The sequence below is a fragment of the Channa argus genome, chromosome 10 (genome assembly GCF_033026475.1).
Source record: "Channa argus isolate prfri chromosome 10, Channa argus male v1.0, whole genome shotgun sequence".
Taxonomy (NCBI): domain Eukaryota; kingdom Metazoa; phylum Chordata; class Actinopteri; order Anabantiformes; family Channidae; genus Channa; species Channa argus.
Window position 1 is genome coordinate 2,479,344 of NC_090206.1, and position 243,793 is coordinate 2,723,136.

General features: G+C 40.7%; 8 protein-coding genes, 1 long non-coding RNA gene and 1 other non-coding gene across 25 annotated transcripts; 5 read left to right on the forward strand and 5 right to left on the reverse strand.

The window, feature by feature from the left end:
• The first annotated feature begins 1,228 nt into the window (after positions 1–1,228).
• On the forward strand, positions 1,229–7,489 carry cfap96 (cilia and flagella associated protein 96). 2 transcript variants are annotated; one of them, XM_067519610.1, is made up of 8 exons: positions 1,229–1,387; positions 1,504–1,612; positions 2,865–3,084; positions 3,647–3,784; positions 4,076–4,151; positions 5,670–5,855; positions 5,965–6,128; positions 6,812–7,489. In XM_067519610.1, the coding sequence occupies exons 2-8, from the start codon at positions 1,513–1,515 to the stop codon at positions 6,864–6,866; spliced, it is 939 nt and encodes a 312-aa protein (XP_067375711.1). In that variant the 5' UTR covers positions 1,229–1,387; positions 1,504–1,512; the 3' UTR covers positions 6,867–7,489. The 2 variants fall into 2 exon arrangements, with proteins under 2 accessions (XP_067375711.1, XP_067375712.1); XM_067519611.1 differs by lacking the exon at positions 1,504–1,612 and having other exon boundaries at positions 1,245–1,387; positions 6,812–7,488.
• A 1,702-nt stretch (positions 7,490–9,191) lies between these two features.
• LOC137134516 (uncharacterized) lies at positions 9,192–12,092 on the forward strand. Its single transcript, XR_010915439.1, has 5 exons — positions 9,192–9,271; positions 10,032–10,113; positions 11,298–11,406; positions 11,587–11,647; positions 11,899–12,092. It is a non-coding gene; the product is annotated as an uncharacterized lncRNA (long non-coding RNA).
• On the forward strand, positions 10,225–10,425 carry LOC137134669 (small nucleolar RNA SNORA74). Its single transcript, XR_010915457.1, has one exon. It is a non-coding gene; the product is annotated as a small nucleolar RNA SNORA74 (small nucleolar RNA).
• Positions 12,093–123,750: 111,658 nt separating the features above from the next.
• On the forward strand, positions 123,751–130,939 carry nkx1.2lb (NK1 transcription factor related 2-like,b). Its single transcript, XM_067518790.1, has 3 exons — positions 123,751–124,509; positions 126,010–126,226; positions 129,034–130,939. Exons 1-3 carry the CDS (start codon positions 124,195–124,197, stop codon positions 129,777–129,779), a joined length of 1,278 nt encoding a protein of 425 aa, XP_067374891.1. The 5' UTR covers positions 123,751–124,194; the 3' UTR covers positions 129,780–130,939.
• A 1,372-nt stretch (positions 130,940–132,311) lies between these two features.
• uvssa (UV-stimulated scaffold protein A) lies at positions 132,312–166,272 on the reverse strand. Of its 3 annotated transcripts, none has more exons than XM_067518789.1 (15): positions 166,099–166,272; positions 165,014–165,136; positions 164,639–164,792; positions 164,105–164,281; positions 163,574–163,694; positions 162,777–163,313; positions 162,158–162,267; positions 161,263–161,391; positions 146,603–146,726; positions 140,058–140,265; positions 139,600–139,710; positions 139,165–139,348; positions 138,953–139,064; positions 133,570–133,741; positions 132,312–132,777 (listed from the first exon to the last, which is right to left on the reverse strand). In XM_067518789.1, exons 2-15 carry the CDS (start codon positions 165,121–165,123, stop codon positions 132,684–132,686), a joined length of 2,343 nt encoding a protein of 780 aa, XP_067374890.1. In that variant the 5' UTR covers positions 165,124–165,136; positions 166,099–166,272; the 3' UTR covers positions 132,312–132,683. The 3 variants fall into 3 exon arrangements, 2 of the variants coding, with proteins under 2 accessions (XP_067374890.1, XP_067374889.1); XM_067518788.1 differs by having other exon boundaries at positions 139,600–139,713; XR_010915406.1 differs by lacking the exon at positions 132,312–132,777 and having other exon boundaries at positions 133,606–133,741; positions 138,874–139,064; positions 139,600–139,713.
• Positions 166,273–168,537: 2,265 nt separating this feature from the next.
• On the reverse strand, positions 168,538–175,037 carry sil1 (SIL1 nucleotide exchange factor). Its single transcript, XM_067519164.1, has 12 exons — positions 174,954–175,037; positions 174,735–174,838; positions 173,882–174,026; positions 173,578–173,683; positions 173,368–173,473; positions 172,998–173,084; positions 170,253–170,348; positions 170,036–170,157; positions 169,864–169,960; positions 169,614–169,778; positions 169,362–169,526; positions 168,538–169,194 (listed from the first exon to the last, which is right to left on the reverse strand). Exons 2-12 carry the CDS (start codon positions 174,831–174,833, stop codon positions 168,997–168,999), a joined length of 1,386 nt encoding a protein of 461 aa, XP_067375265.1. The 5' UTR covers positions 174,834–174,838; positions 174,954–175,037; the 3' UTR covers positions 168,538–168,996.
• A 641-nt stretch (positions 175,038–175,678) lies between these two features.
• spdl1 (spindle apparatus coiled-coil protein 1) lies at positions 175,679–184,608 on the reverse strand. Its single transcript, XM_067519453.1, has 14 exons — positions 184,549–184,608; positions 183,886–184,047; positions 183,457–183,633; positions 181,573–181,767; positions 181,226–181,375; positions 180,550–180,648; positions 180,333–180,443; positions 180,089–180,229; positions 179,206–179,312; positions 179,002–179,122; positions 177,297–177,363; positions 176,933–177,127; positions 176,755–176,830; positions 175,679–176,091 (listed from the first exon to the last, which is right to left on the reverse strand). The coding sequence occupies exons 2-14, from the start codon at positions 184,045–184,047 to the stop codon at positions 175,947–175,949; spliced, it is 1,746 nt and encodes a 581-aa protein (XP_067375554.1). The 5' UTR covers positions 184,549–184,608; the 3' UTR covers positions 175,679–175,946.
• A 480-nt stretch (positions 184,609–185,088) lies between these two features.
• Positions 185,089–202,107, reverse strand: trappc11 (trafficking protein particle complex subunit 11). Of its 2 annotated transcripts, none has more exons than XM_067518904.1 (30): positions 201,768–202,107; positions 200,794–201,022; positions 200,406–200,575; positions 199,324–199,394; positions 198,955–199,069; positions 198,767–198,866; positions 198,534–198,607; positions 197,603–197,699; positions 197,025–197,158; positions 196,583–196,724; positions 196,213–196,306; positions 195,795–195,874; positions 194,940–195,018; positions 194,686–194,740; positions 194,192–194,337; positions 193,818–193,879; positions 193,521–193,653; positions 193,143–193,273; positions 191,476–191,601; positions 191,216–191,409; positions 190,987–191,135; positions 190,253–190,374; positions 189,978–190,097; positions 189,793–189,858; positions 189,233–189,389; positions 189,033–189,144; positions 188,834–188,925; positions 187,701–187,834; positions 186,077–186,244; positions 185,089–185,983 (listed from the first exon to the last, which is right to left on the reverse strand). In XM_067518904.1, exons 2-30 carry the CDS (start codon positions 200,998–201,000, stop codon positions 185,939–185,941), a joined length of 3,375 nt encoding a protein of 1,124 aa, XP_067375005.1. In that variant the 5' UTR covers positions 201,001–201,022; positions 201,768–202,107; the 3' UTR covers positions 185,089–185,938. The 2 variants fall into 2 exon arrangements, with proteins under 2 accessions (XP_067375005.1, XP_067375006.1); XM_067518905.1 differs by having other exon boundaries at positions 201,982–202,083.
• A 1,382-nt stretch (positions 202,108–203,489) lies between these two features.
• LOC137133974 (uncharacterized) lies at positions 203,490–229,093 on the forward strand. Of its 12 annotated transcripts, XM_067518226.1 has the most exons (8): positions 203,491–203,753; positions 203,849–203,988; positions 217,737–217,875; positions 218,383–218,595; positions 221,622–221,684; positions 221,778–221,841; positions 222,376–222,552; positions 222,701–229,093. In XM_067518226.1, exons 4-8 carry the CDS (start codon positions 218,397–218,399, stop codon positions 224,616–224,618), a joined length of 2,421 nt encoding a protein of 806 aa, XP_067374327.1. In that variant the 5' UTR covers positions 203,491–203,753; positions 203,849–203,988; positions 217,737–217,875; positions 218,383–218,396; the 3' UTR covers positions 224,619–229,093. The 12 variants fall into 12 exon arrangements, with proteins under 12 accessions (XP_067374332.1, XP_067374327.1, XP_067374328.1 ...); XM_067518231.1 differs by lacking the exon at positions 203,849–203,988 and having other exon boundaries at positions 203,490–203,753; positions 217,737–217,789; XM_067518227.1 differs by lacking the exon at positions 203,849–203,988.
• Positions 229,094–229,198: 105 nt separating this feature from the next.
• On the reverse strand, positions 229,199–243,583 carry LOC137133975 (F-BAR and double SH3 domains protein 1-like). The gene is made up of 21 exons (XM_067518237.1): positions 243,470–243,583; positions 243,066–243,163; positions 242,872–242,917; positions 241,649–241,722; positions 241,102–241,246; positions 240,835–240,971; positions 240,189–240,252; positions 239,591–239,719; positions 239,245–239,367; positions 236,022–236,117; positions 235,076–235,192; positions 234,781–234,885; positions 233,353–233,508; positions 233,028–233,156; positions 232,428–232,511; positions 232,090–232,234; positions 231,304–231,404; positions 230,805–230,918; positions 230,570–230,720; positions 230,430–230,485; positions 229,199–230,336 (listed from the first exon to the last, which is right to left on the reverse strand). The coding sequence occupies exons 1-21, from the start codon at positions 243,488–243,490 to the stop codon at positions 230,286–230,288; spliced, it is 2,142 nt and encodes a 713-aa protein (XP_067374338.1). The 5' UTR covers positions 243,491–243,583; the 3' UTR covers positions 229,199–230,285.
• Between the last annotated feature and the right edge of the window lie 210 nt (positions 243,584–243,793).

Genomic DNA, 243,793 nt, shown 5'->3' on the forward strand with positions numbered 1-243,793 from the left:
ATTGAAACAAATACATGTACGGACGGTCTGATTACACACAGCAAGCCGGCCGGAGTTTTAGTGACAGTCTTATTTTTTACATGCAGTGTGTTTGTGTGTCGCACATGTGGCCCTGCTGCTATCGAGCTGACCCCACCCCCCCATTCTCCAAGGACGTTTGTCCAACAGAGGCAACGTTTCTGTCTTTCGGTGTCTCTCTACAGTGTCTCTAGTTTTGTGCACGTTGTCATACGTATATGTGTCTCTCTTCTCCTTTTTTCCCTGGATCTTGGGTCCCTCTGTGTCTCTTTGTCTACGGTATGTCCCTCTAAAAGTGTCAGATCAGAGACACACATTCCTCCCAGATTTGAAATATTCAAGGTCTGAACATTGTGTCACAGCACGGTGTTAAAGGTAAGTAAAATTTCTTCACAGCTGATTTTTTACCAGCTAGCGGAAGGCAGGGGTTTGTGCAGCAGAGCCTCTTAACACCACCTCTTATCATTTCTGAGACTGACCTGCCACCTTGTGGCCATTGGGAAAATAAGCTATAACTCTACCTTCTCTCTGTAAAGTAATGCTTCAAAAAATGCATTATTTCTGCAGTGATGATGATGATAATAATGATATGCCACTTTTATGACTGGACAGGAATTTTAAAACACTACCAACATTGTCCAACTGGTCCCCCTCCCACTTCTTTTTTGCCAGTTGTCATTTCCAACCCATGCTTTTGTTGGACATAGGCCTAAATAAGGTTAACATGATATAACAGAGCAGAGAAGTCCATCACTGGGAAAGCAGAGGAAAGAAACAATAGAAGCTGCTGAAATGTGATCTTTGGAGCTCAGTTACGAGTCAGCAGTACAGCTCACTGCAGCACCGTGGTGTCTTCAATTGGGGGACATTTACCACATTTACTTAAGTAACAATGTTAGATAAGCAACTGAGTACTTTTTGGTGTGTGGTAGTATTACTTTAACTTAAGTATAGCATCTGACTACTTTGTACTTCCACCACCATTGTTCAACTAAACTCACCCAACAACAAAAAGACACATTTTATAATGCAAATTATGGTAAAGTGGTAAAGATGGATGGTGTAAATCCATCATTAACATAATTGATTTAGTTCCTACATGAGGTTTTGAAGGTTTTTCAATTTTGAAACAGGTGTTAAGCTTTTATTTTGAAGGCAATCGTCCCGCTTCATTGAAAGGATGTAAAACTGCTGAGCTTGACATAGTTCATACGTCCCTTTCTCCATGGTAACAAACCAGTATACAAAGACACTGACACAGATTGTCCTTTAGCTACCAAGACAAACGGGCAGACAGACACACAGATAGACGGACGGACAGAAACATAGATAAATAGGACAGACTTGCTAACTACGCATCAACACACAGGTATGTACAGTATGTGTGTTAAGATTGTGTTCAACTAAGATAGTTTTATATATGACAGTGTGAGTGTGTGTGTGTGTGTGTGTGTGTGTGCGTGTGTGTGCGTGTGTGTTTTCTAGTGTGTAAAGATGGCTCCAGGTGATGGCAAGAGTGACATGGAACGCCTGGGTATTTTTAAAGAATTGAGTTACATCTCTGTAGGAGACAAGTACTCTTCACCCACCAACCGTAAGCATCTATTTCTGCCTGATTAGGTCAGAATCAAAGCTTGAATGCAAATATCAGCTCGGTTCTTTCAGATAGGAAGTGCTCATTAGAATGGAGTCCAGCTGGGCCAAAGAATGTGCAGGAATAGATACCTGGAATAGAATCCAAATACAGTGTTTTGCACACACTACACTTTCACAAGATTCAGTATAGCCCCCATCATTTTGGACTTTCTTCAGCAGTTCACTGTGAAATCTAAAATTGTTGGGGTACAATGGCTAAATTAGCCTCCACCATGGTTTTTATTGTTTTCTTTGTGATAATTAGTCATTTGGCAGACGCTTTTATCCTAAGCAACTTACAGTACAAGGAGCCCACACCAGGGCTCCTGGGGGTTCAATGTCTTGCTGTGGCGGAAGGAACTGGGAATCAAACCACTTTCCCTGCAGTTCATGGGCAACTCCTCTACTAACTGATTCACAGTCACGCTCTGTTGGTAAAAAATTCATTATTCACTCAGCTACAAATCTGAAATTCTTTGAAGACTGTGAATTGAATGGACTCACAACGAAGACTGTTTAGAATGTAAAGGAACAAGCATGAGAAATGTAAATGCTGGGAAATCGACTCGTATGCAAGTTTTGTTGCATCTATCCAAGGCCACACCCTGGACAAAGAGCACAGTCTGTCCCAGGACTAGTTTTGGTTCTGTAAAAGCTTATTTTAATGATTTGAGTGAACTCTCAGCATTCATTCAACTCGACATTTCACTTTGGGTCACAACAAGTCACGTAAAGAAATTTGAATAAAAAACGAAAAGATTTCCAGTTGCCCTTGATGGTTCGGCAGGGTCAAGCCTGGGATTCGCTCCTGCTGCCTTCTGCATCCCGATGCTCTAACCATTGAGCCACCAGGCCCCCTGTTAATTTAATTTCAGAACATTGTACTTTAATTAGTATCACTATAAATGTGCCAGTGAAGGCTAATTGATTTTCAACTGTAGTCCCATTGGCCTGATGTTATTCAGCCATTAAACCAACAAATCACAGAACATTAGTAAGTCACGAACAGCAAGACAGGACACGGAGCAGCTAAATAAGACTCAGAGCCTAAGATACTGAGACAAGCCTTGTAAAAAAGGGAAACACATAAAGCAGAAAACTAACACACCTGTTGAATATTAAATTTCAAACAATAAGAGGCCCAACCACCTTTACCTCTGTTCTATTTCCATAGTATGCTCATTACTGGGTTAATGTAACTCCTTAACCAGGTCCGTTCAATGAGTCGGCCTACCGCGGCCGGCAGATGCAGGCGGGAATCTCTAGACAACGATATGCTCTGCAGAGCGGGTTCTTTGAAAAGTCCTTCAGTCGGATTTTTGAACGGGAGGCACTGAGTGACCCGCTGAGGCTGGCTAGACAGAACCGCATCCAGCAGGCCAAGAAGAACCTGGACAAGGCCTTCCTGCCATGTAACGCTGTCAAGAAGCCGTAAGAAAACAGACACGCATTTGTTTTTCCACAGTTATGAGGACACTCATTGCAGTCAATTGACCATCTTGACTAAATGTCTAACTCAAACACTTACCCTGTACAGTACCTAACTAGACTAGATATCCAACCCCAACCCGAGGCAAACCAGGAAAAATGGCCCTGGTGACCACGGATATTGGCACACTTTGCTGTGACGGGTTTAAACTCCTTAAAACTCCTTTTAAAGCAATGTACAGTACTTTGCCACTGCCCCCCGAAAACCCCTTTGTGGGCCCTCTTCAAGCTGCTGAAGGGCCTCAAATCTTTGCCTGGTGCCCCCTCCAAAGTCTTGAATTGGCACAGCTCTAACCCTAAGCATTTTAACTAAAAGTCTAGTACCAGTCATGCTAAACTAAAGTATAATACGAAATACAAAGAGAATCTTACTGTCTTCTAGATGGTCTCACATGTAAAGCTATAACTTCCTGTCCTGTAACATATATCTGTTAAACTATGAACCACAACTATTTAGTCATTGCATTTACTTTCTAATTGTTCCATCCTCTCTGTCTGTGTCCAGCTGTGGTTCAGGTAGTTACTATGGAACTCTGTCAGGACCAGTGGAGGCCATGAGTCCTCTGTCAGTCGCCCGTAAAGCCCATCGCTCACCTGGACGCAACATCATTACCTCACCTCCCAAGAAAGGCAGTGGTTACAGGTTTACGGCAAGAACTTAACGACCATATTTCAATTTCCTTTTTTCTTCTGTACCTTTGATATAATGATAGCATGGTTTACATGCATCGTTCCAGAACATATCATCAACACAAGTTTGCATTTTACAATGTTTACATGTTAGATTATTTGATGCGTGCTTTGGACAGAGCTTGATAACTGGATTACCTTTTTTAAATCCCATGTGCAGATACTGTACCATGACTAACCTATGACAGACATCCTGTAGTTTTATTTCTTGAATATAAGATAAATACTTTGTTTTCTCCTGCAGCTATCCCAATGTTACACTGTCCAAATTTGAGCTGTATGCTGCAGACCCCTACGACAGACCCAAAGAAATACTGAAGGTAACACCGAAAAAAAAAAAATCCTTTTTATTGTAGCTTGGCTCTTGTTTTTACATTTATGGTCCAGTGCATTTGGACCTGATGTCTGGAATCACTGATGTCTCCAGATGTTGTCTTAGTTCCCTGTAATGCAGCTGTTCAGCACTTTCAGCTTTTTTATTCTGCCTTCAGCTTTTCCTTTAGAAAGTGAAACACAGCTCCGTTGAATTCAGGTGATAGACTTGGCCACAGCAGAACAATAAACTAAGAACAAGTTAGTTTTAAAAGCCTCTTGGGTTGATTTCACAGCACGGCTCATGTCCTTGTCTGTCTGCACTGTACACATCGTCAGCTGATGATGCTTTTATCTCCCTTTTTTGTGTTTCGGTTTATTTTTGGTGGGGGGGGGGTTGTCTAATGAAGTCATGGACAGTGACAGCTCTTTGCACTTCATATTAAAAGCTATCAACAACAAATTCCAAATTCAACATTTAAAATCCGCTTCAATCAACCATCTGTTTACGTAGAAATTAGCTAAAGAGTTATAGAACATACCGAGCTGTGGAGCCGCTAAGCAGCCAAGTGTCCTTATCTGTATGAGGTACCAAAACTGGGGATCCATGAACAAATACGGCTGTAATTTCTACACTTTTAATGAATATTTTTAAATAAATACTGATTGCTTGATTTTCATATCCACTGTGGTGAAGTACAAAACAAAAATCATCAAAACCGTGTCATTGTCCAAACATACATGGACCTGACTGTAGTCTGGGCGTCATTTCTGTTGGTTGTTGTTACATTGTACTCGAAATTGTACCGCGAGAAGTAATTACAGGGAGGACAGCAAAAAAGCTGTCAGATGATCAGAACAAGCGAGTTTTCTTTTCCAAAAATAGTTTCACCTGTTTACTTTCTGTACAACGTTTCCCTGTACAAAGAGACAAGCCAGCAAGTAGACCAACAGAAAAACCTACCTTTTGGTTGCGTCCACCCCGTACTGAGGTCATAAAACAACTTCCCTCATCTTGGACTCACACATCAGCACTTTGAAGATTGGTCAGCTGTGTAAATTTCTGTATCACAGTTGACCAAAGTTAAAATCTACTACGAAGATTAATACAGATTCATTCTGACTGTAAAAGCATATACAATTATTTGACATGGCTGTGAAATTGAGTAGTTAAGATCTTGGTACCTTTGGGGCTTTTAATGAATTAAAATGTGTGACCAGTAAAAGCTGCTGCATATTTTAACTTAGTCACACGTTCTGTAACTTCTATCCATCCTTTAGCTGTGCGTCTTCTACTGGCTACTGTACTAAAAGTTCACGGGGTGCTGGAAGTATTTCCAGCTGAACTTAGGTGAATGTACAATGACAGACAATCACATTAACAGCTATGAGCAATTTAGAGTCACCAACAAAACCACATGCATTTGGAACATGGGAGGAAACCAGAGTACCCAGGGGAACCCCCCCCCCGTTAGGAGTTCAAAGTCTAAAAATTTGAAATGTGTGCATCTGTGTGTATGACACAGAAGGACGCAGCGACCCATCGCTCCAAGTTAAGAGATGGTCCCTTCAAGCTCAACCTTCACCCCAGTGATTATTTCCAAGCCAATCCCTACCGCAGTGACAAGCCGCTGCCTCCAGCCCCTAGACTCCTCTCACCTGCACAGAAAGTGTCTGTTGTTCCCTTCAAGCCCTCGTCCCCCAGCAAACGGGTGAATATCTCAGTCTGCTCGACGGCATTGTGATGTCTAGTGACGTAGTCTGTCTTGTCACATCGGACGCATATCACTGCATTTGAATGTGGACGTCTTTTTCTGTTAGATTGGAGGAATGAAAGCAGGGACGTTTGACACTTATCCCTCACATTCTGCTGATCAATACATCACTCGCCATCCCAAACACAGCAAGCAGGAGCCAGTCTTCCGTCCAGCTCCTGGTCCTAAGAGCACACCTGTCAAGAGTATTATCACAGCCAATGTTAACAGGTTAGATTCCTGTCTGTCTTACCTTTCCCCTCTCTCCTGTTACGTCTCTCTGTCAAATCATCCTTTGGACACCCTGACTAAAGGCATTAGGTCCCACGTGGACAGGATGTTAAGAATTTAACCTGTCTCCTTGAGGTATCACAGAGTAAGCCTCCTTGCCTGAGCTTATTTTAGACATCGGTGAGACATTAAACACCCAGTGATCCCTGCTTTCCGTAATTTTAGTTTTTGGTCTCCACAAACTCCTAAGTCCAATGTGTTACTCTTAAGGGTCACAGCTTCACTAAATTAGTCTTTGTGAGAGTTTTAGTGAGTAAGGTGGAGTTACTGAGAGCAATACAAAAACAATGGGCTCCAAGTAGTAAAAAAATACACCATGGACGTGAGGCGGCAAAGTAATATGTTTCTGTATGGGTTTTAGTTTACTCATATCATGGCCATCATACATTTTTCCTATGCTGACACACTGTCCACCACACTCTGTACAGGCGTCATCAATTGGTGTTATTAATGTTGTGGCTAATCAGTGTAGAAACAGGATGTTGAATTGGATGTAGTATTGATTAGAATGAATACAATACAAGGTTCATCTAACACGCGGAAAAGATTACGAATATTATTTGGAATTTCTTTTTGTTTTTCATTTGTTATCTTTGTTTTTTGTTGGTATTTTCTTGTTTCAGGAATGTGAATTCTGCAAACTACACATCATTTATTCCAGCTCCAGTGATGTTCTGACCACATTACTGCACCAAAGATGGACTACAGACATTGTCATCATCAGAGGTTTAATCTGTGAACGTGTACTAGTTTTCTTTCCCTGTTTCCTTTTTAGTGTTAATGTTGTGAATGTCAAATACAGTATAGTAATAAACAAGAGCTTAATGTTCAAGAGTTTAGCTGAGTCATTTTTCAGCACAAGTAGAATAGACAACAACGTCAATAATTTATTCTCAGAAAAGCCCTAAAAGATCTTAACCTTATTCAATCTGCACATTGAAAGAGAACTTTTCAAGTTAATGCTCAACTTCCCTGAAGCAGAAAACAAAACTTCAGCACTTTGTAATAGTGCTGCAGGACATGACAATGGACAAGCTAAACTGTCCCTGCTGTGTGACTTAATTTGAACCGTATAAGTCCTGATAATCAGCCAAAAAGGATTTCTGTCACATCACGCTCGTCACATCTCTACACTGACTTACTGTAGCTGCCCGCATCAGGTTCAGAGCTCTGTCTCTTGCCTACAGGGTGGTCAACTTAACAACTCCTGCTTACCTCAACTCACTCATTCAGGTCCACAGTCCCTCCCGTCCACTGTGCGTCTACCAATGACTGTCATCTGGTGGTCCCAGCACAGAACAGCACCGCACAGAAGATGCCAAGAAATACTATTCAGCTCAGTGATCCCATGATGGTGGGCTGGATCCTAAAAAAAAAGAAAAAAGAAAGCTGCTGTTCTTTCTGCTCTTCCTTGCACTTCCATCTCATGAAATGGAAAAACTTTTTCTCATAGCACTTTGCTTTGATGTTTCTCCTTGATTTAGATTTTTGCTGCCTTGTACCTCATTTGTAAATCCCCTTGGATAAAAGCTTCTGCCAAACGACTAAATGTAAACTTAAATGTATTGATGGGACAGAGGTTTCTGCAAAGCATATGTTATGGTCAATGCATGACTAAGAACAGATCATTTTAGTTCACTCAAGCATTTATTAATGCAATATTGAGGAGTAAATCACGCAGTAATAACTAAACTAAAGCAGGATATGAACTTAAAAACACTGCGGTGGAAAGAACTAACTCAGTAACTAAGGGGAGGCAGACGCAAACAAACTGAACATAAAGCGCTGACAGACCGAAGGGGACAAATGAACACGCAATCAGGGGACAGGACAAAAGCAAAGCATCAGCACAAGACTATTCACAGACGAGGAAGGACAGACAATCTGGCAGCAAACAGGGGGGAGAGCTGGGTATAAGTACAAGGGGGCACAGGGCAAAAACAATTAGGGTTAATGTGAAACAAGAAGCTAAAGAAACTAACTGGGAAGTGGTGCTGAGGGTTAACAAAATAAAAGCCAGGAGCAGGAAGTAAAACTAAAGAAAACTGAAATCCAAAAGTGGGAACTGTGAGAACTGCATGTTACATTTTGAGAAATTAATATTTCATTCAGATAGTTATTAACAAAATAAACCAATTAATGGCAACATTAGCACGGCTGGTGTTAATAACTTCATAGAGAAAAATGTGATAAATGTGATGTGATAAAAAAAGATAGAAAAGCAAAATGTGATACAATGTGCATAAGTGGTAGAAGTACACAAAGTCACTACTCAAGTAAAAGGGCCTAACAAAATACCACAAATCATTTACCAAAAATAAAAATAATCCAATAAGAAATTTGTATATTTTAAACAATGCTGATGATGATACGGCAAACGGCAGGACGTGTAGTGATTAATAAAAATAAGGGTCACTGTTGGTAAAGGTGGAGCTGATTTAACCACTTTATAGGTGATTAACCCATAATGATACATCAGTTCATATTTTTATAAAAACCATAACTTATTGTTATAAGTGGTATTAATGTTGTGGCTGGTTGGTGTTAACTTACAATATTGTAAAACATCTGGTTTGATCAAATGACAAGAACTTTAAGGTAACATTTGTTTTAATTAATGAAACATTAATGTCATTTTCGTTACGCCAAAAAGTTGTTTTTAACTGATTTTTTTAACAACACAGACAAATATTTAGCAAGTGGTCAAGCGATACATTCACATCCAAGTTACATTTTGATAACTGCTGGGAAAGAAAAAAAAGAAAGTTACATTTTGGCTATTTTTATGTTGAGCCCAGTGAGTACTTCTATTTACACCAACCATGACACCGTTCAATCTGTAGTTTTGCTGTTGTTGTGCCGGTTCTTTTGTGTTGAGGGTAAAACCATCTAGGCCTGCGGTCTGTGGGGAAAATAGGTTCGTAGTGATGCATCTGCGCATAGGACGATCTTTAGCAGAGGCTCTCCTCCCACAATGCACAGCGGCTACTGCCCTTTATAAATGTCCGCGTGACTTCCGTTCTCTCTCTCACTCGGCTGGAAACATGTTTTCTGTGTTGGTCCCTGATTGTCTGATACACGCGGTGAGCGTTTGTCCTGATTTGAATGTGTTTGTGTTCCATCTCGTAAATTAATGGCACCTTGTCTGTTGATGAAGTTTAAAGTAATTTAATCCTAACGATTTTTCTGTGTGATAACGGCGCCGTAACAGTTTTTAACAGTGTTGATCGCAAGGCCTCAACTGCAGCGTGGAGCACGCGTCAAGTTCCACTTCCTGATAATTATGGTCGAGATACCGAATATTTCTGAGAACACTGAATTCTTATGAAGCAAGTGCGTTGAAAGTGTCAAGTATGTTTGAGCATTTCATTAAAAATGGCGACTTCTGCTGCCAGATCACTGGTATTCACGATAAATGGGAACGATAAGACAAAAAATCAGGATAATGTAACATTATTAATTTTATTGACGTGTTATTAAACTAGATCACATAATTGACTGCAACTAATACACAAGCAGAGTGAAGTGACTGTGATGCTCAAAGACACTATTTAGTGTGATGTATAGACCTCTGTCACAAAAACTAGAAGTACTTGGCGTATGAGTAACCGTATCTCCTTTTGCTGTACAATGCAGTGCCACAGTAACCATGGACTGCGGTACTGTTTCAACTGATACAATTACTGCATTTGTGTAGTTACAAACATAAAAACTCATAAAGCAGGACATTTTGCCATGTTGCTGTATGTCAACATGTCAGACTTTTCCTGTGACAAACTTAATAAATGTGACTATGCTCAGTTAGGTGATGACAGGAGCTAATATTGTATTGATCTCTTGCAGAGATGTTTTGACCCCTGATCACACTTGACAAAGGACCATGGGGTAGACCTCCCAGCCTCCTGCCTGGCCTTTGGGACCAAAGGTAAACCACCTGCCGGGAAACTATGTTGCCTACTGTAGAATAAGTTTAGTCACTTGAGAGGTCGGTGTTTGGTGGTTGGAAGTATTTTATCAGGCTGCCCCCTCCATCCACCCCAGCACTCAGTCAGCTGACCAGGTAGTTTGTGTCTGGCTCAGTGTTACAGTGCTGGTAGAGGAAGTCTCTGTTCTTGGTCTCGGCTCGACAGGCTCTGTTTTAGAGTCTGCTCTTGCTGAGCTGCTGCAGAGCGTGGCCCAACGAGAGTGGCCTGTCCTGGTGCAACAGCAGAGCAGGCCTAGTATAGGGCTGCACATTCCCACACGGTGGCTGTTTTTTGGGTCACAATCAGGTTGGAAAGTTGTTCAAAGGTCTTGCTGTGTTCCTGGGTGGTATTTCCTATAATTTCACTTCTCTCCTAATGACTGCAAAGACAGATGTAAGTGAAAATTTAGTGGAATACCTTGTCACCAGTTGAGGTAGAGCAAATTGTATTACAAACTGGCATTCATTCACATTCTAGCTGACAATACTAGTGTTTGTAGTGAAACGTTCTGAATGATAGACGGTAATTCAAGTTGTATTACAACTTGATTGGCTCCTGTGCATCTTCAGGCTCTAATGTTTCTAAGAGATCACTGATATTTCAGAAAGAAATTTACATTTTCTGTTGCATTATGTAACTATCAGCCTGTAATAACTTTTAATCTAGCTGACTACTGGGTAAACCAGAAATTAAGGAGCCAGACAAGAAAACAGCAAGTGGAGAAAAATATTTATTTATGACATTAAAGATGAGACTAAGTCAATGTCTCACAGCATTATTAGCTGTGATGTGGTTGAATGCTAATATGAGCTGATGGGTTATTGAATATTCACTTTTAAATTCTTTCTAGATTATGGATACACATTTGGCCTTTGAAAATTGTGGATTTGCAAGTTTTGTAAGCTTCTCTACATTTGACAACCTGGAACACAGGATTCATTCTTTTGGTAGATTCCCCTCCCAGAGTGTGTTATCAGCAAAGTGGTTATGTTCTACCACTCTGCACTGGCTGTAGTATCACTAGTTGGTTTTAAAGATGGGGTTTAATGTGACTTCTAAGTCTAAACCCTGACATTTCAGTTGAAGGAGGGATTTAATGTGGGAAAGGCCAGTAATTAACTAAGCTTCATGTTATTGTTCAAAGGTTTCTACTAGACTGAGTTTACCAGAGAGGGACATGAGTCTCGTACCTGTTGCAGGCTGAACCTCTCAGCTGCTCACTGTGGAGAAGTCATGCTGCAGTTTGGCTGAAGGTGAGTGGTGCACAACTTGTCCTTTACTTTTTTTACATCTAATCCTGATTTGCTATGATGACTGAAAATATAACACATCATGCTGACAAAACACCATGGTGAACTTTAAACCCTGAGCACCGCAGCTGACTGTAGCTGCCATCAGTGATTCTAGTTCCACTGACTGCTGTTTCTCTTCAGGAGCCTGTGGAGCCTCAGACCTGCCGGGGACAGCAGACACCTGTACTGAACGTGATGTCAGGTGTGTGTGGATATAGAAGTGATGCTCTTGTCTTTATTGCCAACACATTGCAAACCAATCCTGTACTGCCATGACAGAGACCTTCTCTGCTGTGGAATCAAAGTATTGGGAAAGAAAGTCAGGACTTTGGCACAGGTTGAGGTAAAACCAATTTACTCAAACCTGACTGAAGACCTGAAACATGCTGCTTATGATAAAACACTGTAATATGAGAGATGTGCTGTTTGATAACATCTTGTCTTTGTGTTCAGTCCCGTTCTGTTAAGCTGGTCTGGAAGAGTTCCTGTTGCAGTCCACCTCAATCCTCATCATCTCAGCCAGGACCCTCAACTTACTTTCAGAACTGAAGATAAAATGAGTGTAACAAAGAAAATGATCACATTCCACAGGAATGTGGGAGCTCGTTGTAAATTCTGTGAAAATGTGCATAAAAGGTTGTAGCACCTTTATTGTCCAGTGTCATTTGTGACTATCAAATGATTTTTGCTAATATTTGTTTTACTCAGTTGGGAAAGTGTGGAACAAAATGTCACTGTCATATCTAAATTTCAACTCTTAAGCTCATGGATTCATTAAATGGCACATAAATATGAACAGCAGCTCACAATAGTTGAATGTTATTGGACAATTTCAGTTCTGGACAAGAATGCACAGGGTGGAATTTTTTTTTTTTTTTTTTTTTTATTGGCTCTCCTGAAAAAGAATTCCAGTCTCTTGTGACCATATATTTTAGAGATTTGACTATTGTGTACATAATTCTTCCCTTTGCTAAGCATTTGTAACTGTTAGCCCTGCATAAAGAATCTAACTATAGTGTGATGTAACCGTCAATTTGCAGACTCTAGCAAAGAAATTTGCTGTGATTTAGAAAACAGCAGGGATGATAAACCTGAAGTACAACTGACAACTCAGTGCAGTAAAATTTATAGTTTTGTATCATAAATTTGGTTTGATCTATTAGTCATTAACCCAAGTGGTTTGAGCAGCTCTAAATGGTTAATATCAGCTGCTCAAGTGATTCCTTTTGAAAAAGGAATAAGTCTAAATATATTTTGATGTGTTCAGTTTCCTTTGAAAGACTTTTCTGGTAGATAAACTGGTAAAGATGGTACTTTTAGACTGATGTAGAACATTACTGAAGTTTCAGATCAGTTGAACTGGTGCTTTAAATCACATCTGAAACCAAACTTTAGATTCTTACTTATAGACATTAACCCAAACACAATGCAGACCCCACGTTCCTTCAAGCCCCTTTGTAGTCATCATGGAACCTCCTTGTTCTGTGACCTGTTGTGATTTTCAAATATCTTTGGGAAGAATCCAAATCAGGTTTATTGTACCAACACAGTGCGTCTGATCATTGGTAACTTAATCACATGTTTAATAGTAAACGTCCGAAACGATAACAGATACAGACGACACAAGAAGGCAAACCCAGGTGCAATGTGTGGAGCAGGTTCGTCCAAGTTCCTTGTTTTTAAGATGCAGCGGGTGCATTACATCATTGTATAGTTGAGTATTCGTATGTCTAGTGTTTGCAGTTCAGCATAGAAAGGAGCAATGTGGCAGCAAGTATGAGATCAGCTGTTGAGTGTTACGGCCTCAGGTGGGAAACTCTATAACACCTTTCAGAGTGGAGAATCTGGAAGAGGTCAGATGAGTGAACATAACTTAGTGTCTGGTGGTGAAGGTTCCTCTGGCTATCTGCCACCAGCTTTGATTGTAGTGTGAACTCTGATCTTAGGGATGTTTAAAAATGGACTGAAAGACTGAGATAACCAGGTAGAAATCAGGAGACACTAACTTATCACTACACCAGTGGAGTGTGAGCTCTCTGCTGAATCCCTTCATCTGCTGTCTGTCCATCTCACTTCAAGGACTCCAACAGGCCCATGACCAAACCTACAGGAGCTGTTTAGTTACGGGGGGTTTTGAGCTTGTGATAAATATGATACGAAGGAACTGCATAGACTTATACAAGTGATCTCATCAGGGTCATAGGGAGAATTTGGCCACATGTTGGGACTTATTATCCTACAATCAGTATTTTACACCTGATAAGTGATGTTTGCACTTTAGACCCAAAAGGTTCGCAGGCAGTCAGTCAGATGACCAGACAGGAGGTGCATAACTCATCTTCTCTGCATAACCCTTAAGGAATGTGGACACAATGTTTCCAATGTTGTAGTAGCTGAGCGGAAATAAGACCAATATCCATAAAATTTGGGCCCAACATCATCTAACTCATCAGCGAGCTACTGTTCAATCCATTTACATCGCTGTCCTTCCTGCACCAGGGATTTTATTTCTAACACCATAAAGTCAATGATACACTTTTATTGCAGAGATTTCAGTCCCACTACTACTTGTTTACAGATGCTTTACAGTCACTATTTCACCTGTCAATGTCCATGGATCTATATCCAGACTTCCTCCCATCGTAGAGGTAGAAATCAGTTAAAGTCCTGCAGGTATTTAGTGAATATCAAATACTGACATCCTTTATAATTACTCCCGATTGATTGTAACAGTGTGGATAGCGACTGTGACTGTACACAGGAAGTGGAAGTCAGATGGGCTTTTCAGGAGCTGCTGGATCAGACAAAGTGGAGGGTAGTTTGTAGCTCCTAAACCAGGAAGAGCCCAAGCAGACAGACTTGCGTTGCATCGGCAGTGTATTTATGTACAGGCTCACTGATCATTATTGATCGTATACAGGTGTCAATAAAAGTATTTGCCCCCTTGGAAGTTATCCCATCTTCTTTTCTATAAAAAATTAAATGATGGTGAATTTAATTAGATTCAATTTTGACCATAATTTAGCAACAAAATCAATTCTTCATGTCAAAGTGAACACAAATATAGGTGAATTACATACGTAGCAAGTTGGTAAAAAATGCTTGAGGTAAGTTTAATGACTGATTATTATTAGATTAGTATTTGTCCCCTTGGATGCTTTTTTTTTTTAATTGCCACAACCAGAGAGACCTGTTGAATCCAAAGATCCCTTAACTAGAAGCTGTCTGACAGAGCAACCAAATCTTAGCAACTCAGACAAACCGTAAACGTTCTCCCATACACTCGTTGTGAATGCAGCTTTAAAAGTCCATGTGTCCACTAGAGGTCAGCACAGGACAGTGAAATACAGTTGAGTGGCGTCCTCCCACTCTATTGTAAAAATGCCCAGTGCTGTGATGCACAGTGAAGATTGAAAAGTGGTGATATGTCAATGAATTTATCAACGTACTGTGAAACATTACTTTGTGCTGCACGTCCAACGCTGGTCACTTCTACGCTGTTTGAACTATGAAACAACGACGTCTCGTACTTTATAACGCAGGATAGATTTTTTTTTAAAGAATCTCTGTTTTTACTCATGGAATGACAAAGTGATGAAAATCAGATTATCCAGATGTTAGGCCAGCTGTGCCAGTAATGAGTCTTTATAGTGATTCATGTACAATAAAAACAAATGTGTCGTAAAGTAACTGAATAACAGACGTGTGAGCACTGAGATGAGTGGGCTCCTATCTGAACATACACTAGAGCTCCGTTGGTCACTTTGACTGTTGGTGTGAGCCCATAAATAATATGCATTACACGTGTAGGTGACCCACTCAAAGACCCTAAGACCAGAACAACCAGAATGAGACAGAAAAGATCAATAGACAATAAGGAGATGCAAATCTCCTGTAACAGAATCTGTAACAATGTTGCACTTGCTTTACATTCGACTGACCCAAAACTGTAAAATGACGGCTGCTGAAACACACAAACCAGCTGATAAACGTTTAAATGCTCCCTCGGGTTGGGAGGGAAGCTGCTGAAGTCACCGTGGCTCATCATCACAATCTGCTGAACGACCCTTCTTATATCATATATTATACTCCGAACACACAGCTTCAAACCTGTTTGTTACATGTATTTCAGTTTATGTTTGTGTTTCCTGTTCCTCACATTAACACTAACTGCTGTCCACCTGCCGTGTCTCCCACCTCTCACATCAATTAACACTGAATGGGCATTAAGGCAGCATGGGCTGGACCCCTGATGGATATTTTCAATCTGAGTCTTTGTGGATAATGTCCAACAGTCAGGGGGAGTCACACACTGGACAGTAATGGCCAAGATGTGTGTATGAGAGTGTGTATTTTACTTTCTGCGTGTGGTTCTATGCTTATGTGCATTCTGTGTGTGTGTGTGTGTGTGTGTGTGTGTGTGTAAATGCTAGGGCAGGGCCTTTGAATGATGAACATACAGGTTATCACAAGGTCACCACCTCCCTTGTGAGTGTGTGTGTGTGTGTGTGTAGCAGTGAGAGGAAGGAAGTGTAATTAGAACATTAATTAAGAAGCAAAGGACTTATTGAATAAATCTTGTGGTCATTAAGAGGCTCTCAGCAGGCAGCCTCCTCCTCCTCTCTGTGTTTCCTCCCTCCAGCCTGACGTCACCATGACAACGCCGCTATAACTTAGGACTTAGTGGCCAGTTTCTCACTCACAACCCAATGTTTTCTTAAGAGGCGTTCGACTTTATGTGGCCTCTGAGCTGAGTTTCTTAGATCCTGAAAAACTGTAATGTGATTCTTGGGTTTTCTATGCGATAAATGAATGTCTGCTATATCACTTGCTTTTAAAACATAAAGCTTATTACACAATTGGGTTTTCTTTCCAAGCTCCACCAGGTCACACGACAGATACACTAAAGTCACAGTAGGATATGCAGCCCCAGCTGGGGGGGAATAGATAAGGAACGTACAGGTTCTAAGCATTTACATTGTATGATTATTATTTATTTTTTGATAACATGAGGAAACTATAAAGTAATTCTCTGTACTACCCACCCAGAGCCTGGTTCTGCTGGAGGTTTCTTCTGTTAAAGGGAGTTTTTCCTCTGCACTGTTGCCTAGTGCTTGTTCAAGGGGGAATTGTTGGGTTCTCTTTATACATCTTCATAGTCTTGACTTACTCTTTGCCTTGAGATGACTTTGTTGTGAATATAAATAAAGTTGAAAACAAAACAAACAAACCAACAAAAAGTGAGCGTATTGTTTTTGGCTGACTTATCATTCTGTAGCTCCAAGTCTGGCTCACTGCTTGGCTCGCAGACTCTGAGGAGGGGGCTTGTTTATTAGGTTGAAAGAGTAGAGACACATTGTCCCACCCAGAGCAACCCCAGAGTGCGTCTCCATCAGGAGCCAAAAACAGGCCGTTCAGTAGAACTAGGTATTATTAAGGACCCCTCGCGTCCCCCACATAGTTCCTTCACAACTGCTGCCGTTATAAAGTCCCACTGGCCCATAAAAACATCTACAAGAAATCATTCATCACCAGCGCAATAACTATTCTAAATAGTAAATATAGACATTTTTATTATGTTGCTGCTGTTGTTGTTGTTTTTAACTGTCAACTGTATTGGTTATTGTATGTAGTACATGTGATTTGTGTCAAAGATGAATTTCTGTCACGGATTGGGACAGACAATAAGACAATGTTTTTATTTTATTTATTTTTTGTCCTTTCGGTTTATCCCATGAGTTCAGAGTCGCTACAGCGGATCATTGTCCGCATGTTGATTTGGCACAGTTTTTACGCCTGATGCCCTTCCTGACGCAACCCTCCCCAATTTCTACCGGGCTTGGACCGGCACTGCTCAGCTGGGGAGGGGAATGGGCTGTTAGGGGTTCAGTGTCTTGCCGAGAGACACATCAACATATAGCCAGGACCGGGGATTGAACCACTGACCCTGTGGTCCGTGGACGACTTGCCTTACCAACTAAATTTGTAAATTTGCTTGTGTCATCTAATTGGTGACACTGTTTTCTTTATTTGCTTTTTTAAACTAAACCCTCACACTGACATTTTGTGACATCAACTAAGATTTTCCATTAAAATAACATTAAATAATAAGGCTTTATATTTCCAAGCTAATGAAACTAGGATCCTTGGGTCCCTTAAACTGGGACTTGATCTTTATCATCACCTTCTTAGCTCACCAGATGTCTTGTCTTTCATTTCCATCGGTTTCACACATTTTTTACATCCTAAAAACTTTGTTGAATTAACTGTGTCAAGCAAAGAAAAACCTTGAAAGGAGAAAACGGGCCAAATGTAAAATGTGGTGTATTTCATGTTTTCATTTAGATTTTTTGGGATATTTCCACCCACAAGGTTCATTTGTTTTCTTTTTATTTTTCTGTATTTTTACTTTACAATTTACAGTGTTTATCTTTTTAGTTTTATAACAATATGGAAAAAAAATCAGCACTATAAAAAACTTATATGAAAATAAATATGTTCAGATTTTAGGTGAAATATCTTTTTTTCTTCATTAAAGAAGGAAAACTACACAAATGTTGCGCCATGTTGAGTGTCTGAAATGGTCCAGTCTAGATGGTCACTGTAGGTCTTGCACGATAAAGACAGTTGGATGGAAGACGTAACATTCCCATAGGACAGTGGGATACGATGGATTTATTTTGTATTTTACTGTGGACACAAGTTTCTAAGCAAATGAGAAAAAACTGTAATGTCAGAGCTTATAAACATAAGTTGTTCTGACATTAAATCTTTTAACTTGAAATGATGAGTTGCATTAATTTAATCCAGTGGCTTTACTCAACTCATTAAGTTTTTACGAAACAAAACCAAACGAGTAGAAGTTAAATAAGAAATAAAACACTTTTTTATGTCCTTTTTTGCCACATGAAACATGATCTAAACTTTCTGTGTTAGTACATATTAAATTGTTTCTTTTCACAAGTTTCTTTGCACAAAGTGACAAAATGCTCCCACAGTTGCAGCTGTATGAACTGATTCTCTAACCCAAGAAACAATCAGCGGATTTTAAATGAAGACTATTAAACTTAACTTTTGTGCACTGCATATAATGAAGATTCAAGGTTTATACACTTTAACCTGATGTTTCCACACAGTTTTCTCACAGTCAACTCATTCAGGTTTGGAGTGTTTCCTTATTTCTGACAATGGCAGGAGCTTCATGTTGTTGTAGTGTTTCAAAATTTAACTTCTCACAAATTATATTAAAATAATCTAAAATGTGTCTGTGTCCAAAACACAGCTGAAATCCATAAAAGCCGTGTCTGTAGCATAAACCTATTGTGACGTTACATTAGAAATGAGGCGTTTCAGTGGCTCGGAGTCAGTGTTTCGTTGGAGCTTCAGCTTTCAGCTGTGGTGATTGTCGCTCAACAGCAGCTGATAAAAACGGACACACCTGTGCCGAGTGCCCTTTGCTTCCGAGCACTTCACGGGAAACCACGTCCTTAGCTGTAAATCTGCTGCGTTTCCTGTGACTCTCTCAGCGACTGTAACTCATAGTTGCACATATACTCCCAGCATGTGTGTGTCTCTGTAGTGTATCATGTCCCAGTGCTACAGAGCAGCACCTCCGCTCCAGTAATCCTCTCAGCTCAGCCCCGTCTCTCTGTCTCTGTCTCCGTCTCTCTGTCCACTTATCTGTCCATCTCTCATCAGGTCATCATCTCCACTGTCTCTGCCTTCATACAATCTCTGCCTCTTTGCTGATATCACTGTCCTTCACAAGCACACAGGTACAGATCAAACAAAAGCTGTGCATAAGCCTCTTATCTCTTATTATCTCCACAATTATGAGCATGTAAACCTTCAAACTCAGTAGATGAAGAAGCTACAAAAGAATAACTCTGCGTGTGTAATATCCATACGAAACCCTCAATTGTTTGTGGAACTGTGAGTCATAATAACAGCAATTTGAATATTGTTATTGTCTTTATCCTTGTCTGTCTCCACCATCTCTTCCTTTGTCCGTCTCTGCCAGTCTGTCATCTCTCGGTCCTGATAGCATCATGTTATCTCCTCCCCAAATTAAAGCAGCAGCCTTTATGCCCTTCACTGACACATACCTGCTCTGTGTGTGTCTCTGGGAGTGGATGTGTGTAGGTCACACTGTTTTGCTATTGTCTTCTAATTAAGGGGGAAGGTAGAGGGGTGGGGGGGCCAGTGGTAGGTTCTCCGCTTTCAAATCACTCATCTACCCACCTCCACCTCCTCCATCCACCTCTCTCACCGCTGACGACTTTGCCGGCTTCTTTACTAATAAGGTGGCAGCCACCACCTCACAGTTGTCTCCTCCAGATGATGAAACCGTGCTAACTTCTTCCATCACTGCATCGCTCTCATCTTCCTCTCTAACTATTCCACTACCTGCTCTCTGGATCCGATTCCCTTCCACTCTCCTTCAAGCAGTTGCATCGCACTAACGTCAGCTAATACACAAGTCATCAACACATCTCTCACAACAGGGACTTTTCCGAGCTCATTCAAACAGGCCCAGGTTACCCCACTGCTCAAGAAGCCTTCTCTTGACCCCTCCCTTGTAAAGAATTACAGACCGGTCTCTCTTCTGCCATTTCTGGCCAGCTTCAACATCGGATCTGCAGTGTTGGTCCCCACTAAATCAGGCAGAAATCTGGGGTTCATCATCGACAGATCTCTACACTGGCTTCCTGTACCCGCCCACATCACGTTCAAATCTCCATCTCTTGCCTACAGGGTGATCAACTCAGCAGTTCCGGTTTACCTCAACTCATTCAGTTCTCCAATCCTTCCTGTCCGCTGCAGTCTGCCAATGAACGACATCTTGTGGTCCCAAATAAAACTTCCTTTCCTTTCTTTCTTGCACTTGCATTTAATGAAACATAAACTCTTTTTTTGATAGGACTTTTCTTTTATGTTCTCTCTCACAGAAAGGGATATTCGACCTTTGGGGGAAATTTATGGAAAATGTAAAAAGTTCATGCTACAGTGATATTATGTCATGAAAGTAGGGCATTAAAGTCGAAGCATCCAATGCTAATTTCTTCATTTCAAATTATTTACGAAACAAAATCTAACAACAGTGGTGAGTAAACCACAAAATTCAATGTCTCAATAACTTGTTGTCTTGGTCTCATGATGTCAAAATATGAACAGCATGATGAAGAGGACTGTTAGAACTTTTAGTGGTCCATTCCTGGATTAGACATGATCCATGAATCCATGAATCCATGAATCACCTTGTTAGAGAAAAGCATGTTATGCCACTGAAACACTGAACAGTTGAACACGTGCATTCTGAAATTTCACCAGAAAGTCTAATATCCCTAATTTTTGTGAGTAGTGCATGTATGTATATATATATATATATGTATGTAAATATACATTTTTTTTAAATTAAAGATTGAATGCAAATAGTTCATGGTATGGTACAGTATACTTTGATACTTTGTATGTAGATGTAGCCTGTCAGTCAGTCTTTGTTCCAACCCTCAGCTCTAGTCATGAGCTTTGGATGACCAAAAGAAATAAATGAGCTTAGGAACATACAGGTCAGAGATTCAATTACACTTTCAATTTAACTTTATTTAGCTCAAGGCACTTTACAGAATAAAGTCAAGACTATAAAGATGTATAGAGAGAACCCAACATTTCTCCCTTGAGCGAGCAGAACCAGGCTCAGGGTGGACGACCATCTGCCTCGACCGGTTGAGTGGAAAGTGAAGAGAGAAAAGAAAAAGAGCAACAAAAAGCAACAGCAAAACATCGGGCAGGTTGGTAGGACCAGTAGCTGCACGCTGGAAGACAAACAGCATTAAAGCCGGGGACACCTGCAGAAAGGGACAGACGGAAGGACAAAGAATACTTACTACACTGAATACTTTCTGGATGCACTGTACAGTAGTTCAATCTAGAAGTAAAGGAAGGCAACAGTGCTGATTACTTCTTATTTTTTCTCTATTAGTGCTGAATAATATGCTGTTCTGGCCTTACAGAAGGCTTTTTTATACATTATTCAGCTGTTATTACAGGTTTACCAGGATTCTCCTGAATTAGTGGAACATCGCTTTAAATTGTGCATTTGTGAAATGTCCTATGGACGTCGTCTCTTCTGACTCCCTCCTTTCGTTTTTAGAGGGCCAACAGTATCTAGTATCATACACGGTGAGGCTGCAGAATTATCAACAAGATAATCAACTTGTACAGGGGTGAAGTTAAGGTGGCTCCTCTTCGTTGTAGAGTAGAAATGAATTGTGTCCTCCGTAAGACAGCTGGGCCCAGAACGTCTTGGGATCCAACAAAGGGAATTGGAAATGGTTGCTAGGAACAGGGACATCTACTGGACTTGCTGCCCCGTGAATTCATTCGAAGAATGGATGGATTGATGGATTGATGACGCGTACAAATGATTTGTCTCATGTCACAGAGAGACATTCAGTCCTTGCAAATGTCGTTGTTTCCAACTTTCTGGTCATTTCAATAAAAGACGACTTGACTTCTCTCATTGCCCCAGTACTTTGGTGGCGTAGCTCACCTCACTTCCCAACCTTTACCACCCCTCTGGTTTTCAAATGGTCTGCACTTATACAGCGCTTTACTACCTATTGGGACTCAAATCATTCTTTTAACACGAACTAGTGTGTTTCGAATAGAAAGTTGAGGCCCACTGTGCCATGGTTTGCTGCGTAATCTTCAGCGAATACTTTGTACTTGGTCAACCTGCATTCATCTACTCAGAGGTGGACAACACTGACTGGTCCCTGTCCTGTTTTTTTTTTTTTTTTTTCCATCAGGACAATTTCGTCCCCGTACACTGCTCTAACTTTCCTACAGTACGTACAGACGAATAGACATACATTTTTTATTCCGTCTATGAAAATGTGAATTATCCATCATAACAAAGACCTTGGCTTTGCCAGATTTCCATCCAGTTATTACTGGTTATTACTGCCAATGAAAATATAAAAACCCAACAGCTGATTTATTCTCAGCAGCTGTGTGTGCAGAGCTCAGCTCATTTCAATCACAAACGGCAGCATCTTGATTTACATCACTCAGTGTTTTAATGGCGCCAGCCGTGGTCAAATTTAAACTAGCTCGATTAATCAACTAAACATTCGATAACTCCCATTCAGCAGGCGGACAAGGGAGCGCACACCACTCCTCAATATGAATTTTCCAGGAGATTTCTCTATTGATCGACAGGCCGATGATTTGTGAGATACATTGTGTGGAGATCAATAAGCATCCGGTCAATAGCTCATGGGGAGAAATGAACTGTGGTGACGTGAAGGCCACAAAGTCAAGTGTTTATTTAGTTTTAAACAGTACATGAAGATTAAGAAATACGCCGTCTCCAGCTGTGCCGCAGAATCGAACCAGCAGCCTTTTGCTTACAGCCATTGACAACTGTGAGCTTCAAGCAGCCAGTGGCAGCTGGATCACTGACTTTTACAGCAGTCACACCTGTGTTTTTCTCCTACACACACACACACACACACACAGGTTCATACACTCTTCTAGTGTCCTGCTTTGCTGTAGGGAGGCTGTTGTGTAATATCTGTGCACTTCCTGTGTTTTTTCCTAGTGGATCTGGTTTGGTGAGTATTTGTATGTGTAAAAGAACAGTGAGGTTGGAGCAGTGTCAAAGCCAAACAGGTGATGAATGGCATTAGTTTGGTCCTTACAGACTGGTGTCTGATGTAGGAGTCAGCTCTAAAGGAGGAGACGAAATCCCCCAATTACTAAGACTTGGTTAACAATAACTGCACCAAGCCTGTGACTCACTGACATCACAAAGCTGTTGGTTTTCCAGGCTTTTCCTGCAGCCTCCTTCCGTTGTAGTTTGTTTGAGTGGTTCATTTATCAGTCCAACAAACTTTGGTCAAGAACTTTTGTGGAACATCTCTAAAGGTTTCTGAGGTTGGGTGCATGTTGTTACTAATGTCACTGACTGTTCTTTTGGAAGTTTTTCTGTCATCAGCTGTTGTTGTTTTCCTTTCCTGACCTGTTCTGTGACAGTTGTTCGCTACATTAGTCATTTTATTTATTTATTTTTTCTTTTCCAGCTATTTTAAATTGTTGTATTGGCTATGACAAATGTTTGTGCAATGCCTCTGATTGATTTATCTACGTGCTGCTCAGGTAGCCTGCCTGATTTTTTTGTTAATTTATCCTTTTTAAACAAGATATGCGGCCTTTAAAACCTCAGGCTAAAACCAAGAGTAGCTTGGTAGAGCTATTTATTGTTGAAACAATCAGTCTCAAAGTTTAATGATTTAATTATGTATATACACCATGAAAGATCATATGAGAGGATCGAGATATACGACCTACAGGCTTGAAAGTTAATGACTTATTCGGTGGACAGCAAAAACACAAGAATTGGTCACGTTGTTCCAATACTTTACTTAGGTAATGTGTAATATGAGAGCATCTAACGGGAAGAACATGTCGTACGAGGAGCATGTACTTGTTCGAAGGTTCTGATGAAGAAAAATTTCAACCAAGATGATCATGAATTGTTAGTGTTCGTTACACTGGCACAGAGTCCAGGTCAGCCCTCACACTAAAGTGGTCTACACCAAGACAATAGTTCATGCAGGTATTCACTACCTTCATCCCAACGTTTCCCACATCTTCAAACACACAGCTTCATTGATATATATTCCCTAAAGATTAACCATATTCGTACATAATTCTTTTAATCAGTATTTTAAAATCAAATTTCTCTTCAACGCCCATATCCACTCTGCATCATGGGTCTTGTATGTTTCTTCTTTTGGTGATGTCATCCCAGGTATTAGAGACACACATCTCATGTATTCAATCCATTCTGGCTCTTTAGTTGTAGAACGGGCCTGTCATGGTTCTTCTTCTTTTTATCTCGGCTGGCTTTGGTTTGATTCATCGGTTTCCACGATAGCTCCTCTCAAGCATCCCTCCATTGTGAGACAGAGAAGGCTTTCTCAGGTTACCATCTGGCCTGTTTGACATTAGAAAAGGTACCAAAAGGTTCATTAATTGTCCTGGAGCCATAAAGCTCCATAGCAAATTTCAGACAATTTACTAATGAGATATATTTCAAAGTTGTACAACACTGCGATTTTTTTCTATTGGTGGTGCAACAGTGGAAACCATAAATGTGCAGCCCAAAACTGAAAGACGCAAGGACAATGTGGACTCAGTACTTGTTGGACACTGGGCCAGTGATCGTTTAGATTTGGATTTGACTTGAAATAATTGTCGTAATCTTCAGTATTTAAGCTTGTTGCTATAGGTAAAAATAGAGCAAGAGCAGCAGGTGACGATTATGATATTAATTATCTGGTCAATGCCAATTTAAAACATTTAATTGCTACTGATAAAAAAAAAAAACAGATACTGTGTTGTAGGCAGTAGTTGTCCTAATCTCCTTTCCCACGCGGCACAGATTCAGAGTGACTTGGTCTTTGTTTTGGCTGAGATAAACAGAGGGAGAGCGGTAAGATAGACGAAGAGGTGTCGGCGACAGAGGAATAAGTGGAAGAGAGAGTGAAAAAGAGAGTGGACATAGGCGAGTCCCTGTGGTCACTTTGGGTGATGGGGCATGACTGACCCCATCCCCATACACACACACATAGCCCTGCCAACCCTGTCAGGGGGCTGCTGAGACAGGCAGGATGTTTTAGTAATCTCCACCAATCAGCTGCCTGCTAGTCTGTGTAATAAAGAGAGAGGGAGTGTGAGAGAGCACGAACAAGTGAGACAAAGAGAGAGAGAGAGAGGGATTTGCTCTAGTTGTTTTAAATTACAGCCTGCACGAGGTGAATAACCCTTCACCTACACGTTATTCCTCACACACACACACACACACACACACACACCACTACCAGCACAACAAATACAAATTGGCAATGCAGTAGTAGCCACCTTGAAAAGAGACACACATGTTACCAGCATCTTTGGCTGAGCTCTGTGAGACTGAAACACGGAGAACAGGAAGGGCCTGGTGGCCGACCAAGCTTGTTATTAAGTCAGCGAGGCCGCAACACAACCTGGCAGTAACATGAATTGAAGTGGCCCCACAGCAGCCTGTCATCAGGCCAACACTGCAGGGCCACACCAGGTGGGACCAGGTGAGGCCTGGTGTGGTGCTTCAACCCTGAAGCTGTGACAAACAGTCACTTCCAGCATCACCCTGGAGGAGTGACACATGCATGAGACCCGGGAACTCGTTAGAAAGTCTGCTTCAGTGGCCCCTTCAGAAGTGGCTGAGGATGGAGGGAAACAGTAACTTGTTTTATTAGAACAAGTTGTGGGCTAGAGACTGTCCTATTCTGCATTAGGTAAATGGTGGGAAACATTGGTTGTCTTTCTATAACAAGTATATGACATATGTTCATTGAAGTGTGAAGTTTACATACACCTTACCTGAGTGTATTCAATCAGTTTTTCACATTTTCTCACATTCAGTTTCTCCTTGAGAACTTGTGGGGCTGAGTCGGGGTTGTAGCCATCCGTGCATGAACTTGTTTTTTTTTAATTCAACGCACAATTCACTTTTAATGGCTCCTCCTGAACACTGACCCGTTAACCTTTGTTTCAGTTTTGGTGGAATCTGACTCCTTCGTCAACGCGTTTGTCAGCTTAGTTTAAATTCTCCCGACAATACGGGACGGACCAGCATATTTTACCCAAGCTCAGACCCTCGCCCATATTTTGGACTTTGAACTCTGGGAAATCTGTGCAGTGTCTAATTCACAGACATGTATTTTCACATACAGTACATGCCCTCCGGATAATGTCCAGAGAAGATCAGGATTCCAAGCCCATGTGTTAAATAGGGCTTAGTAGGTCAGACCTAGTAACATTTAGGTGTCACCTTCAACACGGCGCAAGTCTCAACTCTATGCAGTTGCATTTATATCAGGAAAAGTTTTTATCGCATGCTCCAGCAAGTTAAGTTTCTGCGGTTTCTACATTTCTGCAGTCTGCTGTTCAGGGCTCAAGCCACAGAAGCCCACCTGTTACACTGATGTCACAATGCTGAGTTACTGACTAATTCAGAGAATTTCAAAAACCAAACACGGCAGGGCTTCTAGTAGTCCAAGGGTTGGGCTTTACTTCACCTTACACATGTCTTTTAATGTTGGTAGCACTGGCTAAACCTACAGCCACACAGAGCACGACTACCATTAGCAGCAAAGTAAGACTCACAGTATTTAACTAACTAGGAAGCTTCTACTGTATAATGAATCCTAACCGCTACACTACGCTGATAACACAGCTTTACCTTGTCGGGGATGAGATCACTTATGGTGGGAAGTCCAACAAGCCCTAAATGCATTAGGCAAAAGCAAAACCAGGATATATCAACTCTACAAGGTTGTAATATACCAGGGTTGTGTTTACAGCTTGTTCCACTGCCCCAGGTGGAAAAAAATCAATTTATAAGCCATGTCGCTCAACTTGGTGCACGTGCTGAAGTCATTCTCCTCAACTCTGCTGTTGTCTGACCTGATTTGTAGACCTCCAACATGGCTGCTATAGGCTGTGTTACCTGAAAGTCCTCTACATTGGCCCCATATGTAGCCTAACTCTTATGGGAGCGAGTTTGTGGATGGGAGGTGTGTGTCTGTGTGTGAGGGTCAGTATGAAGTCATGGGTTCAAGTGCAGCCTGAGCCCTCAGCTGGATGTCGTTCCCACTCCGCCTGCTGGGCTTCAGCGCAGCTAACCTCTGCCTGCGGTGGGGCTACAGGGTCAATATGGGGTTTTACCAACAGGAAAGTGATTCTCCGCAGCTGTCAACATCTATCAGCCTCAATCACACACACACACACACGAACACACACACACAGGCACACAAACAAGCACAGGTCAGCCACTCAGCCGTACTCACACACAGACACGGTGGGGTCAGCCGCTCATAAAGCCGTAAACAACAGAAAATGGTATGAGGTTGAAAAAGTGTCAGCTCAATTGGATTCTGCAAACACTGTTCTGTTTTTCCACAGCTCTTTTATTTTCACTGTCCATGTTGATACGTCTTCTATCTTCTCCACGCGCCTGGAGGTTTTTACTCCATCTAAAGTCTATCTGAGTGCCTGACGCTTATGGCTCGGTATTTTTCCCCTTTTACTCACCAGTTGGCTCCCTCTGACTAGCATCGTTCTATTATTTCCAAACTGGCTGAATAGTTAGCCCTGTCACTCAGCTTTAAATGGATAAAGCCCTGGCAATAAAGCAAATATGATCCTGTGTGTGTATAAATGCTTTTATTAATAATTTGTCACTCACTTGTGATTTTTATTAACCAACAGTTCAAAACCTGTTAGCAGCCTCCACTGGGCCACACACAATTTCTATAGTCTTGGTATTAATGAGGTTAAAAATATAAAGCTAGTATTGACTACAATTTAAAAATAAATACTACAATACTAATACAATAATAATAATAATAATAACATAATGTTTTATTCTGTGATCAAAGTAATTCATTAGTAATCGTCACACTTTGTTAACGTAGGACCTTTAGTATTGCTGTAATTAACGTAGTGTAACTGTGGCACATGTGATGTTATTTTTAGTTTACTTAACTATATTTGTTTTCATTTCAGTTACAATATATGATCAACTACCAAATACTGGTGTATTATACTAAATGATGCTCACTTTGAAGTTCAAAAGTTCATTTTTTAGTTTACAACCAAAAATGTGAAATTAGTTCGTCATAAATAATTTCTGCTCATATTTATGTCACTAGTCACTAGTGGATTTTTATTAATACTAACTAAGGGATACTTTCTGTGTATAAGATATAAAAGAATCACGTTCAATAGTGTGTAAACAATGTACAGTGGTGTTCTTACTATAGTACTTCTACTTTACATACATACTGTAGAATATTATTTGACGATGAATAAAAACTTAGCAGTATGAAATGAGAAATAACCTCTAAACATATTTCATTTACTGCACACATCTCTGAAGTCACCAACTGTTCCAGTTTCCTCCACCAGCCAAAATATATCTTGTTCATGTCCATGATGGTTTTTCATTCATGTCAGTGAACTTGACTTCAGCTATTTGAACTGTTCTATTTTGAAGAGGTTTTTTTTTTTTTTGTATTCAGCTACGTTTCTGTAGTCTGACGTTATTGGGTCTTGTAGTTAGAATTAAACTAAACCAAATGACAAAAATTCGACTAAATCTAATATTCAGCATATTTATTATACACATAGACAAAACAAACATGTCTCATAAAATTGGTATCAGATCAGTGTAATTTCCTAGTTCTCCATGTTGCATGTGGCACTGTGCTGTGTCTCACCCTCACAAAGGTTTTCACTTCCTCTGAACTTTGAGTGCAGTGTGTCTTCGTACTGTTACATAATGCATTTCAGGTCTTCAGCATTACTGCTAACTATATTCTGTCTTATCAGGAGTGTTTGTGTGACACATAGATCTGATGTCTTATTACCATTGTATATACTGTATTTGTATGTTTGTGTATCTGTAGTCACGGGATTGAATTGATGTGAGGGTTAGATCTGTGATGTCTAATAGAATGCGAGTGTGTGTGTGTGTGTGTGTGTGTGTACTGTGTGATTTAGATGTTCAGCTCTATATTCTCTCTGCCATCTTTATTGTTTTATCTCCCACCCACACACACACACACACACACACACACACACACGGACACACCTGACAGGCCTATCCAGGCTAATAGATAGTATTTTAAATCATATTACCTCTATTACAAACTGTTTTATTGTCCTTTCTCATCTGTCAACCTGCTGAGTGGCTGTGATGCATGTGCACGTGTGTGTTACAGAGCGAGAGAGAGAGACATCATGAGAGCAAGTCTTCTCCTCTCCTCTGATTGTATCTGTTCAGGGGGGAATTGAAGCCACGCTGGAGGAGAATGTTGGGATGGGAGTTGAAAGATGGAGCTGTAGGACATAGATCAGAGAGAGGGAAGAAAGGGACAAAGGCACATAGACACACACACACACACACACACACTCACAGAGAGACATTAAGAGACACATTAAGAGACAATGGAGCCAAGACATTGACTATGAACTGGTGGTGGGATCAGTGGTACTGACCCCACTTTGTCAGCATTTTGTGTGTGTGTGTGTGTGTGAGAGAGATAAAAAGTGAGACTGACAGCATATTTAGCAAATATATCTGACATCTAGTAAAGGTTAGAGGTGGACAAGGGTGTGTGTGAACCTATATATATAAATTTATACACATACATATGAAATCATTTGTCCCAAATAACACAAAATAATCAAAACACACTTATTTTGAGAAATAAGCTTTATATATCTCTAAAAACCTGAACTTTAATGTATTTGCATGAAAAGATACCAGTAGAAAATGTGTTTTTTTCAGGATTTCTTGATTCAGTTACGATAACAATATTTTTAAAACACTAAAGGGCTTTTGGGCAAAACTAATATTTGTAACTATTAACTATTAAAGCCACACATTATTCATATTGTATGTCTGTTTGTAGAGAATTATTAGTGTTGGACAAGTTTCTTGAAATGATTACACACTATTCATTACACACTAATACACACTACAACAGCACATTCACTAATTACTGATGATGTGTTACTTTGTTTTTGTTACTTGGCTCTTTCAAAGATACCAAATTAAACTCCTCCACCCACGTTGCTTCTTCAGTATTAATCATCTGTGCAAACAAGAAACACACAAGCAGCCTACAGTTTACAGGGATTTACTGAAAGTCCAGCAGCTTATCATCACTGAAAAAACATGCAGCACATTTTAATCCGGTAAAATGCACTGTGCAAAACTTAGACACATTGAAATAATAAAGGTCTTAAAACTGCTGTTCTTTTCAGTTTATAATGTGCTTTTTTGCAATAAAATGTTAAGTAGTTATTCTGGACAGCCTTCAAGGTCCCCAGTGGATGAGAGTGTTGGAATGCAGCCTTGCTTAAAGTGATTGGAAGAGGTTCTCTTTAGTGGAAGGATGTTTGGATGTTTGGAAAAGCTGTATCATGCTGATGAAGTGTGCACTGTACACAGTGGACCTACTTGTAGGACTTGGCCCTTGCTTTGGCTTCTATCATGCCATTTATGGGCTGGTTCGTTCCTTCTGCAAATGCTCCTGGACTCTAGACGCACTTTTAGAGTTTGGTTTGGGCACAAAAACAAGACAGTTGGCAAAGATTGTGAATTGGGTTAAAATTCACAAACCCCATGAGTGTAAACAACATATTCCCAAGTCCATGGTGCAAATGGGATTGTAAAAAAACACAAAGCGTATCCAAAGCCTGTAGTTGTAAAAAATGGACTCTTTATTTAATTGAATGGTTCATACATCAAAGATACATATTGATAATTTTGTATTCCTCATTGAGCAGGAAAGACAAAATGGAAATGCAAATTACATGTGTCTACCTAAGGGGGGTTGCAGATTTAGAGGGGAGCTTACGATTATATCTACTGTCCATTCAGAATAAACCTCCATAAATAAAACCTACATAATAAAAACAATCTGCCCGAGAATAATCATGTTTTTGGCTTTTCTTCAGTATCAAAGTAACACACTTTATTTTATACAACCATCAGCATCAATTCAACACATTTGTATTAAAGGTGAACAAACCTAAAATGCCTATATCCTTGCTGTATGCACCCACCACCCATTTGAAGAAATTCCATCTCAAGGCGTCTTTAAATGCCACTTTTAACAGTATGGACCAAACTTGACCTTCAAGGTTTTACTACCAAATTTAATGAGTTGAGACTTGAGTCCAAGAAATAAAACAAAAAAAACATAGTCGATGTCACGTTTACAAGAATGGACTGATGCTGTGTAACACATTTGACAAGCAACTTCTAGGTTCTATTCTCCTAATGGTGTTTTTCATCTATATATTGGTTTGTCTGTATGTTGATTCCAGAGAGGATCCACTTTAAAATGTGAGGATGTTGCTCTATACAGTATTAAAATTACAGGAGCAGCGGCCAGTTTAATGAAAAGCAGCCGTGATTATGATCAGTGCAGGTAAAGATAAACTCATCCCACCTTCAGCACAGTAATAAATCCAGTGTGAATGGAGTTTAAAAAGAATTTTCTGCAAAGGCAGCTTTCTTGAATATGAAGTGTCACGAACAGCCTTTATGCATGAAAGATTATTGATGTTGCAAGTCACGTGATCCAGTCAACACAAAGAAGATTCCAAAAAGCCAAAGCTGTGTTTGTTACCATTTCTTAAAATTATGAATGCACGCACGTGTGTGTGTGTGTGTCTGTGTGTGTGTGTGTGTGTGAGCATTGATTTAACCAGTGCATTCAGCACATACAACTGGGGACTGCCCCTCCACATGGAGATGGAGAATGCATCAGCGTGTTGATGCATAAAGCTACCATGTGGAACACACTCTGATGGGACGTATTCGCGCACACACACACACACACTCCCATGCTCTGATACACACATTCAGGTTTGGTTCACTTCATCCAGAATGTTCTCTGATGGCTTTATCATTCTCCCTGCTCCCGTACGCCCTGCAGATCACCATGTGTGTGCGTGTGTGAGAGCAACGCAGAATAATATTCATGGAGAATATTCAGATTTATAGTTGGGTTATTAATTGTGGCGGCATTTTAAGTTATTCCTATTTTATGGGGCGGAAAGATAATAACCTAATAAGTTTCCCCTTGTGTGTGTTTGCACGTGTGTGTGTGTGAGTGTATGTGTGCGCGCGCCCAGGCTCACTTGTGAGGTCAGTGAGGTCAGTGTGTGTTTGTATAGTTTCCAGTGTGAATATTCAGTGTGAGGTCCAGAGAGGCTGAACATATAGCTCATCATTAACAGCAGCATTTGTTTGACTTATTCTGTCACTGATAGCAACTATTAGTTCAGTCCAGGGACAAACACTTCATTTAAGAATGAGTAATTGTCCCCCTGATAGTGCTGAGCGCTCCTATCAGCAACTGTGAATGTGAACACCTCTCCTCTATGGGATCTCACCCATGGGGGAGGAATTAGGGGACAATGTGAGAGTGCGGAATAAAGGGAAGTCCCATTTTTGAAGGGGTATTATTATTATTATTATTATTTCAAAAGACAACGGGACATAAATGCAAAAAAAAAAAAAGTCCCTTTGTGACTCTAGGAAAGAGCCAGAACTTCTAAATTATTTTAGAAGTAAAAGAAACATTTCTCCAATATACATCACCCCATGACAAAGTGATGACCCCCCCCCCCCCCCCCCCCCCCCCTCTGAGACGCACACCTCCCTCATTATTACGCTTAACACTACTTCTTATTTTAGCTCATCATTTCATTAGTAATGATGCATTTTCTTTCACTAAATACACACATACTTTATCCCATTTAGCGGCATGTGTGGACGGATGCAGTCAGATGTTTGTCTCAGACCAAATGCAGACAGATAACACTGCGCTGCTGCTCTGCAGGGGACATACATTACTTTAAACGAACAGGTCAAAATGTGCTCATTAGAAAGGAGCTGGTACGTGTAATTGTACACTTTAGACAATTTCCTCTGCTTCCAGGCTTTAAGCTAAATGATGCTAAACCACATTCATACTGTAGCTGTGTATGAGACAATCAAACCTGTAAAAATCAATCGACGCCATGAATGAATGGTGAGACACTTCTGAGAGTTTCTAATACTCTGTGTTATTACTGCTCAGAAAGGACTCAACATTCTGCCCCCGCACACACCTCTGACTCTCTGGTCTTTGTGCTGCTCTGGTACCTGTGTCAGACTGCAGGGACATCACAGTGATGTTGGAGAAGCACTCGGTGATACACTGATGCACTTTGTTGCCTGCTGTGTATGTCTTGAGTTTTATTGTGATGGATATGTAAAATTATCTCTCTAGTGCTTGTGTAGCAGGTCAAGCATCCTTCTGGCCTTTCCACTTTGTTTTTCCATGTGATGGATTTATTAAATCCCCCCCAACCTTTCCCACCCCACAGCAAGACACACACACACACACACACACACACACACACACACACACACACACACACATCCATGAAGGATGCTTTAAAAACTGCTAATTTGATCAATACTTAATTTTTCCTCCTCAGTGCTTTTTTTTTCTCTGTTAAGCTGTGATAAGACGAGCACAGGGGGCAGGGTTGTGTGCTTTAGTGTGTGTGTGTGTGTGATTGCAAGACATCTGCAACTGTATGTGTGTGTGTGTGTGTGTGTGTGTGTGTGTGTGGGTATCAGCGCAGTTTGTTGCTGCAGTCTCTGGGTGTAATTTCCACATGGCCTCCTATTACCTGTGTGTGTGAGTTTGTGTGTGTGTGCACGTGCAGACACTATCGGGCCATCTGGTAAATGGATAGGTTGGTGAGGTGTCGTCATGGCAGCCAGTTAGCCAGGGGGATCCAAATGATGTCATCCCTCACCGTGGCAACACTTAAAGAGATAAGTTCCCTAAAGAGGCAGCCATTTATCAGCAGCCAATACACTGATACACACTGTAACACACTGGCTGAAACACATACATATTAAGACACAACAGTACAGACACACATGCTCTATTGTTGAACTATTTGACCGCTCTAGCCCCTATTTTCTATTTGTAATCATCCTGTCATGGCAGATACTGAGTGAGGGCGGGTACTGGTCACATCACAGCGGTGGTGGTGTGTGTGTGTGTGTGTGTTAAAGGAATTTAAGTGAACATGTAAGACATTCTCTCAGTACTCATGTTGACTACACTCATTTCTGAACATCTCTGTACGGGCCAAAGACCGACACGGTGCTACTCCGTGGATGACATGCAGAATGGAATCCTCACTTTTTGTAGAAGTGACTGGACAGTGAAAGTGTGGATTTGGCTTTAACGTGCTCAGCTCGTTCTTAATGATCCCAAGTTGCAACCTTTAGATGTGATTATCTCCTTACAGCTGCCAGTGCTGTTGTGTTGGTCTGACTTAACATGATGCATTAACAGCACCTCTTCACATCAAGATGCATTTAGGAGCCTGGTTTTATTTTTAAAAAGTTTAAAATAAAGTTGAATATTCAAGCCTTAAGGGGAAAAAAATGCAGAAACAGAAAACAAGCAAATTATGAAGAAGAACAGAAACTAAAAAAAAAAAAAAAAACTGCACAACCAAATTCAGAAATATGTTAGGGGTCAAAAATAATAAATAATATAAAAATGCAGAATTTCAAGACAACACCAAAAATACACATGGGGGACAAATACAGAAAAAATGATTAAATATATATTGTGCAATAAGGTTTTGAAAGATACAATAAAAACCTTTGTCTTTTCTCTATTAGCAGCATGTTTTCTGTATGTGCAGCATTTTCTGTGTTGTCTTGTCGGTTTGTTTTTCCAATTTGCTTGTGTTTTGTTTTTTTTTAGTTGCATGTGTTTTCAAGAGTCAGTGTGTTGAAGCATCAGGGCCACCACAGAAAAGGGATCTTAGTTCTCAAATAGGTACTTAAACATATAAGACTCACTGTAAAATAAAGCAGAAGTGCAAAGTTTCGAGCGTGATATGAAAATATTGAAGCTAATATTGAATATTAAATGTCAAAAGCAGTGGGACAAAGTGTAGCAGGAACTAAAATATATGCAGCGTGTTGCACTGTGTATGAGTCATTTGATGAGTTGAAGCTAGGAGCAAAATGTCTGCTTGTTTCTCTGCACTATAGATACTCACACAGTTTTTTATTTTCCCAGCATCCACTGGGGTCCCCTGATACCCCTCTGTGTGTGTGTGTGTGTGTGTGTCAGTGGCAAAATGGCCTCTCTCTATTAGCTGTAATGGAGTCAGACTGAAATGTCAACGAAAACAGGCCCTTATCAGAAAGAGTGAAAGAGAAAGGGAGATGGTTAAACGGGGCGAGAGGAATGACAGGAATTAGATGTGGAGACAGAGGACGAAAACAAGAGGAGAAAAAATGGTCTGGGTGGAGAAAATGGGGCAAAGAAAGAGGCGAGAGGAAGGAAATGGGGAAAAGAAGACATTCACACTGCAGCGTGTTCATCAGCTGGTCCTCCTGCTGTGTCTCTGTCCTTCTGTTCCTCTCAGAGTGTCTCCTAGAACTGGTCACTTCAGCTCCGGTTCTACAGCTTCACCAAAATAAAACATATGCAGCCGTGTCCTTAAATGCTGACAATGTAAGGTAAAAAGAAACTTCAGCTTTACTTTGTGTCGCAGATTTACACAGTGTTCCACATTTAGTTTTATTTTTTATTTTTTTATTTAGTTTTCAAGGGTATATATACAGGTATATACAGGTATATACAGGTACTCTGTGTAAATTATGGAGTATTTGTTTTCATTGCTGCAGTATCATCAAACTAATTAATATACCAATTTCTTTTAACCTACTCTCTATGTTTTTATCAATCTATTGGCTGAGACCTGTGTTGGGGCCACTACAGTTTAATCTACACAATATATATTTTCAGTGCTTGGAATCATATATAATAAAATAACAAATGACATTTCAAATTACTATATTTCAATTGCTTCATTGGCTTCATTTGAAATCAAGTTCAAATTTCAAAGTTCTAAATCAGTGGTTCCCAACCCTTGGTCCTCAGGGACCCTCTGCCCTTCTTGTTCTTTAACTATCCCTACACAACTATCCCCTAACCACTGCTGATCACCTGGATCAGGTGTGTTCATTCAATCAGAAGTTGAAAAATACCAGTTTGCCTTTTCTCCTGTCTTAGATCAGAGTGTGGAGGCCTATATGATCTTTTTTTCTCTTTGCCACTCTCACCTTTTTCTGTACTTACTCATCTTAGCTGCGGAACTTAAGCTTTGCAAGCTATTTTGTTTCCTAAGCAACTGTTTGGTTGTTCTTCAGTTTTTAGCGATAATTACTATACTGTAAATAACAACTTGATGACTTGTTGAATCTCTCTGCATTTGTGTTTTTGATTCAACTAAAATATATAATATTACAGATGTAAACTGTTTTGTTGACAAAGAAAAACAAAATGTAAGGATAAAAAAATATATAATAAATTCTGCCTGAACGTTTTTGGGCTTGTTTTCAAATTCCAGTTCACCCACTTACAATGTGTTGTTTAGCAGGTGCTTTTATTCAAAGGGAGCAGGTGAAGCCCCCGTTGTAGCTCTGCCATCTTGTTGTTTGTGTCCGTGTTTGCGGCCAGTGGCTCGGAGTGGACGCTGGAAGTAGGACGTCCTCTCTCCTTAGTGTGGTCGGCCTCAGCCCCTCCCCCTGAGAGCCTTCCCCTGCACCCACTTTATAAAAAAAACCCAACAACACTGTGACTGAAAAAACAGATAATACAGGAAGGAAGACTGTTACAAAAATACGAAACAAAAAATTAAATACATAAAAATATTAAAAGAAAATATTGATAATAATATTAATGGCAATATGAATTATAAGAATAATAGATAGATATAGTAATAATAAAATATTTTTTTTAAACCAGTGGCTTAGTTTTCAGTACAATAGTGTATAATGCCAATATTTTATTTCCATTGTCAAACATTAAAGTCCTAGTTTTAGCACCATAACAATAACTTTTATTTTTAACGGTAAATGGTCTATTATTTATTATTACCCAAAGGGCTTTGCACTGCTTTTAATTCATCTACTGGCAATGATGATGATTTCCAACTCTCACTGGGAGAAACTGAGTTGGGGTTCAGTGTCATGCTCAAGGAGACTTTGACGTGTGACAGGAGGAGCCGGGGAACAAACCAGCAACCCTGGGACTGGTGGCAGACTGCTCTCCCTCCCTTTTTAATCGTGTTGTCCGTTGTGTGATACAGGTAAAATAGCAGTAGATGGGGCTGATGAGGATATTGTCACATGGCCAAGTCAAACAATGGATCACACTGGATCTCTGCAACAGAAATCATATCTTAAATATTTAATAGTTGTCTTAATTAATCAGCATTTCTGTCTACAAACCTGTCAGCAAACTACAACACATCTCTGTAGTCTGTGTGGCCATAAATGTCATAAATAGAGACGTCATTGCCTTTTTTCATAGCCGTCAACTGTTCCTCAATAAAAGTATTTACATAAGGCTTCATTACTAACTTTTATATTTTACTCTGAGGTAGGGGCATTAGATATGGACCCTGGACACAAATCCTTCTTTGGTGTCACTTGCCAGGTGGGAATTGGATTGAGGGAGGTGTAGGATCCAGTGGTTTGGAGTTGTACTTCTACTGCAGCCTTAATAATTTCTCATCTTGTATTCAATGGCTGAACTAGCAGTTTGACTACGTACTTACATGTGGCTTTAGAAATGACAATTAGCACTGGTTGGTTTTGCTGGGTTGTAATATTAGAGCATTTTAAATCTCTGCAAATACACTAAGCCTTTGTCAGGTATGTCTACAGAATACTGTGGCTCTGTGTTAGGCTGCCACACCACCTGCATCATGTGCACACACACACACACACACACACACACTCCCTCCATATATTGTTCCCTGGGCTCAGTGCCACGCTTCTCATCATGTTTGTCTGGGCTAATCGCCCAGTTGCCGCCTCCTCCCTGCATTAACTTTGTTAGAAGAGAGACACCTCGTTAATGACGGTGCTAATTGAATGAAATGGCCATACTAACGAGCATAAAACCTCCTACTCACATTTTGCTAATTAACAACACACTGGCTTAATTACAACAGTAGAAACACATGCAGCGCTGTCTCGTTACTGTTAATTGCCACGACTAACAGGGATTTATGGTAATTGGCTGTAAAAGCGTTGTTAACGAGAGGCTGAATTAGCCAGACACACAGAGACAAGAGGAGAGCAGAGATGTGCCAGCGCTAATTAACACTGGGCACTCTTCAGCTATTTGTTGGAGCTGTGGAGGTCTGTGGAGCTGTATTGATCATCTAATTGGCCAGTTTAATATTATACTCTCCTCTCCTGAGAAGCCGTGTGTGGACGTAGTCTATGATGATGTTTAGTGTGCTATGGGCTGCGGCAGGAGACAAACATAAGAGAGGCAACCTGTCTGCTGGTCCTGTCCACTTCGCTGTGTGTCTCGTATTAATGCAGATAGGATCCCGGAGTCTGAAGTCAACAAGCTAAAAGATGTTTGCAGAGCTGTGGGGAACCACAGAAACTTTTTACGAGCAATCACTTTCCATAAAATCAGGGTAATACAGTTCAGGGACGTAACTGAGTACATATATACATTTGTACTATACTTTTATTCAATTTTGGGGTATTTGCATCACCATTACATATTATACCATCATCTCCATTACATCATTTTTTGCTACTTTTACCACATCTGACAGGTGAGTACCACACTCCACTTTTTGATAACTCGAATCTGATCTTGAGAATCGGAGTCATAAAACAAAACACAGTATAAGTATCAGTAATGAGCAGTTCTCCATAATAAGTACTTTTACATTTAGTATTAAACTTTGTACTTTGATATGATGTTTTTACTAGTCTGTAGAACAATATAGTTACAGTAGCAACAATGTTAGTTTACACAGTAATGTGTGTGTGTGTGTGTGTGTGTGCGCAATGTGTAGTAGCTATTGTGAACATGTCCCACTCACATAGTATTTACAAGCAAAAGGCAGTGGAGCCACTGAAGAACTGTTGTATCATTGCATTTTAAAATTAGTTTGCAGGTACAGGCCCAGGAAAACACACGGCACTGATAACAAGATGACGTCCACGTTCCCCAACAGTTAGAACATGATAGTTTAGCTTAATGTTTTAATTGTAAGTGCGACGATGTTTCTTACCAAATGTGACTTTCTGTAAGTGAGGAAGCGGTAATTTTAGGACAAACCACAACACATTCACTGAACCTAACCAAGTTTTCCCTCTTTCACCAAACACGTCAGTGAGTGAAAGAAGAGGCACAAACAGTATATGTGGTTGCTCAGCATGGAGGACTGTTGTTTTTTAAAAGGAGAATTTAACTTAACAGACAAATTTATCGCCAACAAATGCACCATTTCCTTTGGTTGTAGTAACATTTGCTATTCAACCGATTATTAAAAATGACTGAGCTTTTATTTTTATTAAAATAAAAACTCACGACAGGATTTAGAAGTCAGACTGATGCTTCACATCACTCATCACTCATTTTCTAGTGTACATTATTCACTTCTTTTTGATTAGAATGGTGTGTTTCCAATAACCAGTGCAGACCTGATCATACAGCAGCACTCTCCATTTATTCCTCTCTTCTCCTTCTACACACTCTCTCACTCTCCTCCCTTCCTTGCTTCTTATTTGCTCCTCCTCCTCCTCCTCCTCCTCTTCGTCTTCATATTCACTGGCTTTTATTCTCCTCCCTCTGATTAAGTGATTATGGTTATGTGTTTAGTTGAGGAGCACTCAGGCAGACACAGTCTAGATTGGTATGTATGTATTATTACACCTCTCAGCCGTGTGTGTGTGTGTGTGTGTGTGTGTGTGTGTGTGTGTTTGAGAGAGAGAGAGCTCCTTCAGGCTCTGCCAGATCTCTCACAGCTCATTGGTTGTATATGAAGGGATGTCAGTTAGTCATTGGTTAAAATATCTGGTTAGTTCCTATAATGGCCTCTTATTACTTCCTACACTCAGTGAATACAGATGTGTGTGTTTGTGTGTGTGTGGGAGAGAGAGAGAGCGTAACAGATAGGTGGACAGGAAGAGTGTGAGGTGGAGTGACAGAGACACTGAGCACACTTACGGAGAATTAGATGTGTTAATACTCACAAACACACACACACACACACACACACACACACACACAGCTAGCAGACACGATAAGAACAGCTTAGAGCCACTGAAGCCTAAGTTCAGATGTGGCATTGAACATTATCACCACTGTTGCTGTGATTTAAGAAGACTCGAGTGTTTTTTGCTCGTTTGTCATCATCTTGTGAGGAAGTTCGTCTGCATGCTATAGAACATTATCGGAGAAGAGAGTTTTCTTCTTTTTTATGTTCCGATTATTTTGGAGTCGGTTAGTTCATGAATGTTTGAATAATATTTGAGTTAATTGTACTTGAGATAACATGTTCTGTAAAGGACAGAACACAGTCACATCACTCCACCAACGGTGTACAGGACGAATGATTTGCATCACTTATGTCACAGCTGGCAAGTCTGGATTTTTTTCTGGATTTACTTTAAAGCCCTTTTCAAAAATAAAATGTGACCAAATCTTTCGTTGCAAAATTGTTTGCAAACTAACCCTCACTGTCATGTTCCCTCATGTTGTTCTTGTTAGAATGAAGCAGGTGAAGATAAAGCGTTACAGAAATGGAGACGCATGCTCCAGCCAGGTTTATTCACTTCAGAAGAATGAACGTGCTTGTCATTGACGGTTAAAGCCAGTGTTAGAAACAGAACTTTAATTTGTCTGCTGCTCAAGGCAGATTATTGTTATGAACTCATAAAGTGAAGCGGCCACTGGTCATTTAACTTTTATGAAAATGCACATCGTCAGTGAAGAATCATGCTGTCATGAAAATAAAACGGATAAAAGATACAACATGTACGGGAGCACGTCAGTCAGGAGAAATTAAATAAAAAGGGGGAGAGAAGATAAAGGTAAAAAACAAAAGCTTTTGAAAAATGTGTGTGTCCTTCTGTTTGTGTGTGTGTGTGTCTTTTTGGATGCTTTTCCGTTACAGTGCTTTTGGGAAACAGCTTAAACCTTAGAAGCTTTGTGAGATGGATTTTCTCATCACCTTATTCATAAAATGTTTTTTTGGGAAACAAGGTTCTTGGTTTGCATCATGGCTGGACAGCCAAAGGAAACCAAACTGCTTGATGACCTGTGCTAAAAATAAAAATAGAGAGACTGAAGATTGACCACTTCAGTGAGCTGTGAGTAGGTTTAGATGAGGCAACATTTGGAAACAATGAGCTTGTGCTTAGATCCCAGTAAAGGCTGCAGCATATTAGCTCCTGAATAACAGCAACAAAAGCACTAACTTCCGCTTCTGCTTGTGTATACAGTGAGTGTGTGCTGTGTGCATATGCAGATGAGCGGTGTGAGCGTGTGGGGATGTGTGTGTGTTGCGTTGTGACAGGGACTAATGCCTAAATCAGCCAGACTCCATCGCCCTGTCGCCCCGCTCCCCTACAAATGTCACCTGTTCCCGGCCAGTGATTTGCATAATGCAAAGCTTCTCAGTCGTAACGGTCCGATTAGCGGCAGGGAGAGCCAGGACCATTCCTGACGCACCAAGCCGTTAACGGCTCCTTTTGCTGGGAACAACTGTGATTAACTGAGGGGGTGATGGTACTGAGTGGGGGTGTGGTGGAAGAGAAGAAAGAAGGAGAAGAGAGGAGCTGGCCTGAAAATGTTCACACTCTGCTTGTGTTAATTACAGACAGACAGGCTGGCTGCAGGTGACATAACCAAGTGATGACACAGTGAGCACTGAGATGTGGAGGAGAGGAAGGAGGCAGGATGGCAAAATGAAGCAGAGGGAAGAAAAAGCTGGGGATTGTGCAACAAAAGCTACTTTTATATGAAACCACAAAATAAACAAATACAAAGCAGGAGGAACAGAAATGAAACACAAAAAGAAAGTCTGAAAGCAGAGCTGGACTTCCAGCCAGTTTGAGTCTTAACATGTCACCTGTGCTTATAGTTCAGTAGATTATGTGCTACAAGCTGTTCTCATTCCCAAGGCATCAAAAACCACTGCTTGGTCCAGTCTTTCGGTGTTACATCCTGACACCAAAGGTAAATTTTTGAGTCAGTAAGACACTCATGGGACTTTCAGTGAAGTACAGTGGAACATCTACGAGTTTGATATTTGATGCTTAAAGCAATGATGCCGTATATAAAGTAGCCCTCACAGGTCAGGATGGTTGGACGGTACAACAAGACACGGGTCTTCGCCACAAGAGACCAGGGTCTGAATCCAGTGTGAGACTGGGTTTACGTGTAACTTGGTTACGGGGAAATCTGTGTATAGATGCAGCAGCAGAGCAAGCTGATGATGGATGTCAAAACCCAGGACACTTTGTGGCTCGTTTGATAGTATCGCTGACTGTTGCTGTCAACGTTCAAGTGTTCTTCAAATGTTACAAGATGGTTGAAAAATAGAAGACAGGACTCAGCGTGATGAACCATCTTAATTTAGGAACACTACAGCATGTCAGCGTGATGCCCTCTGAACCTTATACACGTCTGTGGCTATGAACCTAAATACGATGCCTCAAATGGGTTTAATGATGCAGGTTTATTGTACTTTTAGACGAGTATTAAGACGGATAAGTTTGACAGGATGTGGGTGGAGTGGACATCCACAGGACTTTCCCACAGGAGAGTTTTTACTTTGTCCCAACAAGTGATGTGAGTTATGTGACAATGCAGTGAACTGAAAGCAAAACCTCAAAAGATTTTAACAAAAGCTTTGTGTGTTTGTGTCAAACCCTAACCCAACTTAACCCTGATGTCTTTGTCCAGTCCTTCAACATCCCAAGACATCAGTTGTACCTACGCTCTACTACAGATCAGGGAAATGTTTGTTGAAACAAATGGTAAATGGCTGCTTATGTAGCACTGAAAAATGCTGCTTCTCACAAACACACTGACACACACACCGATGGATGCGGCTGCCAGTAGGAACTCGGTGTTCAGTGTCTTGCCAAAGGACACTTTGACACGTAACCAGGAGGGACCAGCAATCAAACCACTGACCCTGTGGTCCATGGATGACTGCTTCACCATCCTAGCATCCGTTTGGACACAATGATGGCTGCTGTTTCTGACTAACAAACACTGGGCAAACACATTGTTTTGTTTGGGGTCAAGTGTCAGAGCTCAGTTAGGCACCAAGTCAAGATGTTAGAGTTAGTAAAAAAGTACCAGTCTGCATTAAAAACAGTCATATGACACGTGACATTATTTTAAGCAAGTGTGAATCATGTGACTTTTGCAACATCAACAGGCCGTACAAAGACATTATCTTTCTACTGTATTTCTTGTTGTTATCCAGCTAATTTTTCTTTGAAAAACTGTGTTGCACCAGCTGCCATTCTGGCACCATTGTATAAGACAGCATCCACCATTTTGGTGCATGGCACCGAAAGAGTTTGATTTCAGCAGCCATTCCGGATGCAACCCTCCCCAATTTCTACCGGGCTTGGGACAGGCACTGCGTGGCTGGGGATGGGGGTGGGCTGTTGGGGGTGAATGGTCTGCATTTATATATAGCTTTTCTACCTATTGGCACTCAAAGCACTTTACACTGCTTCTTATTCACCCATTCACACTCACAATCACACACACTCACACACCGATGGGGGAGCTGCTATGCAGCTGGCCAACACTCACCGGGAGCAACTAAGTTGGGGTTCAGTGTCTTGGCCAGAGACACTTCGGTCTGTGGTCAGGAAGAGCGGGACATGAGCCTCAGACCCTAACAACTGAGCCACTGCCACCCCTTTTTTATTTTAGCCCACTGAAGTCATGGATATAAAAAAAAAAACACTCAAAACCTAACATGGTGGTAACGGCCCTAAAAGGAGAAGAACTAAACTGATTAAAGATGCAAAGTAACAATTCTCTACTGGACTGTTATGATGATGAGGGAAGTTAGAGGATACTGTCAGAGTCCTTCCCAAAAAGGTGCTAAACTAATCTGGCAAACTCTCATCTGTTTCTTGTTTAATGCTAATTTTCTTTATGCCTTTCTGCTCGGTTTTCACTTGCTATCTGTCTCGCTTCCCTTTTTTTCTCATTCTCTTCCTTGCTCCGCCTGTGTGTTTGACAGATGAGGCAGAGATGAGAGGATGAGAGGATCAGAGGGGAGATGCGTTGCACCTCACTTCTCTTTCTAATGTCTCTGGCTGCTGGGAAACCATGTGGAAAACTAAAGACTATTAATGCCACAAACAAATCTCTCCCAAAACGGAAGCTCTTTTACATGTTTTAGTGCACGGGCGGGCTGAGGGCTTAATGACATGGAGACAGGAGGAAGATGGAGGGGAAGACAAGGAGAGGGGAGGGGAAGGAAGATAACGCTGGGGGTTGAGAGGAGGATGGCAGAGGAGGACGACTATGAGGAACTGGGGGACAGAGAGAAAGCAACTAAAAAGAGTTTTCAGCAAAGAAAAAGAGGACAAGGACTGAGAGAGAATGAGGGAAGAAAACGTTCAAGAGAAAGAGAAGTATGCTGTAAGTGAAACCACCTGGTTGCTCCATGACTTCTGTGAGGCAGAGGTCATTTTGTCGGGACAAAAACCCTGAAGTCCAACCTCCACTTTAGCATTTAGTGGTCGGGCACAGAAAAGCACAAGTGAATCAAATCATTTCTAAAGCTTTGAATGTTACCAGCAACACAGGGGCCTCCAGCCTCAAGTCCCGAACCATCAGGACGCTTTCTGGAGCTGCATGTCAGACCAAACTAAGTAACTGGGAAAGAATGACTTGGAACATGGAGCAGACCAGGACCCAAAGATCTCAGCAGAGTTTCACTTTCAGTTTCAGTTTGCCACGATCCAAAGCAAACAGACAAGGCAACACAAGTGTCTTCCTGATATGTCTCTGACAGTCCTTGTCAAAAGTCCACACTTTTAATTAAGGGTCCTTGAACACTATCAGATTCACTTCTTCATATTTGGTTATCATGTTCTGCGTGATGTTTGAAGTGAATAATTTGTGCCAAAAGTAAAGGGCTGTCAACATTCACTAAAACAACTTCACCTGTCCTGTACAAATAAAACAGTTCAGACAGTCAGACAGGTTAATAACAGGTTCTGTGTGTTTACCTCCTAATAATAAACCCAAAACTTCTTTGAAACCACCGTCAGGACACATCCAGTTAACAATTTGGTGTGTAATTACAAACAAAGAGGCCTCGATCAAGTCTAATTCCTTGTTATAGGTTTCACAAGTTAACAGCTATTCCAGTTATTAACCTTCACCACCCGAGATAGCCTCAGCCGAGCAGTCCCAGTCTAAACCATGCCTTCAGTGATAGCATCACAGTGTCGGAGTGGAAAAGAAGCGCTCCCATTAGATGTCTAGCTAGATAAATAGACAAAAATGGGTTCCTGGGGGTGCGCTTGGTCGTTTGGCCTGACGCTCCCATCTGATTTGATCTCGGGGTCGTTGCCATGAATCAGCCAGCAGTGCGACGTCATTGGTCATCGTGACAGCTGAATAAAGCCTGGCAACTGCGGAGGGACAGACGCCGCTAATGGAGCCAGATTAGGATGAGCGCGCTTTGTAACACACGCTGCCACTGTTGCACTTGCTGAGGCAGATGTGTGGGGTCAGTCACTTCTCCATGAGATACCTGAGCAAAGTATTGTGGGCCAGCGGCCACATGTGTTGTTTCTGCAGCAGTGGTGTGTTCCGTCCGGACTGTGTTCTGATGATTGTTTTTTTTTTGGGGGGGGGGGGGGGGGTTATGATGTGGGAATGTACGTGATTGTGTTGGTGCAGAGCCTGCTGATGTGGTAGAGCTTGGTCTGATAAGAAGCAGATAAAGCTTTAAGGGCTAATGGTTTCCACTAATGAGAAAACTGGCTGTGATTATGACAAATAGGTGGAGAGCAGCAGGCTAAGCAGCGACACACTGCAGCTATTGTTAGGCAGCCAAGCCTCTGCATCTCATTACACCTCCTCCTGAAACACCTCCTCTTCTCCTCCTGATACTCCTCTTCCTCCCCACCTGATAGACCCCCGTCCTTTTCTCCTGCAGTGTTCAGACTCCTGACGTGCCACACGAGGCTGGTACCTCTGCTCTGCAAACAATCAACAGTTGGCGGCAGTAATGTGCACAGAGATGCAGCTATGTTGTAAAGCAAGGACGAAAAAAGAGTTGGGGACTCGCAACTGAGGATTTTAATGCATGATTTAAAATGTCTCTGAAATGTCTGCAACCTGGATTAGCTTGTCCACCTGTTCTCTGTATCTATGTTGTTTTCCAAAAGCTATTATATGATTGATATTTTTATGATGGCTTACAACTCATGAAGTGATTTTCTGCTACTGTATGTGACTTTAAACCTGCAAAGTTGTCCCACACCACAAGTTTCAAAAAATGATGATCGAGAAGCATTGATTTTTTTATTACACATACAATCTATTTTATGTTTATCAATGAGGCAGGATGCACATTTTGTACTTTAAAATCTAAGTTTGCTTCAAACTAAAGTCAAACCTGATGTTTATCTGAATAACTGCTCAGCATACAGTGAAGTACAAACTCTCATGTCCTTTTTTCAGCCACACATGGTAAAATAAGGGTTGAACAAATGAATACCACTTATTATATGAAAGATTTTCCATCCTGGACTGAAGACCTCCCGGATAGGATAAGCGATGGCAGATCATGGATGGATGTGTTAACTGAACTTTAAATATAAAAGAAGCTTCAAATTCACATTATGGTTCACATTATGCAATTTAAGCTTGTGCATCAGACACAAAATCAATCCACTTTGTCCTGCGCAGTCATGCGCCTCCCTGCTATGTTCTTCCACGTTTTGCACAGCGCTTTTATTAGTTATTAGGTGTTAGTTATTTTCAAACTATATTAACTAAGAAGCTACAAAACGTATCAATCAAGCAGAAATAACTAGTTGGAAGGGCAAAGTGGGAGTCTGACTTTGACGGCACTTCTCCGCACCGAGACAAAATACGGAGCTTGACAAAACTGAAATGTCACTTTTAAATCATTTGAACATACTGTAGCTTTAAGATGAAGCATAGAAAGAAAGATTTCCATATAAACTAAGCTTATAGTAGATCACAATTTTAAAAGCTACAATTTCTCAAAGCAGCCTCATCATATCTGCTTGTTTTCGATTGGCCGTCTCACCAATATCGTAATTGGAGCACTTATCCCTTTAGAGCTTGCAGTGCATTAATATAGTTTAATAGCAGCAGTTGGAGTATATCAATATTCGTTAACCTCCACTCCACCCTCAAAATCCCAGCACCACCTTTTAACCTTCCCTCCCTCCATCATGCCCTAACCCCCACCTCTCATCTTTTCTCTCCCACAGCCCCTCTGCCTTATCCTTCCTCCCTATCCCTCCCCCAACTTCTCCAAACTCATTTCAGCATGAGATTATAAATGGTGCCTTGGGAAAATGTGATAAATCAATTAATCATTTGTAGCTGTGTAGCTTAATGAGTGAACTGAGGTGTCATAATTACTTCTCCCAGTATCAATCATTAAAGTGCAAGTTTGCTGATAAACAGGCAGCTGATGAGAGCAGAGACACGCCGGGGAGTGTCCTGCTCTTACAGCCAGGAAATCACATGATAAGACAACTAAATGTGCATTAATGAGCTGGTGTGGAGTTTTATTTCTGTGATGCTACATCTGAACTGTAAGTACGTACGTATTACAACCTTGTGTCCTAAAAATGTCCTTCCAATGCACCAGATATGATAAGGCTGCTTTGGGATGAATAGAACTCAACATTGTTTGTGTTGTTGCTCTTTTTCTTTTCTCTCTCCACTTTCCACTCACCCCGACCGGTCGAGGCAGATGGTCGTCCACCCTGAGCCTGGTTCTGCTGGAGGATTGTCTCTATACATCTTTATAATCTTGACTTTATTCTGTAAAGTGCCCTGAGATGACTTTGTTGTGAATTGGCACTATATAAATAAAGTTGAATTGAATTGAATTCAATACCTGTCACACGACAAACCTGAATTTGACTCCACTCCTGTATATGTTTAAGTTGGACAACAAAACTACATTTGTTAAGGTTATGAAAAAACTGTGGGTTTGTGCCCAAAGTCACTGTGAAGTTTTTTCTTTCAAGCCCTGCTGTGACATTTTTGTAACACTATGAGAGACTAAACACAAACATAAAAAAGTTTAATAACTGTGTAACTACACAAACTTTGGACATTCATGTTAGGTTAACTGGTGACTCTATATAGAGTAGGTGTGAGTGTGAGTGTGAATAGTTGTCTTTCTGTGTGTGTCTCTTCGTTGTCTCTGAGATAGACTGGAGACCTGTCCAGGATGGTTACAAAAGATGGATCTATGAATTAATTTTTACTTACTTCTAGAAAATTCCAAAACACAGTCCTCATAGTAAAAAAAATTAACTCTTGTTTCCTATGTAAAATATTACTCAGCAAAATGACTTTAACAAATTAATGCATTTAGATAAGGTACGAATATTAGGCCACACATAACAACAAATGTTAATCTTAGTTTTAGTCATGTTCAGTCTTTTCTTTGTATTTAAACTTGAGTTATTTTTGTTAGAAGAAAACTAGTTGTGTTTTATTCAATAAAATATTAGATGTTTTAGTCCTTTCATTTGCCAAAAGAACCATTTTAGCTTTGTTTTAGTCCAGACCAACGAAACGAGCGCCTCAGTGAATCTTCAGCAAACTGCTTTCAGAGAAATCTGCTGATTTTAAAAAGTTAGTTGAACATTTGCTAGATGAAATTTAAGTGTGGCAATTTCAGTCAATCATTGCTGTGATCGTGTGGCGATTCAACAAATCATTTTTAGAAGGAGAAAGCCGTACATAGTTGAAAAGAAGTCTGTGAGATGAAGCAATTTAATCTGTGCTAGGTACAAAGTACACGACTGTCATCCCAAAGGCCTGAGAGATCCATGTGTGTGGTTTGGTTACGTCATGTGTTTGAGCCTTGTAAACCTGTGTATAATGTGAGCCTCATTTTTTTTCTCTCTCTGACAAACCTTCCATATTTGTAAGGTGTCGTCCTGGGAACATTAAGTTGATATGTTCAACATCAGTAATAGTAGCAAATGAAATGTAAATCTTCTGAGTGAGACCTTCAGGTGGTGGTGTGGATCAAATTTGCTCTAGTACAGCAATGAGTTAAGTTAGTCTGCAGCGTACACGCGCAGTGTGTATATGTTGTTACTGACTTCGAAAGGGCCCAGGCAGAGGTTAAATAAATGAAGTGTTTATTACAGGCCTCGCTCTGAGGACTTAAACTAACTCATGCATATATAACACTTACACTCAGAGGGGGTGCGACTGCGTTTGTGTCAAAGAGAAGAAGGGTCAGGGAGGAGGTCACAGCTCATAACTGTTTGTGTGTGTGCATGTGTGTGCATGTGTGTGAGGTGCACTAATGGTCTTTCTAGCCTGGGAAATGCCCCAGTGAGCAGCCTAACTTATGGAAATCACAACCTCAATGCTGAAAGCCATTATCACACTCATTTGCATAAAGACTCTTTCAAATAGGTTCCTGAAGGCCGGGACACGCCCTCCCACCCCCAACCTTAAACACATATGTGTGTATATGTGTGTGTCCTGTCCAATATTCCTTTAAAAAAGTTACGCTCGTCCCCCCCGTCGCCTCCCATTGATATCCACCAATCACGGTGATAGATGTACAGGGTGTGTCTTCATCAGGGGTAACAGTGGCACAGGCAGGCAGGGCCACACACACATGCACACACTCACACTGAATTGTAACAAGCCATTAACGAAGGCTTAATTGATGAGCTCGTTAAGATCTGTTATTAGAGAAATTGATTTCAAATAGCCACTTTAATCTGCTGGCCAGAGGGAAACAGGCCACAATGCAAATTGAAGCCACTAAAGTACATAATGGAGCAAGTAATTCATAGATTTCACTTCCACTAATTAATAATTGGAGATTGGAGGGTGTGTGTGTGTGTGTGTGTGTGTGTGTGTGTGTGTGTGTGTGTGTGTGTGTGTGTGTGTGTGTACTTACACGTTTTTCACATTCAATCTGCTGTTAAAGGGTTAAGACTTGGCTTTCGACTTCAACTCAGAATTAGGTTTAGGTGAAGTTCGAGGTTGCTTGATGGAATTTGTCAGTGAGGCCCCCAAAACTGTAGTAAGACAAGCATGCTGTGTTTGTGTGTTTGTGTATGTGTATGCTGGCTGACAGTGTTAATGGGGGTCTATTGTGGATCTCTTGTTATTAATTAATGAGCTTTATTCCCAGGCAACATATTAGTCATTAACAATCTGTGTGTGTGTGTGTGTGTGTGTGGGAATTGTGTCTTCCAGAGTGATAAGATGGGTTAAAATAAATCCAGTATGTGCCCAGAGGCCATTTTAGGTTTGGTGGCTGACAAAGTGAAATTAATGTAATTTAGCAAATATGTGGTCAAAACTCTTTGCTCATGTGCACATTAAACCAGCTTGTTAAACTGTAACTTACTTGCCTATTTATCTTCTATGTGAGAGCAAACCCCTCAAGAAATCAACCCCCAAGAAAACATTTGTATTGTTTTTGAATATTTCAGAGTTTCAGTGTTCACTTGAAAAGTGTAAATATTTAACGCTCAAGAGTGAATAGTTTAGAAGAAGCCGAAGTCAGATGATGTTGATGCGGCAGAATTCAGAATAATTTTTAATGGCTCAAGAGTGTTTGTGCATGCAAGACATTTGACTCCACTCATCAATTTCATTTCACATCAACAATTTACACATCAGCAAGGAAAGTTCCTGGACTAGATGGATGGGAGAGAAGTAGAAAAGTAGAAATTGGGGAGGGCTGCGTCAGGAAGGGCATCCGGTGTAAAAACTGTGCCAAATCAACATGCAGACAATGATCCGCTGTAGCGACCCTGAACTCACAGAATAAGCCGGAAGGACAAAAAATAAAACCTAACCATGTAGTTTTTGTACCTAAACTGAATGTGGTGCATCTACTCTCTTTTAGGTTAATGAGGGACCCTGAGTTCTTTTACTTAGCTCTAAACACAATTCTGATTACTTGAATATTCTTTTAGCCTTGAGTGTCACTGGGTATTTTATTACACCTGTAAAAGTAGATTACCTTCTATCAAATAAGCTAAAATATATCTGTCAAATAATCTACACACCCTTTAACACTTCTTATTAGAACTGTGATATCTATCTTAAATTACTAAAGCAACAACATGACAAAACAGTTATAGTTTAAACCTAAATCTCTATTTATTGAAAAGTTAAAAAAAATGTATATAACTTAAATGTTTACATTTCTTATTCCCAAATAAAATATTCTATATATGTTTCACAGTATCAAAACAAAAGATACATTTACCCTTCAGGGCTGTTTAACCTGAGTCTCAAATGCATCAACTGTCCCTTTATGAAAAACTCAATCAAATAATAAACCCAAAACTAGTTGCAGGCCTGATTCGGTGCTCAGGGCGTTGTGGCCAAAAACTCAGTGGCCGTTTCCCTCCAACAAGAGCAACAAGCAAAATAAAAGTGTGATACCTTTTGTCACAGGTGAGCAACACGTCCGACCAATCCTGCTACTCCCTCTGTGTCTGTCGCCGATACAAAGAATTAATTGGATGGATAGTAATATCACTTTTTTCAACAAGGTAGCCATCCCAAAACTATACTGTACACTAATTCCAAAATTCAGCTGCAGTATGATATTTTAGCACTGATTTTTAAAATCCACTTACTCTTTTAAATTTGTCATACGGTCGGTTTTCCCAGGTGCAACATTAACACAGTGGGAGCATTTTGTAGCAAAGGTGAAAAACACGTGGAGCACTTCTAAACAATGCGTGAATTACATGCACTGTATCGACGAAACCCACGTTCACTGTGTTGCACTGTCACACTTTTACACACTTTTGAAATAGCAAATTCGCTCAATTTACCATGAATTATATGGTATATTTAATAATTACTAAATTAATGATATTCATCTATGTGAAGACACAGATCATGTTAATGATTTCTCACAAAAACTATCAAATGTGATTTAAAAAAGAATAGCAACAAAAAAATTGGATGCAGCTCATTGGTAAGTGGTGCTATGGTGAGCTATTTTTAGAACAGGCCCGCGGGCTACTCATGTGGTCCTTGCGGAGCTACCTGGTGCCCACGGGCACCGTGTTGCTGACCCCTGATGTTAAAGTGTCCCTGTCTGAGCGCGGCCTTATTGTTGATCAGTGAGCTTATTAAGAAAAACTTGATGTGTCCCTTTCAGGTTGCTGAGCTGAGGTTTTAGTGTGGCAGAGACCTGGAGCTTAACAGGCCATGAACCAGACTCCATAGTGTATGTGCATCAGCCAAGGAGCCGTGTTTAATCTCATTTTTTCTTATCTGTGGGAAAAGGCACTCACCCACACACACACACACACACACACACACACAAACATCTAGTGTATAATTCCAGTATTAGTGGTGGTATTAGCCAGAGTGGGGCAGGTACTTAACACTGAAAGGACTGAAATCACTTCCCAAGGGAGCTTTTATACAATGTGTGTGTATGAGTGTGTGACTGTGTGTGTTGAGTGGTAGATAGTAGCTATTGTCACAGACCCAGCTTTTTGATTTCTGTGTGTGGCTTAAGCCGGAGGAAGTGTGTTAGTGGCTGTGCAGCGACGGTGACAGAGGCAAGTTTGCCCCCCCCCCCCCCCCCCCCACACACACAACTCCACCCCCACCCCGCCCCCCCACGTTGATTTAATGTGGAGAATTGGCTGCTGCTGTATTGAATCAGACTGGGGCCCATATTGTTCGGCTGTAGGGGATTACACGTTTAGCAGCCAGTGATCTGGTTTCAGTTATGCCGGCGCTCTGCGAGAGAAGCAGCTCTTATCAGCCGCTGGGAGCCCAGTCTCTGCCACATTCACAACCCTCCCATACACTTTAATTGAATTTCTTTTTAGAGACAGAGAGGCTCAGACGGCATTCAATTTACCACCTCCCCTGTCAACGTTTAGATCCCTAACCCCTTCTCGTCCTGCAGAAAAAAGGAGGCGGCTTCACGCTACAAAAGGAAACTTGCAAATACCATATTTATCTCTGTTCGCTCTCTCTCCCTCTCTCTTCCTCCACTCTCCTATCCATGTCAGTTATTATATCATTTCAATGAATACTCGCCAGGAAATGGGCTTATCTCAGTGGCAAAATATCTATTTCTTTCAGGCGTTGATTTAGTGTGTTTAAAGCCCACGGCGAGGACAGACAGACTGTCAGCTCAGCGCAGCAGTAAAGCAACGATGCTATCTGCTGGGAGCTGAAATACTGATGAATGGAGAAACAGAGGAACAGAGAGGAGGAGGTGTGGGGGGGGGGGGTTGAAAAGAGGAGACAACAGGAAAGGGATGGGAGAGGGTGGAGGTAAGAGGAGAGCGGAAAAAGAATGAGGAAGGAAAGAGGAGAGATAAATACAACCGAGCAGAAAAAGGAGAAACATTAATGGAATTACGAGGAGGGAGGAGGTGACGTAAAAAAAAAAAAAAAAAGAGGAGCGGAGAAGATGAACTAGGAGTCAGGAGTGCTCCACATCTTCTCTGCATTCTTCTCATGCTGTAATATCTATGTTCTGTGCTGGAGACCAGTTATACGAACTGGGGTCATAACACACGTCACGTTCCGCAAACCCCGGAGTAACGAGCACTTAGAGAGGAATCACCAACAGAGATCAGAGTCACCACAGCCGCAGTGGACACGACTATATCCAACTATATCCAAGGCCTTAAAGGGGGATTTATTTTTTTCCTCCGCTCTGCCTCAACACGTGGGCCGTTCGGCCAATCAGGCAGCTTGATGTGCAGGTCCACGCTATTTGTTGATAGGATTTGAAAATTCAGTTTATGTGTCAATCAGGGTTGTTTGATTTTCTGGAAACTTATCACTAAGGTTTCTCCTGCTTTCTGCCACCGTTGACCTGAAAGTTGAGTGTAGCTGCAAACTCCAACCAGAAGTAACAAGGAACTAATGACATTTGTTCAAGTGCTGTATTATAGTAGATACAAGTAAGAGGTACTTCCACCTTACTGCAGTATTTCCATTTTATATTTTATATTATATATATGTTATATATTTTATATTTTCCTTGTTTTACGTCTATAAATTTAACTTACATAATTTTCCACTTTAGAAGTTTATAAAAAAAGTCTCGACTATACTGTGTCAAGTAGTTTTACTTTTTGCTGTAAGCAAACTTTAAATCATGTACTTAGTACTTCAATTAGAGTAAAGCATTAAAAGAGATACTTCTTCTTGTAGCGGATTAATTCTTAGAATTTTAGAATTGATTTATTGAATTAGAAAGATTTGGTGAGCAAGACTGAAAGATTATGTTGACACAAAAAATGCTCCTGATTCAGAAATGTGTGCATGTGTGCTGAGGTGAGTGCATGAGAAAATAGTTACGTGTTCTTTATTAAAAACTGCAATTACCTTTATAAGAGTGAAAAATAAATGTGGTTATTGTGCAGGTCAGGTCAGAGGACTAGTGTCAGGTTTTAAGTGTCTTATCTACTGCTCAACCTACATGTAAAACCTGCAAGCAAGCACCCGACAGAAACACACATTTGTTAACACTCTCACACGCTGTATGTGTGTGTGTGTGTGTGTGTGTGTGTGTGTGTGTGAATCAGTGACATCCCTGGCCAAAGGCCCTGAAATCTAACATGGTTTAACAATGTCAGGGTGTCGGCCTTCTGCTGCATAGCACATTCACACTGACACACACACACACACACACACACACACATGCACTGTTGTGTGAGGACAGGGTTATAGAGTAGAGCAGCTATTTTTCTTTTGTAGTGTCTGGCCGAGTGGCCCTGAGACATACACTCACACTGGCACACAAACACACAAACGCACACATCTACACACATGTGTGCAGCCATATCATCTGGGCAGTATAATACCATTTGTCTGGTCAAGCAAGCAGTTGGCTAACTCCATGAATTATTACAATCCCATAAGGCATCTGGGGCGCTGCAGCACTGGGAGGCCTGTGTGTGTGCGTGTGTTTGTGTGTCTGAGTGTGTATGGCCTCCACTACCATTTAAGTTACCGTGGAAGATGAAATAGTCAAACACTCATGGGCACACACACACACACACACACACACACACTCTTCCTTTCCCCCTTATCAGAGTGTGTGTATCTTCTATCTTCAAATAATGTTTTGTCTCTTTCCTTTGTGCTATCATGCTGCTACAAATGGAAAAACGGCATCTCATTCCTCTCTCTGGGGTTTTTTAGCAGCTCATTTTTTTTCAGCTGGGGTCATGTGTGAGTGTGTGTGCATGTGTGTGTGTGTGCGGTGGTGGTGGGTGGCACTGTAGCAGTGGCAGACAGATGGCCATTTCTCTCTCTCTCTGACCATGTTGAACATTGCCTAGAAAGATCATCGGAGCAAAAAATGGATTTCATTTCAGCCTGTATTACAGGATTTAAAGTACAGCAGGTCCTCTGTAATCTGGGAGCCCTTTGTATTATTCTGCACTGATTGAAGTAGAGTTTTTGAAGTGAAGGCAGAGATTTCTTTTTTTTCTTTTTTTTATTCGAAGTGAAATGGAGCTAGTGCGGCAATACAGAAGGAGTTTTTCTAAGTGTGCAGCAGCTTCGGTGAAATAGGCTGAGTTTTCAAATGAAGTGAAGTGATTGCAGAGAGTTGTTTGACAGAAGTCCAGAGCTGGAGAGATATAGTGGTGTCTTCAGTCCATTGGGCCAACATTCTGTTACTGTACAGCACAATTGATTGATCAAATGAAGCATTTACAGTGTGTGCGTGTGTGTGTGTCTGTGTGTGTGTGAGCCGCTGTAGTCATCATGGAGTCACACTGATAAGGCTCTTCATCCCAGCATTTTTCAAACTTTGATTTTGAAATGTGACTTTGAGACAAAGGCTGGCGCGAAGTTAAAGTTCAAACTGTTCTGCCTGAAGTTGAAGCAGATAATCTCATGCTGATACGTTACAGCTCCCAGCTCTGTGAGGATGCACCAAGCCCCGTCCAGCGCTGGACAGTGAAGCATATCTGAAGCAGGGGGCCAGAGGTGTTATTGCAACTTCCATATCTTGATACGTGATGCACACTGGCCAAAAAAGGAATGAATCTCTTAGTGATTAGTCATCGATCAAGGTCCAGATGGACAGGACATTAGAGTTTGTCTCTAACTAGAAAAGTCCAGTCAATTGCAACTCTGTCTGTTATAAGTTTCCTTTAGATTACAGCCCGTAACTTACTTTGTAATTATATTGCATTTGCACAGTACAATTTTTACTTTACTGTACTTACAAAGACGTTTAGTGTAGTAACAAGATGCAGCGTTTAGGAAATAACAGGAAGAAATAAGAGATGCAGAACAACTATTCTATATAATTATACTGTAAAATTTGTGCGACCACAGATCTGGTGATGATTGTCTGGGTTCACAATACAAGTGACCCCTTCACATTACATATTGTCAGTTGACCCAGTGCTAATATAAAAGTATTGATTACGGCAGATTTAAGCATAAGACCTAGAGAGCTGTCATACTGGACAGACAATTTCTAATCAGACCATAATCACTTATTGATTTCTAGTAGCTGTTCAAATCCTAACTACAACACAAAGTACTGCATTACTGCATTAGCCTTTAGTGCGGAGTTACCTCTTAACTGTATGAGGGGTTTTTTCTAACCATAAGAGTTTAAAATGTTCTGTTCCACAAGATCCCAATTTGATATTCATCATACAAGACATATAAAAAAATCAATTATACGAAAATCTGACGATGTATCTTTCAAAGCAGCCGCGGAGGTTTCGAATAGACTAGATACAGTTTAAAGGAAAATCACAGCCCCCCGTGTTGGTTTAACTCCTTCTCAAGCCTTAAACAGTAGATAGTCCATTCAGTGGCAATGTGTTCGATTTCCTCCAGGTTTATTATCACTGATCAGAGATTGTAAAATAGGCATTCTGTGGAGTGGCTGAGATTCCAGCAGCCACTGAACACATTCTTCATAGGCGATAATCTTAAATTGGATCTGTTGGCTGGTTACTTTAATTATGCTGTGATCCATGAGAGAACTGCTGGGAAGCGAGCAGAGTAGTGGGGGGGGGGGGGGGGGGGTTTGATTGATTTTTTTATATTTTATAGTATTGATTAATATACAGTGGTTGTCCCACTGGAAGGAGTTAATATTAATCAAGGCAGCCCACAATTAAAGCTCCCAGGCTTAGAATGCAAATTCATTTTTGATGCTTTCAAATTGTTGATTGCATACTAATATGCTAAATAATATACATATTACTGAATCGAATGCAGGACACAAAAGTTAGTACTTGCTCTCAAAAGTAAGGTAACGTTCTCCTCCCATAACATTCTGAATCAGGAAAATTTTGAAGCCACCTAGAAAACTCAATACTGCTTACATGCAAGAAGACCACCAGCTGCCTCCCTAGATATAAATATCTCCCAAACATCTCCAGTTACACCATCAAGTGAGGCTTTTCAACTCAGATGATGTCATCTTGTTGTTATAGGTTGTAGTCTTGGTCGACAGGAGGATGGCTATTCCATAAGCTCACTGATGGAGTGTCTTGAGGAATTACGAGCCTGGATGGCTCTAAATTTCCTCCATTTTAATGAAATAAAGACAGAGGTTGTTGTCTTTGGTCCAAGAACAAGCAGTGGTCCCCCTCTTGTAGACCTTGACCCTTTGGAACAATTTGTTGAACCTTTGTTTGTAAGAATTTGTTGAAAATCCAGCTTCTTTCATTTAAGACAATTGGCAAAAATTAAATCATATTTGTCCAAAAAGCACTTTGAGACATTGATCCATGCTTTTGTCACAACTCGGCTGGATTACTGTAATTCTCTGTATTTTGGTGTCTCTCACTCGTCCCTGTCCCGTCTTCAGCTGGGACAAAATGCAGCTGCACATTTCCTAACTGGAACACGGAAGAGAGAGCACATCACCCACATTAGCATCACTGCACTGGCTGCCTGTCCATCTTAGAGTTCACTTTAAAGTTCCTGTATTTGTTTTTAAGTTTTGTTTTTGGCTCGGCCTACTCTTCCAGAACTTCTGAAGATGACATCATCCGGACTCCTGTCAATGAAAAGCGCACAGCCTACACCACTGTGGCGAGGAAAACCATGTTAGCAAATACGTTGTTGGGTTCTGCATCTGCACAGTGACGTGTCGATCAGGCTAAACACTCGCCCCACAGCACAGTCTGAAGCGTTGTTCTACAATGACAGTTCTATGTATCGATCATTGACGCAAGCGGGTGCTCTAAGCGTCGGCATGTAACGTCAAGAGACTGGACAAAGCAACACTTTTTGAACCGGCTGGATGTGGCCTTACCTGCAACATGATCCACACAGTCACTGCTGTTGGTAGTAAAACCAAAAACTCAACAGAGTGGCATGGAATGAGCGGCTGATGGGGTTTGGCCACCACACAAGTCTAAATGCTCCCAACATGTTAATCTTCTCTTTATGGCTTTAGAGTCAATGCAGCAGCATAGATCACTCAGACAGAAGACATATTATCATAAAGTCCTTACGTGGAAACTTTCATCCTGAAGCAACAGATGTCTGAAATCCCAAACTTCTCTTTCAGCTGGGGTCTAAATGTAGCTGATGATGCTGGCTAATGATGTCTCTGCTATGATCAGACATCGCAGAGTATATCAGACCTTTAAATGGTAATATACTCTGAATGGAGCATTAACTGTTAAGTGAACTTAATAGGTCCACCTAAGGACTCTGTTAATGGGCAACTCTTTAACGACTGAGAGAGACAGAGAGATAGAGGGACATAGAGACATACTGGGAGGAAGAAATGAAAGAGAAGCAGAGAATGGAAAGCGCTTGATAATAATGATGGTTAAGATTCCATACCATTAGATGGTGGGCCATGGACACCATACACCACCCAATTAGCTGCTGTGGACACCATTAAGACTTGAAGTTAAAGACATTATTAGATGGAGAGGACTGTTTAAGTTAAAGCTGGGAGCATTTAGCTGATAAGAGTTAATGGTGTGTTGAAGTTTAGCACAATGCCGACTTGTATCTACTGGCTAGTTCCAGCTGCGTCCGTCCATGGCTGTGTCTCTGTTTGTCTCTTGTGAAGGACAGACATTGTATAGTAGTTGTTTTAAATGTAACGCAACGGTCTCGACGATGACTAGTTAAGTACAGGTAAACTGTTCAAATTTTAGAAGATGCTGTAGGTCAGTGGTTAAGGCCGCCGGCCAAAAGCCACAGGGTCGGTGGTTTGACTCTCTGTCCCACGTTGCTGCTGGTAGGTCAGGTGAGCACCTGGCATGGAAGCCACCATCACTGGTGTGTGAGTGTGTGTGAATGGGTGAATGAGAAGCACCAGTGTTTGAGGCCCTTTGGATAAAAAGACTATAGAAGCAGAACATTTACCATTTGTCCCTCCGTCTCCTCACCTCCTCTCTTCATGGCCATGTTCCTCTTTCTCTTTCATTCCCCTTCTCTCTCCCCCCCCCCCTCTTATCCACGTTCTTCACTTTCCTAGTCTTTCCCCAATTTCACTTTCCCCTATATTGCGTTCTTTCCTCCCCACCCACTGTCTCTCTTATCATCCTTCATGCCTCCATCTCTTCTTTTCTCTGTCTCATCCCTCACTCTTTATCCCTCTGTTTACATCATCCCTCTGTCCCCCCCCCCCCCCCCCCCCCCCCCCCCCCATGCATCTTTTTCCTTCGTTCATCTCTCTTTATTTAATCTCTTTTATATCACCCCTCAACCTACTCTGTCCTTTTCGGTCTTCCTCCCCTCCACCTCCAACCCTATCCTCCCACCATACCACCTTCTCAAAAAATGTTTCACCCTTTTTTCTTCTCTCTGTCCTTCCTCTCTTTTTGGAGTCTATCCCTCATTCATTTTCTTTCTTAACCTTTCCATTCTGCTCCCCTCCTACTTCATGTTTGCCTTTTCCCTCCATTCCACACAATGTCCCATTTCCTTTTAATACCTCATTCCAATTTTCTCACTTTCACCTTTCCTTTTGTCTTCCCCCCTTCTCTCTCGTCATTCCATTTTCTCTCTTACCTTCCTTTCTACTCTCTTTCCTCTTTCTCTTCACTCGTTCACTAATCTCACCTTCTTTCCTTCCCCACTCACTGTCCCCCTCTTATCTCTTTTTAGCCTTGTGTGTCTCTCTTCCTCTCTTCCCCCCTCCCTCCCTCCCTCCCTCCGTCCTAATAGCGCGGTGACAGCGGCAGTGTTTCTAATCAGAGGTGAGGAGAGCGAATGAGCAGCCGTCCGATCCTCTCTGCTCTCTCATCAATCGGCTCTAACTGAATGGGAGCAAATCTCAGCCGGGACAAAATTAATATGTAGCAGATCTGCGGAGCGCTCGCCTACCCTGGAATTGGAAATAGCTTCTGTGCTGCTTGACCCGTATCCGTCCGCGTGTGTGTGTGTGTGTGTGTGTGCGTACGTGTGTGTGTGTCAGCGGGTTGTGGCGGCAGATTATTGGAGAGACAATTGGCTGTACGGTGGTAATCAGGAGAACACTGAGGTGTGTCTATCTTATGACTGCTCACTGACAACCCCTTACACACACATACACACATACATGTACTTGGACGCCCCCCCCCCCCCACCACCCCCATCCAATTCAATCAGACAGTCCATCCGCCCTACAGAGCAATGTGGCACTGCCCCCGTGCATGACAGTATCAATTCAATTACCCAGGAAATGGATCCATATTCAACCCATATAAAGTCATACACAGAGCCAGGAGGGGCTGCTGCTACCGCAGAGACAAAGAAATGTGCATTTACCCTGTAATAACTTTCATTTGGACTGGCTTTGAAAACCATTCTCAGCCAGGCATTTGTCGCTGTCACATCGCGTTATCCACAAATCAGGTTTACAAAATATCAATTCAATTTCTGGCATGGCGCGAAACGCTATGAGGAGAGGGAGAAAGGACTCTCACACACACTCACTCACACACACACACACACACATCCAGAAAGAGGCAGAGATATGGAGAAGGAAAGCACAGGCCGCTGAGGGGCCCCTTGTGGCTTCAGCAGATTTCCAGTCAGAACTAATAAAAAGCAGAGCAGACCATGCTAATCTCTTCAATTTCATCCTTTAGACTGCTGTCTTTCTCTGAGTCTACATGCACACACACATACATGTACGCACACACACACACACACACGGGCACAGCAGGTCAGATGTGGATACAAAAGACAAAGACAAAAACATACAGAACACAGACATATAGTTATTCATTATACACACATACAGTAAAGGCTATAGCTTCTGCACTGTATCATACACTTCCTGTCTCACACACACACATTCACATACACATACACACACACACACACCATCCTGTATCTGTGCTGTTGATCAGTGTTCTGCTGCCATCTTGTAAGAGTCTTGTAGTAAAGTCTGGGGGTGCAGTAGTGAGGTAGATGAGAGTTTCCACCTATACACAAATTTTTCCCTTTTCTGTGTTGAAGCAATTCAATTCAATTTTTCAATTCAACTTTATTTATATAGCGCCAATTTACAACAAAGTCATCTCAAGGCACTTTACAGAATAAAGTCCAGACTACACAAGTATGTAGAAGCAACCCAACAAATCCCCCTTGAGCAAGCCCTAGGCAACAGTGGAGAGGAAAAACTCCCTTTAATGGGAGAAACCTCCAGCAGAACCAGGCTCAGGGTGGGCGGCCATCTGCCTTGACCGGTTGGGGTGAGTGGAAAGTGGAGAAAGAAAAGAAAAGAGCAACGAAAAGCAACAACGAAAAGCAACAACAAAACAACAAAAAAGCAACAACAAAACAACAAAAAGCAACAACAAAAAGCAACAACAAAACAACAAGAAAAGCAACAACAAAACAACAAAAAAGCAACAACAAAGCATCGTGCAGGTTGTAGGATATAGAATTAATGGTATACAGTAGTGACAAGTAAATGTATAGAGAAAAGCTAGTTCAGGTTGAGTGAGCAGTTTAACTATAAGCTTTATCGAAAAGGAAGGTTTTAAGCCTAGTCTTAAAAGTAGAGAGGGTGTCTGCTCCCCGAATTTGGATTGGAAGCTGGTTCCACAGGAGAGGAGCTTGATAGCTAAAGGCTCTGCCTCCCATTCTACTTTTGCAAACTCTGGGAACCACAAGTAGGCCTGTATTTTGGGATCGAAGTGGTCTAATCGGGCGATACAGAACTATGAGATCTTTTAAATATGATGGAGCTTGACCATTAAGAGCTTTGTATGTAAGGAGGAGGGTTTTGAACTCTATTCTAGATTTTATGGGAAGCCAATGAAGAGAAGCTAGTGAAGGTGAAATATGATCTCTCTTTCCTAATCCAGTCAGCACTCTTGCTGCAGCATTTTGGATTAATTGAAGGCTTTTTAGAGAGTTATTAGGACACCCCAGAAGTAGGGAATTACAGTAGTCCAACCTAGAAGTAACAAATGCATGGACCAGTTTTTCGGCATCACTTTGAGACAGGATGCTTCTAATTTTAGCAATGTTCCGTAGGTGGAAGAAGGCTGTTCTAGAGATTTGTCTTATATGTGACGTAAATGCCAAATCCTGGTCAAAAATAACTCCAAGGTTCCTCACCGCAGTACTGGAGGCCAAAGTTATGTCATCTAAAGTAACTATATTGTTAGACAGCATATTTCTCATGTTTTTAGGCCCAAAGAGGATGATTTCAGTTTTGTCTGAATTTAGAAGTAGGAAATTGTAGGACATCCAGGTCTTTATGTCTTTTAGACATGCTTCAAGTTTGACTAATTGGTTAGTATCTTCTGGTTTCACAGATAAATAGAGCTGGGTATCATCTGCATAGCAGTGGAAGTTTATGGAATGTTTCCTAATAATTTTGCCTAAAGGTGACATGTACAGATTAAAAAGTATTGGTCCTAACACAGAGCCCTGTGGAACTCCATAGCTAACTTTGGTGCATAAAGAAGAGTCATCATTAACATGAACAAGTTGGAATCTGTCTGACAGATAAGATTTAAACCAATGTAATGTGGTTCCTTTAATCCCAAATCTATGTTCTAGTCTCTGTAATAAAATGTTGTGGTCAATGGTGTCAAATGCGGCACTAAGGTCTAGTAAGACGAGTACGGACACAAGTCCATTATCTGAAGCGAGGAGAAGATCATTGGAGACTTTTACTAGTGCTGTTAGCAGTGTGTTAATAACATTGAGGCAGAGCAGACCATGTCTGAGGTTGCAGACTGTGTCTTTGGGGCAGCAGAGACGTGTAACAGAGAGACCTCCTCAGTGAAGTGCCCTTGGGCAAGACACCAGCAGGCCACAAACTCTTGACTGGTCATTACTTTGGCCCTGGAGGGTACAAATTGCTAATTAAAAGGCAGCGTTACAAATTGGGGGCTGCATTGTTTGAAAGATGTGGGTATTTCCTAGGCACAGAGGGGGGGGGGGGGGGGGGGGGGTTCCACGATGTCATGTTTGGGGTTGCCTCCATTCAGGCTTGGCATCAGCCAACCACCAAGGGCCCCCCTGGTGCCAGTCCTAAGCAGTGTAAAAACTCATGCCAAATCAATGTGCTGAACACATTCAGCTGTGGGGTCCCCCGTGGGGTCCCCTGCAGGGACAAGCTGAAAGCCACTGATCCTTTTTATCTTTGTCAATAAAATTCACCAGCACAGTTGTTCACTTGATCACTTCCTTCAAAAAGCATAGAGTAAACAGGAACGGTTGGTGGTTAAAAAAAAACAAAAACTGCCATCATTATCTAAACACAAGAAACAAGCTACAAACCGATATGTTAAGAAAGCTGGAGTTTTAGTCATTAGTTAGATAATCAGTGAAATTTCGAATGAGCTTTTTTCTGAAAGGTAACCAGGAAGTTCCTGTTTCACTTCAGCTCTCAATATAGATTACATCAGGAGAAGGTGGAGGGAAAGAGCGGCAAATGGAGGTGTCAGGGTTGGATGGACAAAGTCCTTCACACTGGACTTGCACTCTCTCAGTCAAAGTGATTATAGTTGAAGCGTTGAACACGCTTTCACTCTGCCGCCCTGTCTCTCCTCCTCACGGTCATCCTCTTTCCTTTCCAAGTCAGTTTGAAAAGAACCAATTTCCTACTGCTTCCTGTTAGGTGTCTGTGTTTATGAACATGCGTGTTCTTTCACATATGACTAGATTGGGTCCCAGCAACAACCATGTTAAGGAGAACTAGTTTGGGTTTAACACAAAGCTCACTCTACAGTATCAGCCAGCAAGACAGCTCAAAATGTTTCCTCTGTTTTTCAAAAGGCCACATTGGGTATTAGTCCAGGTCATGGTTGTATTGTACCATGCCTGAGCATTATTGACAAGTAAAGTAGACATTCATTCATGGTCTGTGGTAACTGTGACATTTGCAGTACTGCTCTTGGGAAGTGGTTTCACCTACTGTTAACCCTACAGTAGATAAAGGAAGACTTCAGCTCGTCGCTTGTTGCCATAGGTCACCATCATGTTTTGTGTTGCATCAGTGTGGAATGTGTCACATATGCCTGACTCTAGTATGAATAGAAAGCCATGTGTATTCATAGAGCAAGTGTGCACCCACCAGAGGGCAAGTGATGAACCGACCTTTACGACTGGCAAACAGCAAGTGGACAAGAAGAATGGTCTGCACTTCTATGTCCGTACCCAAGGCGCTTTACAATCATTCTCATTCACCCATTCACACTCGCATTTATGGGGGAGCGTGTGCAGCTGGCCAACGCTCACAGGGAGTTGGGGTTCAGTATCTTGCTCAAGGACACTTCACTATGTGACACGAGGAGCCAGGAATTGAACAAAAAACCCTGGGATGGCAGGAGGACTGCTCAAACTCCTGAGCCACAGGTGCCAGCAACGTATCAACACTAGAGGAGCAACAGGCAAACAGTGGCTGCTTATGGCTGGTATAACCTGATGGTTACAATATCCAAAAGAAGAGCAACAGTAAGTTATTGTTCCACCACCAGCCTCCAGGATCATCACACTTTGTCATAGATTAACAAGTGTGTGGAATAATGCTGGAGGATAAAACGTGTTCCATCATTCGATGTTCGGATGGTGGTTGTGGATGCAAGGTGATAAGCTGAGATGAGATAAGGTGAACGAGAAGGCCACAGTAACCTCACTTTGGTGCATAGGGACCCATCATAACTGTGAGTGGCCTTATTTTCATCAGGGTAACAGGAAGTGTGTTAGTGTGCAGTGTCTTTTTCCAAGAACAGACACCATCATGGAAGCATTTGCATGTATGCTTGTTTGTTTTTTGTGAATTTCTCACCTGTCTCAAATGGTTGGATGAGCTCAGCGATGCCATTCAGTGGGCGGGTAAGACATGAAGCTGAGAAAACCATAGAGACTAATCAGAGGGGGTGGGGAACTTGGGAGGTCCCACTGCTGGTACTGCGTGTAGAGTAATGAATAAAACTCCAGGCTTTGCTCTTTAGGTATGAGCAGGGCGAAGAAGGAAGAGGAGATGGGTGGAGGAGTGAGGAGGTGCTGCCGGTACTAATGTGTTTGCTGTTGTGAAGTCAATCCCTAATGAAATGCTCTCTTCTTCAATAATCAGACACATGGAGCTTCCTTCATGTGGAAACAGTTAGCAGCACAAACACACGCCGCTTCATGAAATTATCCACAGACACACTCTGATGCAGACACACACACACACACAGATACAGATACAGCGTCAGCTCTCAAAGTAATTACACAGTTGCAGAGAGCGCCTGGGCTCAAAACGCTGTTTAACAAATCAATTTGAGAATGCTTACCTTGTAAAGTTGTATCTATTTGTGTGTGTGTGTGTTTGTGTGTGTGTGTGTGTGTGTGTGTGTGCGGACACTGAACTGATCCATTAAGGCCTTAACAAAGAGCTGTGCTCGGCCGCGCTGCTGGAAATGTGTAATTGGAAGGATGGCTGAGGGCCGATACACACAAATACAATTTATTGATCCATGGCATCTCCCATATAGTGCCTCCAGCTAACACACACGCAGCCACAGCAAGGGGTTATACTGACTTTACTCCCATTCTGGCACCATCAGTGGCAGTTTATCAAGCAATCAATAGTCTTTTATTTTCTCATATCTTTAAATGGACGAATATCCTGAATATGATTTTTACAACAGCAGGGAGGAGTGTGATGGAAAAAAGGGGAGGGGAGAGGGGAAAGAGGGTGATGCAAGGGAAGTTGGATAAGGATGGAGAGAGAGGAGATGAGGAAAGGAAGTGATGGAAGAACAGAAACTTCCAGAATAAGAGAAAGGACAGTGGTTACAGTACAGGGGAGACAAGAGGAACAGGAGAGTTAAGCTGTGGACGTTGGACCACCGCCAATGGACAGGAAGCCGCCAGTTGACCTGAGCACCATTTGCATGTAAAGTGGTGTCAATCTGCATTGATTCCCAGCCAAATGAAATGCAGTGGGTTTCAATAGAGCCTGTGCTTTACAAGGGCCTCCTAGCTGCTACATCCAGCCTATTGGATTCAGATTAACAGGCTTGGTACGGCCGCACACTGAGCAACTTATCTTTAATTAAAATCACTCCCCTCACAGGATCCACCAGACTGGACTGGAATGTACTCAGCCTGGACTGGACTTGTGTGGGCAGGGCTGGACTGAAAGCTCATTTCAACCTGCATAGAATCCTGATCCGAAAAAGGCAAACGTGTCCCCACTGGATTCAACTGAGCTGAACTTAAAAGAACTGGCTGAACCTAGTCAGGCCATGAATAAACTTCAGCAAAGTGACTCAGTGGAACTTTTTTTTTTTGCAATTAATATTTGGGCATAAAAGGGCATGAATCATATCACACACAGCATCATGCTGTGTGTAATATGAGGGAATGGGTTTCACATTCAGCAGTAGAACACACAAAACAGAGACTAGCATGTTCAGAAAAGTTTGAATATCCACAATTCATGACACGTGACAGAAGCCTTCTGATGAAGACCTTCTGACGTTCTGAAGACCTTTTTTAGTCCAAAACTTTTGCCCCTTTTGTCTCTTCAAGTTCACTTTCAGTGCACACTAAAGCTAAACTGACCAACAACAGACTGAAAAACCAAAATGCATTTGATTATCTCCTTTTAATTGTAGTACTGATGTAATGTGTAGATCTGACAGCTGTACAGTGATTAAATGTTTAAATGTTGGTCTTTCAAAAGAAAAGAAATCAGCCTAGAATCCTTTAAAGTAGACAAGCAGTTTCCCTAATAGCCAATACATTACAAATGGCACTGCACTGCAGGTGTCTCATTGTAAAACCATGTCTTGCCATCTTGATAATCCCAGGTTAAATCCTCCTGTGTGGAAACATCCCCTCAGCATCTCTGTGACTGGCAGTTATCCATCAAATGAGTTTTAATCAGCTGCAGACAACAAAGTTCTAGAGCCTATAAAAGACTTGAACGTCCATGTTTACCGTTGTTTGGGTGAACATGCTGCACATTGTTGAAGATTTGTCAGGATATTCAGTGTGTTTTAAATTTTTAGTCATTTGTGCAAACCTCTGTATGTATAGTGTAGTAGTACACATCTACTATGAACTTGGAAGGTGGCTAAGAGTGTGTGTATGTGTGAGAGCGACCACTTGTTTCTGTTCTTTTCCACAGTTTTCCCTGAGTCTCTGTTCATATGAAGTACATTCATAAACTCCTTAAAAACATTTTAAAACTTAAGACAACTCTATTTTTTCCACCTTGTGGAAGTGAAAAGGCCAACAATGACCCAGTGAACATGACCGGGTGAGATCCCACATTTCACCTTTACCTCCTACATGTCCTTATTACAAATGCTGGTCTGACTAAAAATGACTCTAACTCTGATGATGTCTTCTTGATTAGCCAAACCACACCAGAATGTGAGGGATACCGTTTGCGATGTGTTCAGGAGCAGACAAATTTCAGTTATAAGTGGTGCATCTTTCACGTTTTGGTGAAATATTGTGGAGCAGACTTATTGCTGATAATATTGTCCATGTGTGGTTTGTTATATCTGTGACTGATGCAATGCGATTCCATGAGCCGTGTGAATGTTGTGTGGGGTGTGTGCTGCATTATGGCACACACACTAATTTCTGTAGATATGGTTAATGTGTGGTGCATTAGGGATAGGGCTAATTCCTGGCAGGTAATTGAAGGTGTCTGTCTAATTAAAACGTCCCAGTGATCAGGGCAAGATAATTAATTTTGTGCAGATTCTGGAATTATGATTACAGTGCCCAGGCATGATGTGTGTGTGCGCGTGCGTGCCTGCGTGTGTGTGTGTGTGTGTGTGTGTGTGTGTGTGTGTGTGTGTGAGAATGGGTTATGGGTTGTACAATGTACACCAACACCTTTAGCTGGTGAAGGGGCAACATTCTGTGATCCTGACATACACACAGACAGGAACATACACAAATCTCTAGTCATGCATTGAGAAGATGTAATGAGCAGCATCTGATTGCTGCCACTAATTAACAAAACACCCCCCCCACACACACACACACACACTAATAACACATAATGTCTCTCTCATCATCATTTTGTCATTGTTGCAACTCTGGCCGCACAATCGCTGTCATCTAAAAGGTTAATGGTTCCACTAAAAACTAAAGTTCCCTTGAGGGAGTGTTTTAGCTCACACACACACACAAACATACACACACTGACACACACAGCTTTAATTAACAACACACATGTATCTGCAAACAGATACAAGAAGCAGTCAGCTGGTTTATGATTAATAAATGGACCAGATCCATAGTCATACACCTAAACTGTACAAGCTAGATAGTGAGAAAATGTGTGCTTATGAATAAAAGAAACAAAACCGACACAATCTGAAAATGCTCTCCTGACATGTACATCTGTAATAGATTCTGCCTCCCGGCTGGATTTGAACGCAGATAAAATGGTTTTGAACATTGATTTTGCACAGCTGATGCAACTTTGTTTGCATGACGTTTTAATATTGAACAGCTGGTTTACATCTATATTTGTTAACACTTTGTCAATCTAATTGGCAAAACCCTTAAACATCTGCTAAATGAGCCTTTAGCGTGTTGAATGCACAGTACAGACACCTATAGCTGAATAAGTTTGATACTGAATAAAAGCTAAAAATTTGATTCTCAAACAGGTTCTATTACTGTTCAGTAATTACTGTGTATTACTGAACATTTAACAGTTGTAAATAAGAGAGAGCATAATAAAAGTCAACTAGACACATTCATATTTAATTATATCAATGTATATTAAATGTCTACATTCATGCAGACATTACATTAAAGTGTATTTACAAAAAAAACCAAATAAGCAAATTATCATTTTCTTCTGTATCTGAAACTTATGTGTTAAAAGACATTTCTTCTCAAAGCAGTTAATTTTTCTTCTGAGTTTTCTTTGGTTAACTATGTTTGTTAGATAGATTGAACTCTCTGAAAAATGATTAAAGTATGTAAATGTTTTTTTCGTATGAATTAATCTTCTGTACTAGTGTCATTACATGATGTATAGTAGTTCTAAGTTGTGTTGTGAAAAGCAAGCCATTAAATTTAGTTTGATCCTTCTGACAAAATTTCCATATGAATATTAAAAAAATTAAAAAAATGTCCCACTCTGCTCTGTCCAAAGAGGTGTGACCAGGTTACAGCAGAGAGTCTGTAGGCAGCTGGGGGAGACTCAATGGACCAGTACAACCATTGTGATGACAAAAATGGGTGCAGAATATCTTTTTAATAAAGAGAATAAGAATATGATGCTTGGTGGGATTTTAGACACACGAAGCTCAAGGCCAATAAAATGTAAAGATGCCACCAGCTGTGTGTCAACAGTTTTAAGGCAGAGTTGTTCCTCGAACCTCTGCTTTGTTATATTTACATGTGTTTGTTTCCAGCATACACATGTATAGGTGTGTGTGTGTGTGTGTGGTGTGTGCCTGGTCTCTCTATAATAGCCATGCTGCTATCAGCCATAGCCTCTCACAGCTACTGTGGGACAGCCAATTCCCTTTATCAGGCTACAGATAACAGGCTTTAGCTCTGCTCTGCCATCCCACATACACACCATCACACACACACAGGCCACTAAATAACTAATTAGCTTCTCTCAGGAGATGGGGGCAGTGGAGGGGAGTCGGGAGGAGGGGGTGACCCACCATTCTGACAAAGGCATGCAGCGTTTTAATGTAAAAAAATGAAATCAATAAAGGCGTGGGGCGTCGGGCAACTAGCAACCGGCCCCCTCTTAACATTAACAATTATAGTGATTAACAGTGATACCCAGAGCTCATTATTCACAGGCAGCAGCGGGAGAGAGAGAGGAGAGATAAGCTTGTTTATTGGAGAGGGCCCTTTTCACAAGGTGCAGTCGTTCATCATTTGGGCTGAGGGGGTTGGTGGGATGTGGTTGGGGGACAGAGGGGCGGGGGTTGAGGGGCCACCACAATTAAAAACACACTGTGACCTTGTGTCTGGAAGGACCTGCAGAGGTGGAAATTTTAAACAGGCAGAAGAAACATCAGGAGAGTGTTGGCAGTCAGTGTGCTGCCTCCCAACAGCTATTAGCATCATCCGAATGTCAAAGTTGGTCCTCACTGTAGTTACTGTGCTCACATTTTTGTTTTCAAATCCCACCACAGATCTGTCATATCTGAATAAAGGTGTGTAATATATCTGAATGACTCATCGTTCAGCCTCAGATAAAACAAGCACTGTTATGTTTTCAACACCTTAAGACTCCTTTAGACCTTTAGATCCCCATCTCTGAGATTTCTCGAGGCCAAGACGACACACGGACGTTACTTTCTCTTTTTTCTATCATATTAACTCTGGAGACTCATGGATGCAGATGATTAACACATTCAGAAACGAAATCACAGAAACTTGTTAATGAATGACTTTTGATCATAAGCAACCACAAACTCAACTCAAGCCTCAAATATGTATGCGAATAAATGTCCCAAATCCAGAAAACTAATATTTACTTTTGCTGTCAGGCTGTGGTCTAATAGCAAGTCTGCAGCTCAGATTTGCATTTTACTGGCCAGTACAGAAAGTACAGCTTCCAGAGTATTGTGAAGTAAAGGTCTATCAGATCAGCACATATGGATCAGAACTCAACATGCATCAAGTAAATACATCTTCAAAATACAGCACTGTGATGAGGTGAGATCCTTGGTCAAAACAAAGCTTCGGTGAGTTGGGAATTTTCATTCTCTCTTACATCAAAACACACTTGATACTGTGTCTGCTCCACTCAGGAACTGGAAGAGGAGAACTGGAGAGGATCCGTAAAGACCCTTACTTTGTGTGTGCTTACAACGGTTTCCTGAATTCAACAAATAATTGGCAAAAAATCTTCGATGATGGTTGTTATTTATTCATTATTGTAAATTTGAGGATAAAGGATAAACTCAAGTAGAGGAACTGAGTTACTCAAGATTTGTTCTTGCAATAAAAGTTGAACCTTCCTCCCATTAAACGTGTTAGTCTGTGTTGTGTCCTGTCTGTGTCTAATTAGCTGTAGACAAAAGTTACAAAAATGTAAATACAGGATATGTTTACCTTCCTTTTTCAAATTTCCCTCAGTCTTTCCATCAATCTGTTGTCCTCCTCTCTGCTTTTGTCTCTGCACTCCAGCACTATAGATGTTTAATGAGCCGTAAAATATAATTCAGAAATGATAGTCGTCTGGAAGAGATGGAGAGGGAGAGAGGAAGAGGCAGACAGAGAGATGGGAGGACAAAGACAGTTTATTGTCAACAGCATTTCCATATCAGGAAAATCTCCTTTCACTGTTAACTACTGCCGTGAGAAATTCCAACCTGCAAAACCAGGGTCACCAGCATTTAAGGAAATAGTCTTAAATTGAACATGAATCACATGCTTTGGGCACAAACTGATTATATGCCAAATACAGTACGTTATGAAAGACCCATCTCTCCAACTTTAAACAAATGATTTAATGGTAATTTAATGCAGCAAATTATCTGAGATCAATTTCACTTCTTGGTCAAGTGAGACACAGAACAAACAGTTCTCTAATGTGTCTGTACATTTAAAGGGCAGCGATGCAGCCTGGTTGTTCTCTTTTGTTATAGAATGGAATTGTTTCAAAGTTAGGAGTTAGTTTCAAAACCGTGCAGAACTTTAAATGGTAAATGTTCTACACTTATATAGCACTTTTTAAACTATCGGGACTCAAAGCACTTTACATTGCTTCTCATTCACCCATTCACACTCACAATCACACACACACACTCATACACCGATGGGGGAGCTGCTATGCAGCTGGCCAACACTCACCGGGAGGAACTAAGTTGGGGTTCAGTGTCTTGCTCAAGGACACTTCGACATGTGAACGGAGGAGCAAAGCAATGATATTTAAAAACGCTATAATTGTGCTTGAAGCAAAAGTCACAACAAGCTTCTCACAGCCAGATTTAGGCAGTTTATCCCATTCTTCCTGACAGGGGTCTGGTATGCAGAAGGCCACTGAATCAAATCCCACCCCACCAGGTGTGGCCCCGCCCAGCCACCAAGGGCCACTTTGGTGCTGTTCCCCAGCCCAGATAAAACGGGCTGGCTGTGGTATGAAGGGCATCCAGTATAAAAGGCCCGTGCCAAGCAACGTTGTGTGTCCCTGGCCCACTGTGTGGAGGTTGCGTTTCTTGGGTTGCATGTTAGATTAAATTGGTGGATCTAAATTGGCCGTAGGTGTGAATGTGAGTGCAAATGGTTGTAAACTGAAAATGTTCTGCACTTGGTGCATAAAGCGCTTTACACTGCTTCTCATTCACACACACACACTCACACACCGATGGAGGACCACTCTACCTCCTGTGCCACAGTGGTTGTCGGTCTGTGTATGTCTTTCTGTGTTTTCCCTGAGATAGACTGGGGATCTGTCCAGGATGAGCGGTTAAGGATGATGGACAGATGTTTTCAGTGTTCACAGAAGCAACAGAATGAATGTTGGTGTTCACAGCTCTGTGTGCTCAGATTCAACAAAATTCATCCAAACTCCATGTAGAACATTCAGCTGGGTCAACGCCCGGCTCCTTTCGTCTACATGTCATTATGTCCCTGAGGAAGGCGCTGAACCCCAAGTTACTCACGTCGGATAAAGTGTCGGATAAAAGCCATCTCTTCCTAGTCAAACTGAGCTGCTGCTGATGTGACAACAGGCGGGAAAGAACTGTGAAGTTTTGAGAGAACATCACCAGAGAAGATGTCTGCTGATGTCTGCTGATGTATGTCCAAACACTTCCGATCTGGACTGTAATTGTGTTCTTTATCTATTAATCAATTATACCTACAAATATATAATACACACACAGAAGAATGAAAGATAGAAAGACACAATTGTATTAATACTAATGTGTTCAGTGGGTTTCAATAGGCCGCAGTATTTGGCCTAATCCATTGATGTATGCAGTACTTTCACCTTCTGCAGTGGGACAAAGAAAACCTCTTCCTCGGCTCAACTTTACTGGCCTTCATGTTCCAGCCAATGATGGGTGAAACAGTCCTTATTAGACCCAGTGAGAGAGGAAGTCATACTTGTACTAATGTACTGGCTGCACTGGGCTGGCCATTGTGTTCTCTCGCCTATTATGGAGGATATCAAGATAAATGAACAGCAAGGCTCATTTTAAGTAGCACTGGATTCTCCATCCTTTAAAAGAATGACTACTTGAATTGAACTATTTCCATTACTTGTGAATGAAGTTCACAGTTCCACAAACACATAGATATTATTAAGACCGTATGAAGACATTATCATTAAGACATTAAGGCTCCATTAAGCAATTTTCAGGATATTACATTCAATCAGAGAGGCTGCTAACACCAAACCGAACCTGCAGACAATCATTGCCAAACTGCAGCCGTTTGAAGGACTGAATGATTGATTCATAGAGGACCCCACATAAATCCTGTAGGTCTGGACAGGAACCGAATTCGGTCCAAGTTGTGCAAACTAAGGTGACAACACATATGTGGCATTTACTTCTCCTCATCCTTTGAAAGTGGAAGTGATATATGTGGATTGCAAATATGACGTCATCCAGCAAGGTGCTGCACTGGCCATTCCAAGACTTTATGTGTTCCACTGTTGCCTAGGAGGGAATTTGTTGGGTTTCCTCTACATATCTGTCTAGTCTTAGGAGATGTGCCTTAAGATGAATTTGTTGTGCATTGGAACAATATAAATAAAGTTGAATTCACCTTTTTTTTTGTGACAACTACTATAAACCCTACTACCTACTGTGGCTAATTGATTTTAAACGTCCTCACCAAAAGTCAATCTAGCATCAGTCATATTTAATACAGCCACTAGCTATTGACCATTTTCCAAATCTCTCTTATAATAACTCTACCAGAGGGCAAACTACTAAACCATGTGGTCTGACAATGACTGAAAACTCTTATTTAATGGTAATTGGTCTGTACTTGCACTTTCTACCTATTGGTCCTCAAAGCTCTTTACACTTTACACCCATTCGCACTCATAATCATAGACACACTCACACACTGATGAGGAAATTGCTATGCTCCACCATGAGCACCTAAGTTGGGGTTCAGTGTTTTGCTCAATGACACTTCGACATGTGACCAGAGGAGCCAGGGATCAAACCATCAGCCCTGGGATTGGTGGACGACTGCTCTGCCTCCTGCACCACAGTCGCCCACATTTAATGGCATGTTGAGAGCTACTTCCTGATATTTATTACTTTTTTCAATTGGGTTAATACAAAACCGAGGTTGAAAGTAAAAGCATAAAAAGGTTTAAATATGATAAAAATAGAGGAGGTTATCAAACTGTCAACATGAAGGAACCTAAAGATTAAAGCAGTATACATGTATGTACCTATAACATTATGACAGTGTCAAGAGTTCAAGTTATTACAGGCTGAATAGAAGGCTTGATTTTTCTAATGTTTTTACATGTAAAACATCAAAATGAGTGAATCTGTGAAGTTCTCACAGCCAACAGAACAGAGTCAATGGACACAGCAACATAAACCAGTCTGTTAATGATACAAGCTAATTAAACTGAAAATCAAGGCAGATGACGGAGATAGGCTTGTGTGTGTGTGTGTGTGTGTGTGTGTGTGTGTGTGTACACTGACATAGTGCTTAGCCTGAGGGTTGAGGTGTTTGACCTGTGTTTGACCCAGTTAAACTCCGTCCCTCCCTCCCTCCTCATCCTCTCCCTCTCCTGTCTCACCTCTTCCTCCTCTTTTTTACCATCTGTCAACATCATCATCAGAGGCTGACAGAGCAGGGACAAAGTGAAGGGTAAAAACCAACCACAGTCTGATGCAAATATGACGGGAAAAAACAAAAGAACAAGAAACTCCAAACCACTTGAAGGTATATTTCATAGATGTGAGGTAAAGAAAATCCCATTCGTGTGAAAAGGGGGCCACAGCTGAGTTCATCGCCACATCTTGAATCGGGTGCTACTGTATTTTGCAAGAAAACTGCCCCTGTAGAAGAGGACTTCAGGGGCACATTACTCCACTGGTTTTTGGGCTAAACAGCCACTGATGCCCCTGAGGACACTGACCTTTTTTTGCTTTTCTTATACATATTATATGACAGTAAACAGTCCAAAGAATTGTTTGTTAGGTTAGTTGGTTTAACTTTAAATTGTCTGTAGGTGTGAATATGAGAGTGAATGTTTGTCTGTGTGTGTCTCTCTGTGTGGCCCCTGGAATAGACTGGAAACATGAATTCAGGTGCACAAAGCAAGGTCCATAAAGACATGGATGAGTGAGTTTGGTGTGGAAGAACTTGACTGGTCTGCACAGAGTCCTGATCTCAACCCGATAGAAAACCTTTGGGATGAATTAGAGCGAAGACTGCGAGCACTGTGTATTATGTATTTCATAAACACACTCCTAAACCTGGTGGAAAGACGTCATATTAAACCCTATGGATTAAGAATGGGATGTTACTAAAGTTCATATGGGTCCAAAGGCCGGTGAGCGGATACTTTTGGCAATATAGTGCAGTTGGGAGGGGCTCCAGCCCCCACACAATCCTGAATGTGATATGCAGTTAAAGATAGTGTAGGATTACATTTACCTTACACCTCAGTCTGTTTTAAAAGACCTTATTCTCAGGCCTGTGTGTTTTCAGAGATGTTCCTGAGTCCATGCATTCATTGTATTTCCACTATAGAATGATGTCTTTTAGAATGCAGCTCTGCCCGAGGACCCAAAGATCAGTCCGTTCTTGTTGTTGAAGTACAAGTTGTGGATCTATTTGGCCATGCAAGTGTATCACAGAGTGATAAATCTCACACCATCCTTACTTGTCAAAGACCAATAACGATACTGACCTTTTGCAGACTCCGCTCATTAATTTTGAGATGTTCCACTAAGTGGTTTTTAAAAAGCTTTTCCAGTGTGTTTTGGCCCTTGTCCTAACTTTTTTTAAAATGTTTGAAATTTCAGATTTATCAAATTTCTCAGTTTCAACATGTGATCTGTTGCATTGTGTGACTTTGTGTGTGTGTGTGTGTGTGTGTGTGAGAGAGACAGAGACAGAGAGAGAGAATGGGTTATGGTTGTACAATGTGCCCCACATCACCTCCTCTTTTCTGCTAAGCAACCATCCAAAATGCACAGACCTCCTTCCGTTGGGTTTCGGTTTCCTCTCCTCACCTCCCGTTCTCTCTCCTCTCCTCGGCTGCTCCCTCTACCTTTCCATTTATCTGTCTTGGTGAAAGGCTGGTGTGAGCACAAAGGCCTGCTGTGGTAGGTAGTTATAGAGCTCCATTGTCACCCAGCCTTTCTCTATCTGCTCCATCTTAATAAGAGCAGTCATCATTTAGAGTCTAAGTCGCTCTCAGCCTCCTCACTTTAATTATGACATATCGATTGTCTCGTTAAGTCTAGTTTGGCTTAATGAAATCTATTGTTACCTCTAATTCTGTCTTCCATTGTCCCGCCCCGCAGCACTTGCTGTGTGATGTGGACCTGGGCCCTCTTTGTGCTGTCTAATCTGACTCTGTATGTGTGGCTGTGTGTGTGATTGTGTGTTCGTGTGTCTGCTTCTGTATGTTTGTCTCAGTTTATCTGTTTTTTAGTGTGTCTATCTTTTCTTCAGTGAGTAAAACCTGTGTGTGTTTCTTAAAGTCTGTGGGTGTGTGTGTGTGTGTGTGTGTGTGTGTGTGTGTGTGTGTGTCATTGCGTCGATGGTTCCCTGCTCTAAAAGGCGCTGCTGTCACCGTTTATCTGCTGCTTCCTGATTCCCTTCCATCGACTCCCAGCCAATCAATTCACTAAATGATGCAATTATACGCCCTCCCTCTCTCCCCCCCCCACACACATTTAAAGTTGAGAGGTTTATTTTGGATCAATCCAGGCCACTTTGTGTGCAAATTACACAACTGCATTGCCTTCAGATTTCTTAGGCAGCCCAATTGGAGCGAGCCCTGGGTGTGAATGCCTAATGAGAGACCCTGTCCTTCAAAAAGACTCTGTCGAACACAGGCAGAGACAATTAGAGAGGTGGCAGCAAAAAAAAAAGGCCATTCCTGTTTCTTTACAGAGCTGCAGTCCTCAAGCTTCACGCCACATTCACAGACAATTTGTCATTTATCAGAACCCATTGGCTTAAATGGTGCTTTAACATTGATACTTTGGTCATTTTGACCCTGTTCATATCTCTACGCTGAACACGAGTTCTCCATCTACCACACAAGATCATGAGGTTTGTGTCACAAATAGAACTCTGCATGTGATGCTGCTCTCAGAACAGTTCAGATTATCCAAACTATGAAGGTTCCTTTGTAGTGTATGTATCAAATGTGTGAGGGTCTTCATTGATGGCACACTGAGCTTTGTCCTCCATCTCTGAGACATGCAGATTTGCCCTCTACAACATCAGAAGGATAAGACCCTGCCTTTCTGAATATGCAACCCATCTACTTGTACAGACACTGGTCATAATTCACCTCAACTGCTGCAACATGCTGCTGACAGGGCTCTGCCAGCAAGCACAATCAAACCTCTTCAGATGATCCACAATGCAGAAGGATGTCTTATATTTTCCTCAACCAAAAAGGACATATGTCACACCACTGGCTTCCAGTTCAAAGCTGTGACATTCACCTACATTGTGGCCAACCCAGCGGCACCTTTCTTCCTATGAGGGGCAACTGTAGCTCAGTTGGTAAGGCAGTTGTCCACAGACCACAGATCCCTGTACCCGGCTATATGTCAAAGTGACCTTGGGCAAGACACTGAACCACAAGATGCTCCTGGTGGTCAGTTGAGCCCCTTGCAGCCTTGCAGCCACTGCCATCTGAATGCTTGACCCCTACAGTGACGTGGCCTGGTGTTTCTGTTACACTGTGGAGTTGCCCTTTGCTCTGCTTAAAGGTTTTTCAGCGCTGTCTTCCAGGATTACAGTGCCCCCAATCCACAGAGCACGAGAGGTCCCAGAATGGTTTGATGAGTAAAATTATGTGAATTCTTTGGTCTGATCTTCAAAGTCACCAGATCTCATGTCCCAGTTGTGTCACAGTGCTCTTCTCCTCCATCTTCAAAACACCAAACGAGGGAAGAAGAGAAGACTGAGAAGAATTAGGTTCCATTTCTCCATTAGACCTCCAGAGACATGAAGAATAGATTCCAAGGTACACCAAAGCTATTCTGGTGTCTGTGGTGGCCCAATGCCCTACAAAACCTAACCCTAACCAAATTCTGTTGGATTTTCCTTTGATGTGTCACTTGATTGCGTGAGTGTCAATAATTCATTTTGCATATTGATTAATAGTTTTTTGTCCACTGCTCCTGATTCAACATCTCATGAGTAGCACTGAACAAGCTTCATAACATCACTGCTTTGGTTGATATATTTTCAATGCCATCAAAGATCTCTCCTCCACGACCTATACTCTGTATTGTCCTGAGAGGACAGACAATGTATTACAAATAAATAGACAGCTGCACGGTCTGCAAGATCCTGGTCACTTCTACATAGAAGTCACAATGACAGACTTAATAGGTGGGATCTGTCACATTTTACAGCACAAGTCAGATTAGTGTAAAGACTGCAGGAGTGTAATTTTAAATAAAGTCTTGTGCAATCATCTAAGTTTGCTGTAATGAAAGTAGTAGCTTCAATAAGCAAAATTATGAAATAAATATGGCAGGAGTGTGAGAGAACCTATTTTAAGATATTAAAACATACAGCTTCAAGGATTGTGTGTATGCACTGCATCCACAACACTTCATAATAGTTTAAATATCACAAAGAGCAATTCTTGCAGTAGATGATCTACCATAATAAACATGTAGAAATGCAGCATATAGCAAGCTACTGTACATGTGGTTGGACATATGTGGCTTTAACATTTTTCTAACAGTCAATTTACACTATGTGCACATTTGGTTAAGTTAACTGGGAGGATGCAAAGCAGCTGTAATTTACAGCCTTCGTTCAAATAAACTATGTTCTCAATAATGTGTATAGCAACATACAGAGTATCAACTAAGGAAATGCCACAGTACAGACGGATTGGTTCCTTTTATTTATCGTTATTATTATGTTCTTTATTTGTTTTTTTTGTATTTTCCATACATGAGCTGGATGACACACACACACACACACATACATGATAGATATGCATCTTAGGTTATATGGTAACTGTAAAAATTGCTTGTGGGTGTGAATATGAATGGTAAATGGTCTGCACTTATATAGTGCTTTTCTACCTATTGGCACTCAAAGCGCTTTACACTGCTTCTTATTTACCCATTCACACTCACAATCACACACACATTCATACACTGATGGGGGAGCTGCTATGCAGCTGGCCAACACTCACCGGGAGCAACTAAGTTGGGGTTCAGTGTCTTGCTCAAGGACACTTCGACATGTGACCGGAGGAGCCGGGGATTGAACCAACAACTGTGAGATTGGTGGAAAACCGCTCTACCTTCCTGCACCACAGTCGCCCGAATGTATGAGTGTGAATAGATGTCTGTATATGTCTGTCTGTGTTGGTCCTGGGATAGACTGGAGACCTATGTCCAATGTGTAGCCCACCTCTCATCCGGTGACAGCTGGGATTGGCTTCAGCCACCTCGTGACCCTGAACAGGATGAGCAGTTACAGATAATGGATGGATGTCTAAGATCTGACCCCACTCTTACCAAATGTTGCCCCATTCTGACTTTTGAAGTTAGACCACTCGATTCTGTGGATTTGTTGAAAGCACATAGCCCAGCACTGTTATAAAACTCCTCTACTAACTGGAAGTCCTCCTGCTTTGATGGATGGGATTATCATCCCAACGTAACACCTGACTCTAATTTACCTAAGAGCTTTTCCTCCTCCTTCAGTAAGCATATTGTGTCACTTCCTGTTTCTGCACACTGTGTTGGGTTTCTGCTGAAGGACTGTTCACTGATTAATTATAGCTCTTGCTTTATTTAAATAAGTGAATTCTGTACACAAGAATTACTACTTGAGACGTGAAATATGCTTGTATTGCACCTGCTCTTCTAAAACCTATAACTAGCTAACGTTAACTAATTCCAATTGTTTCCAGCAGTTAGAAACAATTCTTTCATCATTTGCTTCACCACGTGTCAATACAATGGAGAGTAATCTTTTTAAGTTTAATCCTGTACAAGTTGATTATCTTGTTCATGATTCTGCAGCTTCACTAGGTAAAATACTCGATGTGTTGCCCCTCTGAAAAAGAAGGCAGTAAACCAGAAGGTGCGATCTTCATGGTATAGTTCATAAAGTTTACAAAGGCAACGTGAAAGGAATTGGCATTCCAATAATTTAGAACAATCCTCTTCAGCCTGGAAAAACAGTTTGCCCATCAGTAAAACCAAAACAACATATTATCTGTTCAGCACTGTAGCCAGGCTGACTAAGAGCCATAGTTCTGTTGAGCCTAGTTTTCCCTTAACTTTGAGCAGCAATGACTTCATGAGTTTCTTTATGAATAAAATTGTAGCTATTAGAGAACGAATTCACCAGATCCTCCCCCCAAAAATTACAGATAGATCTTCATGTTCAACAGTGCTAGAGTTATCGATAAGGCCCCAATCCCTGTTAGACTGCTTTTTACCTATAGATCTCTCTGAGCTAACTTCAGTTATTACCTCATCTAAACCAACAACCTGTCTGCTAGACCCTATTCCAACTAAGCTGCTCATGGAAGCTTTACCCTTAATAAATACATTCATATTAGATATCATCAATCTATCTTTAGAAACAGGCTATGTACCACAGGCCTATAAGGTAGCTGTAATTAAACCATTACTTAAAAAACCCTGTCTTGACCCAGGTGTTTTAGCCAATTACAGACCAATATCTAATCTCCCCTTTATTTCTAATTATAATTGAAAAAGTAGTTGCAAAACAATTATGTGACTACGTTTACAGGAATAATCTGTATGAAGACTTTCAGTCAGGATTTAGAGTTCATCATAGTACAGAAACAGCACTGGTAAAAATCTTCTCATGGCCTCAGATAATGGACTCATCTCTATACTTGTTCTGTTAGATCTTAGTGCTGCATTTGATACCATTGATCATAACATTTTATTACAGAGACTAGAACATGAAATTGGGATTAAAGGAACTGAACTAGGTTGGTTTAAATCTTATCTATCTGATAAATTTCAATTTGTTCATGTTACTGATGAATCCTCCATGCACACAAAGGTTAGCTATGGAGTTCCACAAGGCTCTGTGTTAGGACCAATACTTTTTACTTTATATATGTCTCCTTTAGGCAACATTATTAGAAAACACTCCATAAATTTCAACTGCTATGCTGATGACACCCAGCTAAAATCTCAGAGATATGATGTCCAACCATATCGTTACTCTAGATGGCATAAGTCTGGCCTTCAGAGCTACTGCAGGGAACCTTAGAGTTATTTTTGTCCTTTTCCTCACATATAAAACAAATCTCTAGAACAGCCTTCTTCCACCTACGGAACATTGCCAAAATTAGGAGCATCCTGTCTCAAAGTGATGCCGAAAAACTGGTCCATGCATTTGTTACCTCTAGGTTGGACTACTGTAATTCCCTACTTTCAGGATGCCCCAGTTACTCCCTAAAGAGCCTGCAATTAATCCAAAATGCTGCAGCAAGAGTGCTGACTGGAACTAGCTTCTCTCCATTGGCTTCCCATTAAATGTAGAATAGAATTTAAAACCCTGCTTCTTACATATAAAGCTCTGAATGGTCAGGCTCCATCATATATAGAAGACCTCATAGCACCATATCATCCCAGTAGACCACTTCAGAGCCTTTGGCCATCAAGCTCCTCTCCTGTGGAACCAGCTCCCAGTTCTGATTCAGGAAGCAGACACCCTCTCTACTTTTAAGTCTAGGCTTAAAACCTTCCTCTTTAATAAAGCATATAGTTAGTTATGGTTATGCTGCTTTAGGTTTAGACTGCTGGGGGACCCACCCCTCCAATACACTGTGCTGCTTCCCTCCTCTCACTCCAGATTTATTTCTCACCACTGTATGACATTGATTTTGTGTCTTCTCGCTCTCGTAACTGTCTGTCTCCTTCTCTGTCTCCCTCTCTCTGTCCCTTTCTCCAGGTGTCCCCGAGCTTTCAAGCTGTGTGTTTCCAGTGTGCAGCTATTGGACCTACCAACCAAAAGCAACAACATGTTTTGTTGTTGCTTTTGTTGCTCTTTTTCTTTTCTCTCTTCACTTTCCACTTACCTCAACCGGTCAAGGCAGATGGCCGTCCACCCTGAGCCTGGTTCTGCCTGAGTTTCTTCCGTCAAGGGGGAATTGTTGGGTTCTCTCTATACATCTTTATAGTCTTGATTTTATTTAGTAAAGTGCCTTGAGATGACTTTGTTGTGAATTGGCTCTGTGTAAATAAAGTTGAATTGATTAGACACAGCTGAGTGGGCTACAGTCTAAGTTAGGTGTAAAATGTAAAAAATACCTTACTTGAAAGTTACAAGCAGTTAGTTGACTGAGAATGTCAGCTATAGTATATGCAGCTAAAAAAAACAGTTGAACGCTGTTGTAACACTGAATATGTTGTATGTAAGTATATGTAATACTAATATTTATTTTAAGGGCTGAAGAACAAGAGATGCTGTGACAAAACCATGGAAGAAAATAATCTACAGGACCAATTTAGAAGCTAGCTCAGCTCATCAAGCTGTCCTATGACAGCCAATTATAGTATTTGAACATTGTGTACCTTAAAGTTCTTTAAAATGAATTTTTCATACATCTTTTTAAATGAAATGGCATATTATAACCCCCATTGCAGCCTTTAACTAGTCAGTTAATGTTTGCGAGACCACCGGGTTTAACCAAATATGGATAATTTGCTGCTAAAGTTACTGGCACCACAAAGAAAATCTGACTCTGTGGCTACGGTGAAGTAACCTGCACAGACTCGATGTAGTTTTTTAGCAGCTATCTGCACATTAAAAAAAATGAATTTAAATGAATTGAATTCAAACCTGCAACCTTTCCTCTCAGCAGGATTTCAGACCTTTAAACTACTTTCCTGCCCCTGGTGAATGACACACAGTGTTGGGCCTTTAAAGGAGGCATTCACCCAGAGCCCTGTCTGACCCTGGCCTTTTGCTCCCTCTTACATTTTGGCTGTGCGTAGTTCAGGTTCTAACACCAGTCAACTAGAAAACACTCTGATCTGCAGCCATGACTAGTCCCGTGTGTGTGACTGCATGTGTGTGTGAGCTGGACAAATCTACCAATCTATTCCCTAGCAGCAGTTGTGACCAGTCAAACATGTCTGGCAGTGTTGGCTGACTGGAGGGATGATGGATGGAGGCTTGGTTAGCTCGTGGTACCACATGGTGGGTTGAAACATGCCTGCATTTACAACATCAAGGGTTAGAAAAAAGGGGAAAGTTACCACAGGAGTGACCCCACAGCCGTCCGTGTAACTCACACTACGACAGAGAAGATTGGTTAGGTCCCAGTGGGCTGTGGTATAGACAGAGCTTGTACAAGTCAAATCCTAATGTGCAGAGGTTTAAGCCGGGCTTGTTCCGGGCACTTCCCAGTAGACAGCAGTATAAAGTGAGGCTGTAAGGGGCAGCTCCCAGTAAATATGGCTCCAAGCTGGGATGCTGGCCACTTAATATATATTAAATAAATAAATATTTTAGACTCTTTATTGCATCTCTTTGACTAGGTCTGTTGGTCATTTTGGGGCAAAAGCCAAACTCCAAACTGAATGTCACACGCAATCGACATTACATAGCCTTATACATTTAATATGGCTAATGTTTTAGCAAACATTGACTATGGCTGCTCTCTTTTAGCTTTGTTTCATTCTCCTCCAGCTCCCTAATAAAATATGTCTCTTCACTATCGGTGACTCCTTTCACATTACACATACTGTAGCTACACAAAACTCCATATTGAAACTGCAACTTCAGCACATCTAAATGTAGATTGGTAGTAGTGGGGATAGTAAGTTCTGATGCAGTGGTGTGACCACTAGCAGTAACCGTACCCATTTTACATTTAGTGGTAAAAAGTTTATTAGTGTTTCACTTTTCAAATGGGAGACATACAGGAAACTTTCTTTCAGGAAACACATGTTACTAACATTTACAGTATAACAGTATAACAGTTATTCTTCGATATAGCTTTAAAGGATGACTTTCAAAATTAATCATATTGTCTGCAATCACCATACAGGCACTCGTAGAGAACATTCTGTGCTGGTTTTGGTATCAGTATGGTTATGTGGACGCTACTATTTAGAAAATTAACTAAAAACACAACCAATCTTCGAAGGGAGAAGACTTGGAGCAATAGTGAACCTTCCCATAAAAGGGCTGACCCTCCTAAATAGTCCAAGAGCACAATTATATCTCATCTAGGAAATCCAACATACTTTAAACATCCAGGGAACTACAGGCCTTTCTCCCCTCAGTAAAGGTCAGTTGTCATGACTCCAAAGGTCATCTGATTTCTGCCACAACAGACCTAGACAATCCTCAGACCTTTTAGAAGAATAATATATTGACTGATGAGTCAAAGATGAACTGTTTGAAGACAAGAGTCCTGTGACATCTAGTGTAAGCCGAAGAATTCCACAAAAAGAACAGCTTCCCTATGATGAAGCATGGTGCTGGTAGTGTGATGGTGTTGAAATGCTTTGCAGCATCAGTGCCCATGTGACTTGCTATAATTGAAGGAAACATGAATTGTGTTTTGTACCAGAGAATCCTGAAGGAGAAGCAGCTCATTAATCTGTGAATTAAAGCTCAGTTGCAGCTGGGTTATCCAGCAAGACAATGATCCCAAGTCGATCTCATAATGGCTCACAAGGAATGATATTAAAGTTTTGCATGGCCTGAACTATTAAGTTCAGAGGGTTTGAATGTTTTTTTCACTGCACCGCAATTATCAATTAATTGGTCATTTGTCTTCAGGATGCTCGTATAGTTTTTTTCTTGTGTAACTTCTATTTGTAACTCTTCTCTGTGCCTCATTCGCTGTCCTCAGGGATACAACAGTGTCCATAATTAGCAGAACTGTCTTACACATTAGAGTCAGGTGGACAGAAAGACAGTAAAGGTGGGCTAAAAGTAAAGGTCATGATAAAAAAGAAGAGACAGAGACATGAATACACCAATAGGCAGAGTGAGCAGAGAAAGAAGGGATAAAGCAAGGAGGAGAGAAAGATGCACAGCCCAAGGCAGCTTTGTGTTGTGAGAGGAGGGGGAGGAGGAGGCCCAGTAAATCAGCCAGCCTCTTGTCAACACCTCCCACCAGCTCCCCCACCACCACCCCCAGGGGCTTCTGAAGCCACTGAGCTGAGAATAACAAATGGCCGTCATTGGCCAGGCAAAAAGCTGTGATTATAATTATCACATCCCACACTGACCTTGCATAAACCTTAATCCTTCTCCAATGGAGCATTTAAATAGGCTGCCAACAGCGACAGAGATGAGGAGCGAGGGAGGGAGGGAGGGAGGCGATGTGGGAAGGCAAGAGAGGGAGGAAAGGAGAGAGAAGAATGGAAAGGGAGGCAAGGCATATGTAAAGACAAGGAGGTGGACAGGGATAGAAGCCCAGAGGGTGGAGGAAAGGAGGTGCAAGTATGGAGAGAAGAGGGAGGTAGACCAGAGAGTCTGGGATGAGTGTAGATGTTCAGCAGCACACCTGGACAGCAATGAGGAGCTGAGAGCACAGCGAGAGGAAAAGCAGCCAAAACATTTACATGTGGGATGTCAAGTGATTCTACACCTAATTAAGGACAGATGAGTGCGAAGAAACATTTGCTCTGCATTTCTTGATGGAACATGAGTTGTACAGAGGTGGTTAGGGTGGATGATGGGTGTGCTGAGCTCGAGGCTGTCACACTACAGATGCACATTTGATTCCTGAGTTAGCTCTAGGTTTAGGCGAGAAAAAGACTTCAATTAAGGTTCGAGAAAGAGGTTTTATTTAAGAGGAAATGATCATGTGCTGTCTGGATTGATGGTCTAGTAAGACAGACCACAATCTTATCTAACCTTGACCAAGTGTTGCCAGAGTCTAAACACTTATTACACTGTCAACTAAGGGAAACAAATGAAATGAGATGATGAGTAAGTGTTTACCAGTTGCCTTAGAGATAATGGAATATATTGGTGCATAACCACTGGATTAGAGAACATGTATGGGTCAGATAAAAGTTACATTTACAAATGCTTGCCAGAATGAAATTGTGAGAATGCTATAATATGGTATATGCCTTAATCATCTGCTTCTATAGGTGGCCTGAGAAAATAGTGTGGGTTCTCCTTTGGGTGCAGGCCTTAACTGTAATGTTCCTGAAGGTTAAAGAATTGTGGATTGACTCAACCAGAAACAACAGTGACAGCAAAGAGCAGGGGTGAGGTTGTGTAAGATGGAAACTATAAAGAAGTTTAAAGAGAAACCAAATGTATAATTCATGTGGAAAATGTCACTTGTTTTCCAGGTGTCACAGCAGCCCAAGAAAAGTGTTGATTGTTTCAGGGGAAAAAAGAACCATGTTAAAAACTGAACTCTGAAGCTTAGTGCAGTAGCCTTTAGTGTGTGTGTACGGTGCTGTACACTGGAGGACTTACTGTACACGAGGTGAGTGTTGCAGCTTCTCGGCACTAGATGGGGTAAAACTGAAAACCGCGACTGTATCCCACTGCACAGCGCTGATAACAGGGAGGACACCTAAAAGCCTGTGGGCACTGAACAAGATCTCCGTTCACTGTAAGCCTCTGCTCTTTAACCACCACTTCATACTGTAGGTCGGTCATCAAAAATCCACAATCTTTATAAGTGCAATAATAAATCACCTTTCTTGGAGAACCAACCAAATTCCAATCCCAAACCCAATTTATGCAAATCCCACTGCTCCTGCTTTTTAATACACAAGAGTTTCATAGAATATGTGCTTAACTTTTAATTCAAGGCACAAAATGTCATTAAGTAATTAATTTGTGTGTGTTTTTTTCAGGGTTCTGACCACCACCTTCTTTCTGTCTCCCTCTGTCCGCGTGGGTGCATGTGGTGGGAGATAGTGAGCCTCAGGGAGGTCAGAGGTCAAGTGGTTTGACCCTAAGGTCAATTGAGTGGTGTTGCCCTGACTTCTACAACATTTACACACACACACACGCACACACAGACACATGCACACACACACACACACAAAACAAGATACACATCACATTAATAGGATATGAAGAGCTGAAAATGTGTTGGAAATACTGCAGGGGTCTAATCATGTGCTTGTGTGTGTGTGTGTGTGTGTGTTTATATCTGTGTGTGTCTGTTGTCTATTTTAACCCTTTTGTAGCTTTTACAAACATTTTATAAATTGCCATACATTTGTAAAATAGCTTATAAGCCATTACAACCTTAGTTTACAACCCCAATTCCAAAAAAGTTGGAACAATTTGTAAAATGTAAATAAATGCAATGATTTCCAAAATCCCATCAACCTATATTTTTTCTACAATACTACATAAACAACATGTCAACAACAAAATTGATTTATTAACAAATGTTGAAGCTGAGATATTTGACCATTTCATGGAAAATGTTAGTTCATTTTGAACTTGATGGCAGCAACACATCTTTAAAAGACCACATCAGTGCTGAAAAATACAAGGTTTTAGAACAACATATGCTCCCATCCAGACAACGTCTCTTTCAGCGAAGGCCTTGCATATTTCAGCAAGACAATGCTGAACCACATGCTGCATCCATCACAACAGAGTCCCGGTGCAGAACTGACCTGCCTGCAGCCCAAACCTTTCACCAAAAGAAAACATTTGGTGCATCATAAAATGAAATTTGCGGCAACAAAGGCCCAGGACTGCTGAGCAGCTAGAAGCCGGTAACATTTCTCTCCTAAACTCCAGCAACTGGTCTCCGAAACCCCCAGACATTTACAGACAGTTGTTAAAAGAAGAGCGGATGCAACACAAAGGAAAACATCACCCTGTTCCAACTTTTTTGAGATGTGTTGCTGCCATCACATTCAAAATGTGCTAATATTTTCCTCGAAATGTTAAAATTTGTCAGTTTCAACATCTGACGTGTTGTTTTTCTTCTATTGTGAATAAAATTTGGGTTGATGAGATAATTCTCTTTGTATATAGGTTTTACACATCATCCCAACTTTTTTGGAATTGGGGTTGTAGTTGGATTTAATATGTTTGTTGTGAAGTATTGTGAAGGGACATTATATAAACAGAACAGACTGACTAAATTGATTTATTAACATCTATTGATAGATATTTAACATAAACATACCCAAATTTGCTTAAGTAATGTGACGCCTGAGCTTTTAATTGCTCTATAAAAAAGCAAATTTTCTGCAAACTACCAAACCTGACAGTTAGTGTGTCTGCTCTGTGTCTCTTCATGTTTCACTCCACCACTGATTAAACCTAATTATTATTAAAAACAAATGATTTATTAACATTTTAGGGACAAACTGCAATAATAAATATTTCTTCCAGAATAAAAATAAAATGCTGAAAATGATTTGAAAGTGAGGGAAACCAAAAGGACACCTACAACAACAAAACCCTTAAGACAATAAAAGGAGACATTATATGACCAAAAGGTCACAAAACGAACCCCAAAATTATCGTATGACTAAAAACAATTAAAAAAAAACACAAAAATTTATAATAAATTAAAGCAGTTGACAATGTGACAAACAAACACAAAATTACTACAAATAATGGGCCAGTCTTTTTGTGTCTCAGTCTGGGGGTCCAACAGAAGGAATGGGGGCCTTTTACCTGTGTGTAACTAGGGCTGTGTCTGTCAATCATCACATTTCCTCTCCACTTATTTTACACAAGCAGTTTACTGTAACTGGTTAAGAGAAGTCTCGCTCAATCTTCTGTAGCTTCAAACGAGGGTGATGCAACAACCCTAATGACGTCATAGTCAAACCATCAGGTTACACTTTTTTAATGAAAAGCCTGAAAAGTAAAGCTGTGGACGTTAAAAGCCGAGCACCTACCTACAGTTTGGGACACACAGGTGTGTATTGAACGGAAAGTGCACAGGATCCAGACTTTTTTGAATTTGTTGCACATTAGGGACTAAGTCAAAATAACTTGATACCAGCTACTTAGTGTAGCTGGTTGTCTTTTAATATGAGATTCAGATGCTGTTTGTTTTTGAAAGCTACATAGTTGTAATAATTATTATACAAGCATAAAGATTTTAAGATGCCAACTTCTCTGCAACAGTGTGTCAGTGTCAATTTATGTGTGAGTGTTTGAATATCGTTATAATAAGGAACCGCAAGATCATTGCATTTACCAAAACGAGTCAATAACTGGAATTTGAGGCATTTTATTTAATAAGGGTTATGTTTTGCTTATAAATGCTAAACACACACGTTTTACAGAAAGTGTTCTTTTCATTAAATGTTGAATCCTTTTATCATTGTTATTATCCATAGTTGCACAGGTCTTAATGTTCTTAGTGGTATGTTGTGTAAAGCCAAGAGTCCTCTGACCTTCCAGTAAATTTGTGTGTTTACTGAATGCATTCAATTGAATAAACCATAAAGTGAATTTATTATTGTGATTCGGGGAACATGGGGAATTAAAATCACATCAGATAGAGTGAGCAGGCCTGGATGAAATTAACTAACTACTCACACTGCTTTACATCTCACACACACACAGAAACACACACATATTTTAACCAGTGGACACATACGCGTGCGGTACTTGCAAACATGCACACATTATTCTTTCTACACGGGGACACACACAGGCCAGAAGTGCTGTGCTCCCAATCCATAAATCATAATGTTTCAGCAAAAGCAGAATTTCATTTCCCTGCCGGCGTCTTATCAGGCTGAGGAGGAATATACAGCCCATCACCATGCTCGTTTATTATCTCTGTGAATAGGCTGTGGCAGGGATGGGGCTATAACCTGGCGGCAGCAGGCATTGGACTGGATTAGACTATTAACTGAAATATCATATCAGGGCTAAGTCTATTACCTAAAGTAGTAGTATCTTGCTCCCCTCTAGATATTCACTATCCTGATGGCCAGGCTGGGAAGTCCCTTTCATTTGTTCCATTATTATCTTTTCTCTCTCACTCTCTATTGATTTGCACAGGTGTCCCTGCAAACGCGCTCTGGCCCTGACCTAAAGCCTCGGCTTGTTAAAACGCTATGGTATCGGCTTTTCAGGCTCCAGCACACTGACTCTCAGGCTCAGGCTCTAATTATTACATACCTGTACCTACTGCAAATAGCCACAAAACCCCAGGAGAGCGTTTTTTTTTCTCTTACCTGGTAGTTTAGGAACACTAGCGTGCTGGGAGCGGAAGTGGCTCATCTGTCGCTGCCAGCAAATCATTATCATGATGCCACATGGAAAAGCTGAAGGAGAAAAGACTTTGAGGGTTAAATAACTGCTTCGCTGGATTGTAAAACAAGCAGAGGCATAACGGTTACAGACTGCATGTTTCAAGGCCAGACCAAGGCTTTTACGAGGCCTGAATTTCCCTTTATTATCACCTTATCCAGCTACACAGTCTTTAACTGTGAGAATATTACTTAATATAATGCTGAACCACACCATAAAGGATAAGTATTGGGAAAATAGTAAAAAATGAGCATTGGGCTGACAGCTGGGTATAAATTTCTAAATTCTATCTCTGTGGTCTTTGATGATAATTTCACCTCAGCAGTGGTTTTTGAAACAGTGCTAATACAAAGCTACTAGGAGGTGGAAGGTCACCTAATGAACCTTAACTAAGGGCTGATAAAGGCTGATAATTGCCTATTGAACGGCATGATTCCTCCCTGATTGGAAGAAGTGTTGCTGAGGTCCACCTCTGTTTCTGTATCTCAGGTAAACACAAGCTGATATATATATGATATATATAAAACAATATTTAGCATTATTCAATAGGTTGTGTTTGACTAAGGATAAGTTGGATCTAGTTTAACTTTTTTAGCAACATGAAAATTGCTTTACACTGACACACTGTTCACTTCAAGATCATTGCAATCAAAGATAAGACAAGTGAAAATGTTTCCAGAGTTTACAATTTTATCCAGGCAGCAAGTTGTAGCCACCGTGGCTCAGTGTTAAAGGTGCTGCTGGGGTTTGGAAGAGACAAAACTGATAAAATCAAGTTAATTGGTTTTCAAACACAGCTAATCAGCACCATCATTGCCTTGGGAACGGACTTCGAGATGGTTCCACCTTTTCACAGTAACCACAGTCTTTCCACTGCTTTAACGCAGCAATGCTCCTTAACCTTGTATGTGTTTGTAATGATTTCTCTATCAATGACATTGACCTTAACCCAGTTGTCCCATAGTCACCTTGCTCAGAAGAACTCGCATTCCACGTGATCTACTGCTAAATTGCAAATTGAAATATTTTTTTGCTTTCATATACTCTGTAATCCTCATGTGGAAAAGCTGCTACATTAAAAGCTCCTTCAGCTTCAGTTTGAAACAACACACTTTGATATGTGGCAAGGAGGAACTGGGCAACGACCCACTGACCCTGTGGACTGAGCCACATGCATCTCATAATACAGCATGTGCAGTAGTTGTGGTTTGGGAACATTTGCTTTGTTGATGGGTTTGTCTGCATATTCTTTCTACCATGATAGTTGTATCTTTGTTAACCCGCTTGAACATGTTCATAACCTTCATGGTTCCGATCCAACATCAGATCCCAGGAGTTGAAACATCTCTTTCGTGTAGGTATTGTAAGCACTTGCATATCTTTACAATCTCAATATATTTGATCATAATTGCAATCAGTACGCTGAAAACATTGCACTGTTTATAAAACAAAACAAAGACTGAAAAAATCCATAATTGTATTCCTAAAATTTGGTCCCATTTCAGAAAATGAAATGTTCAGCAAACAGCTAAAACCTGCATCTCAGTTGTTTTGCTGCTTTAAAGACATGCAACCCACCAACAGTACCACTCCCCGACACATTACATGCTCATAATGAATTACGATCACAGCGATTTGTTAATCCTTTCCAGATTTCCCCCCCTGCTGAATCTGACATTACTTCAACATCACTATACTGTGATGGAAGTCAGCAGGCAGCTAATGGGACATTTTTACAGAGCAAGACAGACTTTTACCCCTTTGATCATTTGAATCTTGTTTGTTTCACAATTTTAATTACAAGTAAAGCACAAGAAAACATCACTGTAATACCGTGTCCATCTCGCTCCCTCTGTGACACATGTGTAAGGGACAGTACTTACACATTACTGTCAATTTCATTTCACTCTGCTCAGCCTGCAACAATCATTTGATGTGAAATCCATATCATGCTGTAGGAGTTTAGCTGTAAAAAGATACAATTTCATCTTTGTGTTACAGTAACTTTTGCCCTGTGGATTTAATACTAAAAATCAAGTGGATTTTATGTGAAGGAGTGAATTATTGGATCTGCTTTTTCTGAAAGTACTTATATTACACTGACTTTAAGAAAAGAAAGACACACTAAAATACTAAAATGGTATTTTCTAAAAAAAATCCTTCAACCTCTGGACATTTATTTGCCAAAATGAGATTAGGTGAATGATTCTTATCTCATAGCCCAGAGTAGCTGCTAATATTTCTTCTTTTAACCATAGAACACAGTGCCTGTAAAAAAGTATATATTTTACCACAAGGAGGTGCACAATGATCCCAAGAAGATCAAAATAAAAACGCTAAGACAAATAGATGCAAAGATGGACTAAAGGACTAAAGGACAACAAAGAAGCCCCCAACTGACCAAAAGGGGACACAAACATGCTGCAAAGTGGTTTGAAACAATTGCAAAGGAACAAAAGGATGCGAAATGACTTCAACGAGACGTAAAAACACGGCAAAGGACGAAAAATTACTTACAACTACTAAATGAAAATGAGTTAAAATTACTACAAACATTTAAACAACAAAGATCTAAAGCATTTCAAATCGCTTTTGGTTTGCATTTTCTGTCTGTTGATTAATGTCCAAAACTGCCTGACACTAGGAAATATTCCTTCTTCAACATGATGACCTTTGATGGAGACGAGTCCTGCAGGCCTGTGCAGGCCTAACCTGCGTTCAGGTTCTGACTGACTGACTGCTCTTCCACCTAAGAGGAGGAGACGTCTGTGGCTCTGACAGCTGATTGGCTGTCCGAGGCATCTCGGGATGCAGCCATGCGTTGGATTGGCTGCATGCCTCTCAGTCAAAGTGACATGCTAATGTCATTGAAGTAGACAGTGATAATGTTATTTCAGGTGGATAATGTATTTTGACTAGGCTGAGACTGGGATTATTGCCGGAATAATGAAGCAGGACAATGAGACTGCAGTCACAGGAGATGATCAACAGTGACAACTCACCGATGAATAACTTTATTATTTTCTACTTTAATTTAACATTTTCCTCTAATTTGTCTCCTTTAATCTAACCTTTATTTAAGCAGGCAGGCATTTAAGAACACATTCTGATTCAGAATGACAGCCAGGCTGAAATTACAGCTGCACAACTGGCAGCTAGGATTATATTCTACTATCTGGATGAAAATACAGGGCAGTGTTGCTGGTTATAGAGGCTCAGACTGTGATTTCAATTATGTCTCTCTGTGAGCTGTACTTTGCAGGAATTAATTCTGGAAAAGACTTAGGACTCGTTTGAACAACGTATTTATTTAGTTTTCTTCTAAATGTCAAAATCATAAAAGACAGAGTCATTGTATGCATGTATGTAAGTTGCACTGAGTCACTGTAATTTACTGCCTTGTAAACTGTAGCAGAAGTATTTACAGTATGTTGTGACGCAGGACGACCAACGCAGAGACACAAACACAAACAGACAACTGTTCACACCTTTGGGCAATTTTTAGTAAGCAATTAACCTAACATGCATGTGTTTAGACTGTGGGAGGAAACCAAATCAACACACGGAGAACATGCAAACTCCACACGGAAAATCTGCAGCCAGCTGGGGATTCAAACCAGGGAGCTGCTGGCCGAGAGGCAACAGTGCTAACCACTCTGCCACTGTGCTGCCTGTTTCTCCTACTTTAAAGGGACTCGCTCAAATCATTTGCAGCCACTTGGTTTCCACACGAGTGGATGATTGGAGAAAATAAATAAATACAGCTTTATCTGAAGAGGAGAGGAAGCGGTGGAAACACATGGTGGCTAAAATCTACACCATGAAATCAAAAGAACACTCAACGATCAACTTTGTGTAAACATTATTTGAAAGCAGATGCCAGTGGATGGATACTGGACTATTTCCCAGTCATTAAAGGGTGATTTCACCAAGTTTCAACTTGCTTTCTATGGCTTTAGTTTGGTGTGTTAATGTACATTATTGCTTTTAAACTTCCCTCTGACTTTATGAAAATATTTATCTGCTTCTAGCTGAAAAACACCTCCAGATAACATCCCCTTGAGGAGTTTTTCCAGGAGTTCCAATGATGTCATCTGGGGGATGTCTGGAAGAGCTGGATGAAAAACTCTATAGTGTGAGCAACAAGAGGTTCCTCCAAGTGACATCATCAGGTGGCGTTTTTCAGCTAGACGGCGTTAATGGCATTCATTTACATGTACTACTCACGCTAGAGGCAATTAAAGCAAGTTTGGTGTCAGCGAAGACGTCCTTTAAATATCTGTTGGAGTGAAGTAAGAACAGTCCATCATTAAGAAATGAACGAAATGTGGAACATGCAGAAATCTACCTATAGCAGACTGTCCTCAAAAACCGCCTGGTGGGGGAGTGAGAGACAGTTATGACAAGTTTGCAGCAGCAGATGGGAGACACTGTGCAGACAACAACTGCGTTCCTTCACCAGTCAAACTTTATGGGAGGCTGACAAAGAGTCAGAGCTCAAATGGACACTGTGTAAGACTTGGATGAAGTAATTTCCTGGATGAGGGGTCCAACTTCTGTTATTCTTCTTGAGGTTTTTTTCTATTTTTATTTTTTTTTTTACCCATTAAATGGATTTTTGGGGAGTTTTTCTTTATTTGATTTAAGGGTTTAGGGCAAAGAGTGTTGTTGTTGTACAGGCTTCCTTATAAGGAAGATTTCGGAGTAGAAATAAATGCTATGCACTTGATTCGCTTCCATAACAGCTGTCACTATTGTGGAAACTCTGCAGCATCATTGTTTTGTCCTCTGAGCGGAGACTTGCTGCCATCACTTCAGCGCTGATTCAGTCCAACAGTACAATCAAGCCTCTTTTTCCTCTCATTCAAAGTGGCTTCAGGGTCGTGATGTGCCGCCACTGTTTGTGACAGCGCCCAGTGAGGCTGCAGCCACAGGCCACAACATCCCATTGAGATGCAGATGTGCACTAATTAATTCTCGTGTTTAAGGGAATTAAACATTATTCTGGAGAAAAGAGGACGCTGGTAGGAGCTGCTTTAATATGTAGTCTAGATAAAAGGAGGAGTGTATTTCTCTGTGACAGACATGCATTTATTCACATTTCCCCAGCCAATTTCATTTCAATGTAAAATAAGGAGATGAGGTTAGAGAACGCGGAGAGGAGAGTTAGCTAATAGAAAACAATGACTGGTATTTTATTCTCCAGAGGCTATTCTGCCGTTGTCAGCGCTCTCTTTCTCCCCCGCCGCACAATGCTCTGAGACAAAGAGAGAGCAGCGAGGCCAAGTGCCTCTTCTAAAACACACAGCAGCTTATTAACCCCAACATGCACACACACGCACACACACGGAGCACGGCGGCGGGCTGCAAAGCCATATCAGGCAGTAATATATTGAGGTTATATTCAGGTTGTAATGGTGTTATTAAAGCAACAAGCTCAGGCTGAATAGAGAGAAAATCCTATTAAAATAATTATAGAGGCCTGGGATCTCAATGTGTGTGTGCGTGTGTGTGTCTGTGTGTGTGTGTGTGTGTGTGTGTGTGTGTGTGTGTGTGTGTGTGTGTGCGTGTGTGTAGAGTAGACAAGAAGAGTGAGACACAGTGGCCTTACATTGTACATTGCAATGCAAAATAAGTCTGTGTGTGTGTGTGTGTGTGCGTGTGTGTGTGTGTGTGTGTGTGTGTGTGTGTGTGTGTCCTTGACTAACTAATGTGTAGTAATTGACTTGGCTAATAGTGATTGCCAGCTAATTTTATTGCTGCTTTTCGTCAGCCTCCGGCTTAATTAGAATGTATTGCTGCTACATTCACACCTACCAGAGCATAATCATTCCTACATGTAATTATACAGTTATCCTAATAAAAATAATAGCCGTGTGCACTTGGAATGAGTTGTTATATTCTAATTTCAATTTTTTTTTTTTGTAGTTAAATACACATTAATTCACAAATCACAAATCTATTTTTAAAGCTTTGACGTCGTGTTTAAAAGACTTTTCAAATACAATAAAATGTCTTAACCCATTAAACAAATAGATAAAAAAAACATGAAATTAGTAACTTCCCAGTGTGAACTGTACTCTGTTCTTTTTGGTAATTTGTAAGAATATATTCATAGTGGAAACTTGCTGTGTGTCTGTAACACATGACAAATTAGGTCATGGTTGTTTATTTTCACTGTAATAAAAAACTATGGAAACCACAGTAAAGGTTGGTGTTTGATTCAGGTTTGGTGACACAACATGTAGTTTTGATTCAGTACCCAGTAATATCCAGCCTTGGGCCCATTATGCTACATCAGAACACGTTTTGACAATAATTGTTAAACAGAAATTTTTTTTTTTCGTCTGTTAACGATATATTTGAGCAACCTGGGGCTGTTTTGGAACAGCTGTGACTAACCTTTGCTCTATCTGAGAATAAATCACCCTTTGGTATTTCTTATCTGACCAGAACTGAAACTATATGATCATTTTACTGCTGACTCTACAAACTTTACTAATGTACAGGCTACATCCCACACACAATCAATACATTAAAAGTCTTAGCCATTAAGTTTAGCTGTTGTTTCATCAGGGCTCTCAATCATTTTAGAGCAACCAGGGGTTGGTAGCTCATGCTCCTCTGGGGCTACGTCCCTGCTTTTTTCCAGCCGTCCCTGCCTTATGCATCTGAATGACTAAACAAATCAGGCAATCAGCAGTAGGTAGTTGGACGTTCCAAGGGTGTGTTTGATTTAACTCCAGCATAGCACAACCAGGTGGTGATAGATACTGTAGCTGCTGTGTTAACAGGATACAATGACCCGTAAGTAGGGATGCAATGCTCAAAACTCAAATGATGCCAGAAGTTGTAGTAGTAACTGAGAGGGGGAAGCCCAGTTTTAGCATGTTGATTCTCACTAAGGCTTTAGTATTGATAGAAGAGATGCTATTATTGATACCCAAACATCAGGGGCCCTGGTGACTCAATGGGTAGAGCAGTTGGGTTGGGATACAGAAGACCACGGGACCCCACTAGTTGCGGCCCAGCCCAGTCACCAAGGGGCCACCTTGGTGCCGGTACCGAGCCCGGATAAAAACGGGAGGGTTGCGGCAGGAAGCGCATCCGAGTCAAATCAATGTGCGGAACACGTTTTGCTGTGGGAACCACTGAAGGGACGAGCCATTGATCTTTTGATATTTTCAGGCTCGAGCTTCACATCCCAACATTCTGTCAATGGGGGCAGTTAAACACGATTTTGTACAGACTGTGGTAGGAGCAGCTTTCCTGTGTAAGCTTGACAACATTTAGCTGTGGTAGAGAATCATTAGTGTTTTTTAAAATTTGAAAACAGCCCTTTGTTTTAGTTTAAACGGTCTGCACTTCCCTTTTCTAGCTATTGGGTCTTAAAGAGCTTTACACTGCTTCTCATTCAACCATTCGCACTCACACACCGATGGGGGAGCTGCTATGCTGGGATTCAGTGTTTTGCTCAAGGACACTTCGACATGTGACCAGAGGAACCAACAAGCCTGAGCTATGTAGACCCCCGGATTGGTGGACTGCTCTACCTCCTGAGCCACAGCCACCCCAGTGCACTCATTAATTCATAAATACAGCATTTACAGTTTTATTTATTTTAAATTGGATTTGCATGTTTTTTTTTATAACAAAAGAATTTCGTTCCATATTTTTGTTAGATCTCAAATATAAACTTTTAACTTTATTTTTGTTCAAGAAACTCAAAAATTGTATATATGTAACAATGTAAGCTAAACCTGGAAAAGCCATCAAGGCTTCATTAGTAATAACATGTTGTCAAGAGCCGGACTGAACACTGTGCAGCTACAAAAACATAATCTGACCTAAATAGAGACAAAATTTTAAATAAAGACAGAAAAGCACAAAAACAGACTATGAATTACGGTGTTTGTTTTTTGGCTTCCTATTAGGTCTTTAATGGTAAAGTCTATTCCAAGCTGTACAGAGTGCAGGGACACTGTAATGGATATTGAAATACGGTGTTATCTTAATGTAACAGAGTAGAGCAAATCAGGCATTTATTCAAACAATATCAGACTGTAATTACCTTCAAACAGCTTTAATGAATTCCAGAGGGGGAATTGGAAGCTCTGATAGTTGATGTTATCTGGAAAGAAAATCCAGGCTCATTGACACAGACCAGTTGGTACTTGAATCGTTTTTTTCTGTGTTCTGGCTTGTTGGGGTCTACTCTTTACAGTTCTGACCTTTCATCTCCTTTCATTCTCGCGCGCTGCAGGACTGGAGGTTTTTTGGGGGGAGGTCTTTTTTTGTTTCTGTTTACATCAGAACTGATTTAACACTGCTATGACTCATGGGCACATTGCTATTAGTGAATGTTTTTTTTCTTTCCTGTAAGTGTTTCTATAAACAGCCAAGACAAATTAATATAATCATTTAATTAGTACAGCATATATATGAATTGGACATAATTAATTTTGCATAAATAAAGCAAAGGGGGTCTGTGAGCTGTTGTATTATCACCTGCAGTAAAGTCGGTGTTTCTATAATGGCTGGCATGAGAACTTCAGAATGTTAGTTGAATAATAATAAAGTAAAAGTATGCTTTATGCAGAATGTTTAATTTCACATTTAAGATGATAATATTCGATCATAAAATTGATGGCTTAATGTGTTCAGAAGTCTAATTTTGAAGCTGAAAATGAATCATCTGTTTGAATCACAGTTGAAAACAGTTGGAACTTGCTGAGTAGCCTGTTAATCTCACTCTGGGGATCAACTTTTATGATTCGGCTGTATTTTGTTTTAGTTATCAGATTATGAAAAGCAACTATAGTTCTTTAATATGTGTAGTGAAAAAAATACATGATATTTGTGTCTGAAAGCGAAGTTAAAGTACAGTGTGAGGTAGTAGATATTAGAAATCCAAGGTAAAATCAGAAATACCATAAAATTGTCCTCACTAATTTACGTGACTTCCTAAGTCTCCACCATTTTCTCTATTGCTTGTGAAATGGACAAGTTATGCTGCAGTGCATTAAGTACTTCCGATTGTAATCATTGCATTGTTCCAAAACAATGAATAAGGTTGTGAAAATCAGCTCCATGGTTTCCAGCTCCAACATTAAAGTGATGAGCACATTAATGCAACAATAAATATGAGCCAGTATTTTCAGTCAAACTCTTGGTGTCACGTGCAGATACAAGAGGTCAGTATTCATCATTGTTCTTGATATAGAAATCAGGCATATTGCAGCATTAATGTTCTTCTCTGAACACTGGTACTGATACATGAGGTATCAGTAAGGTGGTTCCTAGTGATATTAATGAAATGTTGCTTTAAATTGCACCTTGCTTGTTTTTCTAATATCTCCTGATGAACAAATAAATGTTTTTGGGCTGCATGTGTGTTTTCATTATGAAGGAAATGTGTTTCAGTGTTCAAGGTTTGCTTTATTTTGCAGAAACTGTTAGCATGTTAATATCTAGCTCTACAATCTTGGACCCGTTATACAGCAGCCTTTCGAGTCTGCTGGCTGTTTGAAGCCGTGGGCTTTAACCTGCCGTCTCCCAATATTAGAATGTTCCTCAGGTCTTAGTTGATGTGGTGTGTTTGCTTTCGTCTTCTCTGGCCCATTTCTGAGCACTTTTTTCTTCTTCTTACCAGAGCATTCCAACACTTTCTAATTTACGGGAAAATTGAGGAAAATTGTTCTATTCCATTTTCTCAGCCTGCTCCCTGGCTATAACTCTGTGTGTGTGTGTGTGTGTGTGTGTGTGTGTGTGTGTGTGTGTGTGTGTGTGTGTGTGTGTGTGTGTGGTCTCTGTGTGCAGATGGTGTAGCAAAGAGGAGACAAATGTGTATATTTAGGCAGCTGAAATTCTGTGTATGAGCATGCACATGAAACACATTCATATGTGCGAGTGTGTGTGTCTGTGTGAGTGTGCATGTGCTGATAGACATCAGGGAGCCAGATAGCTGAATGTTGAAGGCATTAAGAGAGGAGAGGAGGACATTAATCTAAAGAAAATTAAAATCTAGACCGGCGCGTTCAAGGATGGGGAGCGACCGCCACTTCTGATAAGAAGTGGTTAAGGAGAGCACAGATTTAGATAAATGGGCAGGAGAGAGAGAGAGAGAGAGGAGAGAGAGAGAGAGGAGAGGAGAGGAAGACTGGGAAAGGAAAATAGGGGAGGAGAGACAGAGAGGAATGAGAGGAGGAATGAAGGGAGTGAGGAAGAATGAAGGGAAATTGTGGGGAAGGGAGGATGAGGAGGGAGAAGATGAGGGTGGACGGAAGGTGAGGAGAGGTGGTCAGGAAAGGAGGAACTAACAATACCAATAGAGAGATGGGAAGGAATGAGAATGAGAGGAAGAAAAGAAAGATGTAGACGTCAGTGAGACTCAGGTGATAAGATACTGGAGGAGAGGAGAGGAATGTGTAACAAAACTCTCTGATATGGCCTCAGCTATGAGGTTTAGGATCCTGTGGGGGGGTTGGGTTCTCTTCAAGGGGTCCGTATTGAACTGGGTTCACCTTAGAATAGGACTCGGACGTTGTCAGTTGTCAGCGTTGGTGTAAGGATCTAAAGAATCCAGTGTCAATGAATGTCCCCACACCCACAGGAAGACGCTCCATCCGTGTGTGTGTGTGTGCACCTGTGTTATGCAGCACATGTAGATAGCAGTGGCTCTGTGGTCCTGAGCATCAATAACATCAGGTTATCTGGAGTATGGTCTGGTCACACACACACACACACACACATTCCCAGTGAGTGATAGTGGTGCCACAGAGGTGGCTGTCTAAGGTTAGCAAAGCTGTGCTCAACACAGTGTTGTGGAGTTAAGACTGTGGCCAGCAAACACGATGTGGAGCCGATTTAGCTGCAGCCTCAGCTGCCCACAAGCTCCCTACATGACTGGAGAAAGATATGGTGCTGTGTTTGTTTGTTTCAATCACTCATTCCTTTATTGTTGTGTAGTGCGAAGAATTTCACATTACGTTTCATGTGTGATGGGTGATGAAAAATTATTTTGACAGAGAAAATCCAGCGGTTTGGTGACCTGCTTTGGATCTGTTGTTATCACCAGCACAGATATGGGCCAGTAGGTACCTTCTACACAGGTTAGCAGACTCAGCATCATGTTATTTATGTGGTACAATGTTGTTGGGTTTAGACACATAAATAATTAGGTTGTGGATGGAGCCCTGACTTCGAGCTTGTTTGGAAAGTGCTTTAAAGATGTGAGGATGTGTTTTACATTTCTGTCATGACTGTGAAAAGCATCAGTAGGTCAGTGAGGCTGCTACAGCAGGTCAGTAGAGGAATGTTGCCTTCTTCATCACATTTGAATCATTCAAACAATTCTCTTAGTCAAAACAACAAAAACCAAAGATTTACTTCGAACTAAATGTTTTGTGTTAGTGTCCTTTTGGTCTTGAACTATAGTGTTGTACTTGTGCAAAAACGAATGAGACAAATACATGTGAAGCTTTATGTGAAAATTTATAGTAAAGTTTCAAAAACTGAGCCGAAGCTCTAAAGAAAAACTGTAGTACCATGTATATTTTCTTTTCTCTTGTCTAGCTGCATGGGCTAACTTTACACATAATCTTTTCAAATCTTTTAAAAGCAGCAGTGTTCACTACATTAAAACCCCAGATGAAGTGATTGTGGAGTGTTGAATAGTCTCCAGCTGGAGGCCACTCACACACCGCAGCCGTCTGACACCTATTTAACACCACAGTCAATGCTCTGACCGCTTTATTCAGTAAGAAAACCCACCGTAATAGATTGCGGGATCAGTCAGGTACTCTAAATGTGTGTATGTCAGGTGGACTGACAACTCTGGACCACACACACACACACACACACTGTCAGGCAGTCAGTGGCCAGTCAATCACTCAGAACAAAGCTTTGAGGCTCAGAGTCAGGCCTGGTAGACCATGTGAGAGGATGATTGTGTGTGTGTGTGTGCGGGCACACAGCGTGATCACTCATGTAGTAACAGAATAATAAGTGGACATGCTCTGAGCCAGCTATTCTTTAGCCTCTACTGGAGTGTGTGTTCTGTTATATGGATTATCCAGAGGAGGAGAGGAAAGATTTTAAAAAGAAGAAACTAGGATTGTTTGTTTTGATTTGCAAATTATTAATTATTATTTATTTGTCATATAAGTACTTGCTCATCTGTTACCTTCATGTTTCTGCAACTAAAACTAGTAGGATAATGTTGGTGGAAGGATGTGGTTATAATCTTTTTTTTTTTTAACCATTTGTAGGAGGTCAGAAGGTGCCTCGTGTGAAATCAGGCACGTTGTGCACCAAACTGCTTTTTATCCTGGTAAACATTTTAATGGAATTAATACAAACTTTTTTTTATTTACATGCAGGTTTTTCTCCTGTGATATGATTGTATTTCAGCCTTAACTATGATCTTTCTTCCTTTGAAACCAAACCACATAGCAGGGCATAATAATGCACAATAATAACCTGCTAAATGTGTTTGCCTGTGGACCAGGTACCTACTGGCCCATATCTCTGATTTCTTATATTAAGACAACGATATTCCTATAACCACAAGTGCTTTGAGTGCCTGCACACAGCCACAAAAATGGTTTGGCAAAGCTGTAGACAGACAAACTGGATGTTTTGGGAGACAAACCTACATTAGGAATAATTTAAGAAAGATTGTACTGATTTAATTTCATGAACATTATGGTAATAGAAATAATCTGGTTACAATTCTGTCTGTTACAACATAGTTGTGTGTCATAACATAGGTGTGAGAAGACAGTGAAGGTGGGTTGATTAGGCACAAAACCACATTAGGGTTTAGGAAAAAAATGATTTGGGTTAATAAACTGTTACAACACTGAGTGACAGTGACAGCTTCTACTTTCATATTGCTGCGTTTTGTGTCCTAACATCCATTTGGAACTTTGGTTCTGTCATATAGACCAGTGTCCTGCGCACACTCCTGGAAGGAAGGTGTCACAAAATGAATGGGAACTAATGAGACCAGCTTGACAAGAAGTTTTGAGGGTAAAACTGCAAGAATCAATAAACTAATCACCAGAAAATATTAACTGTGCAAAGAAGAAAACCTGTGTGTTCGCTCGGGGTGCAGATTATAGTATTAGCTGCAGACATCTAGTCAGGGCACTGGATTTATTCTGACACTGCAGGAGTCAAGATTTAATGAGGACAGTAAACATTATTACTGTGGCTTTAATGCAGTTTAATGAGGACACCTGCTGTGCTTTATACTAATTTTGTTTTTTTATTGATGATTATGAACATTTCTTCAAATGGTGAATTGTGATACCTTCACCACTAATCTGTGAAGGTTGTTGATGATGTTACTCAATACTTTGGTTTTTTTTTAACAATTCTTATGTCATCAGCTGTTGTTGGTTTGCTTTGCCGAACTGTTCTGGGTCTGACAAGGTTTAACAGATGCAGATGCAAGACTGAGGCGAAAAGCATCAGGTCATTTGAGCTTCTGTCCTTTTAGGTTTCAACACTGGATCAATTCCCAGTTTCTGGCCACACGTCAAAGAGTTCTTTGGCAAGACCTTGAAAACTAAGTTGCCTGGTTTGTGCTACTTACTAGTTGATGTTGACACAGGTCATTCTACTATCGCAGTAGTAACGTTATAGTACTATACTACTATATTATAGCTAATACTACTGTAATAGTATAGTAGTATTAGCTTTCACATAGCTAATGTTAGGCCTAAGTTTGCTGCCAGAAAAGTCAAATATGATGTGATATTGAGAAATGTCTTTTATATAATGTGTGTCACAATCTAATTGCCTCTAAATATCCAAAATCTAATCTAATATTGTGAAAATGTACTTTCTATCTTGATGCACGTGCATCTTCAAAGGTTTACAAATGGGATTACTATCTACTATCAATGATAATCAGTTGGTAGGCAGTCGCTGTACTTTCCTTTACTTAAATAGCAAAAAGAGTTGTAAATCTTGACAACAACTGAATCAGGCATTTGCAAATTATGAAAGAATCAGGAAATATTAATAATAAGGTTAAGATTTCCAGAAGTGTTTAGAAACTCCAAAGGCTGTAATGTTTGCATCACTACTCAAAAGATGCACCACTTTCTACACCGGTACTGAATGATGCCATTAGTCACCCTGCAATTCTGGGGGCGGCTGAGCTCCATAACACGGAATTTGTGGGACTGTAGATGTAGGATATTTACCAGCTTACCTGGAATTACCCGAGAATGATATTCATAGCGGCGGATTCACGATTAAGCCTATAGGTGTCATTGAGGGGGAATCAACAGGAGGCTGAATGTGGAGATGCTGCAGGACAAGGATGATAGCTGCATGCTGGGGCAGGTCATGTGAGATGTGAATTACAATGTGCAGAGGTGTGTATGATGAGGTGTGTTTAGCGGCTGTTTTGTGGTGTGCAGGTGATTCCCAGCGATAGGGTTAAGGTTGACTAGCTTTCCATTAGTCTGGACAGCATTCAGTCACCTTCACTTTCACCCCACCTCAGGCCATACATTAACATTCACTCCATCTCAGCACTCAGTGTGTGTGTGTGTGTGTGTGTGTGTGTGTGTGTGTGTGTGTGTGTGTGTGTTCATTGGTATTTGTCTTTCAGGCTTTTGACCAGTCTGTGTGCATGGTCTGACTTTGGATATGTGTGTGTGTCGGTACCACTATGACTATCTTTGTGAGGATCAGTTTTTTTGGCACTTGGAGAAGACTTTTGGCAATCTGAAGGGACAGACAGCGTTAGATTGGGGTGAGAGTAATGGTTGGAGCAAGGCATTCAATTGCCATTGTTAGGGGCTACGGCATGCATCATGTCTGGTGTCCTCACAAAGATAGACATCCAAATGTGCAGTGGAAGTGTGAGGGAGTGTTAATCTCCTCAATATTGCCTCCATGAAATTGACATTTGACAGTAATTGTGTAGTGACAGCAATGCGAACAGTCCCATGCTCTGATTGGATGAGGATATCACACACCGTCATACACAAACGGACACACACCAACGCCGGTCACACTTCCTGCAAGTTCATGGTGTAAATTTAACAGCAAAACAAATCTGCCCAATTTTGGCCACGATGTACAGGTGGAGAGAGAAAGGGGAGCTGGATGGGTGGAGATTGTCTGAACACTGTGAAACACGAAGCACTTTTATAAGATCCAAGGAATTTAATGCAACAAATCTTATTTTAGAGCCAAGAATTAAGACCTGATGTAACGACCTGTGTTCGTACTGTAAGTGTGTAGCAATTGCAGTATTGGTGGTTGGTGAAATATTGAACTGTCTATGTGCAAGATATTGAGACCCAAGTTGCTCATGAATGTGAGTCACAAAGTCAAATGAACTAATGTAAATTTAAACGATGTTACAGGACACTGGATGACCAGTACTGAGAAACATAACAGTCAATGTGAAGACGATGGTTTAATGAGTTTCTGCTATGATTTCATTTTTAAATGACCACATCAGTGAATTATTGGACGACTACAGACGATACATGATGTTGTGGGAAAACCACATCCACATAAAAACTGTATACACAGATGTGAAAAAAAAAAAAAGAATTGCTAGGGAAAAACTAAATTCTCACATTTCAACAGTTTGACTCTGTTGCAATGTCAAATTACCAACATCCACCATCTACATTTGCTAGATAGCAAATTATTCATTAAGTGTGTAGTTTGTCTGCATGGATCATCTGTGTTACTACATTTCCAATAGAATCGCTTCATACCACTCACTTTTCACTTTCTTTTTTAATAGAAACATTTTTATTCTCTATTTTTATCCAGTTGCCACCATTTTGCACCTTTTCTAATACAATTATGAGATTGGTATTTCCCAATAAAAGCTTACAAAACAAAAATTAGAGACCTGCTTCAAGGTCACAGTAACATTCATATGACGAGAACCCGCCCTCAGGCTCTGAGACTGACGCTGGCGACCTGTGACAGCTGGGATAGGGTCCAGCCCCCCCACGACCCTAAAACAGGATAAGCAGTTACAGATAATGAGTGGATGGATGGATGGAGACCACCCTAATGACTGTTTGTATTATTTCCACAAAAGTGATCAATAAAAAGTTGTATTCACTCACCTGGTCACTAAAATCTCATTCACCACCTTTAAACCAGTCATACTGCTCTAAGCAGAACAGAGAGAAAATGTAGCCTAAACAAATCCTTGATGATGAAATTTAGCCAAACGAAGCCAGACGTAAGGCAGCGTTTCACCCACGTGCACAGTCTAATGGTATATTAACATAAACATACCCATATTTGCTTAATTGCTCTATAAAAGAGCAAATCCAGCAAACTACCAAACCTGACAATTAGTGTGTCTGCTCTCTGTCTCTTCATGTTTCATTCCACCTCTAAGCACCTTGGACAGGACCAGCAGCCATTCCACCACTGATTAAACCTAATTATTAGCTCTGTGTGTGTGTGTGTGTGTGTGTGTGTGTGTGTGTGATTTTTATCATAGTTTTGAGGACATTCTTTTCTTCTCCAATCATCAGGCAGCTCCCTGTGGGCAGACACTAATTAAAATCAATAGTCTCCTCAGACTGACACTGAAGGTTCGGCTACAATAATGCAACAAGACCAGCAGACGATCTTCTACATTTTCTGATTTCACGGCTTCACAGTCATAACAAGCAACAAACAAAAAAACACCCAGTTAAATAAATCAGGTACTGATGCAAATAACAACTAATTGCAGTTTAAAGCTGTTAAAGATTGGTGCTGACACTGAAGTCTCTATTAGCCCGGCAGGGTACTGGGTGGGGGAGAGGTAGAATGAAGGTGTAGAAGGTCACATGGACCTTGTTGACCTGGAGATGTGCTCCAAGATAAACACAAAAACCTTTTGTCTATACACAACAGGCAACAGTATGAGATACATCACCACAGACACTGCTAACAATACAATATGCTGGCGAGATCCTGAATGCACAGCCCCTCAGTTCTTGGGCAACAGCAAATGATAAGATCTGTAAATACAGATCATGGACTATGTCAAGCTTTAAATTATTTCTTTGAATGACTTTTTTTCCTAAAGCAGAACGTCTGTACAACATCTTTATTAAACAAAAACCCCAAGAATTTGGTCCAAACGATGTAATTTATTCGGGGTCCTCTGATATCAACAGTGGATCAAAACAGACGGGGTCAAAACTACACATGTATATACAACGGCAGATAATTGATAATTTTAAAAGTTTATGTTTGCTAATTTTAACTTCCTTTTAGTGACCACAGCTGGAGGCTTAATGTGTGCCAACATGCGAAAACATCTGTTACGCACCGATTTGCCCCTGGTTTTTACAGTGGATGTCTCCCCCGGCACAAGCCCCCCCCGCTTCGCCAGGCTCGGGACTGACATTGCCAGAACACTGGGTGATGCAACCTAATTGAGTGGGGTTCGTTTTTACACAACGTGGGGCTTCAGTGTCTTGTCCAGATCGGAGTCAGGCCTCAAACTGTTGCTCTGGAGAAGCAAAGACCTGCTCCAGGAAATTATGATGCACAGAGCTTCATATTTCTTCTCCGTATACCCCACTTCACCTCAACAACACACCAGTCTGTCAGGTTTTCACCTGCAGACACTGATAAAAAACTGAGACTGACATAGCCCCACATGCTAATTTAACTGCTACAGAGAACTGTAGTTCTCCCATGACTGGTCTGATCTGACTGACAGGATAATATCCGCATACAGCTCTAAGAGCAAAGGAGGGATTAAAAATATTGCTAAGCATAAAAAGCTGCGTGTGGTGGCCTTTTGCACTGTGTGTGTACAGCTGATGTGTTAATGGTGGGATGGGTGTAGGTGATAGCAGTATAGCAGTGTTTAGTCCCATCCCACATATTAGCAGCTGCTTTCTATCCATCCATCACACACTGCCAGTGTGTGAAACCCACCACCAAATAGACACATTCATCAAAGCCTCTGAAGATGGAAACACACACACACACACACACAGAGTGGGATGCACACATCACCTCAGCCAGACCTACAGTAAGTGCTTTCTGTAGGATGGCTATCAGAGCAACACACACACACAAACACACACATTCCCCCCTCTCTCTATCTAATAGTGTTGTGGTTGACAGAGTTGTATGTGATGAATTGTATGTCTCTTCCAGACTTCTCAAAGTTAATTTTCTAAAGACTGCTGCCCATTGGAGAGGAGAGGAGATGATAGGAGACTGGTCAGTGTGTGTGTGTGTGTGTGTGTGTGGGATGAGATGTCAGTATCAATCAGCTGCTTTTCTGTCTGAAGGCTTTAGCTGGCGACTCTTTAGGCCAAGGCTTTGCTCTCATTCACACCATTTTGCAAATGAATTAAAGTGAATGTTTACTGGAGCCAGATGGCAGCTGCGGAATCATGTCCAAATAGTTTTTTTTGTGACAGCGGCCTGTGGTGCCCAGGAGCTGCTGTGTAATTAATAGAAGAGAACACTGTAACAGCCGCACTACAGTAAGTTAGGAGTCTGTGTAACATCCAGTGCAAAGGCACACGAACAGCAAAAATGGAGACAGTGTCCAAGAGCGTCTAACTCAGACGTCTTCACTGTTTCCCTGATTTATTGCTTACGTGGTTCCGACGTAAAACCCTAATCAGGCCAGAACCAAATACATTTCTGCCTAATTGCAGGGTCCCAATGTGTCACTTTCAAGAACCACTGAAAACAAGCTCTCTGCAGTATTACTGTAATATAACTAGTGCAAACATCCATGTCCTTCCTGTTTTCACTAAAAAAGAATCCGGTTTACAGTTTACATCAGAAGCTTTGTGTTGTGGGAATCACTATTATACTAGTAACCAAGTGTTCGATTCAATTCAACTTTATTTATATAGCACTTTACACAATGAAGACAAGACTATACAGGAGTACTGTGCTTAAGTACAACTTTAAGGTACTGATACTTCATTTTATGTTGCTTTTACTTTTACTAAACTACATGGACAGTGTTAAATAGTTACTAGTTACAGATGCAGATATAGCACCTGTTAGATTAGAAAGTGGTTAAAATCAACTCCACATTTACCAGGTTCTGTTTTTTGTTCTGCTAAGTCTCTATAGTGACACAGATCTTAGTCTTTATACATCTGTAACAATGACAGACACAGCTGGAGGAATTAGGTTTTTGATGGGATCCATCCATCCATACCATTTTCATAAGTACAACATCATGCATTGAGTTCGATATATCGGCTTGCGTAGGATGAACTGATTACATTTGGCAGGTCAGAGGTCACCGACCAAAGTCACTGTGACTTCACATCTGTCCCTTTGTAGTAAATGTGAAAGTAGTCTGTACAGTATAATAGCTTTCAATAGCTTCCAATTTTGTTTTTACCTTTTCCTCCCACTGCAACTGCACTGTTTGAAGCACATAATAAATCTTTTACAGTTTTACAAATTCATTTAGAATTATTTGCATAACCTGAGCTTACCTGACTTCCGGACTTTGCTCAAAGTACTGAGTATTTTTTTGCATGTCACATAGTAAATCCAACTTTCATACTCTTCTATTTGTGGAGCAAATCTGGACTAGACTTAAATCACAACAGCGTCAAAATCCACAGTATGTCCGTTAGAAATACTGTGGAGTACTTGTACTAACTTCAGAGCATGTACGTTACATACGACTTTGCACTGAGTACTGATTCTGTGTACTCAAACCATTTCAGTCAGAGACATACTGAGTCCTGTGAGTTGGAGGATGATTTACAGTTTCATTGAGTGAAGGAGTTTTAACATTATGAGCTGGAAGGTAAAGAGAGAAGAGGGGGAAGGAAAGAAAACCAGAAGCAAAAGATGAAAGGCACAAAGTAGAGGAAGATAAGAATCATGGGAGGATGAAGTGAACAGAAAACTTCACTTTTTCACGTTCGCAGGCCGTAGTCTACCTGTCATCATCGTCAATGTCTCTCGCTCCCGTTCCCTCTTTTACATACACATTCCATGACAATCTAGCCAGCCAGCTTGTTCCGTGTGCGTCCGTGTGTGCGTTCTGTGTATGTGTGAATAGTTGTGTGTGTGACAAAGTGCTGCCATTATCCCCCTCTGACAAAAACCTCTCTGAGGGCAATTTCTAGGAATTATTTCAACAAAGGAGCACGCCAAATGTCAGCGTTCACTAATTATGTTTATGCTAATTGTTAATTAGTATCTTAATGGGATGATCTTAATTAACAAAAGGTTTGCAGCTGCCGCTGGCAACAGGGCTGCCATAAAGGAGATGTAATTGCTGCACATCGCTTGATGAACATGGATTTATTGGGCATTTTAACTAGAGTGCTGGTCGTCTATAATTCTATAATTCTACGATACTGGACGAATAGAGCTGTATGTGTGTGTGTGTGTGTGTGTGTGTGTGTGTGTGTGTGTGTGTGTGTGTGTGTGTGTGTGTGTGTGTAGGGTAGAGTGAGGGTAAGTGACCAGGAAAATAATAGTCACTTTTTTTCTGAAAGTTACTGTTTTTAGGCTGCTCTTGACCTTTGACCAATGGCTTTTCATAACCCTGTTCTACCTAAAATAACAGCTTTTAGCTAATATATCCTATTTCCTGTTAAGGAGGGTGGTCTTCCATCTGTGTCTGCAAACTCAATAAGTTACCTGGATTTTCCAGACTGGACAAAATAGCAAAGCGCGACTGTGCCTAAGTTTTATGATATGAATTTACAGTATGCAACATTTTCCACATATTGCTGTAATAGAAATAGGCTGCAGCACTTATCTTTAGGTGGGACAGTGAAGGTCTGTCGGGAGTAACACAGACTCACGGAACAACACTGGCAGCAGTGCAGAGGGGAAGCCCACCCTACTGACCAGTCCGAGAAAAAGAATAATTTCTGCTTGATCACTAAGTTTATTAGCAATCCTAATTATTGTAATTAGGAATTAATTGTTGCAGATTGTAAAGAGCGAAGCAAAGCTGTATCAGAGCAGGGAGAGGGAGGACTGGACACAGAGGGGAGGGGGCTGAATACTATAAGTGCTATAAGTTGCATTTTGTGACTGGAGATGCCAAAGGATTACCACACAAAATATGAAAACATCATTTCATTTGGTGCATTTTACTCCACAGACTGACTTTAATGTTGAGATGTTTCTCATGTTTATATATGTTTTTATTAAGTTAATTTAGGTTAAATTCATTTCACAATTCACATTTCATTGTGTGTGTTTACACTGTCTGTGCTGAAAGAAGCACAGCTTGTGTTTTACTATGTGTGTCTGCTGCTGCTGGTGGTGGTGGTGGTGGTGGTGGTGGTTGGGGGGTGGGGGGGTCATAAACAGCAGAGTGGATACATTGTGTTGTGCAGATAAAAGATTCCAGTGGACAGATCAATAGGCCATATCAGCCTGCTGTTAAATTACTGATAACACTATTTGCTTTATTTGCTTTTTTTCTGCTGCTGCACACATGCCACATTTCTCTGCCCGGAGCTCTGATGTTATATTTGACAGCTGTGTGTGTGTGTGTGTGTGTGTGTGTGTGTGTGTGTAGTACAGCAGTTTTATTGCATTGAGGTGTATTTTGTAGCATAAGATACATAAATTAGTTTCTTCAATTATTTGTATCTTCTCATATTATAATTTAGTTTTTTTTGGTTTCCTTTTAGTCTGTCCTCTTGGTACCTAAGGCAGATGTTTGACTCTTATAGTGTTCTGGGACATGAATACAGTTTAACCCTCAGCACATCACAAAGAGTTCACAGTTCATGGTGCTAAGCTCAGTGATAAACAGTGGCTTCAGAAATTATTCAGAACCCCTTCACTTTTTACAATTTTGTTTTGCTGCAGCTGGATTCTACATTTGTTCAATTGTTTTGGCTTTGGTTTTTCGTGAATCTACTCTCACCAGCCCATAATGACAACGTGAAAACAGAATTTTAGAAATATCTATAAATTATTGAATAGAAGTAACTGAAATATCGCATTGGCCTAAGTATTCAAAACCCAACAACACATGAAATTTAGTTCAGGTGGCTCCAATTTTCTTGATCATTGTTGAGCTGTTTCTACAACTTGACTGCAGTCCACCTGTAGTCTATTAAATATATATGTTAAATTGATTGGACATGATTAGGAAAGATACACAGCTGTCTATGCAACGCCTCACCGCTGACAATGCAGACTGTGAGGTCAAAGGGAACTGCAGCTGGAATTTAGCTGCAGTGAAAAGACACAAACACGTCTGTGGACATGTGGAACTGATAGTAATCACAGTTCCAAATGAAAATAAAAAAGAAACTCCCAACCCCAAAACCAAGTCATGCTAGGTGGTTCAGTACCACGGTTTCAATTAAAGCAAGCTTCTCCAAAACTGGCCCAATCCTGTAATTGTAATTTGTAATTTCTGCTTTTCCTTTTATTCTCTTAGCAATAGCAGACAGAAATATGCTACAAACCGCTTTGTGGAGAGGAGCTGTTAACTTGTCTCGTGGAGTCAGACAGTGACCAGCACTGGCAGCAGAGCAGGGCTATTCAACTCCTACAAGTTTTGGAGCAAGGCTCAACCTTCTCACCAAGTTTTGCAGCAACTAACATGTGAAGGGCTGTGTGCAGCAGAGAGAGGGCAGAGCAGAGTGGATTGCATGTTGTAGCTTTGCACAATAAAAGAAGCAGAACTGGTTACTACAGTCACCTGTTATCACACCTGAAGGTGATAAATGATTTGTGCAGATTTACTTTGGCCTCCAATTAAATGTATTTTGAAACGCTTGTGACTGAGCCTGTGTACGTCAAATCTTCAGGAGCGTGTACAGTGTTGCTGCAAGGTGCTGTTTGACATTACAGTTAGAACTTTCCATCAAGATCATGCAGTTTACTGTGGTGCTACAGAGATGCAGCATTCCGGACCTAACAGGAAGAAAGATGGTGTGTGTGTGCGTGGGTGTGTGTGCACTTGTGCACTAGGGTAGTTACTTAGTTCCTCATTCAGCCTGTAACAATACAGATGGCTATCAGTTTAATTCAATGGCTTAAGAGAAAGTGATATGTCTGGTTTTTGTTTGTTCTTAAACAGGATTCTCTCAGCGTTTCATTTAGTTTCAGTGGATTTACACTCTCATTCACCTCAAGTGGCAGGCACCTACACAAGTGATTGCTGCTTTAATAGGTACAAACTGTTTGTCTCTCCTCACACCCTAAACCATCACAAATTGACTTTTCAACCATGTAGAAAAACTGCTTCTTTCCCTCTTAACCCTTAACTTTGCAAATTTTGTGACACATATTTTGTCTCAAGTTTCGTGTATTTTGTTTAAGTCTTAAGTCTTTTATAAATGTATTTTAATTAAATTTATTGAAGAGTCCATAGGATTTGAATGATATATGTTATAGCACTAGCAGAACTTCCTCAGTGTGGATCCAAGCTTAGGCAGTGCTGAAGTTCAGCACCATGGACAGCGCCTGTCTGTCAAGATTATTATTATTAATAAGAACACAACTATGATCAAACATCTGTACAGTGGTCATTAGGTATTTGGTTAATGCAGGGGAGCTTGGTGGCTGGTAGAGCACTGAGTTGGGATGCAGAAGGCCACAGGTTCAAATTCTTATTCTAAAATATAACCAGCCGGTAAACAGTGATGTATTGTTATGGGTGGAGCAGCTATCAATACATGGTTGGTGGTGGTTAAAAGCAGCTCCACCTTTACCCACAGCTGTTTTATTTCTCACTGAGTCTCTATAGTCAAACCGGTCATTGTCCTTGAATGTTTGTCGATTTTTAAAAATGTTCTTTGCCCTACTTTTTACCTGTTTAACCTTTGTTCAACAAATCTGAACTAGAGTACTGTACTTATACTACTGTACCTCTACTGTACAAGAGCATACAGTATATGTAGTATTTTAAATTAAATAAATAATTGTTACTTCTACTTACTTTTAGTATTTTTAGGCAAGTATTAAGTATACAGTTGTGTAGTTCTACCCACCTTTGATTTGATTTCAAGTTTAGCTTGATGGTTGATTTGACCAAGGGTGGAGGTTGTTCCTTTACCTCATGTTTCCAAGGTCTCAAATGTATCATCAAGGTCAAATATTGAATGTACTTAGAAAAATGCCCAATTTGACAACTGGACAAACTCTTTTCTGGTGATACGGTCAAACACTGGGGGATAGTTTTGTTATATTCCTAAAGTATCAGCACGACTGTGGAAGGATTACTTATAATCTCTCCATGCACATTTTAATGATCCTCTTCAATCTGTTAGGATGTTTCTTTTAAATATAGTCATATTTCTGTGAGCTGAGGGAATGAGAACACATAACACTTCTAAGTGTTTATGGCACTGATGTGGTAGGATGTTATAATTGTCAGAAAATCAGACCTAATTATCCAAGCTGCAGCTCTTCAGACTGGAACATCTTGTCCTAATTATGAGCAGTGGACGTATTTCTCTCGCTGTGATTGGATGTGACAGGAACAAGAACGCCTATGACAATGGGGATGTGAAATGGGCAAACTGAAAGGAAGTAAGTGATGTTTCCTGTTCATGCAACATTTAGTCGTAAAGATGAGTGCAAAAGTTTGCATCCCCTAATTTGAAATGTCAAATAAGAGTAAAACAATTCATCAGGACAACATTTAATGCACATTCAGCCAGTACAAAAGTTCTTTAAGGAATGTATTTGTTTTTTTAAAATTGTAATTACTTTTTTAAGCAACTTTTGTACCCAACGCTATATTTCAAAGTACTAATTAACATTTTACTTTAAGAACATGTGGGCAATCTGCTGCATTAGGTTCTGTTTAGCTGGGATGGGTTTGGATGGGTGGGAGCTGGGCAAATATTACTTGTTATGGGGCATTATGCTACTTTTACCCTGTGCACTCTCACATGTCATTTATCATTGTTCTAGACGACATCTGCTGACCTGCTCATGCATGTTCATTAAAAATAACTTGAATTTGGTGTCAGATTAAGGGTTTATTGAATATTATACCACTTACTTGTTGCTCCAACATCAATTTGTCAAACCCATGATAAAAACAACTATGCATAGGTTTGGTAACTCTAGTTATGTGAGCACAAGCGGAAGCAGAATGACTGTACACATGTACCTGCTTGACCTATCAAGTGAGTCCAGAGGCCTTCCATCCCAGTCAAGGGGCTTTTTGGAAACTTCCCTGAATTGCACTAAGTGTCAACAGATTTTAAAATTCTTGATTTCTAATTCTAAATTATTTGTACATGAAAACTATGACATGGTTTAAGCCAAGCTCATGTTTCCACCGTGAAAATTTAATTTATTGCAGGCCTATTGTATCCACACCTTTTTTCATATGCGTGCCTACACTAAAGGCATATTCTCAATTCAGTTCAGTTCAATTCAGTTCAGTGCATTCTTTATATTCAAAGTGAGGTTTACCAAAACTGTAAGACCCTCACTCATCGTTGTACCATAGATGCAAAATATGGAGGTACACTGATACAACATCACAGCCAATAATCTTCTTCACCATAGAGTCAGACAAAAGTTCTTTTTCTTTCTTCAAGAGCCTAATGATGTTGCAAACCTATGTAGGTTCTGTGCCATATGGATCTGGGTCTGGCTGAAGAAATGAACACAGCTGGAAATCTATGCAGTAACTTAAGGGGCAACTTCACCAGTTTTCAACTCGTTTCTTACAATTCCAGAAACTCTTCAATGAGTTTAAATATTCTTCAGCTTCTTGCTGAATGACTTCTTCGAATGACATCATCTCGAGGAGTTTTTTAGTTCTAATGATGTCGTCTGAGTGCTCATAGTACAGAGGTTGTAGTCTCGGTTAAGCTGCATCCAAAACTCCCTCAGAGAAAAGCATCTGAACTGAAAAAAACGGCTCGAGATGATGTCATACAGAGGAACTTAATAGCCTGATGTAGAGAGAACGGAAGCAATTTCAAAGGTCAGTGAGGTCAACCTTCAAATACTGTCCCTGTTTTATATGGCCCTGATTGATAATGTAATTAATAATATCTGTGTATTTAGACTGATCATCAAAAACAAGAAAGATCCAATTTTTGAGTCCACAGACAGAGGAGACTGGATTCCTTCTTTTGCTAAATATGATGAATTCCTGTTGCTGACATCCTCTATCAGCTTAATTTTTCTTTGTTTGTTTGTTTATTTGGTTGGTTGGTTGGTTGGTTGATTGGTTGGTTGGTTGCATGGAAAGGTTATTCAAATTATAATAATACTGAACCCTTTTTGTAAAGGTGTTTTGTGGAAAGGAAAGTAGTTTTAACCCAGTGGGATTTAGACTGTGACCACTGTCCCTGAATCTCACATTTGTATTGGTAATGGTCAGTTTTCAAAAGTCTGTCAACCAAAGATGATGGTAGACTCTCAACTGTGTGATGTGTAAAGTGTGTGTGTCCCCTCCCCGTCTATAATGTATAGCAACAGGACAACAGCGCTCACTTTCATTACTTGAAGGAATGCGAGTGGAGTCCAGTGGAGACAAGATTTCCCTCTCTATGTCCTTGTAAATGTTGTCAAGTGGCCAGCTATGACCCGACAGCTGGTCATAGTGTGCGTGCGTGCGTGTGTGTGTGTGTGTGTGTGTGTGTCGGCGTACACGTCTCCTCCCAGCAGTAAAGTGTATTTTATTGGAGTTAACACTAAGGTCAAATAAAGCAGATTTATTTCTACGGATTACTAGCACTCTGCTACCCAGTCCATAAAACAGAAACCAATCACTGACACACTCACAAACACACACACACACACACACACACACAAACTGAAGACTGTGCAGCGGAGATATCATTGCCACTGTGTGAAAGACCCTCTCTGAGAATAAGCTGTTATGTTTAACAGTTTTAGCCCTGAAGACCCACATCAACATTAAAGTGATTTCAGGTCTCTCATCACCTCAAAATCCTCCGCGTCGTGTTTCCCGGTGCACAGGATTAAAATTGTGTTGAAATCTATTATCCGGTATTATTCACCAGTTCGCGTTGTATTTCGTTGCAGCAGTGTGAGTACAGTGTTTACAATGATGTGGGTGCAAACGTGGATACTAATAACCCCAATATTACTGCCTGCCCCACTCACTTTATCACCTAACACTGCACTCATTGTCATGTTAAAGCAACACGTTTGAAAGGATTTTAGCTTCAAACACATGGTCAGCAACAATGTTCAGGTAGGCTGGGACATTTAAACAATGCTCACTTGGTACTAAGGGACCCAAAGTGGGCCAAGAAAATATTCCTGTGCTCTAGTGCTGCTGCAGTTACTGCTGGATTTCTATTAGCTACGACCGGTCTGACCATTTCCCCCCCATTCCTTTCTGTCATCAACAAGGCATTTTCACCCCGAGAACCGCTGCTCACTGTCAACACAGAGATGGTTATAGATGAAAAACCCAGTTTATCAGCAGTATCTGAAATACTCAGACCAACCTCTGTGGCACCAACAACCATGTCATGTTCAAACTCAATTAAATCACTTTTTTATTTTTTTTTTACCCATTCTGATTCTTAGTTTGAACTTCGGCCAAATGTGTTGCATTCAGTTGCTGCCACGTGATCGGTTGCTTAGATGTTTGCCTTAGCGAGCAGTTGAAGAAGTGCACACAATAAAGTGGCAGGTGAATATAGGTTTTAAGTTGTTCTCATCAATGACATTACTACGAGCCAAACACACATGAGACATTCAGGGCCAGAAAAGTAGCAACATCCGCTCTCCCCAGTGTTTTACTCTCTGTACAGACAGTAACATGACAGTTTGGTTTTCTGGAGTCAGTCTAGCAAAACTGGAAGCTGGTGAATGATTAAGTGATTAATCAATTAACAGATAATAAAATGGCATTTGTCAACTTTAGAGTTCACTGATTGGCTGCCATAATTTCCTGCTTTGTCAGGAGCATGATAGCTCATAAACATTGATCTGTTGGTCATCTGTGTGTGTGTGTGTGTGTGTGTGTGTGAGTGTGTAGGTAATCACAGTGCCTGCTCAGCAGTTTAAATCTCATTGTTTGTCAGATCAAGCAGAACCACACTACAGTCTGTGCACTGCAACGTTAACATTCATGCTGGAAGTCGTGTTGCTCTTCTGTCTGCCATTGTATCGTGTTTGTTGTGACCACTGGGGGCGCAATTTTCTCACTTTACACCTACTGTAGGGTTTTAAGGTTAAACAGAAGAAGAAATGTAACCTGTTCAATACAGCTCCCTTTAACAGTGGAGCAATTTACTATTTCTCTAGTGATTAGTGTCAAGTTGAACAAATGCATATGGTCTAATTTAATTAAGACCACATTGTGGTCTCAAGATGCCAATGAGACAGATGGATGTAATGGAATTGTCAATGTTGCACCTAAGGTGACAGAAAGCAGTAGACTTGCAGACTGTTGTGACTGAAGCCTTCATAACTAGACTCTGTAGCTTCAACATATTACCAAGGTCACTGTGACTGAAGCTCACTAGTGCACTAGCCTGGTTAACCCTGTTGGTCCCTGGACGGTCTCCTGACTGAAGAAGTGAGGCTTCTTGTTCTTCCTTTGCAGAGAAAGGACTCATTTGTAGCAGATGGGCAGCTTGAGATAGCAGGCGGGTGGATTACTATGATAATTTTTTATTTTTTGGTCCTTTCGGTTTATCCTGTGAGTTCAGTTCAGTAAGCACAGTTTTTATGGCGGATGCCCTTCCTGACGCAACCCTCCCCAATTTGTAACGGGCTTGGACCATCACTGCACAGCTGGGGATGGGAATAGGCTGTCAGGGGTTACTATGATATGGTTATTGGAAATAATCTATTTACTTTGGCTTTTCTTTTCCCAACATTTTTCTACACTAGCAGCTTTGTTTGACAAATACAATTCTAAGTTTGCTGATGTCTCTATCTGCAGTGTGTTAGTGTCAGCTTAAGGACTGTGCTTTACAATGCAAATGCACACACACACACACACACACACACACAAACACACACAGAGATCACTGAACTGTGACTTTCCCCAGTAAAAGCACATCTGGCCCCACTGGCTCCCCCTGACCTCAGGGTTAGCACAGTGATCACCACACTGACCTCTATTCAGATGAGGAGACTCACCTGACACATCAGCCAATGCAACTTCTCCTCACCTCTGCTTTTTTCAAACCTTCCTTCACACAAATGCAGAAAGACGCCATTGGAGCAATAGTGGTGATAAATTAGACATTGGTGAGAGCAGTATGAATATATCTCTATATAAGGTGGTAATTCATAAAATTGAATTGGTTTTATCTGTTACGGTTTGGATCTCATTAGTCACGGTCGACCCAGGACCAACTGCTGTGACCTGTGAGGCTTTCAGAAGAATATCCCAGTATGAGGAGTCGGAACCTTTCACTGGAAATAAATCAAACTTTCAGAGATCTGCATGTGACTGCTTCTGATTAAAGAGATAACACTGCTGACATTATCAGTGTTATTCCACAAAGGTGCTTGATAGGAGCAGAGCTTGTTTGGGAAATGTCTGAGCATTCTTTAAAGCCTGAAATGATGATGATGATGAAGAAGCACAATGTCTCCCAGTTCCACAGTTTGCTCTTAATTAATATACAAGGACATCAGGCTGTTATACTTGTTAGTTGGACACATGCTCTGCTGGTTTTGCTTTGTCCATTGGGTCTGTTTACTTTAATATACTGTAAATGTAGGATATCAGCAGCTGCATTCTTTAATTGCTAATAAAAGTACAAATGAATGTAACATAGGTGATGAAAGTAAGGACGCCAGGTACGAGAGAGACACAGACAGGCAAAGAGACATAGGGGGAGACACAGACAGGCAGACAGTAGAGTTTAATGATTCCAGATGAGCTGAGTCGTCTGCCTGACAACTGAAATGAACAGGAATCAATAGTGAGAGCGTCTGTCTGCAGCAGATAAGACACACACACACAATGTTGACTATTAAAGACGACAGCTTGAGATATTACACTATTAGTTATGCTATTTTTAATCAGCTATCATATTTAATTAATTCTTCAGGTCAGATGCTATCTGAGTGTCGAACTGTGGGTATATGTGTGTGCATTGTAGGAGGACTGTGTGTGTGTGTATGTGTGTGTGTGTGTGTGTGTGGAGGATAGAGGGCTATTACTCCTGGAACAGCGAAGAGAAGGAGAGCTAATATAGAACCTTGAAAAGACATAACATGGACTAACTGGAGGGATTGAGGAAGCAGAAGTGGATGAAAATGGAGGGAGACAGGGATGAGTTATAGACACAAACTCATTTGAATATTTGTTTATTACGAATAGTGATCGCATAGGATTAAGCTGATAGAAACTCATAGACTAAAATACTTAAACGTGTTCGAAATGTACTGGATTGAAGTATTTGCTTGGAGCTGCAATTTTAAATAGATAAAGTAAAATACATAATTATTCAGAGAAACTGTTTACAAAGAATAGGACCTGATTATGTATTTTTCAAATCAGGATGCACCATGAAACAACAATTACAGTAATAATAATAATAATAATAATAATAATAATAATAATAATAATAATAATAATAATAATAATAATAATAATGATCAGATGAATTGTACAGTACTACGTTTTTTAAAAATAATGCAAACTTTTGTGGACAACAAGCAGTGGACAAGATTCCACTTAATAAGTGTCCAGTGTGGAAGTGTGCTGAAACGGAGCAGCTGGGGGGAAGAGGAGATGAAGGCTGCACATCTAATGAAAGGCTCCATATCATCACCTCTCTCTGACCAGCCACCAGTGTGTGAGATCAGGCAGCTCAAGCTGCTAATTATAGTAATTATGATTCATTACTGGCTGAGATTAATTTAATAAAGAGGAGGCTGAGCAGAGCTCATTAACCTTCATTAGAATAATTATAGACACAAGACGCACACAGGCGTACTCTCTCTCTCTCTCACACACACACACACACACAGTAAGTGGTGAAAGGCAGAGGCTTGGGAGTGTTCCCACAGTGTGTGCCAGCAAACACTGTGGGAACTAGTCTGCCCCAGTGCGCGCGCGTGTGTGTGTGTGTGTGTGTCTGTCCTCATATCAATAATAAAATAATGTAGAAATGGACTGGTCTTTATTATGAGGCAGTAACCCCTCCACACGCTAACACACACATTTGTTATATAGGTGACTGCTTGATTATTTTCTTTATTAATATTATGAGATTATTTTATAACAATAATGATTTATATTTATTGCTACATTATCTTGTTATGTTCTTCTTACTGGCTTCAAAGCTTCAGGGGGGTCAAAGAGCGAAAGAAACAGCACGCGTCACTGGAAGAATGTCGGACTAACACATTAACTTCACTCACTGCAGTTGCTACCTGTCGGCTCCGCCTTGATCCGCATCTCCCACAATCCCGTCTCCTCTGTTCGCGTGTGCCGGCAAGTGCTTTATAGTTTTCTTCCACCATAGTTAAATTGCTCAAATTTGGTGAATACGCTGCTGTGATGTTTAATAAAGTTAATATATTGACTGTTTTAAAATAAAGTCGTAAAGAGTGGAAAATCAACATGCGGATGAAACGAACTTGAACCCACAGGATAAACCGAAAGGCCCAAAAAAAATAAAAAAATAAAAAAGCCTCCAGGTGGAAGCAGAAAGTAGATCAGACGGCTCCCGTAATGGGTTCAGCTCTCTGATTGGCTAATCATGTCTCATTGTTTCAGCCATTATTTTGCTCAACTTTTAATTTCTTCCTCCTAAGGATCATTGAGCAAGGCAATTACATGGAGCTGACCTTGTGTATTAATGCCGGGGAGGAGGACCGGAAAGATGTCCCAGCGCCTCTCTTTCTTTTTTTAATTTCTCCAACAACAATATATATTTATATATATATATATATATATATATATATATTTAAGTGTGGCGTCAGAGCCTCTTATACTGTTCCCTCTCCTCTGTGCCTCAAAATACGAGTCAACGGAATATTAAGTCCCCAGCATTAGAATAAACACGTCGTGTGTTAAATCAAAATCCAATTCTGTGGTCTATTATTTTCTGGCATAGTAATGACTGCCAAGGATTAGGAATCAATATTTCACTGCAGCGGGGACATTACCGCCTTTATTCAGGCCGTAATTGAGTTTTGAGGAGAGGCCCTGGCCTGGAATCTGCATTCAAGATAAGAGCTGCTTTCACGCGGATGCACAACTGGAGCTCGAGCTGCTCACCAGTTATTAACCTGCACCGAAGCAGCTGTTTTACCCACACGCCACTTGTCACTCACACGCGTCTACCTGGACACACCTGCTGCGGCCGCTAACGTGTCACTCGTGTGTGTTACCAACAGATCAGCACCGGAAGGTCCCCGCTCTCTCTGTCTTGTGTTTCTCCTCGTGCTGGCCCGGACCGCACCGCACCGCTCCGCGCGCGAAGCCTCGAGATAATAGACTATTAGCGAAAGTGGAATTAATTTGTAGCCAATTACAGTCCGCGGAGGTGAATAGGAATGCATAAATAAGGAGGGAGACGCACATGCGCACACACACGCACTTAACGAAGGCGGACGTGCTGGAGGCTGTGTGTCATGATAGAGGCTAAAAACCAAAAATGAAAAAAAAAGGAGGTGAGAGGCGCACGAGCTGCGGAGAGGGGGAGGAGTGAGGGGGGGGCTTCACTTAACTAATGGGAAGAGAGAGAGGGGCGCGAGCCAGTTTTAACTATTAGAGCTGGATCAGCGTCCGTCCCGCCTTCAACTCCTGACAGGCTTCCCGAGCGCGCGCTCGCCGGTGAGCAGACAGAGCGCGCGAGCCTGGAGGTCGAGCCTCCGAGGGCTGTGTGTGTTTGTGTGTGTGCGTGTGTGTGCGCCAACAGCTGGACAACGGCGCCGGACGACACAAACACTTTGAACTGCGGTGGACGCGGAGGATGAAGCGGGAAGAGACGCAGAGGCGAAGCCAGAGCGAAGAAGTTTGAACTTTGACGGGACCGCGTCTGGTTATCCGGGTGAAGCCGCGCATCTCTCCAGACTCTCAGCGATGGAAAACTTTTGCGGACTGAAAACGGCTCCTGAGCCTGGATGCTGAACGGCCTGAGGTGTCAAGTTGTTTCTCTTTAAAACTGTTTGTGTGACTCGTTTTCATTCTCCACCGGGACCGCACTGAAGCCGGATTCTTAATATATGGGAAAGGGATCTTAAGGCGATGAACCGGGAAAGAGCGGTACCGGGGCCCGGAGCGGACGGGGTCCAGACCGTGATAAGCCGAGACAGAGCCGTAGCAGGGCCCGTGGCGGACGCGGTTCAGCCCGGGATGAACCGGGACAGAGCGGTGTCGACGCCCGGCGGAGACGGACTCCAGACCGTGGTGTGTCCGGAAAGTGGAGACATGCTGGACGGAGCTGCTGCCGGCGACAAGCGGCTCTTCTCTAACGCGGTGGCCGGAGGCAGAGACCCCCAGGCCGTGGAGAACCATACAGAACCTCCGCCAACGAACCCGGTGTTAGTGCCTCCACAGCAGGTAGACGCACAAGAGCAAAGCTGATGGTTTTTTGTTTCCTGATGGGGGGAGAATAGGAAAAAGATGGTTTTTATAAAAAGAAATGATGCTGCTGGTACAGGACCAGGAGCAGAAATGCTTCAAAGTAAAAGTTTAGGAGGCTGCGTTGGCCTGAAAAGTACAGGCATTAAAGTGAAAGCTTATCCGAAATGATTATTATATAGAAACAAAAAAAAACAAACAGAGAAACTAAAAAGGGCGACTGAAGCGATATTTAGGACGTTATATTTTCTATGATGATGATGTCGAGGCTGTTAGTTTTGGTTGTCACGAGGCCATGTGAAGTCTGTGAGGTCTTAATTCAGAAATCGCACTAAAATCGACATAGATTTTGATTTGCTGGGTCTGAAAATAATTTTTAAAAAAGCCGCTGTATTTAAGCCAAGGCCTTTACCCAAACAGAAGAGATGCTGCAGAAATAAATTTGTGTCGTTAAATCCTTTCTGTCCTTTTTCGTCAAATTGAACTAATAGTAAATAGAATATAAATTCGTAGGCCTCTGGGAACTTCTGTGTAAAATTCTACATCGATCGAAACCCAGGTTTATTACCATCTTTTCCGTATCTGAAATAAAGGATTATTCCTCTTAATCACAGCTCTGATCATATGGTATTGCGCGATCATTCTTATCACCAGGTGTTAATAGGCCCCGCGGTCCGACCCGCGTGCTCCCTTGGATTATTTGAAGAGAGAATTCTAATATTATTAATGTGGGATTATTCATGTTGACACGCTCTACACTGGCCTCATTAAGAAATGAATGATCCTAATCAGGATGTAGTGCAGGGGGAAGCTACTGCGCCTCCTTTTATCTGCTTAATACACCTGGTCACTTTTTTAACTTGACAGAAATCTGAAGGAAATAAATCCAGTGTACATATATCATACAGCAAACACGGTGTAAACATACAGGTTCAACGTGATGGAGAGTGGTAGATGGAACCCGGAAATGCAGGCTTTCACTTAAAAAGAGCATCTGTTTGTTTTTAGTTTTTCTTTCAGTGAGAAATTATCAAAATATGCTTTCATTTCATTTTTTAAATACAATGTTTTTTTTTGTTTGTTTTTTTTATAGTAATGGATATGATTCGTTTGCCTTTCTGACACGCTACTGATCAGGATATAGTGGATATATGATGATGCTCACACTGGTGTTTACCACCAAGTCCTAGTTTTTAACTGACTACAAAAATGTAATTCATGTAATTATAGAATGTATTATTATAATTATTATTGTTTTTATTATTATTATTATTAATTTGCGTAATAAGAACAAATCGGCCTAATTAAAAATAACTGTAAGTCTTTAAGAAAATCCTCTGTATTTCCAACATGGCCATTTGGTAGATTTGGTTCAGATTCACTGGTCCAACAAGAAACAACAAGTCAAACGACAACTGGTCGATAATAAAGGCCCCAAAAAGAACAGCGACCCACTAATTCCTCTGTCTCATTTGTCAGGGTCCCAACGGACACAGGACCACGTCTTTCTCCATCCTGGACATCCTGGACCCTAACAAGTTCACGAGGAACCGGCGACCGCAGCACGCGGGCCAGCGGGGGGAGCGCGAGCTGAGCGCGTACGGAGCGGAGAACCGCAGAGGAGGCACGGCGGAGCAGCGCGAGCCCAGTCTGGAGCCCAGCAAAGGCTGCTACGGTGCCGAGGACTATGAGAGCAGTAAGTCCGAGCTCCTTTTCCCTCCGTCACTGCAACTCCATCACTTTAACGCACTAACTGGCAGAGAAACCAAGTGTCAGAGGGAAAAAAAAGAGTTTCGATGAGTCGTTTATTAATTTTTTTGCCTTTTCAGTTTTTTATTCGATTTATTTTCCTTTTCGTTTTATTATTTAGACTGACGTCTTTCTTTCCGTGATGATTAACCCAACAACAGGAACCAATCGGATTATTTTTTTTTGCTCGTGCTGTGTGTTTGTGCGCGTGTGTGGGTGGGGCGGAGCGGGGGTCCTGTATTTCTATTTTTTATTCGTATTTTATTTATTTTTTTGTATGTGTTTGGGTCTTGTTTTTGTCACAGTATGTTATGTCTCCACGTTTGTTTTTCTTTTAAATTTTACAAATCAGAAACGGAAATAGAAGCCACGAGCTCCGCGCTTCCGAGGGAAAATGTTCCTGTGAAAACAAAAGTCACTAGGAAATTGGCGACGATGAGCGTGTGTGATCGGTATTATTGATCGCTTGTATATCTGGATAGCATTCTGTGTGTGTGTGTGTGTGTGTGTGTGTGTGTGTGTGTGTGTGTGTGTGTGTGAGTGAATCTTCTTGCAAACTCATTAGTTACGATCAGCTATGTTTCTTGTTTGCTCGTTTAACGGTAAATACACGTCTGTTTCCGTTATCCTCCTTTATTTCAGATACCCTTTCATCTTGTCCTCACACAGGCGTGCGTGTGCGCGCGCGTGTTTAACCTCCGTTACTTACTTTACTTTAATTTGACGTTAATCGCTTCGATGATGTCATAGACAATACCCTTCCTAAGAATAAAAATACAAGTGAAAATGTTTACAACATATGAAAACAAAACAGACAAGCACACGTGCCACAAATAGCCTAAACAAATGAAAAGGCAAATCAGAATCTCTAGACATTTAGACTTCTCAAAAAGTCTTTATCTAAAACAAATACCGATTAAAATCATACACTAAAGATGATTTAGAACCAAAATTTTATTTAGAATCTGTAGATTATTTTCCCCTTAAAACCATCAAAAATAAAAGCCTTAACGTTGCCTGTGTAATTTGACAGTAGATCACGAGGACAAGTCACACTTTGATTTCAAAATGATTTTTATTGGTGAAGCAGTTTTCAGTCCCACCTCTAGATTCCAGAGAAGATAAAACCCTGCACGAGAATTCTATTAAAGCTGAATAAAAAAAAAAAAAAACACATCTTAAATGTTCAGGTATCTAATTTCAGTTAAATGCTAATTACAATTAGCAAATTACACACTGCAAAACATGTTTATTTTATTATAAATTTACAAATGCTGTAGATTACAATCAGACATTCATCAGAAATGCAGACTAAATAAATAGGCCTGTGATTCATAAAATAAAGATTTCATTTTTTATACACCAAAGTCTTTACGATTTCTCTGACTTTCATCACAAAATGTTCACTATTTTAATAAAGTCACTTGTTAGTTGCTTTTCAGAGAAGGTGCAGTTTCATGTTCAGCTGATAAAGTTGTGTTTCTTTCTGTGACTGTCAACCTGCATTTCGTGGCAATTTTCTTTTTAGCCCTGTTTCACTGCAGTGGAGTTACTGAAATGAGCTGCCAATTCATGAGACACAATGTAAATGTGAATGTAAATATGTGTAATGAGTATCACATATTTGAAAAGGAACCTTTTTTTCCACATTGTGTGTTTGTTCTTTTAGGATTTCTTGTTTGTTGGTTTTAGCCTTAGAATTTTAAACGAGGCCAGGCTGGATTATCAACCAGGCCAAGTGGGGCCCAGCCGCTTAGGGCCCTGCAAGCCTCAGTATTGTTTGTGGTACTTTCCATAATTATACATTTATCTAACAATCATGAATAGTGATTGTATTAATTGTAATTATCTAAAAGAAACACATCAACTGAAAAATATGATGTCTGCAGTTTTTTCCTACTCAATTATATCACATTTTGTCTAGACCTGTGGTAAAATCTAGTTCCAGTACCTCTCTTATTTGAGCTGATATTACAATACATGTGTAGTACTTAAATAGCTATATATACATAATAAAAATACTGTTACAGTATATCTCAGAAGTAAGGGGCCTGGTGGCTCAGTGGTAGAGCATTGGGTTGGGATGCAGAAAGCCGTGGGCTCGAAACCTACCCCAGGTGTGGCCCCACCCAGCCACCAAGGTGCCAGTCTTGGTGCCGGTCCCGACCCCGGATGAAAAATGGGAGGGTTGTTTCAGGAAGGGGCGTCCGGCGTCAAAACTCAGGCCGAATCATCGTGAGGAACACGTTCCGCTTTGGCGACCCCCTTAAGGGACAAGCTGTGAGCTGTTGATCTTTTGAGACTATATCTCAGAAATGACTTTGCCTAAATGGTAATCAGTTCCACTGAACAACTTTTATTAATCTGCAATTAAATCATGTCATTAGACACATAAGGAGAAAGAGGCCACAAAAGCACTGAACCTAAGTGACTCATCACTAATCAGAATAATCTCAAATTGAAGGGTGCAAGTCACCAAAATCAGCAAGAGGGTGCAAGAAAGATGGGATCAAGAATTCCAACTTTCAGGACCATTTTTGATTTGCTCACTGTGGTTTGACAGGTTCAGTGTTTGTTTTGTGGACATTACATTCAGGAGTTAGTTCAGTGGTTTTATTGGGGTCCACGTAGGGGTCCACATGTAGCGACACATACTGGTCGTTAGAGGAACTGCAGTGGAGACAACACTGGCTTTGAATTCAGGTTGTGTATACAGTTAAAAACTGATGTTGTCTTTGTTGTGTGTGTTTCCAGAGGAAGCATTTGTATACAGAAGCCCAGATGAGGAAGACTACCACAGATCTGGGACCCCAGACTCGGAGGCTCCAGATGGCCCCTACAGCAGTGAGGAGAGCAGCTCAGCTTTGCCCAGTAATGAAGACAGAGATCTTGGCCAGCACAGCCATCAGGACTCTTCCAGAGACACAAAGAGCCCAGGAGGAGGTCCTGCAGGCCAGATCACCAATGTGCAGACCAATGGAGGCCAGGGGCCCAAGCCCAAGAGGAAACGTTCTGGCTCAGACTCCAAGTCAGGGAAGCCTCGTAGAGCCCGGACTGCCTTCACCTATGAGCAGCTGGTAGCTCTGGAGAACAAGTTCAAGTCTACACGCTACCTGTCGGTGTGTGAGCGGCTCAACCTGGCCCTGTCGCTCTCCCTCACTGAGACCCAGGTCAAGATCTGGTTCCAGAACCGCCGGACCAAGTGGAAGAAACAAAACCCCGGTGCAGATACCTCTGCCCCCACTGGCGCGGGAGGAGCAGGAGGTGCTGGGGGCGCAGGTGGAGGAGCAGGAGGAGGCTTGGGGGGCCTTAGTCCTCTCAGCCCGTCTCCCCCAGTCAGCGGGCACCTGGCCATGCACGCTGGCTACGCCGGCCACCATCACCCTCCTACTGGGAGCCTGGTTCAGCTACCTTTCCTCACCGCCAGCCACGTCCTGTCCCCATTCATGCTGGGGACACAGAGCTACGCTGCTCCGGCCTTCTACAGCACACACCTGTAGATGGACACACACCTGCGGACAGGTGAAAAGCTACGCACACACGTCCTCAGAGACTTGCTGAGCCCGGAGACCCTGAAAAGGTGCAGTGGATGACTGAAGTGCAGTGCAGCAGACAGACTGTCAGTGTTCAGCTCTGCTTCCTTTTTACTACCAACATTTGGAGGCTTTGATTTCAACGGATTATTTTGATAGAATGTGAATATCTACCAGAAGCTGTACAAATCTATGTTCTAGCTCATATTCTGAATGCTGTTTGAAACTATGTAATAGACAACTAGTTGATTTCTTTGTTTGAAAAAAGTCTGTATGAATATTGAATGTTTATTTATGACTTATGGAATGGCTCAATCTATTGTCAATACCATGTAACTCCAGCTGTAGTTGTTTTCATTTGGATTGTTTCTGTTAATTACTGACTTTGTTGACAGTTTCCATAAAACCCATGGATGTACTGAATCCTCAGCTCCACATGAAATCATCTTTGATATGAAAACCGTGTCGATTAAAGAGTGAAAACCAGCCCGGCCGACTGCTTTTGCTGAAGTGTAGGTTGGTGCGATGGATCAGCAGGTAGCACTAACAGACACCTCTGTTTTCTGATTGTCAGCCGCTTGCTGCAAGTTATACAGGACCTTCTAAACACGGGCACCACCCGAAACGCTTTACACAGGGGGGACAGTATTTAATGGAAGTGAGACTCCACTTACAAACTGATTATCACAATGTAATGCTGAATTACTTAACAGCCACTAGATGACATAAAAACAGAAAATGAACACTGGACATTGTGAATCATTGACCAACTTACATGAAAATGCTACAAGGTTTCATCCAGACGCAGCAGTCTGCGTCTCTATGGAGGAGACGAATTATTGTTGAATTATTGTTGCCAAGTGTTTATAGTATCCAGTATTTTACCACTATAGGTTACCTGGATGGAAGAGTGAAGTTTTTTTTTTTTTTTTTAAGTTTGCTTTTTTTATTTAAACATCATGTTTAAATTCTGTATTATAATGGCATCATGGAAAATATTTAAATAAGTCGTTTTAACTTCTTTTCTGATTTAGCATTTTGGCTCGTTCAGAACACGCAGCACAGTTGCACATTTCCTCTTGTAACATCATCCTGCGGCTTTACACAGGTGTCACAGTATATCCATTTGTTTTATTCCGTCTTCGCGCCTGTTCTCATCTTTCAGCATGTTTGTGCGTGTGTGTGTGTGTGTGTTTCTTCAAAAAGCAGTTTAAAATTCCTCAGGCTCCAAACTTTGTATTGATGCACAGGGAAATGGAAAATGAGCGCCGACCTTTAAGTGGAAGCAGCTGGATCTGCAGTTTAAAAAAACTCAGCTGCGCGCAATTCTATACTGTTCTGTACCTTAGTAAAATGGTCTGTTACGCTTCCTTCGTGGGATACTGGGGGGGGGGGGGGGCTGATATTCATCGATCTCTGAGGAGACTGGAAAACAACGCAGCCTGTAAGTTTCTGACTCAGTTTGAACATCAGTCGGTAGGTGCACGATTGTCTATTGCTGCCGCACAGGTGACTGTCACTTTAGTACATCGAGAAAATTAGGATCACACAGGATCTGTGACTTCTCCATTCAAAATCCTTTTAAAAGAGCGCAACTCCATGAATGCGCATGCGTGCAAAACGTCATTTCGTTAATGTGCTTAGAACATCTGAAATAACAGCTTATTAAGACATTAGAGCATCACAACACGTTTAAAGGGGAGACGAGCAATTTTGCCTGTGATACTGAGTCTTCATCATTTATTTGAAACTGACCCGTACAAATAGTAATAGAATTGATATCAGTGTCATGTAAAACCTGACAATATCATATGATAGATACTGGATGTAGATGTAACCATAAAAGGGCATCTACACAACCAGGTACAGAATCATTGTGACGTCACGTCTAACATTCAACACACAGAGCTTGACTAAGTTTCCCTATGCATGTTGCTACACATACCCACTGTGTGTGGTTTGTCAGAGGCCAGAGAAATAACCCAGACATTAAGAATTAGCCCTGTTTAGGATTGAATGCTAAAATATGCTGAAAGAAGGTTTCTGTTTGCATCATGGGAGATGGAGGCTTTGTGGTTTTAGCGTTAGTTCAACTTACCGTAACAGTGAAGCCATGCATTGCATCTTTAAAGGTGGAGATTGAGTTCTGGTCGCACCTAAAGTGGCGGCACATCTATTTTTATTTTTCTAGTTATGAGTCATTCGTCTTAGGTTAAAACTGGAGTTTATATACTGACAATTAAATAAACGTCAGTTAAACTCTCACTCCAAAGCCAACATACAGTATCTATTGTGGTGTAAAAAAATATGGAGCTATGCTTTTATGTTTAGAGCTGACACATTAAAACACAAGCACTAAAGTGACTTCACTGACTAAGGATGATATCAATTCCTCAATTATTTCCCATAGGTAGCTGCGTGTCAAACCTCCCTATAACCTAGAATTACCCTTATAAAAGTCGAGGACAGGACAAGGACAAAATCACAGCAGGCTGAAAATGCAGACAATTCGTTTACTTCAGCTACAAATGTGATAAACCTGCGTGATGTTCATTTACATCCACCTGCTTATTTAATGCCCCCACACAAAAGAAATAACACGTAACAAGTTCAACTAGAAAAACAATAGAAAATCGTAGAAATGTGCTCAGTTTTAAAAGATAAAACTTGGATTTGGCAGATAAAATATTATCAGATCAATGTGGCCGAGAAATTAAACATAATTTCAGTTTTGTGGTATTAATCATAAGCTGCACATGTGCTGAGGTAGGAAATGCTCATTCAAAAATTTTAATATATTATTTAAACCTAAGTGTTTAAAACATCAGTCCATCTCATTTTAGTTTCAATTTAGTTTAAAATGGCCTCAGGTCATTTGAGAGCGTAGTTGAACTGGTTGGAGAACTTATCATGTTTTCGTCTGTCAGCTTTAATCATCACCTCAGCTACTCTGCGCATGGAGCTCCTGCAGGGAAAAGGAAGATAGGAAACAAAACAACGAGTTCAGATAGATGACAAGCAAACAAATGTGCCAAGTAGACACACGGCAGCACCGTGTCTTCACAGAGAAGTTCTCCTCGCAACACGTTGGGCTGACAAATCTGTGTGTGTTATGTAACAATTTCTAAGCTGCAAGATGAGCTACCACATTAGCTGGATAATGACACCTCATCAATACCCAAAGCCTTTGCATTTGCACCTGGTCATCTTTCCATTATCTGAGAAATCGGCCACGGACATTGTCCAGAGTTGCGTTTCACACATGTCCTCCCAGTAGAAACTCCGTACATTTCAGCGTGCTGACAGTCAGTGTGCACGGGAGGCGCGTCGTAATAGAAAACATGTTGCCGTAGGAAACAGTGTTTTGTTTACAACACACTGAAGAAAAGAAAAAAAAAAAAAAGGTTCTTTCACTCAACTACAAAGGCAGTTGAGTGATAGGAACATCATCAACACGCCCATTTACTCGTATTTAATCCTCCTGACAATTCAGGACACGGCAGCGTGCTGCACGCACGAGCTCACACACATAATATGGACATTGCACTAAGGGGCTTGAAGGACTAAATCTAGATAATGTCAGAAGCGTCTCACTCGCACATTTGCATTATCGCAGACAAAGTCAGAGCAAATTCAGGAGGATGTCAGAATTTTAGTGCATGTGTGAAACGGCCTATGAGGAGCTGACAAACTTGTCAACAAACACAAAATCGTGAGCTTTTTAATATTATGCCACTGCTATCGCTACCGTACTTACTTGTTGAAGACTTTCTTCTCCAGCCTGGAGCGAGATGTGTTGGCACTCTGCTTCAGATCACTGAGGTTAGGGTACTTCTTCTTCTTCTTCCCCTTTTTACCCACTCTGTCAGAACCTAGGTTTTCTCCTGTTGCCGCCTCAATATCTCGCATCAGCTCTGCATCACGCCAGTCTACGACAGAAAAAAAAAATATTTATGTACATAGATATAAAGCTAGTGCTGTTGAACATTATCTGTTTTTTTAATTAAAACTCAACAAAATGTAATAGAATCTCCGAGAAGAAAGAAAGCAAAAGATGTGTTGATCATCTGCTTCTCCGGTCCAAATATTAAATGTTATTAAATTAAATTGAACAAGAAATTGTCAATACTGGTTAAACAGTATATTGCATAGTAACTGTGGAAACGTAAAAAAACACAAAAGCAGTGTACATAATTACATAATTACATAATATTTACTACTTTTAATGTGCACTAACAACCAGCCTGCAGTGCTTCCTAAAACATTACACATGCTTTGTAGATATTTTTTTCTAGATGAATTCAGAATTGAGGGGCAGCAACACATTCCAAAAAAGTGTACAACTACAATAAAGCACTGAAAAAGTGGTGTCATTTAAAGTGCCTGGCTAAATATTAATATATAATTTAAATATTACAATCACAAACATAAATGTATTTCATTGGGACTTTATGTTATAGACCAACTCAAATTCTAACACATGAATATGCTTTGATCTAAACCGTTCCATTGTAGCTCTGGCTCTATGTTTAGGGTTGTTGTCCTGCTGGAAGCTGAAGCTCCTCCTTAGTCTAAAGTCTTTTGCAGACTCTAACAGGTTTTCTTCTAAAATTGCCCTGTTTTTGGCTCCATCCAGCTTCCCATCAATTCTGACCAGCTTCCATGTCCCTGCTGAGGAAAAGCTTCCTCACAAAATGATGCTGCCACCATCATGTTTCACGTTGGGGACGGTGTCTTCAGGGTGATGTGCAGTGTTAGTTTTCTGCCAAACATTTTTGCATTTAGGCCAAAAAGTTCAACTTTGGTCTCATCTGACCAGATCACCTTCTTCTACGTTTGCTGTGTCCCCCACATGACTTGTGGGGACTTCTTATTCTTATGACTTCTTGTTCTTTCAACAATGACTTTCTTCTTGACACACTTGGCCAGATTGTCCTGTGGACAGATTGTCCCACCTGAGCTGTGGATCTCTGCAGCTCCTCCAGAGGTACCATGGGCCTCTTGGATGCTCTCCTTGCCGTTGCCCGTAGGTGACTTCTGAAGGCAATTGGTTTCACTGGATTTTTAGTGGCATCAGAGTAAAGGGGGCTGAATACAAATCCACGCCACACAAGGGGTATGAATACTTTTACAAGGCACTGTATGATACATAATAAGATGTAAAGATTCAGAGAATCCAGATAAATCTCTGTACGTCCACACCCAGACATGATTCTACATTGGAAATCACAGCATGGTCTCAGGAGCACTTCTGATCTCGTGAGTCAAAATCTTCCAAAACTCTTTTTGGAAATGATGGACGCTGGGGGGAATTAGAGGTAATGCAAAACAATGCACATGCACATGCATGCAAGTGTTTTGCTGGTATAAAATAAAATAGACAATAAGCAAGATGAACCAATGTTTCAAGTAAATAAATAAGATGTGAAACAGGGCTTTGTACTATGTACTGAAAGATGAGGCACGAAGAGGCATTGACACAGCTATATTTATAAAAACATTAAACTGATTTTAGATTAATATTGTTTTAACTCACTATCACATTAATGAAGGTAATGGCTAAAACTACTACTACAATAAATATGATTAAAGTCAATAAAGATTAACAGTCTAGTCCCGAATGAAAAATGAAAAATCTGAATCTATTTGTCTCTATACATAATTATATCATTGTTTCAAACCACTGCTTTGTCTCTGCTTGCAATTACAAACTAAAACTTCAACAAAAAGTAATTTGACTGTGAAATAAAATTAAGTAATTACAGCTGATAACGTAAATGAGCTCATACCAGCCAGTTTTACAGACCATCAATAGTAAACAGTGTGTCGTACGGGCTCATTTGGATCCAATTCTGGTGTTAATGAAAAGTGTAATGTCATAATTCTGGGTGATAAAGTAAAAGTGGATGTAATGCAGAGTAATGATGGTCTAAATGAAGAGACACTTCTAGTTAATGACGTACTGCAGAGGAATTAGAGATAAACCTGCAGTAATGCAAAGTAATTACACTGTGATTGTGATGGGATTGAAGCGGAGCTCTCTGCTCTGTCAAAACACTGACCCCCAGCTCAGTGTGTGTGAGGGGGGTATATTAATCACCCGGTCTGACCCTAGGTCTTCTTGGACCTTCAACTATCCCTCATTTTACACACACACACACACACACACACACTAATTGAAAAGCAGCTGGTGTATTTAAGAGACTCATTACAACAAAAGGATGAGCAGCTGTATTTACATTATGTATATGTGTGTCCAAAATGTGTGCCGTCTATTACTTAGCTGAAGTTTGGGAAAGAAATAAAAAAATAAAGAAATGGCCTACAAAAACAAAGAAGAAGAAGAAGAAAGGAGGAAGCAGGAAAGGAAAGAGAAAAATAAAGAGGTGGTCAAGAAAAAAAGACAGTCATATGAATTTAATCAGTGTTGCAGCAGGGCTCTTTTCTCTGTCAACACCTCTTAGCCTTTCCAGCTGGGGTCTGTGCGTGTGTGTGTGTGTGTGTGTGTGTTAGGGGGCCAGGCCACACACAAATCCACTAAGGCATCTGGGGCATTTCGTTTGTTCAGACGTCTCTCAGCTCCGCACCACTAAGCACAGGGACTGTGTGTGTGTGTGTGTGTGTGTGTGTGTGTGTGTGTGTTTGTGCACGGGTGGGTCAGACACAGAGAGAATGAAACCAGAGTACCACAGCATCAATTGCTTGATCTCTGTCACTCAGCAGCATGAACTCTGAGTCAAACCTCACAGGTTCACAATAAGGCCCAACTCCAACTCACTTTAACCTGAAAAACAATGAAAGTATTGACAGAATCAAAGCAACAACGGTTTCTAACAGACAGAATTTCTTTAATGCAATTGACCGTTGACTTGACAAACACCAACACTGACGCATCTTACAACATCAGCTGATATGTCGGCCAGGCTCATTTACGCGTCACATTCTACATGACGACACTGGCTGGTCATGAAAAGTTGTTTTGCAGTTGAATGAAAAAGCCTTGATAAATAATAAATGATAAATGGATCGCTGCTCTGAGATCACTGTATCACACTGACAAAGTAAATGTAAAACCTTCAAATGGATTCTGCAATGTAATTCACTAGTTCTCATTAATCTGCATCTGGATCACTCTAGATTTAGTGCTGCATCAGACCCACAGCATATTGTGTTGGGTTGTTTTTTCCCCCCATCACTCAGATGTAAAACCTACATTTTAACTTGAATCTATCTCCATTTGCCTGGCTCAGGTATTTCAGCCAAGGGGAAGCTGGAAGTTATAATAAGTAATTTGTATTTTTCCAGCTTATGATTTACTGAGCGCAGACGATCTACGAAAACCACTGGCTTTCAGAATCACACCCGACTGTCATCCCACTGTTTAAAATACTTTTTGTTGGAAGGGGATATGAGATTAGAGTCAAAAGTCATGATGCCACAGGTTCATTTTGTAAGATCAAATACTTTCCTTTAAGTAAATAAATGAACGTATGTAAATGTTTTGTCATTTGTTTTATTGTCCCTATGGGGGAAAATTGGTTTTCACCTCAGATCATACTTATGCTGAAACAGAGAACATTTCTGAAGGCTTCACAAACTTTCAAGTGCCACTGTGGTGTATGTATGTTTGTGTGTGATGTGTGACTGAATAGGTAGAGGGAGCTGAGGCCATTCGGGCCACTACCCACCCTACTGTGAGATTAATTTATGTGTGTGTGTGTGTGTGTGTGTGTGTGAGAGTGTGTCTAGGTGTGAGATTGACTCGTGGATCGATAGCATAGTTGGTAACAAAAGATGCTATTTCACAAGTCACTGGACTTCATGCCATGGCCACACACAAACACATACACACAGACCCTTTGGTTAACGAGACACTGCGGGCAGCTGGTGGACATCCTGCAGACTCCTTCTTCACTCTCTCTTTCTCTCTCTCTCACACACACTGAGTCAATGATAATGTGTACAACAGACTATTACCACATACTGTAACTGATCTCTTATCGTCGGCTCTCAGTCAAGTGACTGGACACACACTGGGTTGTGATGGACATCATTATTGGTGCACAAAAAGAAAATGTATGATCAAACTGAATCTTCCAGCAGGGCCAGTTACCCACAAACTCATTTACCAAATTTCCACCGACAGAAAAATCTCTCAAAACCACTGGACCCCTGACTGTCACAGTTGATTCACATTCAGTCATTCTACTGGCCTTGCTGTTCTAGTAAGTTTCTTATTGTTTCACTTTCTAACTTTCCCACACTCTCACATCAATTCCATATGTCGAATTGGGGGTTGAATCAGTGCCAAGCATGCAGGACCACACCACAGAAACTATGCTGACCAATGCTCACCAATGACCGAGACTAGCCGACGGCTGACCGTCTTCAGGATGGGTGGAAGTTAGCACCGATGCTCTCCAGGAACATCTTCTCCCTCTAAATAAATTACCTCTATTTCTTAGGGTCCACCATCTCCTGAGACTTGAGTTGCGAGAAAAATGCCAACTTCATCCTCTAAAAGGTTGAGCAGAGAATGTACTTCCTGCAGTGGCAGAGAAGGATCAACCTACCACAGGAGATCCGCTGTGTGAGTCTGTATCGTTATTAAACCACGGTAAGTCACCAAACCAGACAACAACACACGGCAGTGCACACGGTGAGAACTGCGAAAACAATGACTGATTCTCCTCAGCCCACTCGCAGAAACAGGAAGTGAGTCTTCTCCCCTCAGGCAGGTGCTACAGAGCAACGTCTACCAAAAACCACCCGACACAGCGATGGTGTTTTTCCTCAGGACATCACACTCATTAACACCTGACCTCATACCTGACAACCTATATGAATGACAACCCTGTACATACTAACACTCAACAACCACAGTCCCACACACTGACTAAAGCTTAACTACACTTGGACGAGTTGGACCTGCCACACACTCAGCACCTGGGTTTGCGTTCTTTCTGTCAGTCTGATGTTTCTGCAGCTGTTACTCTCTTTGTCTGTATTTGTCTACTATTGAACATGTCTTTAAATGTTGCCAATGACCAGAAGCAATTACCTTTCATGTCTTCGAATACTTGGCCAATAAAGAAAGTTTTGATATTGATAATGGTTTCGGGATGTCCATCATGCCTTACCAGGCTGGTTTTCCCTCTTCCTCCTCTCCTCCTCTTCCTCCCGCAGTCGATCCTCCTGCCTGCAGGGTCGACCCTCCTGGTCTCGAGGTATGATCTGGCCATGGAAAGGGCACTAGAAGGACGGCAGTCACAGCTCACATACATCATTTTATAGAAGATAAGAAGACAGAAATAGACGCGAACGTTTTTAGAGTCAGTGTTTCTCCTGTTACCTTGAGCCGGTCTTGTCTCTGACACAGCTGTCCGTTACCCACTGGAGCTCTACAGAAATGGCTGACTGGAGTGAAGTTCCCAGGGAAGGAGATGTACCTGCTCCTGCTCTCTGCCAGCAACTGGTCATTCTCCACCTCCTCCTCGACCTCAGCGGGAACCCAGAACTGATGCTGAGACGTTGCCCTGGACAAGGGGAAACATAGGCACTAAACTATTTCACTGCTGTCTGAGAGTTAAATGTACAAAAGTACGTAAAACGTTTCCAGATCCTGGGTTTATGCGGTGATTGACATTCAGTCACACATTCACACGAAGCACTTACAAAACAAAGATGGTTTCCAGTTGCAAATGTTAATTCTACTGGTACACTGGTTTTACAGAGCTGTACAGTTATGTATGTATGGCTGTAATGTGTAATTGTGTGTATTTATTACTTGATAATCTTGCCAGCGTTGGGCTGCTCCTGTTCCCAGTAGTACAGGTCTAAGCCAAATGGGACCACAGGAGCATCAACAGGCTTCTGTTCTGAACTGGAAACTGAGGAGCTGCTAGAGGAAAAACACAAAGGGAAAGTTAAACCCACTTCATGCAAAAATGACTTCAATATATAGTGCAAGTGGTGAGAACACACAGAAACATAGTGCACTGCCTGCACTGACAGCTAAAGGTAACCATACACACAGAGAGAGAGAGAGAGTATGTGGAATCAAATGGTTCTTATGTGTGGTGTGTAACGAAGGAGTCAGAGTGGCTGATAAATACACACAGTATTAAAAGTGACTTCACACTTTATGGAACAGCAGCACCTGCCTGAGCAGACACACATCTGACTTTCATAATTATATTTATCTGATTACACCATTCAGCCAGAGACAGTGAGAGGACCTGTCACCTCGTCTCTGCAGGGACAGGGAGGTTCTCTCTGAAAAGGCGCAGTGTTGCAGCAGCACAGGTTGGATCTTGCTCCTCTTCTGAGAGTCTCTTCAGCTGCTTGGAGGAAGAAGCGGAGCAGGTGGAGCGAGGAGTTGGGGCTGCAGGTCTCTTAGCGGGAGGTTTGTTTGGAACAGGTGCTGCTGAGGAGGAAGGAGCGGGATCCAAACCTTCCAACAGACACAAGAGGAAAGTCTGATCAAACACAGGCCTCTATTGATAATACACCTTATTAAACACGTCTAAGTTTAAACAGATCCATACTTTGCATTATCGCCACATATACATTTAATTTCTTGAGGTACATCCAGTCTAACTGCTGCACTTTGTGCGTGTGTGTGTGGTCAAACACAGGGTCAAGCAGGGTCTCTGGGGACTGATAAGGACTTAACACGCACACACAGTGCAGGTGAGATCAGAGGGAAGCTGTAAGATGAGAGGTGTCCACGTGCTGATCCTACACATTATTAGAGCTGACCTGGATAATTCACAGATTTAATCACTGTGCAGAAGATTTACATACTTTAAACCCTTTGTAGTTTGAATACTGGCAAAAACTGTTTTCATTTAGAAACTCAAAAATCTGCTGAACTTTAATGTATACTGTTATATAACTGTTTAAGAAGAATCCGTGCGTTAAATTCCAGCTTTGTTTTGCGTTACTGCTCTTTAACAGAGATCTACAGTTACCAAATGTTGGACTTGAAATTAGAAAGATAAAAAAAACAAAAACAAACCAACAGCAGAACAGTGCAACACATTAATGATAATGAACTGAGGCTGGTTCTAAAATTCGCTGCTCCCAGTCCAAAAACCTGCAAGCTGTTCATTCCAGTCCAGATTGAACCATTACCTGACTTGATAAATCTATCGCTGTATTTTACCTATATAAAATTAAGGTGGTGGATTTTTGCATTCGACAAGGAAAGATGCAACACATTTCACGATTCCAGCTTCGCAAATGTAAGTAATTAATGAATGTGGTTCTTTTATGCTATTATGGTAAATGGTCTGAACTTATATAGCACTTTTCTACCTATCAGCACTCAAACACTTTACACTGCTTCTTATTCACCCATTCACACACACACTCACAAAACACTCACCAGGACAAACTAAGTTGGGGTTCTGTGTCTTGCTCAAGGACACTTCGACATGGAGGAGCCGGGGATTGAACCGACAACTGTGAGATTGGTGGACGACCGCTCTGCCTTATGTGAATGCGATTGGGGTTTTTATAAAAGCCTGGTGTTGGTCCTGCCAATGGGCTCCTACATTGCACGTTAGCTTAGTTTAAAGTGCTGATATCATGTCTTGACGGGCTGTTTAAACTCTTTCAAATGACAGATAATTGGTTACACACAATGCAGTTGCAATTATAAAGTGATGTGTTTTTTATTTAAAACCACATTACTGTCCCTCAACCCTCTTTTCTCCTCCCCCTATGATTCCCCTCTCTCCTCTGTGTCAAACGGTGAAATACAGACTCAATCTGCTCAAACAACCAAATGGCAGCGGTTTGTCTGGATGTTGAGGATGTTTAGACGCACAGATCAATGGCAGCATGTGTGTGGATGTGGGGGTGGTTGGGGGTAGAAACAGAGGGGGAAAAGGGGGTTAAAGGGGTTTGAGGAAAAGACAGCGAGAGAAGAAGCAGGAGAGGAAAGCCGAAAGAGGTATTGATTTTCCTAGGTTAAGCAGGGCCTGTAATTAAAATGTTAATTTGAGAAAGAGAGAGATAGTGTCCTGAAAGCAGAGAGAGGGATAAAAGCCCTGATAATCAGAATGACAGAACAGGAGGAAGGGAGGGAGAAGGGAGGAAAGAGAGGTGAAGAGATATAGAGAAAGTGAGAGAAGAACACGTGATTCTGTGAATAAATTACCTCAGGAAGAAAGAAAAGAAAGAAGGGACACTTACGGGGCTTTTAGACAACACAACAATGGCAGCGCTGGGCTCCGAAACCCATCACTTCCAATGGGTTTCGCTGTCCCATGGTGGTTTTTCGCTGTGCCAACACCCTGACGACCAATAGGTAAATATACCGGCAAGGTTTGTTCTCCTTAAAAGCTCTACAGACCTATTACACTATAAACTGAAGCACTGAGGTAAAGAGGTATAGTTTGCATTAACAATATTTTCTTATTACAAAAGAGTAAAACAACGTAGTGATAATTACCACACGAAAAGTTTAAAACGGCCTATTTCTGCTTAGTTGCTTTGTATCTAAAAGCTTCTTTTGATTCTCTATTATTCCAACAGTCAGCACTGTTTCAAAGTTGAACAAAGCTGAACTCTACTGATCACAGCAATTCCAATACAATATATCATTTGATCAGCATGTTTGCTCATCTAAACGTGTTTATGTTTTCATAAAGTAAAAAGCATATTTCTGAGAAAAGATTTGATTTTGAGCGCAGAGGAATATAAAACAAAGGTTTCCCCAACTCAGACTGGGGATGTTGCAGTTACTGTATGTTTACAGCTGTTATAGTAACATTAGCCATAAAGATTCAGGATGAGTTTCTGGGCTAAGTGTCATAGATTCAATCGAAGACTGCACGTTTTTAGCACATTGAGGCTTTTTTAAAAAGTGTTTTTAGTACATTTAGTCGTGCTTTGTTCCTCCCTTTTGTATTGCTGGGTGTGACAATAACTAAGTCAGAGCCAGCGTCATTAGTGTGTTACTCATTGTCCAATAGGATAAATTGTGAGGTGTGCAGCTTGATATTTAAGGTAAATTGTTGTCATTGCTTTAAATTGTACGAGAGTGCGGTTAATGGTTTAAGTTAAGCTAACGTTAGCTCACTTCCAAGGTCTTTTAGTGGTTTTTACTCCCTATGAGAATCTCCCCGATCAGGTGATTAAATAGAACATTGAAGAGGATGGCATTGGACATTTAAGATTAAATGGGGGAGATTCCAGTGATTTCTTTCGGAGGGTCTAATGCATCCTCAGAAATAGGCCTGATGGAAACAGATTTCCATTTCCATCAAGAAGGTAGATCCTGGATATCACATCGGGTTCCAACAAATCTGAGAACAGCCTGTAACCTCCAGTATGAGCCGTGTGTAGGTAAATGATGGATTATGAAAAGATGATAAATGGTAGTTAGGCTAAGGTTAATCATGCAGCAGGCTTCTCTTTTAAAAAATAAACACATTCTACAGGTTTCATCAAAAGGCAGCGTGATGCCCCCTCAACCACAGGCAAGTGTATATATAATGTATATACAGCTTATGAGTTTTGCACCAACTGAAGGCTGAGAAGTGGCACACGTCCGTGTTCATGTTCTTAGGTTTGTAGCAAAGATTTTGAGCAGTGCTATCTGATTCATTCCTTGTCTACTCCAGTAAAGTCTCTCATTTGTAACAAAATTAGTTCCTGCCTACGTCACTAGTATTTATTTATATTTCCAACAAGATGGCAGACTATTTGTTGTGAAGATGTTTGTGTGTGTGTGTGGGTGGGTGGTAAAATATGGGTGCAGGGCTAATAGGGGCTCATTAAAGAGGTTGCATTGTTAATTTGGTATGGTCCCTGTAGATCATTACCTAGCCCACTAATCACCCTGACACACACGCACTGCTGTTTTGGACCCATCAGATACAATCTAATTACTTTAGTGTCTAATTGATTAGTAATGGAGGGAGGTGAGGGAAGAGAGGGATGGGCTCACAGGTGAAGAAGAGGCTCGGTGTGAATGTAATGACTCAGGAGGCTGGTGAGAGGCAGCCACCTGAGGTCAAAGGCCACTTCACAGTCACAACATCATGGTGATAGGTTAGAGCCGACAGAGCCGCTCCCTCAGTTTTAGGGTTCACCTTTGCCTGAAGCTTTTGTGTGTCTGCTGACGATCAAATTAACATCATTTAAATAACGTCTTGTATAAAAAAAAATAAATAAAATTTGCTGACAGAGCAATAACATGAGAAGGCAGATGCTTAATGATCTGAACATTTGACCTTTTAACCTTCTGTGCTACCTAGAGGCTACATATGATCTATACAAGTCCAATAGAGTCACAGTAAAAGACAAGATAATAACAGCCAGTCAAACACAACTGGTGATGACTCTGTGTGCAGGCAAAAGATGTGGACAACTGAATACGCATGAAAAGAGACACAAAAGGCAAAATGCTGCCAGAAATGCCTCAATCAAAAGACTGAGCCTTATTCGAAATCAGACACAAACCCGTGTCTCCAAAGTGAACCCAGCATGTGACACTTTGCTTTGTGACAGTCAACAGTTTACCTTCACTTTCACAAATCAATACTGGTGAATAAACTAACGGTGTTTGCTTTTTTTTAGGCTTTTTGAAGCTTCAATTGTCAACATTTTTACATAAACCATGTCTAAAATGATGTGTGCAATGTGAGACAAATCACTTGAAGTGACAAAGAATTATCACCAACTCTGCAGGTAAACTCACCTCTAGGGATCATTTAATCTTTCACAAACCCTTCAACCGAAACAGAGCTAAAATGTTGGCCAGGAATAATTCTAATGTTAGTACACGTCGAGAAAATGTGTCAAAAGGTTTATGCTTATTCCACTGTTCCCCAAGTGGACCACAAAATAAAAATAAAAAACATCCACTGATGCAGCTATAAAGTGCACAATTATGGCTGCTGTTCCTAAAACGCTGAAAATATTTGGTTTAACAATGTACTGAAGTCATTCTCTGCATCTTGCCCAAGGACACTTTGACACGTAATTGGGACCGGGGATCGAACCACTGACCCTATGGTCCGTGGACGAAGTCAAAAGGAAATACAACGAGACATGATGAGAACTGCCGTTGTGTCGCCTGAGTTATGGCAGAATGTTCCCGCCACAGAGTTTGCACATTAATAATAACTTAATAATTATTACTTCTGACTACAAGTTGTAAAGCGATTCAAGTCATGTGAATGGTGTGTGGTTTCCATTTTGCTTCTGGCAGTGAGCTAATTCTAACAGCAGTCTGCAGATCCTGTATCATGAATTTAGAGAAGTCTCTTAGCATCTTGGCATTAAAGTGGATGTTCCGCTACTGACAGTACAGCCGCAGCTATAAGGGACAGCACTTTTTAAAATATATCATTTTAAATTCTTAACTGCCTGTTTAGGTTTTGCTGTAGACAGTCATGTGCTTTACTGATTCTATAATAAATGTAAAACTAATTAAACTTCATTATATCTGAAAGGTTAATCAGAGTCTACATTAACATTTACTCATTTGGCAGATGCATTTATCCAAAGCGACTTACAAGTAATGTACAAGGCCAAAGTCTAAGTCAAAGAGAAAAGATCAAAGTAGGGTCGTAGGATCACTGAGCTAAAGAGGTTTGGTTGATATCTTCTGTGGGGTGATGGGACCCCCAGACACCATGCAATGGCAGAGTGAAGTGGACAGGAGGAACAAGAGAGTTGAGGCAGCAGGAGCCTTTGAGTTGACCACTCTGTAGGCAGGGACCAGATGCAGGCAGCTACAAGAAGCCATTGCAGAGATGTGAAGAAATGGTAAATGTTCTGCACTTATATAGCACTTTTCTACCTAGCGATGCAGCCTGGTTGTTCTCTTTTGTTATAGAATGGAATTGTTTCAAAACTGTGCAGAACTTTAAATGGTAAATGATCTGCACTTATAAACCGCTTTTCAACCTATTGGCACTCAAAGCACTTTACACTGCTTCTCATTCACCCATTCACACTCACACACCGATGGTGGTGCCGCTATGCAGCTGGTCAACACTCACCAGGAGCAACTAAGTTGGGGTTCAGTGTCTTGCTCAAGGACACTTTGACATGTGACCTGAGGAGCCGGGGATTGAACCAACAACTGTGAGATTGGTGGACGACCGCTCTCCCTTCCTGCCACAGTCGCCCTAAGAGTGGTGTAAAGTGTGTCCGTTTTTGCTGATTAAAAGTGAGACTTTTCAGAGTGAAATATTGTTGACTTTATCCGGATTATTTCCTTCACGCTCCCTAGTGCAACGTCAGTATTACACACATGAGCTTGTATGTGCAGCGTGCTGCTCTGTGCCGAATCATCAGGTTGATTAAAGGAGAGTGAATCAGCGTGTTGATAATGTTTCTATCAACTGCTGCTCTAGTTGAGTGATTTAACCTTTTTTTTATTAAAACCATGGCTCTGATGTGCTGTAAATATAATGCAGTTTACCACAAATTAGGTTTTGTATCACATTGTGCCTCCTGTGTTTGCTGGAAATCGAGCGTATTTTTACACCTGAGGACAGTTCTCACTCAGGCGATTTCCCGCTGCGAGTTACATGTCTGAAAGGCACTGGGGATAATGTCCAAGGCTGTGTGTCCGTCTTTCCCGCTGTCTGTGTGTGTTTATTTTGGTGTGTTTGTGTGATTAAGGCTTCAGCAGTTCTCCTTTGTAGCTTAACCTCTGTATTTATGCACATGGCTGTAGGTGAGCAGGAGTGTCAGTGTGTGTGTGTGTGTGTGTGTGTGTGTGTCTCTCTGTGTGTTTGTGTGTGTGTGTTTAAGGGACTCACCATACTCTGCTCGTAGATGCTCTGGAATGTGTGGCTCATATCCCTCTTTCTCTGGAACCTCATCAAAATCATCATCATCATCATCCTCATCCTCCTCTTCTTCTCCATCTGAAGAAGCCTTTAGCTGAGGAATAAGAGGGAAGATTTTGCTTTAATACAACCTTATACATTTCTGTTCACACTTTGTAGAGATGTTAGTCCCATGTTACAGTCAGACACTGCAGTTCATAGAAAGGTGGACATTTGAAGATGTTAAAAAACTAATTGGACACACTGGCAAAATGCATGAAAGCCCTGTTATTTATCTTTGGCGCATCAGTGTAATAAAAAGTGTAAACTGACAAGCAGGTTCACTCGTGTCATATTTAATGTGTAATATTTATTCTGTGAATATTGGATCTGACTCAGTACCAGCAAATATTTAAAGACTGGTATCGAAAATGTGGCCAAAAAAATTGTTGGCACATGAGAAACACTTTTCTGGGGTTTGCACAGTCATCAGGGGACAGAATCAACCCCTGCCCCTAATTAAAAGTTTTTAAACCATTTATTACAGCACAGTTAGTTTATTAAAATAATATATCCAAGGTAAATGTACATTCCTGGGCAACTGTCCTGTTGCAGACCTTTTAGCTCCAGGTAACATTTTTTAACATTTCTTAACGGTTTTTATTGCCATTGTGATGATGACTTTTTGGTGGTTTGAGGAAAAAGGCTATATGAGGGTTAAGATTAAGGGTGTGGTCTAAGTTAAAGGGTTATAATTGAAATTAGGCCTTTAGGAACTGGGATGGTTAAGGGGAGGGTACAGTATGGGCCTAGAATGCAGAATGTTTGTCCTCACAATTACAGCGCGACTAAAATATCAAACCAGACTGTTGGACTTTGTTGAGAAGGACCAGTCTGCACATTTTTAACTTACTGGTACCCAAAGCGCTTTACACTGCTTCCTATTCACCCATTCACATTCACAATCACACACACACACACAGCTGGTGCAACACTCACCCTGGGGTTGGTGGACCACTGCTCTGCCACCTGCACCACACGGGTGTGTTCAAGTGGCAATTGTTGGCCCAGAAAAGGATAACAACGATTTCATCTCTGTCGTACCGTGGAACATGCATCCAAGCTTTGATTACAAATATTCAAACAGTAAATAGTTTATTTGGGAAGTATTTTCAGCAGTGGATTAATCCACATTTGGTGGTATTTGCAGGTTTATGTGGGGACTAGTCAAAGTAAACTTCAGTGTGTATATGTTTTAATAGTTTATGAACTATGGAGCTCTACGGCAAGTAGGATGCATTAATTGTTGGTATTAAATATTAAATATTAGAATGTCACCTCTCATGATTAGAATGTGTACATTGAAGTTTTGAAGTGACTCCAATGTTTGTGATGATGAGTATTTACATAATGTTTGTCTTCCATTCCTTTAGTGTTCTTGCATCAAGGTTGTGCAATGCCTTTAGCTTAGGAGGATACAATGATAGTGTTTGTGTGTGTTTGTATGTGTGTGTCTGTATGTGAGTGGGTGATGAGCTGCTATCGGCACTAAGCAAAATTTATGGTTTTTAATTTCCTGGTGGGGTTGTTAGCCATCGGCTGGGCTACAATGCAGAACACAAGACTCCTATACACATGGGGGTCATTTCCCTAACACAAATGCCTCCGTGTGTGTGTGTGTGTGGTGGCAGCTATACCTTTAACAGCTGAGGACACGGGCACATGCGCGCACACAGAGACACACACTTCAGTCTAGCAGCATAATAATCACAGTGATTAGCATTATGAGGAGCAGTAAAACCTAATGTTAAACTAACCTCTTATTCCCAAAGGCCTCTTTTTCATTTGTGTGTGTAATACGTGTATGTGTTTGTGTGTGTGTCTGTGTGTGTTAGCAGGAGAAAGTCGCTGTGTTACTGCTGATAAAGCCCATTAAAATGTTTGGATTAGTTTACAAATGATGAGTCCTTAGAGTGATTATTAAAAACACACCCACATACCCACACACACACTCAACTCAATCACAGGAGAGTGTCAGTTAACCCTGGCACAGCTCTGCACACGGAGACCAATTAAAACCCGTCATATTACAATTCTTATTCTACAGTTAACTAGCAATGAAACAATTAAAAACTGATTAGTTCTCATTAACGCAGCCACAAAGACAGAGACGTGGGAGAGAAATTAGGCTCCATTCATCAAATCTACAAATGAAGAGATCTGATATTTAAATGCAAATGTTTAAATGTAAAGTTGCCTTCCAGTGTTTGCAACTGCTGCTGTGTTTGTGTTCATGGTTCACTGAACTGGTTAGACTTTACAAGATATGGTCGCTACTGGATAAGGTGGCTGTGGCTGAGGACATCCACCAATCATGGGGTGAGTAGTTTGATCCCCGGTACCTCCTGTCTATATATCAAAGTGTCCTTGGGCAAGGCATTGAACCCCAAGCGTGGCAGCAGTGCCGTCAATAGTCTGAGAACGGTGGGAATGGGTGAATGAGAAGGAACATTGTAAAGAAATTGGGCACAGATAGAGTAGAAAGGCACAACATTTATCATTTACGGAACAAAAACCAGGTAAAATTAAACCTGGAGAATGACAATTAGTCCAAAAAGTAACAGAAAAGTCCAACAGTGTATGAAAGCAACACCAGCAAGTTGAAACAAAAACAAGTCCAGAGCTCAGTTTAGAAAGGATCTATAATTTGGATCAGCACTGATATGATGCTCATGTCTCGTGTACATAAAGTGACAGCTCTGTGGGACAAATGTCTTTACGTTGTCATTGAATTTCAACGCAATAAAAATGTGGGCATACTATCACGTTTGGAATCACGTGATACAATCAAAAGCTTCCAACAGCTACTGAATGGACCTGATGGGATTCTGTTGGCAATGTGTTTCATGCTGTGTGATAAGCCACAGACTTCTTCTTCTTCTTCTTTCATATTAAATTACATCAGAATAGACTGAAGACGACCCCAAAGGAAACATGTAAAAATACAATCTGTGCGCAAATGTAAAGTTGGAGAACGTAAAAGGCACAAAGATAAAATTAAGATAAAAAACAGAGCTTTCACTTCCTTAATCCCAGACGAGATGTTGCACCCAGTGAATATGAGCTGTTGGATACCAAACACTGGATCTGAGTTTTTTTTAGAGAAAAGCTAAGAAAATGCTGTTAAACAGAAAAGTAACATTTTAAACACCAAACCAAACTTTCTCCATTTTTCTACTGGATGGTAGCACGCGCACACACACACACACACACACACACACACACACAAAAACAGAAATAGTTTCTATAGGCTTTGTACTTGTCTACTTTAATTCCAGCTGGTTTATTCTGCTCTGATCAATGACCTAAGACTAAGAAGAGATCACCCAGCTGGAGGAAAATCCTGCCCTAACATCATCCCTTTTCCCGCTCTTTCTGCCTCTTTGTCTCTAATTCACCTTAATTTAATCCTGATAGCATCGAGTGCTGTCGGCCAGCCTGGCAGAGCTGTAAGTCTCACAGGAGAATTAGCTTTCTTCCAGAAACATTTTGCTGACGGGGAGCATGGCTAAAATATGGGCTCTATACCCCACGTGCCTGCAAAGAGGACCGCTTTGCATTTTAACAGACCTTTGGTTTATACTCCGGGACACATATGGGGGCAGAAAAAAAATCGCACAGTAAAGCAGCGTTCGCCACAGAAGATTAAAAGTGTTTCTTTAAGTGAAACTCAAGATTTACCAGACAAATTAGAAGTGATGGTTTAAGTAAAGCAGCGCCATGTGTCACTCTAATAGGAAAAAGACAAAACAAATATTGGTAACTTTAACATAAAAAAAGGCCAAGATAGGATTAAAAAAATTGTTCCTGAACACAGCAGAATAAATAAAGTGAAGCAAGGCTATGTGTTACTGTAATGGTAATGTTCACTAGAAGATAAAGTACAGGAGGCTCCTAAAGGGAAAATAGGGATGAGAGGAAATAAGTAGTTCTTTAACAACCAAATAAAAAAAGAGATCTGCTATAATTTCACTGTAATTTCTTCACATCAGGGACGTTGCCTTGCACAGTTGACTGTTGCTTACTTCAAACTGCTGTAAAAGTTTAACTGATTTGGAGCATGTGAGGAAACTAATGCAAACATTTTCTCAAACAAATGTTTTATAGTAAAGAAACATGTCGTCCAATGGAGCCGTGTGTGTGGATGGTGTGTTTTTAATTGGTTTTTTGGTAACAGCAGAGGTCTACAGCACAGACAAATTAGCTGATCTGAGTTGCTGACTTACAGGCAATAACGTGAGTAAAGGCAAGTCAGTGACGATATTAACACCTGTATGAGAATTGTTGGAAATACGATTAATGGGAAAAAACTAAAGTTATCCTTTAAGCAGCTTGTTTTGTGAGACTGTCTAAAACCCAAACACACGGAATTTACAATAAAGTTTAAATGAAAGGAAACTCAGCTTTCCAACTTCATGGATCATTCTTCTAAAATAAGCACCTAAAGAAATGAATTAGCAAGTTAAGTAATAACTTTTAACTTTGTCCAACTTTGAATAAAATGCATCTAATGAACCAATATAACTATAAGCAGTCTTTTCAAATGTAATAGTTAATGTTTTCTGACCTTGTTAGCAATCATCAAAATGCGAGTGTTTAGCAGCGATTACAGACAATAGTGGCCTGTAGTGGGGATAGAATAAGCTTTCATTAGCAGAAAGGAGCGACAGTGGAGAGAAAAGAGCGAGAAAGTGAAGATACATTCATACATACAGAAACAATGTGGTTAGCAGTGTTTGGCTTCTGGTGAATGTGTGGTCCTAGAAAGATGTGAGCAGTTCATTTACATCCTCTGCTCTGGGTGGACCACAACCAGACACAGCACAAATGTCCTGATAAATCCCATTACATAAATATTAAGGTCGTGAGGGGTGATGATCAGCTTTTGTTTAAAAATCCTTCACTGCTAGAATTGACTGTGTCGGTTTTTACTGAAATCAGGAAGAGGATTATTAGAGCTCAACAGCATCACAGGATACTTGCCCTGTCGTGTCGCTGGGGTCTCTTATGCCCCTTTTCTATTGTACAGCTCGACGCTACACTGCAAACAGAGTAACATCTAGTTGTCATGCTGTGGTGATTTCCCCAGCAATGCAGCACATGGGAGAAAGGACGACGTCGAGAGAATCCTGTTCTGCATCTGTCAGCAAGGGGACTTTTACTTCATAAGGGCCTAAAGGCAGCAAGGACCAAAGACTGCTTCAAATATTCACTTAGGAAAGTTTAGGAAGTATTTTGTCAGAGTTGGGTTTGGACAAGGAGACAAGTGTGGATACGGTAGCAGCAATGCTTCTCTCTGACCAAGTCTGACCAAGTCAGTATTGTACAGTTGAAGAGTGGCTGTTGGATCCTTTGTGCTGTGTGAAAGGTACAGGTGGGTGTGGCAGGTTCAAAACCATAAGGTGTGATGTCCCCACTCATACTAGTCATGTGTATTTAGTGGGGAAAAAGGGCAACTTGGCAAAAAGAAATAAGAAGAATTTAGCATTTTCCACAGGTGTCCTGCTTATTCAGCTTCACCTTCTCTCCTCCCCCTCCCTCCTCTTCTTTAAGTAAGACTCTTATCCGTTATAAAAATGATGTGAGTGCACCGCCTCGGACAACTGCTCCCCTGACTTCATTTGTCTCTTGGCAAGTTTGATGGTGCTACGTTTAAAAACCCATTCAATCTTATAAACCAAAAATTAAATGTAGTCGACTGTGATGGGCACTCAGTGCATCTGCTATTTATATGCTAATGTACACTCAGCCTGCCAAGGTCTGGCAAATTATTACTGCACAGCCATAAGTCAGGTGTGTGGCAGTGAGGGGAGGGGCAGGTTAAACATCACACAGAGGAGAAGAAAAGGAGTGAAGGCAGGAAGGAGAAGAGGACAGGAGAAAACAAGGAGGTGAAAAAGCCTTTAGAGATGTCTCCATTGTCTCCCTGACAAGTTAATATAACTCTGTACCTGCCTACACACACACACACACACACACACACACACCAGGTGTGAAATGGAAAATTACTTTTGGGAATACGGAGTGTCTCTAATGCCACCATTATCACAAGACATTTCTCAAGTCAGAGACAATTAGCTTAATGAACATAATATACAAATGCATTTGTAAACACACAGTCATCTCCTTCACATTGTAGTTGCTAATCAACATGTCAGCATCAACACTCGACGACACTGGGCCCACAACAAGGCGACACAGGTTGATAAAGCGGAGGGAAAAGTGAATTCACTGAAACCCTTGTTAAACCAAGGTTAAGTTAAGCCTGCAACGTTTCACTTTTGCCACGTTGTCATTTTGTTTATATTATTATAATAATTATGTGGCTTTTTTGCGTTTAATAATTTGGGGTTTTTATTTCACGGACACTGTGTATAAATCAACATAACTATAAATACACGTGCTTTACGCGCTTTCAGACCTGATGGTTCTAGGGATTCAGAGACTGCCCCTCACAACTACACACTGTCGACGGCTTTTTTTCTCCAGTTCCCCCCACGATCCTGAACAGGATAATGGTTGAAGACAACGGACGGATGGAAGATCATTAGATGTTAGCTAGCTAGCATCTTCTGTCTTACATTTAAGTGTTCAGGTCTGAGAGCATGACAGAGGATATGATAATAAACACTGCAGTGCCTTTTACTTTTAAGCAGCTAAATATATAATAGAAAGCAAAGCACATGGGCAGCAAGCCTTTCCTTTAACAGCTGCTGCTGTTCCAAATCATTTTATTATCAGTCTTACTAGACTCGCCAAGCCGACAAAGAACTACCGGTGACAAAAACCAACTGCTGGCTTCACCCACATTAGCTTTTCATCAACTGTTTAGAACTAGTTTTAATTGAGGATGTGTGTGTGTGAAGAAGTTCCAAATTGTACTGGTGTATTTTAATACTTGGATTTCTCTTGCGCTGATTTGGTAAGCTGCCAATTCAACACGTTGAATCAGCTAAACAGCCACTAACACACCCTCAAACTAAATTATGTGGTTTGTTTCCTCACATACTGGTCACGTTATAGGGAAACATGCTTCATTAATGACAGGGCAGCACAGCAAACATGCAGAAATGTCCTAACTGTAGGTTAGAGTTCAAACAATGAGAAAAATTAAACATTGCTATATTATCAGTAACTGTCAAAAGTCCAATTTATGTCTGTGTCAGTTAGTTTCTTGCAGGGAACAGTTAGCGCCTTTTAAGTTTTATGCTATATTTGCCTTGAAAGAACAAAGAAGCTAAATTAAAAGCTTTTGATGAAACCACAGATATATAATGTTTTACCTATTATACATAAAGGTAAAGAAGGAGTTACTTTAATAGATACCTAAACATAGAAAAAATCTTCAGCAGCAGATTTAATATTCTGCATTCTGCCATTTCCAAAACACTCTTTAGTTTTTAGATAAATCCATTTGACTAAGTGTCTGGATGCTATGTCTTCTTAAGGAACATTAAAGCACTAGTCATTATACATAATTACATTGACGTCTTTTGTTAAAAACAATAATCTTTCTTCCACCTCATGAAAACTTGGCAGGTCTATGCTGCTCTCTGCTGGACGACATTGAATTTTAATATACTCTTCACTTTGCGTTCTGTGTTATTTTATTTGAAAACAAACTGATCAATTATTTAGGAAAAAGCCTAGATTTCCTTAATTTACCTTATCACACCCATATATATATATATATATATATATATAAAAAACAAAACATAATGACTTTTACTCCGTTTCTGCATTTGATTTGGTTTCAGTTGGGTTTTAAAAATAGATGTGCCACAACGCCCAACATCTCTATTACCACCTTGCACTGCTATTCATTACTACCTTGGAAAAGATCCCATGGGATTCCAGACTAATGAGAAAAAAAAAAAGGTGTCCACTCCCTCTCTCTCTCCACTGCTTTATCCCATTATATTCCTCCACTCCAAATCCCCCCCAAACACACATGCACAGACGCAGCCTTTGTCTCTGGGGAGCAGTCAGCTTATATGATGTATAAGGTGACATCTTTATTCCACTAACCTAGGCTGGCAGGTCTATTAGCCAGCCCAGAGCATCCCAAACCTTTCCCTGTCAACGAGCTTATTCTCAACTGTCTAGTTCACTTCCCCTTCCCAGCCTGTCTCAATCTGTGATCAAAACAGTCATTATTATACATTGCTGCCCAGTGCCAGGGAGAAAATACACCGAGCTGCTCTGCATTTTACTGGGTGTCCCTGAAAGCTCTGTGACGACACCTACAACGTCCTGAGAAGATGCAGTGGCCCTTCAAAGACCCTTGGGACATAGCGGAGCTCATGAGCAGCATTTGTCCCTGTGGTCAGTGATATCAGAATGGTGCAGAGATCTCAGGAATGCCCAGTCCCAGTGGATCTCTCACTTCCCAATTTTGAAACCTCCTCCTTTCACTTCATCAGGAAGCCCTGATCTAAACAGGCTGTGTGCACAGTAATTTAGTGTGTTTACTTGACCCTGACAGCACATATATTTTGATTTCATCCACTTATGGTAGTCACTACAGTGACTATTCCAAATCTATTAATCGTAACATGTATTCAAACAAAACAAAACATTTTTTTTTTGGCTTTTTAAAATGAAGAGATTCACGGTTCATTGTTACTCTGCATAAAAATTAAGAAATATTTTCTTTATATCTATAAGCAAATGCAAGTTCTAAAAGCAACACAGATTATGCACAATTATGACTCATCATGTGATTAATGCATTTTAGTATGCTAGGAGGGGCATTGTTCCAATAACCACCAAGAAACATAACTAAACCAGGAATTTTCCATGCACAGCATTTCCTTGCAAGGTTTCTGACAAAGCAGTAATCAGTCAGAAGAGTAGACTGAGACCCAAGACGTACTATAAAAGAAGCTCCATGGGCCTGGGAGAAACACTGCCCCTCTTCTCACTAGGTACTGGCAACATCTAAATTAAATGAAGTGAATATGATAGGAGCCAAGTACGGGGATATTTTTGACAATAATCTGTTGACGTCCACCTGAGCAACAAGGTGCAGCGATCATTGAACAGCTTCTAGCTCAAAGGAGACTCAACTGATTGGAGAGAAAGAAAATAAAGATGCTGGAAAAGCGAGGCAATTAACCAATCCTGCACTGTACGAGGTACCAAACCGTTTCTAGGGTGAAGTCAGTTAACCTACAGCACAACCTGGGCTATATGGCCAAGCATATAGAAAAATCCATATTTGCTCAGTAAGCATTGCCCTTTGCCTGCACTAGTATATAGTATAAAGTATAAATATATAATATATACTATATATAATAGTATAAATTCAATGTCCAAATGCAAACCTCAGAATTTGTTTTCTCCTTGAAACCACGCCAGTCGCAGCAAAGCCACAAATGATGAAGTTCCCTCCACTGTACTTTTTTATTCAGCCAATAGTGCTGTGTGTTCTTCACAGAAAAAAAAAAAAAAACAACCTTAGTTTCTGAGTCCACGAAACATTTTCCCAGTAGTGTGGTGGAGTGTTAACAGCTCTTTGTCAAGCTTCAGTGATGTTTTGTTCCAATCCCAAGAAGCATACGCACTGATTTACCTGGTAGAGTAACAAAAAGAGATGTTACCTGGTTCCAATGATTCCTTAATGCTTTTTCCTTTTGTTTTTTTCTTACCCCACTGACATATTGCATTGTGACATTTGGAGATATCTGAGTTGGATGCCAACTTTTAGCCAGTAACCAAAGAAACAAAATCATTTCAACTGAACAGTCTAAAGACTTTGACTGTGGATTCATGGATATTTAAAAGCTTTGAGATTGCAGTGTAACTCTGTCTAGCTTTTCTTGATCATAAGTCTTGCAACATGTACTTTTGTGAGGTACAGTTCACATCACTGGATGTTTGTCAACTAGATCAAACCCCTAATCTGGCTTTATTAATAAATTTGCCTGCTTTTTTTGTCCTTTCCCTCTTGTCCTGTGAATTCTGTGTCGCCACAGCGGATCATTGTCCACATGTTGATTTGACACAGTTTTTACGCCGGATGCCTTTTCTGACGTAACCCTCACCAATTTCTACCGGGCTTGGACCAGCACTGCACAGCTGGGGAGGGGAATGGGCTGTTGGGGGTTCAGTGTCCTGCCCAGGACGCCTTTACCAACTGAGCTACAGCCGCCCCAAACAGGACTAATAAATTTGCCTGCTACTATTGATAAACCACCTTAGCAACTTGTTTAAGGGCAGCTCAGTGCTGTTCATAAGTGCTGCGTTCACTTCTGTCCCAAACAGATTAAATCCTGTCGGTCCGAAAATTAAACCAGAAATTGGTGGAAATTGCCATTCTAGCCTCAACAGAAATAGAGAACGAGATTTTGTTTAGTCACTACTGTAACTTAGATAAAGATCTGATTTAGATCACATTTAAGACAAATATTCGAAGGCTTCACCTTACTTCTACTTGCTGCTGTATTTAAAAGAAAAAAATTGCTTTCTTATGCATTTGTTATTCTTACTTTTATAACCATCTTACATGCTTGTCATTTTCCATAAATCAACCCTTCTCTCACTCTTTTGAGAAAAAAAATTCAAACAATACGATTTAAATCCTTTTATGTTGTACTGTACTTCTGTAAAACTTCTTTAAATTCCTCTATTGTCTATATTTAATCCTTAAATTATGCTATTTCTATTGTGTTTTATTCATTTTGAAATTTTTACACTATCTTCTTCCCTTCGTAAAAGAAATGATACCTGATCAGCCAATTTGCTGATGTGCAATGAACACATCCAGAATTACTATGAACATAATGTATTATGAGAATGAAATAGAGAAATAAAGGCAAAGAGAGCAAGAGAAACACACAGTGTACAACAGAGAGAGAGACACAGACACATTCAGAGAATGAATGTACAAATGAAAAGGAGGTAATGTTAGGGGAGAGAAATAGAAGGATAGTCTTTCTTTGTTTATCTCCAGTGAGAAACAGGCGGCCACATCCATTGTGTTGTGATAAGATGGGTTATCAGCAGTAAACAAGGCCTGGCCCTGTATGAATGGAGCCCGGAGTGACTGAATACACTCTTAAAAACAGATATGTTCAAATAAGTCTGCATGTCTTGTCCTTTACTTAACAAAAGCCCACGTTTTCAGTTAGCAGCACTCAGCGGATACGTATAAGATTCTCCTGTCATAGTTCTTAGTGAAAACTCCCTTGAAACATGTTCACTATTCCAGAAAGTGTACAGAACGGAAACAGCAAAAGCTGCCTGAAAAATCTGTAAAATCATGTTTAATCACAGAAAACCAGAGGCTAAAAGACACAAAATTGCACTAGTAAAACTGCAATGTGCGGCTTTAATAAATTAAGGATCCATCCACCCAGGGCACCAAATACTGATGCTGTGTTAAAGCCTGTGGCGTCTCGTTAGTCTGTTTCACCTATGAACTCTAGACAACGTCAGGAGAAATCAGCCTCGGACAATGTCCCGAGCTGCATTTCACACATGTAACGCACAGCAATGATTGTGTGAGTGAGTAGCATCGTCATGGGAGAAAATCTGCTGGATTTCAGAAACAACATGATCGAAAACTTAAGTGTTTTGTTGTTTTACAGCAGATTGGAACCTTACACTTAGTAAAGCAGAACTGCACTAAAACATATTTTTAAAATGTTGCATACTGTACCTTAATCCAAACCTAAACTGATGAAATAGTGGCTACATGTTTGAAAAAATAAAAATTATATATATATAAAACTTGACTGCAAAAACATTAGCGATAAAAGAAACAGAATTTTCTATTTTGACCAAAAAAACCTCCTGGCTCAAGGCCAACTTTAAACACTTCTCACTGGCTTTATGAGCATCAACTGTAAAAATGTAAGAACCACTGAGCAAATCACTAATTACACCACCACTTAGAAAACACTTTTCTACCTATTGGAACTCAAAGGGCTTTTCACCGCTCCTGCGCCACAGTCGCCCATGTGCAAGAACAGGAAAAGCTGCTAGCGGAAGGTTTTTTCACTGATTTTTACTAGTGATGAAAAAAAAAATAAAAAATCTAATCCATCGGATGTTGGGTTAGAGAATGAATAATGACTAATCTGCTACATCTGAGGTATTATTCCAACATATTAATGTATTATTCCAATATATTAATATTGGATTACTTTTTTGGGGATATGTACATCATATGACCTATTATAATATTCAAAAGCAGGTATTCAAAGGCTAATTTAACATTAGGCAATTTTACCACCAGCAGAAGTTGGCGAGAAAAGTCTCAATCTCTAAAAGTTGTTGGACCCAAGTCCAAAATCTTATTCTAAAAATCTAATTGTATTTCCAATGTAATAATTACATGTAGATGACCCTTTACTCTATCTTTCTATCTCATTCAGTACACAAGACTTTCAATCTGCCTCTTCTCTCTTCCCCAGCTCCAGTTATGGGAGACTATACTGAGAGGCCCATCGAGAGGGAAACCAATCGTGTGGTTTGTCAGCGCCCCGATAGAGAGGGACCCAGTAATGGAAGGCCTTTAAAGACTAAAAAGGAAAAGCTAATTATGATAAAGGGGCTGTAAGTTGTGTGGTTATCGCATAGCTGGGCCTGCTGGTGCAGCAGACTGGTCCCTGACAGTGATAACCAGGCAGAGCGAAACGCCTGGCGCTCTGTCACTGTCACTCTGCTGCTCTGTACAGCCAAAGATGGATTCACATTCTACAACTTTTATGCCTTTTTTTTTTTTTAAATAGGCAAAAAGCCTTCATTGGGTCTTTAAAACCTCAAACTGTTGCCTGCTGGTAATTTTTCTTAGGTTTTTTTTTCTGTCCAAGCACAAAAAAACAATCCTTTTAAAATAAGCTATGTTTTTGACTATACACAGTCAAACATGTATTTTTATTGTGCCTCCGTTCTGAGCCAACGTACATAGCAGAACCATGATGCTAAGTGAGATACAGACGCACACAGATTGACATATCAGCTGTCAAGCCACGGGACACATTAGTGGTAGTGAATGAGGGGATACATCCTCCACTTTGGCCCCATTTTCTTCTCTCTGTTTCTGATGCATTATGCATTATGGCTGTGTCTGGCTATCTTCTGTCTACCAAATGTCTTTACTGTTTCCTCTCTGTTTCTGTTATGATATTAAATCTGGAAGCCCATGGGGATTAAAAAAGAAAACGGACAATTTTCTGAGCCATGCAATCTATCACAAAATATACCTGTGATGCAGTGGGATTTGATCATTTAACCTCAAAGCATCATGTTATCTTACACTTACAACAAATAGCATTTATTTTATTTATTGATTTGTTCTTTAACAATTCATCATAATGGGATAGCAATATCCCAAATAGCAATATCATAATAAAAGTAGGCTTAAGCTGCCTTGTTATCGACCAGTCGTTGATTTTTTTTAAATACAGGCTGATTCAGTCCACTCACACAACAAGCATCATCACCGAGGAAGCTGCAGTTCTTTTCATGGACAGAAGATGGTGCAGATGAAAATAACACCCAACTGATACTTTGTTTGATCCCGAGAATTTCCAGAACCCCAAATTTATATCCTTTTTGAAGATGATGTGATTAATTTTTCGTAAAGTATTGATATTGTTGGTAGACGTTTGGAGGTGAGCACATAGTGAATTCATTTGGCTGATACCTTTTGAGTGGCCCTGAGTGATATGCACAAAATTAGATCTGTATGATTCTTGTTCTTACAAATACATTTTCAACGGAAGCTAACATATGAATTGCACTTATTCTGATGTATTCTTTGGTTAACATATTAATTCAGAGATAGTTTAGAGTAGCATGACAAATCAGCTGAAGTAAGACTACACAAAATTGAAATGCTTTTGCCAACATTTTGTTAGTTGGACTGATGAAATAAAGAGGTAACCAGTTATCAACGTGTCACTTCTCTAGACCTGTTCCACCAAAGTTACTGTAGTTGAATGCTGCCACCTGGTGGCCGCCTTTCATATTAACGGTATCATCATTGATCAACACTGCTGCTAGTCAGATTGTAATAATGGTCAAGTTCCATCATATTTAAAAGATCTCATAGTACTGTACCACCCGATCCCAGAATACAGGGCTACTTGTTGTTCCCAGAGTTTGCAAAAGTAGAATCGGAGGCAGACACCGTCTTTACTTTTAAGACTAGACTTAAAACCTTCCTCTTTGATAAAACCTATAGTTAAAACTGCTCAGTCAACCTGAACTAGCTCCTACTTAAGATGCTATAGGTTTAGAGTGTTGGGGGACTCCAGCAAGTGCAACGAGCTCCTCTCCTCTTTCTCTCTATACATTTATTTGTCACCACTGCATGCTATTAATTTTGTGTCGTCTCTCTCCCGTAGTTGTGCTTCTCCCCCTCTGTCTCCCTGTCTCTGTCCCTTCCTGCAGGTGTCCTTGGCTTTGGAGCTGTGTGTTTCCAGTGTGCAGCTACTGGTCCTACCAACCTGTATAATGTTTTCTTCCTTTCTTCTTTCTGAACTTTATGAAGTAAAGTGCCTTGAAATGACTTTGTTGTAAACTGGTGCTATATATTTAAAGTTGAATTGAATTGAATTGTAATACTAGATGCAACCCACCACTTTGCGGACTCTGGTCTTATAGTCGATGTGAAGCTCATTGTGCTTCTGCAGAGCAGCTTCTAAAGACATCTTAAGATTCAGCGCTCTTCTTAGTAGCTGCTGCTCGGCACCTGCCTTGGTGAAGACCTAAACACACACACACAAACACAAACAAGTTAGACAGACACAAGGCCTTAGCCAAAAGCCACCGAGAAGTAAGGCAAGTCAAAAGAAAAACTGTCCATTGTAGATTATTTCCATCACAGCATTTACTTTTGATTGGCACGATAGAAAGAAATTGAGCTGTGAACACACCTGAAGGAGTAGCAGAGACTACGTGGAGAGCTCATACATAAAGACTGTTTCCACCAACTATAAAGGATTTATAATCTCTGACAGTCTGGGAGCAGCACACACCTGAAAACTGGATAAACTGTGGGCAACACACTAAGAGACCAGTGGGGAAAGACTGAAAGTCCCGGAGATAGATACAGACCCCCTAGTCCTGTGAGAGTGAAAACTTCTTGTGTGTTCTCGTACCAAAAACAAATAGCAGCAACAGCTAACTTGGACTTTTTAAACTTAGCAATTTGCCTGTTAAAGAACAAAAGATAAAAAAAAGCTGCAAAATCATGGAGGGGAGGACAACACGTACTATGGAGCCTACAGAGAGAAATTCCAACAGCCTTAGAAAAGACTTAAACCTGTTGAAAAGAAATCGACTGGCTCTTGGGACCAAATCACATTCTAAAATCAGCTGTAAGGTTGTTAAGTGTGTGACGGCCTTTAGCTGCAGCGAAAACCGGAGCGGTACAGTGTTAAAAAAACACCCCAGCTAGTCCTCTAAACTTGTGGACAAAATGTCCGGACGTGTTTTCATGTAGTGACTTATGACACGTTTGTGTGTACTAACTTGAACCCAGGCCTGAACAGCTGGTAGGTGTTTGTTTGTTATCAGTCTGTGGAGGTCGATCACTGTCGAAACCACCACCTCATTATCCTCCGTCTCCTTTACATGAAGGCCTGAAAAACAGAAAGCCAAGAACATGAAAAGAAAGGAAACTAACATTTTACTTATGACAAGTTAAAAAAAAAAATTTTTTACTCTAAAATCTAAACCCCTAGCAACACACTGATGATGTGCTGTCAATCATATCAAATCCACAAATATTTAGTTAATTGTATTTCTCAGAAAACAAACTGTTTTGACAATTTTAAAATTTGATGTTGTCTTTGCACTTTCTACAATCAAACAGATTTCAAATTATCAGTAATTTCAACTAAATAAATAATAATCTAATAATGTAGTAATCATTATTATATTATTATTATTTTGTTGACATGGGGTTTGTAGAGTTTTCAGACTGAGTTTTGTTTTACTACTAGAATGCACTGCATTATGAAGTAAGAAGTCTCTAATCTGTCTAATCCCAAAATCATCAGCTCTAAAAAGGCTGGATTTGTTGCATGACATTATAATTGAAGTATTAAAATGTGTGCACGTGTGCTTAGTGAACACTGGCTGTACCTACCAGGACTGAGGTTAAGGTTCAGACTGTAGGAGTGAGAGATGAGCCCCGAGTTCCGAAAAAACAAATCTTTATCAAAAGGCTCCTCCTCCTCGTCCCCACTACTTCTGTCCTCCTCATTTTTCTCTTCTTCCTCGTCTCCTTGCCCCTTCTCTTTCTTAATCTCATCCCCGTCTTCTACAGTCCCTCGCTTCTTCTCCTCCTGCTTGTTCCCATCCTGGCTTTTCTCAACTTCACTCTCTTCATTGTCAGAGCTCTTCCCCAACTTTCCCTTTTTCTTTTCCTCATTGTTCCTCTTCTGAATGTCTTTGTTTTTGTCTTCTTCTCTGCTCTTCTCCCTCTCGTGTTTCTTTAATTTATTCTGCTCATCCTTCACATCTTTGCTGCAGCAAGGTCGCTCATCACCTGACGGATATTCATTAGCGGTACAAGGATTTGAAGGGCTCCTATTGACTGTGTCTGAGAGACCATAGTCAGGGAAAAGTAGCTTCATACAGGATTCCATCTCTGTCAGTGTGGCCTCTATTTCCTGGTACAACTCTGAAAGAAAACACAGTTGCTGTTGTGCTTTTCATTAAGCAAAATTAATATTATGTTATCATATCAATGTGTTGTTAATGACTGTCACAAGAACATTATATCTAACATCACATGCTAAAATCTTACACACTAAATCTTCTGTTTTTCACAGAAAAAGTTGTTTGAAGTGTCTGGCAGAGGCAAAAACGACAGGATATTTCCATCTCCATCCATCCCCAAATAAATAAATTGCAATACACAGTCTCAGTAGCACGATTTACCTTCCATTTCTTTGGAGGCTGCCTCCACCCTCTCTTTGTAGATTCTTTCCATTCTGCTCTGTCGCTCCTCCTGCCTTCTCCTCTCTGCTACCGTTCTGGCCTCAGCATCCTGGAAGTCCACCTAACAACAAGCCAAGTAAGCAGATTTTATATAAAGTACAGTTATTATTAATCAGAGAAGAATCATTCTGCTAAATAATAAACCGTACTGCAGTGTACTGATGAGAACATGTGTTATTTTAAAAAGACACAATTATTCGACAAATCTCTTTTGAATTCTGTCAGACCTTGCAATTTCAAGCATCATAAAAACGTTGCAAAACGCATTAAAAATATTGAGAAAAGATATCATCAGATTAGGCATTTTAGGCTGCTGTTATCACAAAAAGGTGTCAAAATGTTGCAAAGACTGATTCATGCTCACCACATGGGGAACTTCGAGTTTGTGAAAGCACCATTAACGCTGTACAGTACAGTTGTTTGTATGTGATGAGTAAAAAGAAATTATCCTTTCAGGTCCAGCTCTTTTACCTTCTTAACCTGTTTAAGAAAGTGGTAGCCCAGTGCCAATTTCTTATAATATGCCCCATAGGAGGCCTGCCATGACTGCACAGTCTGGATGGCCAGTGACCTCAGTTTTCTGGCTACTTCTTTAGGGGGAGGGAGGGGCTGTTCGGAATCTGTCTCTACTGTCAGCTCCAAGAACTCCTGCAAAAGATGGAGGAGGAGGTTAAATGGAGGGGAAGCTGTGGGATGAGGACAAAAGATTTTTCTATTCATTTTTTGCAAAAGTTGATTGACACACATTTGTTAACCAACAAAATCACAATAATTATTCTAAATCCTGTTTAAACGGTTTGTTTAGACAGTGTTTTAGCTCCATAGCTTGAAATTATTGGATTAAATGAATATAGGAACAAAGCAGGATATGACCTAGAGTATGATCAGCTAACAATTCATGCTGTCAGTCAACTCTGGTGATTAGGATAAATTGCATTCTAGTCATGTGACTTGTGGCTAAAGTGGATTAAATATACCAAGACAGCCACAGTTCTAATGATCTACCTGGAAGTTGTCCACCAGCAGCGTCCTGAAGTGGTGTGATCTAGTGAAGAGCTCACTGGCTATCTGGAAGGCTGACAATCGGATCTCAGCGTGTTCTTGGTTGAGCTGGGACATCACCGTGTGGTACACATGGCCTATGCAGTCATCAGACACTCTTGTAGAAACAAAGGACAGATAGTGAACAGTTCTTAGGTCCATGATAGTTTTTTTGTGTGTGTTTTTCAAGTAAACTGATGATTAAGGAAATCACCCGTCACCTACAATAATACACGAATAGCCAGAACTTGGTGTGGTCTTACTACTTTGTGATCTCAGCAATGTGCATTAAACTCATAAAAGTCTTAATAAATCCCTGTGTGTTGGTGTGTAACATACTTGCAGATCTTCTTGATTTTCTTCATCTTTTCCTGGTTGAGCTGTGGCTGTCCTGACATGGTCAGCTCCTCCACCAGCTCAGACAGCTGCTCCCTCTGAGACAACTCCATCACTATTCAACACCTGGAGTATATATTAAGATATTAACACCTTGCTAAACAAGAGGTTTACTGGCAATTTACTATATGCTCTTCTAAGGGGACCTGGTGGGCTAGTGGTAGAGCATTGGGTTGGAATGCAGAAGGCCCAGAGTTTGAATCCCACCGCACCAGGTGTGGCCCCGCCCAGCCACCAAGGGCCACTTTGGTGCCGGTCCGAGCCCGGATTGCGACAGGAGGGGCAACCGGGATAAAAACACATGGCAAACAATTTCTGCTTTGGCAACCCCTGAAGGGACAAGCTGAAAGCTGCTGATCTTTTATATCATATGCTCTGCTGATTTGTTTTCTTCCAGACACATTATGGTCAAATGATGTTACCAGCATATATTTTACACTATCCTGACTTAAACCTGTACATTTCACATATAGAATAGTGTTCATCTGTATTATAATGGAGGGATATAATTCTCGGCAGCTGCAAAAGCAGCATTTAATATTAAGCTAAGCTAAAATAAAAGTAGATGCAATGCTTCGTAGCTACATTCCAGTGTGTCCACCCATTACAATCAGTAAGGACCACAGAAATAAAACGTGTTATTATGAGCACAGACATTATTTGATCCAGTTTGATGTGACGCAGTGAATTTGACAGCAGACATTCAGACATTACAATATGAAAAACACCAGGGGGTGTTGATGTGTATTGTGCTGCTTAGAAAGGTGTAGTTGTCCCTTAGCACTTAGCTACTGGCAAATTACCTAACATACGTAAGTTGTTTAATAGGTAGATGTTTAAAATGGCTGTAAAAAAATCCAAATCCTGTAGCGACCACACATTTAGACGCAGTTGAGTTATATACGTAGGCAATTTCTGTTGAATTTACACGTTATCAATAATATGCAAGATCAGGTTGCATTAACATATATCTATGCTAACGTTATTGCTCTATTAGCTGGAAGGAGCTAAAAGCTAAACACACTCACCCAGAGGTAACGTTAACTAATCCTCATGCATTGATGTAGTTATAAGCTCCAAGTAACCCTTGTGAGTCGCTGCCCATTCAAGTCAACTAACTAAGTGTTGCATTTTTGTCGTGTTTACATGTTAACTGCTCTTTCACAATCAGCCTTCCCTGGTTAAACGACTATTTCCGTTTGACACTTGCACTACCGGTTCTTTTCACAATAAAAGCCTTTGTAGTGCGCAAAGGGAAACGCATGTTCACTTAATGGCATTAAGATGTTTTAATCTTTGTACAACGTGAGCAGGCTGATGTAGTGAGTAATGTTTCATTTTTAGAGTCAAGTGCGAAAGGGACTGATCAGTTTCATGTTCATAGTATAAAACCGTAGCAGTGGTTCTGCTTACTCTACTAATGAATATAAAATGTTTTTGTGCTCAGTGCTACTACTATAAAACATCCATCAGAGCTTAACTCATGTGCCATGTGTCATGTTATATATCCACAGCGCTTTACAATGTTAATTCCCATTTACCCTGTCACACGTGTTACTATAGACACTGATGGGTGGTGGCTGCCATGCAAGGTGCTCACCAGACCAACTTGGGGTTCAGTGTCTTGCCCAGGACCAGCGATCAAACCACAGACCCTATGGTCCGTGGATGACTCCCCTTACCAACTGAACTATAGCTGCAATGATACTTTGTAGAAACACCGTTCACTGCAATTACAGTCTTTTCGGGTATGTCGCTACCAGCTTTGCACATCTAGAGTGACATTTTTACTAATTCTTCTTTGCAAAATAGCTCAGGCTCAGTCAGATTGGATGGAGAGCATCTGTAAACAGCAATTTTCAAGTCATGCCACAGATTTTCAATTGGATTTAGGTCTGGACTTTGACTGGGCCTTTCTAACACATGAATATGCTTAGATCTAAACCGTTCCATTGTAGCTCTGGCTCTATGTTTATGGTTGTTGTCCTGCTGGAAGCTGAAGCTCCTCCCGAGTCTAAAGTCTTTTGCGGACTCTAACAGGTTTTCTTCTAAGTTTGCCCTGTTTTTGGCTCCATCCAGCTTCCCATCAATTCTTACCAGCTTCCATGTCCCTACTGAAGAAAAGCATCTCCACAACATGATGCTGCCAACACCATGTTTCACAGCGGGCACGGTGTGTTCAGGGTGATGTGCAGTGTTAGTTTTCTACCAAACTTTTTTGCATTTAGGCCAAAAAGTTCAATTTTCATCTGACCAGATCACCTTCTTCTACATTCCCTGACTTCTTCTTGCCACTGTTCTATAAAGGCCAGATTTGTGACGTGCATTCAATGTTTTATTATGACAGGTGGACATTTTCTCCCACCTGAGCTGTGGATCTCTGCAGCTCCTCCAGAGTTACCATGGGCCTCTTGGCTGCTTCTCTGACTAATGCTCTCCTTGCTCCTGGCCTGTTTAGGTGGACGGCCATGTCTTGGTCAGTTTGCAATTGCGTCACACTATTTCCATTTTTGGATGATAGATTGTACAGGGCTCCGTGAGATGTTAAAAGGGTGGGATATTTTTATAACCCAATCCTGCTTTAAACTACTCCACAGCTTTATCTCTGACCTGTCTGCTGTGTTCCTTGGACTTAATGATGCTGTTTGTTCATTAATGTTTTCTAACAAACTTCTGAGGGCTTCACAGAACACCTGTAAATATACTGAGATTAAATTACACACAGGTTTCAGAAGGCGGTTGGTTCCACTGGATTTAAGTTAGGGGTATTGGAGTAAGGGGGGCTGAATACAAATGCACGTCACAATTATCAGATAATCATCTGTAAAACATTTTGAAAACCATTTATGATTTTACTTTCACTTCACAATTATGCACCATATGAATACTTTTCCAAGGTAGTGTAATTTAAACTGTTACTTTACACGAGACTCCCAAACTTAGTATTTGCTCCATGTAGAGGCGATCTTATTCGAATCTGACGCTCCTGATGCTCCAGCACATACTTCATTCCGGAGATCGTTGTTAGACAAGCATTGAACATTTATTGTACTTGCTTCTCAACTTAACCGATGACAGATTGATTGTACATACAACTTTCAGTACAGTAATCTCACAAAGACGTTGACAAACAGTTCCAAACAAGTTTCTCAAAGTATGTCTGAACTCACAGAACTCGGTAAGAAACCGTGTGCCTCCACAGCTACACACTGCACCCTTTTCTTCTACCTTGTTGTGGTCCACACCTCCTCGTAGTCAGTTCCTCTGCTTCAGACACTGTGTCACGACTGCTCCCTTCAGTAGCTGAGCCGAACAACATCTCTTTTTAACAAACCCTTTGCATCGCATTGTCCCCTTGACCACTGGTCAACAAAGTTAAAAGGTAAAGTACAAAGGTAAAATCAAAGCCACAGCCACACTCACACACACGGTTGGCTCATACACTCCAGAATGTGTGAACACATTAATACAACTTTAAATACTTTATTTTAAATTATTACATTACAACAAACCAATTTCCACAGTTGAGATGTTGCATCAATAACAAGTGTGCAGTTCATTCAGTGAGTGCCAAGGCTCTGGTTGTGTACTTATTGACACATTGAACTCACCCACTTCAGCAAACTTCAGTGATATAAATCACAGCTGACAGCTCCATCCTCACTCCTCTACCATCCAGGACCACCAATGACAGCTTGGTTTGTCATAATGACGAAACTACAGACTTAACATCTGAAGAACAAGTCCAACGTGAGCATCTTCAATCTTTGGACATCCTATGCAGCTGACTTTTGTCTTGAAGTGTCTGTGTTTCTGTAGTTGGTCTTGGTCCATGAAGGGTTTCATTTCCATAGTCTAACAGTCTGTATTTTTCTTCTCTCTGCACTCTCTGGCTATATGATATGTAACTCTGGATTATACTTCATTCATTTAATTTTCACTTGTAGTGCATCTATAAGTTGTACAATCTCAGCAAAGTACCCATTCTCTTCTCCTAGAATAATTTCCGACTGGACCATTTCCTGATACTGGTCTCTGAGAGACAGCAGAGAGCCCAGCAGTGAGCTGTCAGAGCGATACTGATCCACACAAACGGGAGCCATCACCAACATAGCTCGCAGAGCCTGAAAAAAATAGGGACATAGTTTACGTCACACTGTGCTGATTTGTACAGCCAGTCAGGGTTTGCTGGAGCCTTTTACCGATAATTTAGCCTTAAAGCTGATTATAAGTTGCATTTATCATCAACATATGTTTTGTTTTCCCTGTCTATGTATCAAACTCTGGCTACCTTCTCTCTGTAGTCATGATCCGTGGACTCCAGCAGCTGTGGGACCAGACCGCACCAGCCCTTCTCCAGCAGCTCGCCCTGCAGGGACACCTTAGAGTACTGACGCACCCGCTCCTTATGAGAAGCATCCAAGACCGGATCCAGACCTGCCTGAGATATCAGCTCCTGGTGGAAGAGAGGAGTGCAGCCTCAGCATTATCTGAAGAATAACATTCATTCTTCTCATTAAGATCTAGTACGAGTTTGTTGTACCTTCTCACTGATCATATCATACAACATGGTGACAATGCGTGATCGCAGAATTCCACCTTCATCCAGTCGGAATAGCTCTGATAAGACGTGTAGTCCCCCATGTGACAGGAAGTAATGCTGTGCATAGGGGAAGTGACGTAGTAGCGATGCCACTGCAAACAGAACCTGAAGCCCAAACATTACAGGTAAATTCTATTTGTTAGTTTACACTGTGTGAATTAGACAATGTGATGCACGTGTGTTGCAGTACCTTCTTTTTGACGTGGAGCGGTTGTGCTGTGGCCAGTACCATTAACAGTGTCTGTAAAGCACCGCTCTCCACAGCTTTCACCTGAACCACTGGGTTACTGCAGGACACAAACACTGAATCAGCTGTAGCTAATATTTAACTGTAAATGCAATCAACAGGCTGCTGTTTGTACCTGGCCAGAGCGGATCCTAGGACAAAGGCAGAGGTTTCCTGTAATTTGAAGTCGGAGCTATTTAAACCTTCTAAAATAAACTGGAGGCCTCCCATGGAGCACAGAGTCTGAGCATTGTCCACCTAACACACACAGACACAGAACGTTAATCTAGAAATGTAGGAGAATCTACCTATAAGTAGATGTTTATGTTCTTATGTGTAAAAATGGATGTTACCTGGTGAACCAGATACTCCAATTCCAGCAGGATGTTTAGTCTCTGCTCTGTGGTACAGTTGCTGCTGTTAAACTCATCCAGCAGACGCCTCATTATCTACAGTTGACAGTAACACACTTCATTCAGCTTAAAAACAACTAAATGCAGTTTACAACCTCTGGTGAAAACTCATCCTACAGTTGGTCTGCACCAAAAGGCAATCGCTAGCTTTCCCAAAAATTCCCAGCATCACAAATGTCTGCTGTTCAATGCAACCACAAGGTGGCACAAGCCAGTGTCTCCTTGGGCCAGTCTTAAGTCTGGATAAATGGGTGAAATGGTAATTGGTCTGCAATTATATAGCACTTTTTCTACCTATTGGCCCTCAAAGCGCTTTACACTGCTTCTTATTCACCCATTCACACTCACAATCACACACACCGATGGGGGAGCTGCTATGCAGCTGGCCAACACTCATCAGGAGCAACTAAGTTGGGGTTCAGTGTCTTGCTCAAGGACACTTTGACATGTGACTAGAGGAGCCAGGGATCAAACCAACAACTGCGAGATTGGTGGACGAATGCTCTACCTTCCTGCGCCTCAGTCGCCCAGTCAGAACGACTTGTATCAGGAAGGGCATCCGACATAAAACACATGCCCAATTAAACATTGAATCATGACTTCCATACTGGATCGGTCACAGCCCAGGTTAACAACAGCCGCGACTGATACTGTTGACCTACAAGGTGTGGATGGAAATTGGGTTATTGTTAGTTGAAGAAGGAGAGGAGGAAGAGGAAAGCCAAGAGTGTAGGACTGACAGTTGGGACTATGACAGGGAAGGCTATAGGGTTAGTTGACATGATGCAGAGAAGGAAGGTGGACATGCTGTGTGTTCAGGAGACCAGGTGGAAAGGTAGCAAGGCTAGAAGCTTAGGAGCAGGGTTCAAGTGTTTCTACCATGGGTCAGATAGGAAGAGAAATGGAGTAGGAGTTATCCTGAAAGAGGAGTTGGTGAGGAATGTTCTAGGGGTGATTAGAGTATCAGACAGGTTGATGAGTCTGAAGCTGGAAGTTGAAGGGGTGATGTTCAATGTTGTAAGTGGTTATGACCCACAGGTAGAATGTGAGTTAGAAGAGAAGGAGAAATTCTGGAGTGAGTTAGATGACGTGATGCAGAGCATCAACAGAGGTGAGAGAGTGGTGATTGGTGCAGATTTTAATGGGCATGTAGGTGAAGGGAACAGAGGTGATGAGAATGTGATGGGCAGGTTTGGTCTTCAGGACAGGAACACAGAAGGACAGATGGTGGTTGACTTTGCAAAGAGGATGGAAATGGCTGTAGTCAACACTTTCTTCAAGAAGAGGCAGGAACATAGGGTGACGTACAAGAGCGGAGGTAGAAGCACTGAGGTGGACGACATCTTGTGTAGACGCTGTAATCTGAAAGAGACCAGTGACTGTAAAGCATTGTATGCATTGAGAGTGTAGCCAGACAACACAGGATGGTGGTGTGTACAATGATGTTGGTGGTGAGGAAGATAAGGAGGACTAAGGCAGAGCAGAGGACGAAGTGGTGGAAGTTGAAAAAGGAAGAATGTCGTTTAGTTTTCAGGGACGAGCTGAGACAGACTCTGGGTGGTTTGGAGGTGCTTCCAGATGACTGGACCACTACAGCTAATGTGATCAGGGAGACAGGTAGGAGGGTACTTGGTGTGTCATCTAGAAATTGGAAAGTGGACAAGGAGACTTGGTGGTGGAACGAGGAAGTTCAGGAGTGTATACAGAGAAAGAGGTTAGCTAAGAAGAAGTGGGACACTGAGAGGACTGAAGAGAGTAGACAGGAGTACAGGGAGATACAGCGTAAGGTGAAGATAGAGGTGGCAAAGGCCAAACAAAGAGCATCTGAGGACTTGTATGTTAGGTTGGACACTTAAGAGAGGAGAGGTGGATTTGTACAGGTTGGCCAGACAAAGAGATAGAGATGGGAAGGATGTGCAGCAGGTTAGTGTGATTAAAGATAAGGATGGAAATGTATTGACTGGTGCCAGGAGTGTGATGGGAAGATGGAAGGAGAACTTTGAAGAAGGTGCAGGACTTTAAGTACTTAGGGTCAACGATTCAGAGCAACAAAGAGTGTGGAAAGGGGTGAAAAGTTAGTGCACGCAGGTTAGAACGGGTTGAGAAAAGCATCAGAAGTGTCGACTTTCATTCCCGCTGATACTCAAGACGGTGGCGAGACCAGCGATGTTGTTCAGCTTAGAGAGGATGGACAGGATAAGAAATGAGGACATCAGAGGGACAGCTCATGTTAGATGTTAGTGTTTGTAGGCAACATGTGCGTCTGAACTGTAGCTTTTTCAGTGTTCAGTGTCCACATCAGTTATGTCAGTTGAATGCATTAGTGGGTTCACCATCCTTAAGGCCCATTTTAAAAAGGCATGATGGAACGTTGCATTTAGAAAAAGGGATTTCACCCTTTTGCTGCTGCACATATAATGGTAATAAACTCGACAGTAAAGTTATGTGCGATAAAACCCAAACAACAAGCTGAGAGTTTTTTTTTTTTTTTTAAAAATCCCGTTAGAGCTGAAGATAACAGAATTGGTTTGTTTTTGTTCTGCGAGAGTAAAACTTATTCATGTTACATATTGTCATCTAACCCGTCGTTAACATCAAATATTTTAGTGGTGCAGCTCCGACAGCTGAGATAGAGACACGCAGTGTGAATTGTGGGAGCTTAGGACTAACTAAACGCTGATGTACCTGAACATCCGTCTCCACCAGCAGGTCCAGCTGAGCCATGTCTTTCTTGAGCTCCTCTATGGGACGATACCTTGACATCACAGACTCCTACGCAGTGAGGAGCAGATATGTACACAAAGTTTATTATGTCCTACTCTAATCCAACAACCCTGCAATAATTCCTCCGCCATGATGGTGATAATGTTGAGTTTTGTTTTAAAGAGTTATTAGTTGTACTGATGGATAATTATGGAAGATATTTTTCTAGTTTTATTGAACTGTATTGCTTTTAACTGACAGGTGTTTGGATTATTTTATCCAAAAAATAAATAAACATAAATATCAAGTCCCAGCTGCCTCCCTTTGAAAAAGACTCTTTTAGTACTGACACCTGTAGGTCGGGGTCTTTGCTGGCTGAGTTCATGTCCTCCTTTATCTTCTTCATGGCCTGCTTCAGTTTATCTGGACTAAAGGTAGACTGGGTCTCTTCCCTCTCCCTGGAAAGGACATGAATACTAATATTATTCTCACGTTGTCTCTCATGCCACCACTGTGTACACTGTAAACAATATTCGGAAGAACCCGGTTTTCATGTGGAGACCTGTGTTCCTGTGTCCAGTATTTGAGCTGCTCTTCTCCCAGCCTGACTTCCCTCTGACCCGTCTGCAGGTTCAACCTCACATGGGAACCTGATGGCACTGCCTGACCTGTAAAAACAAAAAAATGCACACCTAACCTAAAACCAAGACTTAATACTCAAACAGCCCTTTAAAGTCTGACAAAAATATTTGTACACATATATATGTGTGTGTGTGTGTACAACTATGACATAAGGTAATTATTTTTAACACATGCACACATCATTACAAATCTAAAATAAATTCAAATTTCTAAAAAAAAATTACCTGGTTTTAGGGTTTGCCACTGCTCAGTGGGTTGGACTATCTCTAAATCTCCTTCATCCTCATCTGCTATCACCACGTCTTCCTCATCATCACGTACTCCTCCATCTTCGTTTGTATTCTCCACCACAGTTAGGGCAAAGTCCGTCTGCACAAACATAGAAAGAAACAAAAAAATAAGAAATTTGATGAACTGACTAGTAACTTGCTTAAAGATTCATTTTCTAATAAAACTAAATTAATTAGGTGTGTTTGCGTTTCAGTTTTTGTTTATAGGCATGTTTCTTGAACATAGGCATGAGTTCTGAATATTTGGAATCAAGCTATTAAAATTACAAAGGGACATTTAAGAAGTCAAAAGGCAGCTGTTTTCTAGACAGTTGCTGAAAGTTCCTGGACCTTTATGAAGTACAACATGCCGACCAGCAGGTTTTTGGAGGATTAGATTTATGGCCTTGGAACTTAAAGAGCAAAGATTAAGTTCCAATTTTGCAGCTTTAGTTACACTTTCAGATGAAGATGCTTGTGTCAGTACATAGACTGGTTAGAAGTAGCTCCAACATGACCAGCTGGGTTTCACACCAAGTTGCTAGGTAGGTTTGGCCCTTATTTTTTCCTTAATTAGGCCCCATAATATTTACCTTTGAGACTGTGTCAATTAAATCTGCACTAGTTACCATTTGAACTGTAATACTACATTTATATTACCAACGGCATCACATTCAATACTATTTATAATACATTGTTTTCTTAGTAGCGTACTTTAGTACATGCAGTAATAATTCAATCCATTTCTTCCTAACAAAAGGATTTTTAAGAACAACAGACAATAAATGGGAGGGAGTCATCTTCTCACCTTCTGGCCGAGAACAAGAGCAATGTGACAGCAATGCAGCAACAAGATCAGAGCCAGAGCTGAGCCGGTAAGTGAACCCGCTCCCGTCCTCAGTCTCATGGTGTCTGAAACACACGTCACTGGTACATCAGCACACAACCGCTGGATTTATTTCGGAAGTTCACAGAGAGAGGTTCGCATAAACTTCCCTGCATCAGACCCAAACATTTCATCCCCTACCTGGTTCGGAGCCGTCCGTGTGTCTGTCCGTCGTCACTCAACTGCTCCACTCTCATTGGTCCACGTCAAACGGTCTTCTTCCGGAAGAGCACCGCCTTCCTGTGCTCCTCACGTAACAGCATGTGTCGTTACTGCCCCCTGCTGGTTTGGAATGATAGCAGGGACATTTCTAATCTGTGCTACATATGACCTATATCCTCACATTTATCCTCAGTGAAAATATGAGATAAAATAAAAACTATGTATAAAATATGGCCTATATGAAATATATGGATCGAGCAACTTCCTTCAAACACTCAAAATCCCCTCTACCCCTGTAAGACATAATGTAATCTAGGTAATGCAATACATATACTGAAAAATAAACTTTCTTTTAAATAAAAGTTCTTCTTCACTTTTTCACTTTTGAAACACTATGAAAACAAGTACCTGTCTGTAAAAATCACATTTAATGATACTACTTTTTAAAGACAAACACAAGCTGTAATGTCGACTATTTTGGTCTTTAAATATACCGTTAAAATCCCTGTTCAAAGCACCAGTGTGATTTATGTTCTGTGCGAAGTCACATATCTATTATTAAATAACTACCTTCAACTAATTTTATTTACTGTAATGAGTCGTGGTGCTTTAAGCCATTGTTATGGAAGTGACGGGGGCAAAATCCACAGAATTCTGTGCAAAAATGTCATTAGTTTGAATCTTCCACATAGTACAAATTCCCATCAATTTGTTAGTTGTAAATTTATTTATTGCAGTTTATTGCAGCTTAAGTTACAGGTGCAAAATTAACAGAGATCATAAGTTTTAAAAGACTGGACACACAATGCTGCAAATGTTTTAACATTGTACAATTTAAATACATTGCCAGATAATCACAAATGATAACAGAAACAGTATAACTGCATGTAAAAAGAGAAATATTTCAATACAGAAATAAAAAGATCTTCAGAAGTCAGAGTAGTGTACATATTTATACATTCCAGACGAGGCCTACTGCTGAGCACACTGGTTCTCTGTGCTGCTTTTAGAGCTGACGTGAATCATCTCGGTTTTTTGTTTCTTTCTTCTTTCCTCCTTTTTGTTATGCTGCTGGATCTCCTCCATCACCCTCTCTTTACAGTCAGACACAGGAGAGCTGCAAAAATACAAATATTACTCTACTGTTAAATTCACCAGAATTTATTTTTTAAATCAACTACACTTAGTGTACAAACCATAATTAATTTGAACCAAATCAGAGTTTTATCAGATTTACTCCTATTTGAAACGTACATTTTTGCCTGCAGTTTTTTTTTAAAGAGGACGTTATGTGATTGCAAAATCTCCTGTTCAAGTCCAGTAAATGTGTCTCTTGCTTTATTTCACCCATCAGAATCCATTGCTATTAAAATCTAAAAATGTTTAAAACTTGAAACAAACCACTTTTAATTACAATGAGTCATCTACCCTGAAGCTTGTAAACATCGCTTTTTTAAATATTTAAAAGAAAGTCACACTGAAACATACATCTTTTCCATTAAATATGAAATAGATAATATTGGATGACACTTTATCCACATCTGTATATTAACAGTGTCAGATTAAATTACTACTCATAAAAACACCAACTATCACCATATATTCATACAATGCCCATAAAAGGAGGAGTAGAATGAAAACTAAAATGACATTTAACAGAACTCCCGACTGAACACAAGAGCTGACTCAACAGTACAAGAATACAATTGAACTTATTAGACGTGTTTTGTGAAATCCAGTACATAAAATCTTCACCAGTGCTCACAGTAAACTCACTGACCTTGGAGTGGGAATCACAAGAGGCTCGTCTCCTCTGATCTTTACACTCTTTGCAGGCCGGGGCTGTGGTTCTACAGCTGTAACAGGAGGATAATTAACGTCAGCATTTAATACTCTGTGTTGCTTTTCTGTAGTGTGCACACTGTGATGTCACTGCATCACTTCACAGTCTTCCTCACTTTGGATGCGCAGGTCCTTTGTGCAGTCCACCACCTCAGCTGTAGGGGGGTTGCCAGCCTCAGGTTTTGCAGAAACATCCATCACCACAGCAACTACCTGCTCAACCTTGTCAAGCGAGGTTTCCTCAGAAGAGGGGACTACATCCACAGGAAGTTTCTCTTTCTTTCTCTTCTGAATTACACTCTTTTTTGCATCTAGAGAGAAATTGCAAGACATGAGCAAAATTACAGTCACACTATAACATTTAACATTTATCTCCATCTGTGTTATTATAAGCAACAAATCATATGATGTTTGTGAATCAGCAGACATACTGCAAGTCCAACGCACAAATGTAACTTAGGTTTTATTCTTTGTATTTACCTTTAGGTTCATATTTGTGTTGGAGCTCCTCTACTCGTAGCTGGAGCTTGATCTTGTCACTCTGAGCCTGCAGCAGTGACAACAAAACAGTACTACGTACAGTATATTACACAACAATTCAAAATTCCCACTGAACAAAGTTATAAAAGTTTGAAAGACGGACAGCAAACTTGGGCCAAGAGAAGAGACGATGATGGAATATTTGTCCTGTTTGCATATGGACAACAGGATATTACTGTTTACACAGCTATGATAGTCCCTAACAGCAGCTCAGGGCTAAAACAAGGCTAAAGTATTAAGTGTATGTTTGTTCTGACGCCCAAACAGTTGCTAACATGCCATCATGGATCACTGGGTGTTTAACTTAAAAGACACAGGCTGAAACAGAACAGCATTAATAAACATGTTTGCATCACCTCAAACACAGAGAGTGGTGCTTAAATGCTTGCAAAGCCTTTAAACATTTCTCCATTTCTACACATGTACAACCTAAAGTGTGATGGAATTTCGAAGTCGAAATTCGATCGAAGTCCAAAAACATTTGCGCCAGGTTTTGGGAGAAAATGAAATGTCAAAATTACGCAACAGGGAATGAAATTACTATTTTTTAAATATTAGAATGTTATGAATATGATGAATTAAAAATGACAGTAAGTTAAAGCTACCAAAAGGAATTGGAAAGCTCAGCAGTACCCTCTGGTGGACAGAAGTAATAATGACACCCAGTGACTGCTGCCTGACTGTTAAGAGTATTTGTGTGTTCATGAAATGTTGTGAGTATAATAATCAACCTGCTACACACAAATTGCTGTTTAGATTTGGTTCAGTCTGTAAATTTGTGAAGTTGTTGTTAATTCTGGAAATTTCCAGACTTAATTGGCAACATGTAGCAAATTATTAACCTCAATCTCGCAGTATCACAGTAAAAGTAGATCATGATTGTTACTTGTTATTAAGAACATGAAAATGATTTGTTAATAATTTGTTATTGTTCTCTATAGCTAGAAGTGTTTGAATTTATAAAGATTGATTCCCTAAATTCAGTTGCTGATAGTTAATTACTATGGTTTAAGGTTGAAGATTGTATTGTGCTGTGTCAGTAATATAGTGTCAGCAGAGTTCAATGCAGAGCAGTTACACTGAACTCTGCAAAAAAAGGCTACTGTCCTGACACTAAGCTAACTTAGCTTATGTAATGAAAGCATTTTATCAAAGTTATACATACGACATAAAAAAATTATACTCGAGTTATATATTATGTCTCTTTACTGCATATGAGCTTAGAGATAAATTAGAATTGTTCATCTGTCTTATGTGAACCTGCAACCCAAGTCCTTTCAAATAAATTAAGTTTTATTATATTGTTACAGCCAAAAATAACCATTTTGCTTCAAGGAACATTATAGTTCATTCAACAGCGACATTCTCAGTCCCAACACCTTGTATGCAGTGCTTTTAGTTGGTGTACTGGGCTGAAACTCTGAGGTTTCTCCATTGACTCTGCCTCACATGCCTTTGTTGTTCAATGTTCTGTTTGAGTTCTCATGACACTGACATTAGTCCAAATTCTGTTGTTCACCAGGCTGGAAAAATGTTCCTCAACAACTCTTTTTCTAAGGTCTTTAAAAATCTCCTTTGTTCAACGTCATGACCCACATCTACACACATGTGACAGGAAGCGGGAGGAGACAGAGCAGCCTCTTACCTGTTTAAAAAGCCGCTCAGTTGTGAACAGTTTTCTCTCCAACTCCAGAGCTCTCTGGCTTTCTGACAAAGACTTCATTCTCTGCAGGGAAAGCTCATCTCCTAGACGCTCTGCATCCTTACTGAGGATGAAAAACATACACACACTTTTTAACAGGCATCCAACACTACACAAATGAAGTGCAGCATCCTGAGTTACACTCACACAGTGTTGTTGAGCTTCATTTTCAGCAGGTCAGTGTAGTAGGTTTCATCTGGACTGCCACTGCTCTCTCCAGGAGCAGGATTAGCTGGCTGAGACTTCAACTCCATCTAAACGCACACACATCACATTTATGGCGTAAAGCCCCAATTATACGTCTCCGTCGATCCACGTAAACATACGATCGTTGTGGTCTACTGAACTGAATTTCACAGGAGTAGAGAGCACAAAGTGAACTCCCTGGAGTTCCCTTGTTTTCTGCAGTCATTGCTCAGAGGAGGATGTGAAGAATTTGATAGACGCGGAGCTGCAATGTCCTGTCGTTTGTTGTTAATGAATGAACTTATGAATATTTTAAGAGATAACAGGAGCGGACACTTCAAAGTCCAAATGGGAAATTGTGAAACTATTTTAATTTTTCTTAACCAAATAGTTTGTGACCCATGTCAAGAATAGTATGCTATCAAACCCAGCGCTTTCTTATCCTTTTTAGAAAGACTGGATAAAAGAGCAGTACAACAATAGAATATATAAAACAAAATATATAAATATTATATAAAATCATTTGGACAGACTTTTTCCATTCTTTTATTCTCCAGTTCTATTCCCGTTTCGATCAACACTGAGATTTGTGACGTGTGCACATCTGGGCCTCTGCCACCTACGACTGCCTGTAATTATAAGTATAAATCGACCTTTTGTCTTGTTTCTTCCAGAGCACTTTGTCTATCTTGGGTCAAAGAAAGCAATTTTCCAATTAAGTCGTTGTTATGTTTTGTTTAGCACTTCAGTAAGAAGAAAGAGAATATAATCTGTTGTTCAGATTTAAGACCAACAGTGTTTTCCTGTAACCTGCTGATAGACTTGTAGGTTAGGAAGCACTCACCTCCACCTTCTCCAGCCTCTGCAGTTTAGTCATGAGATTCTGGATTTCCCCGTTCTTCTCAGAGAGCATAGACTGGAGTCGTTCCAGCTGAGCGGGGTCAGCCCTGGATCCTTGGAGCTGCATCAGGGTAGCTATTTGAACCTGCAGAGCACATCCACAGAGTCATTCGAGTAAGGATCAGTTAGGAAGACAGTGCCTGTTTGTAGCTGATGTGTTTTTCCAGTTAACTTCAGGAATACAGTACCTTCATGCGCTGCAGCTGCTGTTTGCTGAAGGCGTATTGTTTCTGTAGGGACTGATACTGGACCTTCGTACTGATGAGCTGTCTCTCCATTTCGGCACGTTTATCCTCCAACTAAGTTACAGAACATATGCACAACGCAGGCATAGATTTTTGTATTTTACTTTAACTTCCCTTAACCAGTCAATACTGCTCGTAACTGCTGCACTTTTTGTTTTACCTCAGCAAAAAGAGAGTTGCCTTTGCTGCTGGGATCCTGAGCCTGCTGCAGAATCTGGTCCAACTGGATCTGGAGGTCTCGATTCGTCTCCCGAGATTTCTGTCACAACAAAGAGACACGAAGATATTCACAGGGTTCGACCTAAAGAATGCCATATTATGTTCTTTGTCATTTTCCATTTAAATGTTGTTGTTGTGATAGAAGGGTAATCATATTAAGCAAGTATGTAGCAGAAATCAGAAAAAAAAATTACAAATTCTAGGCTGTGTCTGCTCTGAAATTTGAAATACTTTGAAATACTCTGCTTCCTGGGTAGTATGATGTCATCTAACCTGGATGTTTATGTTTAAAAACACACACAAAAAAAATCATAATCAGTGAGCGATAGTCACTAATTGGAAGTATGATCCTTGCAGTGCTTTTGATTATGCTACTAATAATGAAATTAATCTAGAAAAAAACCATAGACTTTGTAAATTTGGGAAGCTCCACATTCATTTTAGGAATAGATTAGAATAGTTTTGGGAGTGTATGAGCCGACCAAGGGTTTTCCTCAGTTTAGTTTTTGTTTGTTAAAAAGAGATGTTGTTCGGCTCAGCTACTGAAGGGAGCCGAATGACGGACACCTCTTCTCATTCCATTATTTCTTTCTGTAGGTAAATGGTTCGATATTTGCCTCTAATGCATTGAACCAGGAAACAGCCTCCTTTTCTCTTTCCTCCTTCTCCTCTGAGATTCGATCCAGGTGGCGCTGCAGGTTGCTATTAGTCAGCTCCAGCTGCTGCTCTCTGTACTGAGACACCTGCAAGGTCTGTTCCAGCTCCACCTGAGAAAGATAAAGTAAAATCACAGCATTTCCTTATATTGCTCCATCTGAGAAAGAAAAGCAAACTTGTACTTGTACTGGAAAATAGGTTGGAACCTAGCAGATGACTAGAAGTATTAAGTTTGTCAGTTAATCACATTTAACAATCAACAGTTGCACTCCAGATACACTGAGTTTCAGCAATTAGGTCCCCTTGCCTTAATGTTCTCCAGATCCATGATCTTCATCTGGACCTCCATCATCTCAGACGTCATAGAGCTCTGAGTGTGCTCATTCAGAGCTTGCAGTTCCTCCATCTTGTTGTTTAAAGTCTCAGTCAGCACCTCAAGTTTGTGTTTCAGCTGTTTCTCACAGAGATGACTTTCCTCCAGAGCTGACTGCAACCTCAGCACCTGACAGAAACATATAGGGACTGATTACTGTGTCTAAATGAAAAACTTGGTTTGGCTGTGAGATACCGAAGGACATAAACTAATTCCTCGCACAGCAGGGTTCATCTCGACAGAGAAGTGACTTCTGTTTCTGTTTATATGACATGTACACAAATGCTTTTACATCTTCTCCAAACAACAGGTGTTAATATTTATAACATCTCATACATGACCATTGTGTTGGACCCTTTTCACCTCAGACATTGGAACTTGCCATAGTCTAAGAAACACAGGTGTTACTACATTAGAAGTGTTTCAGTATCACTGGGTGGACTTTCATTCACCTTTTGTATGCACACTTTCAAGTTGAGAGTAAAGAAACTATTTTGAAATGAAATAGTCACTGAACTTAATGTTAGCAGCTTTAATAGCTAGGTGGAATCATTAATGTAATGACAACTACAACTGGATTGCTGATAAAGAAGTGTCTTTGTGAATTAATTACTAAATGTGGTATTTTTAGACATTTGCTAGTGTTAAAGGAAGTGTCAACTAGGGCTGTGTCAAATCATACTGTTCAAGATCTATTGTCTTCGCATGATAAGAATTTCCTCTTATTGTTAATATTGCTAATAAAGCTATGTAATGGCATATTTACAAGTGAGCAGTAAAATTACATGAGCTTTAAAACACAGCAAGTGTCATGAAAGACTGAGCCAAAAGCAATGAGGGAAACTCTTAAGTCAAACCAAAAAACCTTCCTCTCTGATAAAGCATATAGTTAGTTATGGTTATGCTGCCATAGGCTTAGACTGCTGGGGGACCCACCCCCCAATGCCCTGAGCTCCTTTCCTCCTCTTGATCATCTCTCCTCTCCTCTAACCCCGCAATTGTCACCACTGTATGTCATTAACTCTGTGTGTTCTCTCCCGTAGTTGTCTTTGTTCTTCTCTGTCCCCCTCTCTCTGTCCCTTTCTGCAGGTGTCCCCCAGCTTTGAAGCTGTGTGTCTTCCAGTGTGCAGCTACTGGTCCTACCAATCTGCCCGATGTTTTGTTGTTGCTCTGTTCTTTTCTCTCTTCACTTTCCACTCACCCCAACCGGTCGAGGCAGATGGTCGTCCACCCTGAGCCTGGTTCTGCTGGAGGTTTCTTCCGTTAAAGGGAGTTTTTCCTCTCTACTGTTGCTTAAGGCTTGGTCAAGGGGGAATTGTTAGGTTCTCTCTATACATCTTTATAATCTTGACTTTATACTGTAAAGTGCTTTGAGATGACTTTTTTTGTGAATTGGTGCTATATAAATAAAGTTGAATTGAATTGAATTGAAAATATGGACCACAGATACCACTGTGAAACCAATATTTCATTCATGTTATGTTTTTTAACTACTTAATTTGTTTGTTTAGCATTTGCTTATTATTTTTCATCACTGATTGTGTTGGTTTGGCTCAAAAACCTGTATGCTGATGTGGTCAGAAAGAAGTTAATTAACTATTCTATTATCACATGGTCTTATGATATTTTCTATTTAAGACAGAGTAAAGGTAACGTAAAGGTAAACGGTAAAAGTTATTTGGCTGTTTTTTAGCTTATAACATTAAGGAAGATTAATAAAGCGATATGTAGCCAATTTAACAAAACCATAAATGCAGCGTTGACTATTTTAAGGCTTTGACCTCGAGACCAGACTTGAACAGCGACAGATTAATCTACCTTGTTGTTGAGCTCATTAACAACAATGTTGTGACTCCTCTCCAGGTGTTCTTGTTGCTCCTGCAGGTGTTGTCTTTGCTGGTTTTTCATACAGTCGTAGTCTGACTGCAGTGACTCCAGCATCCGAGTTTTTAGCTCCACTTCTTTGTGCAGGGAGTACTTGTCTTGCTCGAGAGCCTATGACAAACATACCATTCAAAGACAGGTGTAGATGTTTAAATCCAAGTCTGGATAGTCAAAAGATTTCACTGTCAATAATTTGTCAGTTGAACGGTTTTGTCCTGTAGAACCAGCTGATATTAAAAAAATACTGACATTAAAGTTTGAGTTTGGGTGATGGTTGAACGTTCAGAAGTAAATATCTCAAAAGCTAAGAAATGTACCTAGCTTCATTTAGGAAAGCTGAAATCCAAAAGTGCTGCACTATACCTCAAGTGCATTGGTCATCTCAACTCTCTGCTCATCCAGTCTGTTTTGCAGTTCCATCTGCTGGTTAAGGAGAGCTAACCCGGCTTGAGCAGCCTGGTGAACCTGCTCCTCCCGCTCCCTCAGCTGGCTCCTCAGCAGCTGGATCTCCTCTTCTGCTGTCATCTGGTTAAGAGCAGAGCAACAAGGGATGTTTGTATAACCTATTTTTAAAGGAAGAGGCTAACTAGGCTCTGATCTTTCTGTAAAACTTCTTTAAAAAATTCGCCTAACGCAAGAGTTAAGTAATATATTTCATGCATAATAACTGCATCAAAGTGTTCTCCTTTTTGCAGGACTTACAATTTGTGTCGTTTCACATGTCATTTTAGTACAGTGGCCTGGTTTACACGTATAAACAAATGATGGGCCATGGGCAGAAACGTAAAAGCGGCCTGACTGACAGCTCAACGCTGTCAACAGATGCTTCTTGTTTAGCGATAGCTTAGCTAACGTTAGCATTAACCACCGTTGATACGCGGCTCGAGCTAACGTACTCGTTTTTGACAGTAGCCGTTAACTGTACAACTGTTATTGAGGCGAGAGTATGAGAGAATGCAAAAAGCAGATGTGGACAATTGCTTCATAATAAACAACGATAAGTTAAATATGAACATGTTTAGTTACCTTGTCCACGACCAAACTTCTCTCTCAAACCGCCACGGTTTGAATCCGGTGACAGAAAACTATCGCGACACAACACGCCACTCAACGAGACTTGTTTCTGATTGGACAGGCGGGATCTCTACGGTTCTGTGTGGTGAATCCAAGCAGCCAATTTCTGACGTTACAGTCCTTGATGTTTGTTGTCGATTAGGGTTTAAGTTTTAAAACTATAGGCCTATCTTATAAGCTACTGGTGTTAGGGTTAAATTAGGTTTATAATAGGGATCACCGAATGTCACTGCATTTGATTAGATTGAGAGAAACGAAGGTGAATGCAGCAATGAGCAGAGTAGATTTTGTATGGATGCTAAGGTAGAGATTAAGGGAGTTATTTAGCAGAGCTGATCTTAAAGATGACAAGGTCTGCATCCTTTTACTTTAGCAACAAAGGCTGATGCATATGTAAAATTCTCACTGGTAAAGCTAACCCACAATATATTGCCAGCACGTTTCAGGACAGTTTAACTTGACAACCCAACAAGAAGACACTTCAGGTTCCAATGATGCTTATTGAGATTTTATTAATATAGGACTTGTTAATGTGTGGACCTTCCATCTCAGCTGTGGCCTGAACAAGTCTAGAGTAACAATTTAGACATTGGAAATGCAGCATGTCTAACACACAAGTGTACAAACATAAAGGTATCGTGTTTTTCACCTGTGTTACAAAATTGAAAATGCATAAATAATCACTTCCTTCAAACCAATTTAGAAATTAAACCATACAGAGAAAAGTGTATGCACAAACAGGCGCCACTGTACATGTTTGTGTGATGTGGCTGCTTTTTACTAAATACTGTAGACATATGATTACTTAAATCCTAATACCATGATGAGTCTCTCTCTGGTGCTTCTAACCAGTCATTTTTGGATCAATCAGTAATTCATACTGTGCACACATTTCTTAAAAGACCAACCTATACAAAGCTAAACACTGTTCAGTCTATTAACACAACAAATGTAAACGATACACAACTAGTTTTGAATCACTCCAATTTAATCAAACCTTCATCACATTCAGTTTTATGTAATAAACTCTACCCACATTGCCATAGTTTTCACAAGATTAATTCATGATTACTGCTGTTACATGATAAACATCAGTGTATCAGTTCCTTCACCAGCCTGCTGTTATGCTCAAAACACATCATCACATTCACACAATAAAGACAGAAACACTGGAAACAAAGGTTTCCTGATGTTTGGTCAACGGGTGGTTCTCCTGGTGTATTTGTACAGATCATTGTAAAACAAATAGTGTTAATATAATCATTCTTGAGGAAATATACATCTGCCACAACCTACACACTCCTGCTTTGTTCTCATATTTACAGTTAACATTGTGTTCTTCTCAAGCTGCAGCAATGGAAGCATCATCCAGCTGCCGACCCTGAGGCTGAGGACAAACAAAAACAAAGTTAAACTCTAGAACAATGTTGACTAGCTTCACATGAAAAGTGTCGGGATAAGCCAGTGGTGTGTGTGTTACCTTGACAAAGATGCGCTGGGGCAGGAAGCGTCTCAGTGTGTGCATGTTAGTAGCTGGGAAGCGGGGCAGGCTGATGTTGAGCTGTGGTAGTGTTTGGTAACCAGCCATCAGCGGGTAGTAGTTATACAGCATCTGCTGCTCTGAGCCAGGGAGGATACGGAGGCGCACCTTAACACACACACACACACAGGGTATAAGTGCTTCTTGTCCGTCTATTCATTACTTTAGATGACAAACTGTAATCAAATTGAAAATCTGGTTTCCAATTAGACTTGGATATCTTTAAAATCTATACGGCTAAAAATTCACCACATTTGTCTAAAAGTGGAAAGGTGTTAAAACACTGTCAGTTTATATATAAAAGTCAGTGAAACCATGGTCAGTTACAGTTACTATCCCCTGTAATACTATTGTACAAATTTAAATTATATATATATAAAAATAAGTCATAACTTCACAATTTCAACACTCTTATCTATTTAGAACTACTTTACATACCCCACCAAAGTTGGGGCATGTAAATGTTATGTTACTCCGACTTCTGCAGAGTACGTTGCGTTAGTTTTAGTTTTAGTTGGACTTTGGACTGTATAATGATCCCGTGTACAGAAGAGACTGCAGCAAATTGGAGTGATGCTGCAAAGTCTGACTAAATGCTAACTAACACAACATGCTCTGGAAATGTCCAAATAAGTTTGCTTTTCACTATGTTTTATTTCCTTCAGACAGTTTGATTTGTAAATAGCAGTGACTTCACTTTTTCTCTCAGCCTGAACACAATCACACAATACAAATCAGATCAGATAGCAGCCTTCTGTCACTGTAGAGCTAAAATCAGTGACCCATGCTTCCAAGATAAGTTATGGAGAAATCAAGTTATTTGTGGATGTATATGCTTGAAATTAAACTTTTGGAAGAGATTATAGATTATAAACAGGTATGAATGTATATGCTTAGGTGTAGACCAAATAAAATAAACTAAAATTTAAATTGAATGTGCAGATATACAGCTTCAGCTTTTGAATGCACTTTTTGTTTAACCTGCTTTTTCCATCAGGGTAAATGTCTTGCCATGGTCTGCTTTGCATTTTGCAATAGAAATAGTGCTGAGAGTGTTTTCTCTGTGGATTTGGAAAAGTGTAACCACACTTTAGACAACGTTCAGCTCACTGTCGCCTTTACTGTGTGTTATGTCACAGCAGATTGCAGATGGGATGTCACATGGTCTGTCTCATGTAAATTTTACTCTCCTGCTCAGATAAGCTCCTAGCTTCCATGTAGATACCAACATTTTGACACAGATTGATTTAACGTGAATCATAACTCTAATTTGGTCAATAACCAGTACTACCTTTAACACCCAACAAGCTTTCGGCTTGTCCCTTACGGGTCTCCACAAAAGAAGGTGTTCCACACCTTGAATTTGGCTTGAGTTATGATGCCCCATCACCCGCAACCCTCGTATTTTGTCCTGGCTCAGGACCGGCACCAAGGTCGCAAAACCCGTGGCCTTCTGTATCCCGTAACCTTCTACCACTGAGTCATCAGGCCCTCAACCAACTCTACTGTAGACATGTCACCATTATGTGCCTCATTTTTTTACATAAAATGAGCGCAGTTCTACCTGTTTGAGTCCAGAGAACATGAAGGCATCAGAAGGTTCCACAGCCATCTCCACCTCTTGCACCAGAGATGTTCTGTTCTCTATGTGGTATCGAACTGGAAGAGACTCTCTGACGCGGCCAAACGATGGTAAATCTACACGAAAACAAAGATTAAGAAAGAAATGTTTAAAAAAAAAAAAACACAAGACAGAAATCATTTACAGAAAGGTCTAACAATATATCAGACCTTTTTTAAACCATTTTCCTGATACACTGACCTCTAACGGGGTGAATAGCCCCATTCTACAGTATGCCCAGATCATCTCTTTGGTTCGCATAAAAGAGCTGCACAAGTATGTAGGAGGATACTATTTCTGTATTTTCATAAGAAATCCATAGAAATACCCACATTAATATAATATATGGGTATTTTTCACAGGGAGAACCGTAATGGATTGGCTGGTACTGCCACCTCAGAGCTAGAAGGTCCCCAGGTCAAGTGCCGACTGTGACAGTGTGTTTTAGCTTCCTACCCAAGTTTAACTTTGTGTCAAGGAAATCTGATGTTAGAATTAACAATACAAGCCTGTTATATATTTTGTAATATTTTTCTAATTTTTGTCTTCTGGTGCTTCATTACTCATTCAATATTTTGAATGAGATTTGAATTTTAAGTTTCTATGCGATTAGACAGGACAGAAAAACCTCTGTCTTGACAAATGTTTAGTTTAGTCATTTATCACATTCTTTTTTTCCCTTTTGTACCCCAGTGTTGTTACACTACTGTTTTCTGCTGCTAAGTTTGCCCCTTCTCTAATGGGAAAAGCTAAACTTTACACAGAGCTATAAATGCAAGGTCATCAGTTTATCTTGCCCAACAGACTCAAAGTCAGGATTAGTGAAATCCCAACGACCCTGAATTCCAAATTTGAAACCATAATTGCTGTCATCTCTAAATTTCGAAGGGGTAAATTATTTTTCACAAACAAATAGAGTGATAATGACCTAGGAAACTGAAATGTTAGAATCTTAATAAATTATAAATAAGTTTCATATAAATAACTAATATTATATGTAAATTATCAGATGAAACCTTACAATTACTTGCAACAAGTTGATGTACTAATTAAAATGGTTTATACTCTATACTGACCAGCATGGATGTAGAGAGGGACAGACTCCAAGATGACATGAGGTAGGGTGATTGTAGTCTGAATGAGGGGACCGTCTGCACTGGAGGACTTCCTGTCCAACACAGATTAAACGTAGTTAAGAACTCTACAAGCTTAATCAAACCCACTGAGCACTGAGCAACACCCTCTCAAAGTCTTTGTGAGTGTGTGTGTGTGTACCTCCTCCATGATATCAGGTACTGTCCTGTAGCCACAGTGTTATTGCTGTTCGTCAGTGGAGGAAACCGGAGACAGAAACATTCACTGGCACTCTCACCTGTCTGCAAAACCACTAAACATACACACGCCATGTTAGTTAGGGCATTTACTGTACTATGGATCTAAAAAAGTTAAATAACTTCTAAAGCTTATCTTGGTACCTTCCTGTAGCTGTGACTTAAGTTGTGCTGTGTTGCTGACCATAGTAAGTAGTTGCAGAGAGGAGGAGGCCAACAGAAGAGGCCAGGGAGATGAGGACACGATGTCTGTCATTAATAGGAAGGGGATGTCCACAGCTACCTGGTCCAATGGCTCAAACTGCAATCGCACAAACAGGAAGTGGGACAGTAGTAATGGCGAGTACTTTACTCTAAACAACCATAAGCCAAAAGATACAGTAGGTTTCTGCTACACATTTAATTTGCTATCACACACAGAAGGTGGCTGTGGCACAGGAGGTAGAGCGGTCATCCACTAATCCCATGGCTGTTGGTTTGTCAGTAACATGTCGATGTGTCCTGGAGAAAGACACTGAACCGCAATTTAGTTGCTCCCGATGAGTGTTGGCCAGCCGCATAGCAGCTCCCCCATCGGTGTGAATGTGTGTGAGTGTGAATGGGTGAATAAGAAGCAGTGTAAAGCACTTTAAGTTCCAATAGGTAGAAAACTGCTATATAAGTGCAGACTATTTACAGGCAATTAGGGATCATCAGATACACACCTTGATAGATACATATTTGGCTGAGACCTCAAATGGGACCACAGTTTCTATAGTAACAGTCTCATCCTGGAAAACAACAGAACATAAGAAACATGTAAGAAACAATGTGCAACATGAAAACCACTGAACATTTTATACGGACGTATTCGTTGTGTCTGGCAGCTAGAAGACAGCAAGGTCTTTACCTTGTGACATTTGCAGACAATCTGCCGTCCTTCCACTGTGGTATCAATGCTGTAGCCCACATGGAACAGGAAGACCCTTGGTCCAATCGACACACACCTTACACATACGCATCTCTCCAACTAGACACGCATGCACAAACACACACACAGAAGCTAAGTCACTATGTTTGAGTGTGTCAAGGCCAAAAGATGTGGAGAAGTGTCTACGGGAAAATTACAAAATGTTGGGTTCATGTACGACTTCGAAAAATGTAGTTCTTTTTAAATGGCAGTACCTTTTCACCAGGTTTAAGATCTCCCAGGGGAACATCAGGGAGCAAAGCAGGTGCAGTGTCATCACATATCTTTGAGCCATCAAGTGTCACATGTGTGGTCTGGCCTAGATTGGCATCCTGACCTGGATAGACCAGTAAAAACAAACATCATCTCAAATAGCAGCAGTGTAATTTTTGTCATTTGAAGTTTATAGATCTCCTTTTGAGAAGTCTTTGAGAAGTGAAGTGTCTTTTTTGAAAGTTTTCTGAGATGAGCAAATATCACTCTGATTTCTATGTGTTAAAGAAACAGTTTGATTTTTCAAGCTAGTCTCCACAGAAACTTAAGTGCTATTTATACATCTGACTGAGCATCCACTATATTGTAAGTAATGAGGGCCATGGTTTACGAGCTGAGACTCAAATGAAACATCTGCAGTCATACTAGCTAATTTGAGGCTTCATATTTTAAAGTGATTGTATTTCAGAGATAAATGTGACTCTGTTTTCCACAGCCCATAGCAAGTTTTCCACCATGTTGTGCCTATGTGCATGCTAACCACACACTAAAAACAAGAGGAGTTTCTCCCATGAGGGCTCTTCTCACTGTCGCAATCTCCTGCTGCGTGTTACATGTGTGAAACACTACTCAGTACAGTGTCTGAGGCTGACTTCTCCTGACATTCCAGAGTTCACTGTGAAACAGTCTTAGTAAGACTAGCTTTAAAAAATCCTGTTTTCAGCTCTAGTTGTACCTGGTTTGAGGCCAGCTGTGAGTTTGACATCTCTTGCCACAGACTCCTCGTGCGATTGGACAGTGAGGTAAATGCAGTACATTTCATTGTTGAGTGCAGGAGGCTGATGGCTCAGCTGAACAGAGATCTTGGGGACTCTGGAGATGATCCTAAACACAAAAAAGTAGCCATCACATTTCTTTCAGGTGATGTAATACTGGGATTGTTCCGTGTCTCAGTCAAGCCTTACATGGTGCTCTGCTGCATAGTCAGGCAGTCCCAGTTCAGCTCTGGCCTTGTCTCGACATTTCGTCCCCAGCGGCGCGATGACCTACTGGCCTGCAAGGCTTCATGGCCGGAGGCTGCATCGCCACCTCCTCCTCTCCAGCTCAGGAACACACAGCGGCCAGTGTCTCTGCCAAGCATCACCTCAATACCGGTCATCTAAGAGAACACAATATTAGTAAGCTCCCTCTCTCTCACACGTGCACACACACGCACACAGCTCACCTCAACTTTCTTTCCAACGTCTTCGGTCTTTGCTACAAAGGTAAAGTTGAAGCATTTTGTTTTACCCGGCAACAAGCTTACAGTTTCCTTGCCAGACGACTCCACCACACACCACTGGTTGTACTCCTACACACACACACACACACACACACACACACACACACACACAAAAGAGTTTTGTCATTCAAAATTGTTAGGATACTATTCATTGTTAATTATTTAAATTAAACAACATTTGTGATGTTTTAAACAAAATTAAGACAGAACTCTTGTTTCCTTTTTGTTTATTTTAGTTTCAGGTTTAGTTTTAGTAATTTTAGTCTAGGATAAAACTTGTTAAGGACCAGTGTGATGTGGTAGAAATATTCAGTAAATCAATAATCGGTAAAAAATTTTACCAACCTTTTTAACACTTAAGCTGCCCTTTGCATTTTTAGTCCTATTAATTTATAATGTGAGGTCTACATTTCAGATGAAGTGTAGTATAAGATTCTTTACAATCTGTTTCAAAATACCTTGTTGACTTAATTTTATTGAACAGATTGATGAGTGTGTTGGTATTGACTAGAACTGGTCAGAACATCGCTGACATTTGCTACTGCTGCTGGATTCTGACTTTTCATTCACTGTCTGCACTAATAAAATTAAAGGCATTCTGTTGGCCAGAGATGCCGGGGATTTTGTTCCGTTGGTATATTTGGATCTGTGAGAGTTAGATTTGATACAGTGGATTGCAGAATCCTTTTGTCTCATTTGGTGCAGTGCCCTTGAGGCATCCCTCAAGGGTCCTTTCTGTTTTCATTGTGCGTGCTACCATTGGGGTATATCTTCAATAAATATGGTTTATCTTTCCACTGCTACAGAGATGAAATTTAACTTTAAATTCAATGAGAGCCACTGTAATGGCTGTAGTGAACTGGCTGTATCTGTGGTCAGTATCACTACTGTGATGCATTGTCCTCTGGTGTTAATCAATCATCCCTCGCTTGTCTTCAGATGGTTCAAAACAGTGCTGCTCATCTCTTGACAAATACCATATAACCCTTATTTTGGCCTCTTCACAGGCTTCCGGTTTGCATTCAAATTGATTTTGACTTGTTGATCTTTGTTGTTAAGGCTTTAAATGAACTGGCACCACTTTACCTCTACGAACTAGTCTATTGGCACAAACCAGCGAGGTCCCTCAGATCATCAACTCACTTACTTTTAACCCGGAATTATACTACTTACAGGAATTCGGCATGTGGTCGGGAAGAAAAGCGCGTGAACCTCTGAGCCTATGATCGGTAGGCAGCCACTTTACCAACTGAGCCCTTGCTGCACATACTAGAGTACTTTATTTTAAGTCCTAGTTTGATGTCTTCTGAGTTTTTGTTCGTTTGTACTTTACTTCTCGTTATCAATTAAATTTTTTAATTTTGCTTTTATGAATTTATTTTGTGTATGTGAACTACCTTAGTCAACAGGATGTTGTTTTTAAAGTGCTATATAAATATATGTTTGAAAATTTGATTTGATTTGATGTTCAAATCCATTAGTTTTTATGTTAAGTTTTCATTTTAGTTTACGTAACAACCCTGGTTCACAGACAAACGGCATGACCTGCAACTGACCGGCGATGTAAGGATGCCACCAGTGTAAATGTTCATATGTTTGTGTGAACCTGCCTGGTTACTAAGGCTGACAGCCAGCTTGTTAAATGAAACAGGATGAGGACAGTCTACTCGCAGGAACACCTGCAGTTGGATGGGTTGGTCTACATGGAAACTGGGAGAGCAGAACCTGGCCTTACACTGTACTGGAGTCAGAAAGAGAAAAGAAGGTTATAAACATGTTTCATTTGAAACAATTAATCTTCTTAAATTGTCTATAATTTCGCTCATATGTGCTATGAAACCAACAGTCATCAAAATAGTTTTTATATGCCACAAATGCACTACTGTTGATTTTATAATGTTGTACAATGAACCTTAAAAGGCATCAAAGAAAGTAGATAAATAAACTGTTTTGGAAGAATTTCATGACTATGGTGAGCGATTACTAACTAAATGGGATGTAGTCCTGCACTTCTATAGTGAACTCTTTTAATCCAGCTGGAGCCATGCGGTCATTCCACAGTGATCTGGCCGCACTGACAGCAGACTGATCGCAGTCCGGCTCAGCATCAGGAACCTCATTCTGATGAAGTAGCAAAGAGACAGAAAATGGGAAATGTTATTTCTTTGACACTGTCTTTGACAAAGAGATCCACTTTTTTTAACCTCAAATATGTTCTTATCAACTCCACAGGATGGCTTTGTGATTAACAGAGAATTTGAGCCAGATTGGGTCGATCTACTTACCATTAGGACTTTAGTGAGATTCTTCTCAATTCTTGACTTCTGCTCCTCCTTTAATGTTGAAGCTAGAAAACATGGTAGTTTCATAGTTAGCTTAAGTGTTTAGAATTGATGCAGACTGTATCCTTCCACCTGATAACAGTGTTGGAAAGCCAACTCTGATATTTCTGAACTGTATGCAGTTATTTGATTTTTTTTTGCCATAATTTAGCTGGTTCAACCAACACAACCCCAAAGCAGAAAGCCAGTGAGTTGTTTATAGTATTAACGTCATGTGAATTCAGATCAAAAATATCAAACGAGCCATTTGAAGGTGAAGTGCAAAGACTCAAAACAAGACAAATGGATTAGTATTTAGTTGCAGCCTTGTTACTTACCTCTGCCGAGAAGCTCCATGCAGTAAATGATGTAGTCTTTAATACTGGCCATCAGATAAGCACAGCGCAGAGCTGTGGTCAGTATGGCCGTGAGGAGACCCCACCATCGCTCTGTGCGATAGTCACACATCACATAGTCCAACAGCCTGATAACATAACACACAAACGCAAACACTCAGTTATGTTCCAGGCATTTTACTGAGAACTTCTGCAGCTTGTATTGCATGCACAGCACCTGCTTACACAATGGGGGTGCACTTCAATTCCCATTAGTGTCACCCCCCTCTCTACCGATCAGCAGTTGGTAAGAAAGTAAAAGGCTTGTAGTTATTATTATTATGCAATTGTTATTTGTAACTGGTCAGTAGCAGAGTGTTTGATAATGAAAAACACTTCGAGTGGAGTAAGCCAAATAGATTTTGTTCTAACCAAATACATGAATATCAGATAGCAGTGGTATCGTCACGGACAGACAAGCATGTCTTTTTGCTTACTTCAGAGCTTTGGTGTAGTCTTTAGCATGGTAGTATTCCTCTCCCATCTGCACCACTGAGACACAGCCAGGAAATTAGTGTGACACAGGTTAAACTACAACTTCATGAAATTGAATCTTGATTTAAAAGTCCTTGACATCACCGGTCATATTATATGAAACAGACCACATTCTTATGCCTCGATTTGAACAGAATGCTAAGGGGCAACTCTGGACATTTGATATTCTCACATATTATAGCACAGTGATACTTACTGAGGTGACTCTTCATTCGAGGGCATTTGTACTTCTTAAACTGGGCAACAGCATTACTGAGAAGAGCTATGATCAGCTCCTGTAGGGGCCATAAAGTGAAGCAGGTTTTAATACAAACTGAGCTGTAGCTGAAATGTGTCAACACAAAAGATGTGTGAGGAGTATGCAGCATTATATGTTCCTGGTTTTTGGAATAGTTTAAAACAATCCTACTGTCCTAGGTGGGAGTGAAAACAAAGACTTTTATGCTGCTGACATAACTGCACATTTTTACATGGATGTACATCATTAACTTTTTCTACAGACATAAGGGGGTATGAAAGCCTTTTTCGGAGGCAGAGTCAAAACCAGGGTTTATTAATAAACAAAATAGTGTATTTCTCCATTAACCAGCCAGTTAAAAACTATGTTAACCACACAATTGTTTCACATTTTATGTATATTTCCTGACCATAAAAATAAAAAACATTAGCTACTATGATCCAACTTTAACTAATATTATTAATTAATATTCTGACCATTTGTGTATGACAGATGTGCACTTTTAGATTCTTATTTAAGTCCTTATAAAAAGCATTACAGGCATGCAGGGTAAGAGAATGAGTTATTAACTGAAACATTTCTTACTGGATACAAAAAGGAACAGTGTTAGAGGTGCCCCCTGTTTTACCAGGGACGAGACACCTCATTCATAGGACATAAGAAGATATTCCACCTACAACCCCTTTTGCTTTCATTCACTGTAATAGACTCGAAAATGGTGGGTAGATTTTTAAAATATAAACTGAAATTTGGCCAAAGGTGGAGTTTGTTCTAATGTGGCCAAAGTTCTCTACTTAGTGCTTGTGTACTTACAGAATGTAGTACATCTCTCTCTTTAATCTGCAGAGCCAGAATCCCTATCTTCTCCTTCTCTGCATCTGGAGGATCGATACCTGGAGGTACAAACAACACATAGGTTGTTTTTTCACCGACTCATTTCTAACACCACATTAGCAACTATTCTGACAAGGGGAGCTGATGTGCCCATGTTGTTTTGTGTCCCTAAACAACACAGCCAGATCTATTTTAGAGTTTAATGAAAATCGTTTGAGCACTACGTTTCTGCTGTTCACTGCAACATCATCTGAACTATTAAAACATCTCACTGCTACAAAAATAACACAGCAAACAACATAACCAAAGCTGGATTTTCAAGAAGCTGTGGTCTAAATAATGTCATCCAACACACACATTACTATTTCTCCTTTATTAAGACTTTGTGTTTGCCTACTCTGGTGTCCCTGTCTCCATGGTCTCTGTCCATAGAAGTCCAGTCCTCCACTCTGAGTGTCCAGTGGGTCAGGAGAGGGAAAACTCACTGCAGCCTACAATCAAAAAGCATTGTTTTTTTGTCAGATTTAAGCTTTTAAATAAATTTGTGCTGATACACTCAGAGTTACCACAGAATGAACACTAATGAAAAGTACTTTTATTACCCAGTAGTGCACATTTTTTGTATTATATTATTAGTATAAGTACTAGAAGTAGAGATGGTAAAAGTATAGTAGTAACTGAAGTAATATTATCTGTAGTGGTAGTGCTCACAGTAGTATTACTGACAGTAACATTTGGACAGTTTGGGGCAGAAGCAGTATGATCACCTGACAAAGCTGCTGTGCCAGCTGCTTTCTTTCCTGGCTGTAGCAGGCAGCCTGCTGGTAGTAGAAACCGGGATTCTGGGTCTGGATGGCAGTCAGCCCCAATTTTATGGCTTCATCAAACAGCTCACCAAATGACTGGAACCTGTCAGGTAATGCACATAAAGAGACAAATAGCAAAATTAAATCATACATTCTCCCTACTCCCACCTTTATAGTTTACTCTGCTTTTACAGAATAATACATATAAGCTTCTCTGATTATAAAAGTAACTTGTTGTAAAACTCGTTTATAAAAACTTAATGTTATAATTGTATTGTTCTCACAGGGTCTGACACAGTCTAAGACCTACTTAACTCATAAGGACAGAAGTAAGGATGAACTATGCATATCTGTTTGATATGTAGAATTTATCGTGTGTTGACATGCAGTGTGTGTATCTTACTGTTTAGACATCCAGGCAGCGTGTTCAAAGGCCAGTTCAGCACTGCCAATCTTCTTCTTACACAGGTCAATGTGCTTCCTAAACTGAGCTATGGCATCTAGAGGAGTGTTATGCTGAAAACAGAGACGGCAGATCTAAAGAGATGAACGAAGAAAGAATACGAAAATTAGAAATACATTTCTAGTCATTATTGACACACACATATAAAACTAAATGTTTCTTATTTTATTAATTGCACAATCTGGGCACATCTGGTCTATCAATCTAGTAATACAATTAATACCTTTATCCCCAAACCAATAGTTAGAGATTCAGACATCTCAGAGCAGATGCAAGTCCCCAAATTAACAAGCTCAACCATTTATTTTATTTGCTATATTTTGCCATTAGCTTGACGCAAAAAAGGATTAGACAATAATGGATTCCCTGTTGAAATCATTTGTGAAATTAGATCACGGCTGTGATTTAATTTCATTTATATTGGACCACGAGCATTATTAAACACAAATATTGACATATTGCACTAGCGCTAGCTTAAAGGTAATTTCTTCCTGCCACATCACCAACAAAGACCAAACCTTATAGTTGATTAATCCAGCCATAGTTTTGATCTCAAGCATGTTGGTCTCATGGGCTCTGAGCTCGTGGACAAGACTGTAGGCAGTTTTGTAGTACCTATGAAAAATAAAAAGAATATTGCAGAGCTGATTCACTTTACTTTTCTAGAGTGTGTGACAAAAAGAAGCAGACAATGAGTTGTTTTTGCCAGATAATAAGAAAAGAAACAAAAGCACGTGTTTCTTAAATAGCTCAAAGGTCATGAAGTTGAAGAATTCAAATGTTATATATCAAATAACTTTTCAATCTTATAATTTTTTTCAGTGTTTGTAATAAAAGTGGATTTTATACTACTATTTTTTTCAAGTGCAAAGCAGTAACAACCAAAATACCAAACAAAAGTGTGTGTAATATAATGGCAGTACCTCATGAGTAATAGCAACCTGAACATTTTAGGTCAAATTTATAAGAGTTTTTATTTAATTACGCAATGAACATCTAATTTAATTTTGCAAATTCTCATATATTTTGGCGGCCTGGTAGTTCCATGGTTAGGGAAGCAAGATGGGATGCAGAAGTTGCAGGATCAAATCCCAGCCTCCCTACCAGTCCCTGAGAGACACACTTAGTGCTAGATCTCCGGGCAACGCCCCGTGGCTGCCCATTGCTCCCCCCAGGGGGTGGGTTAGATGCGGAGAATGAATTTCATTGTAACATGTATGTGCAATATGCATATGTGCTCAATGACAATAAAGGTTGTTGTTCTTCTTTTCTTCACAATTACATTGCCAGCTGGTTGTAAACATCTCAGTAAAGACTCTCAATCATCCAGGTGAGGTTATCTGGAGTTGAGTTGAGGCAATTAAACCTCTCTGGAGACACTTCTGCTTTCTCCAAACAGGAGCCAAATATCAATAGTATTTCTTTGTTAATCTGTGGCCTTGTACTTACTTAAGTGCATTTTGGGTGTCCTGTTTCAGCTCACTGAAGAAAGCGATTTTAAACTGGTGTCTGACAAACAGCAGCTGTAAACATCAGGAGGTGGAGAAGAGAGAAAAGCAGAGGGATGTGGACCATTTTAGTTAAGGTAGTTTCAGGTTAGTCTATCATGCTCAGCTTTTTTGTACACTGTGGCAATGCACATTCTGTACTTGTGTTAGTGGCTGTGGTGTGGTTGTACATACTTGATGTGTGGTCTTATTAAGGAACTCCTTGTGTGATTTAACACGACGAATCTCAGTGTAATAGTACGTCTGAGCATGTTCATAGAAGGCATTCTCCAATCTGCAGAATCGCAGTAATAAGAACAGAAGTTATCTGAATTGAACTAGCCCCACTGGCAAACATGCAGTATTAAAATACTATGAACTACCTTATAATGTAGCCTACTAAGTGGTCGGTGTGCGGCAGTACAAAGAGGCTCTTGCCAGACAGATCACAGGCGGTACACAGAGCCGACGCTCTCTCTGATGCTACCAGGTCCTCTCCTGTCCACACAAGAAGAACAGTAAGGGTTCAGATTGGTACACGAACCAGTCACGGACAGAAAAGATTGGTGGGATTGTGTTTTAATGACAGCAGACCTGCAACCAAACATACAAACTACTACGTGTTGTCTGAAACGAATTCTCTCATTGCAATGGCAACAAAGCAAGTTAGGTTTATGTAAAATTACATAACAACTGTAAAATGCAGCAGCGGTTTCATCCACCGGCATTATTGCTGGTGAAAATGTCTTTACCTGGAGGTAGAGGAGTTTTCTTCTGGATTAAAACCACAGCCACTTTGGTGTTCCGGCCCTGAAGACTCGTCCTAAAGACAAACAAGCACGACAGCAGATAAAATGACGTTTCTGCTTAGGCTTTGCAGAATATTGTCAGCCATACAGCGATAAGGCTTCATTCTTTACTATGGTCAGTGTTTAGTATATATCAAGTATATTTGGCCACCTATTTTTTATTTTTTTTTTAATCTGTTTGAGAGAACAGTGACATCTACACTTAACTGACTAGGAGTATTTTCTTTCGCTTTACCGCACCTGTAGATCTACTTACTTGTGGCTTAAATTATTAAACGTCTCAGATCAGGTGTACAGATACATTTCTCTACATGATTTAAACAGGACAAATTAAATGTGTTTTGTGTGTGTTTGCACGTAGGTGGGAAACAGGTTTCAACACCACCATTTATCTGTATGCAGTAGGATGCATCACTCACGTCTAAACAATGCTGACTGTGCCAAATATTGTCTATCTGAGGGAAGAGGTATTATACCTCTGAATTAAGAGTCACGGAGGGGCTGCAGCCTTACCCAGCTGTCACAGGGCGACAGGTGGGATACACCCTGGACAGTCTATCTCAGGGCAAACACAGAGAGACGTACACAGACAGACATCAATTGACAGTGACATTTTCTGACGGCTAACCGACAGTCACTAATTCACCTAACATGCATGTCTTTGGACTGTGGGAGGAAATTGGCGCAATGAGCGGAAACCCACACAATCTCGGGGAGAACATGCAAAATCCACACAGGAGGCAGCAGTGCTCCACCACCATGCTGCCCAATTCAGTAATTCTAAACAAATCCAACTGTGCTTCTCAAACAGGATTCTCAGTAATCTATCTAAAGCAAGTAGCTGCTGTAAATTAAGACGTGCCAAAGCCTGTTACTGTGTAAATACAAACAAATAGCATAGAATCAATATTTAATCAACTTCTGCTATTTACAAGCCCACAAGACAATACATTTCTGTTATTATTTATACCAAGCAAACTCAGATTAAAAAGGTAAATTACTTTACTAATAACTTGTACACCTACCTAACAATTTCCAACTTAGTGGCACATTCAGACTGCTTTTCTTTCCACTGTGGGTCATCCCAGTCCAGCTCATAGAAGAGAACAACCAGAGCAGGGACCAAGTTCAGATGTTTATTCATCCAACCGGTCTTCAGAATGCCTTTGGGGATGTACCATTCATAGGATGTTCGCTACCAAGAGATGAAAAATGTGTTTGGTAGCGCTCAGAAAAAGTCCACATATACAAATCTCAGATTAAAAACCATTTTACAACATTTGTGTTTCATGTTTCTCCACATTGTAGAACTTAAACTGTGCTCTAATTCTAGGTCATACAATTGCTGGGGTATATAACGGCACGTCTTCCTTTTTGACACACTTCTCAAAGATCTTTCTGTCCGCTGCTCACCTTAGTACGACATTTAGGGTACTCGTGGTCTCCTGGGAGAACTTTGAAAGAGATGGGGACCCTGTCTGCCCGACGGTTGGCACAGAAGGCATCCCAAATGGCGCGATGGACAGCATTGTACACCACATCCAGACCAGTTAGAGCTACGAAAGCCATGGGCCGGCAACATAACTCGGGAGGAAGCTCCCACTGGGAACCTGCCATCATGATGGTTCAACAGCAAATGTACCTGCGCAAAGCAGATCAACACGAGATGTCAGGATAGGAACTCGCAGATTAAATGCTAAAAGGGTTATAATATAAAGTTTATTGCAGATTGTTAAATCTATCTTCAGTTTGTAGATATTTGTATAGTAATTTACGTAAGTGCATATTACCTTGGGGCAATGCCTCTACTCTTCTTTACTGTGTATATTTATGACTACTGTGTAACTTACGTGATTTCGTGCATCTTTTGTTTTTTGCCTGAACTATGTTTTATCCTAATCTGTGCTCAAGGATTGTACTGTATTTTGTGACGGAACCAGGCAAAGCATTTGACTAAAATACATCTGGAGATGGAAATCAGCATGCTTTATGAACCACTGACAATGACTGGAACCTATGGGGAAGCGCTTGCAGGTCACAAGACTTCAGGGTTAGCATTAGCTGAACAGAGTCAAACTAGCTAATTAGCAGCTAACAGTGACAGCTCAGTTGTTTATTTTGATCAGACTGGAGCCCCCTACCAATGTTCCCAGTGTGTTATTACAGTTCCCGAGACTTAACACATTTACATTAACAAAATGTTCGAACGTAGGTGACGTTCAAAAAGCGAGAGACACGGTATATTTTTTACTCCTATGCAGACACACTAAAGACCAAGGCGGAAGTGTGAATCCATTACAGGTTGTGTTAGCATTCTCAATATTCTTGCAACATAAGCTTCGATCCAATTGGTAAACTCAAAACTCAATATGTGAAAAACAACATACCTCATCTGCATCAGTTGAACTAAAACAGGGATTAAGTAGTAATATCTTATTTGAGCTATCTAGCTCTACTTTACAGACTCTTAGCAGACCCCTCAAGATAGCGGTTAGCGTTAGCTAGTGGGCGAGGTTGCAGATTTAACCAGAAAATAAACGTCAATGCAGTTTTGGTTTTAGGCTTTCTGAGCCTGTTTAGACAAAACCTGATTCTGTTCACCATTAATCATTCAGTCTCGGATGTGTCAACCTCAGCAAAGACAAAATTGACTAGCTAATACAGCAGATATTGTTAATGCAACAAACTACTAGCTAGCTAGTTAGCCGCCTGTGGGCAGTACTTGAATTGCACATCCGGTTCGACTTTTCAAAATTAAACGGGCTTTTACCAAATTCATATATTGCGGTTGGATAATTTATTGATTTAATATAGTTATAAAGGCATGTTAAGAAAATAAACAATGATTGTGATGACAATAGTAATTATGACAATAAGGCTGTTTCGCAACACAGCACTCTAAAATGCTAGTATGATCATTTTACATTATAACAATGTTATAATTCAATATTGCAATATTGGACTGACCATGGAAAAATAATAACATAACAATAAAAGTGAGATGAGACTTTTATTACATGGTTCTTATTACTGCATTAAGAAGCTGCATCAGAAATATTTTAGTATGTGGAAGAGCTTGGACACTGCAGGGCTTTATATATATATTTATTCAATCCTTTTTTCATTATATAAATATTTTTTTATTTGTGCTGGATCGAAACAGCAAAAACAGAGAGTTTAAACAACAGGAGTAGAAATTGAGAGAAATCGAGAAATTTGTGTTTGTGATAGTTATGGATGCAGAGCAGATTTTGAAGCTTGGAGTCAAAGTGTACATGTGACAGTGTATATGAAGAAGTACTATTAACCACACTGACTGTCCAACTCAAGCAGCCACTCAGATGCTCTGACAGTGTTGTTATCTGATCTGAATTGGCCTCAACACTCCCCAGACATTTCCTTTCCTAAACAGGTGCACTTGCACTAAGATGTGTGCATTCAAATACACTGTAAAATCCAATAGCTTTCCTCATTTTGCTCAGCTATCAACAATATGTTCTTTTTACTAGTTGTGTTTAAGTTAGAGGTAATTACAGAATGAACAAACCCGTTTACTTATTTACATGTGTCACTTATTTTTAAATTAGGTACAGTAGCAGCAAATGGGGAGATAACCCTAACTACACCAGTGGGAATTAGCCATCCAGAAAAAAGGTAATTAGTCTGCTGGTAAAACTTTTTCTAAAGCACCATGTAGCAGTTACTCCATCCAGCACAGTTGACCACTGACCTTTCTCTGCCCTTGAAGTGTCCTCTGCTGGCTTTTGGTAAGAACAGAGGGAGGAATATTTTTTTTCAAAAGTACACTGCTTCAAGTAAAAGTATACTTCACTTCCCTGCACAGCAGAGTGTGTCGTTTGGACAGTACAGTCATTTAACATGAAAGAAGGTTGTTGTTTGAACTAGTAATACCGAGCAGTCCAAAAAGTGCGGCTTTTAAAAAAATGTGCAAGAGGAAATTGAAGTCTGGAAACTGGAAAAAAGATAGTGAAGCTGTCATTTTAAGTATTTTTGTAGCAGTATATGAATTAATCAATTTAGCTGTAAAACTGTCTTTTATAATATTCGTGTATGGCAGTAAATAGGGGGGATTATATTTTTTTAAAAAGGCACAAGAAAGCTGCGTATGCGAGTCCTTGAGATGCTGCGTGGAGCTCTGACTGTCTGGATAAACAATGGTTAAATTCGAACTTGCAGCAGGAGTTGCCTAAATGCCTCGCAGCTTCCTGTCCTCCTGCCCTCCACCAGCAAACAGCCGCATCCTCCTGCTTCACCCAGAGGACACGGACTCGGCTGCAGCCATGGGGCAACATCCCACCAGCAGGAGCACCACCCGGCTGTGTGTTCCGCACTGTGTCCCTGCCTGCCGGACGGTGAGTAGCCTGGCTGAATGTTTCTGCTTTGCGGGATCGGCGGACCAGCTATAATTAGACTGATTCATTAACTATTTAACCTTCATACCGAGGAGGTCTGACAGTGGGAATGATGTTGGTCCACGAGTGATGCGCTGCCTTGCGGGGGATCGTACTGTGCCCGAGGAGAACAGTGTGACTGGGGTCTGATGGAGAAGGGTGGGGAGGACGATGCAGTGAATCGCCGCTACAGAAGGTAATCGGATAAAGGCGTGGGTCGTCAAGAACGATGTACCAGACGTCATTCAAAACTCTCTTGAATTTTGGCTGTCGTGTCTGATTATACCTGAAAGCTACTGAATAAAACAAGATCGGTACATTTAAAGAACCGATAGAGTCTGATGGGCAATTCGGCTGAACGCTGTCCTCCAGGGAAAACCATCTTTTAATAAAACCTAAACTTTAAAATAATGTTCTGTCTGTTAATGCAGGCAACTAACTAATTCGGCGTGTGCAAACGACTCGAGCTAAAGGAAGCGTAAGTGACATTTAGGAAAAACAACTGATGGATTATATACTAGCCGAATTAAAGAGCAGAGTCGTGCCATTATAGATCATGTATGCACCCGTTTATTTTTTAAGACGGAAATTGCAACCGATACAAAAAGCCATCAGTTCAAACATTTTTGAATGAGTCTGGGGTCGTTGACCGGCCATCGATTCCCTCTAACAACGCACATAGGTAGAAATCCTCCTTGCAGACCGACAGAAAGTTGAAAGTAGAGCTGGTGTCGCTGGTTCTGAGAAGCTGCAGAACAATCAAGGAGCCTTTTAATGAATTTGGATTAGGTTAGGAATTTTTGGGGATTTAATGGATCAGAAACCTTGTCTGTGCTGGAATGTAAGACCAAAATAGTTGCTTTGGAGGGAAAACTGCAGTCCCAGTTTTCCCACGGGAAGTTTGTCAGAGACCCTGTTTATCATGCAGCCCAACAGAAGTCAAATACAGGGGTTTTGCTAATATGAAGTAATCACATTATTATCAAAGCTATTTCTAACGGAGTTGACTTTGGAAGCAAAATGAACATATATGTCTAGACAAGAGATCAGTTTTTAATGTTTTTGACGAAGAAAACTTATTTTGTATGTTAACACTTCATATTTGTATTTTGTTGTGTGCAGTTGTGAATCGAGAAGACAATCCTCATAATCCCATTCAGAAATGGGTTGTGGACTTTTTTTTTTTTCCTGTGGATTTGTTAGACCGTTGAAACAGAAGATGTGGTTATTAATAATGCTCATTTCTGTTTGAATAGTATTAGATTTATCCATCCTTTTATTATTCTGTGTTCGTTTATTCCTGTCTGGTTGTGTGGGTGGTCTGGAGGCCCATGATCTCAATCACTTAGAGAAAAATAAATGCAGAAACGTATTTTGGATTTACAATAATTATAGCAGCAAACACTCATGTAACTTGGCGAATGCAAACTTTTCAGAGACAGATGACTGTGGCTAAAATTAAAGCTGCACACAACAGGCAAAAGAATACATATGACCTATCATCTGTCTTTTAAGGGGTGAAGGCTGGAGGCAAACCTTTTTGTTGTTATTGATTGTTTGGACAAAACTTATCTAGAATCTTACCTAGAGTTAGATCAAAAAATATTTTGTTTACATATATCTTTTTGTGATGATGTAAGTAGCTGGAAATTAGAAGCATAGTAATTACAACAATAAGTTAAGTTGATGTTAGGGGTCTCTGGTCATGTAATGCTTATTAAAATGATAAGATTTATCATAGGTTTATTAATTATTTAAATAAGGACCAATACATTTATAATTTAACAATCAAAACCAAATAATCAATCAGCTAATAAAGTGTTAAAGCCACTCAGTTACCGGGGAAAACTTAATAATCAGCTGCACACTATGCCACTTAGACAGACAAACACTGTACATGTAATTTAACTGTTGCTTGATGATGGTTAAATTATACAGCCTCCACCAGGTTTAGAAAATTGCCACAGACACTTACTGTGTCAAGTCAAAGTAGTAGGAATTTGTAAGTCATTTCTCTGGAATGGTATGTGGTATGTGTTATTGCCAGGGTTCGAGTTAATGATTTGGGAACTTCGAGAGCATGTTTTTGGACCTTATTGATATTTTAGTAAAATGCCAACACTCATCAATAAAGGATTGTTCGCCGACACTTATGAATGAGGTACTTTGAGAGCATTTGTAAAGTATTGCAGAATAGGTTCTACGTTTTAACAGGGAAGTAATAGTCCACCTCTGTAGTCTGTACTGCACCAACGTACTGCACCACTACAGCCGAACTACTACTCCAACCACTCTCACTCTTCTTTGTCATGACACATTCCAGATCACTGTGATGTCAGAGTTTTCTGCCGTAATGACTGATATACCTAAACATACCCATCCCCTACACACACACACACACACCTTCCCTGTTCCTTCTTCTCAGTATCTCTCCTCCTTCCTTCAGTCTACATGCTGAACCACACTCTGCAGTCATAAGGCACCTAACGCACAAACGTCACGAAGAGATAATTCTGTGGAGGTCATGATGATGCTGAGTCATCTCTCTGCTTTGCCTCTCTAAGCGTCAGGGAGATAGGGACTGGGCACGTATCAACTACCTTCCTCTCAGCATCACATGTATCTGTTTCCATCATCTGCTGCGAATATGATATCATCCATATCTTTTCTATCTTTATGATCATCATGTAAAGCAAAACCTGATGTAAGATACATTGATCAGCCACAACATTAATAACACCTGAAAGCTTTAACGTCGTGATGGACAGGGATCATCATGGACGTTTAAACCATAATTCATAGCAGCCCTTTGCCCTTCTTGGGAGAAAATTAAATCTAGGTGATGGATACACATGTGGACAAAGAAAACACGATTGAGCCTTGAGTTAGTACCTTCAGTGGACTATGATTATCCAAAATATGTAGAATACTTATGAATATTCATAGTCCCCTGAGGATGAACCTAACATAGCACCTAACATTAGGTTTTCTTGAAATTCCTTTGGCAGCAGCATCAGGCCAAATCACCACTTGTACACAATAAACATCTAAGTCTAATAACAGATTAATATGAAAACTGTCCTGCAAATGTCCCACAGCCACTAAAATATTGAATTATTCAAATATGAATTTATTCACTGATGATGATGATGTTCTTGTATAATCTGAATATTTGATATCAGAAATATTTGAACAGAATATATGAACAGATTTCTGATTGAGGCTAATTGTGTGAGTAGGTTCTTTTTAATGAAACATAGCTCTACATGGTTGGAAACAACTAAGAAACTTGTGAGACTTGATAAAGACGGTGGCATCTGGTCAGCAGTAGGTCGGAGGAACAGAAAGAGCCACACAGAAAAGACCAAAGTAATCAATGATGGCATCGCACATTGGTCAGATAAACCCAAAGAGTTTTGATCAGTTGGGGACAAGCGTGATTGGCATGGACCTGGACAGGACAACTTCAGTGTCTGTATAATGTCAAACCCTAAAACATAGATGTTAGTGTGCAGCTTTGGGGAAATATGAGTGAATGAGGTCAGAATCAGGATCAAATTTATTTACCAGGTGCCAAGCGTTCAGTGGTACATTCCAAACATAGAGCACAATAAATACATCAGCAACATACAGTATGTACTGCTTATTGTGCATTAACAATAAAGTCTATTCTATTCGATTTGTTTCAATAACAACAACAACAACTATAATAATCATTATCATTAGCAATAGAATAGTGCATTATTTAGAGTTTGTGTAGTGGGGGCCTTCCTGGTGATGGAGCAGATATTCTTGTCCGACATCAGGTCCTGAGGGATGGTGGTTCCCAGATACTTGTGGGACTCGGCTCTACTGTCCCCTCCCCCACCATAAGCAGTGTTGGGGGATGGGAGGGCTTGTTTTTTTTTTGTTTTTTTTTAAGTGAACGATCGTCTCCACTGTTTTCTGTGTGTTCTCATTCCACCAAGACACCAAGCATTAAGCCTCTTCCCTGTGGGCACGTTCATCTCCCTTAGTGATGAGGCTGATTGGGGTGGTGCCAGCAGTTTAAAGAGCTGAACTGAGTCGCTCAGGGTGGTGTAGTTGTTAACGTAAAGGAAGTGGAGCAGAGGAGAGAGCACAGAACCTTGTGGAGATACACTACTGAGTAACAAGGTCAGAAATGTCGCCATCCACGGCAACACACTGCTTCCTGTTGGACAAGTAGCCGTGTATACAGAGACAGAAAAGGTTTGGGACAATGTTCACGTGCTTCAGGATGTCTGAAGTCCACAAACAATATAAGGGTTTAAAGGTAGGTGCTGCCCAGGTGTTGTAGAAGAGTGGATCTCAAACGTGGTCCCCAAGGACCCCAGTTCGGCTTGTTTTCCAGTTAACCTATCAGGACCCAGTCCTTAGTTCCTGGATCAGGTGTGTTCAGTAAATGGGAAACTGGAAGTTACGATCTCAGATTAGGCTGGACTGGAGTAAGTGAATTGGTATTTTCCAGCTTCTTAATCGATTAACTTTCCCGATCCGCGGTGGGTAGGTCAGGGTTAGTTGGAAAACCAGCAGGGCAGGGGTCCTTGAGGATTCGGGATTGAGAACCACTGCTGTAGAAACTGGACGAAGGCCAGGTTCACGGTGTTGTCTGTCCCGGAGTCGGTTGGTTTTAAATTTCAGGGGCTGTAGAATGTGTCTCTCAAAAAACTTCATGATTACAGATGTTAAAGCATCTGGTCTTTGTTTTTTCCAGCCTAGAAATAGACAGATTTTTAGCTGCTAAATACTCAGAAATAGTACACGATTGTTTGAAAAGCACAAGTTTTCAAATTGTAAATTATCCAAAACTATATTTGTAGAGCCCCAGAATAAAAATATTAACCTGAAATGATGCATAATACGGGCTGTTTAAAGAAGACAAAGGTTAGAGCAAAATATCAGTGAAGAATGGGAGAAGTACAACTGTATTTCATGGACACGATTTTTCCTAACTTCGTAATTTATTAATATTGACCAGGACAGTTAGTTGTGCAACCCAAAAGCACGCAGTGTGTTTGGGACTGTCTTTACGAGTGCACGTGAGCAGCTCAGTCACGTGACTGGTTGTGTGAAGAATACACTCTCACAGGAAACAGGAAATGGTTTGACTGTTGTTGAGTTGGATGGCAGTTATTTCACTGCATCACACAAGTTCAACCCAGTTTTCTAAATCCATATTGTGAGAACTAGACTCCTCTGATGTTAGTCAGAGTCTAGTTAGTCTTTCACAGCTTTCAAAGCTTTTTCCACGAACACTAATGAATGAAGAAGCTGACAGTAAATCTTTATTGAGCATGGTTAGAGCAACAAAGTTCAGATTAGGTGAAGGTTTTGGTCATGGTTAGATAAGGAGATGCAGACTTTTCGCAGAAAGCTTGTTATCCTGAGTTGAGACTGGGACTTGAGGGTAAATATATCTGCTCTCCCGGGAAGTTTCCACTGCACTATTTCAACACATCCATGTGAAACTACCAGTATTTATACTTTGTTAACAGTCTTGTCTCCTCCATCTAATCCCCCTGTGACTTTTCTCACTCGCTTTTGCCTCTCAGTTACATCTTAAACATGTTAACATTTTCAAATGTTGTCATAATGTCTGCACATATTTAAAAATGTACTTAACGATTTATACATAAATTAATTCAGCAAAGGCCCCTGGGGTGGCTGTAGCTCAGTTGGTAAGACAGTTGTCCACAGACCACAGGGTCAGTGGTTCGATCTATGCCAAAGTGTCCCTGGGAAGAACCCCCAACAGCCCATTCCCTTCCCCAGCAGTGCAGTTCCGGTCCAAGCCCAGTAGAGATTGGAGAGGGTTTCATCCAGCACCAAATCAACATGCAGATAATGATCCTCTGTGGGAACCCTGAACTCCTGGGAAAGGACAAACAAAATCCTGCAAAGGCCCCTCTCTCACTCTTCCCCATGTGTTTCCTTTTACCCTCTGAGGTCGCCACCATTACATGACCATACATGAGAAACAATGACAGGGTCAGGCAGATTTCTTGGTCCTAAAATGTGTTTGCAAAGGTTTTGAGATTTGAGAATACAGATCCTCTGACTTTCTCTTTGAACCTATAGGATAGATACAAATGAATTATAACCACAGCAGATACTTTGGCAAATGTAAAATATACACTAATACATACAACAAATGTAAAGTATATAGTCTGAGTGCTGTACAGACTTGTTTTTTTTTTAATTCTGTACATTCATTGACGTAAATTAAGGTAAATTGAATAGGACTTCACTGACCAAGTTCAAAACACCTTCAACACTGCAGTTTGTTTTATAGGCATCTCCAGGCACCTGCTTTGGCTACAATGCGCAATTGTTATTCTCATAGAATTTGTTGAGTTTTCCTACTTCCATAAACGAACTAGTGTTTTCGTTTAACAGTGCAGCGTGTAGTCTGAACCCCAATCAAGATGTGTTTCCCTTTAATGTTAGAATGGGTCGTATGACAATATGTCAAAGCCATTTATAATGGCAAGATAATAAATATCTCGAGTCTATGCTCTAGCCGGCTATAGCTATTCATAAATGTAAACTAATTTATTAATATTATATCATACCGTTAGAAAACCTGTTACTTACTATTAAAGTACTGACTGATCTCCATAGACTGAAAGCCATTATATTATGTGTGTCTGCTTAAGCAACAACCCAAGATGTGTTCATAGTTATTAAAAATGGTTTTGACATGTTTTAAAATCCTTCTAGGTATCTTTCAAACCCAGCCACTCCACATTAAAGGCCAAACTTTGTGTTCCAAAGAGCGATCTCTAAATGCTTAGTGTATGGGTAAACACATCTTGATGGAGGAACATTCTAAGAAACACCAGAAATAATAATCCTTCTTTTTAGTTTGGCAGACTAGCGGAATTTTAGACAATCTGAATTTATAACTGCTTAATATTTTTAAGGTCTTTCATTAGTAAAAGTGTGTTTAAAGGCTTGTTAAGGACATGTAGCCAATGTATTGAGAATATAAATAAACCTACTTTCACTATTCAATTCAATTCAATTCAACTTTATTTATATAGTGCCAATTTACAACAAAGTCATCTCAAGGCACTTTACAGAATAAAGTCCCGACTACACAAGTATGTAGAAGAAACCCAACAAATCTCCCTTGAGCAAGCCCTAGGCAACAGTGGAGAGGAAAAACTCCCTTTAATGGGAGAAACCTCCAGCAGAACCAGGCTCAGGGTGGGCGGCCATCTGCCTTGACCGGTTGGGGTGAGTGGAAAGTGGAGAAAGAAAAGAGCAACGAAAAGCAACAACAAAACAACAAGAAAAGCAACAACAAAACAACAAAAAGCTACAACAAAGCATTGTACAGGTTGTAGGACACAGAATTAATGGCATACAGTGGTGACAAGTAAATGTATAAAGAAAAGCTAGTTCAGGTTGAGTGAGCAGTTTTAACTATAAGCTTTATCAAAAAGGAAACTTTTAAGCCTAGTCTTAAAAGTAGAGAGGGTGTCTGCTCCCCGAATTTGGATTGGAAGCTGGTTCTACAGGAGAAGAGCTTGATAGCTAAAGGCTCTGCCTCCCATTCTACTTTTGCAAACTCTGGGAACCACAAGTAGGCCTGTATTTTGGGATCGAAGTGGTTTAATCGGGCGGTACAGAACTATGAGATCTTTTAAATATTAGTAATAGTAATAAAATACTAGTGGCTCAAAGATGCATTAACTGAGTTTTTGGACATTTGGGAACTAAACCAGAACACCATTCCTACAATCAAGATTCAAAATTCAAGATTCAAACAAGTTTATTAATCCCATAGGGAAATTGTGTTGCCTTGTTACAGCTGCTCTCCGTGTGAAAAAGCAGAAAGAAATGAAAGCACTTCCCCCAAACCAAGACAATAAACTAAGTACAAACTATTGATCAATAAGCAAGAAAAGATCCAGCTAGAGAAGTAAAAATAAATGAAATAAAAGCAATACTATTGTCCATTTGGAACATTTATTCCCCTCCTTATTACAGAAGGGGGATGACTTGAACAGTTTAATGGCAAACCACAGCATAGGAGATGAAGCTGGCTACCATGGACTCATAAAGCATCCACAGCATGGTGCTGCAGATGTTGAAGGACCTTAGTTTCCTTAGAAAATCTAGACTCCTCTGTGTATCCCCGTATATTGATGCTGCATTAACTGACCAGTCCAGTTTATTGTCCAGGTGGACACACAGATATTTGTACCATCTCCACCCTCTCTCCCTGAATGGAGAGAGGACTGACAGGAGTCCTGGACTTCCTAAAGTCCAACACCAGTTCCTTTGTTTTACTGATGTTGAGCTGGAGATGATTGTGCTCACACCATTTGACAAAACTCTCCACCACTGATCGATACTCTGTGATATCTCCACCCTGGATACATCCAACAACCGCAGAGTCCTCAGAAAATTTCTGAAGGTGGCAGGACTCGGAGTTGTACCTGAAGTCAGAGGTATACAGGGAGAAGAGACAGGGAGATAGAACTGCCCCTTGGGGAGCAACCGCGCTGCAGGTCATAGTGTCAGACAAAAAGTTTTACAACCGGACGTACTGGTGTAGTACCGTGAGGTAGTGCAAGATCCAGGCAATCATGGGGGTGTCAACGAGCATGCTCTTTATTTTTTTCGGTACTGGTACCAGGCATGGTGTTTTCCATCCCACAGGCACCCTGTCCAGCTGCAAACTCAGGTTAAGGATGTGCTGAAAGATGCCATATAGCTGTGGGGTACAGGCTTTCAGTACCCTGGGGCTGACTCCATCAGAACCTGCAGCCTTTGTGCGGCGAAGCCTGCATAGCTTTCTCCTCACCTGCTCTGCTGAGATGATCATTGCTGCAAAGACAGGAGTGGTGTCCGAGTCATGCACGGGCGAGACGTGGGCACCTGTGGTAAAGCTCCTTGGGGGGCTGTATAGGAGGCACATCAAATCTAGATGGCGATCAATATAAGGACGGGGGCCCACTGCCAGCTTTCATTCATAATAACATAACCAGTATGACACTACCTAGTGTAATGCAAATGACCAGGCCCCCACCTTTCCTCTTTCTGCCATCCTCTCTCCTCCAATGAAGCCGTCAATACTGATGCAGGTGTCAGCCATACTGTCCTGCTGCCATGTCTCTGTGAAACACATTAGACTCACCCTCTCTTTTAGCTCTGTTTTGGTCTCAACCAACTACTGAGGGAATGATCTGTGTCTTTCACTGATAAGTGCTCACTGTTTTGAGCAGCTGGTCTCTATTTGTGTCTATCTGCTATTTGCTGCTGAGCAGAAAGCTGCTTAGAGCATTTTAGCTGAAAACAGCTGCTGCTGCTGCTGCTGGAAGTAAAGTTCATGAGCGCTGCTAGAGGAACAATAATCACAGAGCTGTGGGCTAAAAAAACCACAACTAAATAGTGATAGAAGTACATTACACAATCAAGCTATTTGGTTTGGCTTGTAATATGAGAATATATATTCATAAGCATAGGACACATTAAAGCTCGGGGCATCTTGCATGAGGGCCATCAGAAAAGTAATATCTTGCAAACCTAAACTGTAATATCTTACAATGTGATGCCCATTGTCAGTACTGTTGCTCACATTTTAGATTTGCTTGGATCTAGTAAAACATTTATGATTTACATTTTTTCCTGGTTGACCCAATTTCCAAACCACAAACGTTGCTGAACCAGTTTTCTGAATTACTTCTTCCTCAGAACCGTTACACGTCAAAGCGCTGATCAGCAGTCAGCCAGTGGTGATTAGAAGTAGTTTGACAAAGACAAATTTTATATAAATATAACAACTTTTAATCATGGGCCAAATTATCACAATAGGGAACAACCAGCCGTAGCCCTATTTCTGCCACATTTGGCCTGAGTAGCACTGACTGAGGCAGTCAGAGTTTGAAGCAGAGGCAGAGGGGCCATCAACCCATTCAGAAACAGGAGAGTACTGTTTTCAGGATAAATGCCCACTTGAAATGGAAAATTCAAATAAAAGTTGATTCCAGCCTAACAATGGTGGAGTGGTTAGCACTGCTGCCTCAGAGCTAGAAGATCCCCAGCCAGCTGTAGTCTTTCTGTGTGGAGTTTGCATGTTCGTCCCACAGTCCAGAGACATGCATGTTAGGTCAACTGGCGACTCTAAATTGCCCATAGGTGTTAATGTGAGTGTGAATGGTTGTGTGTCTGTCTGTGTCTCCCTTCGCTGGCCCTGACATAGACCTGGTCAGGGTGCATCCTGCCTCCCTCCCAATGACAGCTGGGATAGGCTCCAGACCCTCGCAACCCTGAACAGGATCAGCAGTTGCAGATAACGGATGGACAAAAGTTGATTCCATCATGGTTGTCTTTTAATTACCCCACAGGATCAGCATCTGCATCTGTGACTTTACCTATGAAAGCGTTCCCACGGCAATAAGTTTTACTGTCAGCAGCAGCAGATGCACTGGACTATTTCTAGCCTTGCTCTCAGGTTTCATGGAGTTCTGGACCAACTCTGTCGGGTCTGTATGTATGCAACCTAAGACAAAAAGCCGAAGATGTTCCATGGTGAGTGTCAATGATACGTGCTATCAAAGCTTAACCACCCTCCAAATGTTTCACTGATGATAAGTGTGTGTGTGTGTGTGTGTGTGTGTGCGACAGTAAGTAAATGATGCTGATAAGCCAGTGGGAGGGAAACACCAATGACCTGCAGTGTATGTTTGTCTACACTGTGTGCGTGTGGAAACTTCAAGAAAATAATGTGTTAAAAGTGGAAGCTAATGACGTCTTTGTAGGCTTCTGCATGTTTGCAGGCATTTTGTGTCTCTTTCAGTGTGAAATCAACAGGGATGAGGTCCCCTTGTGTTAGCTGTTTCTCTTTTCCCTCTACCACTATCACTGTGCCTCCTTCTCTCTGTGGAGATAAAAAAGGTGGAGCTAAGGGGGACACACTGTACTTCATACACCGTGTGCTAGTTTTAGCTCCTTATCCAACACACATATTTTTACACTTTTTATCAACCAAATCTCGTGAGTTTTTTTCTGGGTTTTTCTCTGACATGCTTTACATTCATTATGTAGACTCTGCCATCTTTGGATGTGTCCACTGTCGACAGGCCATAAATATGGTAAGAGCTGTTTGTTCAATAACAGACATAGGACAGGTGTTTTAAGGTTAATGTATTTTAAGAGGCAACATTTATAAAGCTGTGACAAATTCCATTTAAAATAAAGTAGATGTTGATTAAATATATAATGTATTCATACGCATTTTTACATGCACCTGCTTAAATAAGGTTCGAATTAGTTTCCTCTCGTGTTTTATTTCTGAACTACTGGCTTTTGTTGTTGTAGCATTTTCTATAAACCTTGCAGTTATTCATTTTTGTTTGATTCTTTTGATGATAAATATTTCTAAAACAGTGTAGTAAAACAATAAGTTATATAAAGCATTTGTGTGGAATTTACAGTTATCGGAGGTCTGGCTGAAAGTTAGAAGTGAAGACAAAGTGGTTAGTTCAACACCATTTTCATGAGTTTGTAAAATGTGTGTAAGTGCCACAGTTAAGTTACAGTGTTTAGTAGATGCATCTTTGGCAGCAGTTCCAGCTCGATTTCCATCTCATCAGACTAAAGAACCTTCTTCCAGTTGAGTTCAGAGTTCTGACAAACTAGCTGAGATTTAATATAAGTTTGTTTCTCTCATTGTAACTGTTGCATAAAACTGTGTGTTGAAGAAGTCAGGCAATCGTTGTTGTCTGTACAGTCTCTCTCATCACAGCTGCTTACGGTTGTAACCTCCCTCAGTAATGTCCGTCTGGCACAGTCCACTATGCGCGTGGCAAATTTACATTCGTGAACATATTCCTTATATTTCTTATAGATGGATTCAACTATAGTCCATATTAATTCAATATTTTTACAGGCGTTGTACTGGTCTTAATAATGTGATGGAGGGCCAGGGTCCGCATGGCCAATGTGAGCAGCCTCCAGTTACACAGCCCCCTACACAGCAAAATGTAATACACTGTGTATAGAGGTGGTACAAGTACGTTGTTTACTTCAGTAAAAGTACTAAGCAGATTATCAATGTTTTAGTGAAAGTATGACTAAAAGTACTCCACTAACAAAACCATGCATTTTAAATAACACTGATTATGGTAATTATGGCAAAACCTGTTCAATAATTAATAAAAACTAAGCTGAAGACCAAGGCCACTGTTGGTAAAGGTGGAGCTGATATTAAAACTGTATGTGTTGACAGGTGGTTAATGGTTAATGATAAATCAGCATTTATTAGTTTATAACTTTATAAAAAAAACATAATTATTGCGGCTGATTGGTGTATATTACTTTTTTATTTGATATTGATTTATTACATCATTTCGATTAATCTTAAATAAATTGTAAAACTTTACGAACGCTAACCTTTAAAATAAAATAAAAGCACATGTTAAAACTGCTTTTCTTTTAAAAATAAAGAATGTAAAGTTGATATCACAGTATTTTTAATTCTGTGATACTGATGTTATCTTTTTGTTCCTACACCAAGTCTGCACCTTACTGTATAGCACTTTTTATAATAATGGTGTAATTAATTTAGTAATATTAATACTAGTAACTTTATGCAGTAAACATTAGCACATTCAGCCATACTGTCGTTGTTTGAAGTAATTTTTGTTTTCTGGACAAACTAAATTGTACATTTTCCAGCATCATGCCAGAAATTGACTGTATCCAAAAAACTAATTCCTAAACAAACCTCACCTTGTTTCCTAAGCCCTTAATCAAACCATACATCCTGTATGACATTGACATTCTATTAGAAAATCATTTTCTGGCACAACAACAGCTCACTAGCACGCAACACTGTGGTCACCTAGTTCAGGTTTCTCAAATAAATACGTTTACTCAACATCTGTTGAAACTACAGGGAAACCACTGATGCATTCAGAAGATGACTCACATCCTGAAGAAGTGGACTCAACACGGGTTTTTAACTGCTAGCCGCTCAGGTGCAACTCATTTATTATTTAAATCAAACTAGTCCAGCCTCAGTCTCTGTGAGTAGGACACTCAAATGTTTGAGTAGCAGAGAGCTACAGAGGCGACTAATGTTATGTTGTTGACCAGTTATAAAAGCATGAGGGAAAAAAGCAAGGAATTGAAAACTATTTCACAGTATGTGCAAGTATAATTGATAATATTTTGGTATGTGAGCACAGGTAGCCCGGTCAGTAATCCAGTATGACCCGCACTGCCAAATGGGTCTATCTGCATTATTGATCATGTGTTCACATAGCTTCTTTGGTGATTTAATGTTTCATATGTAGTCCCTTTATCTTTCTCTCGCTCCTTCTTAGTCAAATTTTAAAAAGGTTAAATATCTTTGGTGCAAAACAAAAGTGAGACATGTGACCACCGCAGCTGCCACAGGTAAACGGACCCCATACGTTACAAGATGGTAACCTAAAGACCTTACCTGAGACAAAAACATTCAGTTTCAGTCAACCGATAAAATACCTGAACTACTGCAAACGAAGATATATACGCACTTCTCAAGTCTGTCTCAGGTGCTCACATAAACACTGAACCTAGTTGTAACTGTAGCCATTTCTGTTCATTCACACCATTAAGAGGGTTTTATGCTAACAGGAGTTAAACTTTGGAACATATCCACTTGATTTAGGGAACTCACACATATTTGCGAGGACTATGGATGCTGTCATCCATCACTTCACATAAAGAGCATTGAGAGACAATGTCTCCATGGGCAGTATGAACAGGAGGAATGATAACACAAAGTAAGCATCCGACTTTTGATTTCAGACAGACATGGACAAAAAAAATAAACTTAATCCCTTCGATCTCCGTGGATTTATAAGGGACTGGGAGATTTTGATTTTCATTGAACGTTGTCTCCCTCCCCCTCTCATTTTCCCACAGACTTACTGTGGATGTTGACCAGTCTGCATCAGAAGGCCTGAAGATGATTTGAAGTCTGTACATTTTCCCTCCACACTACTGTAGAGTTCTGGTTCTCTTGCTTAAAATGGGGGGTGATGTAACAGAATATTGATATAAGGTGACTTTAATCTTCCTGTCGTCCATGTAAATCTCTCCATCACATTCTGCTTTTTTTTTGTAATCACGCTGACTTCTCAACCTAACATAACAACCGACTTTGATCAATCTGGAATAAGTGATGAAACCCTCACAGCTTGACTGGCCATAAAGACAAATTATTACTGTGTTGCTTTTTTGTGGTTATTAGAAATCTTACACAACAACTGCATTATGTTTGTGGCTGTCATTCCATGCTGGTTTTCAATTGGAACCAAACAGCACAGTTAATTTACCGGCTATGCAGTTGCTGATGTAATTAAACACATGACAAACGTGTCACCCCTTTGCTGTTTCACTCTACTGTTTGATGTTCTAGTACAAAGGAGTCTCATTCTTTTCTTTAGAAAAGCCTTATTTGGGGTTAAAAACAGTCGGTACTTTAACAGTTCAAAGTCTAAATACATGAGTTGCAGGAAAATGTCTCCTCTGACAGCATAACTATGTAAAACTTCTCTCTTAACCTCAGGTTGAACCCACATCATGACTGAACTAGAAGGCTCAGGAGTGGGGGAGCATCCTCCACCCTACATGATCTTTGTGGTGGTGTTCCTCTTCTTCATTACCGGACTGCTGGGCTTCCTCATTTGCCACCTGCTGAAGAAGAAGGGCTACCGTTGCCGGACTGGGGACATGGATGACGAAGAGGTGGAAGAAGAGAAAATAGCAGTAAATGTAGATGGTGCGTTGAGAAAAAATGTATAAATGTGTAGATCTGCACCCACCACGCTCTTTTTTGGCCCTTAGGGCTAGAACTTAGTAGCTAAACAGAAATCAGCCAAGTCTTCTCTAATTGGCTAAAAGAGTGAGTCTCGCTCAAAATGTTTTTCAGGGGAACATCTTCTCCTGTTTAATCAGTGTGGGTCACAGAAGCCTTTGCTAGACATAAAATACCAGGGGATACTTTTTGTTCTTCATCATAGTCTCAGAGAGGAGGCTGCTACTCAGCCAGTGAAAGCAGTTCTATAATGTCTTCTGTGGATCTGCATGAGAACAACTCTAACTTTATAACTAGGCATTTTTAAGGTACAGCTGTTGCCATCTTCACTGTGTAGAGTTACCATAGTTACAGATGTTGTAATCATTTTTGTGTCCAGTTACCATGGCTACAAGTGTTGTTCTTGGAGAAAATGGTGTTTGTTTGTTCACACTCACTATCCATGTCCTTCTGTTCTGCAGAACAGCATGTGATTCAGAAGCTGGACTTACTCATATTTGGACTATAGTCTGCTTTTTCCCACTATCAGCTCAGTGATCAACTCACTTCTCAGAAAACTTCTCAGATTCTCCACCAGCAGAATCAGTAACAATGTCCTTTACGTAAAGAATTTCTTGGGGATGTGTCAGTGTCAGCCCCACAGTTTTTCCTCCGACCTTAAACATGCACTAGTCTCATACCTCAAGAACCAGAACTTATTTTAGTCCGACATCCAAATGACCTCAATAGTAGTAGTAATTTTAGAAACACTTGTTTAACCATAGAAACTTTCTTTTCTGATAATTATGATTATTCATTAGTGGACTGTCTTGAAAATGGACTTACTTTAGAAATAATTCTTTATAGGAAATGCATTGAAAGCACTGACTGTGACCTCTAGACAGTTTCTACACAACTAAACTGCAGACGAGATTACATTTTTATAGAATTATATTTTGAATACATCTGATGCCATGTAGTTTGTGAATGACTGAAACAGTACTTTTAGGTTTTTTTGATCCCATGAGGAAATTGTGTTGCTTTGTTACAGCTGATTTCCACGTGAAAAGTAGAAATGAAAGGAAAAAACTTCCACCAAAGTACAAACTACTGATCAATAAGTAAGAAAAAACCCAAGTAGAAGAGTAAGTATAAATGAAATAAAAACAATACTAATTGTCCATTTCAGAGTTTTTACTGAAGGGGGATGAGTTGAACAGTTTAATGGTCACTGTGAGGAAGGATCTCCTGTGTGGTTCTGTGCAGCACTTGACTGTGATCAGTCTCTGGCTGAAAGTGCTCCTCTGTGCAGCCAGCACACAGTGGATTGGGTGGGAGGGACTGTCCAGGATTGAGAGGAGTTTGGACAACATTCTCCTCTCAGCCACTACATGCAGAGGGTCCAGCTTCTCCCCAGAACAGAACCAGCCCTCCTTATTAGTTTTTCCAGTCTGTTACTGTCTGCCAGCGTCATATTGCTGCCCCATCAAACCACAGCATAGAAGATGGAGCTGGCAGCCATGGACTCATAAAACAACCACAGCTTGGTGCTGCAGATGTTGAAGGACCTTAGTTTCCTTAGAAAATACAGCCTGTTCTGTGTTACCCTCTATATTGACTGACCAGTCCAGTTATTTGTGCTTCAAAACAACTTCCACCCCCTCACCCTGTATGGAGAGATGATTGACAGGAGTCCCAGACTTCCTAAGGTCCATCATCAGTTCCTTTGTTTTACTGATATTGAGCTGGAGATGATTGTGCTCACACCAGTTAACAAAACAAACCTTTTATTAGGGCCAAGGAAGTTCCATAGAGGAAGGTGGCGAGCGTGGCAGGTGTACAAAGCAAAGGGCTGTCAAACCATTCTTGTGTCTGTTTCAGGCAAGAAAACCACTAACGTGAGGGTTGGAGAAAGATCATAGAAAAGTGATCAAAAGCGATCAAACATTTTTGGTGACTGTTACATTTTTCTTTAATACACCAGCCCTTGATCTTCCTCTGACTCTAACCAGGTGCTGTACCTGCCTAAACACAACTATAAAACAAACACTGTAGTCACACAAACTGGACATTGTACTGCAGGACTGGATATTTCAGCTGAAAATAAAAGTGAATATTTGGCTGAAATATTGGATATTTAAAATATATTGTCTGTTGACATTTTATTGATGTGCAGTGTGCAGTATCGAATTATTTACAACCTGCCATTTACTTTACATGTACACACACACACACACACACACACACACATATATATATATATATATATATATATATATATATATATATATATAAAACCGATTTTAGCACTCTGCTTCCCCAAGGTTTTATTCTTGGTCCCCTGTGTGTTTTTATTTTTATTTTTATTAAAGTTATTTTGTTTCATTTTATTAAAGTAAAGCTTTTAACAAACACAATATTTATTACCAGATATTAGTTTTAGAGGGACAATATTTAAAAGCAGACTGAAAGCAGGGTCCCTGTTTTCCTTTTGTGGTGCCAGCACAATAAGATTATCTTTTATGTTCAGTTCTGAAATCTGTGGACCTTCATGCAGCTAAATTACCTTTGAAAAGAACATTGTGAAGGTTTTACTTTGGACCTTATTTAATTGTAATGACCTTTTTCATTTTTGGGAAAAATTTCAATCCAAGTAACTGATCAGTGAATCAGAAACAATTGTCAAATGCATCCATAAGGAAAATGAATTGCACTATAAAATATTCAAGTTTTATTTTATGTCAAAGTACATTTACATATTACTGCATCTGTAGGCTATTAAACATAGAATGATATAATATTTAAAAAGTTTGGACATTTTGGCCAAATATGTAGTGGACAAATATGTCTCTCCGATGAAAGTACTTTTACACATTGGTATGAATAATTAAATCCACCAATGTCAAAAATCACAGAACTCAAATTCTATCCTCTGGTGACCAGTTAAAGCTTAGAGTGGATCTTTGTGTTTTCATGGTTTCTGCTCACTCTATTGTTTTGTTGTGTTCCAGATGATGATGAAGAGAACCAGGACACAGTGGAGCAAATTCTCAAATGTATAATTGAAAATGAAGGTGACATATCTAAAAACTGCTGGATCATCTTTTAAATGTAATCCTGTATTATTTTGTGGAAGTGACTCCTTCTTACCTCCTTATCACTTCCAGCTAACATGGAGGCTTTTAATGAGATGCTGGGGAAGCACAACATCTGTGCACGCCATGACCCCAGGTAACCTCTTCCTAATGTCACCTATACTAAAGTGATGGATTACTGCTAACTCCATGTTAATGTCTCCATGTTCTCAAGCTTAACCACTACAATTTCTGACATGAGTACAAATGAATGTTGTGCTGGTGTATGTAGACTTTTAGTTGGAATCTCACAGATCAGCCGTACTGCAACAATTTTAAACCAGCTCTAAATGACTGTTAATGACCAGTAGCAAGGATGAACAACATTTTTAACAATCAGACAATACTGTATCTAATCAGTTGAATAGCCTTGTTACTAAAACTTACTCATTTTCTAATAGATCGCTTTAAATATTTACAGCCTTAGACTACAGTCACCATCATAATAACAAAAACTTTGAATAATGGATAATGTTCATAATTACTGTTGATGGTCTTTAAATGTCATTTCAAACCTGTCTGCAGTTGTCTTTCCTACATTGTCTGCAATGTCTAACTCTATTGTCCTTAAGTGATACAAATGCCAAGGCCAATAAGCTGATTCTGTTATAATTCTAATGTCTATGCCCAGATTGCAAAGGGGGTCAATTGGTAGTGTTCCTCCCCATCTCCACACAGTCCACTCTGGCACGGACCTCAACTCTTGCCACCTCTGTGCCCAGATTCGATCTAAAAAGGGGCGAAGACAAAGCAGAACTCCCCGATTAAAACAACGAGCTGGAGAACAGACTGTCTTCTCTGTTGGCAGGTAAAAACATGTGTCTAATTCACTTCTGCTGGGATGGAGAAACAGTATCAGACCACAAAAGGTTGAGAGTATATACAGTGTGACCAGTATAAAAGTACTCAGGAAATAATATAAAAGTTTCATTGTTAATGTGTCATGATTCCATTAGATTTCGAGTGACACACACTGATAAGAAACTTCATGGAGGTCCCAATCCAATGGTCAGTTCGGGGGACCAGCTGGACCAATCCCAGGACAGTGAAGAGCAGAAGGACAGTGAGTACAACCTTAGGAGCATGTTCAAGGATGCCCGACCTTCCTCCGAGATCACTAATGGGGTTGCACCAAATGTGGGCAAACGAAGAAAGAGTTTGAATATATTTGGACTGAGGCGGGGCAGTGACCCTGTTGGCATCAAAGGCTCTGAGGGGACAGGTAGGGACTATGGAGGTGTTAGATTTGCTCGTCAGCAGCAACCTGTAGTGCCTGAGGAACCAGTACAAGCAGAGAACAAAGGGATCATTCCTGAACATGGTACTAAATCTGGTTCCAAACCTGAAACGGAGCACACACAGAATCAGTCGCCTGTTCCAGCACAGCTTGAGGCTAAAGCAGCAGGTTCTGTTAATTCTACCTCTCCTCAAAATGAGAAACAGGCACATGACTTTACCTCTGTTCCTGAGGATGGCTCTAAACGTGGGCATAGTCCTGAACCTTGTAAAAACTTTACGGTCAAACCTTCCATTGGAATTATGGCAACTTCTGCCCCCAGCTCACTTCTCATTCCATCTTCTACTTGGTCTGGACAGACATTTAATACAAAAAACAAACAAGCAGATAACTCGTTAAAAAATGAGGAGATGTGTGATCCTGGGCCGCTACAGACCTCTACACCAATTGTCCCCATGCCAGGATCTGTTCCAGGTTTCGCTTCTGTCAGTGCTGCAGCTCAACATGAACCGTCTTCTAGCCCAACTTTTCCAGTCACACAGACTCCTCCTGACCTAAGTTCAAGCCTAGATCTGGAACCAGGCTTTGGCACTAGCTTAGCTTTAATAAGTTTAGGATCATCTCCCCCAACTTCATTCCCAATCAAGACCGCATCCTCAACCTCTTCATTAAAAACTCCTACCTCACCCCTGCCAACTACGCCAAGCCCCAGACTAAGCGTAACAAGTAAACCATCAGAGGCGGCAAAAGCTCCCTTTTCTCGTCCCCTCACCCCAAGCCCCAAACTTCTGTCAGGCCGAGTGATGTCTAGTCAATCCCCTATTCCATCTTCCTCCTTCGGAAAAGATGAATGTCCATTACAAGCCCAACCTCCTTCACCTGCTCTTACTGTGAGCCCCAAACTCAACACAATGCCACTATCATCACAAACACCCTCTCCAGCTGATCAAAACCCATCCTACAGAAATTCACCTCATGTGACAATGAAGCCAGAAAGTACATCTGTAACATCTGTTACCAAAGGGGATGTGGTTTCAAGCCCATTGTCTCTAAAGCACGTGGAGATAGAACAAAAAATCCCAAAGACAAAACAAAAGACAGAAATAAAAAGCATTGGGATCCTTGAAACAGCAAAACTGTCCACGGTTGAGGGAGATTTTAAAGGTTCCACTCGTTCTTTTCCCTCTGGTCAACTTTCTAAAGACAGAATGAGCAGTTCGCCTGTATCACCATCCAGTCCATTGTCCCCCTCCTCGCATGCAGGGAACAGAATTAGTAGTGTGACCATCGTCAAAGCCAGCCCTGACAGCAAGAGAGAGTTTTCAGTTGTCACTATGGTGGAGGATGAAGAAAACTTTACTTCAATAAAAGACCAGAAAGGAGAGAATCCGGACACTGTCATGGAATCTGATAAAACAGGAGTTAATCCAGCAGTTGGTCAGGGAGGAGAGGTTTCTGCTTTAGGTACCGGTCGACCTGAGAGTCACAGAGAGGAGACATGTGGACCAGAGGCTAGGCTAATGTTACACCAAGACAAATCTGACATGATGGAGATGGAAGATATTAGAGACTGCAAGGTGACACAGGTGCAAGAAGCTGAGAAGATGGAGGAGGAGGTGGAGAAGAAGCAGGACTGAAAGGTGAATTATAAAAGTGGTGTAAAGCTCATGCCTCTTGGTGTTAATCCCAAAAAACAATGCTAACACTGGGCAGACTAAAGAAAAGGAAATGTGGTAAAAACAAAGGCACATCTTAAATCATGTAACCACCAAGCCAGTTGTGGAAAATCATCCGATTTAGCCCAGATCTCTTTAACCACAAATCACATACTGTACACTTAATATCACAGCATACATGCAGTGTGGCCGTATGCATGGAAAGCCAATTTAACTGCTATGAGGCTATTCAGTAGTTCAGTAGGGCGCCTGCAAGAGGGCGCCTTCCCTATCACAGTAGGCCTATTATCAGTTGGTCCACACAACAAATCCTCAAACCTTAACATCCATATAGGTTGTTTGCCCCGACGCTCTTATCAAGCATCATTGCTTTCTTAATCTTACATAACTTGTGAATTGCAGTAGTATAACATCCGGTCTCTTGTGGGAAAGTACTGTGTTTTGTGACTTAACTGACCACCCAAACCTCCTTGTGACAAACTTTTTAGAGTCGAAATACTTCATGGATACTGCAATCGTTAGGTCACCAAACGGTGGTGTAGCTCTGTTGGTCATTTTGAACTGCTGGTACAAATGACCTATAGAGTCGTATTTTACAGGAGGAAAGCATTGGTCCACTACTGTAGTGGACAAATATCCCAGCTGATGGTCAAAGTATGGTTCCCAGATGATGACTCCTACTGACTACAGATTGTCTGACTTCAATACAATACAGTATCACCATAAAGTCAAGACAAAAAAATCTTAGCAACTGTTGGATGGATTGCTATAAATTATGGTCATCCAAAGCACCCAGGAGATGAATCCTGAGGGTAAAAAGTGATCTTCTGAAGTTTCATCTAGCTACACCAACAAGCTCTTATTTTTATTCTCTCTTTGAAATATGTAAATAATTTATTAGTTGCCATTAAATTAGGATCAAACACTCGTGGTCTCCAGAGGTACTTTGCTCACCCCCAGGTTTTTCTAGTGCCGTTTAACTGGCCAAGATCACTTCCTATGCAGCGAAGTGTCCCCTCGGTTTCTGACTGTTTAGGTGCTTAACAAAGGTCATTCTCACCAGCCGCAGCAACACAAATTCTGCCTCCCAGAGAAACATCCTCCTCTGTTAGCAATATAATGCAAAAATATAGACATGATCGATTTCAGGTTCCCATCATGCAAACTCTCCAGGTTGTACTGAACCTGGATCTTTTGTGGTGGAGGGCAAGGTGACTTATTTTATCAGCAACACTCAAACACCACGGCAGTAGTTTCTCCACAGTATTCCGTGGCAGCAATGTCAGTACAGCAACAAGTTCTCGTCATCATAATCATGCTTCATCATAATCAGGTTGATACCAGATATTACATAACATTTGTTTCCCGTCACGCAATTTTGTCACGTGGCCCTGCTCCACAAAACTTTGACAAATCATTCTCGGCTGCTTAGCAGACAAGTGCAAGTGCACTTAGACACAGAGGAGGATAGGAAATGATGAGAACTGAAGGTCACCGAGTAATGTGTTCTTTTGAAGGAGTGATCACGATCAGAATTCAGAATTAAAACATACAGACAGTGTGTCTTGGTTTTTCCTCCACAAATGCAACATAGATGGTGAATGAAATAATGAAATAAAGCCAGAAACCAGGACAAAGTGGACATGTAAACCTCATTTACAATGCAGCTTGTATTTCTGCAGGGAGTGTGCATGTCCCTGTGGTTCGTCACAAGAAACACCACGCTGATAATAACTGGAGTGTCACATGTACTTATTTAAATGGTTATTTGCTGGCCTTCAGCCCAGTATGCAGCTCGCAGCATCCAGGAGACGCCTTCACTAGACACTGAACAGAAGGAGTTTAGCAGACACAGCATTTCCTGGCCTCCGTGGGAAAGTCTGGAGGTCTGTAGTCTGCTGTCCTGCCTCTTATTTGCTAATGAATTTTTATTTCAGCCACCTTCTCTTTGATAAACTGTTTTTTCTCAGGCTGACTGAGAGATCGTCTTTATTCAGTGGAGTGCAGGGCACTTTTCCACAAAGCAATTATAGTACATTCTTTTAAATTCAGGTGTCTTTAGAATATGTCGAGCTTTTGGTGTGAAGCGTCTTCACAGTAGATTGTGTGTCACCCTCTGCTGATCACCGAACGCATCACACCTCTTCATCACTACAGTAATTCCCAGTCGTCATCACCGTATTTAGCATTATGTAACAACCCCTTGTCCTACTTTTCCACACAGTTTGTGGTCTTATATCTAAACTCAACCATCAATACACGGATAGTAATTTAGAATTATAACATTTGACTAAATGTATCATAGATGTACACTGCACTGTAAATATAGAAAAATGTATTTAAAACTGATTTGTCTTAGCAAAGTAAACGTCAATCTACTTTTGTCCAGCATTTTGGTCATATGCAGTAAATTGTGGGCCTTCGAGTCTGTTGAGTTGTTCATGCAATTCATAATGTTCTAGTGGCCGTTGAAAGAGTGTGTAAGAAAAACATTTTAGTCTTTGTTGTTTGTCAATTTACTAACTCCCTCTAATTAAAAATGTAGATTTATTTTTCTTCTTTTATGCTCTGTCCGAATGCTTCTAGTACTGGACAATCCCCGAAAATTACATTTCCTCCGTTATAGACCTGTCGAGTTTTTACTCCTGAGATCCTAAAATCAAAAAATATGAAAATAAACGTATTCTTGATAAGAATAGGAATCATGTCACCGCTGCTTGTATTCACTTCTTTTTGCCATTTTTCTTTGAAAAAAAATAAAATTTTATGAATCTAATATTTTATGAACGATGTATACACCTTGGGGATATGATTTGTAGTCGTTTGTCTAGTACACAAACAAAATACTTCCCACATTCCTCCGCCTTTATTTCATCACCTTCCAGTGTAGATTTTTACATATTTCCTCATTTGTAAGTACCTGTTAAAGTCGCTTGATGACAATGCAAATTGCTCATCCAACCACCTCGTTATCAAACTGTTATGAATTCATTCTACATTAAAACAGAAACAGTTGTTACATCACTCATTCCTCCCATATTACACTACTTGTTAGCCTGCTCAGGTCCGTCAGAGAAACACCTCCTAATACTAAAGAATTCAGAGAGAGCACTGAAGAGAACACATTAGTCCTCTTCTCGCTCCATTGCAGTTTGGGCTTAAAATTGACTTTCACTGAAATTTCATCGACTTGAAAATGTTACGTGGCTTTGTGCCAAACGAGCCTAAACACTCTTTGATCTTCTGAAATGAACTGTGTAACTAAAGGAGACCATGTAGTAGCTATGTATTCCCTCCCTGAGGATCTTAGATAAAACTGGATTCAAAACATATTTATATAGGATATTTTTTTATTTATACTCTCTCTCTCTCTCTCTCTCTCTATATATATATATATATATATATATATATATATATATAGATGCACAGTGTTTCTATGCCTATATCTTAATGCTTTATTTAGAAGGGTCTAGTGCATATTTTATTGTATAACCACTGTTTTACTTTTTGTCATTTATCTTTTTTCTATGTTTTAAACTTGTGAAGCTCTTTCTAACATATTTCAAAAAGCTGTGTATGACTTGTACCAACCAAGATGAAAATGATTATTACTATAGGGGCTCTTGGGAAAACCATAGCAATCCAGGTTAAATGCTTCTCGGCTTCTACCGACTGCTGAGGAGTATTGTTGGAGGTCGGTGGGAGTGTCGGGGGGGGGGGGGGGGGGTATCTGTTTGTCCTCTTGCAGCTGAAAGTACATTTATAGCAATTCTCTACATAATACCTCCCATTTGGTCTGCGTTTGCTAAATGCTTTCTGATGCATTTCTCGATTCTTTTGGCTAAGACTCTCGTTGGATCTTTCACAAGATACTATAATTCTACAAATTAAATATCTTTGGAACTACTTCAGAGGCTCATGAAGTGACACTGTCATTCTTTCTTTGCTTTGTAAGTATATAAGATAATATATACTGTATTCTAATAAAATGATGATGCACATTAAAGTATGTAAATCATTCACATTTGCATTTCTGAAAGAAATTTTGCATCTGTAGTTAAAAATAAAATGGAGGGACTCAACCTGAATATCACCGACAGTACGTCTAAGCTCAAATTGTTATACGCCAGCAACAGTAAGGAACTGAAATGCACAGTTGGCTGGTGGGTGATTGTGTTTCTATTTGCTTGTATCTTAATTTCTACTTCAAAAAATTAAAAAACTCCAAATTCTTGATTCATCAAAACCAATATTTATCCTCTTTTAATAAACAGTTCAATCAGAGGGTTTTTAATTATTTAAGAGATGTGTAATGAAATCCTAGCTGGCTCCATCTACCTACCTACAGTATTATACACATGCTGATGTGTGATGTGCAAGACTTGTAAATATGCAGATGTATTGACTTTATTCTGTAAAATAAAATATCTAAAATATGCTTTTCAAAAAGTGTGTTTTGTCTTGGTTGAACAGCAGTCAGTGATCCTGAGTGAGTCCTGATTGTACTGACAAAATGAATAATCACTCACAACACACACTGCACATGTCCACTGTTTAATCAAGTTCATGGTTAGAAAATACTGTATAAAATATTCATTTAAAGAAAGGACTTTAAAATGATTTGCAAACAATAAAATTGTAATGACAATTGCAATTAGGGTGGACTCAACCACTCAAATGCTGAAATTTGAGGATAAATGGCAAAAACACAGAAGCAAAGCGGGAAGCTGATGATCAGACAGACAGAAGCAACATCCAAAAGGTGGACAAAGGTCAGGCAGGACAGCAGCCATAATGGCGAGAACAAGCTCATGTGCTGTACTATAGTTACTGTGGTTCGGCACATGAAGCCAGGGATTAACTAACACGAACGGAGGATTTTGACTACAATGTCAAATAATACTTAAAGTTACAATGTGCAGCTTTGGACAATTAAACTACCTATGAGACTTTAAAACAATTCACCCAGAGCATCAAATACTTACTGGCATGTGATGCATTAGGTCTTCTCTGATTGGTCAAAAAGGGGAGCCTCACTCAAAGTGAGTATCTCATTGCTGCCAGAGCTGATCTGTGGGTCTGTGTCATGGGAGGCATCAACAGCACAGCGCCATAAAGAGCTGACAAATATCTGTGTTTTTACCGAGATGCAATGAAAACATTTCCCAAACTATAAATAGTTTAACCTGTAAGGTAACAGTGAAGTACAATGTGAATCCAGTCTACACTTTTCTGGTACATTAACCATCGGCTTACTTTAATCCAGTGTACATATACTTCTCAAATCATTTATGGTGTGAATTGCTGTGTTCTATATTTTAGTTCAGTGGGTAGTGGAGTCGTCCACAAACCACAGGGTCAGTGGTTCGACTCCCTTACTTCCTGCCTACAAGTCAAAATGTCTTTGGGCAAAACACTGAACCGCCAAGTTATCTGGAGAGTGACTTATTATGAATGTAGTTGTAGCAACCGCACATATATTAACATTGGTATCTGCTGTTGTGTGTGCTCTTCTTTGTCAGACTCACTAATGAGAACACTTGACATATATTACAAATCAAAGACAAGAAAGTTCAAACTAAACCACGTCTTGTTAGGTGAACCTCAGCCACTAGTTGAATGAATGCGTCACGGCTGAGATGAAGGCTTCTGTGTGGGAGGAGGAGGAGGAGCTCGACACTAGAACAGAACAGAGAGAGGGAAGAGATGTATTGATTATTGATCATTCTTTAGGACAGGAATGCAATTACAGGATTTGTTAACAGCACGTACCGGTCTAAGTCGGGGGCTGGACCGATCCGGGGAATTTTGGTTGCTGTCCCCAGTGTCTAATGGGAAATCAGACACAAGGACAACATGTCACTACCTCAATTATAAACTAAGCCCATGAAATACAGCTGGAGTCCACTTACTTGTGGTTTTGTCGACGAGTCTTAAAGGAAAGACCTGCTGTTTGGCCTCCTCACAGCTAGAGGGAGGAGCGCTGAGTGCAGAACTGCAGGCAGGGGGTGAGGGGCTCGGGATAGGAGGAGAGAAGGGAGGCATGGTCGGGGTGGGGAGAGGCTGGAGAGCAAAGAGGACAACGCTTTTAGGATGAGTCGTCACTTTGTCGTGCGGAAAACTCTCACTCACAGAATCCTATCTCACCTCCACCTCCTGTTTGTCCTCCTCCTCCCCTTCATCATGTACAAGCTCTACCACCAGGGATGGAAATACACCGACCTGCCCATTCAGCTCCCCCTCCCAAAAGCCATCATCCACCTACAACAACAACAGCTTGTACATGATGTAGTAACGTATGTCAGCTAAAACCTGAATGTTTAGGTGGAGCAGGAAAAACCTACCTGACTAAACACTTTCAACTACGTCTCCGTCAGTGACTGACAAACTGAGAAACTACATTTTCTGTTTAATGTTGTGACATTAGATCAGGATAAAGATCCGGTTAATTCACTTCGTATTAGTAGCCCGTTATTTGAAATTCTACTGTTCCTGAGGCCAACGCTTGATTTGCACTTGAAAATGTCAGTTAGTTCAGCCTGCTGAGATTTTATTAACTGATTACTGGAGCACACTAGAGCAACGGGGCACAACATATGTCAGGACACATTCTGGCAGATCGAGGCTCTGAGTTTGGAGCACACACCTCTCCGTGTGGGCAGCGTATCAGGTTGATTAGCGCCCCCTCATGGAAGGAAAGTTCCTCTGCACCCTGGGCCTGGTAAGAGTACAGAGCTCTGGCTACACCTGAAACAAACACAGCCACTGATGCACACAACACGCACTCAATGAGACATCGTTGAAACGAGAGGGAAAGTGTGAGTCCCAAATAATAAAGACTCTCCCTCTGTGCGTTCCCAAGTAGAAAAAGAGACAACAGAACACATATGACTGAAGAGACCACTAACTTGTGAACAAATTCAACAAAATACAAAGATTAGTTAAAGTCTTTTAAATCCCGTTGGGTTTGATCTGGATCTTCTCTCTCTCTCTGTCCTTCTGTGTACTTGTCCATCCTGCAGATATGTGTCTGCTCTTCATAATCATGTGATGCCTCTCCTGTCTGTTGGCGTCACTGAGAAGTTATTCAACAACCTCCCTGATCATAATCTTCCATATAGTGTATCTACCATAAAGGCCTGTCCTGCAAAAAGAAGGATCCCTCCTCTACTTCTGATGTTTAAGGGCTTAAAGAAAGAGGGGTGTGGACTGGTGATCCGTCCAAAGTGTACAGCAAGTGACCCCCACCTCCCATAACAAGATAACAAATGGATGGAGTACATGACACAGTATATGACATAATATTTGTAGTGCTCAGCAGAAAGAGATGTTTAGTTTTGATTAGTTCTTCTGGAATGAAAGAAACTTGGGAACCTGTTATATTTTATTCACTAGAGCAAATAACACACGCGGACACATACGAGCCACTAACCTCTGCTCCCTGACTTCTCTTTATTCCCAGATGACGAGCTGGAGCTGAAGGAACTGTCCAACGGAGCAGCGTCCTCTGCTGGTAGACATAGTATCTGCACGTAACGCTCAGGAACGTAACCCACCTGACCACAGGAGTTACACACCTGCAGAGACACAAGATACAGAGGGACACACGAGACTCTGGCAAACATACACAGTACACACCACATTGCACAGCTCCAATAAAGAACTGTTAACATTTTCATATATAGTGTAAAAATAAAAAAGAAATGTACTTTTTTTTTATAAAGGCTGGGATTGTTCTGACAGATCAATAAACAGCAGAGCAGCTGCTACCTTCAGCCAGTCCTCCATGTCTCCATCTTCAATCACTTGGAGCTCCTCTCCCTCATGGATGGACAGTTCATCTGATTGGCTGGCCTATAGGAAGTCACATGCTTTTGTCTTTTTTTTTTTTTTTTAATCACTTCTCCCATGTAGAGAAACAAGTATTGGCCAACAGAGAATAGACTCTGTCCACAGCATTTTGAAAATATATTCACTGCTGTTCCTTCTGACACTAGATGATTTTATTCGTGTCGCCATACAAACTGAAAATAGAACCATCTGCACATTTTCTGATTTAAACAGGTTCCATTCACTTTCTCACCATCATGCTTTTCCTCCTCTGTCACATCAAGCAGGACTTGAAAACTGCTGATACATCTACTTCCTCTCCTGGTTGATGTGATAGTGTGTAGCAACGTTAGACTTCATTTTATTTTTTCTAAAAATGTCATGTCCACAGAAATAAGGGGTGTCAAGTTGACATTTTCAACAATTTTCCGGTGATGCAGAACATTAATACAATAAATACAGTAAGTTCTAATTTAAAGTCTTTCCTCATTTTCAATTTGATGCCAGCAACAACCCAGTGTATGTTTTCGTGTTGACTACCTGATAGCTGTAGATAACTCTACAGGCTGCAGGGTAAACACACGCCCCAGATGCCGACACTGGATCTGCAAAGATGTCTCCATTCTCATCATCATAGTCCTCAAATTCTGTCAACTCAAACTCCTCTTCCTAAAACAAAAACCCAGGCAATTTTAGAGTCACACTTGCACCATCCTGCTGCAACAAATACTGGTGACCAAGCTGAGTCATGTGCAGTGTGTATGTGCGTGTGATTAGCATGGACGTCAATGACCAGAGCTCCCAGAAAGCTTTGAAGTTCAAAGAGGTTGAAGAGTGTGTGTGTGTGTGTGTGTGCATTTCATACTGAGAAGTCCTCAGTAGACCTCCTCTGCTCACTGAGCCTCCTCTCTCTCTCCAGCTCCTCCTCTGCATGGGTCATGGTGTCGTGAAGCCACTGGTCAATTCCGGCGACGCTGTCTGACAACAGAGCCAGACGAGCCTCAGCCTTCAATCTGCTGAGCTGAGACAGAAAGAAAACAACGCAGACAGTTACACTCACAGCCCAGACAACTGGTCCTGAAGGAGCCCTGCTCTGTCTCTTTTCTACCCACAGCTGATTACCTGCATTAGGTGTGTCCAATAAATCACAAGCTGGAAGATGGCAATTCACTTTTTCTTCCTCCACCTTTATCTGAGATTGTATCTTTCAGCTTCCGACTGATTGAAAGTCCCTGATCTGGGTTTTCAGCGTTGGGCAGTTGGAAAACAAGCAGAGCACCGGTTCTTGAGGAACGGGATCGAGAAACACTGACTTAGGGGATGACAACCATTGCACCTCTGAGGGGAATCAATCACCAGGCTTTGCAATACTAAACCATGTAGAGCAGCCTGGAGTGAAAGGGTTTGACATTAGTTGGTCTTTAAAGAACATGTTACTGAATCACATATTGACTACTGATTTTAGACTGGATGGGAAATGTATTGATTTACAGTTTGCCTTGTTTTGCAGCTTTGTTTTGTTCAACATAAATCTGTATGGAAGTAAAATTTTCCATTATCAAAGTGCTTTTAATCAGGGTTTTGTTGTAGTCACCTTTTCCATGAGAGGATTCAATTAAAATGAACTTACTACGACGAGAGCTGGCAAAAAGAAATAATGAGCTGCATTCAAAATATTTGAATAATGCAACTGTGACAGGATGAGGTTGACCCTGAAGTACTGACCTCAGCAACTCAAGATTTTCCTTGTGAAGATCAGTTAGAGTGAATTACCAGCATTTTTCTCTTCTATGACTATGACGCCTTGGTAAAATGTTATTGTCACCACAGCCCGTCAAACAGACAGGAAGTCTGGTTTACGACACCTTAGCCACATCCAGAAGCAGCTCTGCTTTGAACTTGAAAGATCTATCAGCATCTGAACTCTGTGAGATTCGGGTGTTCTGCTGAAGTGTGGGTGAATGTGACACAAACAATTGGAAGGAAGGGTGAGGCTGTGCAGATTTACCAGGAAATTAAGTGAGGGGTTTCCAAGAAACGAGACTGAACAGAGGGTGTAGTGGATCCCCTGGTGACAATTACTCAGGGAACCTCAGCAGCTCATCAGCTGCTCAGTCTGTCTCACAGATGATTTGGTGAGTTGTTTTTTTTTAATAGTTTTGGTCTGTCTGGGTACTGGATGAGTGAGAAAGGAGAAGCTGAGAGCTGAATGGTGATGTGATGAAGGGGAGGAAACACCTTGATGCCCACCTAAGTGTTCTCACCTGTGAGAAGAAACCCAATTTGAACACACCTTAGCTTTCCTGACGCTGTCCTGCACCTCTGCTATCTTCTGCTCCACACTGAAGCCCGTCTCCCCTGACAACAGCTTCAGCCGGCACTCTAACATCTGGAGAGCCTGTCACAGATTTGAGGAAAACATTCCTTATTGGGGTGACAGTTCACATCCAATACTGATGCTAGCATGAAAAAAAACCTCTGTTAGTTCAGCTCATACATTCATATCACTATATATATATTTAGAACTGACCAATCAAACCACAGAAAGATGATAACTTCCTTTCAGTATCACTGAAAACCCGACTTACTGTCTCTCCATGGGCGATGTTCTTATAATCTTTGGCAGCTTTTGCAATCCACCTCTTGGCTTCCTTAGCCAGACAGCCCTCAGCTTCAGGAGCACAGACGTCCAGTAGAGAAGACACCTGCACACGCGAGAGACGTTCAACTCTCAATGTATATAAATGGGATTTATTCTTGATAGATAAAGTGTATTTCTTCTCTTATTGATCAATCTCCTCAAAACATATCACAGTGAAAATCAAACCACAATTAACCTTTGCAAAAAAAAGCAGAATGTGTCTGAAAACAAAATGATTTCAACTTTGTGGGCAACAGTGTTCTTCAATAATAGAATGTCTTAGAGAGTATTTTTACTTTGGCTCATTGAGTCATTATTTGAGCAAATATTTGTCCAAACTTGCTACTTTTACTTTAGTGATCAATAGCGTTAATGATCTTCTACCTTGGGTCCACGCACACATCTGGTTAAAGTATGCGTGAGGAAACAGTTGTTACCTGAGGTCATGTGTTAATAATTTAACAGGATGGTTTTGATGTGCTTGTCTTGGTAAGTTCTGTCCTGTGGCCATTTGTGTTCTCATTGCACAGACAGGTAATGTTGGCGTCACAGTGTTTTATTGTGTTTCAGGACAATTAAAAGTGTGTAGAGTTGTGCAACATCTCAGTGTTAGTGTTTATTCCATGGTGACTAAAGGGACCTGAGTGGTGGGATACATGTTTTTTTTATCATAATTAGTTACCTATTATTTTAAGAACTTTGAAGTTGCTATCTGGCAATTCTGGTTATAGATATTTTTCATAATTAAAAAATATGTCTGCAAATCTTTACAGTAGGACACCGTCCATAACTACCACAGTAATCTATATATTCTTTAACCAACAGCAGCACTAAAACTGGATTTCTCTTTATGTTTTCTGTAATAAGGGTCACACGACAACATACAAACACACCGTATCACGAGGGGCTTGCTGGAAGGTGAATTCGGGTGTTTTGTTGAAGGGGACACATTCTTGAAGAAACTGCTGAACATTCCTCTCTCTGGTCACCTGACAACACAACAACCAGGGTCAACAAGGAACAACAAAAACCTGCAGTCCATCGTCTCTTACGTCACTGTAGAATTTATTGGAACTGTCTGAAATGGCCTTTCTGACTCTGTCAGTTTGTTTTCACGAGGCAGAAAGAAGGTGAGAAATGTCTTATGTCTGGTTTCTTGTTAAACCACTTAGGAACAGTTGGCTTGACTACGTCTCAGTCAACTAAAGTCCCTCCCATGGGTGGGTACCTTAAACTTCTTTTTTTCCTTTCGGCTGCTCCCTTTCAGGGGTCGCCACAGCGAATCATGTGCCTCCATCTAACTCTGTCCTCTGCATCCTCTTCACTCACACCAACTAACTTCATGTCCTCTCTCACTACATCCATAAATCTCCTCTTTGTTCTTCCTCTAGACCTCCTGCCTGGCAGCTCCAACCTCAGCATCCTTCTACTGATATTCACAGTTTCTCCTCTGAACATGTCCAAACCACCTCAATCTGGCCTCTCTGACTTTATCTCCTTAACATCTAACATGAGCTGTCCCTCTGATTTCCTCAATCCTGATCCTGTCCATCCTCGTCCCTCCCAAAGAGAACCTCAACATCTTAAGCTCTGCTACCTCCAGTTCTGCCTTCTGTCTTTTCTTCAGTGCCACTGTCTCTAAGCCGAACAACATCGCTGGTCTCACCACCATCTTGAACACCTTTCCTTTCATTCTCGCTGATACTCTTTTATCACACAACACACCTGACACTTTTCTCCACCTGTTCCAACCTGCCTGCACTCGCTCACTGTTCCACCAGGGTCCCTCTCATTGACACACATGTATTCTGTCTTGCTGCGGCTAAGCTTCATTCCTCTGTTTTCCAGAGCAGACCTCCACCTCTCTAGATTTTCCTCCACCTGCTCCCTGCTCTCACTACAAATCACAATGACATCTGCAAACATCATAGTCCAGGGAGATTCCTGTCTAACCTCCTCTGGCACCCTGTCATACGCTTTCTCTAAATCTACTTAGACACAATGCAACTCCCTCTGACCTTCTCTGTACTTCTCCATCAGCGTCCTCAAAGCAAATACTGCATCTGTTGTACTCTTTCTAGGCATGAAACCATATTGCTGCTCACAAATACTCACCTCTGCCCTTAGCCGAGCTTCCACTACTCTTTCCCGCAACTTCATTGTGTGACTCATCAGCTTTATTCCTCTGTAGTTGCCACAGCTCTGCGCATCTCCCTTGTTCTTAAAAATTGGTACCAGTACACTTTTCCTCCAGTCCTCTGGCATCCTCTCACTCTCCAAGATCTTGTTAAACAAACTAGTCAAAAACTCTACTGCCACCTCTCCTAGACACTTCCATACCTCCACAGGTTTGTCATCAGGACCAACTGCCTTTCCACTCTTCATCCTCTTCAACGTCCTCCTCACTTTACTCTTACTAATCTTTGTTACTTCCTGCTCCACACCAGTCACCTCTTCTACTCTTCGTTCCCTTTCATTTTCCTCATTCATCAACTCTTCAAAGTTCTCCTTCCATCTTCCCATCACACTCCTGGCACCTATCAATACACTTCCATCCTTATCTTTAATCACACTAACCTGCTGCACATCCTTCCCATCTCTATCTCTTTGTCCACCTCTCCCTCTTTAGTGTCCAACCTAACATACAAGTCCTCAGATGCTCTTTGTTTGGCCTTTGCCACCTCTACCTTCACCTTACGCTGCATCTCCCTGTACTCCTGTCTACTCTCTTCAGTCCTCTCAGTGTCCCACTTCTTCTTAGCTAACCTCTTTCTCTGTATACACTCCTGAACTTCCTCGTTCCACCACCAAGTCTCCTTGTCCACTTTTCTCCTTCCAGATGACACACCGAGTACCCTCCTAACTGTCTCCCTGATCAAATTAGCTATAGAGGTCCAGTCATCTGGAAGCACCTCCAAACCACCCAGAGTCTGTCTCAGCTCCTCCCTGAAAACTACAAGACATTCTTCCTTTTTCAACTTCCCCCACTTCATCCTCTGCTCTGCCTTTGTCCTCTTCATCCTCCTCACCACCAGCATCATTTTACACACCACCATCCTGTGTTGTCTGGCTACACTCTCCCCTACCAATACTTTACAGTCACTGATCTCTTTCAGATTACAACGTCTACACAAGATGTAGTCTACCTGAGTGCTTCTCCCTCCGCTCTTATACGTCACTCTATGTTCCTGCCTCTTCTGGAAGAAAGTGTTAACTACAGCCATTTCAATCCTCTTTGCAAAGTCAACCACCATCTGTCCTTCTGTGTTCCTGTCCTGAAGACAAAACCTGCCCATCAAATTCTCATCCGCTCTGTTCCCTTCACCTACATGTCCATTGAAATCTGCACCAATGATCTCTCTCACCTCTGGGGATGCTCTACATCACTTCATTTAACTCACTCCAGAATTTCTCCTTCTCTTCTAACACTGAACATCACGCCTTCGGTTTCCAGCTTCAGACTCATCAACCTGTCTGATACTCTAATCACCCCTAGAACATTCCTCACCAACTCCTCTTTCAGGATAACTCCTACTCCATTTCTCTTCCTATCTGACCCATGGTAGAACAACTTGAACCCTGCTCCTAAGCTTCTAGCCTTGCTACCTTTCCACCTGGTCAACTGGACACACAGTATATCCACCTTCCTTCTCTGCATCATGTCGACCAACTCTCTAGCTTTCCCTGTTATAGTACCAACATTCAAAGTCCCTACTGTAAGTCCTACATTCTTAGCTTTCCTCTTCTGTCTCTGCCTACGAACACACCTTCCTCCTCTCTTTTTTTGACCAACAGTAGTCCAATTTCCACTGATACCCTGTAGGTCAACAGCACTGGTGGTGGTCGTTGTTAACCTGGGTCCCGACTGATCCGGTATGAGAGTCATTTTCGGTGTGAAAGTTATGATCCGCATTTGTAATTTGGGATGTGTTTTACGTCTGACGCCCTTCCTGACACAACCCTTTGCATTTACCCTTACTTGGGACTGGAACAAGAAGACACTGGCTTGTGTCGCCTTGCGGTTGCATTAGGGCAGCTTAAACTGGTTGGTACTTTCAATCAGATGTGACACCAGTGCCAGCAAATGAATACAGAACACAGAAAACACACACATACCTTTGCAATGCTGTCCCATATCCTGCTGTACTGTTTGTGCGTGGACAGACATGTATCCATTTCTGTCCCACACAGCAGGGTAAAATGTTTTTTTAAATCCGCATAAACATCACCATCCATTTGCTGAGGAGGAAAATCCAGGAAAACAGTCACTTGTTTTTTGTTCAGGTCATTTTACCACCAATGTTTGCACATTTTTGTTTTAATTTTAGTCCCCTACTAATCTCCTAAACTCCTGTCACCCATCGGTAGTTCCCAGTCTATGAAAGCTATGTATGTATGTAAAAAGTGCTGAATAAGATACTTTAATACAATAATTTTAGCCACGTGTGTGTTTTTGTACTACCTCCATAATGTGTGGCAAGTCCTTCATATAGTAGTGTTGGTGATGGACATTCACTGCCGCCAACGCCAGCAGATACTCATTACGAACTTCAGTCAAACGCTCATCGCACACTTTCAACCTGGCACTGAGCTGTACACACACATACACACAAACACACACACAGTTGTTGTTTTTTAGATCAAGTGAAACCTGCTACAAATGTCACACACCTGTATGTCAGTTAACAGTATTTGTCCAAACTCAGGTTCTTATGATTTCAGTCCAAATCTTAGAACCTATATGACCATGTTTCCTATCACCATATGACAGACTCATTAAAAAAAATAAAAGACTCCCTCGGGAGCAGCTGCTTAACATTGGGCCTCTTTGGCTGCAGGCACCTGTCTGAACAGTCAAATGCACTGGAATACAACTATGCAACTGATCTTTGCCATAACCGGTTACAATTGATGAAAACGTATTATTAGAGTAGCTTCCATCACACATGGATATGGAGAAACATACAAAAAACACCTCATCTTTGATCTGTTTTAGTATCAGTTTTAGTGTCACCTTTCTGTATCAAATGCTGTTAGAACTTTTCATTTTGGCTTCATACCTTAGCCGCCATCTTGTGTATTCCTGTTTTAAAGTGAAAAATCCCATGGTCACTCTTCCCGGCTCTGGAAAACAATGTAAAAGAAAGTTATATAAGCTCTCAGTAAGAAAAGTTTTATTTTTCTGTTACAAAACTGTAAGATGTTAATGTATTGTGTATAGACATTATATTAATTATGTGACACTTCAGTGGCATTTTAGTGGAAATATGTGACATACGGTTCAGATGTTATTTTGGTGCAGCAGCATCTAGAACAAATGTTTAAGTGTCCAAGTCCAGCAGTGACTTTGCAGCTTAACCTAGTTAAAGCTCCCCAGATGCCTTCAGTTCTTCCCCAGATATTTTTTAACATTGCATGTACTGCTTATGAATAAAGAGAATGGTCTTCTCTCTGTCTTTATTTGTCTCAGCCACATACAATCGCTGACCTAGGTCTCTGGGCAAGACACTAAACCTCCAACAGCCCATCCCCATCCCCAGAAATTGGGGAGGGTCGCGTCAGGAAGGGCCTTGGCATAAAAGAAAAAAAAAAAAAACTGTGCCGAATCAACATGCGGACGATGAGCCGCTGTGGCGAGACTGAACTCAGAGGATAAGCCGAAAGCACAAAAAAGAAAAAAAAAAGAAAAAGAAAATACTCACTAACCTGGTCTGTGCATCAGCAGCTTTCTCTCTGGCAAGACTTGCGATGTGGCTGACTTGATAGTAGCTCTTTTTGATCCTGTGCAGCTCCCGCAGAGCATCCACTACTTCACCCTGTGCCCTCTGGAAGTGTTCCAGGGCCTAAATGCACAACACACACACACACACACACACACACCAATTATTCAGTTATTAGTGTCCTCAAGTAGACATTTTACAGACACAAGCCTGACTGTGATCACTGTGTGTGTACTGCGAGTAGCACTCTCACTTTCTTAGCTCGAATGTCTTTTGCACTGCGTATGCTTTTGGAGGCTTGTTCAATCAGTCTTCGATATTCCTCTGCAGCAGCGAGTCGTGATGTGGCAGTCTGAGCTGTGGCATCTACCAGTGACCGCCACACACCAAACACACTTCTGAAACAAACACATTGGTAACACATTTTTGTATTAAGTAGTTGAGTGGATGTGTAATTTAGTGCAATGCATGACTGTTCATCACTGTTGCACACAAAGGACAAGAAAACAAAAGAAATTGCGAGAAAACGGAAAAGAAAGCACAAGAATGAGAAATTTAGAAATGTCTCTTATGCTCCTTGCTTAGCATCTGCTGAGGTTCCGCCTTCCTTCAGAGCAGAAGGGTCGAACTTTGAGCCTTGAGGGCCACAGCCCTGCTAGTTTTACATCTGCGGCCCTCAAGGCCCCTGTTCGAACGGGTAGAGCAGGGTCGGGCTAAAATCTCCAACACTGCAGACAAAGGGCAGCAACTCATTCCACTGACCCACTGCAGAAAAACGAACAAAATATATGTGTAGTTACCCAGAAGCGACAGCATCTGTATTTCCTCTTCGCCAGTCTCTCTTCTGAAACTGGACAGCTAACCTCTGAAGAGCCTAGAAAAGAAAATACACTAAAGTGGAGTTCAAGGACAATACAAAGTGTCTTAAATGAGAACCAGATGGACCAGATGGACACTTCATCACTATCACTTGTTTTTATTCCTAAAATGTGTCCAATGGTGGCCAGTTATGTTATAACAAGGACAAATGACTAAATGAAGTCAACACCCCTGGATGCATGCTAATGATGGATTATTAGCTTTCATTTGGAACTCAGCACCATGAACGTAACCCATCATTGTTCTGTGGGGACAGTATTTCCCCAGATTTCAAGAGATGCCCGCCAGCAATTATTAGGGTCCAATTTTAACGGACACCTGCTGCCATGGTGCACAATTTCAAGAGAGGCTCCAATGGGTCGAGGTAGAGGGAAAGGGACAAATGACCTTTACGTTTGCAGTTTGACATTACGTAGCATTCAGCTCACAGCTTTAGCGATCACTTGGATATCTGCAGAATTCTATTTCTTTTTTGAAAGGGAACATAGTGGCAGACAAAGATGACAGACTACGCATCTTGGCAGGAAGTAGCCAGCAGTTGAAAGATTACTAGGTTGATTGGTGAGAGCTGAGAAAAGTCAAAGTAAAAAAGATGAACTCCCATAAAGATTTGGCAACACCACAACTCAGTCTAAAAGTTGACTCTGCTGGGTCTCTCTTACGTTTGTCTGCGATTAGGTGCCTCTTCTTTTGTCTCATAGTTTCCAAATTGTATTTGTTTTAGTTGGTTTTTCTACTTGTACCTGCACAAGGTGTTAATGTTGTATTTTGTCAATTATTGTTAAATAGTTGCTAATGGTTCATGTTTTATTTGTTCTTTTGTCAAAGTTGAGTAGGAATTTGACAGTATTAATACTGGCACACACACACACACACACACACACAGACACACACACACCAATGTGACACATTCTTCACTGCAGTGCAAAAACACATAAACTAGAGCTTTTCTCAAAAGAGGTCTAGTGAAAGATCTCAAATGTAAAACTCTAGTTAGGATGGTGTCCCAGCATGCTAATCCACGCTGACACACATGAGAGACCACGGAAACAGCACTCAGGTACTGATATGAATACCTCAAATCAATAAATAATGAGCATTTCCAGTAAAAAGTAGTGGACTAGAATAGCCTGTGTGCACTCACCTGACCGTAGTCTTTCTCTATCGCTGCTCGTTGCTTACTGAAGGACCTTGGGGAACACACAGAAAAACACAACAGACATGTAATTTAACACGCATTCACGGTCTGCATTGATCTCTTTGCCCATCAGTGTCTGTCTCATGGAAAGCAGTTGGACGATTTCATGAAAAGACATCCCACAGTGGTGAGTTTTGCACCTGATCTCCTCCAGGAGTTCAGTGTCCTGGTTGTGTTTGGCCTGCAATTTACTGAGCTGATCTGAGAACACCAGTTTCATCTGCTGGCTTTCTTTTGCCTGCGTACACACACAGAGACAATTAGTTAAAAAAAAAAAAATGAAAATGGATGAAAAAAATGTTCGATCTTAAGGGGAATCCCACAGGATCCAGAAAATGAGTGAGAAATCTAAAAAAAAGTATTTCAAATAAGTGTAAAATCTATCAGTGCCAAAATTTTCAATTAAAAGAGGATTAACTTTGAAGCTAGAAAAGCCGAGATGAAACAAGTGAAGTAACAGGGGAACAACCTGTGTGTAAGCAGTAGAAACTTATTACATTCGTATCAGCTCTTCTTCCACGTTAGACTGGCAGCACTATCTTACCTTTCTGGGTGGTGGTTGCATGGTTGGACGTTGATGGTATCTGTAATTGTCTCCGTTTTTATGTTAGTCTCTTTCAGCTGTGGAGCTCTGCTACTTCCTCAATGTTGATGCATGTTTGCCACTTCCTCGCTCTCTCTCTCTCTCTCTCTCTCTCTCTCTCTCTCTCTCTCTCTCTCTCTCTCTCTCTATGGTGCTGTCATAATGAAAGCCAGTGGAGGGCAGCAGGGACCGTGGCTTCGTGTTAAATTTGAATGTTAAGGCCACATTAAAAGACATTTTCGGTTTCTTGCTATTATCATGAGGTGCACATGACATAGTTACTTT

Excerpts from the sequence above, each read along its gene's own strand:
- cfap96 (XM_067519610.1), top strand. The coding sequence starts at position 1,513 with ATGGCTCCAGGTGATGGCAAGAGTGACATGGAACGCCTGGGTATTTTT. Across the intron at positions 3,085-3,646 it reads TGTAACGCTGTCAAGAAGCC|CTGTGGTTCAGGTAGTTACT; the intron begins GTAAGAAAACAG and ends GTCTGTGTCCAG. Across the intron at positions 3,785-4,075 it reads AAGAAAGGCAGTGGTTACAG|CTATCCCAATGTTACACTGT; the intron begins GTTTACGGCAAG and ends TTTCTCCTGCAG.
- nkx1.2lb (XM_067518790.1), top strand. The coding sequence starts at position 124,195 with ATGAACCGGGAAAGAGCGGTACCGGGGCCCGGAGCGGACGGGGTCCAG. Across the intron at positions 124,510-126,009 it reads TGTTAGTGCCTCCACAGCAG|GGTCCCAACGGACACAGGAC; the intron begins GTAGACGCACAA and ends CTCATTTGTCAG. Across the intron at positions 126,227-129,033 it reads TGCCGAGGACTATGAGAGCA|AGGAAGCATTTGTATACAGA; the intron begins GTAAGTCCGAGC and ends GTGTGTTTCCAG.
- uvssa (XM_067518788.1), bottom strand. The coding sequence starts at position 165,123 with ATGGAGTTGTCTCAGAGGGAGCAGCTGTCTGAGCTGGTGGAGGAGCTG. Across the intron at positions 146,727-161,262 it reads AGACCAGAGTCCGCAAAGTG|CTAAAGGCTTCTTCAGATGG; the intron begins GTGGGTTGCATC and ends CTTATTCCTCAG. Across the intron at positions 139,714-140,057 it reads CCTGTCCCTGCAGAGACGAG|CAGCTCCTCAGTTTCCAGTT; the intron begins GTGACAGGTCCT and ends TTTTTCCTCTAG.
- sil1 (XM_067519164.1), bottom strand. The coding sequence starts at position 174,833 with ATGAGACTGAGGACGGGAGCGGGTTCACTTACCGGCTCAGCTCTGGCT. Across the intron at positions 170,349-172,997 it reads TGGTGGAGACGGATGTTCAG|ATAATGAGGCGTCTGCTGGA; the intron begins GTACATCAGCGT and ends TGTCAACTGTAG. Across the intron at positions 169,961-170,035 it reads CTAGGATCCGCTCTGGCCAG|TAACCCAGTGGTTCAGGTGA; the intron begins GTACAAACAGCA and ends TGTGTCCTGCAG.
- spdl1 (XM_067519453.1), bottom strand. The coding sequence starts at position 184,047 with ATGACAGCAGAAGAGGAGATCCAGCTGCTGAGGAGCCAGCTGAGGGAG. Across the intron at positions 180,649-181,225 it reads CCTGGTTCAATGCATTAGAG|AAATCTCGGGAGACGAATCG; the intron begins GCAAATATCGAA and ends TTGTTGTGACAG. Across the intron at positions 176,831-176,932 it reads AAAGGACCTGCGCATCCAAA|CTGTAGAACCACAGCCCCGG; the intron begins GTGAGGAAGACT and ends CTCCTGTTACAG.
- trappc11 (XM_067518904.1), bottom strand. The coding sequence starts at position 201,000 with ATGATGGCAGGTTCCCAGTGGGAGCTTCCTCCCGAGTTATGTTGCCGG. Across the intron at positions 193,654-193,817 it reads ATCTCACTAAAGTCCTAATG|AATGAGGTTCCTGATGCTGA; the intron begins GTAAGTAGATCG and ends CTACTTCATCAG. Across the intron at positions 189,390-189,792 it reads CCAAATATGTATCTATCAAG|TTTGAGCCATTGGACCAGGT; the intron begins GTGTGTATCTGA and ends GTGCGATTGCAG.
- LOC137133974 (XM_067518231.1), top strand. The coding sequence starts at position 218,397 with ATGACTGAACTAGAAGGCTCAGGAGTGGGGGAGCATCCTCCACCCTAC. Across the intron at positions 218,596-221,621 it reads AATAGCAGTAAATGTAGATG|ATGATGATGAAGAGAACCAG; the intron begins GTGCGTTGAGAA and ends GTTGTGTTCCAG. Across the intron at positions 222,553-222,700 it reads ACTGTCTTCTCTGTTGGCAG|ATTTCGAGTGACACACACTG; the intron begins GTAAAAACATGT and ends TGATTCCATTAG.
- LOC137133975 (XM_067518237.1), bottom strand. The coding sequence starts at position 243,490 with ATGCAACCACCACCCAGAAAG. Across the intron at positions 241,723-242,871 it reads TAGAGAAAGACTACGGTCAG|GCTCTTCAGAGGTTAGCTGT; the intron begins GTGAGTGCACAC and ends TTTCTTTTCTAG. Across the intron at positions 236,118-239,244 it reads TATGGGACAGCATTGCAAAG|GTGACCAGAGAGAGGAATGT; the intron begins GTATGTGTGTGT and ends TTGTGTTGTCAG.